The sequence below is a fragment of the Cheilinus undulatus genome, linkage group 23, assembly GCF_018320785.1.
Source record: "Cheilinus undulatus linkage group 23, ASM1832078v1, whole genome shotgun sequence".
NCBI lineage: Eukaryota > Metazoa > Chordata > Actinopteri > Labriformes > Labridae > Cheilinus > Cheilinus undulatus.
In genome coordinates, this window is record NC_054887.1 from 15,455,585 (window position 1) to 15,657,618 (window position 202,034).

Here is a 202,034-nt window from a genome sequence, read left to right on the forward strand (position 1 = left end):
TAGTACATCCATGGATAACACTAGCTATATGCCTTCAAATGCAATTGCAGTTGGTGAGGGGACAGAGTCAAAGACTGTAAGGAAAGAAGACAGAACTACACGGAGGATCTGCTGTTGTCACTTTAATTTTCATAAGAAAAATACACGGATAAAAAATGGACATGGTCCAAGTGATGAAGAGATCTTAAGAGCGAAGCAAGATCACATATCTCTACATATCAATGTTCTGAATATACTGGAAAATGTTGTACTTCTACTTATTTCTACATATCTTATCAAATTCACATTTACATACATAATGTACTCTACAATATTTAACTGTACTATCATAGATACGTTTCCGTATTTCTTTCTTATATATCATAACTTCAAGATTATTGTCTTTATTTTCATATTCTGCTTAGGAGGAATGATATTGCCTCAACAAAACGTAGTCAGTCTATCCGTAGCCACCTATCTGTAAATACCTGACATCAGTGTGCTCCTGGTGTTTCAGCCTCAGACAGGTCATTGTGTGATTTGTCATCTGAGTCGTCATACTTCATCAGCAAAAACATTGACCAGTTATAGAAAATGACCATAAAGTCAAATTTAACCTGTGATGATGTTTCATTATTCCTTAACACTTAAAGACTGTAACGAAAGCACATTAACTGGTTAATGGCCTTTGTGATGAACACTGGAACACTCTCAGTATGTTTACATGCACTTAGAAAAGTCCAGTTATTGCCTTAGTCCGTCCAAAACTAAAGAACGGATCTCTTTTTCCATGTGGTTTTTGAGACACTCAGCTTTCATAAGATAAAAGTGGGGAGGCTTAAAAGAGAAAATCTACCCACTGTTATGAGCAGGTAAAAAAATGCACTAGGCTTTAATGTTTGTCCATGTTTTCATAATTCAACATATAACTGATTCGATGCTTGTTTACCATCAAGAAAAAAGTCCACAGTAACTTGCCAAAACAAGGCATATTACCATCTACCAAAGTAGGGGCAGACATTCATCTGACAAGGAAAACCAACTTTAGCTCTGCTTCACGGTGCATGTAAACGTACTGACTCCTTCACATAACAACCTCCCTCCAGGATGCAGGAGAAAGTCTGATGTCTGAACACGGATGCTCTGATAGCCCATCAGAGCAAACAGACCCTCTCCTTGCACCTCTCTGGGAGGCTCTATGTGGATCAGGTGACACAGATCGTTCCTGCCCATGCAGGAGGTTTCTGATCGTAGGAAACAGCAGGCTGAAGAGCATCATGTCCATCAAAAGAACTCCAGTCGAATGCATCAGATTCAGAATACGGCTTCTCCAAAACTTTGAGGACTCTTTTGACCTGCAGGAAAAGGGACAGAAAGTCAATCAGTTTTACAGGTTAAATTCTATTGGACAAAAAAACGTTTACATCTAAAAACTAGAACAACTGCCTCACAGTTATATATCCCACTATGTGTGACTGGTATAAGCGGGGCCAGAGTAGGGTTCATTTACAGCCATGGAGTTTCACAGATCAAACCAGGCCCACTTTAGATTTGATCAGGCGTATTGTTCACACAAGGCTCCCCTCACCTTGTGTGTAACAATTAAATTGGGCATACTAGGACCTGTTACAGTCACTGACACAAAATCAGGTTTAACAATGGTCTCATAATGATGACTATCTCCTAAGACTTAGGAAACCACAGAATTGTTATTTTTCAACAACAGCAGGTTTTACAGTATGAAAAGTCTTTAATAAGCTAGTTATATAAGTCTTCTCTTCTTAAAAACATGTTTTTTAATACAGAGCACATAAACATTACTTCATTTTCAGGGCAGTTTTCAAATAGAGCAGATGTAGACTGTGCTCTTTACAATTATAAACCCTCAGTAAATCCTACTGGCTCACTCTCCTGGTCTCATAAGCAAGCATTAGGCCCAATGATCTTGGCCTTTAACTTCAAAAAATCTAATCAAGTAAGTACTAACTATCTAGTAAGTAATTTGAATCAGTCTGTTTTGATAGGAACTCCAGTGGTGTCTCTCTACTTAGTAGTTTTGATACCAGTGAATTTTTACCCTTGTTGGACTTAAGGGTTATAAGCTTACTGTACTTTGTTCTAATTAACAATTACACTATCAAAAGATATATATGGTTTTTCATTTTTACACCGCAACGCACACTCAGACAAGTACAAACATGCACAAGACTTTCTGTGCTTCCAAACCTCAGAGAAGTCTCCTTTTTCAGCAGCCTGAATTGCATTCTGGGCGATGTAGTTCCGTAGGACCACACGGGGGTTGTTGCTGTTCATCACTTTGAGCCTCTCTTCTTTAATTAGAGACAAGTCAGCAGTGCCATCACACTCCCTGAATAAACGTCTCCTGGTATTTAACACAGGAGAAAAGTTGTTGGCAAGGAACTAGTAATTGGATGAATTTTTCCCACCTAGTTTTACTTATTGTCAAAATTATATGTATATATGAAAAATACTTAATATGCAATGCAAGAACATACATATTCAAAAGAGGATTACATCTTATGACAAATATAATAAATTCATAACGTATGCAATGATATTCCTGTGCTGTACTGGCTGGCAAACTCGCCAAACCTGAACCTCATAGAGAATCTATAAAGAGTAAAGAGGAAAATGAGCGACACCAGACCTAAAAACACAGGCAAAACTCAAAGCAACCTGGGCTTCAATAACACCTCAGCAGTGCCACAGGCTGATCGCCTCTATGCACAGCAGGACTGATGCAGTAATTAATGCAAAAGGAGCACAGATCGAGTATTGAGTATTGAGTATGTATAAATATACTTTTCAGAGCCATCATTTCTATATCAACAATCCCTTTTACTGGTCTTGTGTAATCTAATTTTTAAGACACTGATTTTTTGTTTTACTTTATTTACTGCGAGCCATAATCATAGAAAATAAAGAAATAAATACTTCAAATTTCTCACTCTGAATTGAACTACTGTAATAAATGAACTTTTCCCACGATTTTCTGATGCACCTGTACTGCTCAGTCGTGGTACCACTTTTGGGGTTGATGAATGGTATTTGTATGTCAAGTAAATATGTAACAATGCAGAACCAAAATAAAGTCACTAAAAGAAGCTAAAATAATGCTTGGATCTTGGTGGAGCTGCAGAGTCTTGTTTTTTTGGTCTTACCTGTACCGTCTGATCCAGCGAATCCAGTCGTCTCGCTGCTTTTCCTTCAACTCTGTCTGATCTGTGCTGAGCAGCTCCTTTAACCGTCCAATCCTCACAAGCTGCTCAGACACTTCTGGACTGTCTGCTACTATCCCAAACATGACGGGGTTTGTTTGGGCCATGGATAGAATCATTGCCAGTTCGCTAATAAAGGAGAAAAGATAGACTTAGGAAGAAAAAAAGGACCAGAAATCTGGATCAGGGCCTGCTTCTGTCTCAACATAAATTCCAATAAATGCTTAAAGAAAACTTAAACTTACATATTGTCTTGGTAAGCTTTTTCCTCAAAACGCTAGCATTTTAAAAGGAAAAAAGATTGATTTTATCATTTGAAATGATTACTCTACAAAGCTAGGATTAAATGGGAGTGTATGGTGGGACTAATACAGACATTATGTTATTTTTATAGCACCTACATGTATCAGACCACCATACACTCCCTCACCCGTCCTCCACAGTTGGCTTATTAGCCACCTTTAACTCCTCGTAAGAAGCACACTGCTCTAAGATGAGGTTCACCACTGGCTCTACAGCAACCCGCTCACTGTCACCCTCTTCAGGCCAGGGGATGCAGCTCAGCAGGCGGAAGGTGTTGGTAAAATCTGCACCTAGAAAGACAGAGATGGAAGTAAAACGTAACTCAAAGGATCTGTAAGCACTCCAACATGAAGTTGCATGAGTACAGCGAGGAGCCTCATTCACAAACTGTTCTTAAAAATATTTGTTCTTGATGAAGAACAAAATCTAAGAACACTAGAGAGAAGTCTTGTACACATTTGAGCCGTAATGTTAGGATGAAATCATCAATTTTCCACTTATTAGGACTCAGATATACTAAAATAAGAAAGACAAAATATCCTTTAAATTACATTTTACTGCATTTATTCCAGTTCAACACTTTTATATTATTAAATGATATGGACAAATGCGTGACTTAATTATGGCAAACTTTCTATTTGTGTTTGGTAGATTATTTCTTTGTTGTAACAGTGCTTCTTGGCAATAACTCTTTTACCATTGGGAAGCCTGTTAATTTCTGTTGGCAAATTTTTCATGGGCACGACTCACATACTCAGCTCTGCTGCCTATCCTATTACAAACGTGGCACCATTTAAAAGGAAAATATGATATAAGATGTATGCCAAGAAACACTGTTGTAACAATGTTTCTTCACAGTAAATGCACACAGTGATGCAGTCTCATGTCCTTATGCTAATGCCTGAGCTTTCAGCTAACAAGGACATTCATCGGTTTAATAGCACAAGTTCAAACAATTTAGCAACTCAAGATCATTCCAGGTGTGCATGTGCTTTGTGTTGGGCTGACGCCCTGCTGTCACAACCCTGTCTTTCTGTATACATTTTACCTTAATAAATCTCCCTAAAAGTGAAGTCAAATTGTACTTGACTGTCTGTCTGTGAAATATTCTACTGATGTTGAAACAGCTCCAGCAGCAGTTGAAGTGTAGAAAAACACTTCATTAGACTGATGCATTTTGGCTTTTGTTCTTTATCAGGGTCATTAAAAACACCTTGCAAACACATTCTACTCACACGTATCTGCCAAAAAAAAGGTAAGAATAGCATTCTAGTTATCATTTTCCAGTCTAATTGACTGAGAGATGTGCATGGCTTACAGAAAAAAAAACAGGCAAACCTTCTGTTCTCAAGATTCTCCGTGCGTGAGCTCTGTGCAAATCAGGGAGTCTGAAAGCCCTGACATGTTAACATGCATGCTGAAATGAAAATGAAGCTATTCTGCTGCTACACAGTCACCATGCACCCAGTCTGACATGGTGGAGATGTAGTTTTCTCTTAGAAACTTTCATAAGAACAAAATGCAAGAAAATCTTGAGAAGATATTGGTGAATGAAGCTCAGATCACATGGGCCTGAGTATCCCAGTTTTGATCTGGTTTTTATAGTACTCCATTTTTTTGTTTGTTGGGTGTCACCCAGAGACCTCAAACAAAACTGAATGCTGTGACTTGAAAATGCTTTACCCCGTTTTCTGAGAACTGCTGACTACCTTTGCAGGTGCGTCCTTGGTCTAGTGACGTATCAGCATCTAAATCTGAAAGTATTGGTGCCTGCACAAATAAGATGCAGCCATCAGGATTTGGGATACTAGTATTAATCATGTATGCAGGGAAATGCATAGCCAATTCTTTTTATGTAAACACCATGTCTCAAATATGATCAAACCAGGATAAGACTCATAACTAGGATACTTAAGTCCATATAGCTTAAAAATGGGGTTTCACAGTGTTTACCAGTGTTATGCATGAGGCAAAGCAGGTCTGATATGAGTTCACTGTCTGCGTCCTCTTCTCTTTTCATGAGGCCCAGTTTTTTCCTCATGGTACCCAGATAGAAGGCTTGGTATGTGGGCATGAATTCATCCAGAATAGCCCCTGCTTCAGCAGCATTCAGCTCAGAGCCTAACGCCTCTGCCAGGCGAGCCAGGTTCCAGCGGCATGCAGATGGCTGGGCCTTGTATGAGTAGCGACCTCTTTTATCCGAGGCGTTGCAAACAAAATCTGGGTCGTATCTGGTGAGCAGAGTGTTTGTTCAGAAATCAGAAATTGAGACATGACATATAATCTACTTTTACACCTGTATGTTAAAGCCACAGGCTGTATGAAGGGTTTTTTTTGTTTGTTTGTTTTTTTTTTTACAAAAATGAAAATTTAAAAAATCTACTTTAAGCAGCTTACCTGTCCAAGAAACCAAAAGGGCCATAATCCAGAGTGAGACCCAAAATGCTCATGTTGTCTGTGTTGAGGACACCATGACAGAAACCAACGCACTGCCACTGAGCCACTAGCTTAGCTGTTCGCACCATCACCTGCAGGTTAACAAGTCAATTAGACATTGAAATAACTTTAAAATCACCATTTAATTAACCAAACTAAAAGAGATTAAGTTAGATTTAACTACAACAAATCCCTCCAGTCTCACCTCCCTGAAAAAAGCCATATTCCTATCATTCCGGCTACTGTGAGCCTTTTGGATGCAAGGATAAAAACTCTCAATGACATAATCCAGCAGCTTAGCGCGGATGTCATGCCGGCCTGCACTGGGACCCTGCAGGCCTGAAAAGTCGTCTCGTCCCTGGAAGATCTCAAATGATCCGAATCTACAACAGAGGGCAGAGATATAACACCCAGATAGAAGGATTTAATGCGTGCATAATGAACAACATCAAATGTTTTCTACCTGATGAATGACGGCGCAAGACGCAGCACAACGGAGCAGCGCTCAGACACACGGCTACCATTGTTGAGTGGGTCTCTGGTGACGTAAAGGTCAGAGGTCACCAAGGAGGCTGCTCGGGTGCTGGGTATCCCCAGGGCGGCTATGGCCTCACTGCATAGGAACTCTCTGATACTGGAGCGGAGCACCTTCCTTCCATCACCATCTCTGGAAACATTACAAAAAATTAGTGTGAAATCCCAAATAATCATATTTAATCATATTTTGGCCAGTTTCCATTTATTATTTTCCCTTTTAATCTCATATTTTGACCATTTCAACTTATAATTTTGACTTTTTATCTCATATTTTAAACTGTCAATTTATTATTTTCACTTTTTATCTCACATTTTGAGCTTTTCAATTTATTATTTTGACCTTGACATCATATTTTGACCTTTTAGGTGCACCATTTTCAATTTTAAGCCATATTTTTGCCTTAAAAAGATGATTGTGACTTTATTTTTTTATATAAATTTTCCCTATTAAAAGCATTACCTTCATCTAATTTTGTGTTTTGATCTTTTGAACAAATAAGTTTGACTTTTTATCTCAGATTTTGAGCCTTTTAACTTATCATTTTGACTTTTTAAATCTCAAAATCATTTATCATCATTGCTAACTTTTTCCCCATAATTTATTACTGGCCCTCAGGTCAGACATTAATTCAGAATCTGCCCCCCCCCCGTGATTGCTATCAAACTATCAAAAATTTTCTTAGCTACATCAACAAACCCACATCCTTCATATTTTATACCTCTGATCATGTCTAGTCAGCATCCTTGCACTCTTTGTACATTTTTCAACCATACCACCAATGTACATGGACTTGTAAATACTTGAAAACTACCTACAAGAGCTTAAACTACATATAAAAATCTGAATTTCTGTTATACTTTTTCTTTTCAACTTTTTATTTACAAATTTCATCATATTTGACATGCATTGTCATTGATGCCTTAGTCTATATGGGGAGGAGGTGGCACTGGGTTAACTTGAAAGTGCCAGCATGTTGCATGGCTAAACCAGGGAGCATCTTCTGAGCAGAGCCTTCATCACACAGAAAAACTGCACATCCATTTTGCAATAAATGGTTGATTCGGAACATGAGAGTTTCTGACTGAAACTTTTTCAAATAAATGTAATTTGTAAGATCATCATGATCTCACGATAATCACAATGATCTTGATTAGAATTTCTGGCACAATCATACAGCCCAGACATTCAAAAATAGCAGTTTCTTTGAGTACGCTGCAGCTATGAGACAGAGGATACATTTGATGTGTGCCAGGCTCTAAGCTCTTAAGCAGCTCTGCTTGTGTTAAAGCACTCACATGCCTCTGGTGAGGAAAGGCTTAATAAACAATGGCTGTGTCAGCTGTTGCTCTTCTGTTCTCACTTAATTTGCTAAAACACGATAAAAAGTTGGTATTCCGGATTAGCAACTTGTTTTAATATAACTTCTGTGTTCATTTGGTGCACAGCAGCTTACCTCGAGTAAGGCGTGACTCCTGCCCCTTTCACCTGAATCTCCCATCGCCCATGCCTCCCTGTCTCCACCTCCCCCAGGTACATGACCGCTCCATCCCCCAGCTGTCCCGCAAACACTCCAAACTGGTGTCCGCTGTAGCAGTGAGCAGCCGGCTCTGAGCCCGGCAGCAGCCTGGAGCCGCTCAGGTACTCCGGGCCGAGAGGATCACTCAACACGTCCTCGAGACTCAAGCCGAGCAGAGTCAGCGCCGCCGGGGACAGGGCCACCAAAACCGGGCGTAAAAGAGGCTGGAGGGCACGAATTCTGGAGAAACAAGCCGCAGGGACCGTTCGGGACCCGGGCTCTTCTGAATCATCCACCGGCAGCTTCTTCAAGGCGGTGTTGTTGAAGCACAGACGGTCCAGAGCGGTGGTTCTGCACGGAGAGGGATCCATAGCTGGAGCAGACTAGCTCAAGGGCTGGACGGACCTATGCAATTCGGTCCCGCCTCCCCTATTAAGAATTAAAGAGTGCAGTGTTTTGGTCAAGTGACCAAAGGCCTTGTTTCTACGAAGATGACCCAAAAATTGTAACATCTGAAGCGTTTATGGCTGTGGAAGTTATAGCTGGAGCCCCCACCTGTGACTTCAGGATGCTGAATAAATCAGTTTGCAATTGCCCCTTGCTTGTCAGAGGAGAGCCACCTTGTCCCAGATTTTAGTATTACTCGGTCATATTGTAATTTTGAATTTGAATATTGAATTTCACACTTTAAAAGTGTAGTTTAATTATATGTGGACTCAACATAGACACTCTATAGCTATTAAAATTAAAAATGTCCATTTTACTTTATTAGGGAGGTGTGACTTTACCTGGACAGCCTGGTTGGAAATCAGCAAAATTCCCCAGAAGCAACTCTAGTAAACTTTAAATTAAATACGTTTTAGCTTTACTTAAGAAGATTTATAGACCTGTACTTTTACTTGAGAACAACAATCATGTAGCCAGTCCAGGGTGTGCCCCACTCTTTCCATTTGACAGCTGGGATAGGCTCCAGCCCCCTGCAACCTCAAATGGGATACACAGTATATATAATGGATGTGTACCTCGTGAAAGTGGGTCATGGAGCTGTTTCTAGTGGGTTGCTAATATGTGTCAGGGAAAAAAACATCGTCAGCCAATGAAGTGCTTTTATCTTTTTCCTGCAGTTTTAGTATTTGATGGAAGGACTGAAAAAAAAAAAACTACTTGTTTGACATGTTTGGTTAAATTTTTAGTGTTTTTTTTTTTTTTTTTTTTAAATTCTGAATTACCTGAAACCTTTGAGGACTTTTCCCTGTAAACTTTTAGAACTTTCCCTCAATTTTTGTGAGTTTTCTGTCAGCATTTTCCACAAAACCTTTTGTTATATCAGGGGTTCTCAACCTCTTCAGCTTGTGACTCCCTAAAAAAGGTGCCAGAGACCGGGGACCCACTGTACCTGGAGCATAGTTAAACACAGACATGCAAATTGAAGAACAGGCATGTGCAGACTTACATTTTGAGGATTTTTTAACTTTGATTTCAGCATTAATCTCACCAAATAGCCATGTTTTTAATTTACATTTAACTAATTTTATGCATTTATTTTAAAAATGTAAAACATATAATTTGAAATCATTTAAAAGTATTGTTTTTTGAAAGGTATCTTGGGACCCCCTCTTGGTGTCTCATGATCCACAGAGGGGTCTTGACCCCACATTGAGAACAACTAGGTGGTATATTATCTATTTTTTTTTTCTGTTCATGTGAAGAAATTTCACAAAGTACATGAAACTTTTTGGAACTTTAGACATTAATTGGATTCCGGGAATATTTCAAGATTTTCCAATGAAAACATCAAGGAATTTTCTACAAAGCCTCAGAAACTTCAGATCCAAACAGCAACAGGTTTATTAAATAAATCTGGTGGGGGTGGGGGGGGGGGGGGTCGCTCTGAAAGGGGTTTGTCCTAAAGCTAGACCAGGTGAGAGCCACTGGTCTAGAGATTTGAATCCCTGAACATACCTGCAATTTCATCTGAAACTTAGAAATATATTTATGTGGGTATAATGAAAAAAAAAAAATCAGAAAATCTGTGCTCAAAAGTGCCTACCTGAACGGTGTCGTTGTTCAACCTAAGTCGCCAGCAGGAGGCGGTAACTCAATGAAAACCTCATCTGCAGTCAAACATTAAAAAGAGAAGAAGAAGAAGACTCACAACAAATCATCTGCACCATGTAACCGCGTATATTAGTTTAAATAACGACTGAATGCTTCTTTTTGCATGTTTAGTGGGAATTTTATGTTTTTCTTTTGACAGTAGCGTAGTCCCGTCTTTGTCATCCTGTCAGTATTAGTGATAAACTGTAGATTTTTAGCTAGCTAGCCGCCGGCTAACTGCAGCTAACTTTCTTCTCATAACGGCTAATCAGATTTTCAACACCGATGTTAGAGGATGGACGCGGTTGTTTTCACGAACACTACAAAAGGTTTGTTTACTGGGACACCACTAAGACTATCCACTATCCAAGTTGTGTAACTTGGGTTTAGCTATCTTTGACATTTATAGTTCACATTCTTTTAACTTAAATTAGCTCAGAAAGCTAGCTAAAGTTAGTACCTTATTCTGATTTAATGGCGTTTTCTTTCGTGTATGAACGCACGCCTCGTTTAATTTTTCACGCCTGCTGTCTGTAAATGAGTGGTATCAGTACAGGCCAAACAAACATGTTAAAAGTGTGGCTGGCAACGCTTAGGCAACATTGCTGTTATTGAACATTCACTCAGTGATCTTTTAAAGGTTGCGTTCAAAACACATCACGGTTCCAGAGACAATAAACAAAACTCCCGCGATGGCAAGTAAATCAAAATAAAAAATACTTTATTTATCCCAGGAGAACTACAAAATAAATGTGAGTAAAAAACAGTGTTTTCACAATAAAAGTCAGTTAAAGGTACTCAACACAGCACCCATACAAGCACGACGTTAGTAGCCCTCCTGTGAAGATTTCCTTTTTAACAGTTAAACGGAGCAAGGATGTTTTGATACTGCTTTTCAAACACCCTTGTTTTATTTTGGATGCTAAAATTATTTTACTTTGCATACAAAAACCAAAAACTTCAGGGTCAAAATTATGAGCTACCTTTAGAACTGACCTTTTCATTGAGCGGTAGCACAAAGCGTGCAGTGATTTGCTTTAACATTGTAATGCTCAAAGCTTGTAAAACTAAGTTTAAACTGGGGCTAATCTTCCAATTTACACATGGCATAAAACTTCAGTAAGGATTGTAGCTTTTACTGGAGAAAGCATCATGGCAAAACAGAAGAAAGTTTAGACTTGAGAAAAAGAACTATTGATTCTCATAAAGCAGGAGGACATATAAAGTTATCACAGTGTTTCCTAGTGTCAAGAACTGGAGTGGGAAGAATCCTCAAGAAATTCAAAGAGAGCTACATATTACAGAACAAGCCTGGCAGAGGGAGGAAAAGAAGGATTTCAAAAACTCTGGAAAGAAAACTAGTGAGAGATGTCTCTAAACAACCAAAAACAACTGCCAAGACACTAGTGAATGACCTAGCCAGGTCAGGAATTGTAGTCAAAGACTGCAGTCCATTTGAGTCTTGTCATATATTTTCAGGCAACCCATTACCACTGGCTTCTCTGCGCCTCCTGGTCCCACCTCTCCAGCTCATGTCAGCATCCATGATGGAGGTTATAAAGAAACGAGATGCCATGAACTACTGGAAACTAGCTGAGTTTGTCTCTTTGGTGATGGACATGGTTCCTGAGCTGTTAATGTGCAAACACAGGACACAGCTTATCCTGGGATTAAGAGCTAGGGTGAGTACTAGTGTAGGACTTTTAATTCTCTTTTTTCTTTTGTAAAATCAAGGCAGTTAGATAGAAAGCCAGTAGTGTGGAAAATGCATTGTGATGCAGATGTGTTATTTTCTCCTTATCAGTATATTCTTGAATTGTGCAAAAGTGAAAAGCTTGGGGAACCTGATGTCATCCTGTCTCATCTTGACAAGATTAAAGTAAGTGTCTAGAAAATGTCTGAAAATATCTGTTGCTAATACCTGGGCTGCTTATAAGCTCGTATTATGTGTGTGTTTCTGCTCATTTTGCAGATTGAAGAATCAGAAGAGGAGGAAATATTTGTTAACTTTCTTAAGTTGATCCAGACTCTGGTCAAAGATCCCGAAGTGAGACAGGAATTTTTCTCGGTGAGCAGTGTCACTCATCTGTTCAAATGAATGTGCTTTTGTAGTTTATGTGATGAAGAGTTCTTTTAACACATTAAATTGTTGGTAAAGATGTTTAACATGGCTTGAAAACAGTACATTCTTCTCTTTTTGTCTTCCAAAGGAGGTCTTCCCTGCAGAGTATGGGTCTCAGTATGACAGTGATTTACAGGTGCTGTTCTCGGAGTTTCTCTTTCGGCTGGCTCAGCTATTGCCTGTTCCTGACCTCGAGCAGGTAAAATGGTTATTTTGCTATGATTGTGAAAAAAGATAGCTTTATATCACTTTAATCAAAGAGTAACACAAGATGCCATACTTTACGATGCTGCTGTGCTTAGACTGCTGTGATCCAACATGCTGGGAAGAAATGATTAACTTTGCTCTAGTTGACAAGTGAGTGATGTTTTGCTCATTTTTTTTGTTTTGTTTATGTGATAAACCCAATATTTTACTCACACTGGAATATGAACAGCATATCAGATGTTGAAACTGAGACATTTTACCATGAAAATAAAAGTTCATTTGGAGTTTGATGTCAGCAATTCAGGTTTAAAAAAGTAGGGACAGAGCCATGTTTACAATTGTGTTGCTCGCTCTTCTTTTAGTAACAGTCTGTAAACATCTGGGAAGTCAGGAGACCAGTTGCTGGAAGTTTCAGGAGAGGAATGTTCTCCCATTCTTATCTGATGTAGGTTTCTAGCTTCTCTAGCTGTCTTCTTTGCTGTTTTTTTTGTTTTGTTTTTGTTGTTTTATGATGCACCAAATGTTTTCCATTGGTGAAAGGTCTGGACTGCAGGCAGACCAGTTTAGCGACTGGACTCTTCCACTGTTGAAGACACGCTGTTGTGATGGATGTGATATTTGGTTTAGCATTTTATTTCTGAGATATGCAAGACTTTCCTGGAAGAAGATGTTGTTTGGATGGGAGCATATGTTGCCCTGAAACTTCAATATGCTTTTCAGCTTTGGTAGTGCCTTTCCAGATGTGTAAGCTGCCCATGCTAGATGTACTAATGCAAGTCCATACCATCAGAGATGCAAGCTTTTGAACTGTGAACTGATAACAGACTGGATTGTCTCTCTTTCCTTTAGTCCAAGGGCACTGTGTCTGTGGTTACAAAAAAACATTCAAACTGACCACAGAACAGTTTTCCATTTTGCATCTGAGAATACAGTGAAATTTCTGGATTGTGTTCACATATGGCTTCTTTTGTGCATGATAAAGTATTTCCTTTCTTATTTTTGGATTTTCATGTTGTGAGTGAGGTCATGAGTGCCTGGTTTCTTCTGTTTTTATTATGCATGATTAATTGACCTGTATTGTATCTAGTCTTACATATGTTTGACATGAAAATTAGATATGTCTATTTCCCATGCATAATGTAAAAAACTTTGTGTAGAATGGATTTTAAGTGTCTTGTTTTCTTCTTCTTCACAGACTGTTTTGTGGCTCGGGTCTGATTGCTCTGTGTTAGAGGAGTGTGAGCGCTCAGTCTCTGAGCCTACAGACATTAAAGCTTTGCTCAAGCACCACAAACACTTTGGACATTTAGAGCAACATGGTAAGTCACTTTTAGCCTTTACTGTATTACTTCTGTTTTTCACAGAACTCGATGACTATGCTTGCTCTCCTTTTTATGCAGTTCCACCTTCAAGCATGGGTGACCGCATTGTCTCCTCTCTTTCTGCTGTACTCCCTTACAAACAAGCAACACCTGCAGAACAACCTGAACAATCAGACCCTTTGCCAGGCCTCAGTGATGACACTCAGGCTGTATCATTTGTGGAGGATGTAGCTGTTGAAATAATCACAGTGACAGATTATGCAGAGGTTGAATTAAGTGAGAGCAACACCATTGAAGTGGTGATGGGAGGAAACAGCTTTGAAGGAGCAGGCTGTAACATGGTGACTGAAGATACATTGGTAGTTCTTCAAGCTGAGTCAACCAGAGAGGGAGAAGAAGAGAAAGAAAAAGCTCTGACAAACGTTGCACATCCAGAATTTATCAAGAACGACATGGAGTCTGTGCAACAAAAAATCCCGCCTGGGCCTCATGACTGCCCGGACTGTGAGAAGAAATTTAAGTTTGCCTCCTCACTGATTGCCCATAGGGTCATCCACACTGGAGAACGCCCCCACCGCTGTAGTGACTGTGGACGCTGCTTCTCTTTCAGGCAATCCCTTGACAGGCACAGACACACGCACAAAAACGCACGCAAGTACGACTGTGTCATCTGCGGGGAGACATTCCAATCATTGTCAGCTCGAACACAACACAAGCAAACACACATGGTAGACGGCCTTTACACATGTCATCACTGTGAAAAGAGATTTCACTGGGAGCTGGCACTCGCAAGGCATATGAAAACTCACAACAGTGATCACAATGCGAACAAGCTGAATGAGAACCAAGAAGAGGGACAAGAGGTCGTCATGGGTGATGAAGTTGCCACGGAGGCTTCCGCTGAACCAAACAGCCAAGTCCATGCAGCAGACCAAGAAAATCATGATTCAGAAAGCGCAAAACTACAGAGCACTGAGCTTCCCACTTGTGACCCCGATGGTACCGTTCCTGAGCTTGGCAGTGAAGTTACAGCGCTCACAAAGGTCCGCACAAGTGGGCGCAAACGCAAACCCACCATGAAGATCCAGGTTATAAATTTGCAGAAGAGCTTGAGTGCTAAAAGAAGAAAGGAGAAAACCAAGACGAAGCCTTCAGAGCTGAAGCCTTTACCTTTTAACTGGTAAGCTCTACACAAATACATTCCTATATTTCTATTTTCTGCTTTGTTTTACCACAGGTCTAGAGCATGAACAGATCAGTGTTGTGCTGAGCAATTAGTTTTCCATGATGATTCCAATGTTTATGGTAACAAAAGTGACTACTGTGCAAAATGGCAAAAATTAAGTGGTTCTAATGGACATGCAACCAGTCCAGGGTGCACCTCGCCAGCTGCAACTGGCTTAAGCCCCTTAAGAAGTGTAGATAAGGGATGGATGGATGTAGTTCAAATGTTCCTGTGTAATATAGCGTCTGTGATGGCACTCTGGCCACTGTCTTAAACCTGCAGTTCTGACTCACAACTCCTCTGGCTACTTACAGTATTATTGACAAGTACCTGACATATCCTTGCCACATTAAACTTAGAACTATCCCTTTAATGAACTATATGCTTAGTGGAATGCATGATGTCCATGGATAAACTTTGTGAATAGAAAGAGCTTCATCTTTAACTTTTCCTTCTTTTTAGCAGTGATGAGCACTCTTATGGTTCATCTATGGTCTCATCAAAAGGTGATGGTGATGACTGTGAGTATATTTTTCTTTGTCTTCTATTAAATTATCTGCCCATACTGATGTGCTGATAAAATTGTGTATCCCTTTATAACAATGTGTTATTGTTCGAGGACGAAAAAGTATGTTTATTTTATTCAGGTGAAATAACAGTTACTATTACGGCTGGGCAATTAAACGCAAATTAGATTAAATCGCAATATGGCCTGCTGCGAATTTCAAATTGCAGAAGGTAAAATATTTCTGTAACCATCTGGGACATATACTGTAAATTCAGTTTTAGTAATGAGTTAATCATAAATTAATAAGATAAGTATTGCAGTTGAAAAGTGACCATGAAAACTAGTTACTTTCATGTAAGTGTGCCCATGACTGTTTGGAGTATTTAGCTTTTCATTAAATACATATCTGATGAGGATGTTATGACATAATATCAGAAAACTGATCAAGGGCTTGTGGCTCTTTCCGTCTTTTCTAACGACCAATGCAGTTGGCTGGAAGTCACCAGTTAATACAGTCACTAATTAAATCATTACACCAGCCATCAGCCTGGGCTGATAATATTTTTAGCTCTGATCTTAGAATTAACAATTATCTTCATTTGTAGTTTGCATCCCTCACACTAGGCAGTTGTTTAGGCGCCTGAGGTCTCTTGAGTGCCCTCTAGTGGTCTCCCAGTAACACATGTTGCACATTTGGGTGTATATTTACAAGAATGCTCATTGCACAGCTAAATGTGAAGACAGGGTGAAACAGTGAGCATATCTCCACCCTTAGACTGTACTGATAAAAAAAGAGAAAATTATAAAACTTATTTTCAAAGGTTGATTTTTATGAATCCCTTGTGGTTTAGTAGCATAATGCTGATTTATTGCTCTAGTGTCTAATGACTTTTCTTTCTTTAGGTTCTGTAGAAGACGACCTTCCAGCTGCATTCTCCTGTCCTAAATGCTCCTATCAGCACCCCGAGGAATCACAGGTCCAGCATCACATTGACAAGGTTCACACTAATCATTCTGATGATGATGAAGAGGGAGGATTCAGCTGTTCAGAGTGTGACAAGAGCTTCAGATTCCAGTCATTACTAACAGCCCACCAACGTACCCACACCGGCGAGCAACCCTTCCTGTGCTCTCAGTGTGGAAGGCGGTTTTCCTTCAAACAATCACTGGAGCGACACAAGCAGACTCACAAATCAGGGCGGAAGTATGAGTGCTTGATCTGTGGCGAGTTTTTCAAGTCCCTTGAAGCTCAAAGGGAGCACAAGGGCTCCCACATGGAGAACGGTGAGTACCTGTGTTCAGAGTGTGGCCGGGCGTTTGCCTGGAAGTCTGCTCTGGTGAGGCACCTGAAGACCCATGGGGATGAGGCAGACAAGGTGGAACGTCCCTTCAAATGCCCTCGCTGTGAGATGAGATTCAGCTGTGCCAGCCACCTGAACAGACACCTGCAGACACACAAAGAAGAACGAGTGCACACCTGCAATTGCGGGAAGAGCTTCGCCTACAGAGCAGCTCTCACTGCACATCAGCGCATCCATCAGAAAGAGCGGCCGCACACCTGCGCACAATGCGGGAAGGGATTCCTCTACAAGGGAGGGCTTTTGAGCCACATGAAGATCCACTCAGAGGAAATGCCCTTCATGTGTTCTTTCTGTGGCAAGAGCTTTAAAAGGGAGCGCAACATGAAAAAGCACGAGCGCTGCCACACCAGGGAGAATGTTTTCAGTTGCTCACAGTGTGACAAGAGTTTTGTCTACAAGGCAACTTTGATTAGACACGAGCTGACTCATTCAGGTGAGAGGCCATACCTCTGCTCTGACTGCGGGAAGGGCTTCTTTTCCCACGCAGAGCTTCTGAAGCATGAACGTTTCCACACGGGCCACAAGCCCTTCCAGTGCCCTCACTGTGCCAAGACTTTTACCCAGTCCTGCTACCTGACCATCCACCTCCGCTACCATACAGGAGTCCGGCCATACTCCTGCTCTGAGTGCGATAAGAGTTTCCTCAGCGCCAACCGGTTGAAGAGACACCAGAGGACACATTCAGGGGAAAAACCATATCTGTGTGTAGAATGTGGCAAGGGCTTCAGGCAGTCCTATAACCTAAAAGTGCACCAGCGAACACATAGCATTAAGTTAACATAGACAAGTGTTGAAATTATCGAGCTGGAGGGTGTACCATGAAGGAAAATTAGAAAATAAAGTTGGTCTGTTCAGCCTAAAGTCAGAGTTGTCCATCTCACAAAGCTGGCTCTCTTTAAAGTGGCTCTGGGCTATGTTGTAGCTTAAAGCTTATAGCTTTTGCTATAGCTTAAAACCGGCTAGAATGTGTAGTCATATTTAGTGAACATTACCAGGCTATGTTCTCTATGAGATCTTTAGTCAAAGGTCTGTATTTCTGGAACATTTTGGAATTCATTGTTGTATTTGTACACAGAAAAAAAGCTGTGCAGGTACTGCAACGTAAGCATCACAGAGCCCTCATTGTTTTTACCTGGTTGAGGTCACAGTTAAATTTCAGCAGAGCATCCCTTCATTAAAGGACAGGGAGGACCCAACATCTTGGGGAACTAGCATTTTAGTGATGGTCATTATAGCCCTTAAAGTTCATTCAACATGGCTTGTTTTACAATGAAACACAGAGAGCCTAATTAAGTATCCCTGATATTTCATCTTTAGTATCTGATGTTCCGATACTTACAAATCAATAATGATATATAAACAATGCTCAGACCTAAAACCTCAGTACTTGAAAAGTTTAAGGATTGAAGATGAACAAAGAAGACTTCGGCTGATGGAGGTCTGTTTTTCCTGCGTTACATTGTGCAAACCTTTTTCGTACACAAAGCTTGTATTTACAGGCAGTGTGTTGGTTGTAGATATTGGTATCTGCAAATACCAATGTCATGCCAATAATAAAGTTCATCCCTGAGCCTAATTAGATGCTTTGGGTATCACCCATAAACTGTAGTCTACAGGCTTATTACATCATCATGCATTAAATCAATTCACTAATTAACTGAAATCATTCTAACACTTTTAAAGTTAGTTGCACTGTTTTAAGTTATCCCATTAGATGTTCAGCAGCGTTTTGTTTCCACAGTGCCATGTATTCATTATTTTGATCTGACAGAATCAGACAGCTGGTAGGGATTCACTGATACCACTTTTCAGACCAAGTGTCTAGGTTAGGGCACTCGTCCACCTGTGCACTAATATTAATACAATTTAAGTTCCGTAAAACACTTAGAAAATGTTTTATTTTGATCAGATTTTCCTCACCCCTCTTCAATTTAGCATTGCAGTTTGCAGAACGCTCTACTTTTTCATCCTCATTTAACCCTGGTGTTGTCTTAAAATTTTGAACACTCTTGCCCTAAGGTTCAGAAATTACTAGGTAAACTCCAAACAGAAAGTTTAATTAAAAGTTTAATTTTTGACCCCTTGTTAAACATCAGCGAACTGCAGACGTGATTCATCTTCACGTATCCTACTCACATGTGGCTAAATAACATCATGCTGTAAAATGAAGGAGTACTGTTTTTGCACAGCAAGAGTACCTGCAGTTGATTTCCAGGTTGTGTTGTAAGTGCATCAATGACTAGAGGAATGTGTTAGAAATGCTTCATGAATGTTTCCTTTGATGGAGGCTAAAAATCTTAAAATAAAACACTAACAAGTAGTTTTTTCTATAAATTCAGTCTTTATTTTGGGAATGTATTTCTACAGAAAAATGAACATGTTTGATAAAGTTGTGTGCAAGAAATAGTTACATTTTTTAAACAGCTGTGGTTGAAATGAAAAAAAAAAAACTTGTAGGTTCTTTTGCCTGTCACAGGACTTCATTGAAATTTAGCTTAGAGATCTTTGAATATTTAGTGTTTTCCTTTAAATCACTGGGCTTACTGATGAACTTACATGAAGAGGACAAATGGGCCTTTAAATCAATCCACAAGACAACTAAGCCTACCTGGACCTACTGAAAGTGAGTTTGGGCAGCAGTTCAGCCATGAGAAAGTCCATAGATAAAAGATATCCCAGCCTGAGTGGGGAATCTCCCCTATAATACACTGGTAACCATGATCAGTGAAGTGGTAACAGTAGTACTAAGACAGCAGTAAAAACTAACTTGATCTACACTGCGATGTGCAGAGTAATGGGGCAGTGGTCGCTCCCCATCACCTTGTTGCGAATTTTGCTGTCGCACAGACCTGGCAGCAGACCAGACGACAGCAGAAAGTAATCAAGCCTCCAGCCCACGTTCTTTGAGCGTGCGTTCATCATGTAGGTCCAGAAGGAGTACGCGTAGCACTGGTCGGGGTAGAGCTCTCTGAAGCTGTCAACAAACCCGGATGACAGCAGCTGACTGAAGCCCTCGCGCTCCTCGGGAGTGAAGCCAGCATTCTTCTTGTTGCCCTTTGGGTTCTTCAGGTCGATTTCCTGGTGTGCAACATTGAGGTCGCCACACAGCACCAGAGGCTTCTGTACGTCCAGCTCGGTCAGGTATGCCCGGAAGTCCTCGTCCCAGGTTTTGCGGTAATCAAGGCGCACGAGGCCTCTGCCGGAGTTTGGCACGTAGGCAGTTACAAGGTAAAAGTTGGGGAACTCGGCAGTGATGACGCGGCCCTCCTTGTCATGCTCTTCTTTGCCTGAAAAATTGACAAGAAGTTAAATTAATATACATAAACAAAAACAAGATTTGAAGATGTCTTGAGTTTGCTTATAATGGAGATTTTGTTGTATTCATAACAAACTGTAATTTAATTTTTAAGCAACACTAGAGACATCAGTGAAAGGCTGTTTTTTTGCATTGCTAGCAGATCTCTTATCTTATTGGTGCTAATCTGGCTAAATAAAAACTTTAAAAATATGTTTCTACTGCTGGTTAGCTTAGCATTCAGACTGGTAATCCTAAGAAGAAAAAAATCCACTCATTACTCCCTCTAAAAACCCCATGCAGGATTTGGTTACTGGATTTAGGCTGTAAAATGTGATTTCAGAACACCTGGCAGTAATGCTATATACTGTGGTAAAATTCAGGGAGGGTATGACAGTATTAAAAAATAAATACTCCCCAATCCTAACACTGAATGACAATATTAAGCACAGGAAAGAAGATTTAAGTCTGGTACTGGCACTGCTAATGTTTACTACATTCTGCAAACCAACCCTGCAATGTTGTTGCTGTGAAGTTGGTTCAAAGAGTATGTTTTCTTGTCATTGGACTAGTTAAATAATCAAAATGATAATTTGCTTTAACTGGATGTGAAATTGATTGCCCAAGGTACATCCCTAGGTTTACGAGTTGTTAAAAAGGCACCTCTGGCCTCTTAGCTCATGGCTTGTTTGTCTGCATCTTTTTTTTACTGCCAGCAGCAAATAAACCACAGCAAGCCATGAAAATGTGTAAGAGGCAGGCATTTGCAGACGTATTGTTAATGCATAGTATGGATGCAAAAACTCAGTGCAGCTAACTTGGTATTTGAATGCCCTAAACGGATGTTTAATGCAAGGTTTGATTTTATGTCCCAATGCCTGAGTAACCACAAAGAACTCGCAAAATATTTGATAAATTTCCAAACGTCAACATTTAAAATGATCCTTTCTATGCTGTGATTGGTGAATTTTAAGCAAAAATAAATGTGAGAAAAACTACTTTTTGGCCAATTATAGGCATGACTGATATCAGTGAAGTAAGACTTCACAGACATTTTCTTTAGGTCCGTCTCAGAGGCCTAGAGTTATTCTGGTTAGAAAACACCTCTCACCAATGCCGTACGTGACTTTGATGGGTTCAGTCTTGCAGAGCATGGCCACGCCACTGTACCCCTCCTTTTCGTCCGTCACGGCCCAGTACTTGTGAGGGTACTCTGGCATTGAGGTGATATCAGCAGGGAGGTCTTTCTGCCCACACTTTGTCTCCTGCAGGCACAGAACATCTGGAGCCTCTTCACGCACCCACTGCAGACAAAGACAAGTTAAAATAATTCATGAGTCTTATACAGTAGACATTTATTTTTGTATTTACTCAAGCCCACCACTAACTCACATCTAGGCCCTTCTTCTTCACCCAGGCTCTCAGCCCATCCACATTCCAGGATGTGATCTTCATGTTGGCATCACGTCCGTCTTTGCTGGTCAGTTTGTCAGGAGGATCGTCGTACATTATCGGGGCCTCTGGTTCCTTAGTCTTCTTTGCTTTCTTCGCAGAAGCTTTAAAGTGAACATTACACATGCAGTCATGAAAGTGGCAGAGCACCAGTGTTTACTGCAATTTGCATTAATGCATGCTGTAGTACCAGAGCTGGAGTCATTCTCTCCTTCGGCAGCTGCCTCCTCTCCGTTCTGGCCTCTCTTCATTCTTGAACTTGCTCTGACGGCTAGCACACCTCTCAAACACACAACACGCGCACACAACAGCACTCGCACCGCTGGAGACAAAAAGTTAAGGAATTTAAGTGGAGCATGATTGAAAATCTGAAAAACTCATCTAGCTCTGAGTCCCAGCTTTCCTCTCCTTTATCATCCTCAACTTGCGCTATATCACCATATTGCTTTCCCCCCACCCTCCCCCAGTGTTTTATTGTTCTCTGATATAAATTTCAGTAAGTTGACCAATTTATTTTATCATTTTTTAAGTCAATAATGATTATAGTGACTTAGAAAAAAAAATAAACCAAATAAAAACACACTTTACATTCCAGTTTTTCGGTCGATGCTGCTGTCACGGATTGTGTGATTGAAAAATGATGTGCGATAATCTCAAGGGGAAGACGGTTGATACTTTATTTTAATGCAGGTGTTACCGTTTCAGTAGTGACCGTGTTAATTGGTGACTATTACGTCCGTGGTTGTCGAAGGCACGACATAAATCGAAAACATAAAGTTACCCAACAAATGTCTTTATGTTATGTTTTCAATCAGAGAGCAGTTTGACAGTATATTATAAATGAAAACGGAGACATCTGGAGGCACTCCACGACAACCACGGACACACTGGGCTTAAAAGTCACCAGCGAACACGATCACTCTCTGGACCGTTACACAGGTCACTGCTGTGGAGAAGCATTACCTACATTTGTTACCCAATGGAAGCAAACACATGCAACTATAAAGCTTTCAACCGATATTGAGGACGCTATTGAGCCTTTTGTTACGTATTACACAACATTAAAAGCTATGCTAACACTAGCCTTCCCTCAGTGACAAAGAGCGAGCAGTCGGCCTGCTCCGAGGATGAATTAAGTACTGCCAGCTAGCTATTAATTAGCTCCCCACGCAGATAATTTGTGTAATCAATGAATGCAAACGTTAATCATAGTTTGGGCTATTTTAGCCAGCAACACGTATCAGGAAAGGGCATGCAAATGATCTTACTTGCACTTCCACGGCAGGATGCAAACACCAGTTTGAGCTTCTTCTTTTGCAGTCACTCCCACCACACAAAGCACAGCACAGACGTCTGGCCACGTGCTAGCTGCACTGTGAGACTGCCGGTACATTTGCCTGACAGAAATAGTAAAATAAAAGATACCATTTTATTCCTTGGTGTAAAATATTATGTCGTATAGGTTTAGTTGGCTGTTATATCGTAGTTTTACTATCCAAATACAATACTTAAATAAACATTTACGTTGAAAAAGTTTTTTTTTTCTTCAGGCAAACTGAGTAGTTTTCAATGTTTTGGACCTCACGCTACATATGGAGTAGTTGGGTTTCAGAAGTTAGCTGAGGCAGTCATTTTTTGTTAAAAGTTAGCCTTTCAAGAACTTTGGTGAATGCAAACAAACGAAGTAAAGTCAGAAGATAGGTATGCTCATTTACAATTAAATACTACTTTAAAATAAGCTTGTTTTACGAAGCACGAATGCACTTTAACTACTAGCATACAGGGCTACAGGGCTACAGAGAATGCTGCTTCGCTTCATATGGACACTGGTTGTTACGTAAAATAACATTTTTAAACTTGAATTTTGTGGGATAAAATTCAGGGTTTTTTTCACCTAATCCTTTCACGTTACAAGTAATAAAATGAGTATAGAGATGTTAAAATACAAATAATGTGGTGACTTAAAACTAGGGCTGGGGATATAGTTTAAAACAGGGGTTTAAAACTCAAGGCCCGGGGGCCAAATCCGGCCCGTGGTACAGTTACACCCGGCCAGTAAGACCATTTCCCATTCTTATTATAACTGGTCCTAAAATAAAGGGTCTGCGGATTTCCTGCAGTATAAAAATGTAAACTTGACCTTGATGATATCAGGTATCCGTAGGTCATAAATAAATGAAAAAATAAGGAATAAAAACAATTAGAGAAAAATAAATGTGAGAAAATAAATTAAATTGTGTTTTCTTTTCGTATTTTCAATTTTGCATTGCACGATTATGACTTCAATCTATTACTTGGATTTTAATTTCATATTTTGACCGTTTTTATTTATTATTTGGACTTGTGTCATATTTTGACTTTGACAGTTTAAAATTTTGACTTTTTAATCTCTTATTTTGGCTTTGTCAATTTATTATTTTCACTTTTTAACTCATATTTTGAGCTTTTCAATTTATAATATGACTTTTTATCTAATTGTTTGACCCTTTCAATTTTTTTTTACCTTTATCTCATATTTTGACCTTTCTGGTGCACCACTTTAAATTGTAAGTCATATTTTTGCCTTTAAAACATTACTGTGACTTTCTTTTTAATATATTTACCTTTTAAAAGAATTTTTTGACATCTTATTTTGTGTTACAACCTTTTGAACTTGTAAGTTTGGATTTTTATCTCAGCCATTTATCTAACCTTTTTGACTTTTTAAATTTCCAAGTCAGTTATCATCAGTGCTAGTCTTTTTCCCCATAATTTATTACTGGTGAAAATGAGGTTAACAGTTTGGTTAAATGTAAATGTAAATGGACCCTGTTAGGTCCTCAGATTAGACCTTAATTCAGAATCTGGCCCCCTCTGTGATTGAGTTTGACACCCCTGGTTTAAAAGATGTAAGACTGTTTTTTGGTATGGCCCGTTTTCCATCATTCACTTATCGTTTGGCCAAAGAAATAACAATTTACAAGCACAAAGAAAGAGGTGCTGCTGATCAGCCCTGTGTAACTGAGCGGCTGCCTCTGGTGTCGTGCCGATGTATCTGTGATGGCAGCAGCTTCACCTGTAGCCTGTCTGTTACATCAGACTGCTTGCACAGTGCTCAGTTCGCTGACTGCTGATGGTGATATCAGACAGCCTTTTATTGCAATTGCAAGGAAATGTTAAAACGCTTTTGACTTTTGTAACACAGAGAGAAATTAATTATTCACCATATAAATGTTTTTTTTTTATCATCTCAAAATATGTTTTAGCAGTCATGACTGTAGTAATTGGATTTGAGGGCAGTGCCAATAAGATTGGAATAGGAATCATCCGAGATGGTGAAGTGCTTTCCAACCCTAGACGGACCTACATCACCCCTCCTGGTCAAGGTAAAGTAGGATTTCTGCCATAAAACAAACACCTTTAGTTTATGGTGGTTTGTTTCAGGTCTTAAAATTGTTGAATGTGAAGTTAACAAGATGACTTTTTATCCTGCAGGATTCATGCCAAGTGACACCGCTAGGCACCACCGTGCTGTTGTACTGACAGTCCTTAAGGAGGCGCTGGAACAAGCAGGACTGAAGCCTGCAGACATTGACTGTGTGGCATACACCAAAGGTATCTCATGATTCTTTGGTACATGAATATTACAATGCCCCCCCATCAAGCATGGTTGAAAACAATCATGCCTAACATGAGAATGCCCTAAGAGCTCTCCCCTGCTGTCTCTCCTCTTCTTCCCTTTTAGGTCCTGGTATGGGGGCCCCTTTGGTGACGGTGGCTCTTGTGGCTCGTACAGTTGCACAGCTTTGGGGGAAGCCGCTCCTTGGTGTAAACCACTGTATCGGACACATAGAGATGGGCAGACTCATCACACAAGCTAACAATCCCACAGTGCTTTATGTCAGTGGGGGAAACACACAGGTTTGTTACGATATCTCAGAGGAAAACAAGCATTTTTGAAAGCGAAATCTGTCAATAAAATAGTGTGAGCAGAAGTGTTAGAAACTTTAAGTTTAAAATTTATTAAGTACAAATTTATTTTCCATTTCCTGTGCAGGTTATTGCGTACTCTGAGCGGCGGTACAGGATATTTGGGGAGACCATCGACATTGCTGTTGGTAACTGTTTGGACAGATTCGCCAGAGTTATAAAGGTGTGTGCCATTATTGGCCCAAAGTAGTAGCAAAATGTCATTTCTGCTTTGTATTCTGTGTGATTTAAGTTTGTTTATATATTGTGTGCAAATTTTCCTACACTCAGATCTCCAACGATCCGAGCCCAGGATACAACATAGAGCAGATGGCCAAAAAGTGAGTCAGCTAAATAGTTTGCTCAAAGGTGGATTTTTGTATTTTAAATCCTTGGACCTGTTTTGTTAAATTTAGGTATCAAAATGACTGACATATCTGAAAGTTCTGGATTCCTCAAGTAGACTCCTTCAGCAACAGACAATAAAACAAGCTGTAATGGCTGCAACATAAAACAGAAATACTTTACTTTTTATCAGGAAAAATGTTGGCATAATGGAAATATGCTCAATGAAATCATGCCCACTTGTACCTTTATTTGCAACAGAAAGGCTCAGATTACTTTTCTAAGAGTCTACTACTGCTGAAAAGATCCTTATATGATAGCCTGGTAAAGCTGACACCGTATTCAAGCAATTTCCCAGTTGGTTCCTCTTTGTTATAGAGTGGTTCACAAATGCTGTGTTAGATTTGAACTTAAAACACCAGGGTCTAAACAAGGGAGCAGTACATTAGCATTTATTTTTTCTGCAAACTACAGTGCATATAAAAAGTATTCACTACCTTGGATGTTTTACCCTTTTCTTGATTTGATACATCACTTATGGTCAGTATAATTTGGTTTGTTTGACCTTTTTTTTTTTTTTTTAAACAAAAATACCTCTTTATTTTTTGTTCATCCACCACCAACATGACTTCATATTTTTCCTTTGTTGATAGAGGGAGTAAGTATGTGGAGCTGCCTTATACAGTTAAAGGGATGGATGTGTCATTTTCTGGGATTTTATCCTACATTGAGGTGAGTTCAGTGCACATCTGTTAAAATATTTATCTTCATAAACTCCAGTTTCTTTAGATTTTCTATTTTCTGATTTTGTAATGGTGATGGTTTAGTTGAGGTTTGTTTAATGCTAATCGTCATCAGTGCTATTATTATTTTGTTAAACTCTGCTATTTAACAATGGTACTTTTTCAGATGTTTATTTGACAAATCCTGAAAGTGACGTTCAAGACTACAGTTTATTATAGAACTTGTTTTGTTTGTTTTTTCTTCAATAGGAGGTTGCACATAAGATGCTGAGCTCTGGTCAGTGTGCAGCAGAGGATTTGTGCTTCTCCCTGCAGGTACAAAACAGATGTGTTAGTATACAAAGTATAGTGCTGCACTCACATCTGTGTAGTTTGGTCAGTAGGAGCACTGGTTCCCAACCTGGGGTCTGGGACCCCTGGAGGGGGGGGTTGCCAGAGATCTAAGGGACGTGAGGCTCTGTCTGCTATTAGGTTTCCTTTTTGTAAACCTTTTCTTAATCCCACTCCACTGGATTTGTGACCATTACCGCCCGCAACTGCATCAGATGTGTCAATCCCGCCCGCACCTTGGATTCTGACAATCCAGTTTACAGCAATCCATGTTACAGCCTAGTACAAGCAATGTTAAAGTAATATTTACTGTCCTTATTTACATATTTATTTTTAGGTCAGACAGTGGTGAAATTGTTTTCTGATCTCTGGAAAGTTTGTGTGTTATAAAAACTGCAGTGCACTTCCATCAGCTCAGATGTTATTTCCATTCTCATCATTAGATGCTTTATCCAATGAGGGCAACTTGTGTGGAAAGGGGTGTTTTTTCCACAAATAACTGCATATGAGCTGAGCATCTCTGCATGCCGGTGTGTATGTGTGCAGTGTTAGGCCAACAACGCAATACGGGGAGCATTAAAGCTGTGCCTTTTGACTTATTTGCATAGTTTTAATGCACACATATTTTGTAGAGCTTTAGCAAGGCATCACATGGCCAACCTGCTGTGTGATGCAGAGTCAGACTCATGTTCAAACATGTTTATGCAGCACTGGTGACTACAGTGGACAAAACAGCAATTAAACCATGATTTCTCAGTAAATTATTCTAAAAATGTTTACTTCTGTATTTTGTTTAATATGATTGTGGATAAGTGCTTTAAAGAGAGTTTACTTTAAGCAAGGATCTCGGAGTGCGTGTATCATCACATCTAAGTAAGTTTCGTTGAGGGCGTGCTTCAATGAAGTCCAGTTGTTTTCTGGCTCCGTCATTTTGTCTTATGAGCTGGTGGCAAATGGAACGCATTGAACTTGGGTGTGACATCCTTCCCAGCTCCGACTTCAGAGGTAACTGAACGCAGTAGAAGTCCCTGAATGATGACTCCACGCAACATTTGGGGATTTTATAGAAAATCTGGGCATATTTATGATTTTTTCATGGCACCAGCTTTGAACCAGAACACCCAAGAAGTATTCTGAGAAGCATCAAAGACAATTTGAGCAACAGTGTGGCATGCAAATCCAAACGGACTGACAGACAGGCCGCCAATTATAGTAGTAAGATTTGATTGCATATGATCTCCAAAATTATGATAAACACTTATTAAAGAGTTTGTACAGAGGTATTTTGGTATGAAAGTTTTTTGTGGACCTATTATCTAAAGGGTTTTATCAATGAAATGATAAATCACGTTTTGTTTCTGATGTGTCAGGTAGAGGGGCTCCAAGGAAGAAAGGTTGGGAACCACTGTATGAGAGCAGATTCCTGAAGTGGGAGTCAGGACCCCTCAGGGAGTCATGAAACACTGAAAGGGGGTCAAGAGAGGCCTCTCAAAAATCAAAAATTATTTTTAAATGATTTGTATATTTCACCCTTAAACGAAGATTTATGCATAAAATGAAAACATGTTAATTTGGTGAAATTTATGCTGAAATTAAAGTAACATTTAAAAAAATCTTTAAAATTTATGTCTGCACATGACTATTCCTGAACATGCACGGCTGTGTTCAGCTATGCTTCAACCACCTTCAGGTACAGTGGGGGCCCTCAGTCTCTGGCATTACTATTTTGGGGGATCACAAGCTGAAAAATCTGAGAATCCCTGAGTTAGAGGACAATCTGTAATTGCTGTTTTAATTAAAAAGCTAACAATTCTGTTGAGATTAGTTAAAGAATATAAGTTACTTTACTATTTTGTTATACAGCCTGTTCTAAAACAGCAAACATCTCATTGTAACAAATGATGTTTGTAGTTTGAGTATGCCTTGAGGCATGTGTAAGTGTGGGAAGGAATTTGTACAACCACTGGTTATTACTACATGACAATGTATCAACTAAAGATAGTGTGGCATGGTTAAAGAGGCTTTTTGCAAGTATATGAACATGGTGTGCCTTGAGGTTTTGGCTTCATCTTGGGGCAAAAAAGTTTGAAAACTTGGTTTAATTATCATAAGAGAGGTTTGAAGACTGTTATTTTTTTGTTTTATCATTTTCTTTAAAAAAATAAAAGAAATATAATAAGAAAGGTAACATCTTGAACAAAACAAACAACAAAAATTGAATGTCTATTTTCATGTACAGTGACAATAGGACACATCTTCCCACAAAGGAAGGTTGAACCATCTTATTTTCTACCTTTTTGCCAAAAAATTACTGTTTTGGCCCAAGCAAACCCTCCTTATTTGTTAATAATTGCATGTGAGGTACCACCCAGAGATGGACACCCCCTGCAGACTGTCCTTTACTTGCATTCAAAACATCTGTCATCAAGATTTCAGCTCTAATATTATCTTTGTTATGATGTTTTTTATGTTTTTGAATCATCTGTCTACTGTTTACTCTAGCTGTAATCACTGTTACATTTCTAAGTGGTTTCTAGCACTAACGCCTCCCTCCCTGTAGGAGACGGTGTTCGCCATGCTGGTGGAGATCACAGAGAGGGCCATGGCTCACTGTGGCTCCCAAGAGGTCCTCATCGTGGGTGGCGTTGGCTGTGAGTGATCACTGTTGGATGCTAAAGGAACACTTTATTTTTACTACTTTATTTTTACTGTTCTGGGTCATGATGTTAGCTCAGTTTGTTCTCACACAAAATGTCAAGACATTTCTAGAAGTTTATGTAAAGGAAGCTGGCTACATGCAAGATTATTTCAACTTATCTTTAAAAGAAGTGGGAGACGGAGAGAACATGAGGACAATTTCAACATTACACCCTGTCTTTACTGCATGTGAGCATTAGAGGGTGCCAGAGGGATTTAGAAGAGGCATGGTATGGTCAAACAAAAGCCAGAAAAAAAAGATTTTCTGAACGAACATCTGCAATGTGGAACAAAATTGACAGATTTTTATTAAGTACAGAGAGAGAGAGGAGACAGATCCTGGAGTGAGGAAAAAGGACGTATGAACGCAACTAAACTTAGCACAAAAAAATAAGGAAATTTGTGTTTGGTAGATTATTTCTTTGTTGTAACAATGCTTGTTGGCAATAAATCTTATACTGTTAGAAAGCCTGTTTATTTCCCTATTAAATGGTCCCACATTTGTAAGGAACATGCATTTGTGGGATGAGCAGCCAAGCTGAGTATGTGGTTGCAGAAACTCATCTTGAAGGAGAAAAGTGTCAGCAGATGAAAATGTATTCCTACCCCATTGTTAATATCTAAACCTAACTGTGGGATACTCAGGAAGCTTAAAGTGCTTCAGAGATCTGTATCGATTTTCGCTGTTTCAAAGGTTCATCTTCCTAAAGTTAAACTAAGTGACTGAGGGGAAGGTTGATTGTTCTTAAAGCCTTACATGACTTCACTCATCCATCCTGGGAAGACTTTGACCCTCTGTGTTGTGTGTAGGTAACCTTCGTCTGCAGGAGATGATGGGGGTGATGTGTAAGGAGAGAGGAGCCAAACTGTTTGCAACAGATGAAAGGTAAACCAGACCATCCGCACTCAGCCTTTGACATTTAAATGAATCAGTACAGAAAGATGAACAAGACGCTGGTGCCTGGATGGAAACTGAAACTCGCATCAAAAATCATCCTTGAGACGTGGTTCCACAGACAGGTTTTGATACCTTTAATATTGAAAAGTGATGTAACTTTTTTGTTTGATGAATAAGACAAAAATAAGGACAGTATCATCAATCATGATCATCTATTTTACCTCTGTTCTACAACATCCAAGCACTAGGAGGTTTATCTGTATTGATTGTTAAGGGCCAATACTTGTAGCAATTATTAATGAGAATGACAGCTAGTATTTGGAAAAAATATGCATTTAAAGTAAATGAGCTGTTAGTAATTTTCACTGATTTTAACGTTATGTGATGGGAAGTAAACTTAAATTTACGTGCTCAATTTGTGCTGCAGGTTCTGCATCGACAACGGGGCGATGATTGCTCAAGCAGGCTGGGAGATGTTCAGGTCAGGTCATGTGACAGAAATAGAAGACTCGTGGATCACCCAGAGGTAGACTTTTTGTGCCACTTTATGTCGACCTATGAAATCCCAGTAAAATATATTGACGTTTGTCGTTGTGATGTCAAGACGTGGAAGAGTTCAAGACATAAGGATAATTTTGCAAGCCACTATATACAGAATATATAAAGTATATAAGTATATGTTGTAAAGCTCATGGCATATCAAAGTCTATCATTTTCTTATCACAACTGACCATAATATACGCCCATATTTGGTTGTTATTGTTCAGACTACATATTCTTGTACCATTATTACTGGTATTGTATTTTAGATAGCATATTTCTTGGATCACAGGCATTTCTTTGCTGTTGGATATATGTTTGTCTTGCCTCCTAACTTTTCTGTTAATCCTGATGATTTATATTTTCCCTCTTGTAGGTTCAGGACAGATGAAGTGGAGGTGACATGGAGAGACTGATGAATGTGGCAACATACCAGAGCTCTGTATATACTTTGACAATTGGGACAGTCCTTTGTGTTCTGCTTAACTGATTAATTGGAGACTTACAGACAGATATGGGGGGAGTTTTTTTCTGAATTTCAAGTCCTGTTGGTCAGTTTAGGGATACAGTTCAATTGTCGGGATTTTGTTTGGTGTAAAAGACTAATTCTGTTGAACTAGAAATTATTTATTTTTCCCTGTCATCAAGTTCTTTTAATTGTCCAGGAGGGAACATGTTTTTTGTGCCTGTTCAGTGGGAAATACTTTAATAATAAAAAGACTCAAGAAGAACATGACAAGTTTATTGAGTTTTGTCAAGCAATACTGTTCACTTACATTCTCCTCTTTCTCCAGTGTATTTTTTTTTCAATAAATTTTCTTTTTAAAATCATCATACTGTTCATTGTAACCTCATGCTCTGGACCCTGTACCTGGACATTTACTGCATGTGGTACCCATGCTAGGTGATTCCCTGGCAGGCCCTGACTCTGCCCCAGTAACACGTCTGTTTAAAGAATCCCTTTTTCCCTATTCCAACCCTGATCTTTTATCAGAATCAACCAATATTCAAATGGCAAAAATATAAGTGAATCATTGAGAATCACAATGGAATTTACTCTCACCAGAAAGCCGTTTCTCCTGCTCCTGTCTTTTGGATCCCTGTCGTGAGTCGACACTGCCTCAGCCATCAAGGTCCCACTCTCAAACTGCAATTTCTGTGAGGTATGGGCGTGCACTCCACCTCTCCGCACTGAGTTAAGTGTCGTCTTACGATGAGAATCTTGGTGGAACCTCCAAACTGTGGCGAGAATTTTTAAAAAGACAGAAAAATTAAGACACCAACAACAATCAGCAGGAAAAAGTTTTGGATTTATTCACACCTGCAGATGAACACACAACCATGACCGCAGACTGGCCATGGCACAATATGTCCTGTACATCCCAACCAGTCCTCTATTATACCCCTCTGCATGGTTACAACCCAGCTCATAAAATCGGTCATAAAACAAATTTGCCCCCACAATTAACCCTTTCTGGACCCTAAAACTCCAGCCCAAGGATCCTTTACAACCTCAGGATATCACATGTCGAACACAAATGGTACCGTCATAAATAAGATGTCGTCAAATTTGAACTCCTTTCAAAAATGGTCGATTTTTTGTGTGAAAAGTGAAACAGGGCTGCGGGTGGTGGTTTTTGGTCAAAATTTTGACTCGTTTCAACAGTGGTCCGTTTTTGGTCAAATTTTGACTCATTTCAAAAATGGATTATTTTTTGGCCGAAGAAGTGAAACAAGTGGCAAATGGTCATTTTTGGTCAAATATTTACTCGCTTCAACAATGGTTGATTTTTGGCCTGAAAAAATGAAACAGGCGGCGGGTGGTCATATTTACACAGCCAGCAGTGATGAGTGAGGCAACAGACCCAGGTCTGCTTAAGGGCAATTTTCTTTAAAAAGCTGGCAAATTGAAGTTGGATAAAACCAAAATTGTGGGTATATACTGCAGTGATTAACTGTCTTTACACCAAAGCATAACGAGTCTCAAGTACCACCTTCGGGCAAAGCATGTCTTTTCAAATGTTAGCAAAGACGCTAAAAACAACACGGGATCAAACCATGGTCGTCAAGCTACACCGGCAGAGTCCAGCAGACCTGGTTTGTCCACATAACATCTAAGCTAACTAAAGCAATCGTTAATGGGTCGCCAAAGTCTGCGGACCATCAACACCGTTGACGACAAGGGGCTTATAGACGGATGGGGATCAATACCAGGTTCTTTGTTTTTGAAATACCCAAAAATAAATAACGTTTTAGCTTATGGATACTGCTATTGAGTCTCACAGGCTCTATGATGTAACACCATTCTGAGATATAGCTGGTGTAAAAAACACATCAGTTCTTGCAAGGGGAACATAATAGCACATCAATATTGTGCATCACATTAAACCAGAATGTTGTACCTTCAACTCATACAACTCTCTTCAGCTGCTTCAGGACGGTTTTCTTCTTCAGCTGCTCAGATAAGTGATGAAAAGTGCTTCATTCATCTGCCTAGGGTGGCCAAGAGGCTAAAGAATGCCGCGAGGTCTCCCCCGTATGTCGGAGAAATAAGGCTGCCTCTCGCCAGCTGGATGCATACAGTGACAACACTTCAGAGATGGACTTTTCCGACCCAGACTCCGAGGAATGGCTGCCGAGTGAGCGGAGCGGATCTTGTTCTCCATCCCAGAGCGATGGAGGTAAGTTAACGTTAGGAACCCACCGATTATTCAGCCAAATTTATTGAATAAAACCGTCAGTCATGCTGCTGTGATTTCAGAAGCAGACCTGAGAGAAGAGCAAGCCCCATGCAGTTCAACACCGTCTGCTGGCAGAAAAAGAGGTACGAACAAAAAAATTCTATATTCTATATTCTATATATATATATATATATATATATATATATATAACATATTATATAGCTAAATATTAATTCTATAATTTACAGGTAGTGCCAGGGGACAGGCAAGCAGGAGAGGACGTGGGCATATAGGGAGGTCTCGTGGAGGCCGTCCAGTTCCAGAGTGTGAATGGCATGACAGTGACTGGGAGCATTGTTATTTATTTTACAATAAAATAACATTTGTAATACAATTTTCAGATGTCTCTTATGTTATTGAAGGCAAAATTATAACATTCAAATCACTGTTCTGCTTGACAGACTCTCTTTCACAAAAATGCATTTTTCTCAGCTTTCTAGAAAAAAAGTGGTCTTTTTGGTGAAACTAGCCTCTATTCAACTTAAGATAAATCAAGAACGGAACAAGGTGCAAACAAACGTTTTTTTTTACCATGATAAAATAGAGAGGTTCTTCTTTCATTTGAGCTATTTGGTGTTTTCAGAGTCATAGTACAAAATATCCTGTGGGTCTTGAAAGATGACTCAAAATGGCCAAAAAATGCTGGCACAAGCCACTTTCCATTTTATAAAAGGGCAGGCACTCAATGAGTTAATTAGGAGCTGAAAGACAGAAAATATGATGTGTTCAGGTAACCTCAGTAAATTAGACGACTGTATTCTATATGTTATGATATGATGCGTCACATAAAAATGGGAAAACTAGTAGAGAGACCAATGGACATTGTCTTGACTACCTCGGGGTAACAGCACACCTGATCATTCACTTTACAGCAGAAGTTATTTTGTACCTGATGTGTTTGTCTGCTGGGCTCCTTTACAGTTTATAATCTTATTGCTCAGAGAATTAAGACATTCTGATTTACAAACCATTAAAACTAAGCTGAGATGTTAAATAAAGTTTAAAAACTATAGTTTAATATTACTTTATTTAAACATCATACTTGTTCTTCTTTTATCTCGAACGAAAATGCAAGTAAATGGTAGTATTTTGAATGCATGATTTATACTTTTTTTTCATAAGGCACTTTCAATGTGCTGTATATAGATTTAAAAGAATAAAAATAAAACACTTGCCAATGAAGACCTTTAAAATCTAAAATAACAAAAATATACTTAAACTATAAGAAAAAATATGCTGTGATTAATCATAATTAATTACAGCATAGTGTGATTAACTTGATTAATTTTTTAAATCAAGTAACAGCACTGATATTTATAGAATCAGAATGTAGTGACTAGAAAGCAGTTTCTTGTAAATCTCAGTTAATAAATACCAGGAGTAAATGTTTAGTAAGTGTTGAAACATACACAGCAACATCTTTTAGAGTTTATTTGTAACTTCTCATTTTCTCCATCTCATTTTTTATCAGCTTTAGAAAGCAAAAGGAGATAAAATAAGGCAGTAAAAACAATCTTTAAAAAAAACATACAAAACCTTAAAAGGCAGCAGTGTTAATAAAATATATAAAACAGGAGGGAGAAACCCAGTAAATATTTGATCATAAATGCTGAGATTACAGGATATAATAAAAGAATACTAAACTCTCTCCCAGAATACACTCACCCTGATTACATGAGATAATTTAATTAATCATAATTCAACACCATTAATCCCCACAGTTAAAGCTTGAAGTAAAAAGTTTTCATGTTATCAATAATAATCAATTCAGATATTCAAAATCAGATTTTAACTGATTGAAAGCGGCTACGGATTAACCCAGATGTTGATTGGATGGTTTTGTATAAAGGAGTGAAAACATGATCAATCAATCAATTAACATGTAACAGCTGGCATCAGCCAGCCATGTCCATTTGGAGTGAAATATTACCAGTTACAATCATAAATCTTCATAATGACCAATGTTATACAATTATAAACTAGTGTTGTCAAAAGATTAAAATTTCCTGCTAAATCCTGCGATTAGTCGCAGATTTCTGTAGTTAACTGTAATTAATTGCACCCCATTCATTGCAGTCGAAAACTCCACTATTTTATATTTTAAATTATTGTTGTATCATTTTGGATTTCTCTACGGTCTTAAACGAAGGGTAATTAACGTCCTGTTTGGGTACAGACCTGCTTTTATAGAGATATTTAAGATAATGACATAAACATTACTGCAGAAGAGAGAACTTGATATGGATTAAAAAGGAAATCAGGGGACAGTGAAAAGGTAAAGCTTTGATATCACAAGTAAGCGGTCTTAAGTTTTTTAAAATGAAATGAGACATTGAGAAGCTTTTTTTTTTTTTACATCACTGTGGCTGTAGAGATGCTTCAGTGGCGTAACCAAAGTTTGCCCAAAGGGACAAAAAAAAAATAATAATAATTTTAGTTAATTGTGATTAATGCAATTAATCTTAACAGCCCTATTATAATCCTTAATTATTTTTATTGTGTCTAAACTGCTGCTGTTTCAAAATAAAAGAATTCAAGAATAAAAGTTCTTGTAGTCAAAAAAATTTCTGGATCTTAAATTCATTATTTTATCACTAAAATGATAAAACAGCTATTTCATTGGCAACATTTTAAAGATAACAGGCTCTTTATCTTCAACAGGTGAAATATAAAAATAATTTAATTTGTAATAGTCTTCTAACCAACCTTGTTTGTCAAAAGAAGTAAAATAACTGTTAACAACAGAAACAAATGGATGTCTTCCTTTTGAAGGGGGGGGGGGAATCAGTGTTCAGATTCCTTCATAGGCCAGCTGAGGTGATTCATCATGTGATCATGATACCTCTTCCCTGAGGAATAACTGGGAGAAGACCCCAGAGTAGACCACTGTGGGGATTATATAATCCATCTGGTCTGGGAACACCTTAGAATCCCCCACAAGGAGGAGGAAGAAAATGTTGCCAAAGAGAGTTGTAGTGGACTTGCTTAGGTTCTGTCCCATTTCCAAGTTTTACCCCTAATCCTAAACTCCCAGTGTCTTCTTGTCCAGAGAAACAGAGTCATGAGGAGCAAGAGAAGCTTGGCATGCTGCCACCTAAACCAGACCTGGGTCAAGCAGAAGATGGTAATAATCATTACTTTTTTTTGTGATGCTGCTAGTTTACATTTTCACAGTTTTGTCTTATTTTTCAGCTTGTTTAGAATCACAAAGATTGATAACTGATCTAATAATGGTTGTTGAGCTAATATTGGTCATTATGAAGTTTTGCATGAAGCAGATCATTGTGTTTTTAAACCTGACTATAACAATGACAAAACCACAGCCACGACAGCTGCTGTTTCATAGAAATTTAAAGCTTTATAAATCCTTCTTTTTGCTGCTACACATCTAATTTTGAATTTTGAAGGATCGAGTCAGAGCAATGTTTGTAGTGAACAATAACAATATAATCAGCTGGTTAACTTTCCCATTACTATTTAAAGTAAAACATGTTTAAAATCCTTTTCTTCCTCCCTATGCGCTGTTTCCTAAATGCACTGTGGTGAATTCAGACGCAGACGTTTCACACAAGTGTATATTTAAAGTTATCAGTCAGTAGTTAGTAGTTTGATCTTCACTGTAGAGCAGCAGCACCAGACTAAAGTCCAGCTCAGACCAAAGGTTCACAACAAGACAAGTTCAAACTCAAGAGTTTCACTAATGAACTGCTCTTTAACATCCTGAAAAAAAGTGTTTTTTAGCCAAACCAGCCATCCCGAACTGGTGTTTTTTTAAATTAGCATCATACCTGCCAGTCTGGTTTGTGTGGCACCTACATGCACTCGAGGTACAAATGCAGCATGTTTAAATGCTGTGGTGTATCAATCACACTGGCTTATAGGGCACAGTCAACTTTTTAGATGCAAAAATAGGAATTCAGTGCATTTTTTCCACTGGATTTTATGGTAAAATTTTCCAAAACTCACAACATGATCTTGTCTAATGAAATACTCTGCTTTGAACACATTTCTGTTGGCCTTTCAAAACAAGATTTTATCAGCATGCTCTATTTTCTCAATCTAGTTCTTGACTTGACGTGCAGCAACACTGTCACTGTGAGTCGAGCTGCATCCACCAACTGTAATGCTCTGAAACAATCTTGTTGTGTTGTGAATCTCTGGTGTGAACTCGTCTTAAGCAAAGCCAAACATTCAGATATTTGGAGTTTAAAGCAGCACATAAATAAGGTTTATATTGCACTTGAAGAGCAGAAGCTGCAGTTAGATAAAAAACATGTTAAAGGCACAGATGTGTAGCTGTTTTAGAGTTGTTTTTGGTTCAAACGTCCGTCTGAAGTCTGTGATGATCTGCAGAAGAGCTTGTTGATCAGAGGATGACACAGCTGGACGACGTCTCTGCACCACTGAGAAAAAGGACAAAAACAATCACATCAGTTTATTTCAGTAAAATGTAGCTTTTATTTCTTTTTCAATGAAAAGAAGTGTTTAATTCATTCATTTGCATGTTTTGATCTTTTACCATAAACACATTGTACTGTCAACTATAAAAGGTTGATTTCAAGCACTTTTCAAGGTCCACTTTAAACTTTTCCAGCACCTTACAGCTGTGGCAAAATCCTGTATTTCTATATAGACATACTTCAAATATTATTTCTCTTTCATGGAATTTAAAAACAGATATTAAGCTATAAAAAAAACAAAATTATGTTCTGATCTTACGTAGTCTTCCGCTTTGTGGCTGTTGTTCTTAAATGCTTCCACCTTTAATAATATCATTTACAGCTGACTGTGGAATATGAAATGTCAAACTTTTTTATTGCAAAAGTGTCATCCATCACAGAAACCCGTTTGAAGTCACTGAGCTCTGCAGAATGACCTTTTTTTGTATCACAAATGTTTGCAGATGGAGACAGCATGGTTCGGTGATGATTTTATACACCTGTGAAAACAGGTCTAAGTGAAACCTGAATTCAATAATAAACAGGTGTGGCTGAATACTTTTGTCCATATAGTGTAAGTCAGTAACCTTTGGACATGGAGGATGAGCTGTAGAGGGCTGAAATCTAAAATGGCAATTGTATTATTTAAAGCTTGTGGTTATTAAAAACTTGACAGTCTTATAAAAAAAGATGATAATCTCTGTTAATCATGTTGATATTTTTAATGGATAAAAATAAACATGAATCAAAGAAATTTAAATAAAGTTTTCATTTTGACCATGTTCCAGTGTCTCACTTGTTCTCTGCTGCATCAGCCTGCTTCATCCTCTTGGGGGCGCTACTCTCCCACTCTGCTGCAGACGCCTGAGCGTGCTCAGTGCTGTCACTACTCACCTGAACAGAGATACTTTAATTATTAGTCTATAACAAGCAAATCTGAGTTATTAATGTAAGAAATGAGCAGTCACATCAGATGCAATACAGAAAAACATTTATAATCATGTTTGTATTAACGTCTTTGCACTCCTTATCACCACTTCATTCTTTTAAAACATGCATTAGTGTAGAATTTGAAATTTAACTTTCTATCAGGTCACCTTGCACTTTAAATGATCAATTTAAAGTCCCTTGATCTCGTTTTTGCTCTGCTTTTATGTTTTGGTTGGTTGAGGTGCACGACTTTGTGGTTAAAATAGGCAGTCCGACAGCCCTGATCTCAGGGCGAATAAAAATCCCACAGCATTATTTTGTCCTTGTTCAGACCAGGTAAGTACAATTCAATTCTGTATTCATTTGTCATTTGGGGGCAAAAGAAAACTCACCATGACTTTATAAACACATCCAGTGATTTTCTTTGTGGGTCCATCACCACTGGATCACATTTTAAATCAAACACCGTCATATTCAGGATAAAGGTACAGAGGTCATGTCTGTACTTGCAGTGTACAAGGCTGTAAAGTTGTTCATGTTTTCACTGCTCCTAATCTAACCCTTTAGCTGCCTGATAACGACGGGGGGGAAATGACATACTAACCCTAATATCATCCCACTCTCCTCCCCCTCCCCCTAACCCTAACTTTTAGGGTTCAGGTGCCTAACCCTAATCCTCTTTGGGTTTTCCCTAAATAGTGGAGTGTTAAATTCAAATTTATACCCCTAAGTGGCAGAGACGGTCTCTCACTCTGTACTCTCTGTACTGAGATACTGGAACAAGGACAGTAGTCCAGTTAAAGATCCCAATAAAGCTTGACTTTACTGAGGTTGGAAACATACTGAATAGGGCCTTCTGATTGAAAGTTTTAACTGAGTTTGTGTTCACCATGTTCCTCTTCCTGTTGTTGTGAGCATCTCTCTCTGGTTTCCTGTTCCTATCGTCTCTGAGATACACGTTGTCTTGATTCTGAAGCTTCCTGTTTGAGAGAAGAAAACTTTATTTTAACTTAACTTTATTAGGCTTTTAGTTCCTGTTTGATCAAATCACAAAAAAAAACAGAAATAAACAATCACATCAGAAACTTCTGGAGCTAAATGGATGGCTTTGCATGACAGGTGTTCTGGCTAAACAAGTGATCGTGCTACTTGGTGACTTTAGACTGATTGAGTCCATGAATGTTGTGGTTAAATGTCTTTGTTTCGGTTTTTGTAAGGGACGTATCCGGTAAGTTTTTCTGACCTGTCACTAAAAGGAAACTTCAACATTTAAACATCTGTTTTAACAATGAAATCCACAGACATTTTCTACTGGATGTCACCAGTTGATACAGTCACCCTTTAATCCGTAACACCAGGCAGTATGACGGTCCTTAATACACAAAACCCTGCTACTAATCTCTGTATTTAATGAGCACAGAGTACTAAACTGTATGTGTATTCAAGTATAAGCTTTATGCAGTTGGTATCAGACTCAGAGGAGCGCATTTCTCTGTCAGAATCAGTGAATAAAACTGATACGATGACAGAAAATCAGAAAATCATCCATTTTTGATAATAACTCAGAGCAACATCAGCCAAGTGAGCATGTTTGTCTTTGTCCAATCAATAATTCAGACCCCTGTGTCTGTCTGTGTGCTGACCCTGTGGTCGTCCTCACAGATAATTACTCTCCCCAGAGTCCACTGCCTCCAGCCCCCCTTCTCCAACACTGTTTCTGCAGGGTGGTCTCAGCTCTCTGACAGCCCCCCCACCCCCCGACACGCTGATAAACTCGTTAGCCTGGACGGTTGGTTCAGACACTCCTCGGGGTCGAGGCCCTCAGCAGGTCTGACCTGGAGGTCGTTGGAAAGTCCCGAGTGGAGCATGATTCTTCTACTGTCCACAAGATCTTTATTTATTTTACTTGTATATCTTATTGTATAAATCCTGGTTAGAAATCATTGTTTACTAAGTGCTTTGACATACGAAGCAGAGAGAGAAACTCTTTTCACATTAGTCAGGATTGATTCTACCAGGTCTGGGTTTGATTTGTATGTAAACAGTCTGATACAGTAGGGGGAGGTATGAATGTAGTTGGAATGTTTTAGGCTTTGATGCCATCATCTTTCTACAGCCTATTAAAGACTTTTCTTGCCAGGTCCACCACCCACTGTCACCATAAAGTAAAGATTCATGAGTATATTTACAGTCATGTAGACACATTTTAGGCATGTAGGCTGCTAAGAATTAATCACAGGACCTGTTGTGCCATAACCTGTGCCTGAAAATCATATTCTCAGGGTCTTCTGCCTTAGGAAACTCTGGTTGCAGCCAGAGTCAAGCTCGACATATATTGACAGCTTGATGGCACCTTTTTTGTACGGGCCTTTTTACCCCTGGTGATAAGCCCAGAGACGGATGGCGGTTTTTGGGGCCATGGGACATCCACAGCATGAGGCTTGTGGCAACCCGGGCAGGTTGCTTACTCACCACATCCATCCCTTTCTCCGGGCTAAAGGTGTGGACTTTATTTTGTTTCCCAGCAGATTTTTCTCCCATGCCCCTTGTAATGTGTACGGATATCCAGAGCACAGCCTGGGTTGTGTCAATCCTCCTCCTTGCCTGATGGTGCCCTCAGACAGGATTACTCGCCATTACACACCTTACTTCAGCCCCAATTAAAACAGACCAAAAAGATCTGCAAAGTACTGTATGTGTTCTAACACTAGCTATGTTTACATGGACCACTTGTAATCGGAATAAATGCCTGATCTGAATAAAAACACTTCACAGGGCTGTACAGTGCGACATAAATGTCGCAAATGCTACGAGAAAATTGGTCTGTGCTAAGAGGTTTTCACTCCTCATCGCACAGGTGCTATGACAAAGTGAGAGAGGTGTGTGAATGCCAGACGCGCAGATAAGACATTAGGTTTGACTTGTTGCCCCAAAAACTTCACTCCACTTTGATGTGAGATTTTAATTTCATGCCCAGTCCATTTATTTCTTATTTCTGGTACATTTTTGACTCAAGCAGAATGTTTTTTCTTCTTGTCGTGCCCACCCTGTGCGTCTGGAGCGCGAGCGGCCTCGCTCCATGATGAGAGAGTGGCCTGCTGCAGCTCTAACAGATGGGGCAGGCTCAGGGTAGACGCAGTACAGGTGTCATTATGTTGAAGAGGAGCGCTGCTATAATCCCAAGTTTTATTTTAAGGCACATAGGCTGGACGATGTTAAAAACGTGTATCTACTAGCTTACTTCTCCGTTAGCCTTGTCCTTTCCAATTATGCACTGACGGTCGCAGGGAGTTGGCTGTCAGTGAGAGGACAGAGCTCTCAGTCTGCGCTAAAGTCTCATTAAAGATTGATGTATAAAACAATGCATTTTTTTTCTCCACTGATATCATAGCTGCTGCTGTTTAGTTAACAAGTTAATTTAGTTAATTTCTACTAATGTTAGAAATATTTTCATATTACTCTGAGTATCAGTAAATATATATGGTCCTTTTGAATTGGCCTGCAAGAAATCCATTAAAAAAGACCCATATAAGACAACAATATTGGGACAATATTGGGGTTTATACAATATGGGGATATTTACAAATTCAATTTAGCTGATATCAATACCAATATATAAATGTAGTTTTGACCTAAAACTTTAGTCCTTGAAACACAGTTCAAGAACGAACAAAGAAACATACTTCAGTCTCTAGAACACACTAAAGTTTAAGTTATAAGGATGAACACAGAAAAAGACTTAAGCTGTCTGTTGTTCCTGCCAAAAGTAAAAAAAAAAAAATTATGAATACAAACAAAAGGATTCCTGCAGCAAATAGCAGAACAAACTGAGCTCATTTGCTCCTCTGTCTGATCTGTCTCAAAGTCTGATTTTTAAATCATACTGCTCTAATCATCTTAAAGCACCACACTTCTATAAAGTTAGTCAGCTTCCTGCAGTTTGCTCTTGTCTTGTGTCTGAATGTGGAAATGAACCATCAGCGTTTGCTTTGGTAGACATTAATGAGAGCTGTAATTTAGGCTGGTTTGTTTTTGTTTTTCAAGTACATTCATTTACTAAGCATATATTTTGGTTACATGTTGGTTTTTGAGATGTAACAAACATATCATAGATTGTGCTACAGGTTTTTGTTCTTTGCTACAAGACTGTCAACCTCTGTAGCACCAGCGCTATGGGCAAAAAAGTTAACATACAGCCCTGCTTCATAAAATAATAGTCATGAAAACACTCTATATGATCGTCTTGCCCTGTTTGGGGTGACTCTTGTTTTACTGTGCATGTCTGCCACTCATGACATGACGTCTTTTAGTTTTGTTATTCCGCAAACAGACAAAAACATGATGGGAGCAAAACTGCTCTGTTGCTGGGACTTTTTACCCAACACTTTAAAAGAGCTCAGTACTATTGATCAGACAGTATGAGGTACAGACACAAGGGAGTAAACAATCCAATATTTTCATGTGGAAAGGAGCTGAAATAAATGAGCAAACTGATGGTGTACAATGACAACGGTTTGTTTACAACAAAGATGTAGAAGAAAAATTCCTTCTGTGGAAAATTTTCGGTAGATTTAGAGAATGCACATCTGAATTTGGGCTGCACAGCAGCGCAACGGTTAGCGCTGTTGCCTCACAGTAAGAAGGTCCCTGCTTTACGTCCCGGTCAGGGCATTCTGTGCAGAGTTTGCATGTTCTCCCTGTGGATGTGTGGGTCTCGCCAGGTATGCCCGCTTCCTCCCACCACCAAAGTCATGCTTGCTAGGTTAATTGGTGACTCTAAATTGCCCGTAGGTGTGATTGTGAGCTTGCCTGGTTGTCTGTCTCTAAATGTCAGCCCGGTGATTGACCGGCAACAAGCTCATGTATGTGTTTTAGCGTGCACTTTAGTGTGTATTTTAGTGTGTATTTCAGCATGTACTTTACTGTGTATTTTAGCATGTGTTTCAGTGTGTATTTTAGTGTGTAATTTAGCATTTACAGTACTTTAGTGTGTATTTTAGTGTGTATTCTAGTGTGTACTTTAGTGTGTATTTTAGGGTGTATTTTAGCATGTATTTTAGTATGTATTTTAGCATGTACTTTAGTGTGTATTTTAGCGTGTATTTTAGCATGTACTTTAGTGTGTATTTTAGTGTGTATTTTAGCATGTACTTTAGTGTGTATTTTAGTGTGTATTTTAGTGTGTATTTTAGCATGTACTTTAGTGTGTATTTTAGGGTGTATTTTAGTGTGTATTTTAGCATGTACTTTAGTGTGTATTTTAGTGTGTATTTTAGCATGTACTTTAGTGTGTATTTTAGTGTGTATTTTAGTGTGTATTTTAGCATGTAGCCGTGCTGACCTGACAGCAGAGGAGAGGCTCTGGTACCAGTCATTCAGATCTTCCTGGTTGTTGGACATCAGCAGAAGTTTGGCCTCAGGGAACGTCAGCTGGAAAAAACGAAAAGAGAACTGTGAGGCTGAGGACAAATTCAAGTAGAAATATTTTTTTCCCAAACATAGAAAACAGAAGGTAAACTAGAAAACCACTCGGAGAGCACAGACCTCCGCCATTAGCCCTGTCTCCCAATAGTACAGAATCCTTTAAAACATTCCTGGATTCAGGACTATTTGGAGATAGTAAGTTTTTGAGTTATGTTGCTAACAAACAAACTAACAAACCCTGCCAATCACATAACCTCCTTGGTGGGGGTAAAAACCTCACTGACCATTACCACCAGTAACAAAAAATACACACATAGATAAACACTTCATGAATTGGTGTTTGAAGAGGAGCAGGATAAAGAAAATTAGTTAACCCAACTTTTTAATAAGAAATTTATAGGTTTGTTTTAGCTTCCTTAAAATAACATGAAGCAACAATAGATTTTCAGACATTTTTCTAAATTAATGATTTTATCTTATGAGATATACCATGTAATAATTTCAAAAAACACTCTTAAAGGTAAAATCTAAACTCTGGCATATGTTTCTAACAAAAAATAGTATAAAAGATAAAGATTAAAAAACATATAAGCACAACAAAACAAGAAAATTAAAGACATAAAATAAAATCCCATGTTTTAGACATAATTAAGACAAAAAGTAGATTTTTTTTCAGCAGGATGTTCTTAAGAAGCCTGAGTACCACGTTTCAAACAGCAGAGGGCAGCCTACATCAACTAAACACGTCCTTTCTCTCAGTTTGCTCAATGTACATTAAAAAAATAACACTGCTTTTACTGCCAGACCATCATTAAGGCCCCAAACACGCCCAGAGCTCTGATTTATGAGCAAAAACAGAAAATAAAGTTGAGTAAAAACGGCTCATACTGATGGGAAAATGGGAGAACTAAAAACATGCAGTCAGAGCTCCTCTTAAGTATTAAAGAAGCTGCACTGTCTACCTTTAAATCACCAAATCTGCTAAAACGTGCTGTGATTAAACACAAAACACACTGCTGGAAGTAGACTCAGCTTTGATATTAAAGCTTTTAGAGCTTCATATGAAAAGGAAGACAAAAAAGAGGATCAGGCCTTCTTCATATTAAACTAGATCTCATATTCACCTGCAGCTGCAACTAAAAGTCACAAATCAATCAACTGTAATCACATTTGCTTTTCAATACAACAGGCTTTTATTTGATATGATCTGTTATTTCAATGATCAATATCACTGAAAAGACTTGAAATTTAGAAGGATTCCCCAAAACCAATGTATAAAATCATCCCATTAAATGTATTTTATAATGAAACATTCTCCACTACTCCAAGGACCAGCTCTACCAAAGAGTGACAAAGCTTCAAAAACGACGTCTTTTCATAAGATGAGCATAAGAGGCATTGATCATCTAAAACTCACAGGTAAAACTCTCTGAATTGTACAGAAACCAGAGTTCCTTCACACTTTTGGAGTGGCAGAGTCACAGCCTAGACTTCAATCCAATAGAGCCTTTGTGGCTGGACTAGAAAATTGCTGTTCAAGCACCAAAAAGGACATAGATGGCTTGGCTGCATGTTTATGTTGGAAACCTTTCAAAAGAGCTCGAGGACTGAGAAAATTGTAAAATATACTCAGATGCATCAGAACCATTTGGACATCACATTTCTTGTCCAATTACCCATCTGTGCAGTTCAGAAACTGTGAAGAAGTTTGTCATACATTTTCAAGAACTAAACCCAGTCTGTTATTGGTTGTGTCAAACTTGTCTTCTTTTCATGTATCAAACAGGTTTCATTATCATTCTGAATAAATGTCTGGTATAGTAATGAGCCTAATTCAGACTCATATGAACATAAAGCTCCTATAACGATGTTTTCACTCAAACAGCTCTCTGTCTGCATTAAATACATTAAGATTTCAAACATGGTGTGATCAGAAGTATTATCTCATTATGGAGTTCAGTGCGGCTCACGGTGCGGGGACAGCGGCTCATTTATGCACAAATACATTCCTCTTGTGTTGCAGCGTGGTAATTAGGGATTTGTCAGGAAATCTGACCCTCTTAGGTAGAAATTACTTTGTATAATAAGAGCGGCAGAGCACGGCGCCTCATCGCTGCACATAATTTAGCTTGATTATTTATACATCAAAGGGAACGTGTCAGGGATATGGGAAAAAGTAGGAGCAGCAAGAGAGAGAGCGATGCAGCGAGAGGAGAAGAAGAGGAAAAGGCTCTCTCCAAACACACAGAAAAAGACAAAACAAACAGCAGAAATTTTAATAAAAGACATTTTTGCTGCAAACTTTGCATATAGATTGGCCTGGCATTTACAGCTGTCAAATTTAATTTGGCTTTAATTCTTCATTGGTGGGATGAGCCGGGCCCTGGAGTGCTGACAGCCCTTTTCCTGCGCTCAGGTAGGGGCCCGGGATCAATAATGTGTCCTTATGAGAAATTACGTGTAATGCTATTGAGTATGCATTGGGGCCTCGGCGGGATAAGAGGCTAATGAAATGCCATTTCTGCCATTAGATAACGCGCGGCGGGCTGCGGGGAGGGCGACAGGCGTGAGGAAGATGTATTTAGTGGAGGGCCGGAGGAGACGGATCTGCAGCCTAATCTGATCCAGCAGCTGAGAGATTCTGCTCCAGCAGGCGGCCATCACTGCTCTGCACACATAATACAGCCAGGAGTAATCTGCACATCAGGAGACGTTTCATTAAGGAGCTCGGAGAAGCGTTTTCATTCACAACACTGAGCGGGAATGCACAGCGGCAGCGAGAGCTGAAATCACTGCACAGTGATACACAGGAAGGAGATGATGACCAGGTTACAGTTAAATACAATCAGGAGTGATTTATCTTTTTGTTCTGAGAATTCGTAAATAATTAACAGATTTAATTTCTCTACTGTAAGCTACAGAGCTCAGCAGTGAGGTTCAGGAACTAAAAACAACTTTATTTTCTCCATAGTGGATCTGAAAGATGGAAGCCTTGAAGATGACATCTTTCTAAAGCCTATTAAAGGTTTTAAAGGATGACATCATCTTCGAAGGCAGAGGGTGGAATGTTGGTGAAGTTGGGGCCGTTTTCCCGCCATTTTGGTGGCCAAACATAGTTGGCAACAAAAATCCTTGCCAGTTCTACCAACTTTTAGTCAACACAAGGTGAAGACTGAGCCTGTGCTGAACATCTTTTGAAGAGACAGGAGAAGTTCAGAACTGACGAGTGCTTGTACTTGGGCATGGTGGCATTCACATCTTCCATGAATCATACCATAGACAACCTTGTCAAGCAGACTCAGGGGCCATGCCCGAGTATGGTATGCAGGCCTGCCTGAAGAATTGGCTGGCCCCCTGAAAAACCCTGTAAATGGACCCTGCCCATTCGTGATGCATAGATGATATCAGTGCATGTGTGTTGGATTAGTAGAATTGGTACTCACATCCTGGCAAAAGGTTTTATTCTGGAGCTTAAAAGAGTGCCAAGCTCTGGCTCTGATGTTCAAATTATTAATTCATACCAAATTTAAACTCTTTCTGATCACTTGCTCCACACATTTTTTTCCCCTTTTTTAACAAATTTTTGGCACTTCTCGCTCATTTTTGCCACTTTTAACTAATTCTTTCTATGTTTTAACCCCTTTTCATTATTTGAGCTGCCCATATTTGCCACTTTAAACCTGATTTTAGCACTTTCTGCCCATTTTTGACACTTTTAATGGCTTTTCACTATTTTTTTACCCACTTTTCTCTTTTATGTATTTCTTAACACATATTTGCTGCTTTTATCCCATCTATCCTCTTTTAACATATTTTTGTCACTCTTTACCCACTTTCCCTCACGTATTACTGTCTATTTTTGCCACTTTAAACCCACTTTGGCCAATTTTGCCTTTCTTTCAAGTTGCCTTTATTTCAAAGTAAAAAGGCTGTATTGCACTACAGCATAAACAAAAGACATTCATATTTTGTGTTACTTTGATAAGATTGGTATTATATAGGTTAAATATAAAATATGGTTACCCCCATTTTGCTGGGGCCCATGGAGGGCTCCCATTTAACCCCCCTAACATGCAGCCTTGATAGTATGCTTGTGTTCTCACTGATCAAATGAACCAGACTTTTGGGTCGTGTGCACAAATCTTGGCCCATGGCCCTGAAGTAAAACCACCATTAAACATTGATAAATTAAAACTGCCCCACTGTAGAATCAGTTCTAAACTCTTCAGAACTCCTTTGGTTTCTCATCCAGTAATGCCTGACATGGTGCTTTGAATATTTCCTGACAGCAGCTTCATCATTTAGAGGCTGTTTGTCAGCAGCAGCTGTACAGAGGCCTGTAGACGATCAGACAACAGAAACATTCTAAGTTTAACTTTTTAGACTAATTTGGTGAAGGTATGAAGTGATTAAGGAGAGGTCAAGGACGGAACAAAGGTCTACATTAATAACAGAAACATTTTAACCCAACAAGCCTGGATCAGTTTCAGGTGTCTGTCCGACTATCACTCTATAAAACTGAGAGCGATCAGGCCATGAGAAAGACAAATCAGCAGACATCAGAAGAGGAAATTAAATAAAGCTTCAGATAGAGATTCACTCATGTGTGGACTCAAATCAGAGAACAGATGTCTCCTCCACCTGCTGTCCCACTCACACAGTGTTTTATAAAATTCAACTTTTAAGAGTTTTTTATACAGGAACTCAGAGACAGCCACAGAGAAAAGAACGGACTGATCAATAACAACTGAAAGATCGTTGATTGTCAAAGACTTCAGGTTGTTGTTTTTTTCCATGTCTGCTCTCACTGTGGGTTCATTTTCCACATTCCCGTCGAGGAGCTGGGTGTCCGGATTCTTGTTGAATGGAGGGTTAGAGTGAAGTGCTAGGGAAACATGGACCTTCAAACAGAGATTTTAAAGAGGGGCACTCCAAACTGAGAGGAAATCTCCCAGAATGCCTTGGGAATCATCGGCAAGATAAGAATATTGTGGTAATGAACTGATATCACAATTTAATGTTTTTTTAATGCATTATGGTTTTTTTATTATGCATGTGCATTGTATAAATGGCACTAGAAATGTCTCTATGAGAGGTCAGTTTATTTTACAGTCAAATTATTTTTGTTTTTAAATGAGGAATTTAAAAATCAAGAAACAAGCTGTTTCCCAAATGCCGTTACTTTGGCATGTTCAGGCCCTTCAATATTAAGCAAGAAAGAAAATATGAACAGTTTCTGTTTTGAGAATCAAGAAACAGAAAATGAACTGTTCAAAAAAATATATGTAATTCTAATAACTAAAAAATTTTTTTTACATTTTGCCATTTTTATGATCTGATCAAAAAGAAAGATAAAAGAATGAAACACTGATGATGTTACATTCTTTTTTTCTTTTTCCTGCACCAAGTCTGCACCAAGAAATTGGGGAAAAAAAGAACGTTAATTCACCAGTATTCATTCTTTGATCTTCCTGTTTTGATCAAAATATATTAAACAATATGATAAAAAAATTAACTATTTTTTACATTTGTTTATGGGAAACAAAAACAGAGAAATTATAATTAAAAACGAGAAAACAAGACATTGAAAGATGGTTTGCTTTTCCATTTTTAAAGGTTAATTGGGAATCAGCTTGTTTCTTGATTTTGTATTTCTCAATTCAAAATAAAAATAGGTCGGCCTTAAACTACTCTGACCATCAGGCCTGGGCCGTCCCTTTTCATAGCGGTTGATTTCACCCCTGCAGCTCAGTTTTGAGGGGCAAGAGGCTGCTCTTGGGCTCTTTCTAACTTCATGACAGTCACCAAAGAGAGTAAGGCTTGACAAAGATTGACCTGCTGGTGAAGGTGGAACCCAATAAAGGCTCCCTTTGTCTGCAGTTGGTCAGTTCTGGTCCCTGTTGGCTGTAACTTACGCTGAGCAGGCCGCCCTGGCTCCGGGTGTGTCCGAACACTTTCTCCACGTTGCAGTCGTGCAGAGGGTAGGCGTGCTGACCGGCAAACTTGTCCCCGTTGGTGGGATGCAGCGGACTACAGCGTTTGGCCTGCAGCAGCATGTCGGAGAACAGGAAGAACATCTTTGGTTTGGCTTCTTTACCTTTGGGAGGAACCGTCTTCAGCCAGCCCTCACGGATGTACCAACGCCCTGAAAGACCGAAAACATCATCAAACATGCAATAAAACACAGAAAGCCAAAGGACCTGGTAAGGATGGTCTTTGAGGATATGACTCTGAGTCCTGACAAATCTCTTACCTATGAAAGCCCATTTCTGCCACTTAAAAAAGGAAAATCACATCAGTCTTGTAATTATAAAGAAAAAATAAAGTCTTAATTATGTCTGGCTGTATGGTGAAAATAGACTTTCATACATACCCTTTTCGTTAATAAAGTTCTTTTAATCTCATTTTGAGAATGTGAAAGTTGGAGGTGCACCAGTTTTTCACATTAAAACTCAGTTAAATCAGTCATAAATGCATGTTTTCCAGCAAGTTCCTCACAACAAAATTACCTCACTGTTATGTTGTTGGAATTCTTGTTATTATGAAACACTCATATCAGGAAAAGCTTAACAGACCTCAGAAGGTGAGAAATAAACCTTGAACTACACATCCAGTACAAGTTACCACTCTTTCAGTTATCTTTATGTCTAAACCATAATAAATTGGATTCTTGAATCAGTAATATTGATAAGAAGCCAAAAACCTCAAACCCTGATAATTCCTATTGATCACCATGGCTGGTTAGTGGTACTCTTAATCATGGCCTCCTGAGCCACAGAGAACAAAAATAATGATCCAGACGGAGCCCTGGTACAAAGATAAATAAAGGAGAGGAACTGTGAGATGGACTCAGTGGGAGGTGGATGGGCTGAGGCGTGGCTGCGCACCAATGAAGCCTCTCATCTCACCGTGTGTGTATGATTGGCACCAGCGTGATGATAGCTAATAAGCAGGAGGCTGACATTTGGATAGATAAGATGAAAATTCAGCCCTGGTGCAGGGTGCTCTGTAATTGGCCCGGTCGGTCGCCTGTGATTGCGGCAGCCCAAGTGTCCGGAGCCGTGCCTCTGGGGCTCAGAGAGGACGTTTTCAGCCACTGCCAAGCCCGCCGAGATTAAGTGACGGGGTCCAGCAGGGGTCAAATTGCTTTTAAAATGCCATGGGTCTTAAAGGGAAAACAGTGAAGAGACCCAGTGAGACTCTCTGTGTGGTGAGGAGTTTGGAGTGGTGGTTGTGATCATTCGGTTCAATGTGATATAAATACAGACATGTTTAGACCAGCCTTTAAAGGTCCTAAGACAGAAGGTTCTTTAACGCTGTTACAGGAAACAGACAGCCAGCTGGGATCTCCATGGTCACGGAAACTCTGGAGTAAAACAAAATATTGTCTAGCCTAATAACTGCAGAAAAAGGATAATCCATCAAGTTAAATATAAGGCTTTAAGATAACCGGCAACTCTGTGAGCTGGGTACAAGGGGAGAAACAATACTAAACTCTCAGGGTGAGACAAGATATCCGTCTCAAGAGACGTGGAAATGAGACAAGAGTAGCTCACAGGAATGGGACAAGGCATGATGAGATATTTTCTTTAAGGGACTGAAACAAGAAAAGACAAGAAAAACTACATGGGACTAGACTAGATTTTGGACTCACAAGAATGGGACATGAAGAGAAGAGACAAGAGGATGAGATATTGGTTTTCGCAAGAATGACACATGACAAGATACTGGGCTCATTAGATGTCGTGTAAATGGGATAAGACGAGATATTGGGCTCACAAGTATGAGTCAAGACAGGAGGGGATGATACAGTATGAAATACAAGATTCAAGAGAATGTCAAGACAAGAAAAATTAAATGAGATGAGACCCAACCACACAAGATGAAACTAGATCTGATATTGGCTCATAAGAATGAGAGAAGATAAGACGAGACAGGGTGCGATATTGGTTTCAGAAGAACGAGACAAGACAAGAGGAATCGAGACAAGAGAGAAACCAGATAAAATACTGGGCTCAAGACCAGGCAAGGCCAGACAAGAGAAGACATTCACCAGAATGAGACAGAACAAGATGAGACCAAACAACATATTTATTTTACAAGCATGACACAAGACAAGAGGACACTAAGCTCATGAGACTAGACAGAAATTAGACAAGACAATATATCGGGTTCACAAGTATGAGGCAAGACAAGACGAGATGAGACAGGATGAGATACAAGTTTCAGGAGAATGAGATGAGACAAGACAAGAAAAGTGAGATGAGATGAAATGAGGTGAAATATTGGCTCATAAGAACGAGACAAGATAAGATGAGAAAGGGTGAGATTTTGGTTTCAGAAGAATTAGACTAGGCGAAGGTCTCACAAGAATTAAAAGAAACAGAACATGACGATATAGGTTCACAAGAACAAGACAAGATGAGACAGGATGACCACATGAAATATTGGGGTTGAGACCAGACAAGACTAGACCAGAGAAGATATTCACCAGAATGAGACGAAACAAGATGTGACCAAATGATGTTTTGAGTTCATAAAACAAGACAAGATAATGGGGTCAAGAATTGAGATGAAACAAGGTCTTGGGTGCATGAAATGAGATGAGACGACACAACATGATAAAATGAGAATTTAAGTTCATGTGAGTATGTTCAGATGATATTTCACTAATACTTCAAGGAAAACTTTAATGACAAAATCTATGGCATAAAAGATGGTCTTTCATTCAATTAAAGGTGATTTAGTACCAAGTTCTCCTGCTTGAATAAACTATATAGTCTCAGACAAGAGTTTAGGTTTGATCCCCTGAAAACACAACTTTGACTTCCTGTTAAAGTTTTAAAGTGAACATACAACAGATCTGGTCCTGTCTGAATCATCACCACAGCTGATGTGAACTGAAGTGAATCAGTCTCAGTACGATGGATGCTGGCAGCTTCCTGACGCTTCAACAAACATGAAACACACCACTGATCATGCATGAAGTCAAAGTTAGAGCATGTTCTGATCATATGGAGTGGGTTTGATAAAGTTTACCACAATCACCGCTGCCATGCTCTGATTTAAGACCAAACAGAAAGTAGACAGTATGGATGGACCGTAGGCCCATAATCCTGGTCAAATGCTCTGTCCAGACTGTACTAATAGTAGCTTGAAACCAGTTTGATACCATAACAATTAAAAAAGAAGCCCATGACACCCACTATCGGGCCATTTTTCTTTTCAAATGAACACAAATTGCAAGCAAACTCCTACATTCAGTCTATATTGTACAAAACCCTTGCCAACCTGTCTGTTTATTTGTATAAACTGCAGCTGTAAAAATGCTGTTGTATGGAGTAGTTGGATCAAAAAGGACAGATACCTCATGATACATCTTAAGAAAACTTTACTCAGCACCAGTATCACCTGATTTCCAAAATTTGTCAATGTTTATGTGCAAAGACATAATCTTCAATCAAAATTTAACCAAAGAAGAGTGCATACTGTCTAAATTGTACAAATAAATTTGCAAAATTTTAAAAAATGGGCGAACTGTAACCTTGCAAAGCAGATGGATTCGTCCATACTGGCAAATCCATCTTGCAAAGGTCCCATATGAACCAACTGGACTGGGTTAGAAAGTGGCAGGACCAATCAGTGACAAGGGGCAGTACTTTCAGGCACGGCGGAGTCCTGACGTAGGGCAGCAACAGGAGGCAGGTGGCACTATGGCAGAAGACATTTGTGTGGATGCTGATAAAGCGCTAGTTTTATCATAACTTGACGACATTTCTTCATTAAAAGAAGAACAAAGAACAGCGATGGGTTGTTTTCTTTTCAAAAAGTTGTGTACTGACATGTCTACGGTCGCCATGATTCACGTTATGCAGCTCTGTATGGAGTTTATTTCTTGGTAGCTGCGCACGTCGGCAGCGGTGAACTGGCGTTGAGCACAGAAAATCCTTAAATCCTACCAGTAATATCTGCAACCAAATGTTGCCAAATACGCCGATAACATTTGGAAAAATTGGTGAAACTGGTAAGCAGTAAAGGAAATCCGTACTCCTCTTTAAATAAACTCATTTTCCAAATTTTGCCAACTTGTTTGTGTAATTTAGATGTAAACTATCAAATTTAATCAAAGACGAGACCATACTGTCTATATTGCACCATAGGTTTGTCAAGTTTGAAAGGTTGGTGGAACTGGTGGGAAGCAAAGGAAAACTGAACTCCTTACCATTTCCACACACGTTCGAAATATTGCTAATGTTTTTGTGCACTTTAGAAATCAACAAAAGTCATATCGTTATCCAAATAATGCCAAATACAGGGGCAACATATGGAATGTAGGGAGAACTGCAAAAATCAAAAGAAAATCTTTATTGCTCTTCAACTGCACCTACTTTCCAAAAATTGCCAAAATATTTGTGCAATTTCAACAATACCTACAAGTTTGCCTTCAGTTTTGATTTCTCAAATTAATATACAGCTCAATAATGGGTGTCTCAGACTTCTTTTTTTTTATTTTGTCCCATCACACAGGTATCAGTATCATTTGATTTTTACAATAATAAAAATGCTCTTTATATAAGATAAACAAAACGATAAATCCCCATTCAGAGTCAGCATTTTAAAAAGATTATCTTGTGATCAATAAGCATTGAACTGTCAGTGGTTCTTCATGTTTACTTAGCATATCCACAACAATTGATGCAAATGATAATGTCTTACCCCAAAATATATAGCCATATAACATAAGAAATTATGAATATCTATTAAATAAATCTATTAAATTTATTTCAGTAGTAAAAATATTGTCTCACTCCATATCTCCTTAAAAATATCTCCATACATCTTAAAAGTCTGATATACTTCCCAGCCCTAGCTGATCATGTAGTCAGAGTTTATAGGTGATATTCTCTGTTTGGGGAGGGGTCTCTCTCTTTGGAGTCTGGGTCCACTTCAGCCCCCCTGCCATCCTCTGTCCGTCCGCAGAGCTTTGAGGTTCAAAGAGCAGGAAGTGGCGAGCTCCCCTCTGCGTGTCGGGGCCTTTCAGCTCCTCGTGTCAAAGAGAACCTCTGCTCCACTACAAAGTCTGTTACCTGTACCAGAGTGAGGTGAGGCATCTACAAAGAGTCGCGACCCCCCCTCCCGATGTGTCCGAGAACAACAGATGTAGAGACGGCATGATCTCGAGGGTTTGGAAGAGTTCGGTTTAGAGAGTCGACAGGTTTTACTCGCTGTGGGACGGCTTTGGTTCAAGTTAGAGAGCGGGTTTAAAGAAACACATATTTGAATGATAACAAGTAAGAGATAAATAATCTGATGACAGCTGAAACAAGGGGTTTTAACCTCCACGAATGTGCTGAATTAAAAGATGAGTAAAAAAGAATAAAGCAGAAATAATCATCAGGGTAGGGATGCATTCATATTGTGAACGACAGTTTGGTACTGTGCCCTGGTGTGACTGCTTCTCCTTCCCTTCCTGCTGAGCTAGTTGGTTTGAAGGATGGAATGCTTTATAAGCTCTGATGACGTCATCTTTATAAAGCCTATTAAAGACTCCAAAGAGGACCATCAAAGGCAGAGGACGGAATGTTGGTGAAGTTGGGAATGTTGAGGCCTTTTTTCTCCATTTTGGCCAAACAGAAGGCCGTAGCTGGCAACTTTTGGAATAGTGGGTGAACCTCAAGTGGAGTGAGAGCCGATTCCAACCACTTTTCCAAAAGTTGTCAATAAAGGACAGTCAACATAAGGGACAGACTGATGGAATGTATGTGTTTTAATAACAGAGAGAAGAATTAATGGAGTTGGTTTGAAAATTCACCCAGAAGGAGAAAGAAGAAGAGGGAACCGTGGATGTTTTTATCACTGTAGAGACACCAACAACAGAGGATGAACATCAGAGGATGAAATGGGCCTGTGTTAGACAGATAGCATGTTTTTTGAAGATGTTTAGAGTTGACTTATCCCATACTTTGCCACAGCTTCATTCGCATCCCCCACTAACTGTGATCAAGTATACATGATATAATGTCTAAACAGCCTCAAAGTGGATTTTCTGAGGCACAGTGGCTGAGTACAGCACACTTGTGCTTATTCTGATCAAATAAACCAGACTTTGGGTCAACTGTACTAAAATCCTGAGCCCCTTGGTGGCAAAAACTGCAAGCAAGCATTTGTGATAACTGGCAAGTCTTTCACATTGCTGTGGAGAAATTTTTGCCCACTCTTCTTCACAGAATTGTTTTAATTCAGCCACATCGAAGGGTTTCCGAGCATGAACAGCCTGTTTAAGGTCATGCCACAGCATCTCAATCAGAGTTAAGTCTAGACTTTGACCAGACTGCTCCAAAACCTTCATTATGTTTTTTTAAGTCTTTGAGAGTCAGACTTGCTGGGGTGTTTCACATCATTTTCCTGCTGCATAACCCAAGAGCACTTGAGCTTGAGGTCATTACCTGATGGCCGGACATTCTCCTTCAGGATTTTCTGGTAGAGAGCAGAATTCATGCGGTCATCAATTACTGAAAACTTTCCAGGTTCTGTAGCAGTAAAGCAGCCCACACATCACACTACCACCACCACGTTTGATTGTCCTTGTGATGTTCTTCTCAAGAAATGCTGTGTTAGTTTCACGCCAGATGTGATGGAACACACACCTTCCAAAAAGTTAAGCTTTTGTCTTGTTAGTCCAAAGGTCTTGGGGATCATCAAGATGATTTTTGTCAAATATGCGGTGAGCATTTGTGCTCTTTTTCGTCAGCAGTGATTTTGGTCTTGGAACTCTCCCATGGATGCCATTTTTCCCCAGTCCAGTTCAGTCCAGTTGTTGAATTGTGAACACTAACCTTAACTGAGTCAAGTGAGGCCTGCAGGTTTTTGGATGCTGTTCTGGGTTCTTTTGTGACCTCCTGGGTGAGTCAGTGTTGCTCTCTTGGAGTCATTTTGTAGGCCAGCCACTCCTGGGAAGGTTCACCACTGTTCCAAGTTTTCTCCATTTGTGGATAATGGCTCTCATCCTGGTTCACTGGAGACCCTAAGCCTGAGAAATGTCTTTTTAACCCTTTCTAGAGTGACACACGTCAATAATTTCTCATCTGTTCTTGAATTTCTTGAGATTGAGGCATGACGTGTTGCTTTTTGAGATCTTTTAGCCTGCTTTGTCACACAGAAGTGATTTCCTGATTCAACAGGTCTGGGAGTAATCACTTTGGACCAGGCAAGATTTGGATGGCTCTTTTCCCTTAATGAATTAAATCATCATTTTAAAATTGCATTTTGTATTTTGTAGTCAGTCTGACCTTGAGTTACCTGAGAGAAAAACTCTTCAGATAAAAATAACAAACTGCAGATTAAATCCTGCTCAGTGATGGGTAAAATCAAAGGAGATAAATTAAAATAAATCCATGTACCATGATGGAAGCATGGAGACGTCTTAGTTTGAAATTGAAGGCGTTTTGGCAGAGAATCTCTGCGACCGTCTGCGTATCGATGTCTCATTGATTCAGTCTTTGTGTCTCGTCTCCTACAGAGCTACTTAATATGTTGGAGGGGATGCGCTGCCTCTCATGTGGAAAAGGCAGAGCTTTCTTTCTGCCACATTAGAGGAGGTGTAGAGGGGAGGAAGGAGCGCGGGTCGGCGGGAGGTTTTCGGGATGGGGGGGTGCTCTGAAGTGTGCCTGGTGGGACCGCCGGTTTATTGGCTGCAGAGGAAGCCGGCGGAGCTGCAAGGGCCTGAGAACTCGGATGAGAGGAAGCTTTTGAAACTTCCCACATCGGCATTAGAGAGATGAGCTGCTATTCAGCGCCGCACCAACACATCCACACATAAAAACACGCTGCACATCCACACGAACAAACACCAACACGTAAAATACACACCTACAACACACACATGAAGCACGCTGCATACCCAAGCAAACAAACACTCACTGGTTCCTTTTCATGTGCTGGTCGGAGAGACGAGGCCCAGCTCTAATTGGTCCTGGGGGAGATTGGCAGGGTGAGAGGAGCAACAAGGAGGCCAGACAAACAACGGGAGGGGGAGACGCAAAGAAAAGAGTCCCCGCTCCACAAGTAGAGAGGGAGCGCTGATGAAGAGGACAAAAAAATGAAGGAGGAAGGGCTGTACGAATTTGGACAAAATGATCATCAAGAGTATTTTAAAATACTGAGAGAACACAGATATGACTATGAAGTTTATATTAGGAATCTGCCTTGGCATTTCTGCCAAAATAGTCCCCTTTACATAACAAGACTCAGAAGTTATTCTCATCTAAAATGTGTTTCATTGAATGATGCTTCATATTTAAGCTAAATAAAGCAGATTTTATAAGTAACCCACTTAACGTTAAGATTATTTCAATCCAAGCTTTTCTTAGTTGTGCTTTTATGTCATCTTATGAAGTGTCATACAGCCAGTAAAGGCCAACAATCTAGGGATTTTAAGCCAATATTTACAGGTACAGAGGCAAACATTTAGCACTGTTGTAGGACTATAATCATAGCTAATATACAGGCTGATATTTACAGAAGCAGCATTTACAGCTGATGAAGGCAAATATTTCCAGCTGATGGAGGTAGATATTTACAACAGATATAGCCCAATATTATCATTTGGTATAGACTGATCATTTACAGCTGATACAGACCAATATTAACAAGTGCTTTAGGCTGATATTTACAGCAGATGTAGGCCAGTATTTACAGTTGATATGGGCAAAAATTTAGAGCTGATATGGGCTGATATTTACAGCAAACATAGACCGATATTTACAGCTAATAAATGCTGATATTAACGACAGACATAGGGCGATACTTAAAACCAGTTAATATTTTCAGCTAATTTAGGCTGTTATTTAAAACTGACAGGCAGATACTTACAGCCACTATAGGCCAACGTTAACAGGCCCTAAAGGCCAATAGTGACAGCCTGTATAGGCTGATAATTTCTTCCAATATAGGCTCATATTTACAAATGATAGAGGGTGATATTGACAGCCAATATGACTGATATTTACAGTCGCTACAGGCCAAAAGTTACCGCAAATACAGGCCAATACTTACAGCTGATATGGGCCGACTTTTACAGTCGTTTTAAGCTGATATTTACTGCCAATATAGGCTGATATTTACAGACACAATAGGCGGATATCAACATTTGCTACAGCAACTATGGGCTGATAGTTAATGCCAATATAGGCCGATATTTATAGCTGATACAGACCAACCTGGTTGTCTTGTTTTTGGTACTAGAATGGCTGGACCAATGAACAGCATTTGAGGAGAAACACCAACTGCAAGCCTGTAAACAATGGCAGCCAGTGAAGAGATAAGAGTGGATGCAACTATAGAAGAAGCTTGACCAGAACTGGACATTTCTTTACTAAAAGAAGAGCAAAGAATCACCATGAAAGCTTTTCTTGGTGGAAAAGGCATTCTTGATCTTCTCCTGACCAGCTTCAGCAAGAGTTTGATGATGCCAACTGGCTCCATTGATAATGAAGAATTATGGACTGACATGACAACAGCTGACTGTAGAGCTCAGGCCTATGACGTGTTTTGTTGCTCTGATTTCAAAGATTCTGCCCTTCTCAAGCCCTGTCTATGGGTCGTTGTCCAGGCTTATGTGAAAAATATCCCATGATGCCATGGGGATGTGAAACAGTCTATCTATTGTGTCATAAGGATTGATGACAGAGGAGAAGAAGAAGGAGAGGATATTTACATGCTAACAGTTAGCAGCAACATTCTGCTAACAAACAAAACATTTCCTGCACCAAAGACTCCGTCGATTCAATCAATCCAGGCAGGAATGTCTCCATAGTTAACTAATTTACCTCCACTTTACCTCCCCTCCTGCTCCACCCCCATCCTCCCCCTCCTCCCGCGGCTCTCCCAGAGGACACGCAGCGAGGGATGAGGAGGAGGAGGAGGAGGAGGAGGAGATGAAAGGAATAAGTGATCAGAGGCTCTAACCTGCAGCCAACACCTTTGTCTTTCGCCCCTTCAGCAGTTTCTGCACCCGGCACAGCTGCAGGTGGTTCTCATGGCGCCGAGTATTGTTCTGGATATGCTGGGACACCTCGCTCACTGCATCCACCGCGCCTGCACACAAAAGCACACAAAACCCTTTATTATCATAGAGGAGTGGTAGATCTGACTTCTTTAGGCTTGCTCACCGATGCTCTAAAGCTGTGAGGGTTTATAATAATAAGAACCACTTGAGATTCTTCATGAAAGGAAACTAAAGATGTAAACATAAAAAACAAACACTGGTTGTTGATTGAGCCTTGAAGCTGAGCTCCATTAGTGTAACATACTCATTTTTTCTCCATAGACAGTTATCTTTGTAAATGTTGACCCTCTATAACTCTGAGCTACTTCTCCATCCCTGACTTAAAAACCAAAGAGGGTCGGGCTTTAAACAACACATGTGGCCTTGACTAGCACAAAAATCTGTATAACTGCTCCTAAACTCTGTAAAGAAGCTTTTTACTTTAACTTAAATGCATCTGAGACAAGTAACTGATCATTTTTTTCTGCATCCACACAGATATTTAGCTAAATATTTGAACATTAACTTTAGATTTCCACAACACCATAATTTTAAGCTTTCATATTATTCTGAAAAGATCAACAAGGCAACAAAAATATAAGTCCTAAGCACTTAAACTTTAGTAGTTTCAGCAGGACTTTGCCTACAATTTTTGGTTAATAAAAACACTAAATATCCCAATATCTAGGACATCTGCTTTATTTCCAGGGTGAAAAACAGATACTAATTATATGATAGGATGCAATACGACACGTTGCGTTGCAGTGCTGTACAATGTGGTACAGTATGATACAATAAGATACGATAAAACAAGATAAGATAAATATGATATGAAATGAGTTGATACTAAACAAATGTCCTTTATAAAACTAAATCTGTTTGATTGGATGTTAAACAAGTACAAGCCAATCAACACTTAAGCCTGGGTACCACTGACAGTGCGCATATTGCATCACTTCCTGTTTTGCTTTGAGCCAATTTTAAATGTTACTAGGGCTTTTCTGACATGCAATAGGACAGGTTAGGATATGGTAAAATTTGATACCATACACCACAGTGTGGTATGATATGGTAGGATATGTCGGTACAGTAATATTGGGTTTGATATGAGACAGTGTGATATAGCACAGTGCAATACATAACAGAACTGCATAATAGGATAGGATACTACAAAACATAGCACGATAACATGTTACATTATGTAATGATTGGGTCGGGTTCAGTACTTTATGATTTATCATCTTCTTTGGCAAAATGTCATGGACTCAATGCTGCTTTTTAAAATTTAAGAAACTACTTATTTTTCTGTTTTATACTTTAACAATCAGAGTCATATATACCATTTCTGAATTTACAAATATCAATGAATTTTCTACCCATGGATCGGGTATTCACATCTACAACATTTAAGAACTCTTTACTAAACTACCTTCCTTACTGTTCAATAAAGCTTTAACATCTTTCACCAAAACAGAAGAAAAACCTCCACTAATCAGAATAGTCAGAGAGAATCCTCCAATTACCGAGTTCTTTCTCTAATTCCTGTAAACATTTAGAGCTACATCATTAACGCGTCCAAAATAACAACAAAGAGACTGATTCTAATTTCAAGCTCAACTTTTGCTGCTGTTGTTGTGAGCTGAAACTCAGCGGATGAACTTGATCCTCAGGGCGACGCGTCGACGCTAAAATAATCACGGCCTAATTGGCTCGCTTAACTTCACAACAATTACAATGTAAACCAAACAAGGCGTCCGTGTAGACTTTCTCCCTTTGTTGCACGTGTTTGGAATATTTTCCAGCTCTGCTTTAGAAAAACAACAACTCCTAATTACAGCTGGCCCAGGCATTAATAAAACATGGCCTCTTCCTCATTCAGCAGACATTTCTCTGCTTTCTTACTGCTCTTTATTCCATTTATTCTCAGTTAAGACTCCGTTAACTTTACTCTTACAGCTCTGACACATGCACCGAGGCAGGTCACTCTCGCTTATAGTCACAGCGGTGAAATTCAGTGTATAAACAGGCTGATGAAAACTCCTGAAGCTCTGCAATTACAACAATTAAATCCAGGCTGAATGCACGGTGAGGGAGAGGAGAGCAGGGTGAGGAAGAGGAAGAAAAGAGTGAGAAAACAAGAGAAAACAACAACAACAAAGCCTCCTGTGATTCCACTCTGTTTAATCAGATACAATGTGATTTGTCTGGATTTTCTTTTTTTAAATTATTCCCTTTACGATAGGAGGAAGTTTTCACGCACGCACGCAGCAAGGAGTTTAAAAAAAGCCTCTCTAATGAGAAGAGGAAGAGGAGATGTACCTTCATCTTAGCATCAGCCGCTGTTTTAATTTGTAAGCAGAGGCAGCATCGCAGCAATGAGATTTTAATTGATACACATAAATAATTCCTTGTGTACATTGGCTGTGCAGTCAGATCTGCTGTTTATTTGACGATTGAAATTAGTCATTATCGGGATCCGTGTTGATGTTGAAGATTTTATTTATTAATATCGCTCCCGCTTAACATCCTCTGATCCGCTCCCAATTAATTATGTCAAAATCCACATCAAACCGGGGCGTAGAGGCAGGCCCAGCTTTCATTTCTGCAGCAGTGCAGCTCTGCAGCGACAATAACAACAAATGAGGAGTGAAGGCAGAGAGAGGCGCTGCTTTGTTCCCCAAATGAAGATAATGAGCGCTGTCGTTCACCCCGACGCTCTCTGCCATCAGGTCGCTCTCGTTCTGCCGTCTTAAGACTCGTCTTTAGTCTATAAATGTACACGTTTACTTTCCTTCTCAGGTAAGAAGACATATCATCACACGATTATCAACACGTAATGAAGTCAGAGACAAACACAGAAAATCAACTTTAGCTTCTAAAAACAAGAAACTCACTATTTTCTACCTCAATAAAGATGATAAACTAAAGTTTTAAAGCTAAAGTAGTTTGTGTAGGTGTTTCATGGTGTACTCTGTCTTTGCACTTTGTAGTTTTATGTGAAACATGAGTGATGCACAAGATTCTCCAAAGCAATAAACTAAAGAGACAATAAGTCAGACTTTACCCTAGCATTAGGGTTAGGGTTGTGGCCATACAGCTTTTTAATGAAACATTCCTCAAGACATGCTACGGTCCTGGCTGGAAAACAGGCAGAATTGCATATGCTAATTTCTACAATTCTGAATCGATTCAAAATTTTTAAGAATAGATATTTTAAACATACTTATTTTTATCCTGAGTGCATTTTCAACAGCAAAACCGCTGCAGGTAATTTCCTCTGTGTGACATTTCCATCACAAATACTGAAGGTGTTAACATTAGCTCTGAGTGTTGGTAATGTTTACATACTGATGCTCTGCCTGCATTGTCAATACTTTCAGACACACATACAGATATTTGGTGGCATGGTCATTTGCTGGCAGTGCAACAAACAGAGCACCCCCGTTCATTTTGCTTGAAGCACAGCTGTTTCTGCACAAATCTGGCAAAGCTGTACTGTACAGTGACTCACCACAACCACCACTCTGTGGAATATTAAGACACGGAGCCCCACATACTTGTTATTCAAGTCCCCAATTCATGGAAAAGAGTGTGTAAGGTTTTTTCAAGGCAGGACCTGCAGCCATGCTGAAAACATGGAAGTGAGGTCAATCTACATGCTGTCTGTTCTGTCCATTTTGTAACAGGGAATAAACATGAGACATACATACATGCATTTAAAAAAACAGGTAATGCACTGGAGAGCAATCAAGGGAGAAATAAAACAAGTGCATTTAGAACCCAAACTTACATCTTTTGTAAAATTTGTTGCTATTTTATGCAAGTAAACTTCTGTGCGTCTTTAAAAGGAGTGTTCTCTGGTCTTAATGTTGCCCAGCATTTCACTGAGCTAGCCTTTGCCCTTAATGTTCATTTCATACGTTCCTGTCATGGCTCGGGAACTTGGAAAACATATATCTGGAGGTCCTGTCTCAATTTTTCAGAAATAGTAATTAGCCCAGGTACTTGCATCACACCTCTTCTCTAGAATTGCATGACACTCCTGTGTGATCTGGATCTTTCCAGCAAAGTTAACAGAAGTGCTGCGGTTTGTTTGCACCTCCATCTTAACCCGTGCATAGTGCGTTATGTCACCGTAGAGAAAAGAACTGAGTCTTGAGTTGCTCGGCTAATCCTGTTTTCCCAAAAGAAAAGTTTTAAGACTCACTGTGGATTCTACAATCCCAGGTAAGAGGATGTGTGACCAGCTGTGTTTGCTAAAGTAATGTAGTCGACTTCAGGAACAGTTCATATGCACAAATCCACAGCACACATGTACATTCACCTGGAGTAAAAATAAGTGGAATATCAGCCAGAAACTGCTGAAGGGATCTATTGTCTTTTTTATGTCAAAGACCGCTGTTACAGTTTAAACAGTGACCATGTAAACTGGTGACTTTATGTAAAATGGGATAACAACGGATACTGAACACTTAAAGAGGCCTTTGTTTAGTTTTTCATTAAATTTATATTTTGCAATTCAGGCAGAAATTACTGTGCTAAATATGCTAAAAAAGCATTTTCCTCAGCACATTTTATTAAGATTTGTAATGTCAAATTATAACTTACAGCACCTTAATGCACAGCAGACTAAAGCAGATGCTGAAATTATCACTTCTTTAAGAAACAGAGAATGTGTTTTGAATCGAAATTGGTTTGAATTGAAAATCGGTTCTGAATCAAATTGTGACATACTTTCAGATTCACATCTTTAATGCTTACAGGAAGTTTCCATCACTAAAAGAAGTCCACTTCCTTGCGTTAGACACTAAGAGGTATCATCCTTTCATGAGTGGAAATGAGGTGTAAGACTTTTTTTTAAAACCCTGTTTGGACTTGTTTTCAATTCACCTCACCTACACTGTCTGCTCTCTTGACCGTATTAACCGTGATATCAAAGCAGTCGTCGCAACAATTTTGATAATATGTAAAGCGTGAATGATGATAATAACCATGGGTGAATTTAACTGTTATAATGAAAACCAGTAACGATTCTGTTTCCCTCTAAAAGAAAAGCACTATATACTAAATGTATATGTCTATAACATCAACGTGAACTTGTTTTTTCAGTAAAGCATAATTTTTAGCTAATTAAGGAATACTACCATTACCAGGATGCTGGTCCGGTTTCTAACTTGTTATTGTATTAATAACCATCATCAAACATATAATAAATTCCCCTCATCTCTGCCTGTTGTTGCTGGTTTTCAGACTGAGACGCAATGCTCTGATTTAATTTTGAAGCCTGTATTGTAGCGCAGATTTATTTGACTTATCATGTTTTGTCTTCCATCATTTCGGGCATTTTCATGGCTTGCAGCCTCAGACTAATTGCTTCTCTGTTAAAGATGATACCTTCATTGTAAAACTGTAAAATGGCCATAGAGGTGGCAGAACTTAGGAAAAGACACGTACTTGAAATCTGCTGAAACTCAGGGTTGTCTGGACTCGTGTTGGCTGCCAGGTCCTGCAGGAAGTGTTTGTACCTGTAAGAAAACACAAATAACCCCAACAATTATTACACTAATCTATAGGATGGCTACATTTTGAAAGCTGAACCTTAACAGTTATTACATTTATTTTGAAAGCTTGTTTAGATTTAAAACAGGGGCAGAGTTGGGAGTTAGGGATGGACAGAGGGATGAATGCTGATGGAAGTATGCAGACCTGGTAAAGTTACTGATGTGTGATTGCAAAGATAGTGTGCTGTTGGCTGACGGAAAGGAAAACTGAGGAATGATCAACTGTGAGGGAAAACTGTCGGTTTTGGCTAAGGTGGAATGAGTGCCAATAAGAAGAACTTTAGTTCTGTTACTGTTGAGTTTGAAGAAGTTGTGTGAAAACCAGGATTTCTGTAAACTTTTACAGAAGGAGGAAGGTGGAGTTAGGATTGGTGGATAGGTATAACTAGGTGTCATCAGCATAGCAGTGAAAGTGGATGTTGACTTTACATAAGATATGGCCAAGGGGAAGTAAATAGATAATAAATAGTGGGGGGCCCAGGACAGAACCCTGGGGAACAACGATAGAGACTTGAAGAGGGTTTGAATGATTTGAGTTCATAAACTGAGGGCAGTCAGAGAGGTTTGATTTGAACCAATGCAGAGGTGTGTTTGTCCAATGGGGGACAGTCTGTCTGCCCTCCATTCTTTTCTGCAACATCCAATCCTTAAGGAGACAAGATGTGGTATAGTCAACAGGACCAATATGTGCCGAAACTGGTGTTAAGCTGAAGCATTTAAGCAACCCTATCAGACAGATCTTATGAACATTACACATGAAGTCCAAACACTAACAGATCCACTGAAGTTAAAAAGAACAATATTCTGACCTCGCAAGCCTGCACAAAAATACACCTCAGTTATCAAACAGACCGAAAACATCCACAGCTGAGTCTGATTTCATTTCTTTTGTGATCAAGATGGAGAGAAATTTCTCTTTGAAGCAGAGGTGATGGTTAAGATCTCTGACAGATGTAACAGGATGGAGATCTGAAAATATTAAACCTTAAACCTCCTCAGATGGTCTGCTAGAGAGAAAAAAACAAAAATGGACCATATCTCCATCTAAAGGTTATAAAGACTGAATCCAGTCTTTGGATAAAACATGGAGAAACTGGACTGTAGGATCTTAAATATGTGATGAAATCAATCAGAGAGAAGCGGGGCTGAAAATAGCATTTTACATTACAACAGAGTGATTAAATAATTCATATTTTATCCATTACTTTGATGAATAATCAAACTAATGGATAGTCAAAGCCTTCGCTCTGCTCCCTCCATTATCAGACATTTTACTACTTTCTGTGGGAGTAAGTTAATGACATTCACCTCAGAATCTTCACTAATGATTATTTGGTAAATGGGAGCAATCAAATATTCACTGCTGATTAAATGTCACGTTTAAAAATCAAGCATGGATATAACCCTTAAATACATGTATGATCACCTAATCTAACTGCTGGTCTTCAAACTAAAGTAAGCATCTTTAAGTGAATCCCAGAACCATCAGCAGTGATCATTTTATTTTTCAGAGACAGTATTTATCATGAATCGGTGTCATACTAAAATCAATGCCCCTGCTGAATAAAGTTTCCTTCTCCAGTCTCCGTCTATGGCGAGCGTCAGCTTCCTCAGAAATCTTTATCCTTTTTACCCAGAGATGATGTGACCTTGAAGAGCATCGATGATTGACATTGATTTCCACTGAGTGTCTGCCTCACAGCTCCATCTCTCTTTCTCTCTCTGTCTCACTCGCCCTTTACAGTCTGGACCTGCTGTAGAGACACACTGGAGCCAACAAGGGAGGACAATAAATGCCACCGATACCATCAACATGGTGGAACGACAGTGAAAAGATGAATGTTCGAGGGTTTTTAGGGAACAACATCTTGACTTTATTCTAAATAACCATAAAATCTGGAATATAGTGCTGAAAAAGTGCTTATTTCTCTCTAAACCTAATACCTGGTTGTACCATCCTTGGTGGCAACAACGGCAAGAAAATATTTCTGATAACCGGCAATGAGTCTTTCACATCACTGTGGAGAAATCGTGGCCCATTCTTCTTTGCAGAATTATTTCAATTCAGCCACACTGGAGGGTTTTCCTGCATGAACAGCCAGTCATGCCACTGCATCTCAATCTGGACATTGACTAGGCCACTCCAAAATCTTTGTTTGCGATTTTTTAAGCCATTTGGAGGAGGACTTGCTGAGATGATTTGGATTTGTCCTGCTGCATAACCAAAGTGCTCTTATGCTTAAGGTCACAAACCCATGGCAAGACATTCTTCTTCAGGATTTTCTGGTAGAGAGCAGAAGTCATGGTTCCATCAATTACAGCAAGTGGTCCAGGTTTTGAAGCAGTAAAGCAGCCTGGACCGTCACACTACCAACACCATGTTTTACTGTTGATATGGTGGTCTTTCAACTTTTGTCTCGTCAGTCTACAGAATATTTTCCCATATATCTTGGGGATCATCAAGATGTTTTTGGTCAAATGTGAGGCGAGCCTCTGTTCTTTTTGGTCAGCAGTGTGTTTGGCTTTAGACAGCTCTCATGGATGCCATTTTTGCCCAGTCTCTTTCTTATTGTTGAAACATTAACACAGAGTGACTGAGTCAAGTGAAACTGGGTCTGTTCTTTTGAGACCTCCTCGATGAATCGTTGATGCGCTCTTGGAGTAATTTGCTAGGCCGGCCACTCCTGGGAAGGTTCACCACTGATCCAAGTTTTCTCCATTGTGGATAATGGCTCTCATCATGGTTGACTGGAGTCCCAAAGCCTTAGAAATAGCCATGTTTAAAGGGAAACAGGTTAATATGTCAGTATTTATGGTAGAACCAACTGTAGAGGGAAAAAACTGCCTCTGCAGATTCAGAACCGTCCATGTCTACATCATAATGCATCGTGTAGAAGATTATTTTCAACATGACTATTATTTACAGTAATAAATTGCGTATATATGAGTATTGGTATCGGCTAAAAAGAGTTCAGAAATATTGGTGTGTCAGATATTGGCAATAATCCAGTTTTGTGGACATCTAGTATTATGTCATGATTGGTACTCTTGTATTGGCAAATCTAAAAGCTCGTCACATCCCCCAGTTAAACAGTGTCTTGAATATAAAGTTCAACTAGTAGATTATACTTGGAACCTGGAGTAGAAAAAATGAACCAGTATCCTACAATTGCTTTACAGCACATATAGAAACATACAGGAGCCAAATAGTAGGTTTTCTTGGCAGAATTTGTTTTTAGGAGGAGCACAGTGTTCAGGGTCTGACATTAACGGTTGCCCGAAGGCCTAGGGCAACTTCAAAAAGCCAACGGGCAAGCAAAACTTGTAAGGACTTGCCCGATCGGGCAAGCATGACTCTGAGCTTTTCTATTCGTTAATTTTATTATTTTCCTCACTCGTTTCTGTTACTATGGAGCCCCCGAGTAGCCAGATTCAGTGTGTCGCTGCCTCCATTGGCTGAGCGCGTCAGCTGACGTGCAGACAGCTGCACAAACCTTAACTAAAACCCTTTATGAAAGTAAACACTGTCATCAGTAAAGATTCATGGTAGGTCACATCAATAAATCTGTTACCCACATAAAGAAGACAGACTTTAAATGAATATTAAAAGTTTATTATTTTTAAATCCGTGTTTTATTACCGTCGGATGTGCTCGACAGAGGAGCATGTGTGAGAGAAGAGAGCAGAGAAAGTCCGCTGGCGGTGCGTCTCTTCAGTTTGCTCATTCATTGAGGTTTGCTGTCGTGCTTAATCTGAAGCTTCCCATTTCCTCGTTTTAACTTTTTCTACAGCCACATCCTGCAGATGCTCTCTGACACCCAGATCTTTTGACAATTATGCCGATGCACGTCATCAACGAGTAGCCTATAACACACATGGATCACATGTGGAGATGATGTAATATTTAATATCTAGTGAAATTTGTCCAAACATGGGTGTTTTATTTGATCTTTAATGCAGCAATGGTCATAAATATTGTCAAAAGAGCAGAAATATAAAACCAAAGCTCCAGAATGAGGCAGGGTGAAATGATGTGTCTGGTGAGCAGCAGGTGTGAGGCAGGGCTGGTTTTAGTCATTTGGAGGCCCAGGGCAAAGACAAAAATGAGGCCCCTCCCCATTTAACCTAAAGAATTAATAATGAGTGGAAAAAAAATAGAAAGCATCTCTTTTATGTTAATAAAGCCACAGAACTCCAGTAAATGCCCCAGTGGGAGATATAAATACCCAAATAGCCAACCATAAATCATCATTTTCTTTGAAAAGCATCTCAGAGCTCAAACTCAGCACATTCTAATATCTTAAAAAATCTTTAGGCCAGGTGGAGCTTTCATAACGCTGGTGTTGGGCCAAAGATTGGTATCTCCAAAATGACCACTTTTCAGGGGATAAAAAGTTTATAATTTATAAAAATGATATAAATATGATTTATAAAAACAAATTAAAATCATGAAAAATTGAGATACAAGGTCTTAGTCTGATGTCAGTGATAAAATAAATATATGCTCATTATCAGTGACATATTGGTTATTCTGACTCTACAGACATTTGTATCCCATTTTACCTCATAGTTATCCAACAATCCACTGTTGTATTTCATTTCAACTACAGATGAACTGATCTATCTATCTTACATTCCCGGTTTGTACTGTGGCTCTTGCTAAAGTATTTTTTAGACAATGTGGCTCTTTGGTAGAAGAAGGTTGAGTACCACTGGTCTAACTGGTACAGTTACAGGGTGGAACTGTGAAATAGCACTTTAAAGGGGCACTATGTAGTTTTGGGGAAGACATTTTTAATCAAACAAGAAAAATCTTAATTGGTTGATTGTCATGTGTCGGCAAAATTTCTTCAGTTTCATGATGAATAAACCAAATAAAAACAGAAGAAAAGCACCGTTTTATACTTAGTGCATACGTAGCAGACCCTGCCTCTAGTGTCAGTGTTTTGCTGATCTCATTTTCCTCTGAGAATAGTTGGTTTCATCAGTTATGAAAAAATATTTCTGTGTTTGTATTACTACCTTATTAGTGTTGTAAATACGAAATTCCTGAGTTTGAATTTCTTCAGAAAACAACCTGGTGCAGCTTTCACATTGCACTGATCTGTACAAAGTTAAATATAATTTTCAGTGAGCTAACACACAGCTAATAAATACAGTTTTCTTAAGAAAGAAGTGTTGTGTATTGTTTTCCACAGTTGACAGGCAATGGATTTTAGTTCTAAGTATGTTGTGAGCAAAATGTATGTATTTGACAGCCAGAAAAAGTACCTCCTGGACAGGGCAAGTAGGAATTTAGATAGGGCAAGTAGATTTGGGAAGCGCTTGCCCTGAAAGGTAAGTAGGAAAAACCTTAACGTCAGACCCTGACGTTGTCGTCGATGTACTCGATTACTCATTGGAAATGAAACCAACACCCAACAAGCTCCAATTAGGGCTCATTCAATTAGGAGGTGCTTAAAAAGAGTAATAATCTCACATTCTCCTCTTCTTGTCTGGTCGTGTAATAACAAATACATTACAGACATTATTAGGGATGGATGCACTCGTTCTTATTAAGCAGCTGAGACCAAAATCTAATTAAAACAAATGTGAAACAAAAAGAGAGAACACTCTAATGAGCTTTATTACGGCACATTTCAAACAATGTAAAGGCAGCGCTCTCGTTTAGCCGCCCTGTCCCGCTCATTAGCAGCACAGCAAAGAAAAGATAATGAGCCGATAATCTGAACCCTGTTTGGTACAGTTCACGTCTCCTGATGAGGAATGCACATCCTCCCATATGCAGATGATATTCACGTTCCTCTCTCAAACATGCCGACACATCAGGTCAGCGGGGCGTCTTCCTCTAACGTCACTAAAGAAGGAAATATCTGTCTAATTATTTTTTTCATACATGCATTAAGGATTCAAATATGTAATTAAGAGACGAGAGGCACTGGCAGCTCCTGCACGGGTTAGTGAGCATGGCACAGGCTTGTGGGTAATTACTCAAATTTAATAGCTTAAAAGGAAAGGAATGCACACGTGGTAAATAGAGAAGACTGCAGATACTCCATGCTCCAAACTCCAGCAATTAAAATATAATAAGAGTCTTATCTTTCTGTTTAACAGGGATTTACTCCACATGAATGTGGACAGAATGGAAATATTTTATCAAACTGAACAACAACTCCAGCTTTTATCAGTGTGCTGCTGCAGAGAGAAGCTTACATCAGGAAGATAATTACGTATGTATACAGGGATGTATATAAGGATGAACAACATGGACAAAATGTTCATGAGGCTACTGGGGGCAACTTTACTGATGTTTATTCCAGGGGCAGGATTTTTCACAAAGGCCTGTCTCTTCAAAACAAGCAGACATCAATGACTCATACTTGGTTGAATAATCAATTTTAATTTCAGCAAGTTGATTCAAACATGACACCTGTGATTCAGAAAAAAAGGCCCAAATTTGACATTTCAAGGTTGATATCTCTCTTCCTTTTTACCACAATGGTTGGAGACTTTTTCATTTGTCTGGACATGATACCTGTGAATCTCAGGTATGTAGCTCAATCCTTCTCCAGCGGCCATCCATATTCATAAGGCCTCTATGGGATGTTTTGGAGCTATTTTGTGATGCACATACATGAGACCACTACAATACGTACAATTTTACTGAACTACTGTATTCTCTGCAGATTCTTGTGACATTTCAGAATTGTTCAGGCTGCCAAATAAGCAATAATGTGCCAGAATAATAAAAATAATGATGATAATAAAATCAATATTTCATCTTTTTTGAGAGGGTCCTCACTCCAAGGTCCCTGCTTATGCCCCAATAAGTATTTTGGCTATCTTGTCTTCCTACTATCATAAAAAACAAGACAACTGTTAGTACTGTGAGTACTAAAACCCCAGGGATCATCAACTGGTGGCCCAAAGGATGGGAGAAAAAAATTACACTTTTTTTCTTTAAATCTTTACAGACATTAAAGCACTCTCCCCAGACATATATATATATATATATATATATATATATATATATAAAATAAAAACAAAAAGTAAGATAAAAGTAACAAAAAATTAAAAAAGAAAAAAATAATCTAATTAAGCTAATCAGATCAAAATATCAATCAAATTTAAGCAGGCCTTGTTCAAATCTAGTTGATGGCCCCTGCTGTACTGTGTTGTGCTTGTTTTGTCCATGGGTTTTGTCATGTTTCATGAACAGAGCGACCCCCCTTCCTTAACAAAAACAGCTCTTACTTTAAATTAAGCGAGGAGCAGAAGGAGCCATGGCTCATACCCCAGCTAATTTTAAAGGAAAGGGAGCAGGAGCTCGAGAAGATGGTACAATGGGAGCTTTAAGTTGAATGACAGTATCTAAATTCAGCCACTAGGGGCGCTCAGTTTAAAGCAATTTCATCAAAGGTAGTGGGGGATCATGGGAGTGATTCCCTAAAACTCCACCTAACCCCCAGTCGATTGTCAGGGCCGATGTTTGGTATTCAGACACTTATCTGTGTCCGCTTGTTTTACAGGTCACTTAATTAACTAGTAAGTGCACTTCTTTTATTATTTACATAAAAAAACACACATATATATGATATGTAATGAAACCATGATTTCATGTTAGGTATAGGGATGAGTATCAACACCAGTACCGACACATCTGATACCTACAGATCGAATTACATACAACACAGGTATTGATTCCCTGCCACCCAATGAAAGCGAAGAGATATTTTACAGGATTTGTGTGATTTATGTGTTAAGTTATAGCTGGTTTCTTTTCTTATCCTATGTTTGACTTGCACCTTACAAAGATTATTCTACAAATCGTTCATGAAACCCAGACAGCTTTCATTCTCTCGCTGACTTTTAAAACATTTTTTTCTCTCAAAAATATCAATTCAGGCACTGACACCACATAAAAAGTACCAGCAGCACCGATATCATTAAAAAAATAAATAAAATAAAATACCCATCCCTAGTAAGGTATGATTTTTTAGAAACATAGCTTTATAATAAATAAGGCTGCAAGAGGCTGCATTCAGAGCAAACCTTTCTCATTTTTTTAATAAAAAAATTTGAATAGCATTAATCAAGTACGTTACCATTATTCCTTAAAAAACAGAAAAAAGCACCAGTAAAAAAAAAATAAAAATAAAAAAAATAAAAGACATTTTTTGCCATACAAATAGAACAATAATCCCCAAAAGGGCGACTTGTTTTTTAATGCAGTTTAAATTATCCTCTGTGCCGGGTCAGTGTCATCTCTCTTAAGAGTGGTTATTCAATTACAATCATAGTTTTAGTCCTTGAATATTGTTTCTCCTTCATACATCAATCATAAACACTTAAATCTGATGTTTTCACTTTAAAGCAAAGTTCAGTAAACAGAATTATTTTACAAACACTATTGATCTTTTAAAATATTAACCCATACCACCAGTGTTGTTTTAAATTTAAATAATTATAATCCTGATCTTGTGTAGCGAGCAGTGAAGTGTTTTCTCCTCATTAAGGGTCAACAGAATCAGCTAATAATTCATGATTAAACACCAAAACTAAGGCACTTCGTTGTAATAAATCTTGGCCGTGAACCTCAGGGTCAATCAACAATTTAGCACCAAAAACATAGATTAAAAGCATTCTGGTACCTGCACCCCTCAGAAAGGAGCCACTTAAGAAAGGCTCCATGTTTGAGTTTGCTTTTGAAAGAAATGAATCAAAGAGCGACCTTGTGTTGGAGAACCATTTCAGTGTTCAGCTGTGGAAGATGATGAACCACCTGAGCACAAAACGAAGTCTATTACTAACCCTCCTGTCGATTCACTACACTAAATCAAGCACTGCTGGTTCAGCATGCACACTTGTGAACACTCAACAAGTTCGACACTGAACTGCAGACCTCTGCCACAGTTTGGCCTTTACGGGAGCCCGCTGCACAAAGAGCTGCTCCATTGAGAGCCCCACACCAACAAGAGCTTGCTCAACGAAAAGCTGCACCACGTTCAACCAACAGCCCACTCTACAAAGACACAACTCCATGAATAGCACAACACCAGGAAGAGCCTGCTCGATGAATAGCCCAACACTTTGAAAAGTATGCTCGATGAATAGTTCAACACTTTAAAGAGCCTGCTTGACTAATCGCCAAATACTACGCAAAACCTGCCGGACAAAAAGCCCAACGCTACAACAAAAACCTCCACATCGAATAGCCCAACGCTACAGAGAACCTGCTCGACTAACAGCCCAACACTAAAAAGTAGAAATGCACCGAAATTTCGGCCACCGAGAACTTTCGGCCAAAAATGTCCCAAAAGTGCATTTTCGGTTTTCGTCCGAAAGACTTTTAACACCGAAACAACAAGGCTGAAACACGATGTTGTGATGACGCAAAAAAAAAAAAAAAAAAACACGGCCAGCACGCGTTTGGATCAGTGGTTTTCAAATAGGGGTACGCATACATGAGATTTTAGAATATATTCTGGCTATATAACAAAAAATAGCACCTTTCTTTGCGACACGAACGACACGATTTTGCGAGTATATTACATTCTAAAATCACATTCTTGCTCGAACGTCTGTGGTGTGTTTTCTCCTGTCCTCTGATAAACAGTGATATTTATTGGAGCTGGAGGTTAAAAGGATGTTTCTCCCTCTCTGTCCTTCACTCCATGTGTAACACGGCCCTTTTACGCACAGCCAGGAGGCCAGTGCCGTTGTGTTTCACTGTTTCATTCACTGTGCCAGCCAAGTTTGTAAGAGGAGGGACTAACTTTTCATTCATTTTACGTCAAATATGATCAATAATAGTAATAAGGGCGCAGCTGAGGCTCACGGTCAGAGGAGTTGACTCCCCCACAGCGCACAGATTGGCTCACTTGTTTGAGCTCACTTGTTCCTGAGGTCAGAGGAGACTGTGTTGGTAAATATTTCACTAAAGTCCTGTTAGTTTAGAAACAGCTCCAGCTGTGTGAGTAGCACATTTGCGTTTACATGGACATGTCAGGCTGCCTGCTGTCTGTCTCCCTCTCTACCAGGCTACATGAGGCAAAAACACAAGCACTGACTACAGACAGGTACGAGGAGAGGGCAAACATCAGGTGGTGTTGAAGAGGAGGGCGTTTTTGTTCCTCTGTCTGCCTTAAAAATCAACACCACCACCATGTGCGCACGTCGAAGCGAAACTTTGAAAAAATATCCGTAGCAATGTTGCGCTGTGAAATGATGTTGCTGTTGTGGAAGCTTGCATTGATTGGCTACAGGTTCATAATTTAAATATTTTGTGTGAATAATCTGCATGAAAAAATTGCGTATAGAGTTTAAGGACCTTAAGTTTATGAAGTGGAGTTTATATTTTGTAGGCTATTTAATTTAATGACCCTAAAACCCCTGAGTCTCCCCCATGGCAGAATGGTTTGACCCACACTGGCACATGCCTGTCAAACACTGTATTCACAATCACTCCATTCATAAAAAGGTTCATGATTTATTTTTTGTGAAGAAATGCTGATCTATAACTAAGTTCATGATTTCAGTTTGAGAAGAGATCTTTATTATGATCCCAAATAAGGGCACTAAGCTGTCTTTTTTAATAATTAGTTAATTTTTTTACAGGTTTTTAGTTCTTTCTAGCTCTATGTTTTTATTTCCAAATTGTTCCAGAGAGACCACTGCAGCTGAGCAGTGCTTTGCACACTTCTGGGTTTAAATGGTTTAATGCCTTTCCACTCACAGTCTTCACTACATTAATTTGAAATCCCACATTTAGTGATGAGAAGATGTGCCATAAATTTAGTCATGCATTTTTTAACATTTCAAATGTTTGTAAAAAAAAAAATCTAATATTTGTAATTTGAAAGTGTTTATCAGTTACAAAGTTTGATAAATCAGAAGTTTGCGCTATTTAGGGTATACTTGGCTGGAAAAATACTTCACAGGGGGTACATGACTGAAAAAAGGCTGAGAACCACTGATTTAATGTATACATGAGTGGGGTCAAGTTAAATATTTTATTTTATTTTATATTGTGCATTGTTCGAAAGTCAGTGCTTAATAAATATTTACATAATTTTGTAATTGATTTATTTTTTGAAGCACTGATATTAATTTATGCAATTGCAATTGATTTTAGTGAGGATAGTACACAGTCATAGCCATAAATGCAGTGGTACTAATAACTGGCATAAAAATTTATTTCGGTGTTTCGGTTTTCGGCCTTGGTTTCCTCATTTTCGGTTTCGGCCAAGAATTTTCAATTTGGTGCATCCCTATTAAAAAGCATGCGCGATATTAACCCAACACTACAAAAACTTGCACAACGAATAGCGCAATGCTACGCAGAGACCATCTTACTGCCACCACCATGTTTGACTGTTGGCATGATGTTCTTTTAATCAAATGCTGTGTTATTTTAAGCCAGATGTAACGGGCTGCACACCCTGCAAAAAGTTCAACTTTTGTCTCTTCAGTCCACAGAATATTTCTCCAAAAGTCTTGGGGATCATCAAGATGTTTCTTGGCAAATGTGAGACAAGCCTTTGTGTTCTTTTTTTGTCAGCAGTGGTTTTGGCCTTGGATGCCATGTTTGCCCAGTGTCTTTCTTATGGTTGAGTCATGAACACTGACCTTAACTGAGGCCAGTGAGGCCTGCAGTTTTTTGGATGTGGTTTTGGGTTCTTTTGTGACCTCCTGGATGAGTCATTGCACTCTTGGACTAATTTTGGTTGGCCAACCAGTCCTGGGAAGGTTCCCCACTGTTCCCAGTTTTCTCCATTTGTGGATAATGGCTCTGAGTTGTTCTGAGCTCTTTATTTGAAAAGAAATGCTGTCCATTTTGGTTAAAAGTGTTGCTATACTATAGCTACATCCAAGCTAAACGCTACAGTGGTGTCAGGCATTGCTACACTTAGTACAGCTAAACCCTGCTCATAGCTACCGACTCGTTCTCCTCAAATGATGCTGATTGGCCAGGTCTGTTATCAGACCTGGCACGATTGTTTCAGATTGGAGCTTTGACACATGGATTTTCCTGATGACAGACATGGAATCTGGACAGTTCATCTGCTTTGCAAAGTTATTTGACAAGTCATACTTTAAAGTCTACAAAACATTCAATCCTTTCCTTTAAAGATGATGTCACAGGTCACTGCTGCTTTATACAACATTCTCAAGACACAAACTCCGCCTTCAGTGACAGCAGTTTGAAATTTGACCCAGCTCAAGTTGTTGGAACAACTTTGAATTTTTTTTTTTTTTGTAAAAAAAAGAGGAGAAAAACTTCTGTTTTCAAAAACACTAAAAATACTAGTCTACATGTGGAGTAGGCCTGAGTGTTTCACAAGAAATACCAGTTAGAATTCAGACTTAAATCTTTTAAATCTTACGTTTTTTAAGTAAATTAATGACTTCTGGTGTATTTGAATAATATTACCAAACTCTAATTCACGTGGGTAAAAACTCAAAGTAGCCTCTTAAAATTTTCAGGCTGAGCTTAGCTTCCCAACTTTTAATTTCTGTTTTTGTGAGCGTGCAAATCCCTGATACAAATGGAAAAAATACCATACAGCCAGCCTGAAAATTTGGGTATATGCATAATTACCAATAACATTTCACAGTATAACTTTCTAAAGAGGTAAAGCGGGGAGCATCATTCATTATGATCATTAAATACTCCAAATTTAATAAGATTTTCTCAATCCAAGCATTGTTATAATACTTAGTCATAAAGTTTCAGGTGACTCTACATACTTTAATATACTTGAATTGTAATAAGATTTTCTTGATCCCAGTATTGTTGCACTATTAAATTGTGTGGCCTTGGTTGATTCCCATCCTCATGAAAACCTCTGAATGCAGCACAAACAGGCTCAGCTCAGAGTATTTTTACCCAAGGCCTCCAATTTCTGCCATTCTACAAGAGCTGCATCTCTATTATGGACACAAACACGGCTCATACAAGCCGAGACGGCTGCTATTCACTCTGACAATCAGCCCGAGACTCCATCACTGTCATAATGGAGATCTCAGCAGGGAGGACGCTGATGACTGCTCCGGCCGGCTCCGCTGAATGCCACTTAATAAAGCCAATGATTTTATTCCTCCCCCAGCAGCAACATAAGTATCCTCACTCCAGCCCTACTCGCCATCCATCATCCTTGAGCGGTGATAAGTGACAACAATTTCCTGCTATTCCCCGCCGCTGCGCCGCAGCGAGATAAGGAGCCGGCCGGAGATGATTATCCAGCCGTGCCACTTAAAATCATCACACAATTAGACACGTCCCTGGAGTCTCCTGAGCTTCAGCGAGAGCGTCAGACTAATCAATGATGATGATGATGGGAGGAGCGGAGAGAGAGAGGGCCGAGCTGCAGAGAATTGTCTGTCAGTCATGTTCGCCAGCGCTCGGCCTGCTCACACAACAAGTTATAGCTTAGGTGGATTAAACATAAATTGGCCCTCTGTAGAGGAAATGCTACTGAGGCGGATTTATGTTGGAACATGGAGAAGAAGTTAAAAAAGAGAACATCTCAGCATCGGACCAGGGAGGATACTTCACTTGTTCAAGGATGGATGACCCCAACAACAGCCTTACACTAACTACATAAGGCTAGCTGCACACTTACTGGCCTGATGGTACTGTAACCAAGGGTTATTATTAAGTCATAGTCAATTATCAAAACAAGATAATCAAGCTGTTTCAGGTCAGGTCAGGTATTGTAGCATAAGCCGATTCAGCACTCCGCCACTCAACCTTGGCCCTGTCCTGCTTTGGCCTCCTGATGGCCATCATCCAGGCCTGCTCCAAGCCCATGCCCCATCTCTACAGGTATCCTCCCAACTGACCCCTCCACGATGCGCACAGCTGCCCCAGACGCCTGGTCCAGCTCATCGAGTCCTGGGCACCTAGTATGAGGTGAGGTGGATTAGACCTGGGAAGGGCGCCTGGTGCCAGTAGAAGCACAGCTGCCGCTCCTGTATCAAGCAGCTGACCCTTCCAATCCCAGCTCTGCTGAGCATATCAGCATTAGACACATGGTTTAACAATGATACCCAAAAATGTGCTGAAGAAAAGTCGTCACAAAGGAGACCAGCTGGCGCCTCTGGTCATCTGTCAACTTCCAGGCCTCACTAGAGTATAGTAAGATGGAGGACCAAGGGCCAAGGACTTTCATTCTGGGGCCAAGTCTAAGGTTGTTCTCAGCCTTGCAGGTAAACGGATTGATAGATTATGTTGCCAAGGTAGGTGAACAGCTCTACAACTTCCATGCTCTCACGATGCACGGACACAGATTCAATGGCAGCACGCAAGGCATCCCACAATGCCTGGATCTGTGTATTGGCCCAGAAGCTGCTTAAGCCTCCTCACTCAGCAGGTCAAGAACCTCCCAAAAGGACATCTACATGTTCCTCAAGGATCACAGCATCATCAGATAATGACCAAACTAATTTCCACAGTTCATTGCCCCTGTTACCCCCCCATTATCCAGTCTATACAGGTACTGAAGAGTGCAGGAGCTAAGACACAGCCCTGTCTCGCCCCAGAACCCACTGGGAAGAAGTCAAAGGCGGAACCACCGCACTTCACAGCATCCTCTTTACCAGAATATAGGGCATAAATCAGCTGGACAAGCCAATGTGAGATCCCGTTTGAGCTCCAGAATCCTCTACAGAGCATCCCTGCTCACCAAGTTGAACTCCTAGAAGTCAACAGAGGTCGCAAGCAAAGATGTGGTCTACTGTAGACCTCTTTGGTGTGAAGTCTGACTATTCAGGCAGCTGGTGTTGAGGCAGAGCATCACAAATTCTGTTCAGAAGACTCAGTACAAGAACCTTGCCCAGCACTGAGAGGAGTGTAATACTTCTTCAGATGATGCACAGCCCCCTGAGGTCACTTGATCTTTCTCTGGGTCTCTGCTAAATTTTCTTCTCAAAAATAGTCATAGATAAAAAAAAAGTTATCAGTGAACACTATCTAATGAGACAATTTAATCAGACCATTACATTTTAAGAAATAAAAGAGAGGAGACTAATATGTTAGTGCTGGACGTTCAAAATCCATGAACCTGAGGAGGAATCAAATGAATCCTTTTGCTTAAGTTTAACAGAACAAAGAACCTACACTTTTTTATTTTTGTTAGTGCTCTTTGTATGGACATAAGCAGAACTCAAATATCTGCCAACCAGAGCTCAAGTATTGGAGGCACCGTATCAAAATAGAAAGGCTCAGATTGGTTCTTAGAAAGATGTAAATAAGAGTTTCTTGTTCTCTCAGCAGTGTTGAAACAGAAAAGATGTGAAGTGGTCGGTGTGGAGTAGAAAACGAGGCGTAGAGTAAAGAGTCTCAGATGTTGAGGTGAAGGATCAGCTCATCTCACTGAAACTTCACTGTGATGATAGACGGATGTCACATTTATACAACTGTACATCTGGAGACAGCAGAGATAAGACAAACTAATTAAGATAAAACAGGCAGCGTGATAAACCTCTGTCATGATATCTGCTTCATGGTTTCCGCCCGTTTCTCGTCTTCTTCCTCTAATTAACAAACCCGATCAGGACCGCATGAAATTACACAACGTCCAACCACAAAATGAAGACTTCCTGACAGTTATTGGATGGTTTACATGGACTGTACATACAATAATAATAATTACATCTGTCAGAGCGAGGATACGACGTGAAGAGCAGCAGCTGATTGGTGGAAAGGGAAAAACATGACGGTAGAAACAGAAGTGAAGGGTGAAATCTGTGATCCGTCTGCAGCAGAGACTCCAAACACAACTGCAATGCCTCCACAAGCTTTACGTTTATTATCTTTCCTAATGTAGTTACAGAATAACTTAAAACGAAAGACCAACTAATATTTTCTCTTGGTTGCTTATGTGGACAAAATATTGGAAAAATACTAAGGTAAAATCCAGATAAAGGAGTTTTTCTGGAGTTTCCTATAAATGTAAATTCAGCCAAAGAAACAGTTGAAGTCTTACTGGTCAATCCTTAGGACAGGAAGTTGTAGTAAATCCTCCAGTGTTTGGTTGTTGAACTCCGGTCGGTCTTCCTGAAGTTTCTTAAAACGTCTGAAGGCTTTATTCTTTTTCACCTGGATCTGAAAAAATACATAAATAACAGAGAAGTGATTATCGAAGAGTAAAGGGCGTTAGTTAATGAATATTGGCAAGAAATAAAGAGAACTGTCTCTAACCATGATAAACAGGGATGCAAGGACACTGATACCAGTATCATGTCAGTGACATACCAAGCCAAAGGACTGGTTCTCATTAAACATGAACATATCTTACACAATGTAATTTGAAAGCAAAATTATAGCTCTAAGATGCACAACATTATCGGTATGATCAGACGTGTATATCAACTTAAATCAGCTATAGATATCAGACTGCATCAGCTGTAAATATTGGCTAGTATTGGCTGTAAAAATCAGCTGATCTGAGACCAAATCAGCTGTAAATATCAGCTTAAACTGGCTGCAAATATTGGCCTGTATGAGCTGTAAATAACAGCCTATATCACTTGGAAAATTGGCCTGGATTGGGTTTAAATATCCGCCTATATTAGTTCTAAATAATGGTTGTAATTAGTTGTAAATAATGGCCTATATCAGCTGTAAATATCAGTCTAAATCATCTGCAAATATCAGCCTGTATCATCTGTAAAAATGAGCCTGTATCATCTGTAAATATTAGCCTAAACCAGCTATGAATATCGGCCTAACCAACTGTAAATATTGGCCTGTACTGGCTGTAAGTATTGGCCTAAATCTGTATTAAATTTCTGCAAAATTCAGCTATAAATATCTAACTTTGTCAGCTGTAAATATCAGTCTATATTGACTGTAAACATCAGCTTATATCAGCTGTAAGTGTCTGCAGTTTGGATGGAATAAGAATACGTTTTAGCATGCTAACAGATGTAATAACAGTGCCTTTCAGCATGCTCAAATACTGAGAACACATTGCCTCACTGTCAGCCAGCTTTCTGTTTTGTGTTGCTAACAGTGTTAGCATGCAGGCAGCAGAGCTGCTGATGATGAACATGTCACAAACAGAGCAGACCTCTGGATCTCATGTCACCGTGTTGATGCTGGCTGTGCCTGACAAACAGAAACCCTCCTGCTGTCAGTCCTCCTTTAATGACATCCACACCCCCACCTCCACCCCATGTATCAGGGGGGAGGAAGGGGGGGTGTACATGTCATTAAATATGCATCTGCACATCATGTTAGCATAAGTATGTGTCAACAGCAGGACGGCACAGAGTCCTTATCAAGTCAGTGCTGTCAGTCATAAGGATATACATGGCTGCTGTGTTCAGATAGAGACACTCTGAGGTTATATAACACTGAAATAAAATATGTTATTTATTCAGTTTCAGACCAGAGAATCAATCATTTTATCAATAGGAAAAGATGTTTGTACAGGATGAATTCAGATGTTTCATGGTGAATGATGTGAGGAGCCAAAGAATTGATCAGGGAATTTATTATGTGAAAAAAAAGGAAAAAAACAGAAGTTGAGGGGGAAAGTACTGATACAGAAAGCTATCATTGTCCTGTGATACGATTGCTGAACCACTGGAACCAAATATTGATCTATCAGAGATGATAATATCTAATTTATTTAACAGCCCCTGAGGTGGTGTATAAATCATGATTTCTTACCCGGAGTACTTTGCTGGAGTTGTAGATGTTGTCCACGTAGGTGTTGTAGTGACTGAGGTGAGGACAGAATTGAGTGAAGCCTCTACCAATATAACCGTTCTCTAAATGGACCAGCAGAGCTCTGCAAGAAAGAAAAAACAGTACAGGTACAATACAAATACCATAAGACATTTCTAACATCACCAGTGTAATGTGGGCAGTGTTGGGGAAGAAAGTAATAAATTAACATAGTACTGTGATGACATTACAATTGGCTATAACACAGTAATGTAACCCAGTACTAGGTGATACAGGCTGATATTTACAGCTAACGTCGGCCAATGGTTACAAGTGATAAAGGCCAATATGAACAGCTTACATTAGCCAATATTTACAACTGATATAGGCTGATATTTACAGCTGATATGGGCCGTTATTTGAAGATTACATACGGAAATGTTTAAAGAAAATATAGGCTGATATCTAAAGCTTACATATTCAGATATTAACAGCTTATATAGGCTGATATTAATAGCCAATAAAGGCTGATATTTGCAGCTTACATAGGTCAATTTTTACTGCCAATATGGGCCAAAATTTACAGGGGATACAGGCTGATATTTATCACCAATTTAGGCTGATATCCACAGCTTACATAGGCTGACATTATTTCTAATTTTAAACCAATATTTACAGCTTTCGAAGGCCAAATTTTATGACTAATATAGACTGATATTTACAGCTTACATACAAGGCTAATTCTTATACTTACTAAACTTATATCTGCCTATGCCAACATCATGCCAAAAATATCATACATGCCTACATGTAATGACCTTAGATTTTTTACATCTATTTTTAAGTCCTTAAAAACTTTTGAGCAGCTGCGGGTTCCCTGATTTTGTTCAACCATGCAGGTCAAAAAGAAAGTCCTAAGTAATAATCTAAAATAAAAGGGTCCAGAATAGATGTAAAAACTGAAACTAGATTTCCCTTGTGTCCTTTCCCCCTGTATCAAACGACAACACTCCTTAACCCTCGGAGCATATGGGGACCAAAAGTGACATTTTGGTTGTTTTGATTTGTTTGGCTCTCAGTATACCAGTCAGATTAAAGGGTAACTGTAGGAAATTTTGCCACTATTTTTTTTTTCACATTTATTTCCTAATTCCAAAATCCTGTCTACTAGAAGTGTATAGAATAGGAGATTGGCATCACACTGAGACTTTTTCACTTCATGACAAATTTGCCCCATTGACTCCCATTATAACCACATATTTTCCATATACTATAATCCTGACATATCATAATGCTTTTTCCATTAATACCTAATAAATCTAAGCTTCTCCCTTCAAAATATAGGAAAATATAGGGAAAACATGTTTTAGGTGTAATGACCCCAGGGCCATCTCATAAAGTTTCAGAGAAATTTCAGTGAAGGCCTGGATTTCTTACCTCGCAAAATACAAAGCAATAATAAAGATGAACACCATAAAATGGTCTTGGCATATTAGCACTAGTATAAAATAGTGGTGTGAATATGGTTGAGAAAAAAAAAACATAAACAGAGCCCATTTGACCTGGGATTTTTCGATTTTCACACACAAACACACACAGACAGACATGCCTGTGCGGGGTCCTTCTGTATCCAGAGGGAATTCCTTCCCTCATCAGTCCTGACTCTCAGATGAATCCTTACTGCTGGTAAAATCCACCTCAGAAACATGCTCCTCATTCTCTTCAGAGGACTGCAAGACCGCAGCAAAACACACACACACACACACACACAAACACACACCCGCAAAAACATGCTACTCCACACATCCAATGAGGCTTCTTTTTAATCAAGAAAAAAATTGAACTTTACACACAACTTGGCTGGTCATTTCTCCAGAGGACAACCACGAAGCACTATTTGAACTGGGAGCAGGCAGTTGCTGCATGTGTGCAGTCACCTGAGCGGAGTGAGGGGCATGTTTCTGAGGAGGATATGAGCAGTGAAGACCCACCTTGGAGCCAGAAGGATTCAGGGGAGGAATACCTGCCAGACAGAGAGGGACCCTGCAACTTGACAGGGGAAAATGAAGAGGAAAAGGAGGAGGAAGAGGCAGTGGAGTATGACACCTCTCAATGGAGGTCATGAAATGGTGAAATCCTTTGGTCTCCCTCACATGAAGTGACCCTGCCATTTTTTCCACCTGCCATTTTGACCTGTCCAAGACTGAGCTTATTATCATTCCAGCCAATCCCACTGTAGAACCACAGATCAGCATCAAGATTGGATCAAATAACCTCATGCCAACTAAGACCGCCCAAAATCTGGGTGTCATGATTGATGACCAGCTAACCTTCAAGGTTCATGTGGCCTTGATTAGTCGGTCCTGCCGATTTGCCCTCTATAACATCAAGAGGATCAGACCCTACCTGACAGAGCATGCAACACAGCTCCTGGTACAGGCTCTTGTAATATCACGCATTGACTACTGCAACTTATTACTGGCAGGCCTCCCTGCATGCACAGATAAACCTCTGCAGATGATCCAGAACGCAGCAGCTTGTCTGGTTTTCAACCAACCCAAGAGAATTCGTCACTCCTCTGTTTATCTCTCTACACTGGCTTCCAGGTGCAGGTCGCATTAAATTCAAAACTCTAATCATCGCTTACAAAGCAGTAACCAAAACTGCTCCTGTTTACCTGGAGTCCCTCATCCAGGTCTACACTCCTTCTCGCCCACTACACTCAGCCAGCGAAAGGTGCCTGGTACTTCCCCCCACATCAGGCTCCTAAGTCACTAACTCGACTCTTCTCCTCTGTTGTCCCTAAATGGTGCAATGAATTACCCAACTCCATTCGACCTGCACTGTCCTGCTCTACTTTCAAGAGAAAGCTAAAGACCCAGCTCTTTAGAGAACACGATGCACTTAGCTAGACTGTTCTCCACTGTTATCCCCAGTGGTAAAATGAGTCTCCCAACTACAGTTGCCTGCACTGTCCTGCTCTACTTCTGGGATTTTTTTGCACAGCTCTTTGTGAGTGAGCCAGCACTCGGTACTTTGGTCATTAGTTGTTGTGAAGACAATTCAATGGATGGTGATGATGAGAGATCTCACATTTTGGTTGTGTCATTGTTTATATATATATATATATATATATATATTTATATATATATATATATATATATAAAACTTGTATACATTATGTGCTTTGCCTTTAACACTGCATACCAGCACCTGCATCCAGTTGGACTTGATGCACGTTGTGGCACTTACTGACGTTGTTTGACATTTTAGATTTTTGAATAAACCGTCACAGTTTCATGCGTGAAAACCAGTGTTGCTATCAATAATTGGCCGAGGAAAGACAGTAATATCCCAACTATTTCACTTTGCATCTCAGTTTTAAAAAATATTGCTTTTTTTTTGGGGGGGGGGGGTCCCATTGAAAAAATCAGGGGTTCCAATGACAAAAAGACCATAAAAACAAAAATATTTCAAAAAATCCTCACAAATCTTATATCTATAGATAGGTCTGAAGTTGCTGCAAAGATCTGGTGCAGTTGAAGTACAAAAAAAACATGTTTATATTACATTTTTATTGCACTTTTATGAGACAGACCATTTGTGTACATGAGGTTAAAGAGCTTCCGTTTTTTTCAAACTCTCACTGAGCCAAAAAAAACATAATGCATTAAAATTAATGTAATTATCAATTATTGACATGGAAAAGGCTGTAATATCTTCACCACAAATATTTCACTTTGCACCTCATTTTTGGAAATATTGCACACTTTGTGTTTTTCCCGTTGAAAAAATCAGGGGTTCTAATGACAAAAAGACCAAAGAAACATAAAAAATATTGAAAAATTATAATAAACTTTATATCTATGGCTAGTTCTGAAGTTGTTGAAAAGATCTGATGCAGTGAAAGTAAAAAAAAAAATTATGTATTACATATTTATAGCACTTTATAAGACGGACTGTTTGTGTACACGAGGTTAAAGAGTGTATGTGAATTTTTAAGGTATGCACAAGGTTTAAGTGGACCCAGGGCTATACTTCACAGGGTCGCTGTCGCTGGTTTTCAGGGTGTGCACACAAGCAGACATCATTATGGAGTCACAACATCATCATTAGCTCTCAACATGGCGTAAATAACCATCTGAGAGCGTGCTGTATTATTTTGGTGCATCAGACCTTTGACACGTTCCTATTCGCCCCCCCACTGAGCATTTAGCCTGCAGTCACAGCGCGTTGGACTTTAAGCTAATGCTCATTACCGCCTGAGCGCTCCGCCGCTCGGCATCAGTGAAGGAAGCCGCTCAAACGGGCAAGATCACATCTGAAGCAGCGTTTTCAGCAAACACAGTTCAGAGGACTGCTTCACGGTAATGGGACTCCTCTGTAGTGTCATTTGATGGGCCTCTCCCCGCGGGTGTCATATTTACCGGGGCCCAGACGGCGGGTCTACCTTCAGGGCACCGGGGGCCACTTTGTAGTGAGAGCACGCCCGCCGAACCCGGGAACAAAACGGGAGGATGAAGGCGAGAGGAGCAGTGGTTGAGCCTGTCAGGCACATTACAGTAAGAGGCAGGCGATTGGCTGGGGGTGTTGACACTGGTGAAGGAGCTTGTTATCCAAAGTTACTCCTCTTCCTCTCTAATGATGTTCCCAGAGACTTCTGCTCATACACGCTGCAGCAGAAGAAGAAGAAGAAGAAGAGAGGAGCACTTTGCAGCTGAAGTTGATTTAAATAGATTTTAATGAAGTTGTGCACTAAGGTAGCCTCTGTTCATAATCAGGAGATGCAGGAGCAGCCGACACATCTAACGAGGGCAAAGGGCGGGAAAAACTCGGTTTCCGTTTTTTTCCCCTCTCTCTGCCGCAGGCTATTATGATAAATATGAAATTATGGATTACATTTTTTATACTTTCTTCGCAGCAATTAAATTGTCTGGCCATCAGCAGCAGGAGGAGATAACATTAGCATTCAGCTCCAGTCACGTTAATCCACATTAATTCTGAGCGGCGGCGGCGACATCTGGGGCGGATACAACCTCAACCAAACAATCGAGGCCGAGGAGCCTTCATCAGCGGACGGCCTGAACACAGGAATACTAATCAGGACGACCAGAACGTAAAGATTACTGATTGAATACACAAACAGAACCAATCACTGATAAGAAAACAAGGAAGAGAAGCAGCAGGACGCCTCCAACCCAACCTTTCCTCATTATGACCTCCTCCCTCCCCCACTCTCCCCCCTCCATGGATCCGCTGACTGCTCTTTCAAGTAGTTGATTCCTGCCCGTCATGTTAGCAGCTGGGGATAATTGGCCTGCTCCCTCTCTGAATGAACGCCGTAGAATATCAATCTATTCACGTCTGCTTTCTTATGTAACTGAACAAAGCTTAATGAAAGCTGAATTTATTACCTCCACTCGTTCTGCTCTGGTTCAGTAAATAAAGACAGAAACATCAGACAGATAGACCTCAGCTCTGACATCCTCTATCACTGATACATCAGACTATGTAAAAACAAAGAGCTCTTTTCAGGAGGGTTCTTTCTGTGCATACCATCTAATGTAATGGAATCCAGCAGCAGAAACATCTGCGAATATGAATGTTAATATCAGGGATGTGCATTTAAGGGAAATTACTTTTAAAAAGTCACTTGGAAACATTGGAAGTGTATTCCAAGAAGCTTAAGGTGGACAATGTGGAAAAAAAATTCCATCACCTTTTTTACAGCCAAACATATTTCCCATTTTTTAAATGCAATAATACTTTGTTTAAAAATAAACTCTTTTATCTTTTCTTCTTCAAAAGACCATGAGTCAATGCATGAAATATTTAAACATTTATCATTTTACAGCCCAAGCCGTAGTTGTATTCCAAACCAAATAAGATTGTCCTCCAGGTTTTTCCCATATTTTGCTGCACTCATTTTACCCTCTAACTTTACAAGCCTTTTAGGACTGGCTGCCGAAAAGCATCCCCACAGCATGATGCTGCCACTGCCGTGCTTCACAGTGTTTGGTGTCGGCCAAACATACCATCGTGTCTGATACCCAAGACGCACCATTTTGGTCTCATCACAACAAAGAATTTTCTTCCACTTGACCATGAAGTCTCCCAACTCCAGTTGAGATTTAATCTGAGTTTTCTTCAACAGTGGCTTTCTCTTTGTCACTCTCCCATAACAGGGTATATGCAGGAATCTTGAAGGTAATTTTAATACCTTTTTAAGACTTTTTCAAGACCTTCTCAATATTTTTTAATACCTCACTGCCACTTCAAGCTGTAACCGTTTACATCAGTGATATTTTTAACTTAACAGTTTTAGTTTGTGATAAAGATTATAGACCACTATGATACAACAAAATTCAAATAGGCTGGGATAGTAAATCTTTGTGCTTCTGAATTTCCACCCACCCGCTCACTCTGGCGCTCTCAGAGACAATTTACGAACGCACCCACAATAGCCTAGTTTTTGATGTACCTGTTCATCTTTGTTTTTTTAATAAAAATGAATAAATTCACACACTTTTACGATGTTTTTGGGACTCAAATTCTTGGACAGCTAATTCAGAAAAAAATACTTTCAAAATTTAAGACTTTATAAAGTTGTGATAAGACTTTTTAATACTTTTTAAGGGTCTTAATTTTCCCAAAATTGATTTATCACCTTTTAATACTTTTCAAGACCCCGCGGATACCCTGCATAAAACTTTGACTGGTGAAGAACCCAGGCAACAGGTGTATGCAGAGACTCTCCCATCTCAGCTGCTGAAGCTTGAAACTCTTCAGAGTAGTCATAGGTGTAGAGGTGGCCTCTCTCTTTAGTCTCCTTCTTGCACAGTCACTCAGTTTGTGACGACGGCCTGATCTAGGCAGATTTACACGTGCCATGTTCCTTCCATGTCTTGATGATGGATTTAACTGAACTCCGGGGGATGTTTAGTGCTTTCGAAAAGTTTTCTGTATTCGTCCCCTGACTAATACTTTTCAACGACCTTTTCTCTGAGTTGCTTGGAGGGTTCTTTTGTCTTTATGGTGTAATGGTAGTTAGGAACACTGATACTAACCAGTAACTGGACTTTCAAGACACAGGTGTTTTTATACAACAATTACTTGAGACACATTCACTGCACTCAGGTGATCTCCATTTCACTAATTGTGACACCACTAGCACCAGTTGGCTGGCCCTCTGTTGAATGAGGTCAGTTACTTTAAAGAGGGTAAATATTTATGCGATCACTAAATTCTATTTAACTGACATTACTTTGTAGAAATCAGTTTTCATTAAAAAGTTTTTTTCTTTTTTTAAAAAGCCTAATTATTTTTACCATGACTGATCTATAAAATCAATAACAGGGTAAAGCATCCCAGGTTTTATAGGCACTGTAGATACGTATAACTACAATGCAACTCTCCAATTTCTCAGCTCTAGCAGATTGTTGATCCATTCTATTTCTTCAAATTCTATGATCGCCCTATCCCGCAACCATTTTGGCTGATTGTATTAGTTCAAAAAAAAAAAAAAAAGTTATGACTGACAGTATAAATGTAGTACTTGTACTGACCAAGACTCGGCATTTTTTTGAGTTTTCGCCAAACTAAAACTAGACTAAAAATTTCAACAGTGAAAATGAATAAAATGCTACTAATAGACATTTAAATCTAAAGACTAAGGCCAAGACAAACGACAAAAAAAAGCTGCCAAAATTAACCCTGGTTTGGAACTATTTTTCCAATCTTTGTCAACAATATTGTTACCCACAATCCTACAGTGTCAGCTCAACATCTCTGATTGGCTGAACTATGGATGCTAATAGTGGATTTAACACGATTTTACAACAAAAGACAATTTAAAAGGTGAACTATGATAAATGATCATGTAGAAGACAGAAGTTAGTATATTATTTGCTTCATTTCAAAGAAACTTTTTTTTGGGGGGGTCTCAGTCAACGGTACTACATTACTCACAGTCCTAGTGTCACAGCAATGTCCCTGTTTGGCGGCAATATGTTCTGTTTAGTGTGACAGACTGATGATAGAGTCTCCAATACTTTAATCTACGAGGTCTAATTATCACTGCTGTTGTTATCGTTTATTGTGAGCACTGTCACACAGATATTTAATGTAAATCAAACGATACAGAGACAGACAGTGAGACGGAAATGTGAGAATCTCTAATCAATCATGAGGCTGTAACACAGTGACTCTCTGAGGAGCTCTTTAAATGGAGTGCTTCCATTATGTTTCAGCCATTGATTCAATAAGGAGCTCATAATGAAGACATATGGGAACCAGGGAACCATTTATCCAACACTTCAGCCCGTCTGATTCATACTTCAGTCTTCATGGGAGGCTGTCGGAGAGACCGCAGCCTCGGGGAAACATACCGTTTAGTCTGCAGGAGTTTAAACCAGAAGAAACTAGACAATAAGAGCACAGAGCCTGTTTACACCTCACATTAACATCTTTATGAGCATTCAGATTCCAAATTCTCTTGAGTCTGTTCATCCATACTCTACATCAACAATCAGTCTTCAGTGACGACCTGATGTCAGGACTCACTGTCCCTCCTCTTTTTCAAGTAGATGAAAATCATTTAAAAATTAGAAACCATACAGACATCAATGATTGCGGCGATGCGAACCCCAGTCTCCCGAGTGACAGACATCTATATTACCACTGACCTAGTGGACTAGCTGATGACATAGGTGTAGTTTATGTACAAAGTGAAGACGACACCAGAAGTGGCTGGAAAACTCGACAAAACACGTATGTGTACGAAACAACACAACATCTACTACTGCACTGACAAATAAACCTGTTTAATCAATAGTTAGATTTAATAAAGCATCAATGATTCAGTCAAATTAATGCAAAAACGATAGTCCGCTGGTTTCCTTAAATTTCCCAGACGTGAGCGGAATAACAACTTCTGGAGCATCTGAGTGACTGAGCCGTCACTCAAAAACTCGCTGGCCAATAGAGATACGCCCCAGAAAAGCCCGCCCACACGTGACATTTGTGTCAGAACTGAGAGCAAAAACTCAAGAAACGCAAACAAAGGATCAGGCAGCGCAAAAGCAAAACCAAGAAGCGAGAGCAAAAGCCTGATCACTGAGAGAGAAAAACAGGAATTGTAGACAAAAAGATAGATGTTCAAAATTCAAAGACTAATAATTTGGTTGCTATTTCAAATTTGTTCTCTTGATGTGAAGAATTTTTTGCTTGGATCACATTTTTTTGTTCTCAAATGCTAATTTTTGTTTGTTACTGAAAAAGTTTTGTTTGGATCTTTTTGACACAAATCTCATTCCATAGCCAATTAACCACAAGCTAAGAGTGCAAGTGAAGGCATTCACAATAATACATCCCAGACCACCTCTGTATAGCAGTTTTCAGTGCACATTGGGGTGTGTTCACAAAAAAGGTTTACCACTTGGTATCTGAATGCTTTATAAAAGATAGAAATCCTGTTACTGCATCAGTCGAACAGGGTGATAGAAAAGCAGCCATAGTAAAAAAGTAAATTTTGTGTTTTGATTTCTAAAATACTTCAGAGGCCTTTTGCGAATGTCTTAAAAGCAGTGAATGTCCTTGGTACACAGTGGTATTTTTTATTCTTGGTTATTTTTAACACAGGAATGATCAAAGTTTACCTCGGCTTCGATTTCAGCCTTTCAAAATCCCTCCATGACTGCTACAGTATGTTTGTATTTTATTGATTTATAGACACTCACATGTTCTCCCTTCAAACATCAGCCTTTTATTCATGGAGTCAAACTTTGCGAAGACTTTAAAGTTCACTTTGAGATGTTGGTTTTTACCGCACACGGACAGAAAGATCAATGTCTGCTGTAAACAGAAACGATGGGAGCAGAAACCCTCTGACTTCGATTTGACCGTTTTTACTCTCTGAGATGTTCAACAGCAGGTCAGCTGGGCAAACACGGTTCATCAGTGATATCTGGTTACTATACAACTCTACAATGTTGATCTCACCTGCACTAAATACACAATACGCTCCTTAATGTTGATCTCAGTTGCTGTAAATACACCTGATATGCTCTTTAATGTGTCCAGCAGGGTCGTGCTTAGGCTTACAGCATCGTTAAAGGTGCTAATGAAGAAGATAAGCAGCAATGAAGTCGCTCATAGTTTATCTATACTTCTTCGTATCTTTAACACCGTCATCTCAAGAGCAGATCCACTGTTTAAATTATTCAGAGCATACTCACTGATTCACTGAATGGATGGCTTTAATTGAGCTGAAGATCTTTTCTCTAATGTCTGGCTTCAGGGTTCCTTTGGCCTTTAGGATCTCCACAAAGTACTGTGAGGAAAAAGAGAGATATAGTCACTTTTTTGTTTTAATACATAGGAAAACCTCTGACTAGACAGGATAATAAGAGTCTTACCTTGCTCTTAACATCCCTTAGTGATCCAAACTTAGCACAAAAAGTCAGAAAATTTGTGTTTGGAACATTATTTCTTTGTTGTTACAATGCTTCTTGGCAACAAACCTTATACTGCTGGAAAGCTAGTTTATTTCACTCTAAATGGTGCCACATTTGTAAGGCACATGCATTTGTGGGATGAGCAGCAGAGCTGAGTATGTGGGTTGTGCCCATGAAAAATTTGCAGAATCAACACTTATTTTGCAGTTACTAATGACTCTTGTTTGCACCTGTGAGCACAAGACCTGCTACAGTGGTCACCATCAGGCCCATTAGCAACATGTGCACTGGAACCTAAACATGTGGAGGAACATTATGTTCAGTGATGAGTCCAGATTCTGCCTACAACAGGGTCAAAGTGTGAAGAGGATGTGGAAAATGCTATGCTAATTTCTGCACTAATAGAGTAACGTCTTTCGAGGTAGAGTGATGGTGTGGGGCGGCATCTTCCTCACTGTAAAAACGAGGCTTGTCATCATTCTAGGTAATCTATATGCAGAGAGATATCGAAATGACATTCTGCAACCACTGGAAACCTCATATCTCCACAGTCTGGTACCGAACTCTATCCTCCAAGATAACAACGGGTGGGGGCTTTAAAGAGAGAACCACATTGGCTGACTTGTGCGAAATGCTGGTTGAAGAATGGGATGCCATCCCACAGCAGTGTCTGACCAGGCTGGTGACCAGCATGAGGAGGAGGTGCCAGGCTGTTGTGGCTGTGTATGGTTCTTCTACACAATACTGAGGCTCCTGTTTGTTAAATTAATACATTATTTAATTATCAATGTCTTGTTTCTTCAGACTTCAATCATCCAATCTACCAAACAACAGTCAATGGCAGAATAAGCTGTTTGGTATTGGCAGAGAAGATTTGGCAAATTTTTCATGGGCACAACCCACATACTCAGCTTTGCTGCTCATCCTACAAATGCATGTTCCTTACAAATGTGGCACCATTTAAAAGGGTAACAAACAGGCTTTCCAATGGTATAAGATTTATTGCCAAGAAGCATTGTAGCAACTAAAAAATCATCAATCAAACACAATGTTTTTTAGTTTTACTCAATGATAAGTATCCCATACTGGGGCATGGTTGCATCATATCTCTGCACCATGCTGAGTCCTCATGAATCGTGCTCGAGAACACCTCTTCAAGCAGGTCAGACTAAGCTCACACAGATCAAATGAACTGGTGTTGCCAGGGGAAATGGACTTTTTTTAAAGTTGATATTAACGCAAAGCAACGGCAAAGCTGTTCCTGGTTCATTTCTCAGAACTGAGAGAGTTTACATTTTTTGGAAAAAAAAGCATCCAGTGACTTTTGAAAGGTAATTTCCTTGAAATGCCCATCCCTTTTAACCACCATCTTGATTAGTCTTAAAACACAGAGAGCAGATGTAAAAGTAATGACAGAGGACATTAAAGCCTCTCAGTCTTTGCTATTCCTTCTTACATTATACATGATTGTATATACGTGCAGAGCAGAGTACATTAGGACGCTGTTGTTCTCTCACAATAAAGCGACAGCTGGGCCCGTCTCAAGTCATTTGAAGTGAAAATGGGATTAGCAAATTGAATGTGCATTAGGCCTAAAAATGAGTCCTAATTGGAGAGAGCGGGTGGAGGCTGAGTAATTTAGTAGAAATGAGCCTGCAGAGGAGGGAGGAGAAGTCTGTTCACTCCACAGGGAGGATGACAACGAAGACGAGGACAAGGAAGAGGACGAGGACAGGCATGGAGGTGACTTAAGAACAGTAATATAAACTCTATGGAAAGAAAATGTACCACACAGAAAGGGAGAATATTCTAGGCTTATCACAATATCAGAAATTAGTCTTAACTATCAAACTAGTGAAAAATCAAATAGAATTAACATCTGTTTGATACCACAACAAACGATACATAGAAGGTAAAGGCAACAGGGCTGTACAATAAATAAATGAATACATTTTATTTTTATTTCAATATGAGTTTTAAACACAATGCATGTCTGAATTTATCGCAAGAAAAAAAATGAATTTATGAAAACAAGCACTACTTTCTCATTTTAACATTTTACACACTATCGCCATGTTCATGCTGAGTTATGAAACTCTAGCAGTTATCAGCTACACGCAGAGTAATTGGTGGAAAATTAGTTGAAAAGTATCTTCATGTATTTTGGATTCATGACAAACCTGTAGCTAGTAGCTATAGATAACATGGATTCTTTAGTCTCAGATTTTTTCATAACACTTATTAATATCATTCCACAACTCGTTTTCTCTCCTGGCTCCGATACCAACCGTGTTGACGAGCTGGAGCTGCTGACAGTATCTCTGCTCACTCTGAACCAGCTCTTTAGCTGTCCGGCTGCGTTTCCTCTCCCAGCGCTCTCTCTGCTGCTGGATACTGGTGCAGCCCGGAAGACTGGACGGACCTGAGAAGAAACTCATGATGGAGACCAGGATGCTGCAGGGATGAAAACAGAGTTGGAGAGGAAAAGGATCAAGATCAGACAAAACATGAGACTAAAGATGAGAGGAGTAGAGGATCTAAACTATTACTAAACGGACAATTAAAAATGAAAGGTGATACTTGGGTCACAATTTGATATTATTGCGATTTTAAACATTTTGCAATACAGTGAGTAATGGGATACCATATATCGCGATAGATACCATTTTTTCAACTGATTTAGCATTAGTCGTACCCTCATGTTTGTTGTATTTTCGCAGTGTTTTATTTTCATGTAGCACTTCTTGCAAACCTCATGTGTCATGTCTATCTCATTCATGCCCTGCTTGCAGTCCTAATGTTCTTCCCCTAGTGTTGCCATGTTCGCTGTTCTAACTTTTCTCCTGCTCTATGACCGTCACCTCTGCTGACAAACAATTGTCCAAACAACTGATCTTATTTTTCCATTATCATAGACTTCAGTTCATATTAGCAATTAATGTGAAAAAATGGAGACGTGGTGGACAAGACGATACAACATATCACCATGTGTAAATCTGCCTAGATCAGACTGTAAGAAAGAGACTAAAGAGAGAGTCCACATAGACACCTATGACTACCCTGAAGGAGTTACAAGCTTCAACAGCTGAGACGGGAGAGACTCTGCCTACAGCAGCTGTTGCCTGGGTACGTCACCAGTCAAAGCTTTATGGGAGAGTGGCAAAGAGAAGTCCACTGTTGAAGAAAACTCAGATAAAATCTCGACCAGCGTCCACCAAAATGCATGTAGGGGACTCCAAGGTTAACTGGAAGAAAGTTCTTTAGTCTGATTTGACCAAAATGGTGCTTTTTGGTCATCAGACATGATGCTTTGTTTGGCAGACACCAAACACATCACCACAAACACACCATCCCCACTGTGAAGCACAGTGATGGCAGCATCATGCTGTGGGGATGCTTTTTGGCAGCCAGCCCTGGAAGGCTTGTAAAGGCAGATGAGAAAATCAATTCAACAACATATGGGAAAATCTTATTCAGTCTGCATGAGAACTACAGATCTGGGAAGATATGGGGAAGAATATTTATTTTCCAGCAAGACAACGACCCAAAACAAAATTGCAGTGTCCACAGACCTATCCACACAGACTCAGTGCTGCAATAGCATCCAAAGGTGAATCTACTAAATACTGACTTGAAGGGGATAAATATTTATGCAGTCACGAATTTTACTCTACATATTTTTATTCATTTGGCATAACTTTGTAGAAATCTGTTTACACTTTCAAACTGAAATGTAAAATTCTGGCATTGTGACAGCTCTATTACCTACATATTTTTTTAAGATTACAGGTTTAGTCATTCTTAAAATAATGTAGATATTGTAGTGTAAAAATCCACATGTTGTACCTTTAAACACTGGGTCTGACACTTTGGAGCACATATATCCACAAGAAAATGATTTACATTAAATTAAATAGACTGTCAGAGTGAAATGAACATTTACTGTAATAAATATGAAATCTATGAACCAACAGATTATTATAAACATTGATTTCAACTGAAATAATGCACGCATTTTTGTGTCTGGATAAACAATCGATGCTTCTCTCAAACTGCCATGTTATAACTTTAGGTGTGTCCTAATACATTACTTTACACCAGGCTAAGATTAACGGGATAGTTTAGAGATTTATTTCTTCTTCCAGTCAAATCTGTTTAATATTCAACATTAAGACTACGGACATAAAACGTTGATACAGACGGATTTTGAAAGAAATGGCAGTTTTAAGAGCTCAAAGTCTCTCTTTTATTATTTTCGGTGTTTATCAAACTCTGAAACTGTTGTTATATTAAAAGGCAGCGTTTCTTTTAGGGTGTGAATATTTAACCTACATTAAAAAACGTACTTTACCGCTGTTAACCCGTTTAAAGAAGAAAAACTGTCGACTCTTACCTTCCGCTAACGTCTCCGCTTTTAATCAAGGCGCTCTTTTCACAGCCAGCTTCCTTCTTCCGGGTTGCGTTGCTAAGGGGCGCGTTGATTGGCTGCTGCACTCTGGTACGAAACCAAGTGGTCCCGCCCTCTCCATGATCACAGCTGACTGATAATGAAGCAGCTCCACCGGGAGCTGACAGGATGGTTTAATTGAGATATTTGGAATAAACTAGCGCGTAAACTAAACATAAAGACACATTTTTAACACTTTAATACACTCATTTATTTTGACAATATTCAGGCTGAGTTTGATCCTCTGATAGTGAGCTAAAAACAGTCCACAGCAAAAAAACAAAACAAAACAAAACAAAACAAAACAAACAAACAAAAAAAAAACAATTATATATCACTAAGCTTCACTCAGTCTAATGACAAGTACAAAAATCAAAATGAATTATGATCCCCATTCACAAACGTGATGCTTTCATTCCTTAATAAACAATAACTCTAACCATAATCCCTTTATTTGTGCTCTGGAATGTAAATTGTTTTCAGGAATGAAACTGGCTCCCGTAGAAAGATATCATTAGCATGACTCTTGTGCAGGGTGAGGATGGATATCACTGAAATAAATGATTTATTTTTCATTTAAGGTCAAATATATTTATTTGACCTTTTACCTTCTATAATCATCTCTTGTTTATTCACAAATCATTGAAACACATCCCTGTAAATGTTGAAGTTGTGGTTTCCTCTGAATCATCAACAAGTGTTTTTCCTCTTCTCTCTGCAGATCTGAGAGCGTCTGCAGCAGAGCGCTCGTCTCAGCAGTTTGCAGCTCATTATGAGATAAAAGTGAAGCCCTCAGTAATCAGGCCGTGACACAGGAGGCTGCAGCAGCAGATCCTGCAGGAAACATCACTTTAAAGTACTAAAATAAAAAAATAAGATGCATTTTCCTGGAGCTTATTGAGCTGCAGATGCCTGCAGTGAGAACGCTGACATCGAGAGCTGCAGACAAGACCAGAGGGAGGAAGGCGACTCAAAATACGCCTCTGGTTCACATGTGGAGATTGTAAAAGGCACGGTCCAATTATCTGACCTGCATGGATAACAAAAGCTATTAGAGAGACTGTTCCACATCTGGGCAACAGCCCATAGATGGTGTTTGGGAAGGGCAGAACCTTTCAAAATAAAACTAAGAGGGTAAATGGATGGACATTCACAACCATTACAGACCTGTCAGAGTAACAAATCCTGTGATGTGGTAGGAATGCACCACCACCACCAAGGAGTTAACTATAAAAGGTGATCTCCACAGTCAGCTGCTGTCAAGTACTTCCAGGACTCTTCACTATCAGTGGAGCCAGTTGGTAAAACAAACTCCAGATACTGTTATTTTGGTTGTCACTAAGTTTAACATAAATGGGTTTTTTTTTGTCTCAGTTTAGTCATTTAAAAAAGCATGACATCAATTCTTCTTTTCAAAATGTTTATTTACAGAATTAAAGCAGCACCACCTAGCGTTGAAACTAAAAAGTTCCTTTTGCAAAGTGTACATGATTAATTCCATTAAGTTTTCACATTCCTGAGACAAACTCTTCACAAAATCTTAAAAACTTCTTGCAAGGTATTTTGAAAGTTTCAGAGGAAGTTTTCAGAAATTCCTACAAAATTCCCTTGAAATTTCTAAAAAAAAATCCTTGAAAAATTCCCTGTGTGTTCAATGAAAACTAAAAAAAAGGTGAAAACTCAATAAGATTAAATTCAAAGACCTGAGACAAATATCTTAATTCAAAATTCAGAGTCAGACTTCTGAGATTAAAGAAAAAAACCTGAGATTAAAGACAGAATTTTGAGATAAATATCCAAGTTAGTTAGATTCATATTAGAATTCTGAGATTAAAGTCAGAGATCAAAGTCAGAATTCTGAGATTAAAGTCAGAGATCAAAGTCAGAACTCTGAGATTAAAGTCAGAGATCAAAGTCAGAATTCTGAGATTAAAGTCAGAGATTAAAGTCAGAATTCTGAGATTAAGTCAGAACTCTTAGATTAATCATAGAATTTTAAGGTTAAAGTCAGAATTCTTAGATTATTCTCAGAGTTCTGACATTTCAGAGATGAAGTCAGAAATCAGTGATTCATGTTTGAATTTTGAGATTAAAGTTATCCTGAGATTGAGGATCAAATTCTGAGATTAATCAGAAAATTCAAGGTTAAACTGTTCTGATTTTTCCCCAGTGATTCTGAGATCAAAGTCAAATTCTGAGATAAATGTCAGAAATCAGATATTAATGTTAGAATTCTGAGATTAAAGTAAATTTAAAATTAAAGTTAAGATTTTGAGATAAATATCAGTATTCTGCAGTTAGAATAAAAAAAAATATGACTCAGAAATATGGGATTGAACTCAAAGTGGGACGTTTTATTCTGCAGGTTTCTGAGATAAAACTCTAAATCTTCAGATTAAAGTAATAAATCTGAGATCAAAGTCAAAATTTTAAGATTAAGGTTAGAAATCTGAGATCAAACTCAGAATCCTAAGATCATTCTTAGTGTTCTTGCTTTTTCCAACAGAATACTTGGATAAAAGTCAGAATCGTAAGATTCTTAACAGAACGCTGAGATCTTAAACATAAATCTGTTTCACAATGTCAAAATCCTGAGCTCAATGATACAATTCTGAGGGAAAAAGTCACAATTCTGCTTAAACTGAAAAAATTGAGGGAATTCTTCCTTTCAGAGTCATAGATTAAAGTCAGAATTCAGACTCAGAATTAAAATAAATTGTGTTTAATTTTTTCCTACTCATTTATTCATGAATTTTGGTGTTCCTACTCCCCTTCTTTAGATCAGCATGTACACTAATGGAGGGTAAACAGCGAATCATTCCCTGAGGGATCAGACTTATTCTGGAGTCATATCAAAGTTTCTAAATCTGATATCATGACAACCATTATTTAATTCTTTAAAGAGAGCAATCTGTAAAGTTCTTGATGTAGAAACCACTGAGATGTGATTTTTGGTCCATGCATACCGTGCTCTGCAGGTAAAGTCTGTTTGAAGACGATGAGTTAAAACTTTACAAACTGCTCAGCAGATGAATGCATGTTTAATGAGAGCACGATTAAAATGCATGATACCAGCCGGCCTTCTCTTTATTGTTTTCTATTTATTTTGGTTCAGGAACATTTGCTATTAGAATAATTGGCCCCAAAACAGACAAACGCTGCAAATTAGGCCTCTTCTGCCCGCAGGCAATGGAGGCATGAGGAGTGCAGGAGACCACAGACAAAGGGGCCTTTCTTTTCTTTTTTTTTTTTTTTTTTACCTGAGGATAGGAAGAAAAAAAATAAAAGCGTCAATAATCGACACAAGTGGAGGAAGTCTCCCAAGGTTGTGGCGCCGCCGGTGTTTTATTCATGGCAGCCATCGCCAGAGGACTCATAATTGACCTCTGCTCTTTGAGGAAAAACTTGAACAGATGAAAGAATGTGATGTTTAGTAATTCAACTTTTCAGTCCCATTCTCCCCAATCCAATAGTATTGAACTGAGTCATGAATAATTCAGGGAGGCTACCTTAGCTGGAAGACGTTTATGAAACAAAGTTAGAGATATCAAATAAAGAAACACAAAACAGCAGCTCTGTAGGACACTGAATAAAGAGGAGAGCTGTCTTTAAAGGGTAGTAGTTTTATCTGAACTCTCTCGGCGTGTTTATCGATGCAGAATCCCGTCATTATCCTCGCCGGCTGAAGGAGGCCAAAGGTTTCATCGTGTTTGAATGCTTCAGCGCTCGCCTCTTCACTTAACTCTGTAATTAAACATGTTTTTATCAAACGCTCATCATGGCGTCAAGAGCTCACACTCCAGCCCGCCTTCACAAGGACATAATTGTATTGGTGCGACTTAAAAACAGGCAGCATGAGCGTGATGGTTTTCTGCTTTTGTTTGACTAAAGTCTGTGTTTTTAAACCCTCTAAATCAGGATAATTATTCTCATTATTTTAAGTATACTTCTGCATGTTTCTGCACACATTTAATGATTTATGAATACTTCTTTACTCCTCTTTGTTTTATTGTAAGGGGGTGGTTTAAGCATTATTCTGACTACTTTTCACCTTTATGTCCCATATTTTGCACAAATGCCTCTTCACATTTCGAAAGCAGGTTTTAGCTTGCATCTGTTTTACCTTTATTGTTTAAAAAGTGTATTTATTTTGATCCACATGAGCCCAGATTGTGTTTGCTCTGAGGTTGTCAATGTTACGTAGATTTGAATGAGCTAAAATCATGATAAAACAGTGATTAAAAAATCTAATCTAATCTCACGTGGGGGGTTCCAGGGCCGCTGCGGCAAGCCATCAGGTCCCTGCATAACCAAAGTGGGAGTTGTGTTTGCATCCTCAGCACCAAGTCGGACGCAGTTCTGGTGTGTGTTGGCCTCCACCAGGGCTGCCTCTGGTCTCGGATCCTGTTTGTGATTTTCATGGACAGGATCTCAAGGTGTTGTCAGAGGGAGGAGGGTTCCCAGTTCGGGGATCACAGAATTTCATCTCTGCTGTTTGCAGACGATGTGGTGCTGTTGGCTTTCTCGGCTAGGGCTCTCCATCAAGCACTGGAATAGTTTGTGGCTAAGAATAAGTACCTCCAAGTCTGAGGCCAAAACCCATTTAAGCCCAGATCTAGAGATCCCAGGTAGATTCTTGAAGTCCACCTGGGTGTATATAGTTGGAGCCACCATGGAACCTATGGACAAACCCACTTGGGACCCATATTTGCAGCCCCCATATGGGGCCCACACCACATGGCAAGCTGGCTGGGTGTAGACCACATAAGGCTTCCCCTTTCTTCCTCCGTATGGCCGGTCCTGATGCATTCCTATCAACTCAGCCAATCAAAAGAAACGCCGCATACTGAAGCAAGGAACAGGAAGTGATGTCATGAGTATCTCTTGTACGAACCTACAACTGTCAAGCGGAGCAAAGTGGTCTATCACTGTGAATGGAAGGAATTCAGTGCAGCCATATCCATAGCCAGATCATGATGCAGACGTTCTCACATTAGGATTAAAATATCGTTTACTAGAAGTCTGATTGATGAAAAGAACATACTGATCATCTCTGGACCGTCTCATGTCTCTATCCAGACACAAAAAGATCCGAGGGATCATATCAGATGTCTGTAATCTTGTAAATTTGTCTAAATGGTCCTGACTCTGTAATTGTTGATCTGGATGTATACTGGGATTGTGGAGATAAATCAGTGTAAACAGAGCTGGGACTCTACTGATTAAATGCATCTGAATATTATTATCTCGTGATTTTAACAGCAGAATAAACATCACTTGAAGCATTTTTAAGGTCCACTGATAGACACCTGTCAGCCAATACTAATCATTTCTAAGGCTGTGGTATTCGTTTTTAGAAATAAAGCTGAGATTTCATCCTTTGGGTTGATAATATTTCATTCAGCTTAGACAGAGGCAGATTAGTCTTCTTCATGAGTTTATCCAAGCTGAAATAATCGCCCATTGCAGAATAATTACAGAGATAATCAGCCAACATTGTCATCACTTATCACTCTGTTATTGTCTCATTCAGAAACCCACGCTGGCTCATGTTGGTTCACTAATGACTTTTAGTCCGTTTGGTCATAATTACACATTTCTGAGACACAGCCAGGATAAAGACATGTTGAAGTGATGAGCCGAGAGTTACTGCTTAAAATTAAGGAATTTATTCACTTTTTAATCAGAAATATGCTCATTAAAAAGGTAATCATTTCATCTGATCAGCTCCTTTTTTTGTGGTCCAATTCACTACTCAATGCATGGTGGGATACCTAGGGATTACAGGCTATTATATATCGGATAAAGTCTGCTGAAGTCTTTTACAGCTGTTCCATGGCTGCCGCCATGCCATGAACGCTGTCTCAAACGTCATTCAGAGGTGAATTGGACCAATAACTCTTCCTTTGAAGACCATGCAACAGAAGTCACTGCACCAATGTTTGTTGTGTACTGCCCATCAGGGGGTCACCTGGACAGCTTTGCTGTGGAACTAGACATGTCACTCTCAGACATCTCTGATGATGGCACACCACTGACTGTCATGGGCGACAGGAACATCCCCATGGATAGAGTTGGAAATACACTGGATTTGATACTGGCTCAGAATTGACACCACTTCACCTCTCTGACTACTACTTTATCCATATTGGTAGGCGATTTAGAACTTCAACAAGCTACTACTTAGTTAATAAACCGCAGAAACATTTGGTCACTTGACCCCACATAGCTGTCTGACGAGGTCTTGCCACCTGCTATAGCTTCATGTAACGAGTCCTTCACACTCTTTGTTAACAAAGCTACAGTCACTCTGCTCCTCACTAGCCACCTCTCTAGACAAACCCTGCCAAAGCCTACTTGAAATACCCCACCTTGTCCCTGGCTCACCGAGGTCATCAGAGAGCAACAGGCAGAGCTCAGGGCAGCCAGGAAAAATTTGCCAAATCCTCTCTGCAAATGCCAAACAGCTTATTTTGCTGACTCTTTTTTTAAGTTTCTGGTACCTTCAGGTGCAGACATTCTGGAGCCAATTTAGGCACCTGATTGCCAGAACCTGTGAGCATGGTTCAGTAGGTGTCTGCTCCAAGAATCGACATGCCACGTTTGACTGATCTGGGTAGGGCCCATGGTAGGGCTGGATGATTATGGCAAAAATAATAATCACGATTATTTTGATTGATATTGAAATCACGATTAATAAACACGATTATTCACTGATTTCAAAATTTGAGCATTTATTGAACCACAACTTAAAAGAACAATCAAAAATAAATTAGTAACAAGTAAAATAACAACAATATATTAAATAATAGCAATATAAAAATAAATATCCAATCTACATGCACTCCTGTAAAACTTGCAAAATTTGCAACATGCAAAAAACACTAATAACACAGCCAAAAATACCAACCCAAAAATACTCTTTGAAGCCCACATTAATGCTTTTTCTTCGATTATAATGTTTTTATGATTATGAGAAGCCAAATTTGAAATAATGATTAAATTCAATTAATTGTCCAGCCCTAGCCCATAGGGCAAATTCAAGCTAGTGTTCCACAAATCCAAGTGGCGGCTTTATTTGGAGTGAGTTTGCAGTTTCCTCACCCTGTCAGCACTTAGAGACTGTAGGCTGTCTTCTACAGACCGGAATGAGGAGGAGGTGCCAGGCTGTTGAGGCTATATTGGTTCCTCCACATGGTACTGAGGCTCCTATTTGTTAAAGGAGCAAATTGTTAAATTGCCAATATGTCTTCTTTCCTCAAACTCCAATCATCCAATCCACCAAACAACATCAAGTTAGTTAGGAGTTAATGGCAGAATTAGCTGATTGGCACTAGAAAAATTAAGATTCGGCAAATTTTTCATGGGCACCACCCACATTCTCAGCTCTGCTGCTCATCCATAAAATGCAAGGTCTTTACAAATGTAGCACCATTTAAAAGGAAAATAAACAGGTTTTCCATCAGTTTAAGATTTATTGTCAAGAAGCAACAAAGAAAAAAATCTACCAGACACAAACTTTTTGTGCAAAGTTTGTTTGGCAAAAATGGCGGGAAAAAAGGCCCAGCAATCCAACCTCTGGCTTTGATGACGAAGTCATCCTTTAATTTCTATAAGACAATCCATCCCTGTTAGATGTCATCCTTTATTGTTGATTCCATCCTTACTTTGAAAATTATGTTATCCTTTAAAGTTTTAAAACATTCCATCTTTGCCTTTTGCATGCAGGCTAGTCTTGCCCTCAGTTGTCATTTCAATCTAACCAGTACTCCACAAGATTTATTAGCAGTAGTACTAGTATATCAGCAATCCCTCTTTTCCAGAGTTGCCAGCTATGGCCTGCTTTTAGTCAGTAATAAAGGAAAATAGCCCCCAGCATCCCAAGCGTCACCAACATTCTGTCCTTTGATGATGATGTCCTCCTTTCATGTCTACAAAACTGTAGCTAAACCCCGGCCAGACACTAGCTGGGTTTCCATTACACTTCGAAATGCGCAAAATTTAAATAGCGCAATAAAAAACTGGGAATGGAAACACCTGAATTTCGAAAAAAACCTAAAATATTGCTAAAAAGTTTTTACACTTTCATGAGGAGGTTTTTCAGGCGTTTCAATATAGAAATATGTCGCAAAAGTGCAATGGAAACATTTTTTCTGCATCTACAAGTCACGGGATGTGACGTACGGTGTCACATGACCAGTCACTCCGAGACGACATGGCGGGGTACATGTGGACAGGAGAAGAGACGAGACTTTTCTTAACATCATACTTCTACCCTTAAACTTGGCTTTTGCAATACATATGGACTTTACCTCTGAACTATCATCTGTTGCCTTCGTCTTTTGTTTAAAATTATCAAGGCAACCGCCGTAGATGTAACCAAAACCATACCAACACGTAACAGGTTTTGAGCGATTTTACGAGAATTGCAAGGCCTATGCCCAAAACTCCCTTCAATGGAAACGCATTCAAAGCGCAATTGAACTTAATCGAAATTTAAGAAATATCGCTTTTATTTTGTGAAAAACTGTAACAGAAACCCAGCTAATGATGAGGCGTACTGATGTTTTCTGAAGCCTTTTTAATTATGTTCAGCCTTAGCGTGGTATTTGAATGTAACTCCTTTCCATATGACTCTTCAGAAACACCGTAAGAGCTAAAAGACAGATAAAAAATACAGCTCTTTTAATGAAAGAAAAAAATATACAAAAATAAACAAAAAACCTTCAGCTGCATTATTACTCACATCATATAACAACAAAATGCTAACAAGTGCAACCCTTAGCATGCACATTACGGCTAATCATGAGAAACTAGCTTGACAGAAACTTTTCGAGAGGAGTTCAATTCAAAAGTACCTCTAACATAACAGTCATTCTGCAAAAACATTTATACAAACACATATAAAACATTGTAAAGCAAAATACCTTTTTCTCACTCCAGCCAGGTGATAAATGAATGAGAAAACACCTTCCGTGCTTCATTTCTCTGCATCCGTCAATTGGTCGTCTGTAAGGTACGCACTACATACTGAACAGGAAGTATTTCAAAATAAAAGCATGAAATTGTAAAGTCCGCAACAATATAAACAAAACTTACAGGAAGTGATCTTTAACAATAATAGACCCTCATAGGAGTCATTTACAAAAACAAACTTGCTTTGAAAATGATGTGTTCATTAAATGTTAATAAAACATTCCATCTTTGCTTTGAAGATGATGTCATCCTTTAAAGTTTCTAAAACATTCCATCCTTTCCTTTTGCTTGCAGGCCAGTTTGGACCCCAAGTTGTCTTTTCAATCTAACCAGTACCACACAAGGTGTGTTAGCTAGTAGTATATATTGGTGTTTCCATTAAAAGTGTGTTTATTACAAAATGAGGGAGAAAAGCAGTTAAAGGGGCTCAGCTAGTCTTCTAGGAGGCAAGGGAAAACCTTTCTCCAAGCCAGTTCCACCCTATTTTCTAAAAGTTGCCAACTATGGCCTACTTTTTGGCAAAAATGATGGGAAAAGCCTCCAACATCCCAAGCGTCATGAACATTAATTCATCAGCCTTTGACGATGCCATCTTTTATTGTCTTTAAAACATTCCATTTAAAATGTTTGCAGCGTGTCACCATCCATCTGTTTCCACCTTGAAGCCTCGTCCTCACCCTCTCAGCTCTCCAATGACTCCTCTCACCCTCAGAGAATCCTCCCCCATCCTCCCCCCCTCGGGCAGGCTGCCTTTAAACTCAGCAGAAAAACTATTTACCTCCAAATTAAAGCAGCAGCAGCAGCAGCTCAGATTCAACGCAGAAGTCTGAAACTCCTTGAAAAAACACGGTAGTTACTCGGAGAGAGAGCTGGGGGAATCATCTTCAACCAGAGAGAAGGTGAGGCAGCGAGTTCTCCAACTCTCTCTCTTAAATATGAGAGGGGAGAGGACGAGGGAGCTCTGTGAAAACTTCCACTCTGAAAGTGAATCAAAAGACAAGTTTGAAAAAAACGATCCTAGAGAGAAGAGGAGGAGCCAAGGGACGGCTTACAGCTTCATTACATCATGGAGGAAGGAGTGAGTGTATTTCTTTTCATGTGTGGTACTAGTGTAGTTTAAGTGTGTGTTTTTATCCATAGTGTGTATTAGTTTTATATTTGTGTGCATTTTTCTGTGAGTGTGGTGTTTGTGAAGTTTCAGGAAGCAGAGATATTGAGCGTGTTTGTAGGCGTTCAGAGATGTCCGCTCTCCGCCGAGGATTCCTTTATTGTCGTTGTTTTTGGACTGCATCTCCTCGCTGTCCTCTGATTGGTTGCTTTCTCACCTTTAAAGAAGTTTCCAGAGGCAGGATGCAGACTGGCAGGTGTGCGTTCCCTCAGGTGAGTTTGTGTTCCCAGAGGAGTGAGCGTGTCCGTGGGGAGCGCATAGCGGCGTCAGCAGGTAGAGCGGTCTCAGAGGGAATGTCAGCATATCTGCAGCTTTAAACAGGATGCCGTCTTTGATGGCGTCTCTCCCTCTGCTGCAGGGCCGTGTTAGCCGCTGAGGATGCAGTGTGGTTAGGGTGAGCTGATGCTGTAAGTGTTTGATGAAATCAGTGATGTCTGTTTCCTTTTGTTAAAGTTGGAATCTTTAATGTCTCCTTTCCTGCTCTGGCTTTCGTATGATTCTGATTTCACCAGAGGCAGGAAAAGTCATTGTTTTGTAAATCTCAAGTCCAGAACTTTGAATTGTGAGTCCTACACAAGTCATTAGCCTTTATAACCAAATGAGGTGTTGCTAAATGAGGAACTCCAGACAGAGATAGTTTATATCTGTATAGGAAAGCCCAATCAGAAGGCTGAAGTTTTGTGCTGTTTACGGCTATGACAAGTGTTCAAATTGGGTTAAAACAACCTTTAGCTACTTTGGGGTCCTAAACATAGTGATATATTCAGGTAAAATCTGTCTGGAGTTGTCCATTTCCAACAAGTAGTCCGGTTTGGATGAGTCAAGATCATCTAAGTAAACCCTGATCTTTCTTGTTCCACAGCCAATGTCTGTCCAGCCTCACTCATTGTAATGGGAAATCCATCTCTTTTTACAGAACTGGGTCATTTGCCTCAGATCACTAACAAAAGCCAGTCTTTTAGCTTCTATACATTCCTTCGTTTGGTACTAGTTTGGCTTTTTGAATGTGGATTAATAAACAACTTAAACGGAAGAAAGGAAACTGGCTCTCAAAAAGGAGCCAGTTTCTGTCATTCATATAAAAGAACCGGCTCATAGGACAGAGTAGTTCATGAATGCCAAGTTATTACTCAATCTCATGCACATACAAACAGTCTTTCTCTTGTGTTGACTGTCCTTTGTTGGCAACTATTGGATAAGTTGGTGGAACTCTTGCCAGTTCCAATCACTTTTCCAAAAGTTGCCAACTTTGGCCTACTATTTGGAGGGAGAAAGCACAGAATATACAAAACCTCTTGAAAATCCATCCTTGCCTTTGAAGATAATGCCAGCCTTTGTTGTTCGTAAAACATCCCATTCTTGCCTTGGAAGATGATGCAAATTTTTAATGTCTATAAAACATTCCATCCTTGCCCTTCTTCAAACATTCCATCCATGCCTTTCAACTTGATGTCAGCCTTTAACATCTGTACAAAATTGAATATGGTGTCATACTTGAATGTCTTTTAGACATTTCATTCTTTCTTTTGAAGATGAGGTCATCATGTAACATCTAGTAAACTTTTCATTCTTGCCTTTGAAAATGATGTCATCCTCTCGTGTCTATAAAACATTACATTCTTGCCTCTGAAGATGAAGTAATCCTATAACATCTAAAAAACTTTCCATCCTTGCCCTTTGAAGACAATTCAAACTTGAATGTCTATTAAAGATTACATCTTTGCCTTTGAGTATGATGTCGTCACTGAATATCTAGAAATCATTCCACTCTTGCCTTTAAAGGTGATGCCATCTTTAAATGTCTTTAAGTCTTTAATTTTCTCCTTTAAATATCATTTCCTCCTTTCATTTATAGAAAAACAACTTTTAGTTACAGTTGAATGTCTAGAAATCATTCCATTCTTGCCTTTGAATATGATGTCTTCCTTTATCATTCAGCAAACATTCCTTTCTTGTCTTTGAAGATGATGTTATCCTTTATGTCTGTAGTACAGTCCATCCTTGCCATGAAGAGGATGTCATTCCTCAATGTCTCAGACATTACATTTTTAACTTTGAAGATGACACCATCCTTTAATGGCTTTGAAATATCCCATCCTTGCATTTGAAGATGTCAAACTTTAATGTCAAGAAAACATTCCATCATTGCCCCTTACATGCGGACCAGACTTGCATGCCCCCGTTGTCATTTCAATTAAACCAGTACCTCACAGGGTTTATTGTCTCAATATCATCAACATTTCTATTTAAAGCACATTGATGACAAAAAGAGGGAGAAAAGCGGTCAAAGTGGCTCAGCTAGCCTCTTAGCTCAGTATTAGACTCGTGTAGAGTCTTGTCTACCTTCATGGATAGAGGTGTAGAAAGAGGTCTGCAGGACTAAGTCATCAGTGATACTGATCACCTTGACACCAGGTAAATCAGTTAACCTGTGGTAAAAATCCTTTTTTTGTAGATATTTAGTGATCCTATTGGTCAATGTCAAGATACATGTTGTTGACATCAGATCAACAACATGTACTCTGATGGAAGATACAAGAAAAGTTTGGACATGCCAGTCTTGCTTTATCAGGGTTGTGTGGTGTCTTGGAAGAATCATTGATTATGTCACACTACAAAGCGTTTGTCATAGCAGACCTTTATTTTCAGACCTGATGCTTGATGGACTGTGATGAGGCAATCAGGACAAAATCTGACTACATTGGTGTCATCTGACCCCGTCTTTGAGCCATGATGTTGAGAAAAAGAGCTCAAACCTTTAGAAGAAGGCGGGTTTACATTTTTATAAAGTCTACATTTTTTGTGCATGAAAAGATGTGTATTTTTGTTGCTTTAAAGAGTAAAACTGAGTATTTTTGTTAGAAATAACATTTGTTTACTTTTGCTTGTTTGTAGGATAGGCTGTGTTTTTCCCCTTTTTCCCCTCCTGATGTGCATGCTTGTAAACCAGGCGTCTTATTGTTGTTCAAGGAGTGAGTTTGGAAGCTGCCTACAGACATCCTAGCTCCTAAACCTGAGATCTTTGCGATGATTCTGTACAAAAAGATTTCAGACTTCCTCTCCTACAGTCTCAGACTCCTTCGTTGTCCCCTAATGTGTCTGTTTGTTGAGTCTCGCGGTGCATTTACTGACTCAAAGAGGAGGGCGTGCAGTAAATACTGCGTCCTAATCTCAGAGTTAGCATTGAGTGAAGTAACATGCGTGCTAACCCCGCTGCCCTTGCTCTCCCCCTCCCTCTGTAATAAATGTGTGCCTCTTAAACGCCGCTCGCCTTCGCTCTGATGATGTTTTAATTGTAACGTGCAGAATGTATTTGCCGTGACCTGCAGACGCTCTGTGGCGGCTTCCATTCAGAAAGCGTGTGCGTTCAGACACGGCGGGTTGTGAAAGGTTAATTAACCTCTGGTGGCGGACCTTTACTTTGCTCTTAACTCGCTCTGTGTCCTGATAGCACCATTAACCGGCGCCCTCGCCTCTTCACCTCCTCTATCATTACCCTCGTCAAAGCCATTAAAACTTACCATTGATTTCCTTTTCACTCGCTGCTCCACTCTTTTCACTCAGCTCATTCTCAACATTAACATTTATAGGAGCATGCAGACGTCAGGAAGCTTCAGTCGGTCCAATCACTACTTTAATTACATAAACAAGATAGGAATAAAACAGCTGAAGAGGAAGGAAACAGGACGGATGACTGAGAGCACGGCTTCATGCTTTATCACGAAGATTTAAAGAGGACTGAGGATTTTTTAACCATTACTGAGATCCTTCTGGTAAAAACTCTAATGCAGGGGAGGGGAAAGCTTTTGTTGTCTGATTAGAGCCTTAAGTCTTTTCAGAGGTAAATGTCAGGAGCAGACATACTGGTGTACGTACGCCTTTATCTCCTCACTAGCTCCCATTATATAGATCGACCATAATGTAGTGTGGTGTACTCACTTGAAAACATGCATAAATTCACATCTTTTTAGGCTGAATTTAAAAAAAGGTTTATATTTTGCAACAATTTGGGATAGAAACACTACTATAGTAGTGTTCAACTAACAGAGATGTGACATATCGTTAATTTTTGGTGACAGAAGCGTCTACGTACCATTATGTACATGTTACAGTTTCAAAGGATAGGTCTTCAAGGCGCTCCACTCGCTGACTTGATCTAACAGTGTGGAAATGGTGGATGCTACGAGTGGTAAGGAAGAACCGAGCGCCAAGTTTTTGAGATTGTGGGACGTCCGGTGATGTTAAAGTCTGACGTGTAGAAGCATTTTAGTTTCCTGGCGTCAAGATAAGAGAAAAAGAGGAAAGGTGATGGACAACAAAAACAGTATGCAGACACTGCTAGACTGTGGTGCCACACTTTATGGGGAAAACGAGTACCAAATGCCAATTCACGAATCATTATCCCGAAAAGATTCACGAAGATAAAGGAGTGGAATCCGGCCAGGCCGAAAGAGTCCTAAGGAATCATTTGCAATCCCTCTTCCTCACAGCAGCACGTCAAAATAAAAGTAGCATATGTAAACATCTCACAACAGAAACAAACTGATCAGGCTTTCACTTTGTAAATCCCAGTGGCGGTTTACCAGATCTGTCATGTCAGCCTGGAATGAATTGACAGACAAGGCACACAAACACACAGGTTCAGAGATTTGACAGCAGCTCTGAACAGACTAGTTTTTCAATCTCTTGAGTTCTAAGCAGACATTCAGTAACTCTAGATCAATCGATGCTCACGCTCATATTTTCAAGAATATTGTGCTTATGCACAAAACTTCCATTGGTCATGGACAACAGTTGCGTCACTGAGAAACAATTTGCATACAACCAGACTGAAGACTTAAGACAATATCAAACACTTTTGGCATTATCGGAATGCCAAGACTGAAGAAAGACTGCTTTAAATCTGCTAAAATCCAGTCTTACAACCATTTACACCTAACAGCTGAGACAACAGGAGCGAGCTGCAACTTCAGCAAGACTCTCATGATTTTACTGCGACTTTGGAATTTTGTCTGTGACTTTGAAATCGGAGGAAAAGCCGTTAGATGTAAGGCCGCCTTACGATGTGATAAAAATAGATCTTAGATAAAACTTAGATGAATAGCTTAAATAAGCTTAGAGAGGGGGTATTATACTTATCTGATTTTAAAAACATAAATATAAAGTCACAGTGTTGGGTGTCCATACTTCATGTATGCAGATTTTCAAACTGCAAGATGAACGTATGTGGCAGAAATCTTGGAATTAGAGTGTAAACTGATGAAAACGGTTCGTTGGGAATCTCTCTGAGATCTTCCCAAGATAAGATTTCAATGGAGCGAACAGGAGCGGACTGATAAGGTCATCGCAATAGGATCTCCTGATTGGTTCATCCATGCTGCCGGCAAAGCGGAACAGACCGCCCCCACAAGGCCTTTTAGCCATTTAGTAACACAGTAATTAAACACTTACCAAACATATATGTCCTGCTCTATCCTTCGCTGCTGCTGGTTTTCTTCCCCCTCTCTCTCCAAACTATCAGGATCAGACTCTGGGTCTAACACGTACAGCCGTATATCAAATTTTGCCATATTTTCCTCAGTCGGACTGGTTCATTCAAAGTTTAAAAATATTAGCATAGCAAATTAGCCTCATTGGAGGGGGCAGGCACAAAACATTGAGTCCTGCCACCGGCCAGCTTCCGGAAAATCGGCCAGTTGGTGGGTGGGGGGGGGGGGGGGTGTTAAAGAGACAGCACCGAAAACTGAGTGTTTCAGACGGAGGTTAAAATAAGGGTTTTTCCATGTAATGCTACTACGTGGGTATCAGAGAGATGTGTAAAGCCTTGAAAAAAAGTCCTAATACCCCCACTTTAAAGCTTTGGAAAACATAGCTACATAGATAACTGCCTTGTGAGCTTAGATCTATCTATGTTGGCTACATAGCTACATTAGCTACATACCTATGTTACCTATAGCTAAGTTAGCTTTAGCAACATAAGCTTTGGAAAACAGAGGTTAAGCTACTCAGATAATGTAGATATGTAACTTACGTAGCTGCTTTGTGAGCTTAGTTCCATTAGCAATCTAGCTCTTTTAGCTTCTTTAGCTTACTTTGCTACATAGCTAAAGATAAGTTCATAAAGAAGCCATATATGTATCTTAGCATTAGCTAAAGCTAACATAACTATGCTAGCTACTTATGTAAGGTAATTAATTAAATAGGCCCATGTAGCTAAATAAGTTTTAACAACATGAGCTTTGGCAAACAAAGATACATAGATAACTGCTTTGTGAGCTTAGCTTGATCTATTTTGTTATCTACCATGAAGTTAGCTTTAGCAATGTGAGCTTAAGCAACATGCTTTAGCAAACATTGCTAAGGGTAACTTAGCTAAACAGATATGTAGTTTACTTAGCTGCTTCATGACCTTAGCTTTAGCTACATTAGCTATGTAGCTCTACTAACTACATAGCTTATGTAGCAAACAGAGCAACATTTGCTGTGTTAGAGTGTTTTCATGGTGGATTGGCTTTTTTTCCTGTAAGCAGACTGTTTACTTGGCTTTATTTAATATTTCTTAATCAGGTTTTGCATGTCAGGTTTTTGACTAAATAATAATAATAATAAAGTTTCAATTTTTTTTTGTTCTAAAATATACAGCATGTCAGATGACCATGCTGACAGAGTGGCCATCAGAAATGAACAGTCTGCAGTCAGAGTGTCTTGAACTAGACACGGTGTGTCTAGTGTGTGCAATCAAGTAGAAAACAAGAAATCAAACACGGGAAGAAAACTACAAAATATAACAGGAAACAAGAATATAGGGAGGGAATAAAATGGCAGAAAGTAGAAACTATACTGGGAAATACTAAAAATTATTAGGAAAATGGGAACACAGGAGGAACAAACAATCACAAAGAACACAAGGAACACATATCAAACCCAAGAACATCACAAGAGAAAACCGAGACCATGGCAGGATAGACGACAAAGAGATAAAGTGTCTGTCAAAAGTAAAGAAAATCAACTATTGTACATTTTTATTAGAAATATGACCATTTTGCAGCATTTTTACTTCCATATAAAATGTTTTTTATTATGTTCTTTTTAAATCAACATCACTTTACATGTCCTAAGAGGAAAAATTAGCCATTAAAAACCTGCACTGTTATTTCATAAGTCATCCATTAAAGGGTTAAATCTATGAAACTTGACAGCAGGTGAATTTTCATCTCTCTCTCTCTCTCTCTCTCTCTCTCTCTCAGAAGCTTAAGAGTACAGGTAGCTCTGTCTGTTTGATTGGTTTTCATGCTAACAGCACTGATTAGCACTTCAGCATCATTAACAGAGAGCTGCTAAGAGCTGCACAGATTCATGTTCAGGTGTTAAAGGAGGAGAGTTATCCTCAGATCACCTGGGTTAGAGACAGCATGGATGACCATGAGGACCACTGAATGGCACGCCATTACTTCCTGCTTCATGTTTTTAGAATATTTTTTAGAAAAAAGATTATATTTCATAAAAATCAATCTCTAAATGTAGGTTATGGGAGCCAGAATAATACTCAGGGACTCGGTGAGATGAAAAAGTTAACAGGCAAAATTCTAAAAGGCTGAACTGAACAAAAAATCTTTTTGAAGGAAACTTTGAAAAAAGAAAAATAACTGTAAAGGTTGTAAAGGTAGCTGGTCAGAAATCAAGGAAGTTTTGGCCCTTGGCTCCAAAATAATGACGTTATTTGGCCCTTGGGATGAACTAATTCAAGAACAGCTAAGTAGAAATCATTAATTGTCACTTTTTGAGTTCAATTACTAAGGTTTGATGCATATTTTTAAAGTAATTGATAAAACATTTGTGTCAGTATAAAGTCATCGTGGTTCAACTTCTAAGGCGTAGAGTTCAGCAGACAGCTCGCCACTTTTTTTTCTCTAATCCCAATTAAAATGGCACCAAAGACGACAACAGGGAGTGAGAATCAAAAGAAGAGCTGTCCCACAGCTGGGGGAGGAGGGGGGGAGGAGGGGTAATTATTTTGAAGGGTATTAAGTCATCAGATTTACTTTTATCTTGATTGCATTGTGGAAGTCGTGCATAATTAATGCGGCGAGCTTATTAGGAAGAGATGATTAGGCAAATTACACAGGTGTCGGATGCATTTTTCATGATGAATTTTAGCGGGACAATCCGAGATTTCCATCTGCTCCGCTCCTATCACCGTGTCACTGCAGGGAAATTAATAAGACACCATCACAGCCCGCCAAAATAAGAGCGTGGAGAAGACTGGAAGGCGCTGGAATTAGAATAAACAACAAGGATTTTAGAGACATTTTCTTACACCAGGCTAATTTTAACAGATCAGGTTAGATTTCTCTTATTAGTAAAGATGCTGTCCTTTATGTTCTGATCCCCAGCTCTAATTAACACTCATCTTTTAGGTTTAAAAAGCTCACATTTATCCTCTTTACCCATGTAGGAAATCCCTCTCTACTTTTCAGTGACAATGTTTCTAATGAAGACGTTCCTTACGTTCATTAAAAACAGACATGAAATGAATAGAACTGAAAAACTGGATTTATATTATAACGCTCATTAAATGTTTTTAACTTATGAATAAACGTTTGATCAAGGTGAATTGGATGTACATGTTTTAGGGGAGTCAAATCGATCCAACTTAATAGCTGCAATCAGTCATTACACGTGCAATGCTTCCACATGAAAACTAGCATTGGGAATGTTTTTTTTTTGCAATGCAATTTGGACAGCAAGGAGGGATTTGAATGCAGGTTTTGAAAAGTAATGTATTAATTGATTATTTAAAGTATGATTAAATCATATATTGTATTAATTATCAAGTAATTCCTTGTAAATTTGTTGCAATTCTCTTGTAACTAGGTATTACTTACCCCCTTATGCTAGCCCTACCTTAAGCCTGACCCCCCTAATCCTATCTAACCCTACTCTTATCGTAACCCCCTAACCCTACCCTAGACCACCTAAAATACCTACCCTACCCTAATCCTATCGCCCAAAAGCTCTTAAAAACTATACAGGAAGGACTTACTTTAATTTGGTGGGCCAAAATGAAGAATTACCTGGGGAATATCAAGTAACTTATAAATACAAGAAAATTATCATCTTATTTCTGAGAAATTACTTGGTAAAATACATCTAATTAACAGAGAACTGCCACAGTATGACAAGGGTTAGGGTTAGGAGGTTAGGGTAAGGGCAAAATTCCACCTACATTACATAGGAATTGTTTGATAATTACTTGATAATTAACACATTATTACTAAGTGAATACTTCTTTAGTTTTTTTCTGATTTATTACTTGGTAAAATGCCAACTTTTTACTTGGTGATTATGGCCAACTAAAATAAAGTGCTGCCCAATATCTTTTTCTGTCAAAACAGGAGTCAATATTTTGGTGTCTGAAGGCATTGTGATATTGTTTGGTGTCAAAACACGTATCGATATTGCCATCGTTTGGTGTCAAAGTGTTATTATTGACACTGATTGGGGAAAAATCAGGTATTAGTATCCTGTGCTGTTAACAGTGGGTATTAATTGATTTTTTTAACTATTATCCAACTAAACATTAAAATTCTGGTCTCATGATAGCTCTAAGTCAGTGCTTCCTAAAGTGTAAGCCATGGCCCCCTGCTGGGCCCCAGAGACACTGCAGGTGGGCTGTGAGAGGTTGTTTACATTGAATAAATAACAATCTTCAAATTTAAATCAGATTTTATAATCATAATAAAACCCTTAATTAAATGTTTTTTTTAAGTCCCGACACTCACCAAGCACAGCCAGAAGTTTTAACAAACGTATCACCTAGTGCATAGAAGCAGTGTCATGGTTTAACTGGTGTTGGATTTTCTGGTGTCACACCAACATTCTACAAAGGCGATTACCTCTAAATCTTAAGAATTTGTGAGACACTGATGTTTCTAGGAGAAAGTCTGTAGAGTCACAAAGCATGTTCGAAAAGATGAATAACTATATGTGTGACTTTGCAGGTACCTGATTAAAACATAATAAACGGTGATGGCTGATTAATTGTTCGCTGTGCCTCACAAACATTTTAACATTAATGTCTTTTAAAATAAAGCTGTCACATTGAACTTCTCTGTTTATGAAATAATACAGATATGGAGGTAAACATTTTAAGTCTCATGTTTTGGTTGTTTGAAGTTGTTTGAAGTTGGAAAAACAGCTAAACAATGCCAAAGTAGTTAATTAATCCATGTCCTTTAAATACAATGAAGTAGAAAAAGTCTGTTTCAATAACATAAGGTGTTAGTTACGCTGTTTGTGTTAAAATACACAATGGAATAAAAAAGTTATGAAATGTATATTAATATTTCTGCTCTTTAAAGTCTTTCAATCTTTACATTTTTAAAGCTTTTGAGCAGGTTGTTGATATTTCCAAAGACTGAAAGAAACATCAAGATAAATCATTTCATAAATAGTTGTAACAATCTCTGTTTCCTATTTTTCTAAATGTTGTTTCTTATTGTGTTTTATGTTGTAAATATTTATGCTCAACAAAACTGTGAAATTAAATTGACAGATCTGTAAATCAAATGGTGATCTATCGATCGTAGCACCAGGAGGAAAGTAATCAAATCCTCTCAAACTTTGCTTCCTGTCTTCCTCCTCTGGTTGATCAAACTGGGTGATATGCTGCATTATTGAAGGAAACGTCTCTCTCTCTTTCTCTCTCTCTGTCAGTATGGCGTTCATGTCTCTGCTTGGTGTGGTCTTCTTCTTCTCCTTTATGGCGCTCCCTGAGGACGACTTCAAGGCCCCTCAGATGGTCGGGCTCTGAGGCGGTTTGGTTCTCACCTCTCACACCTGAGAAACACCTTCATGAATTCATCCTCCTCCTCCATCAGCCATGCTGTTTGTTCCTGCTGCTTTTCATCTGCTGCTTTACCCTCCATCATTATTTACCTGAAACATCAACAACACAGAGTTGATTTTAGTTTGAAAAGGAAAAGTGATTTTAAATTCTAAATATATGGAGTTGAATGCCTACATTACATCAAATATTGCATACAGTTTTCAAAAAAAGAGAAATCCTCAGACCCATCCCAGTGCAGACCACTTCAGTGAGATGCAGGAGCTGTCAGAACGGAAATACACGCTAAAACTTTCAAAATAAAATCAAATTAAACTTCTGTTCGGAGTTAAGATAAAGTTTAGTCTATTAAAAGTTAAAAATCAACAACCTGTCCTGCAAAACCTGAATATAAAAGGTTTATTAAAGCAGAGTAAACAGTCTGCCTACAGGAAAATGGCTTATTATCCATGAAAAAACTAGCTAACGTAGCTAAGTTTAAAGGTAATAAATCAACCTTAGCTACATGAGTAAAGTAGCTATGTAGCTAAATCTAAAGCTAATGAAGCAAATGCAACCTGTGTGAATAATGTAGATAACAGCTACATAATAACGCTTAAGCTAAAGCAAACAAAGCTGCTTTAGCTACATTAGATTATGCTAAGTCTGCTAACACTAGACTGTTTGAGAAGTAGTTAGGCGAACGCTGGCTTGCTTTAGCTTCGTTAGCTATACTTAAAGCTATTGTTGCTGCATTGGCTTAGGTATCACTGATAGTGACGTTAGCTTAGTAGCTAGCATAGCTACGAATGTTACCTTTACCTAAAGCTGATGAAGCTAAAGTGTGCTACCGTTCTCGTAACTTCTTCTAAAACCGGTCCATAAACCACATAATTTCATCCTGGATTAGACCTTGGATCTTTTTTCTGTTGAATTTATGAAATGTTGAGTCTGTCATATTTAAAGGAAGATTAAATAACTTAACATTCGTTATTGCTATATGTGTGACCTGGTGCATATGTCATGAAAAAAGAATGTTACATCACCAGTGTTACGTTCTTTGATTTTCCTTTTGTGATCAGAACACAAAAAAGGTTTTAATTTTTAAAATTACTTTTGGAAATCAAAAAACAAGAAACATAAAAAGGTTTTGTTTTACTTTCTTTTTTCACTGCCACACGGCACAAGTCATTTTTCAGTCTCACTGCTGATGCGTACTTCTGTCTTCTACATGACCATTTACCAACATCTGACACTTGTGGTGAGTCTACATTGGATGGTTATGGCATCATGTTGAATAATAAAATCAACCATAGAGAAAATGAACATTTTTTCCTTAAGGAACCACTCTGTTGTCTTTTATATAGGAATAATTTAATGACAACTTGTCGTTGATTTGACTCAGCCGTCTCCATGTTTGATTGGAGCCTTCAGGGTGGAGGTGGCAGAGTTGAACACTGGCACGCCGTGTCACCTTTAGAGCGTCTCTGTGTCCGTTTAATGGATAATTATTTTATCAAAGCAGCGAGGAGAGCGAGCTGAAGTCGGTGTCACCTTGGAGAAATTAATGATTGAATTATGAATCCAAAACCCCCGAGGGAGCAGAGGAAAGTTTGGAGTTAACACTTTGGAGGAAATGAAAGCTGCAGCTGCAGAGAGAAAGTTTCAGGTAAGAAAGAGGAGTCGGTGAATTATTGATAGCTGATCTATCGTCAATAATAAATACCTGATAAATAAAATATGGCAGCGTGTCTTGATTAAGGGCTGTGTATTCCCCTCCCTGGACACACACTGGCCTTTGATTGGTGGATGCTCTTCCTCTCGCTGTTTCACATTAAAGGCCTGTTTCTTGGCTGGAGGTGTGTTTTACAGAGAGCAGCACAGGAACGCCTCGCCTGTGGCGTGTGCTTGGGGCGCCGTCCGAGCCCGGACCACCCTGTGAGCTCATTCATGTTTGAGCATGCTCAGAGACTGGGAGGAAACCGTCCCACTGCAGATGACAGCAGAGGAGCGTGCGACGCGGTAATTAATACCTGGTGGATGTTTCTGCTGTTTTCTTCTCTCTGACCATCGATTAAATCAGGAAACAGTCGCCTCATTGTGGGACTCAAACGCTGCTGTCATGTGACTCTCTGCACGGCGAGTGTCTGACTGCTAATGTCACCACTGAGTGTTTGGGACACAGAGACCGAACCGTGCTGGAGAAACACATGATCAGTATGAATAAATGCACCAGAAAGTCAAGATATAGGCCAATGCTGAAAAAAGACAAACATCTGACCAATGTGACAGAGAGGAATAATCCCTAAAAAACTGTAGACAGACTACTGAACACTCAAACATTAGAAATGTTGGCATACCGAAATGTTAACAATGTTTCAGTCCAACTGAGACAGATTGGAGACATTTGCTGCAGTTTTTGGTAGATAAAATTGATAAAATCATCCAATAATGACCATTTCATCCACCCATTTACCCAGTATCCGTCCATCATCTATCCATCCATTCATTCATCCATCATCCATACATCAATCTGTCCATTTTATCCATCTATGGAACCATCCATTAATCCTTCCATAAATCCATCTATTCATCCTTCCATCCATCCTTTCATCCACCTCATCCATCCTTCCATGTATCCATCATCCATTGATTAATCTGTCATCCATCCACATCCATCCATCCATGCTACCATACATTAATCTTTTCATCATCTGTCTCTTCATCCATCCATAATTCAGCAATCATCCATCCATCATACCTGATCCATCCATCCATCTATCCATCCATACATCCATACATGTTGTATATTCTTCTTAGACCCATCCATTTATCATCAATCTATCTTTTAACCATCCATCATCCATCCATCATACTTTGTCCATCCATCAATCTGTCCATCCATCCAACATCCATCCATCCATCCATCCATGTTGTATATTCTTTCTCCATACATCCATCATCCATCCTCTATAATCTTCATCCATCCATCCAACATCCATCCATCCATCAATCCATGCTCTATAATATCCATCCATCCATGCTCTGTAATCTCATTCATCAATCCATCATCCATGCTCTATAGTATCCATCCATCCATCATTCATCCATCCATCCATCCATGCTCTATCATTTTCCTCCATCCATCCATCCATCATCTATCCATCCATTCATCCATCCATCCATCCATCATCCATCCATCCATCCATCCATGCTCTATAATTTTCCTCCATCCATCCATCCATCCATCCATCCATCCATTTTCAATCCATCCATTTATCATCAATCCATCTTTTAACCATCCATCATCCATCCATCATACTTGGTCCATCCATCAATCTGTCCATCCATCCAACATCCATCCATCTATGCCACCCTCCCATTAATCCATCCATCCATCATACACCCACCTAGCAAACCAGCTCAGATTTGTTAAAACAATAAAGTTTTCTGAGTTTTTAGAGTATCTGTCACATGATGCTTTGGACTTGTATTTATTCTCCTCACGCTGTGGCGATGAGGTGGCGGCCTAAAGGGTAAATGTAGACGGTAAAGAGTACACATGGCCTTTAAAACAATGTTAAGGTGAGCAAGCTGCTGATCCTCATGGCCACGACACCAAAGGTCTCAGCACTCACATTTCTGACAGTCCCTCAATGCACCACGCAAAACACAGCAAAAGTGAACGCCTGACCTTTACTGTCCATATGTTAGTGTGTGTCAGTGTGTATTTTTATGTTTATTAGTGTATTATTGTGTTTTAAGGTTGTAAGTGCAGCTTTAAGGTGAGAGTGTCTCTCCTCCTTTAAAGGTTTACAGTTGATGTTTCCTCCTGTTGACTCTGGGGGTTAATTACAGCGATACCTGCTGACCTTCTCACACGCTCACATGACTGTAAAACAGCCCAAAGACCAACAAGGTAAAGTGTCATCACCATTGACCAATCAGGAGCTGAGTCTCGAGCAGAGGCATAAAAAGTTTGGATTTTAACTCAAAACTGTGAAGGAAGTGTCGATGTAAAGGTAACAGGTTTCCTGCAGATAAACAACAGAATCTGAAGGTAGAAATTAAAATCTTTTGATCAATGTACGTTTGATCAGACGCCATATCATAATCACTATTATTTCCTGCCAAGGTCAGACACCTCATTCAAAAGTTGTAGGGTTTCAGGACCCATCAACCCCAGTGTTGATGTTTTTCCTGAGTAGTTTGTGATGGTCAATAACATTTAACTATAGTTATCTGAATTTCACTCTTTGGTGTTAAAACTGGGATATCCACATCCATGTGAACACAGTCAGTGTTTAAGGAAAGACACATTTTCCTGAAATGATTTGAGGATGTAGATGACAGACTCAGTGAACCAGACCTGGAGTCCTGCTGCCTGTCCGTTTCCAGAAACAGTAGCCATCCTGTCAGGCCAGTAGGATGTGATGTTTACACGTCTGAACATGAATCTTTAAAATTCCTTTGCTCCAGAAACAGTAACCCTCCTATAGATTTACTGTTTACTGAAATCAGACTGTTCCAGGATGTTGGAAAATGTGGGTGGATGCTCCGTCATAAAAAGCATTCCCATATGAATTGGGGGGGGGGCTGTGGGTAATGATTGGGGGGTATTGACTGAGGAACTGTGGAGACATGAAAATAATGAAAAATCAAACATCTACACAGCGTCAGTTCACTGTGACAGAGAGGAGAGAGATAGACGATCAATACTCAACAGGAGGACTGATCAGACCAGCTTGAGGGTGGGGGGTTATTATCAGTTTCTGGATTTAATATTCTAATAAAGTAGAACATGCTTTAATAACTTTATGTTTATATGGAAAATTTTCTACCAATCCTTGGTCAGGACAAAATTCAACATGAGGCTCAATCAAAAACATGATTTCAATTTTTCCAAATTACTTTTTGTAACAAGTCTCTTTTATATCATTATTCAACCAGGGAATAGTTGATGAAAGATTTTAATTCCTCTAATCTGTTAATAAAGACATTCACTTTGAGAACAGTTAATCTTCTAATTCTGGTCACATAAACAAAGTTAATATTAACATTAAAAACTTTTCAGTGGTTCCCCGGTTGTCAGTTACATGATGTAAATTCATAATAACAAGGTACATAATGTATGTTAGCCATCAACATCATGATGTTTGGATATGCAGACTCCACACAGACAGAGCTTCTCCAGCCAGGCCTCAGCAAACCGGTACTCTGTTCCAAATATCTGAAGTGTGGGACATCTTTCATATCCATCTGGGCAACACCCCATAGACGGTGTTTGGAATAAAAGCAGACAGAGACCTGCCTTTACAAGCAGTCTGTGTATGATTGTTAGGTCCACCCCACAGGGTGTGATTGACAGTTTCCACATCAGCACAACTGAACTGTACTGACTTGGCATACAGACTAGAGGGGTCTGGCTGCAGCCTGCACATTTCTGATGGCCAGTCTTACAGTTCATTCATCTGAAATGCCGTATACCTTAGAAAGGAAGTGCTGTAATTTTCCGGTACAAAGTATTTCGAGTTTTAGAATTGTTTTTATTGTACTTATACAATTCTGGCACTTACATTCATGAAATAACCACCGCAAACATTACATACTAAGAAACATTTCGTAAATAAAATAGAGGTAAAAGTTCAGAGGTGTAACCAGGGGTTAAATTATGTAATGATCTGTTTTAGAGTTTTGCTGGCCACATAATTAACAAAACTACCTAAGCCAATGTAGCTATGTAATGTAGCTTTAGCAATGTGAGCTTTAGGAAATACAGCCAAAAGCAACATAGCTAAAGTGAACTTGAAGATAAGAACCTTAGTTAGCAGCTTTGTGGGCTTTGCTATGTAACTATATTGTTATGTAGCTCCTTTATCTAAAGTTAGCTTTTGCAACATCAGCTTTAACAAATGTAGCTTAAGCTAACTTAGCTATCTAGGTAATGTAGATACATAACTTATGTAACTGCTTTATGAGCTGAGTTTTAGTTATATTTGCTACATAGTTACATTAACTATGTAGCTCCATTATCTATAGCTTTGTAAGCTTCAGCAACATAAGCTTCAGCAAATGTAGCCAAAGCTAATGTAGCTAAAGTGAACCTGAAGATAAGAACCTTTGTTAGCTGCTTTGTGGGCTTAGCTACGTAACTATGTTGTAATGTTACATAGCTCCTTTATCTACAGTTAGCTTTTGCAATATAAGCTTTAACAATTGCAGCTTAAGCTAACTTAGTTACATAGATAATGTAGATATTTAACTAATGTAGCTGGTTTGTTAGCCTAGCTTTAGCTATGTTAGCTTAGTTAGCTATGTAGCTCCATTATCTAAAGCTAAGTTATCATTAGCATGTGAGCATTAGCAAATGTAGCTTAAGCTAACTTAACAATGTAGATAACATTGATATGTACCTTACATAGCTGCTTTGTGAGCTTAGCTTTAGCTATGTTAGCTAAAGTAGCTAACATAGCTAAAGCTAAGCTATGTTAGCAATGTAACTTACACAGCTAACAAAGATATTTTTTAAGATCCAAATTTTCTTGAACACAGCAAATCCATCTTTGTCTTTGTGAATGTGGATTACACCCTGTTTTTACAGTTGAATAATGTTTTACAACTCCAAGGATGGAGTAGACACTCCATAAGGTCCAGAGAAGGAAGGACATGTGGTCAAATCTGTGTGTTTGATGTGTTTAATGATTATAACAGAGATGGATCTCTTTGTTATTTAAGTCAATTTTGTATCATCATTTTTCTCCCTCGTGTGTTTCAAATAAATCAGCAAATTGTATTCGATGTTCTTCCTTCACTGTTTGATTAAATAGATATAAGTAGGAGCATGAAACAGTCCATCTAAATACCACAGAGAGTTGTGAACATTCCAAAGTTTTTGCAGCAAGATCACAAGAATGAAGTTATGAAGTATCTGTTAGAGGTTTATCTGAAGTTTTTGTGTCTGCTGAGAAGTTTTCTTGAATCTCAGAGTTTCCAGGAAGCTGTGAGGAGGAGGACAGAGAGGTTACACTGCAGCGACCGATTGGAGCAGCGACAGTGAGCTGATAGTATTGATAATAACGGAAATGTGATCGCCTTCAGTCTGCTCTCGCTCATTTGGCTGAGAGGATCAGTGTAAGAGATCCTGTCTGCAGTAATCAGCAGCAGACAGCCAGCCTGCCCAATGGCTGCTGGCTGCCACTCCGAACACTACCCCACGCTCTTTAAGGACCGGAGACAGTCTGTCCAACTGCCAGGACGCTGCCACTACCAGAAACCGAGAGGAGACAAGTCGAAGCAGGGAAGAGGCAGTGACACGAACCAAAGAGGAGACGGCGACACAGACCAGAGAGGAGACTGGAGGAGACGCCTCATTGTGGATCATACACAATAATTGATAAAGGTTTGTCTTAAAGAGGGAAGCAAAAAGTAAAAAACACCGTTAAAGCAGACAGATTGATGAAGATAAAACTCGTAGATCACATAATACTGGGACAAATTTTAAGCATGTTGGTGTGCAGAAAACAGACTTTTATTTAAAGTTTATGTGTGCAGTACGTAATAATAACAATCCAAAATGAGATACCAAGTCTGGTTTCAAATGACCAGAATCCAGAACAGCGCAGTTAACAGGCTGAGACAGAGGAACAAACAAAACAGGACCCAAAATAAAGGAGAGACAAAGCTATGACATTAAAAACCAATGAAAAAAAGAAGCATCTATGACCCCAAAACCAAGGTACAAAATGAAAAGCAACCCTAGGATGGGGTACAAACACAACTCTGACCTCATTTCCAAGGCAGACAGCAAACCATGACTCCAAAAACAAAGTACGAACTAGAATGGGGTCCCAACCAGAGATACAATCCAAATTGCTGTCCAAAAACAAACCAAAAGTTGAACAGTGATGTTGTGTAACTGAGAAAGTTTAGCAGTAATTGTAGGATTGTTTGGAGGAAGTTGAGCAGTATTGTTGTGGGACTGTTGGAGAAAGTTGAGTCTCAACTGGGAGTGACTGTTGAATTAAGTTAACAATAATGTTGTAGGACTGTTTGGAGAAAACTGAGCAAAATTATCTAACAACCTTTGACAGGTTTGGCAGTAATGTTGTAGGACAGTTTGGAGAAAGTTGAGCAGTAATGTTGAGTGACTGTTGGAGAAAGTTAAGCAGTTACTGTTTGAAGAAAGTTGAGAAGTAATGTTGTGGAAATGTTTGTGAGAAAGTTGACAGTAATGTAACTGGAGAAAGTTGAGCAGTAATGTTGAAGGACTGTTTGGAGAAAGTTGAGCAGTAACTGGTTGTAGAAAGTTAAGAAGGAATGTTGTGGGACTGTGAGAAAGTTGAGCAGTAATGTTGTGGGAATGTTTGGAGGAAGTTGAGTAGTAATGTTGTGGGAATGTTTGGAGGAAGTTGAGTAGTAATGTTGTGGGAATGTTTGGAGGAAGTTGAGCAGTAATGTTGTAGGATTGTTTATAGGACGCTGAGTAGTTATGGTATTTTCTCCTTCTTTTATCACTTCCTCCTCTGTTGCCGTGGTAACAGGCCCTCTGTGGCCCCCCATGTCCTGGCCCTGTTAGCGCATCCGCTGTTAGTGCGGTGGCTCTAAAGCTAACATAATGAGGCCCAATTTGAGTCAATTAGGAGGTGTTTGTGTTGATGCTTATTGAGCCTGTGTGTCGCTGAGGCCTCCGGTCGTCCCTCGGGGGCCCCCCCAGGCCACAGGCTGGATAATTAGAGTTCATGTGAGTGGGTGAACCCACCTCAGCAGAGCCACGCCGTGTTTGATGTGAGTGCACACGGCCCACCTGAATGTCAGCCAATCAGGACGGAGCGAGGCTCTGACTGCGGGTTATCATTAGATGGTCTTTTCTTCAGCTGATCGATCGGCCCGCTGCTCCGCTGCTGCTCAGGGAACTGTCACTGCTAGTTAGGGCTGACCACTGGGTATCATTAGACAGAGACAGAGGCTGCTGGGGGAGGCTTTGTTGTGAGGGGAGGAGGGGGGAGGCTGGAGAAGGAGCCAGCCTCTCTCTTTTAGCCTCATGGACTCAGCTGACCTTTCACTTAGGGAGCAGCTGGAGCTCTCACACCTTTAATTGAATGAGTCTTCAGATGTATTTTGGAGAGATCGCCTCCTCCAGACCAGAAGAGGGAGTGCGGGGGGGAGGAGGGGGGGTTTCTTGACCTTCAAAGCCTAATTGATAGGCTCTTCATAGAGCGTGTAGGAGCCGAGCATGGTCCCTGTTGTTCAGCAGACCCTCACAACGCCTGCACAAGTACAAAGTCAACCGCAGGTAGGGAGCCCCAAGTGGCCCGCCGCGATCAATAGCCGCCGGCTTGGCTAACGAGAGCTGCAGTCACTCTGAAGCTTTGAGCGGCCCCGATAACGGGCAGCGGCCGGCCTCGTTCAGAGCCTGCGCTCATTAACGTGGAGAAACATGGGGCGGCAGCAGCATCGTGGAACAGCCCGGAGAATAACCACAGCTGGGAGAGAGACGAATCCAGGCGAGGAAAAATGAAGGTGATTGATTTACGGAGAGGAGAGCAAACGAACGAGGGGAGACATCCAAACAGGAGATTCTCTCTGCCTCCATCTTTATTCTAAATCTCTGATAAACTCCAGCTCAAACAGATTACATTCAATTTTAACGCCGTAGAGCTGTAAACAGCAACCAGGGAGGACATCCTGGATCACGAGGAGAGCTCTGGCCTGTTGTGTTTGAAAAGTGATTTAATTGGGCCTCCCCCCATCCTCTTTCTGACAGCGGGGGAGAAGAAGAGGGGAGACAGCGGCCTTGGACGCTCAGAGCAGATTTCTGGAGGATCATGTAGGGAGATCAGCCGATAAGCAGCTAATTTTGTGTACTTATGGGAGCAAACGATCGCACGCTCACCCCCGCCTCCCCCTTTATCCTCCCCTCCTCACCCCCACCCTCTCCTCCCCCCTCCCCGCCTGGATTTCAAGTCCAGAGGATGAAAGCAGCAAGCGGAGCCCAGATCTGAGGATGTTTGGGCCATTAATGCTGATCTCCAAAATTAAAGATTTATACCAGTTGATAGAGCTCACCGAGGATAAAGAGGATGGGGGAGGAGGGGGAGGGCGCTCCTTTAAGGCTTTCTTTAAAGTATGTGAATGGGAAAAGGGGGAGACAGAGGGGCGAGGAGGGTGGGAGGAACACAATCATGAAGAAGCACTTTTCAGCTAATTGGAATCTCTTGAATAAGTTAGAGCTGAATGATGTTTAATTTGGGAAACGAGTGATCTTCATCAGAGGCTGATGGGAAATTGAGGAGATAGGACTCAACAACCTAACATCCAAAACACATAAAGACACAGAAAGAAGGATATACTGACAATCTACCAAACAAATCAGAGAAGATACTGCTCATTAGTTCGACATCCAAAACACATAGATATAGAAAGATGGATGTACTGTATTCTGGCTCTAGAACTGTTCTGGTTTGAGTTTTGACCAATCATGTATCAGCAGGCTTTGGACAGAAAAGGCAACAACCAATCCTGACACCCATCCGCAGTGATCTAAAAAGGACTGATTAATCTCTATTAACAGATATCTGAGATAGATGGCACTGATAGCTGTTAGCATCATTTTGTGTAAAATAAGCTACATTTTGGATGGCTCCAGTCCCCTCTCCATCATTTTTACTTCTTCAACTCCTTCATTGTTGTTCCCGCTGACTTTTCCAGAATCAACCTTTAGTTTAAGGAAGAAAATGAAAAATACTCATGATTTATGATGTTGATACCTTAAGACAGCCCAAACATCACTTTTAACAGTGGTGAGGGAACAAAACCAAGCTGACAATTTATTTCACAATTAAAAGACATAGTTCAGGTATTTACCTTTCATAGCTGTTGTTGCAAGGAAAGGGTGCTCTCTGATTTGTCAACCAACAACCAATAAATTAGCTAATTCTAAAAACCCTCATACAAATTGGAATGTCTCAAAACCTGATGGATATTCATTAAGTTTGGTAAGGGGTGGGATCAGCTTCAGCCAACCCTAAACAGGATAAACAGTATAGAAAATGGATGGATAGGTGGATGGATGGATGGATGGATATCATAGAGCATGGATGGATGGAGATTATAGAGCATAGATGGATGGATGGACAGATGGATGGATATCATAGAGCATGGATGGATGGATATCATAGAGCATGGATAGATGGATGGATGAAGATGGATGGATGGATGGATGGATTGATGGATGATGGATGGAAGGACGGATGGATGGATATCATAGAGCATAGATAGACGGATGGATAGATGAATGGATGGATGGATGGATGGATGGATGGATATCATAGCACATGGATGGATAGGTGGATGATGGATGGATGGATGGATATCATAGAGCATGGATGGATGATGGATGGATGAAGATGGATGGATGGATGGATGGATGGATGGATGGATGGATGATGGATGGATGGATGGATGGATGGATGGATGGATGGATGGATGGATATCATAGAGCATGGATGGATGATGGATGGATGAAGATGGATGGATGGATGGATGATGGATGGATGGATGGATGGATATCATAGAGCATGGATGGATGGATGGATGGATGAATGATGCATGGATGGATGGATGGATGGATGCAAATCATAGAGCATGGATGGATGATGGATGGATGGATGAAGATGGATGGATGGATGGATGGATGGATGGATGAAGATGGATGGATGGATGGATGATGGATGGATGGATGGATGGATGGATGGATATCATAGAGCATGGATGGATGAAGATGGATGGATGGATAGATGATGGATGGATGGATGGATGGATGGATATCATAGAGCATGGATGGATGGATGGATGGATGAATGATGCATGGATGGATGGATGGATGGATGAAAATCATAGAGCATGGATGGATGATGGATGGATGGATGGATGGATGGATGGATGGATGGATGGGTTTCATAGAGCATGGATTGATGTATTTTATTGATGGATGGATGGATAGATAGATGGATGAATGGATGAATTTTATAGCGCATGGATAGATTTTATTGAGGGCGGTTGGATAGATTATAAAGAGCAGGGATGGATGGATGGGTGGATATTTTTGATAGATGGATCAATAGTTGGATGGATGGATGCATGGATGGATGGATGGATGGATGGATGGATGGATTTTATTAATGAATGGATGAATGGAGGGATTTTATTGATGGAGGGATTTTATTGAAGGTACCCCATAGATTTGTCTGAGCTCATAACAGTAACCAGGGAGCGTGGGGCTTGAGAAAGGGTAGATTAACAAGTTGATAATGTTTTTTTTTTTTTCACTTTCTCTTCCATCTAAAGATATTTAAAGATTGTTTCAACAAAACTTTATTATCAATAGTCAACAAATCTTTAGTCTTGGTCTTTTTTCTGTGTAATCTTTTATGAATATAAAATGATTTCAATGTATGTCATAAATCATATTGCTAAAGGAATTAAAACTTATCTTTTACCAATAATAATAATCATAATCATAATATTATTATGATTATGATTATTGTTATTATTATGTCTGTCATTAATCACATCTTTGTGTGAATTAAAAACATCTTATTGTCCCAGATTTCTGTTCTGTTTCTGTCACACTCGTTCTAATATTTGACGCTAACTTTGATTTTCATCATTCTGCTCCTTCCTCTCGTCTTCTGTACCTCTCGGGCTCTCCGATCTCAGCGACATGATTATGCATATCAAACAAATGGAAGATAAAATAATACCCATGAAGCATCTCTTTGTGTCTGCACTCTCTGTTTTATTCATATCTGCTTTTTTTGTTGCCTGTTTTCTTCAAAATACGAGCATGCACTGCATCATGGGACGTGATACCCGGTGGATCCACGGCAAACATGAATCAGAGCATCTTATTAAGACCACCTTCAAACTCCACATTTAGATCAGCCTGTCAGTCAAACAGCAGGTCCCGCCCACCTCTCTTTATCACAGTTTACTAAATATTCTTCTTCTTCTCTGTCTGCTCCAGAAACCATCAAAGCCCAGTCAGGCCAATAAGTTGGGGTTACCTGCAGCAGGGGGCATGGCTTCAGTGCCAGCTTGACTTGAATATAGAGGTGGGAGCCTGTTTGGAGCAGGCAGAGCAGAGACGCAGGTATGAGCTGATCTGTCCTGGTTTAATCAGAGGTGATCAGACTCCTGGTTTGTTGTCATCTGTTCATGAAGATCAAATCATCTCTTCTCTAACTTCATCTGCTGCCAAGAGTGAGAGTGAGTGTCCAAACGGGTCTGGCCGTTCAGCGTACGTCTGGAAAATTAACAAACGGTCTGACTCACTAATGAGATCTTTAATCAGGTTATATGAGAGGACGGGTCATCTGCTGCTGCTGCTCTGTAATACAGACAGATCATAATTAACACTGTTCCTGCTGACTACATGAGGATCTAAACCATTATTAATAACTACATAAAGACTTTAACTGGACTGAAGAATCTGTATAAATACAGCTTGAAACTCCAGATTAAAGTCTGTGCATGTCTGAGTCCACTGTTTCAGATTATATTTTTCACTCTTTAATCAGACAAACCATGCAAGGCTCTGTTTTCTAGTATAATTATTATTGTCAGTACACAAAATCAGTCATGAAGCAGTAAAGATGGCATCAAGGCCCTTTCACTCCTAAAAAAATGTATTTTCATTCTTTGCATAAGCTTGTAGTTACGGCGCTGTGCCTGCTGGAGAGAAAGCATCTTTTCAGTGAAGTCTTTTGGGCTTTATGAGTCGGTGAGTCCAAATTTAGTTCTTAATCTTGGATGTTTGATGGATGAAGTCCACTGAATGACCACAACATGGTGTTTCAAAGTGGGGTAGAGGAAGGGAGAGAGGGATCTGCAGCCACTGCGATCAAAATGTCAGAGCCATCAAAAAGGTTCACAAGAACTGGACCCAAATGCAGAGTAACATGAACAATTTTAATGAAACAGACAAATCCCAACAATAACCCTCAAAAATCTGAAAATTAACATGATGAAAAGTACCAAAGCAAAAGCTCACCAGAAAGAAATCACTGGGATACATTCAGCAAACTGACAACAAACCAGAGGAAACAAGGAAACTTAATAGACTGGGACTGATTAGACACAGGTGTGAGAAACAAGGCACAGTTAAACTAGGGAGGGCAATCAGGCTTTAGTCTTAAGCCCGCTATACACTGCGATTTTGGTTTGTCTCAGATGAATGATGACCAATCATGGTGATATCTCTGGTTGTGGCTCCTAAATGTTGGTCCTACATCGCGCTGTGAGACAGGTTGACAGACAGCCATTGTCATGGTCATAAGATAGCCTGGGATAAAATTCTGACAGTGTCAGAAATTTAGAAAGACCATCTCATACTGTTACTTTTGCTATGACCTAAGTCGACTGACAAACCAACAGGACTGCAGCAAGAAATGGTGTAACAATAAACATGGAACTAGCGCTAACAAACAAGTTAACATAGAATGGAGACAATACCAAAACTCAGAGGGTTTGTGGGATTCCAGCAAGGAGGAAAAACTTGATCTCAGATGTTTTTCTAAGCATATGAATGCTATGATTACAACATATTTTGTTGTTGCTTTGCTTTACTATTTCCCAAGGGACTGGTAGTGTACATGCATGCTGCACACTGATGATGTTTGCTTCTTGCATATTGGCGTACGTGTTACCTGCGGTGTAGCAGCATTTAGTGGGAGCTGTCATGTTTCAGTCGGCACACATCAGACTTGATGTCGTAGGAGATTCATGTCGCACAGTGTAGCATGCCAGGAGCTTATTAGATTGCCAAAAATGCACAGTCGGTTGAAGGCATTAGCCCCTCCCACCAGAGATTCATAGAGGCAGAGAAAAACAGAGAAACACAGAGGTGTCACCTTCCTTGCAGGTGCTGATCCTCTTTGATTGAGTGCTGACTCTCTCAGAAGTGATCAGTTAAAGTTCACCAAAACCAAAAACACGCTCAATGAACACGCTCATTTAAATACATTCACGGACAACACTGACTGTTCTATGCAAGGCTTGTTGCACTGGGTGAAATGTTGAATTTAGAAGTTAGTCGTAGCTACATTGGATTTAGCTAATAAATCTGGCTTTATCTATGTCCAGCTGGTGCACTTGGCCCCTCAAGACCAGACTAGCATGAGTCAGCAGTTTTTCAAAATTTGTTTCCACTAAGTTTAAGAAATGTATGACTGAGTTGGAGTGTGGAGCCTTTCCTCCATTAAAAGGCTAATGCCTTCTATGAAACATTGCTTATTGTTAGTGTGCACCAGAACTGAAATCTTACAGTTTATCTTTTTATCCCCTTTAAATGGATCAAATCAGAGGCTGCTGTTAAATTTGTCTCTTTTAGAGTAATTTTTTTTTATTTTCTGGGTGGATGTAAATATTATGATCTTTAAAGACTTTTTGGTGTTAAATGTCTTTACTTTTATTTGGGAGAAATTCTTTTAATGAAAACTTTAAACACAATTTTCCTGAAAGTCCCTACAAAGGACACACCAGCCGAAGAGTCTTGTCAAAATTTTCGTGTTTTTTGGCTTGATGTGCTTAAACTGTTTCAGCTAAAACCAGTGACTTTTGTAGGAGAATAGTTTGGGGTATTTAGATGTGAATTACAATGTGAATTGGGGTATTTTTAAGAGAATTGTTGAGTGAGTTGTTGTTTGAATTGTTTAGTGCATTTTATATGAATTATTACTTGAATTGTTGAGTGAGTGTTTGTGCGAATTGTTGTGGTCGTCCTAACCACTGCAGCAATAGCGGAGACATGTAATTTATTTCAATTGCTTTTTGACATTTGAAGAGCGCCTCGTGCAGAGATGGTGGCCGCTTGCCGTGGTCACTAATTATTCAATTACAGCACTAATTGACACGGCGTGTTGTCTTTTATGGGACGATTTATGGGGTAATTGTTGTGCCTATTAGAAAGCCTCTTCACCCCACTGTTTCTAGTGTTGGTTTGGTCCTCGACATAAACAGAACAAAGACTTCAGCAGGTTTTTAAAGGCAGCTGCTGATTGTTCAGACCGTTTTTACATGAACGATGAGTGTTTGAGTCCGGCCGCTCTCAGCATTTGTTTGGTCATTACTGGATCCATGAAGCACCATCGAAAACATGGTGTTACTAACAACACACCAGTGTGGAATCAAACTTTAGAGAGGACTGAAGCTCAGTAAACACTGACATCTTTTACTGAAACATTCAACAGTAACTGTTAGATGCTCAGTTATGAGCTCTACAGCAGGCTTAATATGAAGCAGATTAGATCATATCGTGATGCTCTGGCTGGCATAGACACAAGTCAATTGATTCTTTAGAAGTTTTTATACTAGTTTGATTTTTCCGTCAGAAACATGTTTAAGTGGCATCAAAGTTATTAAAAATTCAACTAAGAATACCAATATCAAATTTGGATTGCAATGCATTCAATTGTAGGGAGCTAGGATATACTTTTGTTGGGAATCAGCCATGTGAACAACAACACTCCAGCCTAGGAAACTTGCAGAGGCCTATTTCTGTTGTTTTGGACCCCATGGGCCGTTCACCACATTCCACCCCCTGCAAAGCAGAAAAGCAGCCGCCTCCCATTGTGTGCCTTGTGCTCCAATTTTAGCTGGTCAAGTCCAGGAGTTTTTTCCTTCCTTCAATGCCATCTGGACAGGAATGCTTCAAGAAGCCCGCTGGTATCAAATGGACACCCAACTCCTCGAGCCCTGCTATCCTCCTAAAGATGAATCATGACACCACAAGACTTTTAACTTGCTGGAACAGTGGAAGGAATGTTAATGGAAACAGACTTTAGAGAGAGGACTGAAGCTAGTTAAACACTGACATCTTTGGCTGAAACATTGAACCATTACTGATAAAAGCCCGGTTATGAGCACCACAGCTGGCTTGATATGAAGCAGATTAGATCCTATGGTCGCCATTTATTCAACAACACATAAGCGGACAATCAGACAACAAATGCAGCTTTCATTAAATGCACTTGAAACGCTTTCTACAGTTATTTCTGCCAAGATCATAGCCTCTTACTTGTGATCACACTGGGAAATTTATGTCCGATGTCCAACAGATCCAGAAGTGAACAGCTATTAGTCCATTAATCTCCCGAAGAAGGCACAACGTCAACATCCAAAGAAGGACACGCAACTCTTTAGAAGGATGAAACGAGTCCTGCTCTCCTCCTAAACCTGAAACTTGGTGCCACAAGACTTTTAACTTGCCTGAACCGTGGAAGGAACATTGGTGGGATAAAACTTTAGAGCGACAACTTAAGCTCATTACACTGACATGTCCTTACAAAACATAAATTATTACAAGAAAAGTAGGTGTGGGGAAATGCTCTGACATTGTTCACAACTTTCATGTGACCACAAGAGGCCTGGAGGGTAAAAAGAGCTTAGGACAGAAGCAGCCACCATCGACCACTATGCTGAGCTGCAGCACTGGGCATTCAATTCTCAATCCCATCAAAATGATTGTTTCCATCACATGACAACCCCAGAAAAACAGATTTTAATTCAAATTGTCAGTTTTTGTCCTGTTGGACCGTTCTACAGCACAGGACACTATTTGATCATCCTAGTTAGAACTTAGCGTCAGTGATGTCTACATGGTAAAAGATCCTTCTCCTTACAGTCCCGCCACCATGAAAGTCTGCAAAAGTGTGGACAGTTTGATGCATTTATGATGTGTTGTAGTCTTGTTGCTGAACTCCTCTACTTGTTGATTCTTTGTCTCTGACCCATGTTTCCTGTCTTTCTTCAGCTGGCCTATTAAATAAGGGCGAAGAGCCCAAACAATTCAACATGACCACCACGGCTCCAGGAGAAATCAGCAGTATCTCTGGTTTTATCTGATTGGTAGATGTGCTCACCACTTCACTGGTATTGAACAAACCAGACTGCTCTTAATCATTATTTTTCACTCTAAAACTTCCTCTTCATGTTCTCTGTTTATTATTGAGTCTTTCAACATGAAGTTCTCGTCCTTCAGTTCACAATGGCTGCAACCTTTCTTGTTCACTTGGCCTTTTCCCCTCAGTGCTGTATGCTTCTATGGAGGATCAGGAGTCCTGTTTCTATTGAGAACACAGGTCAGGGCTCCATGATGGAGAGTTTCCAAGAATGTTTTGCAAACCAAGGCTGTATTACACACAAAAATGAATAACACATCTATCAAACTAAATAATCATGTAAAAGTTCAGGGTCTTATGGTTGCAAATACAAAAAACAACAATGACAGGATTCCAAATGCTCTCCTAGTGCACACAGGCATTTTGAGCAAACCCTTTTTTTTCAGTGTGGATCAGAAAATGTTCATTATTCCAAGCAGGTAAAAGCAGTTTGGATGTTTTAGCCTTTTATTGATTTTATAAAACAATCATGGTCAATATAATTAGTTTTTTTTAAATAATAAATTACACTAAAATCTCCTCAGTGCCGAAGTGAGAAAGTAATTTCAGTTAAACAAATAAATGTAATGTATAAAAAGTAACTGCATACATTTTTTTAAACCCTTTTTAGAGTGAATGACCTTGAACAGAGGTCCAGTCAGTAGGTGCTAGAAGTCTCACACTTAGTGAAATGGGGATCACCTGAGTGCAGTACATGTGTCTCTAGTAATTGTAGTATAGAGACATCTGTGTCTGGAAGGCCCAGTCACTGTTTAATCAGTATTCCTGACTACCATTACACCATGGAAACAAAAGAACACTCCAAGCAACTCAGAGAAAATGTTACAGAAAAGTATAAGTTTGGGGATGGCACAAAAAAATTTCCAAAGCACTGAACATACCCTGGAGTTCAGTTAAATCCATCATTAAGAAATGAAAGGAATATGCCACGTGTGTAAATCTGCCTAGATCGGGCCGCCCTCACAAACTAACACTGCAAATCACAACAAACACACCATACCCACTGTGAAGCACGATGGTGGCAGCAACATGCTGTGGGGAGGCTTCTCAGTAGCCGGCCCTTGAAGGCTGATAAAGGTAAAAAAGCTAGACAAAGCTGTAAAAATGGCTTTGTGGCTACTTATATTAGTGATTTGACCATTAAGATGGTTGTTCTGGCTATAAACGTTAAGGTTTTGACTTTTAACATATCATATTTTTCGGACTATAAGTCGCTCCGGAGTATAAGTCGCATCAGTCAAAAAATGCGTCATGAAGAGGAAAAAACATATGTAAGTCGCACTGGACAATAAGTTGCATTTATTTAGAAACTGACACACCGTTGCCCATGCTCTGATAAAGAGGCGGTTGCGTTGCGTGAAGCGGTAACACCAAGAAGGCCCGCCTGCAATGTCATTTATATTCCTCTTCTTGGCAACTACCAGGGCGTGGAGACGTAATTGTACAATTGACAAGCATCTCCCGGCAGCACGTTGTTCAAGCACCCATCCGTGGACTTGTTCCTCCAGCTCTGGCCATCTTGCTTTCAGCCCGCGATTAGCTTTCTTTGTTTTCTTCATTGCGGTAAGAGTAACCTCTGCTTTTTGCCAGTCCCTCACAAGTTTCTCATTCACTCTAAACTTTCTTTCTGCTGCTCGATTACCGTTTTCGTTAAATTTTTCAGTGGTACAGGAGCATATAGCATATAGCATATAGTTGTCACAAGCCTAGAGTGCCCTCTCGTGGCTGTAGACGGTAATATTTACTCCTTGTGCATGTCAGTGTGAATTAACATTATAAAACATGTTAAATTATATATATTTTGATATATAAGTCGCACCTGACTGTAAGTCACAGGACCAGCCAAACTATGAAAAAGTGCGACTTATAGTCCAGAAAATTTTGTAAGTGATTTGGTTACTTACATCACTGTTTTAGCAACTTTAATTAATTATTAGGCAGCAAAGATTAGTGTTTCAGCTGTGTACATTAATGTTTTGGCTGTTTACATTAGTGTTTTGGCTATCCTAAATTTGTGTTTTGGCTTTTAACGTTAGCATTTGACATAATCATCAACATAATCCTTCTTTGGCTATTTATTTCATTTTTCAGCTATTTACATCATTGTTAATATTAAAATTTCCTGTACTGCTATTTATATTTTAACACACACAAACATGAACGTACTCACAACTCCCATTTGGCTTTTTCAAGTCATCTGGATCACGTGACTGAAAACGAGCTGATGCAGGAGTGTCAAACTATGGCCTGGGGGCCAAATGCACCCCCTATTTTTAATTGCCTACAGCAAACTCTTAAACATAAATGAAAAATGGCCCTGGTAGAACATGAAGCTCGTACTTGTCTGTATATTTTATCTGTTTTTGTTATACCTTGGGGGCTCGTCTGGGAAGGCAAGACAAAAGTATACTCATCTTTCAATAAGAAAACACAGAAAAAAAATATATTTTGTGAAGATGATGCAAATGACCTACTGTGCTAATTCTGTAAACAAATATTTTGACATGACTACGCATTGATGCGCATCTTTTCGTCACTTAAACTAAGCATATCTTCACCTAAAGTGGATTGGTTTGATTAACTTTTATATTATAAAGGAAAGGTATATGAAAGTCGCCCCAACATCCTGAAAATTTTCCGTCTGTGGCCCTCAGCAGAAACAGTTTGGACACCCCTGAGCTAATGGATAGAAGAATAGATACAATAATTTCAGGGTTCTTTGGTTTAATTAACAGTGAAATCTTTTTTTTCCATTTTAAAAGTACATTTCACCTCTAACGCGTGCTACCAAAAAAGGCCCAAAAATTAGATTGATGAGTGGGCTGAAATGATTTGTTGAACTTTATTGATCCCAAACTAGGAAGCTGTGGTGTTGCATCAGCCAGTTGTCAATTTCAAGGTAACAGGAGAATAAGCAGACACATAAATAATGATAGGATTGTGGTTGTTACATATGGATCGGGCCAGGCACTTGCTCCCTCTTTTTCTGACAGCAGATGGTCCATACGTCTGTGATTTATTCATGACAATCATCTAAAACTCTAAATGCTGGTTAACTTCTCCTTGTTTCTTCCACTCAGCCTTAATGACTCACAGAAGAAAGTTTCCTCCTCAAACTCCTGAAAACCATAAATCAGAGGATTTGTGCTCACGTTAATTGACATTTGACAACATGATTTGCATAATGATTCCAAACAGCCTCCAGGGAGATGCTTAAGAGGAGGGAAACATTATGGATCTGCTAATTAGTCATCGTCACTCCTTCTGTGTTGTTTCCGCCGTTAGTCGTGGTGAACTAACTCGATCAGACAAGCATGGCTTTATGACAGTCGTCCTCACTATTCAATCATCATTATTGCAGCAGAAATCGGCGTGTTGTGACTAAACTTCCTGGGAAAGTTTGAAATGAGGATGTATGGTCTAATCAAAGCCGTCTCATCAGGTTTATTTATACCGACGCACATAAAAAGGAATGACTCATCACACATCAGATATTATTAACCATCATCACCGAGGCCGTCCTGGATCCCTGCAGGCTGAGAGCTTTATACCGCTTTAATATTCACTCCGCCCACACGCAGTCATCTGATGGCCACCATCCGTCTCGACGTCACGACACGGTTAAAAATCAGACATCAAAACCACAAAAGAGTTTACTCAGAGCTGCACGGGCTGCCTGAAAGGTAGTCCAGTTTAAGACAAAGAATTGGCCATCATGTCTCAGCGATTTAACCCCAATCTATTAATGATTCTCAAGCACCTGTCTACCCATCTACTCATCTATCCATCCAGCCACATCTACCTGATCCGTCCACACCATATAATTGGTGAATTTTGATCCTTTAGTTTCTGTTCTGTCTATTAGCCCTTCTTCCAGCACTCTGTGGCTAGTTCTTGAGTTTTCTAGACTGATCCAAATGATGTAAGTGCTTGCCTTGAGATTTGGACGTCTTCCTTGACCCTGAGGATTCTGATTCTAACATGTCTGTAAAAAAATCTTTGGCGACACTTAGCAGATGGTTGGATCATTGGATTGCCTGCTGGTCTGGTCCTGTTAGAATCTGAGTCTTCAGGCTGGTGAAAAACAGAGCTGAGATCAGATCTGATTCACTGGGAAACCACAGAGGGTCTCCTATCAGTCCCTGAGGAGAACATTTCTATTTGCTCCAACACTGATGTTGTCTTTGGGCCTCTTGTTGTGTTATTTGATATCTGATTGTGTCTTTGATCCCTGCAGTGCTGCTCACATCCTGCGGTATGGTAGCCTGGAAGGCTAAGAAGAATGTGTATCCAAAATGCTTTGCAAAAGGTAAAAAACACAATTACATCAACAGAAGAGAGGATAGGTAGAAGCAGCAAGAATTAAAATGTGCATTACAAACACAAATACATGCAACAACATTGCAAATGACTGGAACTTCAATGTCAGTCGAAACAGTGGAAGTCTGATGGACAATTGATCCTCAAACATTATTGTTTCAGCTATTTATGTTAGTATTTGGTTATTAACATGGGTGTTTAAGTCATTTACATCAGTGTTTCGGCTGCTTAGATAAGTGATATCTAGATTAAGATTAGTGTTTCAGCTTTCTACATTTGTGTTCAGTTTTTTTACACTGATGTTTTTGCTGTTTATATGAGTATTTTTAATAATTTTCTTCATTAATATTTGGCAATCTACAATATTGTTTAAGCTATTTAAATTAATTTTTCCATTATTTAAAACACTGTTTTGGCTGCTTGAATTAGTGATTCATCCATTAAGATAGGTGTTTTGGCTTTCAATTAGCGTTTGATTAATTAATTCGTTTTTCAGCCATTCACATTAGTATTTTGGTTATTTATGTATTGTTTCATGGATTAGTGATTCGACCTTAAAATAAGGCTTTCAGCTACCTACATCAACTTTTTAACTATTTACATTAATGTTTTAGCTATCTACGTAAGTGTTTCAGTTATTCTGTTAGTATTTCAGCTACCTATGTTGGTATTTTGGATATTTAAGGTTCAGTGTTTATATTGATAGTGCTGTATTTCTATTTATTTTTCTGTTTTGTCTATTTTTGCATTGATGTTGAAACTATACACATTCATATTTCACTCTTTTGCTTTCAAATTTTAGGGAAGGCAAGCTGCAACAACATTAGTCTAACGGACATTGATTCCTGGATTAGTTATTCTAGAAAATGCTTTGGTTGGACTTACATAGCTATTTTCTTTGGATAAAGGCTGTTTGTAATCATGATTTGGCTATTGTTGCAGTTGTGGTTCAGCTATTTACATTCATGTTTTGCCTTTTTTTATCTTTGACATTTACATTTGTCATGACTCTTAAAGGCAGATGCTTTTTTTTCCCATTTGCAAAGCATTTTGGATCAGCCAACATCCAGCAGACTCTGAACTACATTGTGCCTTCACCATCTTTTGTGCTTACTGTCTTGTGTTTTACCACCTTTCCTACCTGTTCCATCATCTGTCTTAATCATCTCATGTTCTTACCCTCTCCTGTTTTTACCGACACGTGTTTTTACCATCTTGTGTCCATTTTGCAGCTCCACACAGACTGAAATGAGTCCAGCGGCCCACTGAGAGCGGCCTCCAAACCCGCTGAAGCAGGCTGTTTATACTCAGCCTGGACGTGAAGGCCAACTTATTTGGTGGGGTTAAAGAAACATAACCACTGGAAAAGAGCAACTGCCTGAGAAGCTGTGAAATAATTTCCTGTCAAGGGCATAAAACGCTTCTCAATTGAGGTAAACATTTCTACTTTCAAAAGCAATTTATTTTCTAACAACCGCTGAAAGCAGACAACATATCTTATGTTCCCTTTGCTTGAATTTTCATTTTCTGCCCCCCCTCATTCCCCTGGTTCTTGGTGAGTGTTTACGGCTCACAGCTACGATGGAGGGGTGGGGGGGTGGGGGGCTGCAGACTGGCAGAGAGAAATTGCCTCTTTCTGAGCAGAGTTGGATTAGGGTCAATGCAATGTGTTATTTTTATTTTGGGGGAAAATACCTTCATGGCTCTCCATTGATTTTCTTCCATCTTTTCTCATATCAATTAAAACTACAGTGAAAAGAACATGTCATCTGCATATGAGGAAATCTGCATACTGTCAGCATTAGGATGCTGCATTTACTATATATGAGGAAATTTAGCCTTTATAAGAAGTCTGTGAAGCACCATAAAGAATACAGGATAATCACATTGCCATCATTTTGCACATTGGCCACGCAGTCTCCATTTGCAAACATTAGTGAAACAAAATGGGTCATTCTGAAGAGCTCAGTGAGTTCAAGTGTGGTACTGTATTGGATGCCACCTTTGCAATAAGACAGTGTGTGAAATATCATCCCTGCTGGATATTCTACAGTCAACTATAAGTGATATTATTAGAAAGTGGACGCGTCTAGGAACAACAGCAACACAGACCAGGGCCAACGACTGCTAAGGCACATGGTGTGTAAAAGTCACCAACACTCTGCCGATTCCAGCTTCATGGAATGGGCTTCTATGGCACGCAAGCCTCACATCACAATGCCAAGCGTTGGGTGGATTGGTGCAAAGCAGACCAACGCTAGACTGTAGAGCAGGGGTCATCAAGAACATTTGCACAAGGGCCAGATTTAGTCCCGACAGAAACTCTGGGGGCCGGACTTTCAAATAAGCAAAAATTGATTCAATATTTTTGGTTTGATTGAAATATTGTTGTAGTAGTATTTGTATTTTCTTTCAAAATGCAAGACATTTTTAGGAATTAGCAGTGAGATCTATCACTATTATCGAGGTATAATGCAGCAGGCCACAAGGAGCCTGACAACAGAACTGGGCCCCTGAAAATCCCAGAGAATGGGCCCTCCACAGCTGTGATTTAATACTAGTATTAACTCATTTTTTGACATTTTTAACCCCTTTGTGCCTCTTTAACAAATATTCTTGCATGTTTTATCCCCTTTGTGTCAATTTTATCCATTTTTGCCACTTTTGAACCTCTTTTCGTTACATTTTTTCAACTATTTTTTGCAACTTTAAAACCAATTTTTGCAAGCTACTGCTTGCCTCTATACCACATTTTTTGCTGTTTTTGAACCCATGTAAACCACTTTTCCTGCATGTTTTATCCCTATTTTGCCACTTTTCTTCTATTTTTTGCCACTTTTAAACACTTCATTACTTTTTTGTACTATTTTTGTCATTTGCAACCAATTCTTTATCCACATTTTAACCTCTTTTTTTACCACTTTTTTTCTGTCAATTTTTGTCCCTTTTTGCCCATTTAGCCACTTATCACCTATTTTGCTACTTTCTAATCCATTTTCACCATTTTATCTGGTCATTTTTGCAACACTTCTGCCAACCTTAACCCTTTTTTTTTTTTAAATATCTACTAATTCTGACAATAAATTTCAGCAAAAACAGATCAAATGTTGAGTCATCCTTAAGTTATTTCAGTATTGTTTGTGGGATTGATTTAACAGCTGCAGACATTTAAAGCCAAGGGATACTCTTGAAACCACAAGATCTTCTTTTCCTCCTTTTCTGAATGTAATGATCTTTCAGGGGCCAGACAGGAAGTTTTGGGGGGCCTGATATGGCCCCTGGGCTGCCAGTTGATGATCAGTGCTGTAGAGCAACAGAAGCGTATTCTATTGAGTGACCAATCACTCTTCTGTGTTTGGCAGATGCTTAGAGAATGTTACCTGCCTGACTGCCAGCTATGAAGTTTAGTAGAGTAGGGATAATGGTATGGGGCTGTTTTTCAGGGTTTGGGCTCAGCCCCTTACCTCCAACGAAGGGCAATCTAAATGCTCCAGCTTACCAAGTCATTTTGGACAATGCTATGCTTCCAACTCTGTGGCAACATTTTGGGGCAGGCCCTTTTCTATTCCAACATGACTGTGCCCCAGTGCACAAAGCAAGGACTATAAAGACATGGTTTGATGAATTTTGTGTGGAATAACTCGACTGGTCCACACAGAGCCCTGGCCTCAACACCACTGAGCACCTTTGGGATCAACTGGAACAGAGATTGCGAGCTAGTGCTTGATCTCATAGATGCTCTACAGAATAAACTGGCACAAATTCTCACAAAAGCACTCCAAAATCTTATAGAAAGACCTCAAAGAAGAGTGGAGGCTGTTTTAGTTGAAAAAGGGGGGACAACTCCATATTAAAGTACATGTATTTGAAAATTTGTTAAATCTTTGGTTAAATCTTTATGATACCGTCAATCATTATAAAAACAAAGGCAGTGTTTTCATGCACTCCTGAAACATCGCCAGTGTTTTGCCTGCAGTTTGATGTATCTTTTCCCCTTTCCTACACACCAGTCTGATCAAACAGATGGAGTATTTTTTAATCGTAGTGTTCATTATAGTAATGGAGATTGTATTTTAAAATGATAGAAAGATTTTGTCAACCCTAAATGGTACTATGATAACTGGTAGAAATTTGGTTTGGCACCCACTGGCACCCACCAAAGGTCTCTGTGTGTATGTGCACTTTGCTGCCCAATGAGCACTGAGATGGTCCAACTGGCTTCTTTTGAGCCGGAGGCTAGTGTGTGAATCACTGCTGTCTTGCTGTATGCTCTTACCATGAGAAAACCATAACTCACTGCCACAGTTACATGGTGCTGAAAGCAGGTAGCTGGGGCTCTCTGTGGAAATTCTCCCTGCTATTCTCCTTGTCATGTTATTGAACTGTGAGATCCAAATAATTGACTATTTTAAGGTGGTAAGGATGGGGACACCAGTATGAAGCAAAATCAGTAAGAATGTCTTATGATGTTACGACGCCTCTGTTTTTGGTGCCCCCTTGTGGTTTTTCTGTGAAGATTCTGTGGCAGACTTTAAAACCTACCATGTGCATTTCTATATGTTCCAATTCCAGTGTAGTTAACAACACTGAAATGTTTTATTTCCTCTTAGCAGATGTGTGGTTGTGTTTTAAACCCTGCTCTCGCTGGGCTCTCTTCCCCAGGTGAGCTGCACACGTTGGTGGAGTGATAAAATGGTGATACCTCTCTCTCCGTATCTATTTATTAATCTATTTTCTCAACAGGAAGTGCAGCCCCATCAGCAGCAGCACAGTCCTGACCCTCGCTCTGCTCACTTCCTCACCTCGCTGCGGCTTAAAAAAAATCCCACTTTAACACATTAGACTTCCCATTTCACCCAGATAATTACACAATTATCCTGCCTCACTCACAAAAATCCATCCAGGGGTAATTGGTGTGGTGGGCGGGAGGAGTTACCCAGACGGCAGCGCGGCGAGGGTCTGGGGGAACGAATCCAGATAAGTCAGGCAGAAAAAGGAGGGAAACGCTGCACTTATTCGATTTTAATCTCGCCACTTTGCAAGCTTTTAAATAGCCTTCATCAGACCGTTGGCTGGCAGCCCCGCCACAACCTGTTATCAACGCCAAAATGTCCGTTTTAAATGTCAGAAAGCAGGCGCAGGAACAAGTGCTCGGCCCCAGGTGAACTGCAGCAGCGGCCCCATTATTGGCTCCTCATAGAGCGCATACAGGTTGCATTGTTGCTGCTGGGGACACGGCGTTCTGCAGGTAAAAGCAGAGCTCAATTATTAACACAGAAGCACGCGAGCAGACGCTCACAATGGCGGTCAGATTTAGGTCTATGGGGCTACATCTGCAGCCAAATAACCTTGATAAAAGTAATTGAATTTCAGCGTGATAAGATTAACGGGTGGTCATTGTGAGCTGCAGTAGCCTCCAGTCGGCACAAAGGAAACATCCTGTATGACAGAGGGGACTAATCACCCCCACACAGAGGAAAAAAACATGGAAGAGTGAAGGAATCGAGACTAAAATCATCGTCTCAGTGTCTCCACCCAAACGCCCTGATTAGCATGCTCGCTCTCACAGTCCTTTAAATGTGCTGAGACGGGCTTTAAAGCAGATTCAACACTTTAAACCCCAGCAGACTTCATTAAGGGAGGGACCAGCAGCATGGGGAGAGAGGGGGGGTATGGAAATGGTGGAGGGAGAGAGTGCAGAGAGAGGGGAGGGGGTGTTTGTGCTTCATTTTAGCCAGCAGCAAATGTCCACACCGACAACCTGAACCACATATACACAGACACCGTCATGAACCAACCCAGCGGTGAGCCTAAACTCACCGTTACGGTGCCAAACTGCCTCAGATATCAAACAATGCCGACAGAGGGGGGAGGCTCATTTCCATACAGCTCTTACATGTTTCCAAGGATATGCATAATTACTGCGTTTGTTCATAATTGCTCCAACACGTTGGCGGGAAAAAGCCAGGTTTGTTCTTTTTTTAACGTTGGCTCAGAGAAAACAGACTCTGCCTTTTCTCCACCCGAACAATTAAAACAATGAGTCTGTGTTGGACAGAGTTCTGCTCTCATTATCGCCCCCCCTCCTCCCCCAGTCAGGACGTTTAGCGCTTAAAAAGAGGCCCAGCACCTTGGCGTCCAAACGCTCTCTTTCTTTTCCTTGTTTTTCTGTCCTTCCTTCCCTCTCACTCTAACAGACAGGTTATGAAAACATAAATAGGATTGAGTCTGTGGTTCCCTCTGTTCTGCTGGAGGAACTTCCCATGGACAGAGTCTGACTGGTTGGTGCAGTTGCTTTCACCTTGATGTCCTCTGCATCAGCTGTTTTTGTTACCGCACTCTCAACTGAAAAAACTTCAGCTTCCTTAACAGCAAAGTACAGAAGAGAATAAGGGCCCCTTTTTTTATTTTTTAAGAACCAACTTTTTTTTTTTTTTGAAATTCAAAATTTTGACGTTAATCTCTGAATTCTATAACCTAGGTGACTGCCTTGGTTGTGGTCACCCTGTTCAAAAAAGTCTGGTTATGCCACTGATAGATCACTTAACAGAGAGGATCAGTGTTTGATGAGGTGGGAATGAGGTACCTTTACAATTACCGTTAGCTCTGCTCTGATTGGTCAGTATTAATAGGTAAAAATCAGCCTGAATGCGAGTAAAGGACAGTTTTGTTCACTACGGGGTGCTGCCTGATCCTACAGCATGATGTCTGAGTCAACAGCCTGCCGTCGGACTCTACAGCATATCATCTGATTCTACAGTATTTAATCCGTCTCTACAGTGTTATGTCTGACTCTACACTGTTCCATCTGACCCTACAGCCAGCAGTCTGACTCTACAGAATACTGTCTGACTTGACAGTGTGCCGTGTGACTCTACACTGTTCCATCCGACTCTTTAGAATACCCTTTGACTCTACAGCATGCCGTCGGACTCTACAGTATTCCATCGGACTACAGCGTGCTGTCAGACACTCCAGTATTCCTTCTGACTCTACGCTGTCTCATCTGACTCTACAGTTTTCAGTCTGACTCTAGCCGTTCCCTCTGACTCTTAGGGTGCTTTCACACTAGGGGTCCAGTCCCGGATCTGAGTGCACTTGAGCCCAAAGTCTGGTTCATTTGGTAGGGCCCACATAGGGACGTGGTCTCGGGCGCTGTTCAAGTGGCCTCGGGCCCAGTTCGGATGAGATGTGAATGCAACTGTGCCTGCATACGGGACAGAGTGCCGTATCAGCTTTATGACGTTATCGTAAAAGCTAAACTTCTTTCCACAGCGTGGCAGTCTGTTCACATTTTTCCTCAATAAAGGGCAGAAATCATCAGAATCCATCTTCGCTCAAGTCATGACCTCAGTGGTTGCCATGGTAGCTTCTTCTGTCTCCTCCTTGGCAGGGTTGTAAACTGCCACCTGCTGTTTCAGACTTAGTAAATACGCAAGTGGGCCCGGGTTCGATGTTGCTAGTGTGAAAGCAAGCCTGCAGGGGATAGGGGAGGGGGAGGAATCCTGCCGTGGCGCCATCCGATTCTACAGTATTCCTTCTGACGTTACGCTGTTCCATCTGACTGTACCGTATTCCTTCTGGCTTTAAGCTGTTCCGTCTGACTCTATGGCGTGCAATCTGACTCCATGGTGTTCCATCTGACTCTACAGTATTTCTTCTGACTCTACGCTGTTCTGTCTGACTTTTCAACATGTCATCTGACTCTACAGTGCTGTAAAGTGCTCCCTCTGAATCTACAGTGTCCACCTGACTCTATGGTGTGCTGTCTAATTCTATGGTGTGATGGTGTGCTGACTCTATGACGTGGCGTCTGAGTCTACATTGTTCCGTCAGACTTGGCGGTGTTCCATGACTCTAGGGCGTGTGGTCTGATTAGACTGCATGTGGTCTAATCAAACCATATCCTGCATCTACATGAGTAAAAACTCTCTGCAGGCATCACCTCTGAACAACAGAGCATCAGCTTTGAGCTGTCAAACATTTCCTTCCTATTGATCCTCCAGTAGAATCCAGGAGACACGTCTCTTTTCCCCGCCCTGTTAATTCTCCTGGAAGGCGACTCTGGGATTAATTTTTCTTAAATGTCATGGTCAGAGAGCGTGTGGCCTAAATTGGTCTCTGCTGGCGGCGGGCAGACGCTGATTACGTTTGGCTGCGATGATGTATCAATGCGGCGGGAAGACTTCTTCATCCCAGAACAATATCCTCCACTCTGGGGACAGGAGGGCAGAAAAAATACATCCCTTTACAAGATAAAATTACTTTTTCCTGCAGAAAGTCAGAAAAATGACGGGAATAATACAGCATTCATGGTATTGGACAGCAGGGAGGGAGGGAGCTGCTCTCATACTAATACAACCCAGTGCTGACCAGTGCAGAAATGCAGGTATCCTAATGTTTAAAAAATAACACCATTATTGGTACCTATTCAATCCAGCTGCAAGCAATGCAGCTTGTAACAGATAAGGACCTGATGGAATCTGTCTTTGCTCTATCGGAGCCAAAACGCTCCCGTATGAGTCCAATGGACGAGCCACATTGACAATTCAAATGGAACAGCGCTGTGCAGCCAATTCAGCCTGTAATCTACATGCTCCCCCCGCCTGCTGCAGCCCGACAGAGATTGCATTTTATATACAAAAGGTTTTCTTCACCGGGGGACGCTCACCATCCAACGGGGCCGACGGTTTACAAGAGCATCCCAAATAACCTCAATATTAGAGATAAATCTGTGAGAAAGGGAAACTCCAAGGCCGTTTTTTACATTTATCTTTCCGTCTAAATAAGTGGAGGGTTCAGATGTTTCTGGAATTACTTCAGTAAACTATTTTAATGTTTAACATGAAATGACTCCAGTAGTGATAACACGGTTAGTTATGAGAGGATTTTTAAATTATAGAACCAGAGACAATCACAGACATGAGGACTGATTTTGAAGCCTCTAGGTTGGTGATAGTTGAAGCTGGTGGTTTTCATACACAGGTCACTCCATCTGTGTGGGCCGTTCTTGTGGCTGCGATATATCAAGAACACTCAGAGGGATTTTCTTCGAACTTGGCGCAAATGTTCGTCCAGACTCAGGAGTGAAGTTTTTGTATGTTGGAGGTCACAGGTAAAAGGGTAAAGGTGATATGAAATATTTCTGGTTATTATGAAAAGTTGTGTCTGGATTGTGATCTATAATGCAGTTACCACTCATTATTATGTCTGCAAGCTTGCTTTTTTGATGAGGTTGAGCATGCAGGATTTGGTTTGTTGGTGCCACATGTTGCTTGACTCTGCATGTTCCATCTGTACCTTGCAAAAGACGTTATAAAACAGACAGATATGTCTAATGATTTTTGGGACATGAACAGATGGTTTGCAGGTATCAGGAAAAATTATGCTAAAGTGGCTGATCATCATTTAGACCAGTGTTAGTCAACGTGGCTCTTGAGCCACATGTAGCTCTTTTGTGATGATTTGTAGCTTTTTCATGTGTCAATTTGAAATATTAATTCTCCAGAAAAACATAAAAAGGGCAACTTTGACCTCAGAAATAATGCATTGTAAGTCACACTAATCAGTGTTGGTGTTGGCTTTAATTGTCAACTAATTATTTTTGTCTGTATATTTCCATTGCCCTTATTTGCATTTTTTGCCCCTTTTTAAATTTTTTTTTTGCCACTTTTAATCCATTTTACTGCTTTAAGCCCACTTTTGCCGCTTCTTTTTACTACTTTTTGCCAATTTTTATACTACTTTTATCCCGTTTTTGCCCCTTTTCACGAGTTTTTGCCTTTTTTACCCTGCTTTTTGTTGCTACTTGTCTCTCTTTTTGTTTGCCATTTTTTGCCACTTTTCAACCATTTAAGCTGCTTTTTGTCATTAAATGCTACGAACCCAACACACACATTTTTGCCACTCTTTGTGGCTTTTTGCCCATTTTACACCTTTTACTATTTTTTGTCTGTTTTAGCCCCTTTTCACTCATTTTTTGCCCTTTTTTTTGCCTCTTTTTGACCTTTTTTGCCCCCTACGCCCCCATTTTTGCCACTCGATGCCTATTTTTTCTTTTTTTCACCCATTTTTGCTGCTTTTTGGTTATTTAACTTTGAACTTATTCCTATTGCCACATTCATGCATGCATTCTTATTACCTTGCAAAGGTATTTTTCAGCACTTTGGCTCTTTGGTTGATCAAGGTTGAGCAACACTGATTTAGACCAATGTAACACACCCCCTCGAAAGCTTGAAAGCTCTCGCCTTGATTAAAGTCTCTCAGAGCCACACGTTCAATCTCTGTCGGTTTTTTGCTTGTTTTCTTCCTGAAAAATACAAAAATACAAATTCATAGACATTGGCATCATTGAACAGGAAGACAAACTGTAAACATCTTGTGGCGCTCGACAGAGCTCCACAAAGTTTGGACACTCAAGAAATTAAAGGTGAGTGTTACTTCTTTTCAGAGATTTTTGGGTCATCTGATTCTGGACCCATGTTCTGAATTACTTGTTGTAATTCTCCAAACAAACGAACCGGAATTTGATAAGTTTCTTTTAACATTTGATGAATTTGTGAATTGACTTACTTTCTTCTGTCTAAAACTCTAATTTTCTGTAACTGTTCTTTATTATACATTTGATTAACTCAAATACTGTAAGAAGGCTCTCTGTGGTAAAAAGCTTCATACGCATATTTGCACTAATTAACCTACTTACCGCACCTTTTAATTTACAGTTTCTCATTAAGAAATTCAGCCCACTCTGAGGTCCTGAGCACTGTGGAACAGGTTTTCATGGAGGAAATCTCTGTATTTTGCTCTATTCAGCTTTGCTTCAACCCTGACCCGTCTCCTAGTCCCTGCTACTGAAAATCACCCCCACAGCATGATGCTGCCACCACCATGCCTCACTGTTGTAATCGTATAGCGCAGGTGATGAGTGGTGCCTGGTTTCCTCAAGACATGTTTAGAATTAAGACCAAAAAGTTTTGTTTTGTTTTCATCAGACCAGAGAATCGTGTAAAAGTAGAGCCAAGATTCTAAAATAAAATAAAATTCCTTTTGAATTAATTGATACATAGTTCATTCACATTCAGGTGAGTGTTTCAGCTCTGATTAGTTCTTTAAATCTTTTCAAGCTTTATCTCATAATTAGCATGTCTTAGCACACAGTTCTCTGTGTTTTTTATGTTTAATATAATATTTTGTTGGGTTTAATCCAGTTTACCTCCCATACTGCTGACCCCCTCTCTTTAATTGGAGCGACTACCAGCTCCCATCTATCTACTCCCCGGCTGTACGTGTCGATATTCCTCCCCCGGGTCATAAATCAGCCTCACCCACAGCACGCCACATTAAACACAAACAATAAATGTACCAGCAGGGCACCCTCAGCTCACATCATTTGTTTTTCTGTGGTAGCCGTAGGGATAACAGCGCCCTCTGACCCCTGCAGCGTGGACCGGGTCCCGGATGGTGGAGCCTCATGAATCTTTTAGTCCAGGAGAGTCGGAGGTTCAAAGTTCTGCGAACCTCAGAAATAATCAGCTGCTGATTAGTGGAGCTAAAAATACCACTGCTGCTGCTGCTCGGTCCACATCACTGCTCCAACATTTAAATGTCAGGAGGACCAGGGGTGGGGCTTCTGGTCCAGGTGGAGGGGATGGACATACAGGACCTGATGGATCACAAGCTGATGGCCAATCAGACAGAGAGTCCACTGGCTCAGGGTCATCTGAGGAGTTAGGCTGTAGTGAGAGTCTGAAGATGTGGTCAACGTTTTTAAAACTGATAGTAGTTCCTCTTTGAGTTGGTCTCATTCTGGATGGTTGAAGTTGGGATGTTAGGGATTTATTTTATCAAGCCCTCTGTAATCAATATAGAAGTTGGGGTGCCGTGTTAAATACAAACTAAAACAAAATGCAGTGATTTTTTTCAAAATACAGACAAATGCTAGTTAAAGCTGTGTCATGCAAAGAAGTGAACACTATACAGAAACGCCACCATCTTCTCTGGGCCAAAGCTCATTTAAAATGGAGCAAGGCAAAATGGAAAACTGTTCTATGGTCAATCAAATTCTTCTTGGAAACCCCAGAGGCCGTGCCCAGCACACTAAAGAGGAGAGGAGAAAGCACTATCAATGCTGAGAAGTTAAGACAGGTTTCAGAGCAACAGATGCTCCCATCCAGGGAAGGCCTTGCATGTTTCAGCTAGTCAATGCTGAACCACATACATCACAACAGCATGGCTTCACAGGACAAAAGTCTTGGTGCTGAACTGGCCTGCCAGTCCTTCCACCAATAGAAAACATTTTGAGCACCAGAAAAGGAAAAATCCAGCAAAGAAGATCCAGGACTGTTAAGGCAGCAGGAATCCTACAAGAATGGGACAACATTCCTCTCCCAAAACTCCAGCGATTGGTCTCCTCACTTCCCAGACGTTTACACACTATTGTTAAAAGAAGAGGGGAGGCCACACAATGGTAAACATGGCCCTGTCCCTACTTTTTTGGGATGTGTTGCTGCCATTAAAATCAAACTGAGCTAATATTTTTTGATGACATGATAAAATTCAACCTAGGGGTTTCTGAGACTTAAGAATCATTGCATTCTGGTTTTATTCACATTTTACACAGTGCTCCAACTTTTTTGGCATTTGGGTTGTAGTTCATGTGTAGGTTGTAAGTATTGGTTAAATTTTGGTTACTGTAGATTTTCTTTGTAATTCAGTTAAATGTTAGCCACATCGATCCAACAGTCACGTTCATGTCTTTAAAATGTAATCTAAAGGTGTCAGCGACAGCGAACTGCTCCATCCAGGGACACGGGGCCTCCTGGACCCTTTAACCCCACGTTCATCACCCCCATCTCCTCCCCTGTCTCCCATCCTGAGGTCAGATTAATGAGAGGAGCATTTGGAGCGTCTCACCGAGGGGACAACAGCCGTCTCTTCATTCTGCAGTTAGTCTGCTGTTACCGAGCAGATCTCCACGAGCACGCTCAGACACGCACTTTTATATTTAACTCCAACCTGTCAATTAAAGAGTGAGAGGGCAGCAAAGAAAAAAGAGAGAGAGAGAGGGAAGGAGACAGCGAGAAGCACAGAACTAATTAGGCAACTGTGTAATTTTAATTAGCTGTTTTGATAATTAAACTAATTAGTTCCCTTGTGTTTCCACAACGTGCAGCCGACTGGAGCTTTTTTTATTTATATCAAGGCTTCAGAGCTCCACTCGCTGCTTAATTAGTCACTTTTGCATCAGAAAGCTTTATTGATAGCCTTAATTTGCAGTTGAAATGAGAAATCTGCTGTCAATAATTCGGATAATTGCCCGTTGTTTGATTGCAGAGAACAAAAGTAAGCGGCCCCGGCTCGACACATCCTCAAATCCCCGGGGTGGCCCCTGAACGCTCCCTGATCTACATAACAGCAAATCAGCTCCCTCCTGCTCTCGCCTTCTTCCTGACTAGGGCTGGGCAACATGGAACTAAAATCCCATCTCAATATGGATAGGCTGAATTGTTAAAAAAAAAAGGATACATCAATATTTTCTGGTTTAATGGTGACACACATCAAATATCTTGATAGTTTTTAGCTGAAGTGCAATACATGATATTTATCTCTGGATATTTCTTAGACCAGCGGTTATCAGCTGCTGTAGCTTCAGGAACCCCCACAGTCTCTTTTTAATTATAAATTGTGACCAAAATGTCCACACCTCTCATATTTATAGAATGAAAAATGGCCAGTTTGGACAGAAACAGGACAAAACTAACCCACTTTACTCAAATTTCACATTATAATCTGAAAAATTTTAGCAATTTTCAAAGATTTTGAGAAATAAGATTGTTATCATGGGAAAAGAGGCTTTGTTATCCCAAGAAAAGGAGATAAGTTGAAATATTGTGAAAAAAAATGACCTGTTATAATGGTAAAAACAGAGTAAACACACATATGTTTACTAATGGCCTCAGAACTTTTATCCGCCATTTTTTTTCCAGATACATATTTGCAACCCAAAGGGGATTTTCCTTTCTTTAACTGTGATACCATACAACATGCTCTAGTCCGCTGGTAAAGGTTGCCTAGATCTGTGGTTCCGAACCCTTTTTTCCCTCATTGTCCTCCTCCCTGGTACGTAAGAAAAGCTAAGATCCCCTAACCTTGCAAAGCAGATGGATTCACCCATTTCTGTGTTTCTCACTGGCAAATCCATCTTGCAAAGCTCCCATCTGAACAGTTTGGGCCTGGTTAGAAAGTGACAGGACCAATCAAGGGGCAGCACTTTCAGGTGCGACATATGCAAGCAGCAGCAAGAGGCCGGTGCAATTATGGTGGAAGAGATTAGTGTGGATGCTGCCAACGCCAGTTTTATCAGAACCTGACGACATTTCTTTGTTAAAAGAACAAAGAACAGCAGTGAGTTGTTTTCTTTTCAAAAACAACAAAAGTCGTGTACTGACACGTCTACAGTGGCCATGGTTCATGTTATGCAGTTCTCTATGGAGGTTACTGCTCGGTAGGGGTGCACGTCAGTAGCGGCTACATAAAGTGTTTTGTTTCTCTGATTGGCCCGTAAAGACGTGACAGACAGAACGTTCATCCAATCACCCTCTGAGTGTTTTTTCAAAGCCTCTGCCCTTTCCCAAACGCCGTCTATGGAAGGTTTTCCGGATGGATGTGTGAAACATCTGGCGTGTCAGGTTAGTGTACAGAAATAAACCTAAAATTACAAAAGTAAATGAACTGAATAAAGTTTTTTTTTTTTTCAGAGTATACAAGTCTAATTGCAAAGAGTGTAAGGTTGCAGACTAGACAGGATCAGAAGTATAAATGCAAGGATTTCTGCAGATTTACATGAGGTAGATGAACAGAAAGATAGCTAAGGGCAAATTTGCATATGAGATGAGGCATTTTACCACAGAAAGCCTCCTTACAGCATTTGAGTACAGTAAATAGATTAGATTAGATTAGTAATTAGTACGGTAAATAGATTAATACTGCAAATGTGTGTATGAGGTGAGGCATTCTACCACAGAGAGCCTTCTTACAGTATTTGACCTACTGTGACCAAATTGACTACCTACAGCATTTTAGTACAGTTAAAAGATTAATTAGTAATTAATACAGTAAAAAGATTATTTAGTGCAAATGTCCATATGGGGTGAGGTATTTTACTGCAGTGATTTAAGTTACAGTTAATAGACTATTGAGTGCAAATGTGCTTTCGATGTGAAGCATTTTTCTGCAGAGAGCTTTCTTGCCATATTTGAGTTTTGAAAAAGAGGTTGGAACTGGTGAGGAGTGAGTTCCAACCACTTCTCCAAAAGTTGCCAATTATTGCCCACTATTTAGCAAAAGTTTAAGGGAAAACATTCTGTCCTCTGTCTTTGATGATGCCATCTTTTAATGCCTTTAATGTGCTTTAAAAACAACGTTATCAAACCTTATACACATTCCATCCTTTGAGTATGTTTATAGCTCCACCTTCTGTATGAGACTGTGTACATAAAGCAGCGTGCTTTAACAGAACAGTGTTACTGATGTGAAAGTACACCTGTGGGGAAGAGGAGAGGGGAGGAATCATGCTCGGGCACAGTATGAAACAATTAAGCCACAAAAGATGAAGCACCAGCGGGAAGAGATGGTGTCTCTTTCTTCTCACCAATTCTACTCGATTATTTAATGTTGCCAACATTTTTGTGCAATATAGACATTATGTATGAGTTAAGCTGCAGTTTTTTATCATTAAACAAGGAAGTTAAATATCTAAGGCTTCTTTTTGTTGCTGTGGATTTAAATAGAATAAATACAATGAGAATTCCTGATTTAGACTAAACAATACAAATCTTGTGATCATTAAGTAAATCATTGTTTGTGCTCCTTTTTACTCTAGGATTCAGCCTGGTGAATGCATTATTTTATTCAGCTCAACATATTGATAGAAACAATACTGTCTTACCATAAATCTCATTTGGAAATCTATCGATACATCTTAAAAACCTGATAAATTGCCCAACCCTACTCCTGACCTCATTAACTAGACTTGAATCTGGCTAAATCAGGCAAAAATTGACCCAGCAGAGCCCGCTCCTATCCAGATCTCCCCAAACACCTCCTTAAAACACCACCCACAGCCCGGCCGCGCTGCTTCCTCCTCCGCTCCTCGCTCTCTCGCTTGCTCTAAGTGTCCTGCGTGCTCGCTAATTGGAAAAGAAGGCAGGGGAGAAAAAAGAGGAGAAAGTTAGTGCTTGCTTTGTAGCTAATTAGTGTCCTTGGAATTAAACGAGCAGCTCGTTGTGCACCTCCAGCTCCTGCGGCCCGTGTTTGTGAATTGAATAATTGATTCTCCTCCACTAATCAGAGAGCGACATAATGAGCCAGTTTAATTAAATGGGGATCTAACCTGAAGAACACTGGGAAAATATTTGCTCGTTTACGGTTAATCAGGAATAACAGAGAGCGGGGGAGGGCTGTGTGGGATAGGGAGACGTGGTGGATGGTGTGAAAGACTGCTGGGTAAACTTACTGGGAGATAAATCATTGAGGGGTGGATGGGGAAGAACGTTACCATGCTGTCACTGTTAGGGTTGTTCAACATCCATGTAGATGCAGGGAAGAGGTTAAGATTTTTTTTTTTAGTTAACTTGACTTTTCTTAGCTCAAATGTCATTTTTAATACAGGTTTGGTTTCATAGCTTTGTCATGGTGGCAGTCCTCGATACCTGTTTGACACGGCAGCAAAAATTATTTAGACACAAAATACTGGGTTATATCTTATTTTCATTTACTGACCATATTCCACAGTGCCCATGTTGTTGTCACATCATACTGTCATGTTTAAGGTTGTTTGTCATGTAAACATTGAGATTACTACAACTGTTATTTCTTTTTTTTCCCATCCAAAAACTGGATACTGAATATGGAGGGAAACTGAAATACATAAACATATCTGGGTCGACTCAGAGTGTAGCCAATCTGAGCTATCAGCCATTTCCTGTCACAGTTCAAAATAAAACAGATGGAAACAGTCTCAATTACCCATAACTAAAAATGTTTTATTAAAAAAATCCAAGAAAAAACCCCACAAAAATTAGTTCAAAAGTCAAAAATTAAATAAATCTAAAGAAATGAAAAAAAAAGCATGAGGAAATACAAAGAAAATGTGGAAGCCACCCAGGAAGACATACACGAACTGATAAAGACTGACAGCAGAGCCACCAACTCTCACGCAATCGGCGTGAGAGTCACGCAAATGACACTTTTCACACGCACTCACGTCACACCTCCCATTCCTCACGCATTTCTAGAAATTCAGCCAAGCACCGGTCCTAGCTACCTCTGATTGGCTGAATTGCAGGAAGAGAGCCTGTTCTTGTCAAATCAGATCCCACATGGGGAGGAGTTGCGCATGTCAGCTACCTTAGAGGGTGAAGTCAGAGCTGAGAGTCACGCAAATGATGAAGTCTGACTCCAGTCTTACAGAAACTACAAAGACAAGCAGTGAGTACACAAAAACTAAACTAGAACTTAACACATTAAAAACTTAATGAAACACTATGAACTAAAAACTAGAAAAAACAAAAACTAAACACAAGGAACCAAAATACTAGAAACTAAAACTAAAAGCTACAAACTAAAACACTAGAAACTAAACACAAGACACTGAAATACTAGAATACTCTACTAAAACTAAAGACTTTAAACTAAATTAAACACTATGAACTAAAACACTAAAAACCAAGACTAAACACTAGAAACTGTACAACTAGAAACTAAAACAAACACTAGAAATGGAAATACTATGAACTAAAACTAAACACAAGAAACTAAAATATTTGAAACTAAACACTAGATACTAAAATACTTAACGCAAAAACTTAACACTAAAAACTAAAATACTAGAAACTAAAACATTTGACACCAAAATTGAACACTAGAAACTAAAAATAAAAAATAAAAACTAAACCTAAAACCAGAAACCAAAACTAAATACTAGAAACTAAGCTAAAACGTAGAAACTAAACTAAAAACTAAACTACAAACTAGAAACTAAATTAAAACCAAAAACTAAAGCTAAAAAACTAGAAACTAAACTAAAAACTAGAGACTAAACTTAAAACTAAATACTAGAACTAAATACTAGAAACTAAACTAAAAACTAGAAAAATAAACACTAGGAACTAAAACTAAAAAATAGAAACTAAAAACTAGAAACTCTTTAACTCAACACTGGAAACTAAAACTAAAAACTGAACAAAAACGGAGACCCCCACTTTAGTGTTATCATTTCTATGTGATTATCATGTATGTAGCCCAATATCAAACCACAAATCAAGACATATTTATGTTGATTATGAAGTTGCATTTCTGAAAACCTCTTCTCAAAGATTATGGTTGTGCAAAACACTGAAAACTGGATCGCTGGCCTGAGTAATGGTTGCATTGATGTCACAGTGAATATATCTCCTTAAAACCATCAGTTTTCAGGGTGAATAGGTCCTGAAACCCTATGACTGCTAGACTGAGGCTATACCATAGAGTCTAACCTAAACGTTAGACATTCAGACCTGATTTAAGCTTTTCTTACCAGAAGTTAACTCTGTTGTCTCATTCTATTCCTCTCTGGATTATGTTGACATTGAACTGTCAGATCTTTGGGCGTGTTTCGGTATCCTCTCAATCTCACGTCCCCTCTGGCACTCTAATGACCTTTCCTTATCACTGAAGACTGACCGGAGGACCCTCAGCCAGAGGAGCTGGGGGGTCTGATAACAGAGCAGTCCCCCGGCTGTGACCCTGACCCCTCCAGTCCAGATCATCAGTGAGTGAAGTGACCACAGGTGAGGGGGGTTAGATGATGGAGATGAATAAAGTTAAACAGAAAGTGACAAAGCTGTGATCATCGCCACAAACAATAAAAATAACAGGATCTATCATGTTTAATGCCAGAGGCTGGTGTTAGAGTGTAACGAGAGACCATGTTAACTAGTGACTGTACATTGAATGTGTCTGGGTTGATTCAAGATATTGAAAACTTTGTTTAGTTTTTCAATAAACCGATATCTTCTAAGCACATTTTAGACATAACAGAAAGTGTTTAGCTTTTTAACAATGGTAACTACGACAACCATTGGCACTGAAAAGTCAAGCTGAAAAGTCACCAGTTAACATGGCCGCTTATTAAACCATAACACCTGCTCTCCTACAACAATGTTAGCAGTGAAGGCTTTAACTTTAGGATTATTTTTCATAGATATGTTTCTGATAAATATGTTTCTGCCTAAGCCCACAAATTTTATTCATATAAAACCATTTTGAAATTTAAGCACAAATGTTTTCCTTATTTTTTAGGGCTGTCAAAAGATTACAATTTTTATGTTGAACATATTTTATTAAGCTTTTTAATTTCCAAACATAATTTACCAGCCCTTAATGCACAGCAAACTGGAGATATGTTGAAATTATCACCTTTCATAAGACATCAGACGTGTGTTGTGAATCGGAAATTGGTTTGAATCAAAATTGGATTCTGATCGATTTTTTGATGTTTGAGTTGCGTTGTGAGATATTTGAAGATTCACATCTCTACATGAAATTCTCCGCTAGCTATTTTGTTGTATGTCGAGTTTTTCAATGTAAAACAAGCCCTGGCTGAGAAGACGGCATAGTTGTGAGCTGTAAAACTACGAAACATACAGTTCGTGACACTTCCTTGTCTGCTCGCTCTTATTGGCTACTGCAGTATAATATCCCACAAAAGGTTAATTTGGAGTTGTTAAGAGACACTGAGTCAAGGAAGGCTCTGACTTGAAGGGTAGGAGTAAAATAATTACACTGACTCCGAAGACTTAGGTGGTTGTGAATTCGTCTAGCGTGTAGCCAGCATAAGGATCATTTGGCAGCCATTACAGCCTGTTTTACAGCTGAAGGCTGAGTAAAGCCTTTCATTTTTTTATGTTGGTGTCTTTCAAAACAAAACCATGTAAAAGTACAGCGCAAGTTTTAAAAAGTTAAATAAACAGAATTCCTCTTGAGGATCAATAATCTGTCTCATGTCTGTTGTTGCTCACGTTTTGAAAATCCTTTGGGACATCGATCAGAGAAGTCATCTCATGTAAAGTCAGCCTTAGTGATTTTTTAGTGAACCAAAAAGGAAGATAATTTATTTCACACTATAAGAAGAAAGCTGTATGTGTTTTCTCTTTATGAACTTTGGGGTCATCACTGAGTCGTCTTTTAAACTCTGATTCACACCGTCTTCATCATCCCACTCATAGATAAGTCTGAGCTGCACCATCTTCATCATCATATTCATGTTTTAGAGCTGTTGCTGCTGTCTCTAACACCGTGATGTTGAGCGTGCAGGTGACTCGGTGCTACCTGTCCTGTGCACGCCACGTTGTTTTGCAGACAGAATAATTCCCCGGTGACCGGCTTGCTGCTGTTCAGCATGTTTTATAAAGACAGAACAAAGAGTGCGAGTGTGTTAGCAGACGGATTCTCAGGACACCGTCTCTCTGATGTTTGTCTTAATTCATCAATGAGCTGCTGACAGACAATCACTCACTCCAAACACAAAGCTGGAGCGCTGAAATCCTGCAGCCGAGCCAGCTTTGAACCCGTCTCTGTGTTTCTGTGTTTGTGAGAGATGACGGAGAGCTGCTTGGCCCCCCGGGGCCAGCACAGCGCTGCTCAGGTACAGCAAAGTTTGTGGACTTTAAAGAGAGAAAGAAGCAAGCTCTGTGTTTGAACTCTCACTCACAGCGTTACCTGAGCACGGCGTGAGAGTGGGAATAAAAACAGAGAGAGGGAGAACCGGAGAGAGCAGCACAAGGCCGCCAGGACACACCACTACTTCTTCTTCTACTCTTTAAAGCTGCAGTTGGAGGTGTCTTTGCTGCAAACTTCCTGCAGCCGTGTGCATGTGTATGTGCACATGTGCATGATCTCAACTCAGTCCTTATACAGCAGGACAGGAAAACACACACTGCATGAGTTTGTTTATAAGGGGAAGTAGAAGATTTTTATGTGTTCAACTCTGCCTCACTGTAAATGTTTATCTGGTAGAGATGGAAATAATGCAAATTAAAAATATAAAGTACAGCTTTTCTTGATTCACCAAAGAAGGATTTAGATTAAATTTGCACAAAAATGGTTCACTTAATGGTTACTTTATAAAAATGCACCAGTTTTAATGCCAGGCCAGTAGTTGGTGCTTTGGCTTTGTGATTAATAAACTAAATGTGTGTTCACATTTTTTTCTTTATACAGAGCAGTGAGGTGAAAACTTTAAGAAATGGCACAATCAACAACATTCATGTGGACAGACAATGAGATGGGGATGAGGTGGAGACATGCAAAAGGCAAGGATGGAATGTTTATAAAGTTTAAAAGATGACACTATCATCAAAGGCAAGGATGGGATGTTTTTTAGACATTAAAGGATAACATCATGAATATAGGCAATACTTCATCAAAAGTAAGTAAGTAGAATGTTTTATTTACTTGGAGGTTGACATAATAAAGATGACATCATCTTCCAAGGCAATGATGGTATGTTTTGTAAACTTTATAACCCTGTCTTTAAAAGCAGAGGGTGGAATGATTTATAGACTTAAAAGCATTTCGTCATCTTCAAAGGCAATGACAGGATGCTTCATAAACATTAAAGAATGACATCATCAAAGGCAAGGATGGAATGTTTACAAACTTTAAAGTATGACAGTTTCTTTACAGGCAAGGATAGAAAATTTGTAGAAATCAAAGGAAAAAACGTCAATAAAGGAAAGGATAGAATGAATAGAAAGTTGACATCATATTCCAAGGCAATAATACTATGTTTTTAAACTCTAAAGCATAACATAATCCTCAAAGGCAGAAGATTGAATGTTTTACACACATCAAAGATTGGCATCATCTTCAAAGGCAAGCATGGAATGTTTTTAAATTTTTAAGGATGGCACCATCATCTAAGGCAAGGATGGAAGGTTTTTTTTAGACATTAAAGGATAAAATTAACAATACAGGCAAAGGTGGTATCTTTTATGAACCTTAAAAGATGACATCATCTTCAAAGGCAATGAAGGAATGTTTTTAAACTTTAAAGTATGACATAATCTTTAAAACAATGACAGAATGTTTTACTGACATTAAATCATATCATCAATAAAGGCCAGGATGAAATATTTATAAACTTTAACGCATGACGTCCTCTTCAAAGGCAGAAGATGGAATGTTTTGTTGACATTAAAGGTTGGCATCATCTTCAAAGGCAGAGTATAATGTGTTTTATAAACTTTAAAGGATGAAATCTTTAAAGACAGAAGCATGACCTCATCTTCAAAGGCAAGGGTGGAATGTGTTGTAGATTTTAAAGGTTGACATCATCAAAGGTAGAGGATGGAGTGTTGGTTACGCTGGGGATGTTTGGAAGAGTGGAACTGGCAACTTCTACATGCCAGCTTCACCTCATTTGCCAAAGTTGCAAACAAAGGACTGTCAACCAAAGAAAGATTGCTTATATAAATGTGTTACGATAATGATAGAAGGATGAATATGCTGTTTCTTTCTTACAAGAAGACAAGTTACATGCAGTAGCAACTAACAAAAAGATCTGTCTTGGTCTCCCTCTCCTTCACTTTTCTGCTCTGTTTGTAAAAAGCCTCCAGATGTGGAAGCAGACAGGTTCGAAGACATTACTGATGATATTCCATTTTAAAGGCAATGTATGGATCTATGGAAGTAGAGGAGCCCAGCTTCAAGCCTTCTCCCGTCCTGTTTCACAAACCAGTCAGTGGTCCGTTACCTGCTCACACGAGCAGTGATTTATCACAAATAACTCCTACACCTGCTGTTGTTAACAATTGCATGACCACACGCTTAAATATGATCCACTGATCCAGCTTGAACCTGTTTTATTGTGAGTTTTTCTGTTGTGTTTATTTTGTCATTTCAAATCAGGAGATGTTCTTCATTTCTTATTTTTCATCATTTTGTTTTGTTGTTTTGGAACAAACTCGACATGACACTACTGACAGTTCAGAATAATCAAGAAGAGAAAACTGGAAATATGCAGACAACTATTATTGCTGCCTTCTTTCTGTTGGACCAAAACATGACCCTAAAACAGAGGTATGAATAAACCATAATCTTTCTGAACCTGATGATGTGAACCACTGATGATGGCACAATTGCATTGGAGCACATGTGCAACAAAGAGCAGAAATAACCACTAAATCAGGAAGTAGGCTGTGGTCTTCCTGCCTGAACTTCAGTTTCATGTAAATCAGTGAAGTCGTGGTTAGCACTTAGAATCTCAGAGTCTGGCATTAATTTTTCTAACCATGACCTTCTGACGCCGTGTGACTTCCCTGACTGTGATCATGAGCATTATAACTCGGTAAAACGAGGCGCCGCCTGCTGTGAGTGCGTGCTGCTGTAAAGAATGGTCCAACAAGTGTGAGTCCACCGTGTGACTGATGGTCACTGTTAGCGCTCTAATGACCCTCTACACTCGTCTCATTGTTATCGTGACCATCTCAGCGCCGCAGCTGTCCTCACTGAGCACGCTCAGACGCTGCCTGACTGCCTCCATTTGTCTCAACTTGTGCAGAGCCACATCTCCTCTAAATCACGACTCTGTGAAACGTCTCTAACCCAAGCAGAGAGAGAGAGAGCTGCGCCTGATTGGTCCGTCTCTGCAGCCAGTGGAAGAGAAAACGAGGTGGCTGCAGCACATAACGAGGCTCATCCTGCAGCTTCATTAGAGAGGAGGAGCCGCTCACCCCGAGGGGAGACGAGCTGCTCCCACTGAGACCACTGCACTTTTTAACAAGCCCCTGCTCCCGCCCCACCCCCATCCAAGAGCTTCATACAGCACCTGATTGTTACAGTCCGGCCCACTCTCACGATTTACTTTAAACCACAAGTCCGCCCCATGTTACAGAGGTCCTCAGGGAGCTCTGGAGACTCCTCTGACACCTCCTGATCCTCCTTATATACACAGAGCTGCAGAAAAACAGGAGGGAGGAGCCTGTTTGAATATTCAACCAATAAGACTGCCACTCTGCTAGAGTGATAAACTTTATTATAATTCCAGTGAAAAACAAACATTATTGATACCCAACTGATACCAAAGCAACAGAAATATAAGTCAACAGATAAGGGAAAAAAAGTTGGGAAACGCTGGTCTAGATTAATGTAAAAAAGGACTGAGGGTGTTATGACATTAGGTGCAATTGTTTCATACTGTGCCTGAGCATGATTCCTCCCCTCTCCTCTGCTGGTTTGCCTTCCCAGTATTAATATCATTCTGTTGGATTGGTTCCCAACCTGGGGTCCTGGACCCCTTAGGGCAGCGGTTCTAAACTAACCTGGAGTCAGGACCCACCACCTCCTTGTTGACCAATTTGCAATTTCTTACTCTGAGGCTTTGTCTGCTCTGAAGTTCTCAAAATTAGATTAGCAAGTATGAACTAAAATCATGATTAAACACTTATTTTGCAGTATTGCTTGGTCTACGTCCAATCAGCACGGAGATCCATCACCGGAGGATCTCTGAAGGACCAGCCTGGGGAGGAGGTTCATTCAACTGGGAAATGGAGGAGATACTTGTGGAACCATACGACCCAACGTGCCTCTTCTACCAGCACAGGCATGAAAAGGAGCTTGCTTTGAGGAAAGTGAGGGAGGAGGTCAGATGGCCTGGTAAGTTGTGACTACATTTGTCTTTCACTTGATTTCAACCATCTACTACCAAGCTAGCATAATCCTGTCAGGCAAGCTCATGTTTCCCTTACCCCTTGGGGTATGTTTTTTTTTTTTTTCAGATGAACCTGGATGTAGTCAAACTCAGCTGTGTTTGTTGAAAACTGACTAAAATGCTGGATGTGGGAGCAGGAAACCTTCCCCTCTCGCATCTTTTGGGCACTCGCATACATGCCAGTTTGATGCCTGAGTGGAGTGAGTTATTTGCGTGAATTTATAAAATTAAGTCCATATTTGCTTGTTCAGATACGCACTAATAGCTGATCAGTCACGTCTGGTGTGAGCACATCAGAAAACCATAGAGTCTGAGACCTTATCACACGTAGGACATTTTTTTCCTTATCCGTATTTAAAAATAATCTTGCATCACCGTAAAATTCACACCGTCTGATCCAAACTGCCGATGCTGGCAGAGGGTTATAAAACCAGTCCATGCAGATGTCTCTGCTTATGAACAAAGTAACTACAAAACTAAATTCCGAGTGGCAATCTCCGGTCCTGAAAAATGAAGCCAATGTGGAAGTGCAAAAAATTGCAGTACGACAAGTGTCCACTTGAGGCTGGCTGCAGGAACACAGGAAGTCATGTAAACAACACATGTTAAAAAGCTGTTTTTTTATTCTAGAAATAAAGTGGTTTACAGCCTGGTTAAAAAAAAATGGAAACGTGCATGTGAACGGATGGTCAAAACGCAGAGAAAAACCTCAATTTTTGAAACTATCCACCTTCATTTGGGAAGGGCCTGATACAATTGATGAAGCTATGAATGTAGTTGGTTTGAAGGATGGAATGTTTTAGGGTGCTTTCATATTAGGCCCAGTTGATTCGAACCGCGCCACGGCGCGATTCCTCCCCCTTCCCCTGCAGGCTTGCTTTCACACTAGCAATATCGAACCGTGCCCGGGCGCACTTGCGTATTTACTTGGTCTGAAACAGCAGGTGGCAGTATGCACATAATTGGTTTACAACCCCGCAAAGGAGGAGAAAGAAGAAGAATATTTTTTTTTTGTTTTGACCTGTCAAAAAGTCCATCCTGCATCCATGGATGATTAAAATCAGTAAGATGCCAGAAACTTCTCTCTTCATATTTGCACATCTACATGCAGCTCAGAGGATTAAATTGGCTCACGCTGCAAAGATACAGCGGTTTTTGAGGTGACAGGAGACTTTGATTGCCTTTGCATCTCCTCTCACTGGCTCCAGCCTGTGTTCATCTGTAAGGTGAGTCACAGCAGACCATTTATTGACTGGATTTGGATGATTTCCGCCCTTTACTGAGGAAAAATGTGAACAAACTGCAGCGCTGTTTACAGAAGTTTAGTTTTTACGATGACGTCATAAAGCTGATACGACGCTCTGTCCCGTATCTGAGTGCGGTTGCATTCACATTTTATCTGAACCGGGCCAGAGTCCACTTGAATCACGCCCGAGACCACCTCCCCAAATGGGCCCTGGCCTGGTGGCCGGGCGCGGTTCGTTTGCATTCTCACTACCAAAACAAACTGGACTTTGGGCTCAAGTGTACTCGGATCAGGACCAGGCCCCTAGTGTGAAAGCCACCTTAAAAGCTTTAAAGGATGAAATCATCTTCAAAGGATGACATCATTTTCAAAGGCAGAGGCGGAATGGTGGATTTTTTGGGGCTTTTTTGCTCCTGTTTTTCCAAATAATAAGCCACTGGACAGTCAACGTAAGGTAGACACAGATACATATATCTGTGTTCTAATAATGATATAAAGATGAAGTGCTGTTGTTGGTTTGAAAACCATGTCAGCAGGCCGAGTCAACATTAGTCCATCCAGATACTGTGGATGTTCTTATTATTATTATTATTCTTTTTTTTTTTCATTTTTTATTTTTTTTAGAGATGCCAACAGCAACTCTTCCTACTTCTACATCATTGGTGCAGCTGAGAGGATGAAATGGGCCCATGCTGCACAGATACAACTGTTTTTAAAGCGACAGGACATGTTTAGAGTCAACTTTTTAACTCTGCTCACATGCGTGTTGAGTACCCATACTGCCTAGTCCACCTTGGACATCCTCTTCAAGTGGACTTGTATACTTTATTTACAATTTACACAGCACCCCAACTTTTGTGGAATTAGTTGTACTATAACACACAGTAAAATAATGTAAAAGTCTTAGAAAAGTGTTTTGTTTGGATAACTGTTATTGTGCCTTTTTGTACCTATTGTGCCGTACTCGAGCACGGTTGTATTACTGCCTAGTCAACCTGGGACATCCTCTTCATGCTGACTTGTATACTTCTAAGTATTCTTGTATACTTGTGTTCTCACAGTTTGGGTTTTGGATGAAATAAAACACATGAGGAAGGACAGAGCAAACATGTCTTAGAAAGATGTGAATGCATACCCCCCCCACCCCCCCCCCCACCCCACCCCAATTTTAACCATAGTAGTGTGCACATTTGTGTTTTATTTCTAGAAATCATGGGAGATCAACATGTTACTGTGAGAAAACCAGCTTTCTTATCCAGCTTTGAGGAAGACTCTTTGCATCTTTTTTTTCCAGACACACATCAGTGACCCCGTGTGGGCCCTGACCCACTAGTTGAGAACCACTGATCCAGCCCACCTTTCCATGATAAGAGAAGCGAACATAGAGAAGCCGTTATGATAGTGGGTTTATTCACTATAGAGTCTAAAGTTTGATGTGAAGATCGCTGTTCAAGCATTTGATCCAAAGACCACATCTCATCCTTTAACCCAACATCACAACTAACACAACCTCAGCGTCACATCAGGATGTTTAACGATGTCATTTCCTGTGTTCCTCGGCAGGAACATGATCACAGCGAGCGCTTTTTTTTTTTTTACCTGAGGGCCTGCTGTAACGTCTGTGCAGGTGTTCAGCTGCCGTCAGTGCTAACAGGAGGAGGAGCGGCGCCATAATCAGCCTGTTTTCTCTCTTATTATTCAAACTTGACTGTGAATAATTGAGCTGCTGAATGTGCCTGAGATCAGCCTCTCTCTCTCTTTCGCCTTCTTAACATTCGGCGCTGCCTCCCTTTGAGGACCAGCCATTACTAATCGCAGAGAAATTTCCTGCTCTCCTACCTGCGGGCCTGTCAGCTCCTAAATGAAAAGGAATTAAGTAGAAATCCATACGTCTGCACGCCTCCTTCACACCCCGCCCGCCTTCACCTCCTCGCCGTATATCATTAGAGGAGCAAATTAAACATTAGCGCTTCGGCTGCCGCTAGTTTGGGCTAATTGCTAATCAGCAGTAAAAGTTGCCTGGCACGGAATATTGCTTACCATAAGCTAAAGGTAATTTACTGCGAAGACGAGCTGGAGCGGCTCGTCTGTTGTTGTCCAGAGTCCGTGCCTAATTACTGCCGCAGGGTGATGACAGTCACTCAGCGCAGATTAAGGCCCCGACCACGAAATGGAAATGTGCCATAATGCTGCAATGAGCTAGAAGTGCTTCTGTCTGCTTTTCTTTAATTCCCTCTTTCTGCTCGCACGGCCTGCTGCTCACACTGATGCATTCTGGGAGGAGGAGGCAGGAACGCTCTGCAGAGAGGCTCTGAAGAAAGAGCACAGTTGTGGTTTTGCCGTTGATTCAAACACATGTAGATCCCTGATAGGGATGGCAGTGAAAACCTGGTTACCTACCTGGCTACAGGATCCACATGTCATGGTCTCAACCTCAGACCCCCCTGCCCCCCCAAGGTGAAGCGCCAAAGACTTCAGGGGGGTGCAAGGCTCTTTCCACTCTGAGATTGTCAAAATTCTATTTGTGGGCACATATTTACCTAACCAAATACAATCCCAATTCCAAAAAAGTTAGGATGCTGTGTAAAAAAAAAAAAAAAAAAAATTAAGACAGTGTACTGATTTTTAAATCTTATGTTATTCACAATAAAACATCAACAACATATCAGATGTTCAAACTGAGATATTTTACCTTTTTATGAAAAATATATGGACATTTTGAATTTAAGGGAAGCTAAATATCTTTAAAAAGTTAGGGTTGGGGCAACAAAAGGCTTGAAGAGTAAGAAGTACTTCTGAAAAACAGCTGGTGGAGCATTTTGCAGCTATTAGATGAACTGGCACCAGGCCAGTAACATGACTGGGCATAAAAAAAAGGCTTTTAAGAGAGGCATAGTGTCTCAGAAGTCAAGATGGAAAGAGGTTCACCAATCTGTAAAAAAAAAAGTCTAAACATTGGGGCAAAAAATTCTGAGAATCTGGAGGAATCTCTGTGTATAAGGGATAAGCCCAAAGATCAGTATTGGATGCGGATGGTCTTCGAGCCCTCGGGCAGCATTGCATTAAAAACAGACATGATTCTGTACTGGAAATCCCTGCATGGGCTCAGGAACACTTCCAGAAATCATTGTCTGTTAACACAGTTCACCGTGCCATCCACAATTGCAAGTTAAAGCTGTATAATGCAAAGGAGAATCCAGAAACACAGCCATCTTCTCTGGGCCAAAGCTAATTTAGAATGGACTGAGGCAAAATGGAAAACTGTTCTGTGGTCACATGAATCAAAATTTTGAATTATCTTTGGAAACCTACAGATCCCGCATCTTACTGACTAAACAGGAGAAAGACCATCCAGCTTTTTATTAGCATACCGCTCAAAAGCATGGGTCTCTGATGGTATGGGGTTGCATTAGTGCCTATGGCTTCACAGTAGAAGGTTCTGTCTGCTGAACTTCTCTAGACCTTTCACCAATAGACACCAGGACTGTTTAGCAGCTAGAATCCTACATCAGACAAGAATGGGACAACATTCCTCCAAATTTTTATCAATACATGACAGCAAACTAGTTTGGCCCTGTGGAGTTCAGCAGATAATCATCCATCCTGTCTCACCTTCGTCAGATCACCTGGCTGAGGGAGCAAACATGTTTCTCTGTGGTCATGTTTCTGAGAGTTTCTTTTCGCCATGGTCGTCTCACTCTGCCAGCTGTCCTTCACGTCTCTGAGCTGTGGGCGTTACATCAGCTGATAGCGATCTGACAGCGTGGTTATCACACACCATACACACTTATCATAATTAACTATCTCTCTGTGTTTATAGACGGCGTCACCAAGAACCACAACAGACCTGAGAACATCTGTGTTTATGAGAGATGGTTGGAGGACGAGACAGCAGCATTTTAGACTAGAGTTAAAGATAAAATGCCATGTTGTGATATTTATTCTACATCAGGGTTAAGGTACTTCAGTTAACAAAGTCCGCCACTGAGGCCTCCAGGCATCTGCATGTTGGTGCATTAAAAGGCAAAAATACATACTTTAAAGACAAAGGTCCTCTAATGGTGTCTGTCCTGCTTCTGTGGAAAGATTGGAATGTTTTTAAAGTTTTGATGACACCCTCTTTCTAAAGCCTATTAAAGGCTTTAAAGAATGAAATATTTAAAGGCATGGTTGGAATGTTTTATAACTTTGAAAGGATGACATCATCTTCAAGGGCAAGGTTGACATAGTTTATAAACGTTAAAGGATGACATCATCAGTCTAAAGTCTGTTAAAGGCTTTAAAGGATATCATCTTCAAAGGCAAGGTTGGAATAAGATCTTTAGAGGATGACATCATCTGTCAAAAGACTATTAAAGGCTTTAAAGGATGACATCGTTGGGCTCAGCCATGCAGAAAACAAAGTCTCAGGCCTATCTAGCATTGCAGAAGCCTGGTTTTGTGGTTTGGAGGAAAATTTCAAAGAACCAAGAAGTCTGAGTGACCATCTTCCCAGTAGCCCTTGCAGCACTTCACACAAAGGTGTGACAGGGATGCAGTCTCCTCTCTGATAGGCTCTCTGCACGCATCACTTCCGCATTTGGCATAAAGCCGCTCGCAAAGTCCGGTTGGAAGATTGCACACAGAAGAGAAGAGTGTTTGGTGGCAGATTTGTTTGGTTTACTGCAGTTTACCTGTGAACAGAATTAAATTTAGCTGAAGATGTACATTGCAGCACACAGAAATGTTGTCCAGAAGTGCTTTTAACCCATCTCCGAAATGTCATTTTATCACGTTTGGATGCCGTTTGGAGTAAGCACAAATGGAAATCGTGAAAAAAACCAAACAAACAAAAAAAAAAACTGACAAATAAAATGCAGAATAGGACAGTTTACAAAGACAATAGGTTTTGTTTTGGCTTAGCATGTATCATTGAGCGGAAGTTGTCAGGCCGCTTAATTTTTCACCTGAAATACGTCACACCGTGCCATGCATTGAGCTCACTGGAGAAAAACCACAGGGGTCCTTATGATGTACCACAGGTAATAAAAGCCCCTGTGACCAACTTCTTCACAGCCATTCTGTCATTTGTTGCCTTTCCATCACTATCCCAGCAGCATACCAGCTACCTTTTACCATGTGCCTCGTGATACCAGCTTCACCTGAAAGTTTGACACAGTCAGCAATCAGCTGGTTGAGTACAGAGTTTCCTTCCTTCCTTTAACATAATCTGGACAGGGGGTGCTACAGAAAGCCCACCAGTATCTGAGGAAGGACACGCAGCACCCTAAAGGGAAGTTGTCTGTTATTATTGTGCATACACATTGTAGTAATCTGCTGGTCATGAGGGTCATGTAAGATTTCCCACCTTCAATTTATTTAAATAAAAATAGTTATTATCCATAATATTAGTATTTAAGATTTAATCCTGAGACTGGTTTTTACTCCTTTTTAGTTGTGCACTGTTTTAGGGGGGTTTCCCCATTATTTGTTAATTTTGATTAATAGTTTTATCTATTTATATTAATAATTATAATAAGTATTTTCAATATTTTAACAATAACCAAAGTCTAGCATTACACATCCCAATGACATCATCAAAGGCAGAGGACAGAATGTTGGTGAAGCTAGGGATGTTGGGGGGTTTTTTCCCCTCCATATTTGCCAAATAGTATTTCATAGTTTGCAGCTTTTAGTAAAGTTGCCAACAAAGGAGAGTCAACATGAGGGAAAGATTGTTGGTATATATGTGTTCAATGAAGGGATGAAGAATTGTAGTTGGTAGAGCAAGGCTGTGTTCATAGTGACTAAATGAACCAGACTTTGTGATGAAGAAAACTCTGTTTCAGTCTGATATTGAACCAGCCTCTTGTTGACATTTCAGCAAAATACTTCTACGTATTGTTCCTTTATGAGAAGGTCTAAAGTTTTACTCAAACTGACCCTTCGGGCTAAAGAAATTCAATCCTGTCAGAGAAACTAACTTCTACCTGAGCCTGTGCTGCTGCTCCAGGTGTTCGTGTTTATTCTATAACACAGAGTCAGTATGAGAGGCCTTGTGCCTCCAGAAAGCCTCCAAACCAGCGTGTCCAGCAGCAGATCATGGCCAAGGAGAGGAGGAGGATGTATGTGTGTCTGTGGCATGAAAAGCAATGTGGTGTGATCCCAGTACAGTCCAATCGATAGCTGGTTATAGATCGTAATCACGTGAAGCGTATAATCGCCTAAAACCTATCAATTATAGAGAGGGAGATAGCCTGGGCCTCCAAATCCTGGCCCGCAGCCCTCTTCCTCCTTGGATTAGGATCTGAGATTGGGTCAGGATCACAGGGGCTGCACCGCCCGCCCGCTCTGCTGCCCGGCCGGCCGGCCAGATATCAGATTAATGACCACTCCAGGGGCTCCGAGCTCAGCCAGCAGTTAGAGACTGCACAATAAATAATACATCATTTGGTCTGGGAGCTGACATAATTATCACCTAAGACACAGACGGAGCCGCGGACAGTGCTTCAAATCACTGACTGACTTACACAGATCCATCGCTGCAGACGTGAAAATGCAGCTATAAGACTGCATTCATACTCATATTTGCTCCTCAAATCTCTCACTGACTCACACAGAAACATCACTACACACTTGAAAAGGCAACATACACAACAGTACTGCACAAACACATAATTACTCTCCAAACCTCATGAACAATATACAGTACAGGACTGTATTTAGACACATTTTACTGTTCAAATCTAAACTAACTTACAGATGCATGACTGGAGATGTAAAATACAAGCTTAAGTACACAAACATGTACACATATTTACCCTTTACATCTCTGTTACTAATACTGATACATTACCGCAGAAATCAAAACATAACATACTACGTAGTACTGCATTCATATTGACTCTTCAACTCTCTGCCTGACTTAAGGTACATAACTGCAGAGATTGTATGGATGTAAAAACAATTATTTATACAGAGATATGTGTGCATATATTCGCTCTTTAAATCTCTTACTGGCTTTGCATGGAGATATAACACTGCAGGCATAAAAACATCTAGTAATGCATAAAAACACATATTTACTCTCTAATAACCTTACTGACTTTACACCAATACATCACTGGAGGGTGTCAGATCAGAGTTCTCCCATCGACCTGAACTCGGTCTGTTTGAAAACTGCCAAAGTTGTTTGTGTCTTGGGAAAGTTGTATGAAAGAGCAAAGACCTCTGACATCATCTTCAAAGGCAAGATTGGAATATTTTACTGTATAAGCTTTGATTATGTAATATTTACAGGAAGAGGATGAAATGTTAGTAAACTTTACGGGATGACTTTGATCTTCAAAGGCAAAGACAGAATCTCCAAATTTGCTGAATAGTTGGCCATACTTGGCAACTTTTGGAAAAATGGGTGGAACTGGCAAGCAGAGAGGGTTTGCCAACAAAGGACAGTTAAAATAAGGGAAAGATTGTTGGTATATATGTGTTCTAATGATGTTTATTACCTGGAAAGATTCTGTTCTAATGGGAGATAGGGCTAATGGCGGAGGTCTGCGCTCTCCAAGTGCTTTTCTAGTTTTTTAAAAGTTGTCTATTTTGTTTGAAGAAGGACGGGAGTTATGCATTATTATGGTTGTGGCTGATATGACAACAAGTCAGTGTTTGTCAGGAGGCTTAGACCCTGTCTAAGCTCTGCCTCTTTTTATTTATTTATTTATTTTAATGTTTTTTAAAGATTTATTTTTGGGCATTTTTTGTGCCTTTATTTCATAGATGAGGATAGTGGATAGAGTCGGAAACAGGGACGAGAGCAGGGGAGAGACCTGCAGTAAAGGGCCACCTTTAATGCACCTAGGCCACCTGCACCCCTAAGATCCACCTCCTTGTCTGTTTCTAGGTTTGCACCTCTGGAGTGTCGTATGAAGCTGCAGCGACCTCTGTAGTCCATTCAGGTCTCATCAACGTTAGTATGTTGAGATCTGTATGGTTTTGGTTATAGTTAGAATATTTATAATTATTCTTATACTTTTTTCATATATATGATTATATATATATATATATTATTTATCAAGATGCATAAATAATGGGGCACCACCCTGAAAACAGTGAACAACAACCACAATGGAGAAAAAATCAGACTCAGAATTAAGATTAAATGATATTAAACCTGATATTATTATTGTTATTTAATAAACATTGGTATTAAAATAAAAAGGTGTGATTTATTTAACATAGCAGCATCAATCAGAATAAATGGCACTTAAACAAATAACAATCATAAAAGTACAAGTCGAACAATTTACAAAGCAAAGAATGGTGAACGTGTGTGTAAGAGAGAGAGTGAGAGAGAAAGAAAGATAGATATAACAAAGGCCAAATCACATGTGGCAACAAAAGACATTTCAAAGATGGTATAATGAGCATGAGGCTGTGTGGCAAAGAGAAAAACTTAATCTCTCAGTATGGTCACTTCACCATACAGTAACCGGCCTGATTCCACAGCAGTCACAGTGGGACTTATGTGTTGTTGATTTACTTTGCTATGTCCATTTATGGCTGGTCCATTATCTGTGTAGGCAAAGGCACTGAACTGGGCATAAGTGGATGCAGCAAAGTAAGTCACAGTGTGACACATAAGTCAGTGTGACATCTGTTGTGGATTTACTTTGCTGTGTCCATATATGTCTGGTACACTGCCTGTGTAGGTGAGGGTACTGAACTGGACATAAATGTAGACAGGAAAGTAAGTCACAGTGTAACACTAAGTCACAGTGTGACTTATGAGTGCCTCTCCACTCCTCATCCAGACTCTGGGACCTTGAATAGTGGAGAATCCCACAGAATCCACATTGCTTTAAGTCCAGTGTGAAGTTTCCACAGTCAGTGATGATTTGGGCTGCCATGGCATCTGCTGGTGTTGGTCCACAGTGTTTTCTGAAGTCTACAGTCAATGCAGACATCTACCAGGGCATTTTAGAGCACTTCATGATTCCTTCTGCTGACAAGCTTTATGGAGATGCTGATTTCATTTTCCAGCAGGACTTGGCACCTGCCCACAGTGCCAAAGGTACCAAAAGCTGGTTCAATGACCATGGTGTTACTGTGCTTGATTGGCCAGCAAACTGGCCTGACCTGAACCCCATAGAGAATCTATGGGGTATTGTCAAGAGGAAGATGAGAGACACCAGACCCAACAATGCAGATGACCTGAAGGCCGCTATCAAAGCAACCTGGGCTTCCATTACACCTTAGCAGTGCCACAGGCTGATCGCCTCCATGCCATGCCGCATTGATGCAGTAATTCACGCAGAAGGAGGCCCAACCGAGTATTGTAGGCATAGAAATGAACATACTTTTCAGAAGCCTGACATTTCTGTTTAAAATATCCTTTTTTTTATTGATCCTATGTAATTTTCTAATTTTTTAAGACACTGAATTTTGGGTTTTCTTATCTGTAAGCCATAATCATCAACCTCAAGAAATAAAGGCTTGTTGGCTCACAACAGTTAACATCAATATGCACAGAGAAGCCTCTGTTTGTTCTAAACACCTGCCTATATGTGGACTACGCCTTAACATGTGAGGGAAAGTGATGGCTCAAGTCTATGAGGCTAATTTCCTGGTTTATTTATGCTGTAATTAAGATTATGGGTCAGTTAGCATGCAAAATATATATCTTAAACAGTTGGTCAACTTTGACCAAAATCTGACCAATCAGATTCAACCATGTAAATCTTAAGTTGGGGACAGCCCTCATTCAAAGTCAGCTGGATTTGAACTCTGACGCCTTTCAACCATTGAGCCCAGTTAAACCAGTTTAACCAGTGTCAGTGTTGCTCTGCAGACCACCACCCTCCGCCCCCCCCCATACACACAAACACACGCAGTCACACAGTCGCAGGTTGAGCTGGTATGAAGTTGGCAACTCCTGCAGAAACACCTTGTTGCCAACAGCAAAGCAATTAAAGTCAGAGAGAGTCATCTCACATGCACATGCTCGGTCTGTTCGTGTGGCCTCCTGCTTCCTGTAAAAAAATGAAACGCTGCTTTCTGACGCTTTCTGATGGTTTGTGGGAAATCCGACTACAAAAACAAATATGTATATTTTCAATTTATCTCACCTTCCATACCTGTGCCTGCCCCCCGCCCTTGCCATGCCCCCCCCCCTCCTCCAACATTCACTATTTAAATTCTGAATTCCTAAGCGGATTTTCTCAATTTAGGCCTACTTTTAATCTTTGGGAAATGAGTGATGACTTCTTTGAATAAAAAAAACCTGACAGGCTTACAGCCAGCGCTCACCGGAGGATTAGTTTCCCGTGGAGATGAGGTTTTCTTTGTGCTGCTGTGTCTGTGTTTGATGGGCTTTAACAGGAAGCGTCGGGGCTGAAATTGGATGCAGCGGGGATCGTGGGTAGATGGCCCGGGTTCGATACAGACCCCCTCGCTGCAGCTCTGCCCTGTGCCTTCATTTTCCTTCCCTCGGGTCCAAATAACCGAAACCTTTAAACGCTCACATGGACACCAGTACAGAAAAATACACAAACAAATACACACCAATACAAACGGAAAAGAAGACAAATACACACCAATGCAAACAAATATACACTTAAACAAACAGATACACAAAAAATACACAACAGGACACACAGATACACACCGACAGTAGCAGCACACAAGTACAGGCATATGCAAGAATACTTCCACTCTCTCCTAAAACACTGATGACTTTCTATTAAAACTAGGATCTACAGGTCAATAAGCAACATCATTGTCCTATGTAAACTGTGATCTGCACAATATGGACAAAAGTATTTGGCCACCAGACCATCGCACCACAACCATCACGCAGGATATGTGGTCACACTATGCGGTCCTATACGGTCAGGTGCTCACATAGTAGGAGTGAAGGTAAAAATGGGCATAAAAGTGGTAATAGGAGATTAAAAAGTGGCCGAAATGGGTTTAATGTGTCAAAAACGGGTAGGAAATTTGGTGAATGGGGATGTGAAATTGGTTAAAACTTGCAAAATTTCCATCATTCCTGCTGTTGTCATTATGATTTAAGATGCGAAACAAAATAACACCCCTAAGTTGAGGACTGTGTTCAGGCTTGTGCCACTGTAGGAGTGTCTGGAGTTGTACGACCAAAATATCACACGTCAGATATCCATCTGCCCAGTTGGGAACAGATGATCAGGCCATAATCAGGCCATGGTTGTCCGTCGTACACAGCAGGACAAACAACACATGATCAGACTAAAAGTCAGCATGACTTACAAGTGAGTCTTGCGATCCATCGAGGCCAATCGGCCGAAATTCATACAGTGTACATCCAGATTTAGTGGAACCTCTAAATTCTTCAGCAGGAAGCAGCATGCCCCATAGCAGCAGTGGACCCGGTAATTTTACATGGTCTTAAGCTTTGTGGCTGAGTTGCTGTTGTTCCTAAATGCTTCCACTTTCTAACAATATCAATCACAATTGTCAGTGAAATATCCAGCAGGGATGAAATTTCATAAACTGTCTTATTGCAAAGGTGGCATCCATCACAGTACCATACTTAAAGTCTTTGAGATTTATTTAGAACGACCTATATTGTATCACAAATGTTTGCAAATGGAGACTGTATGACCAGGTGCTTGATTTTATACACCTGTGGGTTTGACTGACTTTCTGACCCAGATTAAAAAAAAAAAAAAAAAAATCAACCACACAAATTTGCTTTGGTAATTTCTTGAGGAATAACCTCACTATCTTTTAAACACTGGCTTTGTTGTTCCAGAAAGGAAGGCAAATTAATCTAAATCTTGAAAACATAACCCAAATTTGCCTGTTATTGCAAGAAAACAATATGAATGTGCGTCTGCTTAGGGCTCACTTAAATTGTCACTTTTGCCACATTACTTGATTTTTTTATGCACGTTGACAACCCACTGAAAACAGCTCCACAGTCCACTTTTGGGTCCTTACCCACCTGTTGAGAACCACTGATCTAAATTGTTGTTTTAATAAAACAACTCCTTATGATACAAATCAATGATTTACATCATCACCTGGAGTGACGGGCTCTTTTTCCTCAAATGATGCTGATTGGTCCGGTCATTCTCTGACCACAGGAACAAGTTTGAAGCTTCGACAGATGGCTCTACTTGATGACAGACATGAATCTGGACAATCCGTCACTTTTGCAAGGATAACTTAATGAATAAATCGTGAATCTCAGCTGAAGACTGCCTGTGGATATAGAGAATAATGAACCCTTTAATTTTGTTCACCATCATGACATCAAAAGTCACTGCAGAACTTCTGATAATCATATAAATGTGACTGCTGTTGAGTTTAGGCCTAAATTTGTCCTGTACCATGTGGATCAAGAGGTTTGGCTAGATTTGGGGATTGTCAGAGCCAAATATTTGTCCAAATAATCCAGATATTTGCACTGGACAGTGTCAGATTCCTATCTGGAATTGTAAATATCAAGCATGAGCAGCGACACCAAAAAGGGGCACCAGCCAGATTGTGCATACTCTGACAGCTCACAAACAGAACCATTTATAGCCTCAACTTAGATTTCAGTTAGATTCTTTTCTCTGTTTCTCTGCTATTCTTAACACGCCGTGCAAGAATAGAGAGAATAGAGGTCATACTTGAACCTACACTGCCTATAAAAAGTATTCACCCCCTTGGATATTTTACCCTTTTATTGATTTATAAATCAATCATCCATCATCAAGAAATGGAAAGAATATGCTGGAAAACTGCCTAGATCAGACCATCTTTATAAACTGAATGAAGAGTTACAAGCTTCAGCAGAAATGGGAGAGACCCTGCATTCAACAACCGTTGCCTGGGTTCTTCACCAGCCAAGAAAGCCACTGTAGAAGAAAACTCACATTACACCTCAACTAGAGTTCACTGAAAGGCATGTGGGAGACTGCATGGTCAAGTTTAAGAAATTTCTTTGGTCTGATGAAACCAAAATGGTGCTTTTTGGCCATCAGACAAAACACTGTTTGGCGGACACCAATCATTTCACATCACCACAAACACACCATCCCCACTGTGATGAATTGTGGTGCCAGCATCGTGTTGTGGGGATGCTTCTCAGCAGCTTGTCTTGGAAGATTGTAAATGTAGAGGGTAAAAAGAATGCGGCAAAATGAATGTTCTGGAGGGGTTGAGTCAAAGTCCAGATCTCAATCCATTTGAGAATTTGTGGCTGGACTTTAAAAGGGCTGTTCATTCATGATCATGTGCAACCTGAAAGAGCTTGAGCAGTTTTGCAAAGAAGAATGGAGTAAAATTGCAGTGTCCAGATGTGCAAGCCTGATAGAGACCTTTCAAAACAGACTGTGCTGTGATTGCAGCCAAAGGTGGATCTACTAAATACTGGCTTGAAGGAGGTCTGTTTCCAAACTGCTGGTGCTGTAGGTGTAGTTTGTATTGATCTCCGTAATGACCTCTGACATCATCTTCAAAGGCAACAATGGAGTGTTACGTGGACTTTAAAGGATGACGTCATTGTCATAGGCAGAGAATGGAGTGTTGTTGAAGCTAGGAGTTGGGGCCTTTTTCCCTCCTTATTAGCCAGAAAGTTGGCAACTTTTGGAAAATGAGCGGAACTGGCGAGGAGCAAGGGTCCCTCACCAGTTCCACCCACTTTTCCAAAATTTGCCAACAAAAGACAGTCAACATAAGAGAAAGACTGTTGAAATATTGTTTACAAAGATACCTGGGTTAGGCCTGAGACCTTATCGAAATTAACCTGTTTCTCATTGGACAGTCTGAAGGTAGGCGGAGTCAGCCCGGACAGTGCAGGGTCATGACAGATGGGAGGTGTTATTCTAGGTTCAGACAGTCTCAGACTCTTGGCTCGGTTTGACGGGGGGCCTATGGGGGGTATCTGTGGCCCCCCAGTCTTCCTACAGCTCCTTAATCCAGTATGCAGGATTTAAGCTGCTTTGTTTGCTCATTTGACTGTGTGGGTGCCACATCCAGCGCCCGGCGAGGGATTACTCCACCATTGTGTCGTTGGTGGTGGTGGCGTCGGGGGGGTCGAGAAGGGGGCGCTGATCTAACAGAGCCAGCAGTAACAACAACAGCAGCCTCTATAAAGAGCTACCATCCTCTACTTTCTCCATTAGACCTGTTTCTCTACAACGCCGCCGCTCAGCAGCGCCATCAGCGTTTAAGTAATCGAACACGACTGAGCGCGCTCATGAAATAAGCGCTCTCATCACTTCCTTTGATGTTACACACATTAAACGTGAGCCAGAGCGGGCTGAAGAGCGTGACGGATCGCTGGAGAGAGTTCCCTCTCTGCTCGGTTCTCCACGGGTCGGGGGAGAGTGGGGTGGGAGGTTTTTGGCGTTCCTTTTGGAGCGCTGCTCTTGACCTACTTTTCTTGAACGAGGAAACAGAGAGAGTGAGCTGTTTAACGGCGATAAAAAGCATAATGACGAGGTTAAAGGCAGAGGACGGAATGACCCAAGCAGGGCGTGTCCGGCCTTCTGTGATTGGCTGCAGCAGAGTCAAGATCCACAAACACGCCCTTTAAAACGTTTGGAGAAAGCTCTGTTGAGAGATTTTAGCGCCACCCTCATGACTCCGCTTAAAGGTAATCTGCTGAAAACCTACAGTCAGTGATAGTGGGGGCAGGTGAGGGAGAGATGGGTGAGGGAGAAAGAGACAGCAAGCGAGAAGGGTTGGCAAGTGGGCGCAAAAGAAAGTTGGGCAAGAGAAACGGGTGGACATGGGACATAAAAGTTCACCAATCATCTAAAATAATCCCTCTGCTCTCTAACCTTACCAAGCAGATGGACGGGCCATGCTCCATGTCTGTCAGGGCAAATCCATCTTCCAAAGCTTCAGTCTGAAACAACTGTGCCTGGTCTGAAAACAGACCTGACCAACCAGCTTCATTTGAGTAGAACAAGGTGGGAGCTACAGGTGGGGCTTAGTTATACTGGAATCCGGTATCTCGTACAGCTGCCACCAGTGTAGCGTTTGGCTCAGATGTAACTATAGCAGCACTTTGATCAGACCTGGACCACATTTCTTCATTAAAACAAGAGCAAAGAACCAGACTAAGAGCTTTTCTTGGTGGAGAAGATGCTTTAGTTCTTCTCTTGACTGGCATCGGTATGAGTTTTATCCACCAGCAAGCTCCACTGTTTATTCACTACGACAATGCCGGTCTGTTGAGCTCAGGTTACTACCTGATCTGCTCATGCCTGCTACCTCATTCTGTTTTACTAATCTGATTGGTCTGTAATGCATGTGAAAGACAGATAGGTTTTTCAGTCCTGCCCTTCCCAAACATTCAGCACAGGAGGTTTTCCAGACAAATTTAAAATATGCCCCATAGATATATGAAAGTCTATCTGGTTTTCTACTCTCACTTTAAAAGAATTAACTTAATAATACATTCACAATGACGTTAACTTCAAAAGAGGGTTAATGATACAAGTGCATTAATCCATCCATCTATCCACTATCTAAACCGTTCATTTGCTCATTGATTTCCCTTGTCCCTTCACACAGAGTTGCAGGTGTAGTGGTGAAAACCTCCCTAAGAAACGAGATGATCCTTCAAGTTTCTGATGCGTCATCAGTAGTCGTCAACAGTGTTTATGGAAACCGATGGGACGACAATACTGGACACTCTACTAGGAGGGGTTTTATTAACCTCCTACGACCCTGCATGTACGTATGAGGACATTACATTATGGTTTAACATAGTGATAATTACTGCTATCAGAATATTTCAGATCATTTACCAGAATGTCCAATGAAGTTTAAGTAGGGAGAATTTACTGTTTGGATATTTTCATGAATTTGCAAGGGAATTTAGGAAGTTTAGGGATGTGTTTGAGTTTCAACAAACTTTTGGTGACATTTTTTCAGTATTTTTATGAGAGATTTGGGAAGTTGGAAATTTTCTAGCATTTAAATGGAAAATTGAAATATATTTATTTGTAATTTTGGAAGCATTTGGATGGGGAGGGTCCCTTTAAAATTTAAAAAAAAATTTCATGAAAATTTTAGGGAATTTGTTTTCCATGTTTCCTTCATTTTCATGGAATTTTGGGGAATGTTTTTCTACATTTTTGAAAATCTGATCAATTTTAGGGGAAAACTGGTTTTGAAATTTGGACTTTGCTGGAAAATGTCAGTACTACTCACATAAAACACCTGTCTGTTCCAAACAATTTTTTTTTTCTCAGCTGTAAATAAGACATTTCTAAAAATAACAATAAAAATATATATTAAAATAAAGAAAATAAAATAATACAAAAGGAAATATATATTTTTATAATAGAATAAAATAAAACAAAACAACATAAATGAAATGAAATAAAAATTTTAAAGAATTTGCAAAGAATTTTGACAGGGAAATTTTTATTCAAATAATTAGGCATTATGATAAAAGTTTCACTGAAAATTTTCTAGACTATTTGAAGAAAATTTGAGGCACTTGTTTGGGAAATTTTACTTTATTAATACTTTAATACTTTTAAATATATTTGAAAATTTTCCAAAAAATTTTAGGTAATTTCTTTGAAATTTTAGGAAACTTATTTGGATATTGGAAAGGACAATTTCCTAGAAATTCCTGTTCAAATACAAGGTTGATATTTAATTGACCAGGTCCAACATATCCCATATAAGTGGGAGAAACTGTAAAATGCATCCTTAACAAAGCTCAGGTCTACATCAAAAGGACCATAATTCATTCAAACAATATTAACTTATGGTTTTAGACTGCTGTTGTATTTTTTAAACCTGACTGATAATTCACAAGGCATTCTGGGAGATGTCCCAGAGTGTTCCTCTGTAAAATCTCTGTTGGATGGTCCATGTCACCTTAGACCTTCACCCTACCTCTCCATTCAACAAGAACTAGGACACCCTACACCCACACAGAAACATGAAAATGTAGAGCAGGGGATTGAGGCATGTAGTGAGAGGAAACCAGACACGCTGACACTCACATTTACGGGCAATTTAGAGTCACCAGGGAACCTAACAAGCATGTTTGTGGACTGTGGGAGGAAGCTGGAGAAAGGCCCGGTCTGATTAGGGTTCATACCAGGAACCTTCTAGCAGTGAAGATACAGTTCTAACCACTGCACTGGAATTAACTAAAGCTAACGCTAACCTTGATGATGAGGTCATATCTGCACTGATATATGAGTTACAAGAGGTGGATGCCAGTCTCAGCAGACATGACTTCTCTGCACAACACTGGGATGTACAGCAACCACAAGTCCAATAATTAGATCATTTGATCTTCAACTTCCAGTGTGATGTCGGAGGAAATGGCTGCAGTATGGCTGATATTTTCTACGGCTTCAAAAATCATGTATTTCTAGCGCCAATAGGGCCCTTATATTCCTGATAACATACCTCAGCTTGTCTTATTCCTTACATATTTGTTCTGTTTTAATAATCCAGCTTTCAGTGTGAGGATGCAGCCAGTGAAAACCAGCCCTGATACCAACCATCACATCTCAATCTGCAGCTGATTCTCTGCAGCACATTAATATATGATGACATATTGAGTACCCCTAACCCCCCTGGGCCACGTCTATAGGCTGTGAAAAGTGAAAATATAGATGTTTGACAATCATATTTCTGACCAACTTTAAGCGTCCTCTTGCCTGGCGTACCTCCTCCTTCCTTCCTCTCTTATTCTCTCTCATGCTCTCTCGCCCGCGCTCTCGTTTGCTATTTGAAGCAACTATTAGTGTTTTAACACCACAGGAAAGCGGCTTCATTGAAATGCAATGAAAACTGCACAGAGAAGGCAAAGTTAACTAATGGGCTCAAATTTTCAAACGAATGCAAGATTAAAGTCAATTGAATCTCCCATTGGGTTTGGAGTGAAAGCCTTTGAAAAGAAGCCCCACAGTGGGTTCAGAAATGAAAAATAGGGCTTGTTCTAAAATATTAATCACATTTTATACCCTCATTACAGCAAGCAATAACATTTGTTCAGAAACTTACTTCTCCCTGCACCTTGAGCTGCTGCAGTGTTTCTGCAGATGTTGCTCATTCAAACATCACAGTGCATTATGGCTCTGAGAATGGATTATATTCATATTTGATCTGCAGCTCACTCTCTCCTCCTGCTCTTTCATTGTGAGCACTTATCGAGCCGTGATCCACTTAAAATGAATGAGCAGGAAGACATTCCCTGACAGTATGGTGCCAAAAAATAAAATAAATAAAAGAAAAGAAGGAGAGGAGTCGGGGAGCGGGACTACAGAATAACCAAACAGAAGAAAGAGAGCAGCAGAAGAAAGAGACACAGAAGGTGTTGTCTGACTCAAAACCTTAGAGAGAGAGCTACAACCATTCCTTAGAGGGCGTTTTTTTCTCCTTCCTTGGCACTATTATTTAAGGAGCACACGCAGCAGATCCTGCATCAACTCCAATGGCCTACTTTTTCAACTTTATATACCATGAATTAAATATCTTTGACAATAGAGGCTGTAAATGAAGCCAGTACGTTAAACGAACAACACAGAGCACATTAGGGAGAGTCGCTGCCATTCTTAGAGAACAGCCAACAACTCTGCTGTAAGAAGCAGAACTCATATAGAGTTGAATAACATTGTCGGATCTTAATTACATCGAGGCTGGCTTCACATCAGGGACCCCGGCCTTGTGCTGAGTTCGATCAGTTTTAACACAAGTGTAAGGTACTGAGAACGCTTTATCAGACAATAAAATTTAAATGCATAACTATAGCTACCTCATAATTTACCTCATATTTGATGCACACCTATATGATTATATCAAGAGGCTCCTTGGAGCACGAGGCCCTGGGCATTTGATGTCTTTTGTCAGAACTGCCTATGACAGATGAGCAAGCCGTACTCAAACACAGTCCACAAAGGATGCTAATGCAACCATGCTTGAGTACAGGGAACTCATCAGTCAGAGGCGGTTATACCACCAGGCAAAGGAGGATAAATATTTAAAGTCTTGTGCTCCAAGGGGCCTCAAGATATAGTCATTTTAGGTTTGAATTAAATAATGAGGTAACGCTAAAAACTAGAGGGGTCTGACTGCAGACCATAAGTCTCTGATAACCCCTCTTGCAGCCCGGTCATGTGATCTTGTCAGAACGAAAAAAAATATGCTAAAACTTTTGAAATGAAATTTAGATTAAACTTCGGCCAGCTCAAATTTGGGTATAAAAAGGTGAATTCAGTTTGAAATTCCTCATTCCTGTTCAAAATGGTAAAACGTGGAGAGCTCACTGAAAATGAAAGTATCTGCATTGAAGCACTTTATGATGCTGGATGGTCTCTGAGACAAATATGACAGGTGGTCTAATAAATTTGTTAAGCACTGTACATTGACTTACATAGTAGCATTAATAACTTAGCCAGTGACAAAGATTTGGCTAGTGTAGCATGTGAGCATTAGCTACAGGTAACGAAGCTAAAGCACTGGTGTACATGTAACTACCTCTAAAGCCTGACCTGCCAAACCTTATTACAAAACGTGTAATGAAGCCAAGTGGACAGTCTGCTTACAGGAAAAATCTGTCCCCCATGAAAACATTCTTATACGGCAAACATAGCTTATGTAGCTCTGTTAGCTTCATAGGCTACGTAGACATGCCACTATCTAGCTAAAGCTTAGCTCACAATGCAGCCATATAAGATACGTAGCTACGCTATCAACTATGTTAGCTTTAGCTACGCCTACTTAAGCTCATGTTACTAGATGTGAGTGTGGTTGACTTTCTGTTTCTGTATAACTGCATCTTGCATAATAAGAACCAGGACTGACTCCAGCTCTGACTCTGAACAATCTTACAGTCTTATGATAGTTAGGAAGGTCCCTTTTGACCACACTGGAACAATGAATTGGTGGACTACTTTGTGGTGAAATGGTATCAGTAAATCTAAAAATCTGATTAGTATCAGAAGAACAGATATGTCAAAAATAGTGAGTGTATTTTTTTATGTTCTATCTGGCCTAGAGACATGTTAAAACATTAAAATTGCTGAGTTTGATTTCTGATGCTCCTCTACACTGGCCTGCATTCAAAAGGGAAGGACGGAATGTTTCATGAGCTTCGATTACATCCTCAAAGGCAAGGATATGATGTTTTATAGAGATCAAAGGGTGGCATCATCTTCAAAAGTAGAGGATGTATTGTTTATTAACTTTAACAATTGACATCAACTTTAAAAGCAAGGATGGAATGTTTTTAAAACTTTTAAGGAGGACATGATCTTAAAAGGCAAGGATAGAATATTTTATAGATATTAAAGGGTGACATTGTCTTCAAAGGCAAGGATATGATGTTTTATAGAGATTAAAGAGTGGCATCATCTTCAAGGCAGAGGATGTATTGTTTTATAAACTTTAACGATTGACATCATCTTTAAAGGCAAGGACGGAATATTTCTTAACCTTTAAAGGGGGACATGATCTTCAAAGGCAAGGATAGAATGTTTTACAGAGAGTAAAGGATGGCGCCATCTTTGAAGGCCGAGGACGGAATGCTGGTGAAGCTAGGGATTTTGAGGCCCATTTCCCTCCATTTTTGACAATTAGTAGGCCACAGTTGGCAACTTTTTGAAAAGTGCTTTTTTCAAAGTGCTTTGTATCTTCAAAACTGTCATATCCACGCAGGACAGGGCCATGTAATTCATCTGGGCCACACGTAGGTGTAGAAGTAAGAAGAGTGTTGTTGTTGGCGTCTCAGGAATAACATCCATAGTAGTAGGATAGACTCCACTGTCCACATGGAGCATGTACTAATGTTGACCTAAGTAATTGCCATGGTTGTCTCTGCATAATCTTGGTGTATTTTCAAACCAACCACTATGCTTGAGGACAAACCCTCATTATGATCAAAACCAGGCTAACACTCATAGCTGTGGTACTGTAGTCCAGTAAACTCCATAAATATTTGTCAGATTTCCTCCTTCATCCTGTGGCGCTGAACACAGCGGTACATGTAGCACATTAGGGAAAGTCACTGTCTGTCTCCAACATCATGTTTAACAACTCTTTGTCTTTGTCTTTACATGTGCCTGATGCCTACACACGTGCACGTGTACGTGCATGGCGCTGTCTGTGGAGGATTTAAATGTGTCAGAGTCGCAGTGAGCCTGAGACAAAGAGCAGCAGGCCCACAGGAGTGACAGGAGGAAGATGTGAAAAGTCTTCATCGCCTGTAATGGGCTAGAAGTCATTAAAAACATCAGTGGCGGCCTAATTAAGACGGGACATCTGGTCTTTCCTCACAGAATGGATCGCAGCAGAGTACAGATAACTCCTCCATGACAAGTTGAGAGGTGTCATACATCTCAGTGATCGTCAATCAACATGGGACTAGAGCGCCGCTTTCATCATTAACGAGCAAATGCTTTGTTTCTGCTCCATGAAAGGAAGAGTTAGACAAATAAAACCAGGCTCAAGTTTGTCTGCAGTGTGCTGCTGCCAATTAGCTGGAATCAACTTGACTCTTTAGTCTTTGATGAAGCAGAGTTTGCATGGAGCCAGAGACAAGCTGGCTGTGCTGCATTCGGTCATTTTGCATTAAATAGGTCAATCAGTGATGGAGCTGCTGCTGCTGCTTTAATGTGGCCTCAGACCTATGGATGAGCAGTGAGGACAAAATAAATACCATATGTTTACGTGTTAGTACAGGATGAGTGTCGGTGTACATAACAGCATCTTCTCTGTGACATGTTCTTTTCATGCGGACATACATACCTGCTCAAGCACGGTAAATATAGCTTTGTTAATTATTTAGGGGGCTGTAGGTTGGTTGGTAGAGTCAGTCATATCTTAGTCAAAAAGTCAGGGGTTTGATCCCCAGCTCCTGCAGTCATGCTGATGAGTCCTTGGGTAAGATACGCCATATGGACTAAAGTATCCAGCCACACCTGTTAATTGTTGAATTCAGGTAATTTAATCAGACCCTTTGCCACAGGTGTATAAAATCAAGCACTGGGCCATGTAGGCTCTATTTGCAAATGTTTGACACAAAATGTCTTGTTCTGAAGTGCGCAGTGACTTCAAGAGTGGTACTGTGATGGACGTCACCCAGTCAATTGTAAGTGATATTATTAGAAAGTGGTAGCATTTAGGAACAACAGCCACAAAGTGGAAGACCATGTAATTCCCATTGAGCACCTTTGGGTTGAACTGGAGTGGAGACTGCGAGCCAGGCTTTCTTATCTAACATCAGTGCCTCAGCTCATAAATGCTCTACAGAATGAATGGGAAAAACTCAAAAAAAAAAAAAAAGACTTGTAATCTTCCAGAGTGGAGGCTGTTATAACAAAAGAGGGATTTACTCCATATTAGTACTTGCATTTGAATAGTGTCATTCTACACCCTGTTGGTGTAATGGTCAGTCGGCCAAATACTTTTGTCTGTAGAGTGGATTTACCCCAGTCTGCTGTCACTTCTGTACCAGTGTTGTGTGAATGTGTATGGATGGCTTTTCCTGCCTATTTGGGCCAAGAGATGTGCACAGCTAACAATAAAATAGAGGAGACCCCTATTCTCCAGATCAGTGGTTCTCCACTGGTTGAGCCATGGGACCCACCATCAGCTCCTCAAGGAGAATTGCGACCCAAATTTTGGAGAATTTTTTTAGTCAATCAGATATAAACAATAAAAAATAGTAGAGCTTGGGCCTAAGGCAGTACAAAATTTGTAACAAAACAGGACAAAACATGCATGTTTTATAGAGTCTCATAGACAATTTGGCGCAATTTTTTTTTCCCAGGCATACACCCACGACCCACTGAAAAGAGCTTCGAGACCCACCAGTTGAGAACCACTACTCTAGATCAGCTGTTCTCAACTGGCGCATCAGGACCTAAAAGGGGATTGCAAAGTCTTTTCAGTAGGTCCAGAATGTAACATGAAGGGAGGTGGTAACAGCTAATGTTGTTAGCATGTGGCCAAATATAAAGACAATATGCTACGTTTGATTTTATGCAGGTAATTAACCAAAGCAGGCTGTTAATACACAAAAATGCAGAAATATGGGTTCTATGAGTTAAACAGCCATCAGGAAAACATGCTGATATTTTATTATCTCAGGTGAAAGTACATCTTTTCATTATAATTGTTTCACCATTTGTTAGCATAGGTAGGGTGGGTCCTAAGGCTAGACCAGTGTAGCAACACTACTCTAGATTTTAGGCCTGTGAGACATGGTGCCGATACCGAAAAAAGCTGATATCTGATATATTGGTCGATAACCGATATATTGGCCGATATATAAAAAAAGAACATTGATATACACAGGATATATACTGTACATAAATACAAATTCTTACAGTTATATTATCTTTGTTTATTTCACAAAGATGCAACTTAGGCGATGTTAAAACGCTGTGAATTAACAGTTGCATTTATCATTGTTTATCCTCTACTCCTGCGTCTCTACTCCTCTAAGCAGTGGAGGGGCAACTGGTCGACTGCAACTCCCACAATGCTTTGCATGCCAACAAATATGGCTGCAAACTAAAGAAAGTCAAAGTACACAATCGAAAATGGATTAAAAATTGATTAAAAGACGCTTATTGTCAGATGTAACGCTGTGGATTTAATCTCCAAAGACCCCGAAAAGTCACCAAAGTCACTACAACGGCATCCTTTAGAGCTATGGAGATGGTACCAAACCACAAAATGGTCAGCTTTCAGAGGAAAAAAAGAGTATGTTGCTATGACTTACGGTTCAAAAGTTATCAACGTTTTTATAAACTGTATCACGTATTGTTGTATAGGACAACACTGTCCTCAGAGATTCCGGAAACTCAGCCAAGTTCCGGGCTCACAAGAAAATGTTCTGTAAGAGCTACGAATGCTTGGAAGACATGATTAGAAAGGCACAATGGATCCATGCCACGTGAGCTCTAAGGGTTAATATATCGGCTACATATTGGCTGATGTTGATTAATCTGTGATACGCCATAATCAGCCCGCCGATCAATCGGTCGGGCTCTAGCGCTCATTTTGTCAATCTCTAGAGGCCATGACTTGATAACATGCACACCAAAATTAAAATAAAGGCACCACACAACCATTACCCATCTGACACCCAGTCTGAAATGTTAAAATCAGCTAATCATATATCCCTTGAAGTTTACGTCTGAATCAGCACACAGTGTAGGAAAGAATGGCTACATAAAGAGAGTTGAGTTAATAGAAAGGAAAATAAGAAGTGAGTGAATTTAAGCGCCGTTTTCATGGGAAATATCAGCCAGAGAAACAATAATCACATTAACCCTGATGATTAAAGGTCAGCAGTTAAACATCTCTAACGGGGGGCCTACATGTGCAGATAGAGCGTCCTGACATGACTGAATGCGAATCTAAAGCATCTACAGAGTCATGAAGTGTTTTTGGATCTGTTGTGATCCCACAGAAGCCTCCGCCGTGCAGCCTAACCCGTCTTATTAGCTCGCCATGTGTCTGCATGTGTTAGCGTATTGGAGTCAGATCCAGAGACTATCGGGTCGGTTTCTCCATGACCTAGCCTCATTATGCATGGAGAAGCAGCTCCATTTCCACATGGCGTTGAAGCACAGCACTTTTTTTAGCCTTAAAAACAGACTCCAGTCAGACACTGAAGGAGCCAATGCATGAAAATAATTGGAGCCCAAGGGGTAATATTTGTTCTCCTGAAATAATAATTATTCTTCTGCTCTTTGTGTGAGCCACAGAGGGAGAGCACCATCCACCATTATGTTTTCATCAATAACCGTTTGTGGGGGTCTACCGAGGCAGCTGTATTTCATGCATGTCGCCAGCTCGCTGTTTACACGGATAACAGAACTGCTGCCACGCCGCGTTCCTCCTGTTCACCTCACGGGCTCGTAATGGAGCGCATTAGGAAAACAGAATTTATCCTCACAGAGCTCCTTATTATCCAACGGGGCTGATTTATACTCTACTACCACATTATGGCTGTTTATCACCATATTTTCTAAATGACACGAGAGGGAAACAGAGAAAAAATATCAGGGAAGTAGAGAACTAGTCATTGGTACCAAAGAAGGGATGGTTGGAAGACCGGTCACTGAGGCGTGATGCTATATCCCTTGGATGTTTTACTCTTTTATTGATTTTATAAATCAATCATAAAAAATACAATTTGTTTTTTTCATCAAAAGATTTTGAAAGAAAGTCTTTATTGTCATAGCAAAAACAGATTTCTTTCAAGTGTTGTCAATCACACATCTGGACACAGCTATTTTACTCAATTCTTGCAGCAAAACTGCTTAACCTCTATCAAATTTCCCTGTACTTTACTACACTCATTTTACCCTCTACCTCTACAAGCCTTCCAGGACCAGCTGCTGAGAAGCATCCCCACGGCATGATGCTGCCACCACTGGGATTCACAACGGGAATGGTGTGTTTTCGGTGATGACAAGTGAAAGATTTTTGGTATCCATCCCCTGATTCACACTTTTCAGTTTTGTTTCTCTGGGTTGCTTGGAGCGTTCTTTTGTCTTCATGGTGCAATGGTAGCCAGAAGCACTTATTAACCAGTGGCTAGACCTTTACTATCAGGAGACTGTGCACTGTGTTGTATTTTGACATTGCCTTGCATGTTCTTCCTGTTTGGATTGTTCTGCTCTACATGGATTGATGCGGCCTGCCGGTGCTGAAACTAGAGCTGGCGTGCGTCTCGTAATGGCAAAGATTGACTTGAAAGGGAGTGATTTGATCTGCAATGTTTGTATGTGGATCACTGCACAGGCTGAGGATGCTGAATTTGGGGAAACTGTGTTTCAAAGGAAAAGGGGGCGCTAGAAAGAAGGGGTCCCAGATGTGTGGTTTGGTAAAACCATTGATTCTTTTGGACCAATGGGTCCTAAAACGTTACGACTGCTGGATTGGGTTATAAACATGGTCGCAGCATGTGGTCTGACCTTAACATTAGAGACAATCTGGTTTCACAGAGACCCAACGGCAGCCTAGAGTGGACATATAAGCATTCTAAATCAACTGAATGAACCAGTACAGAGCAGTAACCTCAGTGGATCACTTCTATCAGCTCAGACTGCGAAGGCCGATTAGTGTGTTAAAATGCCTCCATCAGAGCACCAAGAGTTACTTTCTCGCCATCAGAGCACCAACATTCACTCTCTGGCCATCAGCTGCAGACCCTGGATAAAGAGCTGTAATAAGAGAATGAAAGCAGTCCTTATTTAGCTCTAAATAAGGCTATTTCTATGTAAATCGACATTAAAGCATAACTCTTAGACATGCAGGAGCTCTCCTCTTATTGACACGTTTAGCAGCACTCCTCTTATCAGCAGCAGAGTTAGCTTATCGTGCTCTTATATTAATGTTTCCTGTGATATGGAGTCTCTGGTAGATAAGTATCTGCAGCGTGGCTCATTATTCAGTCAGGTAATTCTTCAGCTGCAGCGTCTTAACTGCAGGCTGAATATCTATTTCACATTGAACTCTGGATGCATTATTGATTGACCGCTGATATAAAAATAAGTGCCACTGGGTTATTGTTTAATATGGATGATAATGCTGAGAGGCTGGAGTAAGGTCTGCATGTCCTACACCCTCATGAGCTCTGATTGGCTGCAGTAATACTGACAGAGAGAGGAGAACAACCAGCAATTGCACCATGGGTGATATTGGATTTTAACCTTCTGGTATCAGTGTGGACATTTTTTTACCAAAAATAAGTTTTACTTTTTAACTTTTTGTTGTAAAAATTTTTGCAGTGTTAATGTACATGACATAAAAAATGTATATAAAAAAAGCCTAATTACATTGACCATGATTGATCAATAAAAGGGTAAAACATCCAAGGGAGTGAATACTTGTCATAGGCACTATATATACATATATGTAAATATATAACATTTTATAAGTGTTTTTGGAATTGTGATCGCCATGATATTAGAAGATTGAAGAGGGTTAATGATAATTTAATCAAGCTTCAATATCAGCTGATAAACAGAGCGGTAGACAGTGATCAGCTGGTCATTTTTATAGCTGCAGCCATGTTGTGAGTGATGGAGTCAGACCTTCTTGAATATTGTGATCAGCACAAGATTGTTGTATTGATCAGCTGTCAGCGACGCTGGAATGCAATGACTGAATAAAGGAGGATATGTAATCGAAGCTGGGGCCGATCGCTGTGGTGTTATTTCAGGTTTTAATAATAAATCTGGTGAATGCAGCCGTCCTGTAAACATCCAGTATCGATCAGGGATATTTTAAACCAGACTGTAAACACTGAATCATCAGTCATAAAAGATTCTCTCTCATCTTTCTGTGGATGCAGAGCAATTCAGACAGATTTCCTTTTCATAAAACCAACAGGTTAAAAAAATTAGACAAATGGAGCACGCTGTGATCAGCCAGTAGGAGTGATTTAAAGCTGACTGAACTGGCTACACAACACAGTTTAAAAATATGGTAGACCACAGACATCAGGACAGTCTCAGCTGATTTCTAACATTATAATCCTCTGAACAGACACTAGATGATTCAGACTGTGGGACCACACAGCTGCTGTTTAATGATTGCACAGAAGAAATTTCACAGACGTGAGATCCCAAAGAAATTTACAGGATCAAACGAAATCTGTTTTTCTTCAAACAAAATTACCTCTTTTTTTGTAGTGATGATAACGCGAATGGGCACACTGAAATGGGCAACAACTGGTTAAAGGAGCATAAAAAAGTGGTTGTACCAGGCAAAGAATACAAGTATCAAAAAGGGTTACAAAACTGCAAAAAAAGGGGGCAAAAATGGGTGAAAATAGTGAAAAACCATGAAAAAGTGTCAAAAACTGGTCAGAAAAGTCTGTTCAATATGACAAAAAAAACTGGCTGAATGTGGAGAAAAATGGTTAACAGAGGCATAAATAAGCAAAAAAAAGTGGTGAAAAGAGGTTATAAGAGTCAAAAATTTAATGAAATGCCAAAAACAGGTTGCAGTAATGCAATAAAGGGCAAAAATGGTGAAAAAACATGAAAAAGTGGCAAAAACAGGTCAGAAAAGTGGCAAAAATCTGTTCAATATGGCAAAAAACTGGCTAAATATGGAGAAAAATGTTTAAAATAGGCACAAACAAGCAAAAAGTGGTGAAAAGAGGTTATAAAAGTGAAATAAGAGGGCAAAAATGGACAAAAACTGCCCATCAAATTGGGCCAAAAATGGGCAAAAACTTAGTGGCAAAAATTGATTAAAAGTGGCAAAAAAAAAAAAAAATTGGAAAAAAGTGGTGAAAATAGGTTATAAGAGGCAAAAATTGAATTAAACCGTCAAGTTACAAAAATGCAAAAAGGGACGAATAAAGTTCTAAAATGGTGAAAAAAAATGTTAAAAGTGGCAAAAAATGGTTAAAAATGATGAAAAGATGGCAGTAATGGGTTACAAAAATGAAAAAAAAAGCAGAGTAGTTGTAAAATGGTTGATAGCAGTTAAAAAGTGCCAGAAAAAGGGCAAAAATGGTCAGATTAAATAGTTACATAGGGTTTAAACTTGGCAAAGCTTGGATCAAACAAGCAGAGAAAGGGGTTAAAAAGTGTTTAAAAAGCTTGACATACTTATCGGCTCCAAAATGAGGAAAATATTACTCTGGTTGCTAGCAACACTGCTACTAATCTAACACACATGCATTGATATCATTAATAAATTACAGCAGAGGAGGGCCCAGCCTAGTTCATTTTTCAGGGGCCCAGATGATTCTGAGGGCAGACCTGTTGATGACTGCTGATAATAGATCAGCTAGAAGGGTCATCACATTTGTTAGAAAACTTCACCACCACTCCTGTTTGAAGGAGAGACTGGAAACTGAGGGTTAGAGGTAAAAGAAACAGGAGTGAGTCCTTCTCTTCAGTAGTAACAGTCAAAGCTACATTAAAAGTTAGATTTGTCATGGTGATCTCCTGTGTTCTTTGGATTTTATACTTAAAGGAGGGTTTCTGTGTTTTTCCCCTCTCACTAAAAGCTGGTTGGGGAGGGCAGGAGCACTGGGCAGTCACAGCTGCAGCCAGTCCGCAGGCAGCAAGATATCCTCTTTACAACCTCGTGTTCAGCCTTTGGATGTCAGAGCATTCCTTCAGCTTTATGGTAACCTTGCTCTCTGGACCCTGGAATTTTTCAGTGACTTTTTGACTTTGCTAATGCATTTTTGTCCTCTTCTCTTGCAGTATCTCCTACTTCCTGCCAGTGCATCTGCCTGCCACCAACCAGCTCCCTCATCTTAATTTTTGCACCAGTATCTCCTGTTGAATAAACTCCTTTAACCTTTAACCTTGGCTCGTGTTCTGCTTCTGGGTCCTAGTCAGCTACATTATCTCTTCACAGTATCTGCCATAAAAATCCTCCCACAGACTCACTGCAGCATCTCGGCGTCTAACTTGTGAACAAATTAAATATCAGATTTTCTCAGTGATCAGTGAAAAACTGTGGAGCTTCACTGGGACGATGGCGGTTAGAATCAGAAATGCAGAAGCTGACAGGCTGAGCGTTTGTTTGAATCGTCCTGATGGAGCAGAGAGAACACAGACGTCTCCCCGTGGACGTTTATACCCATCAGCTCAGTCTAACTTCAATGTTCCTCCATCGTTTCACTACTATACTCTCTGTTCTCTCCGTTTATGTCCCTGACAGAGATATACATTATTAACTAAGAACAAATACTTCAGCACAGTACAATAAAGTTTTCACATATCTGCTCTGAATTTAAATATTTATGGTCTTGATAACTTTAGATTTCAACTGTTCATCTTCACTCATATCTGAACTTTCTCTGTGTATTGATAGAGCAGCCTTCATACTGGAGAGACTGCGGTAATGATACTGGTTTACTGGTTTCTGATGGAGTCTAATTCAGGAGGGAAATCTTCTCTAACCGTTAGTTTCATCAGTCCCTCTCACCTCAGCTCAGGCCGTTTTACAGACAGAGAAAAAGAACAGAGAAATAAATGACGGAGAGACTCCTGCTCTCCTGGTCACCTCTTTCATAAACTCAGCGCTGATAATACGTCATACTGAGTGATTGTGAAGTGACTCCTCTCTACTTTCTCTCTCTGTTTCTGCACACATGACACACATACAGCACATATAGCAGGATCAGAATGGGGGGTTGTGATAGTGATACCTACCTGATAGTGCCATTAGCCTGCAGTGATTTCAGATAGTGTTGCCCCTTCAAACATGAGAAAAGCTAGGCTAAACAAGAGACTAGACTACTGAATGCTACCTATTGAAGTAGCATGGCGGCGGCGCGTACTGACGCAGCAGCCCGGCACACGATCACTTGCAGCAAAACAAAGCCCTACACTTATACCAAAACTTACATTCTGTGTATAGAGAGGTGCAGGAATGAGTCCTAACACGCAGAAGTCAGTTAGCATTTTAACACTTCTGGTTCCCGCGTCTGAAAGTCTATGGGATTTTTGACTGGGTTTTCAGTTAAATGCCTGAAACAAAGTCCGTGGTCAACACAAGCTCAAGAGAGTTTAAATGTTTTATTCCACGACATAAAATACATCCAAAAAGTGCCCCACCTTTGACTTGTACATCTTTTCACATCCTAATAAAGGCAGTTGCTAAAGGACAGCTAACTAAGTGTAGCATTTGTCGGGAGCGTATACGTCATCACCCCAAGCACGGCAACTGAGCCTGCCACTCACTTGATCCGTGGGTGATGACGTTAAATTCAGTCGACTGTGTTGTAGTCCACTATAGCATGCCATAAGCTTTTAACTTTCGAAAGTTATATTTACGGACCAAATATGATGCTTAAATTATTTATCTGTGAAGACAATCTTTATGAACAAAATGTGTAAGTTTCATGAACTTGTAATGGACACAGATCTTATTTTCAGCAATGATCCAAAAACCCATTGAAAAATCCCATAGGCTTGCCACCAAGAAAACCCATGCGACGCTAACTTCCATTTTTTGTCTATGAAATTACGTTATGTTTGCACCACTCTATAAGAGACTTCTTCTTTGACTACTGCAAAGGAAGCATGCCTGCAGAGTTTGCATTTTCCCGATGTTGATTATCAGGAGAACGGGGCGCTAGATGGGGAGCTAGATGGGGAGGAAGCAGCAAACGAGTTGGGCTGCAGGCTAGGCTAAGAGCAGCCCCACACAAACCTGCTGTACCAAGCATCTTTCTTGCCAATGCCTACTCCTTTGCCAACAAGATGGACGACAAATGGCTGCGGGTTTCTAACCACTGCTTGGACGGTTGTGTCTTGATAATAACGGAGACCTGGCTGCACAAAAGCATTCCGGACCTAGCCGTGGAGCTAGTAGGCTGCACCATATACAGAGTGGACCAAACACCTGACTTTGGTAAAACTAGAGGGGTTGTTGGCTCTCCCCTCCCTCCCTTTAAAGACATACCAGAGTCATCTCCACAAGCAGGCCTCCAGGAGCTTGATGGACCCCTCACACCCTGGACACTGTCTGTTCAGCCTCACCCACATAAACCTGCCGTACCAAGCATTTTTCTTGCAAGTTCCTTTGCCAGCAGGATGGACAACATGGGGCTGCAGTTTTCTAACCCCCGCTTGGATGGTAAAAATGGGCATGAAAACAACGCTGGCTCAATTGTATGTTATGTTGAAAGTATTTTTGTTTTTTACCAAGAAAGCCTCTGTGTTTGACAGTATTTTGCAGTGTGAACATACTGTACTGTCTGTAGCTTGTCTAATTAGAAGAACAAAGTGACAGCCATGAGCTTTCTTGGATGACAAATTTCCATTCAGCTCTTCTGGTCAGGGTAGATTTCTACAGTTTATCTTCAGTGAGGGAAGCTTGTATTGTTTGACAATGAAGGTCAAGCTCGATGGTGTTGCCTTTTCAACCCTGCTAATACACCCAGATGGTAACCTAGGCCAGTGGTTCTCAACTGGTGGGGCAGGACTCAAAAGTGGGTCGCCAAGCTCTTTCTGGTGGGCTGTGAATGGGTTCCAGGAAAAAAAAAAAAGAATGACAAAAAGTCTTTAAATGTGTGTGGACATACAGTGCATCATTATATTTTTAATTGGGTTTTTCAGTGATACCCAGTACATGTAGGTCTTTTTCTCAAGGTTTCAGCTTACTTACAGTCTATCCTCCCATGATACATGATTGTTTTCCCCAAGATAATTAGGAAATTCCTTGAAGAATAAACAAATCTCCTGCTGTCCAAGGAAAATTGAGCTGAATAAAATGTGCACTTGTAAAGATTCACTTTTCAAACATGTTTGTTTGTCCTTTATTCATGTTTTCTTTTATCTAGTGTCCAAACTGCTATATTTTTAATGAAAAAGCACTTGGCTATGAGTTAATAATTTTACAAATCTGGGTCGCAATTGGTCGACGAGGAGGTGGTCCTGACTCTAGAACAATTAAGAACCACTGCCCTGGGCCATGCTTACCCACCACCACTGTTCCCTCTAAGGGGGTTTACCGCAAATCCCTGACCAGTTTTCACTGTTTTTTTCTAATATGCGCTGTGATCAAAGGCGCATTAATGCACAGGCTAGCTGGTACTGTAGCCTAGGGTTTCTACCTCCATGGGGGCCTGAGAGATGTAAAGTGTGGCTATCACATAATGTAACAGCCGACACACCGATGGCAGGGCCTGATATGACAGCAACCTAATGCGGGTGGATTTCAGCCACGGAGGGTTCCTCAGCGCCCCACTTTGGTGAGTTAAATTCATCAGCGTCACAAACTCCACCTCCCTCTAACTGTGCGCAGCTCTTAGTGCCAGTGTGTGTGAATTGGATGCTTGTGTCACTGACTGATTTACACATAAAGGGAGATTTTTGTCCAAAATAACTACCATGTGGCCGAGTCTATCGGTGCATCCTTTGTGCATCTTTATGCAGACACTTTTGGCTTCAAGTCATTCACACAGCACCGCAAACACAAACACCAATCACAGACAGACAAACACAAGCTAATGTGTTGGTGGTGTAGACCTGAGGTGTCTATCTGCAGAGTAGAAAAGGATTCAACACAGGACTAAACTTTTCTCCTACTTTAAGACCCCTCTCAGACCATAGCGCATACGTGTGTCAATGTTGTCTATGAATAACCGCTCTCTTTCTCTCTCCTTAGTGAGCTGCAGACTGTTAAAATATCATTGTATTAACATTCCACTTCTATATTTCATCATGATGATACACCCCAGTGAATAAACATCAGTATATGAGCTCATTTTCAAAACATTTGATAAGTGCCACGTTGCAGGAAATATTATAGATTTACCGTATATTGATAATTGATCGATCAGAAGCATAATAAAATCTCGTACATCCTAAAATCTGATCAGCAGGGCAGAGAGAAACAGAGGCAGACAGCAGCCAGGAATAGAAAACTTCTACAGGAGTTAAAGACTTCAGCTGAAGAGAGTAAAGCTGTAAATGTCTCTGTTTTATCATTTTATTTATTACAGTAATGAGAGTTAAATCAGCTGATTCTATCTTTCCCACGTGTTATTTTAACACCTTCAAATAATCTATTATTTGACATAAATAATTATTCATAACTTTTAACATTAAATGGATGTTTATTTTTATGTAAATACGGTGCTTTTAAGAATGACTCTGGCTAAAATGATCTACAATGAGACCAGGACAGAGCTGATCTCCTATAATGAACTGATAACAAAAGGACTGAAGCCCTGATGTTTCTAACAGTGTGATTTCTCTGTAATGTGCTGTTTAATTTGTGCAGGTAGAAGTCCTTTAGGAAAGCTGACTGTGATTAGGTTGATAAAGCACAAGAACAAAGCATGTGTTTTGTCTCGTCCATCATTAAGCTTCCTGCCTTTTTATATGAAACTGCAAACTTTCTTAATGTCTGCTTCCACCTATGAACAAATGCTTGTAAGTATCCTTGTAAGCTTGTAAGAATCACTGTTTTCTTTTACATTTCAAAGGATTATAAATACTTGAAGTGTAAAGACTGAGAGTGACTCGTGAATGAATGAAA

At 39.9% G+C, this 202,034-nt stretch overlaps 5 protein-coding genes across 10 annotated transcripts; 2 read left to right on the forward strand and 3 right to left on the reverse strand.

Moving 5' to 3' along the window:
- Positions 1-1,175: 1,175 nt before the first annotated feature.
- selenoo2 (selenoprotein O2) lies at positions 1,176-8,382 on the reverse strand. Its single transcript, XM_041781240.1, has 9 exons — positions 7,949-8,382; positions 6,421-6,624; positions 6,163-6,340; positions 5,919-6,049; positions 5,475-5,752; positions 3,649-3,811; positions 3,162-3,347; positions 2,206-2,362; positions 1,176-1,334 (listed from the first exon to the last, which is right to left on the reverse strand). The coding sequence occupies exons 1-9, from the start codon at positions 8,380-8,382 to the stop codon at positions 1,176-1,178; spliced, it is 1,890 nt and encodes a 629-aa protein (XP_041637174.1).
- Positions 8,383-10,150: 1,768 nt separating this feature from the next.
- LOC121505399 (zinc finger protein 37-like) lies at positions 10,151-19,150 on the forward strand. Of its 4 annotated transcripts, none has more exons than XM_041780696.1 (10): positions 10,151-10,185; positions 10,381-10,437; positions 11,588-11,790; positions 11,913-11,987; positions 12,081-12,176; positions 12,319-12,429; positions 13,633-13,756; positions 13,838-14,939; positions 15,447-15,505; positions 16,396-19,150. In XM_041780696.1, the coding sequence occupies exons 2-10, from the start codon at positions 10,404-10,406 to the stop codon at positions 17,634-17,636; spliced, it is 3,045 nt and encodes a 1,014-aa protein (XP_041636630.1). In that variant the 5' UTR covers positions 10,151-10,185; positions 10,381-10,403; the 3' UTR covers positions 17,637-19,150. The 4 variants fall into 4 exon arrangements, with proteins under 4 accessions (XP_041636630.1, XP_041636629.1, XP_041636631.1 ...); XM_041780695.1 differs by having other exon boundaries at positions 10,154-10,294; XM_041780697.1 differs by having other exon boundaries at positions 10,154-10,437; positions 15,450-15,505.
- A 78-nt stretch (positions 19,151-19,228) lies between these two features.
- Positions 19,229-23,005, reverse strand: apex1 (APEX nuclease (multifunctional DNA repair enzyme) 1). Its single transcript, XM_041780698.1, has 5 exons — positions 22,869-23,005; positions 21,791-21,922; positions 21,541-21,704; positions 21,260-21,452; positions 19,229-20,140 (listed from the first exon to the last, which is right to left on the reverse strand). The coding sequence occupies exons 2-5, from the start codon at positions 21,849-21,851 to the stop codon at positions 19,626-19,628; spliced, it is 933 nt and encodes a 310-aa protein (XP_041636632.1). The 5' UTR covers positions 21,852-21,922; positions 22,869-23,005; the 3' UTR covers positions 19,229-19,625.
- A 174-nt stretch (positions 23,006-23,179) lies between these two features.
- Positions 23,180-31,832, forward strand: LOC121505199 (O-sialoglycoprotein endopeptidase). Of its 2 annotated transcripts, none has more exons than XM_041780300.1 (12): positions 23,180-23,301; positions 24,849-24,965; positions 25,075-25,194; positions 25,325-25,500; positions 25,637-25,732; positions 25,840-25,889; positions 26,547-26,625; positions 26,886-26,951; positions 29,527-29,617; positions 30,474-30,549; positions 30,989-31,087; positions 31,478-31,832. In XM_041780300.1, the coding sequence occupies exons 2-12, from the start codon at positions 24,851-24,853 to the stop codon at positions 31,515-31,517; spliced, it is 1,008 nt and encodes a 335-aa protein (XP_041636234.1). In that variant the 5' UTR covers positions 23,180-23,301; positions 24,849-24,850; the 3' UTR covers positions 31,518-31,832. The 2 variants fall into 2 exon arrangements, with proteins under 2 accessions (XP_041636234.1, XP_041636233.1); XM_041780299.1 differs by having other exon boundaries at positions 23,186-23,301; positions 24,846-24,965.
- Positions 31,833-38,050: 6,218 nt separating this feature from the next.
- Positions 38,051-98,811, reverse strand: arhgef39 (Rho guanine nucleotide exchange factor (GEF) 39). Of its 2 annotated transcripts, XM_041781311.1 has the most exons (12): positions 98,766-98,811; positions 96,661-96,826; positions 94,154-94,248; positions 83,922-84,042; positions 82,231-82,349; positions 66,135-66,205; positions 60,602-60,730; positions 50,551-50,780; positions 44,553-44,641; positions 40,101-40,191; positions 39,078-39,175; positions 38,051-38,245 (listed from the first exon to the last, which is right to left on the reverse strand). In XM_041781311.1, the coding sequence occupies exons 2-12, from the start codon at positions 96,808-96,810 to the stop codon at positions 38,209-38,211; spliced, it is 1,230 nt and encodes a 409-aa protein (XP_041637245.1). In that variant the 5' UTR covers positions 96,811-96,826; positions 98,766-98,811; the 3' UTR covers positions 38,051-38,208. The 2 variants fall into 2 exon arrangements, with proteins under 2 accessions (XP_041637245.1, XP_041637246.1); XM_041781312.1 differs by lacking the exon at positions 39,078-39,175.
- Between the last annotated feature and the right edge of the window lie 103,223 nt (positions 98,812-202,034).

What these genes read in the sequence shown, in the direction of transcription:
- LOC121505199 (XM_041780300.1), top strand. Translation starts at nt 24,851, where the DNA reads ATGACTGTAGTAATTGGATTTGAGGGCAGTGCCAATAAGATTGGAATA. An exon ending in GGATTTTATCCTACATTGAG is followed by an intron (nt 26,626 to 26,885) that starts GTGAGTTCAGTG and finishes TTTCTTCAATAG; the next exon opens with GAGGTTGCACATAAGATGCT. An exon ending in GACTCGTGGATCACCCAGAG is followed by an intron (nt 31,088 to 31,477) that starts GTAGACTTTTTG and finishes TCCCTCTTGTAG; the next exon opens with GTTCAGGACAGATGAAGTGG.
- LOC121505399 (XM_041780696.1), top strand. Translation starts at nt 10,404, where the DNA reads ATGGACGCGGTTGTTTTCACGAACACTACAAAAG. An exon ending in CTGTTCCTGACCTCGAGCAG is followed by an intron (nt 12,430 to 13,632) that starts GTAAAATGGTTA and finishes TCTTCTTCACAG; the next exon opens with ACTGTTTTGTGGCTCGGGTC. An exon ending in TGGACATTTAGAGCAACATG is followed by an intron (nt 13,757 to 13,837) that starts GTAAGTCACTTT and finishes CTTTTTATGCAG; the next exon opens with TTCCACCTTCAAGCATGGGT.
- apex1 (XM_041780698.1), bottom strand. Translation starts at nt 21,851, where the DNA reads ATGAAGAGAGGCCAGAACGGAGAGGAGGCAGCTGCCGAAGGAGAGAAT. An exon ending in AGAGAATGACTCCAGCTCTG is followed by an intron (nt 21,705 to 21,790) that starts GTACTACAGCAT and finishes TTCACTTTAAAG; the next exon opens with CTTCTGCGAAGAAAGCAAAG. An exon ending in CAAAGTCACGTACGGCATTG is followed by an intron (nt 20,141 to 21,259) that starts GTGAGAGGTGTT and finishes TCAATTTTTCAG; the next exon opens with GCAAAGAAGAGCATGACAAG.
- arhgef39 (XM_041781311.1), bottom strand. Translation starts at nt 96,810, where the DNA reads ATGAGTTTCTTCTCAGGTCCGTCCAGTCTTCCGGGCTGCACCAGTATC. An exon ending in GCCATCCATTCAGTGAATCA is followed by an intron (nt 84,043 to 94,153) that starts GTGAGTATGCTC and finishes TCTTTCTTGCAG; the next exon opens with AGCTCTGCTGGTCCATTTAG. An exon ending in CCTGTCCTAAGGATTGACCA is followed by an intron (nt 66,206 to 82,230) that starts GTAAGACTTCAA and finishes GTTTTCTTACAG; the next exon opens with GTACAAACACTTCCTGCAGG.